Here is a 288,358-nt window from a genome sequence, read left to right on the forward strand (position 1 = left end):
ACACATGTGAAAGAGCTACCTTTCATAAACATGAACAATCAATGTATTGCTGAATACTGTGGTGGGAGGCAACACCAGGTCCTTTGACTGGAAGACCAAACAACAGATTCCTCAGATGATGAAGATTTCTGTGCAAGTCAGCCACAATCATGCGGATGGAGCGGTAGGCGGAAGCATGGTGGCGACTTTGACACTGACATTAGTGGTTGTGTGCATTACAAAGTGAATATTTTGTTTTTTTTCCTTCAGCCTCAATGTATTTGGCTCTACCAACCAGATGACACAATCTCTGAGTCCTAGTAATGTGCTCACAATCTGGCGGTTCTGCCTCAATGTATTTGGCTCTACCAACCAGAGGAGCAACATAACTACCGCTGCATGGTGTAGCACCAACATTGAAATCAGTAAAGGTTGTGCTTCTATATATTTTCCTATACCAACCATTGACACTGCTGTCCAAAAGGTAGTACTGCACTCACAAACTGGAGGCTCTGCATCATTTCATTTTGTTCTCTCAACCAGTCGACCCATTCTCCTAGTCCTAGTACCACACTCACAAACTGAAGGATTGTTCTCAATTTATTTCATATTTCACGTGGCCAATCTGTGGATCCGGAAAGGCCTTTTAGATACCCTCTCCCCATGTACCATGTCCCCCTTTTAATTGTAGAATGGGGAAGGAACACATGTTTCTCAATCACAATCACCACTACCTCACCCTACAGTTTACACCAATTTACAGAGATCAGGGATTGCACAGAGAATATGCCTGCGGTCCTCATCATCACTCTGTCTTTCCTGTTCTGCCCAAAAGATTATACACAGTGCCTTTTATCACCAATAATTCAGGCTGAACTGCTACTGGAGATAAAGGTGCCCTACCAGTCAATGGTCCGTCTGGGTCAGGCAGTGCTGGGCCAGACATGGAGCAGGGAGCAAGATAGTTGGATTGAAACAGATTGGGGTCTGTGGAGGTCACTTACTTGACAAGCTGATGAATCATCTCATATTCGATTGTGGCCACCGTCACTACTGCAGAAGGGTGCTGATCTATCTGCACCTGTGGCACGTTATGTGCTCTCAATGACCACATGATTGTGCCACAGCCTAAAGTGCTTGCAGATCGAGGAGGTGATCAGGTCACTTACTTAGAATAACTCAATTAACTGTTTTCTGGCAGAGGTTGCAAACTACACTGCTCGCCTCCCTCCAACACTAACACCCGCCGGCAATCAGAGTAATAGCTGGTGAAGTAAACAATGTGAAACACATATGTAATCAGGATCGACTAAGAATAATCCTCACTCTTTTGTTGACACTCCTCTAAAAAAAACTCTATGCATTCATCATGTGTGTGTGGCTAAGCGTGAAACTACTTGGTTAATAAAAAACACCAATCAAATATCAAACTTACATGGCCGCAACATGTCGAGTGGATACAATGTTTAACCATGTAAGAGTGAAAGATAATTGAAACACACAAAAGAGGTCAATTTGATACAGTTCTCCCATTACATGAACAAAACATACTTACATGAAGAAACAGCTACATTAGCGGTGCAGTAAAAAACAGCAGTAATCGAGGGCTTACTCTGATACCACCACATTGCCGCATTACTGCACCACCGTACTAAAGGTTAGGTTAGGAGGTGAAGTGGAGGATTCACCTCCATCAAAAAGCTGGAGGTAAATCCAACACTTTACTGCCGAAAATCAGCAAATTAGGCAAAATCACTGCCGGTGGAATTATCGCTGGTGGTAATTTTGCCAAAATCCCCCTGGAATCCTATGGAATCCCATTAATTGGGACTAGCACCACCTACTGTCACTTTTAATCCGGCGGTAAGTCCAAAAAGACCATGTGACAGTAATGGTAAAATCGTTTGGTGGTATTTCAGTGGATTTACCAACAAACAACAACCAAACTTGTAATAATGCCCATAGTGTGTTATGATCTTTTAAAACAGGTCCTTGGCACAAACAATAAAGAATCATCTATGTTTGGTGGGCAAAGTCGGCCCAATGGCATCAATCTCCATAAACGGTAGCTTGATGTGAAACAGTATCGTGTACAGTCAGGTGGAAGCCACCTAATTGGTAGTTGTTTTTTGGGGGGGTAAAAAGCTTCTCTACATCAGCATACACTAATAAGCCTGGCATGTTTCATTCCACTGTGGCACTGGCGGAATGTCATCAAGAGGAAGGCAGACCATGGAGCTAGAAATCACAAAGAGTGTATGGATCAATCAACTAATTGGTGTGGAGGGAGGTTCAAAATAAATGACCTTATTCACGAGGCTTTATATGGCAGAACTGTTTCATTATGGGCCCAAATGAGTTAGAAAGGAATGAATTCTAATCCTTTGTTTTAGGATATATTTCAATCGTTCCAGGAGTTGACTCAATGGATTAGTATCTGAGTATTTCTAATGTCAATGCAAATAAGTAAACAAGCAACACCCTGTTTTAATTTTGATTGTGCATTACTGCTTGTGAACAATCTAAACAGCTACATTGACTGAAACAAGGAAGGAAACTGACCTTCTTTTATCTTCCTGTGGCTTGTGAAATGAGTGTGTACATCTGGAGAAAGGCGTGTGTTACAGTGTGTTTCCAAGGAGAAAGAGTGTGTAGTTATATTGTGTATCTAAAACAATCTTTTCAGGTTTTAACAAATGTTGCTGTCCTTCAAAGATTCTAGTAACACTGTAAACAAAACTGTACAGTTAAAGTGAGCCTGTACTGGCATATCTTCTGTTTATGTAGCGGTCAGTGTAGCAGAGGCCGTACTTACTGCCACTTATAAATCCTTTTCAAAAGGACGATGGGTTTACAAAACATGTGACTTCAGAGCGTCTATTTGATCTCACAACATATCCATGATAATGTAAATATATTACCAAATTCAGCACTGAGTCCAAATGTAATCGGGCAGATCCCATATGCAACATATTTGTAAAGTGTTTTATCCTGATAAGTAATTATTTACTCATTTAATATTAGTTATGTTCCAGTTACAATCATTATTTATAGAGCTTTGGAAAATAAGCTTTGTGTTGGGGGCGGTTTCAGAGTAGCTGTGATGCGGCTTGACAGACTGAAGTTCGACCCTGTTAGGTACTTTCCTCTAGTCTTGTTCTGTCTTTCTCTGCTTGCGCAGAGTGGCGTTCAGAACTCTGAAGCTGGTAACCTTGGACAGCGGATTGATCTGTCTGTGCATTGCCGCAGATTCCCACAGAAGCCACAGAGCATGAGGTCTCAGGACTGAAGGTGCTTAGAGGAACTGAGGAGCTGAAGAGGTAACTCTTTGGCAATGGACGCTGTGCATCCCGAACTCCATACTCAGCTATGCTCCAAGACCTTTGCTCTGCCTGATTGGGCTCACTGTCCTGACCTGAGCTGCCCAGGACCAGCCGCGCCGGTAGCCCCAGCCATTTTCTCTAGCAGCAAGGGCATCATGCATCCTGTAGGAAGGAACAGACACGGTCAGTAGGTGCAAACTAAGGTGTAAACTAAGCTGAGGGGAGGCAGCCTGAGTTGCCTTTTGTGTGAGGTATTGAGCTTGCCCTGTGAGTGTGAGCTCGTGGGAGAATCACTGCTGCAAGGCTTTAAGGTGGAGAGGGGAACTGTCACTATATATATAGTGAGTTGCTTTTATCCCTCTCACTTTTTCAAACATAATGAAATTGGCTAAAACACGGGTGTACGGTCTAAGGAGTAACTCTACTCACCCAGGCAGACATTCACATAGCCTGATGGCTACCAGCCGACAGCAGATGTTCTAAGAAGGACAAATCCGACAACACCCCGGACAGCGAGTCCAAAATCACAGGGTACTTTGGCAATAAACATAAAGTACAAGCGCTAGAGGGTGACCCCATTCCTGTGTTCGCAACTTTAGCCCAGCAACATCATGCCGTGGCCTCCACCAATGCACCCAATTCTTCCATCTCAATTGATAACACGCACTCTTTGCTGAACATGTGCTTAGGCCTCCGAAGAGATTCGATGGGTAGGGTTGATGGGGCAAACAACAACATGGCCCATTTTGACAATATTTTGGGTGCAAATCTGTCAGCGACCTCTGACTTTGGCCTCTGACCTCTGAAACATTGGTTTCCCCCAGTTCCTCACTAGATAGCGACTGTGATCTCTCTACCGTCTCTTTTTCTGCATGGTCCACTCTCTACAATACTGCATTGCCTGCTCCATCCTTAAGTGCTATAACATCTACCACGGATGCTTTGTTTGCACTATTCTTTAAAATGGAAAAGGATCAAACAGATATTAGGAGAATATTGGCAATGGTTGATGATGTAACTGGGATTGAGACTATTCCACATTACCTTGACCTCCTTTGTTCACTGGCCCAGTCACGATCCCGGCAGCTGAGCCCAAACGACCACTCAGCTGGAGAAGGTGACATCGAAATCTGTGATGGCCTAGTCAGTGTACCTGACGAGTCCAGAATTGAGGCAACCTCAGCCTTGGAGGTAGGAGTGGAAGGTGCATCAGTTACTACCGCAGTATCACCAGTTTGGGCTGTGTATAGGAAGGTACGGCGGAGAAATAGTCAACCACTCCCACAAGTGCCCCTTCAGATACTACAAAAAGCCATGTCTTTTGCCAAATGAACAAAGAATAACAGAAAATGCCAATGTGTTATTGAAAGCAGACATGCAAAATCAGGATGCTCTGTTGTGCGGAGGACACACTTGGATGGTACCACAGGGCAGGTAAACCTGCAGGGCCCCATGGATAAATGGTTAGGGTACAGGAAGTTCAACCACCCACCTCACCAATGCTGGCCCCAACACCCAGCCCTTCTCTAGAAAACCACATACAACAGTGTCCGCTCAACGTGCCTGGGGTGAATGGTGGACCAACCATGGACTCGATGATCTATAATGTACCCACCAGAGCTTGGACATCAGAACTAAGACCTGTCACAGCACACATGGGCAACTCAGTGGCTCAGGGGCAGGCTCATTACCTTCCTGCTGCCAGGCCCAATGTCAACAATAAATCAGCATGTGCCAAACCTTTAGCTTCATTATGGCCTGATGATGGATTAATTGCTTCAAAAATCATGGTGTCACGGGGCTGACGGGAGCAATTCACAAATGCTATATACTGATCAACAGATTCCATCTTCAGCCACTCTGGTGGCACCTTATGCGGCTGAACAGAATGTACCCATCTCTGTGGTGGAAAAATGGGCAAAGATGGAAGAAATTTTCCCACTGGCACAGGGTCCCTTAATTGGGACTAACACCACCTAAATCGAAGATACCTTCTTGAACTTTTTCAGAAAATACCACAGCTGAGAACAATTGGCTCTGAAGATATCTTGCACATTGAGCTCTGTAGGGTATTTTGTGGAGATTTGGGGCCTGACGGTATTTTCTTACTGCCGAAAAATAACTTAGCAACAATCACTCCTTGTATTCAGATTGGGCCATGTACAACAATAATACAGTGGACATGCATTATTTCAGCACACAGACATGCGTATTTGGTATGCATGGTTGGTATGCGTGGTTGGTGGTATTTTGGTGAGCATAATTCCCTTGTTTTATTTGTGGCCCCAATATCCAGAACCCCTTATTTTTGTTTAGATTTTTCGTGTAATCACTAGAGAGACCTCAGACTTGCATTTCAGGAACACCACATTTTCATTTTTAGTGTGCCACCATGGGCAATTTCTCTCTGTCTTATCTACGGCAGCGAGCTATCATGTGGTATTTTCACTATCTTATATACGGTAGTGTCCCGGGCCTCCCTTTTTGCCGACTCATAGACCTCCGACAAACTACAATACAAACAGTTAGTTATAATTGCTCATACTGAATTACATTGTGCACACGGCTGCAGCCAAATTTGATGTTTAGCTACCTTGAAAATGACAATTGCACTGTCTAAACATCTCCCCACATCATCAGCACTGTATTGGTAAATATAAAACACACCACCCGTCTGCTTTCAAATATTTTTGTGTATTATAAAAGTTGCATTTAAACACGATCTCACTCTTTACAGAAATAAATAAAATAGCACAGTAACAGCATTATCTGTGATACACTGAAAAGAGAGTGGCGGAGACAAGAACTCAATTTGCAACATTAAACACGTGAGTAAAGCACAGGAATCTCCTTTCCTACACTGACTGAATATTCTCATACACACTCAGCCCCCACACTTCTGTAATTACCTTATCTGTTCAGCATGAGTTTTCTCCGGCTGTTCTCTTTCTGAATTTGGCTCCCTTGAAGATTAACCCCAGTGAAAACAAGAGTCTTTTGTTCTCAAACTGCGGTTATTGCCTGGAATTCTCAGCTTTTGCAGCAGGAAATCTTCAGCCAGGAAACAGGTCCTTCTCCCAGCTCTGCCAAATCTCGGTTGTTCTCCCCCTCTCCTCAAGCTCCCCCAGCAAAACTCTAATCACTGCCTCTAGCATGATACTTGTAACGCTCACCTGATTCTCGCAGAGGCGCCGGTCTTGACTGGGCGACTACCGTATCTTCAAAGGTGATGTGTAGCACCCGGTTGGCTCTTTGGGCTGGACCTCTGTGCACTGTATGCCTGACTTGTAGAGTAAGATGTCTGCAGATAGAAAATATGGGGTTAATGAACTGGGGTTATTGGGGTGTCCCTATCTCTTTCCTCTTCTCCACTCCTGTAGACCCCCAAAGGTTAACGCTCTCACCTTAGGTAAGTGAATGCCGAGCTCTCCATCTGCCTCGGGGCAGGGTGCTGTAACCAGTTTCTTCACTGGATAGGTAGCGCAGGCCTCTTGACTTCAGAGGACTGCTGTCCGTCGTTTACTGCACGAACGGTAAGTTTCGAGTCATTCAAATGTCTTTAAAGTCTTTAGTAATGATGTCTCTTGTTTTGCAGGGTTCCGGCGATGGCGGATGACGGGCTGAAGTGAGTTGAAGATGGAGCCTGTGTGATGAATAGAAGCGCCTGGAAGCACGTAAGTAAGCGCTTGTTGCCTGCTTCACTATGCGCTCCAACTGTCTTTTATTTTTGCAGGTACGAGTTCGGAGCGGCTGCAGGGTGCCGGAATACCCACTGGATTAGATGTGGAAAGGAGTAATGGCACGTGAGTATTAAAGTTCCCCAATGTCTTTAAACGCACCTTGTTTTGTCTTTCAGATGCGGGATGCAGCACCGAAGGCCTCCGGAGCGTGCGAAGAGTTGGTAAACTTTTGTCTTTCAGATGCCGGAATGCAGTGTGAAGACCTCCGGAGCGCACAAAGAGTAGGTAAGCCTTTGCCTTTCAGATGCCGGAATGCTAACCTGTTCTTTCTTGTCTTTATAGGTGTTGATGAAGACTGGATTCAGGATGGTAAGCCTTTGCCTTTCAGATGCCGGAATGCTAACCTGTTCTTTCTTGTCTTTATAGGTGTTGCTGAAGACTGGATTCAGGATGGTAAGCCTTTTTCCTTAGGCCCAGGACCGGATGCAGAAGACACGATGAGCGTTCTGCTGCAGAGGTTGCAGAATAACGCAAAGCAAGATTCATCCACCGGGTGTGGTTTAAATAGCCTCCTGTAGTGCTTTGGTGTCTCCTTCCACAGCCACGCCTAAGTAAGAAAAGAGTTCCTGGTAAGAAAAGAGTTCCTGCCTTCCAGAAGAGTTCCAGTGTTCTGAATCTAGGGAGTGGCTCCAGCCCCACCCAACAGGAAAAGTAGTTCCAAACAGAAGAGGATCAGAGGCTCAACTGGCAGGCAAGTAAGCAGCATGGTCTGCTGAAGGTAAGTCCACCCAAGCATTATGAGCCCGGCGCTTCCAGCGCTGGGACTGGGCATATTTATGAGCCTGGTGCCACTGGCGCCAGGACTGGGTCCAAAAGGTCCCAATTGGGACTGGTTGGCACTCGGGACCTGGGTTATGGATCTGCTTCCAAGGGAGTTGGGAAAACCCTGACCTTTGGTGGATAACCAGACTTGATCCCCTACTTGATAGTGAGGGGCTTCCTTCCGATGTTGATCTGCTCCTTTCTTGTATTGTTCTTTAGCCCTTTGAAGGTGAGAAACAGCTTCCTTAAAGGCTTGGGTGATTGTAGAATGCAGGTAGTCTACTGCTGGTGTTTCAAGATCTTGGAGGGGGATCCAACTCCGAGGTTCGAGGGTGACTGCCGTACAAAAGAAAAAACGGGGTTTTCCCAGTTCCCGAATGGACAGAGTTATTGTAGGCATACTCGGCTATCCAAAGGATATCTTTCCAAGTTTTTTCAGTTTGTTGCAGCATGCGGCGTAAATACTGTTCCAGAGTTTGATTGGTCCTCTCGGTTTGTCCGTCGGTCTGAGGGTGGTGACTGGTCGATAGTCTCACATCAATTTGAGCCGACCGACAGCAACTTCGCCAAAAATGAGAAATAAATTGACTACCTCGATCCGAAATTAGAACCGAAGGAAAACCGTGCAGTCGGACGATGTTTTCGAGAAATTCTCGGGCCAGAGTTGCTGCTGTTGGCAAGCCTTTGAGCGGAATGAAATGCGCCATCTTGGAGAATAAGTCCACGATTACTAGAATCGTATTGTATCCGGAGCATGGAGGTAGATCGGTGATGAAGTCCATAGAAAGCGTATGCCAAGGGCGAGGTGGGATGTCAATAGGGCGTAAGAGGCCTGCTGGTCTTTCCTTTTGACTCTTGTTTTGGGCGCATACTCCACAGGACATTATAAAGTCTCTGATATCTTTTTTCCAAGACGGCCACCAGAAGTAGCGCTTGATCTTTTCTGAGGTCTTGGCTATACCGGGATGACCTTCCATTAAAGAGTCGTGATAACAAGAGATTACTTTTTTCTGTAAATCTGTGCTGGGTAGGTATAATCGTTCTTGGAAATACAATAAGTTGTCCTTTACTGCAAAGTCCTTTCCCTGCAGATGCCAATTCTGTATGTCTGCTGGAGTTACAAGTTGCCTGGCTTTATCCTTAACTTCCTCTATGGATTCTGTGGCGATTACACCCAGAATTCTTTGTTCGGGAATGATTGGTACAGGTTTAGGGTTGACCAAGTGTTCTTCCACTCCCATCCGAGAAAGGGCATCGGCTTTACCGTTCTTTGTACCAGGTCGATAGGTAATTATGAAGTCAAACTCGGCAAAGAATAATTCCCAACGGAGTTGTCTAGAGGATTGGGCTTTTGCGGTCTTCAAATATTGCAGGTTTCGGTGATCCGTAATCACAGTAACAGTGTGTCGGGCCCCCAGCAGATAATGCCGCCAAGCCTTAAAGGCAGACTTGATAGCCAGAAGTTCCTTGTCAGTAATCGTGTAATTGATTTCAGGAGGCGAGAATTTGCGGGACCAAAATGCCACGGGATGCAACTGATTGGTTACCGGGTCCTTTTGTGATAGAACTGCCCCCATGGCAAGGCTTGAAGCATCAGTTTCCACAATGTAGGGGAGTTCGGGGCGAGGGTGTTTTAAGATTGGTGCAGAGATAAATTTAGTCTTCAAATCCTGGAAAGCTTGTTCCGCCTCGGTAGACCATTCAAAACGTTTGTTTTTCTTTAACAAGGCAGTGATGGGCTGGACTATTCGAGAGAATTCGGGGATAAACCTGCGGTAAAAGTTAGCGAAGCCTAACATGCTTTGCACACCTTTTACGGAGGATGGTGATGGCCATTTGAGAACTGCATCGACCTTCTTTGAATCCATACGCACTCCGCCAGGTGATAATATGAATCCCAAGAATTCAACTTCAGTCACGTTGAAAACACATTTTTCCAACTTAGCGAAAAGTTTGTGTTGACGCAATCTTTCGAGGACCATTTTCACGTGTTTCCGATGTTCAGATTCCGATGAAGAATAAACGAGGATGTCGTCAATGTAAACAACAACACATACATCTATGAGCTCTCTGAGGACATCGTTCATAAAATATTGAAAGGCGGCCGGGGCATTCCAAAGTCCGAAGGGCATGACCTGATATTCAAATAGCCCATACTTGGTGCGGAAGGCCGTCTTCCATTCATCGCCCTCTTTTACTCGTACCAAGTGGTAAGCTCCTCTAAGATCCAGCTTTGTATATATGCATGCTTTTCTGACTTGGTCCAGGAGTTCAGGGATCAAAGGTAACGGATATCTATTCTTAACGGTGATCTGGTTCAGGGAGCGATAATCGATACAAGTTCTAAGGTCTCCTTCCTTTTTTGGAACGAAGAACAAAGCTGAAGAAGCAGGGGACTTGGACGGACGAATAAACCCATTTGCCAGGTATTGATCCAGGTATTGTCGAAGGTGAAGGTTCTCAGGCTTGGTGAGGGCATAAATTCTACTACAAGGAGGAGTAGATCCAGGTATCAGGTCTATCTGGCAGTCATAAGACCTATGAGGAGGTAGAGAGTTAGCCTGATCCTTCCGGAAAACATCTTGGTATTCTAGGTATTCGGGAGGTAACTGGGGAGTCTCTGAAGAAATTGCGGCCAGTGCAACACCAGGTGGAGGGTGACAAGTAGAGACACATTCTGGAAACTGGACCGTTCTTGCTCGCCAATCGATCAGAGGATTGTGTTTCTCTAACCAAGGTATTCCTAGAATAATCTGAAACTGAGGGGCCTTGATCACATCGAACACGATCTTCTCATGGTGTCCATCTTGACTTACTAGCGTCACCTCTTGAGTGGTATGTGTTACTGGCCCGGAGGCTATCTCCGTACCATCCACCGTAGTAATGACGTCCTTTACAGCCTTGGGACAAAGAGTTAGATTCATCCTCAAAACCATTTCATGATCCACATAATTGCCGATGGCACCGCTGTCGACGTAAGCTTCAATTGCATGTAATCGATCCGGATTATCAGGGCTAATGAGGACCATAGGTATCACGAAATGCGAGGTCACGGAACTGGTTTTCACGCTCGGCAAGAGGACCTCTATTCTTGTCGGGCGAGGTCGTTTCCCTGCTCAGAGTTTGTAACTTTGGTAACTGCAGCTCCTACTGCCTTCTTGGCAGGTTTCACCGGACAGTCTCGAAGAAAGTGCCCTGAGTTTCCGCAATATAGGCATAATTGCAACTGTTTCCTCCTTTCCCGCTCCCTTTGTGTTAGAGGACCTTTCAGACCCCCTATTTGCATGGGTTCCCCGGAGTCTACTCCTTTGGAAGGAGTTGGCGGTTTGGAAAATACTCGAGCATCAAACTTGGAACGATCGGCCTTCCTGTTCTGCAGCCTGTGATCTATTTGAACGACCAAGTCTATATAATCCGAACAGTCTTGTGGGGGATTCACTACTTGGGCTAAAACGTCTTTGAGCTCTCCACGTAGACCTCTATAAAACAGCGTAATCCTTTTGTCCTCAGGCCATTGAGTTTCCACTATTAGTCTATTGAAAGATGCAATATAAGCCAAAAGGTCTTGATTACCCTGTCGCAACGAAAGAAGCTCATTGTCCAAGGCCTGCCCCTGTGAATGTCTTGCGAACAGTTTTTCCATACTAAGCTGAAAGGCTTGAAAATCATGGAGAACCGGATCATCTTGATTAACTAGAGGGATCGTCCAGTCTGCCGCATTGCCACTAAGGTACGAAAGTACAAAAGCTACTTTTGCTTGATCAGTTGGAAAGGCTGCTGGCCGGCATAAGAAGTGCAACCGGCACTGATTGATAAATACTGCAAACCTCTTTGGGTCACCAGAAAATCGTTCGGGCGGAGCCAGAGGTACATTCCCAGGTAGGTTGATCTGCACTGGATTCATAGAGGATGTTGAAGGAAGATTTGCCCCTGATGCGGGTAACGGGGTCTGTCCGGCTTGTGACTGTAGCACTTGTCTAGCAAGATTGTCTGTTCTCTCCTTGGAAATAATTAGTTCCCTTCTTAGAGCATTTGTTTCCTGACGAGCTGCATGCACTTCTGCCCTTAGTTCCCCAAGTAACCGGGCTAGGGGGTCAGTATCCGAGGTTTCCATAGCGCCTGGGCGAGAGTTTTGCGGTAGGCTTTGCGTTCTGTAACGCTCACCTGATTCTCGCAGAGGCGCCGGTCTTGACTGGGCGACTACCGTATCTTCAAAGGTGATGTGTAGCACCCGGTTGGCTCTTTGGGCTGGACCTCTGTGCACTGTATGCCTGACTTGTAGAGTAAGATGTCTGCAGATAGAAAATATGGGGTTAATGAACTGGGGTTATTGGGGTGTCCCTATCTCTTTCCTCTTCTCCTCTCCTGTAGACCCCCAAAGGTTAACGCTCTCACCTTAGGTAAGTGAATGCCGAGCTCTCCATCTGCCTCGGGGCAGGGTGCTGTAACCAGTTTCTTCACTGGATAGGTAGCGCAGGCCTCTTGACTTCAGAGGACTGCTGTCCGTCGTTTACTGCACGAACGGTAAGTTTCGAGTCATTCAAATGTTTTTAAAGTCTTTAGTAATGATGTCTCTTGTTTTGCAGGGTTCCGGCGATGGCGGATGACGGGCTGAAGTGAGTTGAAGATGGAGCCTGTGTGATGAATAGAAGCGCCTGGAAGCACGTAAGTAAGCGCTTGTTGCCTGCTTCACTATGCGCTCCAACTGTCTTTTATTTTTGCAGGTACGAGTTCGGAGCGGCTGCAGGGTGCCGGAATACCCACTGGATTAGATGTGGAAAGGAGTAATGGCACGTGAGTATTAAAGTTCCCCAATGTCTTTAAACGCACCTTGTTTTGTCTTTCAGATGCGGGATGCAGCACCGAAGGCCTCCGGAGCGTGCGAAGAGTTGGTAAACTTTTGTCTTTCAGATGCCGGAATGCAGTGTGAAGACCTCCGGAGCGCACGAAGAGTAGGTAAGCCTTTGCCTTTCAGATGCCGGAATGCTAACCTGTTCTTTCTTGTCTTTATAGGTGTTGCTGAAGACTGGATTCAGGATGGTAAGCCTTTGCCTTTCAGATGCCGGAATGCTAACCTGTTCTTTCTTGTCTTTATAGGTGTTGCTGAAGACTGGATTCAGGATGGTAAGCCTTTTTCCTTAGGCCCAGGACCGGATGCAGAAGACACGATGAGCGTTCTGCTGCAGAGGTTGCAGAATAACGCAAAGCAAGATTCATCCACCGGGTGTGGTTTAAATAGCCTCCTGTAGTGCTTTGGTGTCTCCTTCCACAGCCACGCCTAAGTAAGAAAAGAGTTCCTGGTAAGAAAAGAGTTCCTGCCTTCCAGAAGAGTTCCAGTGTTCTGAATCTAGGGAGTGGCTCCAGCCCCACCCAACAGGAAAAGTAGTTCCAAACAGAAGAGGATCAGAGGCTCAACTGGCAGGCAAGTAAGCAGCATGGTCTGCTGAAGGTAAGTCCACCCAAGCATTATGAGCCCGGTGCTTCCAGCGCTGGGACTGGGCATATTTATGAGCCTGGTGCCACTGGCGCCAGGACTGGGTCCAAAAGGTCCCAATTGGGACTGGTTGGCACTCGGGACCTGGGTTATGGATCTGCTTCCAAGGGAGTTGGGAAAACCCTGACCTTTTGGAAGCAGAGATCATGACAATACTTGCTATGACGCTGCTCCAATCAGAATCAATCATGCCATCTCCTCCCTCACTACACAATGGCTCATTTCTACAGTAACCATTTGTAACCAACTGATTTCCTGTTCCTTCGAGCCCTTTGCTTCCTGTAGTTATGTGGACAGAGCAGCAGAGAAAAAGAAAAAAAAATGAATGTGCGTTTAAAAGTTCACTTTCAGAGTAGGCCTAATTCTGCAGTGGAGACATATTTTTATTAGTGGGTTATGTTAAATGCAGTTTTATTAGTCAGGTTAGTTATTAATAAGGTTAGTTATTCATTTTCAAATGTGTCTCTTGCACCATAGGCATTTCAGGTGAAAAATAGTGTGCATTTTTGAATGTGCACGTGTGCTTTTAACTGTAAAAATAGATTTGCATCTTATATGTTAAAATCGTTTTTGACTGAATAGCCTGTCTTTACTTATATGTCCATGTTAATCTGGCTACACATATATCAATGCACCACACCCATGTGGTGGTGCTGCATCAAAAAAAAAATTGCTACCTGTGCAGTAGTGCTGTACTCTGTGCTGTAACATGCCAAATATCCTTACAGCTCCCAGAGTTGACAGTCAGTCAAATTGGGAGGTGATTAAATTTGTCTTTCTGATCATGGTCGACCTACTTAGATCCAGCTATACCGACCTGATGGTGCTGGCCTTTCAATTAACCACGTGCCGTAAGAAGACTCTTGAATGCCCCATGTCTGAAAACCACATGTCCCTTTCTGTGGATCTGGAGAGTCAGACACGGAAAGCTCACTGCAACGAAAGAGGGTTTGTTTTTTACACTTAATTGGAAAAATCCCAGGATTAAGCAAGGCACCATTGAACGTTGGATCCGGGATCACGTGGGGATTACTAACCACTGAAGTTCGAACTGTAGGGAGAAAATCCAGTGGCTATTGTGGAATGCCCGAGGTTATAGATCTTTTCTGTCCAATTCCTTGGGCCTCTGACACTTGATATCTAGTGATATTTTCTTATTACAGGAGACCTGGGTAACTGACATCTTCAAGATTGATGGCTTTACTGTGCTTTTTAAATGTGCAACTATCAAGGAGAAAGGCTGCCCGATGAGGGGGCTGGTCATTGGGGTTAAAACTAAATTTCATATTCAAGAAAACACAACTGGCCTTTCCTTGCCCCAGGTTGTGGCAGTGGTGCTTGATGATCCTTTTTTTTCCTGATAATAAATGCATGATTATCAATTTATATTACCCCTCAAGGAGGGACGATTAGCAGAAACATGCACTTGAAAAACCTTTAGATCAATGGTTACTTCAATAGCCTGGAAAAAAGGTGATAATCGCCAGCAATTTCTATGTGAACTGTTATCCCAATGCCAATGATACAGGCATAGATCAAGCACCCTCTTTTACCGGAGCTAGACATGAAAAAATGCATAGAAGGGGAGACAACAGGTGGTCTTCTTTACTCTAGTTATTTGACTTAAAATGCCTCCATCCTAAGGGGCAGGGTGAGTCTGATCCTCCTTTGACTTGGACAAATGGAAAGGTGGCTACCTGCACAGACTATATTTTTTTGGATCCCAAAGCACTGCTGGCTTCCCACCAGTGTGACATAGGCATAATTATGGAAGAGTTTGCTAGCAGGTATAGGGCCTCATCCCGAGTTGGGCGGTAACCCTTAAAATCGGCGGTAACGCTATCAGCGCCGATTTTAAGGGTCCGTCAGATCACAAGTCCAAATACCGCTGGCACCATTACAGCCAGCGCAAGTACAGCCAGCTGTACAAGCGTCGGCTGTAAAAGCGCGAGTAACCATTCGCGCTAAAACATTGCAATCACGAGTCCGGCGTAGGCGCAACTAGTGCCAGAAAAGCGGCAGACAATCCGCCGAAAATACCCTCAGCAAAATGCTGGAGGTAAAAGAACACAGGCCACAGCAATAAGGGCACAGGTGAAACCAATGCAAATCAGAGGCCTACAAAGGACCCACCCATGCACACCACACCCTCCCCAACACCATTCCACCAGCAGCAGCAGGGAGGAGACAGCAATAAGGGCCCAGGTGAAAGCAATGCAAATCAGGGTCCTACAAAGGACCCACCCATGCACAACACACACTTCCAAACACCATGCTGCCATTTGGAGCCGGGAGCCTTGATGTGGACTTCTACCTGCTGCGCCTGGAGCTACAGAGGCCAGCCAACCAGGCCAGGGCCCTGGGAGCGCAGGGGGTGGTGGGGATGAGAGAAGGAGGAGGAGAGCAGCACCAGCAACGTGGCCAGCCATCCCCACGGTCAGGCCAACACCCTGATGGCCAGTTGGTGACTGAATATTCGCTGGACAGGGCAACCATCACCCAGTTACTGGACGCAATCCAGGCTGACATCGGTAGCCATATATCCATCAGCACAGCAGTACCTCCGCTAGTGAAGCTTGTGTCTGTGCTACAATTCCTCGGGACTGGCAGCTACCAACACACCGTTGCCATGGATGGCCCAGTCCACATTCAGTGCCATGCTGGGACAGGTGCTGGATGCACCGTTGAATCATGTGAATGAGCACATCGCATTGCCAGCCACACAGGCACAGGTGAACCAGCTGAAGGGTCTATTCCATGCCATTGCCCAAGTCCCGAATGTAATAGCAGCCCTTGACTGCACACATGTAGCACTCTTACCACCCCAGGCACATGAGACAGCCTACAGAAACCGGACACATTACCATTCCCTGAATGTGCAGATGACATGTGGCACTGACCTCACCTTCAGCCACTGCTGTGCCCGCTACCCAGGATCCACCCACGACTCCATGGTCCTGCGCAACAGTACCCTGCCAGCGTACATGGAAAGGCACTGAGGGCAAAACACATGGCTGCTGGGTGAGTACAAATGTATACAGTAATGCATGTTAATCCACAACTGATGGGGCTGGTCACACACAATGAAATCCCTGAATGTCAATAGGCAGCACCATCAGTGCAGCATTTCCAATCAACCACCTTGCACGAGAAACCTTGGACCTGTCCAACAGAGCAGAAAACACCCATTCAGGATGTAAAAGACATGTGGCAGCACAGTGACATATGGAAGGCCTACCACCACAAAGCCTCCTGTGTGAGTAGCACTATGGCTTCCCACACTGACACAGTACAGACATCCCACCCTGCCCACCCGACAGTCAAACAAATGTAACACAAAAGTCGCCACATCCACAAATGCACCACACATATGTAGTCTCAGTAATGCCAATGTACATTCCACAAACACTGACCCCTGAATGGCCAATGAAATGCCTGGAGAACAGTACACAATAGTGATAACCAGCAATTGCAACAGCAGCCAAAGGGAATGGCAATGACACATGAGGTAGCCACTTCTTGCATGCACAAGCAGATGGAAGGGCCCCCTTCCCCAGTGACAAGTGAATGAGTACTGTTACATACTGAAACAGAGGCGTACCAAGTTGTGAGTACCTCATTGATTCAATGCTGCTCGTAGCACAGCACACTCCACAATGTTAGTGACCAAATGACAAGTATGGAAAAAGGACACTGATGACTGAGCCCTGTACACCCACTGATCTTACCTTGTCCCCAAACCTGCTTTCTCTCCCCTGCAGGTGATTCTGGATATCCCCAGTACACATGGCTCATGCCCCTGTGCGTCATCCACGCACTGCAGCAGAGTGGGCATACAACATTGCCCATACTTGTACACGGATCTGCGTGGAGAGGGCATTTGGACTGTTGAAGGCAGGCTTCAGGTGCCTAGACCGTACGGGAGGGGCATTGATGTATGCACCTGAAAAAGTTGGAAAAATTGTACTGACATGTGCCATGCTGCACGACATATGCTGTCGCAGGAATGTGCCACTGCCCCCTGAGGCTCATGTGCTGCCACCTGAGGATGTGAGTGAAGGTGATGACGTGCCTGAAGGTTTTGCATGTGCACAAAGGGTTGGGCTGAGGGAGGGGAGATCGTCCAGACAGGGCTTGATTGATGTATTTTTTTTAAACGGGTGGTTGCTACATTTTACACGTCACATCAACATTGAAGAGCACTTTATCACAATCACTACTGTCTATGCTTTGTGAATTTTGAAACGTGATTTATTCTCAGTATAACAATCCCCCCTCGCCCAGTGAACACCCAGCACACAATCCCGCCTCCCCCCAGTGAACACCCAGCACCAGCACACCATCCCCCCTCTCCCCAGTGAACACCCAGCACACAATCCCCCCTCCCTCCCAGTCAACACCCAGCGCACAATGCCCCCTCCCCCCAGTGAACTCCCCACAACAGTGCAGGTAGGTGCATGTTTGTTATCAGGGCACCCACAACGATGCCATGTCCAACTACAATGGTCATGGGCGCTTTCCATGTCCAGGCCCCTCTGGTGTGTGTGACCTCAGGTGGTGCATTGAACGGCACCTAGGAGACGGCTCAAGGGATCCCTCTGTGGGTGTAGTGGAGGTTGATGGGACTGACCCGGTTGCTTGCATGTGCTGACGGAGAAGGTTGTTCTCCTCCCTTGTCTGCTCTGCAAGTGCTGATACAGCCTCGCACAACTCCCTCACCCTTTGTCCAAACCCTGTCAGGGCTGCGGTGGATTGCTCCACCACTATGCATGTGCGCTCATTGTCTCGCGCAATGTACTTACATCCATGGCATATGGATGCACTGATGGCCTTGATGTGCTGGCTGTGCACCTTGGCAATGGATTCAACTTTGTCCTGTTTGGCCTTGATCACGTCCAGTCGTACCATCAATGCTGCCCCGTGATAAAGGGTAGCCCTGGTGTGGCAGGTACGGCCTGCCACTTGTGCGCTGTTGTGGGAGGGGCTGCATGGGGACATGTTGCTGGCTGGGATTGGGCTGTGGGCTCTGAGTGCCAGTCTTCAGGGCTGCCATATGATGCTGTGTCTTCGTCTGGCTGTGGTGTGTGGACACGACGCACATGCACAGGTGGGGTTTGTGCTAGCTGTGTTCCTGGCCCTGAGGTCCCCTGTGGTGTGCCCATCCCTTCACGTCACTGCTTCAGGGTGCATGCAGTTGTCCTGCCTGATACGCACGTGGAGGTGTCACTCGCATGTTCTGATACGCACGTGGAGGTGTCACTCCCATGTCGGGCTCCGATCCACAGGTGACTCCCTCTGCATCGGCTTGGGGGCGAGCTGGCCGTGGACTCCCTGTGGACATGTGGGTGCTGTAGTGGTCTGGTTGGGCTGCGTTGTGGTGATGTGGGCTGTGGCCTGCGTCGGCTCCCTTCCGTGCAGCCCCTTTGTGGGGTGGTGGTGCTTGTCGATGCACGCTGCCTCGGGCGCCGTGATGGTGTGGTCTCCTCCCCATCATCTTCATCCCGTGGGGTTTCTGTGTGCCTGTGGGGTACATAGAGTGTGGATTGAGTTCAAGGCAACCTACATAAGTATCAAGCAGTTCATGCCATCAAGTGGGATTGTAGACAGTATCAATTATGCATTCAACTTGCATTTTGTTCAGTCACCATGTGGTGATTGGTGTGGTGTGTGAGTGTGGAGGTACACTGCATGGGAATGTTTGTGTGACAAGATCACATGCGGGGTTGGGGTGCACAGTGCTCAGTGTCTTGGGGGTGTATTCTTGCACACTCACACTCTACGTAGCTGTCCCATTGCTATGGATGTCTGTCCCCTGCCCCTTCTATTGATGCACTGCACGTGAGGGTAGTCTAGGCAGCACTACGGTTCAATGGATCAAGGGGTCACTTGTGGGTGTCTGCAGTGTCTCACACACACATTTCTTCACATTCATTCACTCAGGGTCTGCATGTGTGGTACTTTCAGTGGCATGCATTTGGGGTGGGACTCACCTGCAGTCGGATCAATGCCAGTGCCTGCCTCCGCCCTCCGCTCCACCCATTCCCTCGATGGTGCCGATGTCAATCAGGGCAGTCATCTTCTCCTCCCAGGGTGTGAGTTCGGGTGGGGGTGGTGGTGGTCCTCCTCCAGTGCCCCTGCTTGCAGTCCTGTGTTGTGAGAGGATGCCGCCGACTCTCACATGCAGGTCGTTGAGGCGCTTTCGGCAATCCTCACCATCCCAGGGCACGCGCCCCACTGCAGTTACCCTTTGGCTGATGTTGCGCCAAATCTGTGCTCGGCGCTGGCCACTGGTTTTGCGCTGCTGCAGCTCTTCATGGTGGATCTCAGCCTCCTCCACCAGTACGGCCAGCTCCTGGTCGCTAAATATGGGCTTCCTCACCCTGTCCAGGGCAGACTTGCCCCTAGTGCGCTCCTGTGGCATGATTCAGTGTTCCCAGGGGTGGATGGCTTCCAGGGGCTGTGATGTCTGACGGATTGTGATTTCCAAGATGGCCGCCACTTTTTTTCCCGTTCTGGTGGTGATGCGTTTCCTGCGCGCTAATAGCGTGCGCTCATGGCGCGTGTTATTAGCGCAGTATGGCGGTAGCGCACGGTGCGCCGGATTTACGGGTTCTACCCGTCGAGCGCTATTTGCGCTACCGCCATGTCCCTGTGCATGTGTACGAAAACTCGTGATCTGGCGGACTATCCGCCGGGGGGCTTGGCGTTCGCGCTATTTACACTTGATGGGGAAACCGCCGCATTACCGCCGAACTCGTGATGAGGCCCTTTATCATACCTGTTAGCACTACTCAAAGTCTCATTTAGGAGTCTTCAATATGGCTGTTCACATCAGAAAGAAGGAATATTGTCAAGATGTAATTTGGGTAAAAAATCATTACCCCTTGACTAGTGAAGACAGGAAGGGCAAGCAGTCATTGCTCTCCACCTGATACAAAAAAATGTCTTTAACATCATAAGGGTTTGACAACTAATGTCAACTGGAAGCTCTTGTTCAGTCTATTACGTGGGAATGACAGCAAAAGATTTTGGTTTGGGTATCAGCGATATGTGGCGGGGGAAATGAACCTTTTCCACCCGCCTAGGTGCTTTAGAGTGAGGTGAATCCCATAGATACACTTGCAATGTACTATGGGGAGGAGGGTGCACTACGAATCCCTGCACAAATACAATATTGCATGAAATACAGATGTATAGACTTAGTGCGTGCATATAAGGAGGTGCCATTTTTGTAGTTATGGTAGATGCATTCAATCCTGCATGGCCTTGCGGTAAAAACAGTCCCGATGACGAAACCTGAACAGGCCCAGATGCCTATGGTAGAAGGACCCACGCTGCTAATTCCCAAAGATACTTCCCCTTGTTCCTTAACTGTTGCAATTATTTGTTATCCCGAAAAGGAAAAGGAATGCACACCGGCAAAGCCGCGATCAAGCACCAGGCTCCTCGTGGTGCACATTCATCACAGCCAGGTCCTCAGCAGACCTCCAACCCTCACCCATCTCACCAGGAGTTATGACACCCACCACTGACCTAGTCCAAGACCCATGAATTCTGTGATAGTAGGTGACCTCAGACCACCAACTATAAAACCAGTGGTCATAAAACATCTGAAGGAACATGGCCATTTTACCTTATTACATTATGACACACTTTGTAATACGAGGTACCGGGAGAAATATATTAGAGTCCTAAAGCGAAGGTGGAAGCCGTGGGTGCACAGAATGTGATATGAACTGAACGAAGAATGTGTGGGTCAGCATGATTTTGATCCTCCCCTTCTGCCTGTCCCTGAGTTTCCCAGGTGCATGGCATAATGATAGAGTAGCATTGTCTTGCAATAGTAACTTATGAGGAACTTAACCTTAATTCCCTGGAGAGATGAGCCCATCTGAATCCCACTCGATGGAAGACAGACGGATGGGGCTGGGCCGATTGCATCCTGGCATCCCCTATGGAGCAGGCCCATGTTTATGGTCTCACCAACCAGCCACGCAGTTTCTACTGTGTGTATGACGATGAGTGATGATGTGTTGCCTTCATACCTTCTGATTGTACCATTTTTCAGCAGAACGTTCTTGAGCAGCAGAGTTCTGTGCTGGCATACTTATTTTTGTGCTAGTAAAACTTGTGGGTTGTATTTTTTTCTGGCATGAATGTTCAAGGGCGTACCTTCATACTCCTCGATTAAATGTAATTCCATGCCCGAAAATGCCTGGTGTGATCATATATTGGAGTTATTTGTTGAACGAGACGTAACAAAAATCAGCAACACCAAACCTACATTTGCTGGTATAGAAATGGATGGCTTTGACTTAGAGGATATCTTGGAAGTCATTTCTAAGTTAAAAACCTCCTGCCCCCAGCCTGGACACAATCTCAAACGTTGTTATTAAGTCCAACCCACACTACTAGGCAGCCCTCCTGAAGTTTTTTATTTGACTGGAATTTTCTGCTTGGTACCCTCCCCAATAGTTTCAGGGAATCCATCCACGTCCTTGTTTTTAAAAAGGGGACAGGAACGACCCATCCAACTATCGCCTACTGGAAATGTTGGTCTGGAGTGCACAGATTTTCTCATCCCTCTTGCTAAAGAAATTGAAAGACTGGGTTGAGGAGAACATGCTCCTTAAAAAAATAACAGACAGGATTTGTGACTGGTCATAGTATGGCACACAACCTATGTGCCTTAAAGTGTGTGGCCGAGGAAATATATTGCAAGTCAGACTGTAAATTATACCTGTGCTTTATTGATTATTCTTAAGCTTTTGATTACGTTTCTAGAAAAATCTTGTGGTCGAAGCTGGAGGGGTGGGGCTTTGGTCATCGATTGCTCATCAGGTTTCTCCACTCCGAAACAACAGTCACTGGGCCTCATTACGAGGTCTTCGGTAACCTGCCGGTGCCACTGGCGGGTTGCAGCCAACCCCAAAACACTGAATTCACCATCTGACTTCCCGGTGCCACCGGGACATTACAAGTGCTGTTGGAGCGGAAAGTCGGGCAGCAGATTTGGTAACTCCCCATTCCTGTGGAGTCCCATGGGAGTGGGGAGACAGAAGCACCAGCACCAATTGGACATAGGCAGTATCCTTACCCCCTTTTACTTTGCCTCCCACTGTGCTTGACTGCTTAGTCCATCAGGGCTCTGCTCTCACCCCATTGCTTTTCAATTTGTATATGACCGTGGTGGCCAAACTCATTTCGTCTCTGGAGCATAGCTCAGCGGCAACATGCTCATCTTGAAAGCAAGACGACGCGTAGCAACACAGGTTCGATCCCCGGGTCCGCACTTAGAAACCTCTGGGTATTAAGCACGTTATAAATGACCTATCATATCATATAATTCCGAGCAATGGTGTGCACTTTTTTACTTATGCAGATGATACCCAGATTCTCTTTTGCCTAAATGTTCCCAAGGAAGAGCCTCCTCAAAAGCTGAAAGATTGCCTCTCAGCAGTGAGGATCTGGATGGCCAATAAATGGCTTAAGCTAATTTGAGAGATGACTGAAGTTCTGGTGGTTGGCCCTGACTCTGCTGGACTGAGCTGGACCTCTGAATATTGGCCGTCATCTCTGGGCCCCTGTCCTGAACCCTCTACATCAGTTAAGAGCCTCGGTATAAAAAATCATGGCCTCTGGCTCTAGAGAAGCCCACATTTCCTCAGTTTGTCAAACTTAAAGTTCTAAAAAAGGTCCTTCTCTTTCTTCTGAATGATTCCAGGTCAAAAATTGTGACTGCTTCTATCATGGAATCAATCGATTATTGCAATGGAATCTATCCTGGCCAACCTAAAGCTCTAATCCATCACCTTCAGACTCTACAAAATGCAGCCACCAGTCTGACCCTAAATGACCCTAGAATGGCACATTGATGATCTTCTTTGTCGCCTCCTCTGGCTCCCTGTCAGTAGCCGAGTGAATATTAAGATTCTATGAATCGAGCATCAAGCTATTCATCAGATTGGAGCTGAATTTCTTCAATCCAGTCACTCACTTTACCAACCGAAGAGAACTATTCGTTCAGCAAATCAGTCCCTGCTGGTCGTCCCCCACTACTGGCGAGTGCGAACGTTAGGCAGACCTTTTTCCGTACTTGCTCCATCACTCTGGAACGCTCCCCCACCAGATGCAAGGAATGCCTGTTTTTGCTTCCTTTTGAAAGCAACTTAGAACACTGCTATTCTAATGCCTGTTGTAACCTCATTCTCTCTGCTTTGTGCCTTGATGCTGCCAGGTCTTTGCTGCGCTTCATACATCTGTATACAATACAATACAATACAATACTGTTGCTAACGCTGTCGGTGCTTCCGTGATGACTCTGCCTAGCAGGGCTGATGCGCCCGTCAGGGTCAGACCTCCATACTCGTAATGAGGCCCACTGTCCGGATAAGCATAGCTGGTGACATCACTTGCCCCATTGCGACAAATCAGGATCTAAAACAGGGGTGTTTAGGCACCCCAGCTTTTTAACATCTATGTCTGTAACATCGGCGAGGCTCTTGACTGCTGATGGAATAATCCGGGAACCCTGCACTTGGCTTGCCTATGCTGAAGATCCAGTGCTGCTTGATCTCGCTCCCATTTGTCTTCAGTATTCAGTGAATGCCCTAAACGACTTTGTGACCGCTAATAACATGAAAATGAATGCGGCAAAGTCTAAGATTATGATATTGTGAACAAGGTCACAGCACAAACCTCCTGCCTTTTCTTGGAGGATGGCCGAAGTGACTTTAGGCATCGTAGATAGATACCTCTATTTGGGCTATCCTATAATATCTCGACCGGCCCGTCATTTCTATGGAGATCACATTATTCCATGTGTGATGTGGAAGTGGAATGTAATTAAGAAATGTAGTAAAGGTGGGTTCATTGTTGAAGGCCTTATTAAAATCTACTGTACAATTATAATTCCTGCTTTGTGGATCAGAGGCAATGTCAACAGTCCACTCAGCTTGGTTGGAACTTGTGGAGGTTAAAAGGCTCTGCTCCATACTTGGAGTTCCAAAGACTGTCCCTGTGACAGAAATGCGACTGGAGCTAAGTTTGCAATCACTTAAATCACTGTGGTTGCTTGGGCATATAAAATTATTCCTCAGACTCCTTCAGTCAGGCAGCACCAGTGATACCTTGCAGGGTTTGATGGTGTTTCCACCTGCAGTAGACACCAACAATCTGTTTATGCTGGACTTGCACAAGTTGGCATTTGTTCACCTACACAAGATTGGTTTAACCCTGGAGCATTCTCTCACTCTTCTCAATGTGCATTTGATTTTAAAAAACAAAACATGGACTGGAACTTTTGTGTAAGCCGGTAGGAAATGTACAACAATGTCGAACATGTAACTGTGACTAAGCAGTTGCAGCGACTTTGTTACGTTTCATTTTGCCAACTCCCATTACTGCGCCCAAACAGATCTGGGGAATCAGGGGGGTCCCCGGCTCTCCCTGGGTGCGGTAATGGGAGGCAGGGGTTGCAAGTGTGTCCCCCGCTTATCAGGACCCTGCAGCATCAGCTCTGACCCATGTAAGTGGGAGGAACTGATGCCGCAGGGATAGCAGGTAGTCTGTGGCATGCACAGAAGTGTGCCGCCATGAAGGTAAGTGGAGAGAGCGGGTGGGGGAATGCAGACAAAGTGATCTATCTGATCACTGTGCCGTGCCGTAATTGGAGCTGATATTTTCATTGGCGCAGTTACGTGCGGCACAGTGATAACGAAGAGTAAGCCTGGATAATGTTCAAGGCAAGAAGCGTAACATAGAATACTGCAGTCAGGGATTCATGGGACATACTCATTGTTCTTTTGTAACAAAATAGTGCCCTTTCAATCTATAGAGATTTATTTCATACCTCTGTTGTAATATCCTTCCAACTAATATATACCTTGGTGCTTGGAAGGACATTGCACCTGAGGAACGACTGTGCATATTATGTTACTCAGAAATAGAAACAAGTCTACATATACTGACATAGTGCCCAGTGTTGCAGAGTAAATATCAGAAGGGCTATCTGAAATTTGTAATTGGTGGGGATGGATTTGAGTCCCACCAATTTTGGAGCACTATGTTTGGAGCTCACCCACTGGTATTTGTGGGTGCAGCCTTTTGGAGAGAAGCTCTAGTTCTGTTGGAGCTCACAGCCTAAATCAAGCCGATTCTGTGTTTCCATTAATGGAATTCAAGCAAATTAATGTGGAATTTATGTTTGTATATAGAATGCTCATTGAATGTTTAAGGATTTATGTTTTTTTAGCCATTGTCTGGATTGTTTTAATCATGTGGATTTGTGTTATTCTTTTCTACATAATTTTATCATGAATTAGTGATGGTGCTATTTCGCAAAAGGTTTAGCTTGAACCAAATGTGCTTATAAAAAGGATATTTACAGCAAAATACATTGCAAACTGCATGTATTATAGCCAGACATGTATTGGCAAGAACACTTTGTGACAATTTAGTATCATATGAACTATGCGGATTGAAGTGATTTCCACTCAAGGCCATCATTAAGTCCATTTATACAACATTGTGTTAGAACAATACTTCTCAGTTCAAATTCAAGTAAGATTTGCTCAGCTGTTTCACTATCTCTGTGTATATCTTTCTTTATTACAGTCGATTTTATATAATTTTCTCAGAGCTTATTCTCCCTGGAAGTGTCACACTAGAGGGGCTGTCATGATTTGATTGCGTATGCAATGCCTTTGTTCACAAATGCAATGTTGGACCTTGCATATGGTCTTGCCAATATGCAAAAAATTACAGGGGAATAATATAGCATATACCACGATTGGTGCGTTACAATTAGGCAAACAGGATTGCTCCCATGGAAGTTCCAACCCAATGTCTACTTCCTTCATTCTTGATGTAAATTTAAAAACTGAGAAACCACCACATAGTGAGTGTCCAGTGAGGTAGGGAACATTGAACATCTCTGTCAGGTTATGTGAACCTGATGCTCACTCAATCATTTTGGTGATGTCACTTTTAACAAATCAATCCCTAATCGAGGAACTCCTTTTCAAAGCAAAAATCCAAATGTCCCCAAGGTGCATAATGTACCTCGGGTGTCAATGGGCAAAAGAGAAATAAGTCACAACGTCAAAAAAGAGATTATTTCAAGACTCACATGATGAGAAAGCACTCTGGAAACACACAAACAGTAGGAAAGGTGACCAAGCAAAGTAAAGAAGGACTTCTTGGGTTAACACAAAAAGGTTTCTGTAAAAACACAGGACAGTAATGGTTTTAGACATCTTGAAAAGTTAGTCTCCTTTCTTTTGCGCTTCTGAATTAATGATATCATTCAGTTTTAACATCTCAATTCAGAAAGGATGTTATTGTATGAATACATGTAGAAAACTCATAGCCAATCACACACAAAACAATGTCTTCTATAGATATGTTCAAGATGTATTTGTCTTGATGCATATAGCAACACTGCACCAAACCACATGTTTTGACCAGGCCTTCTTTATCAAGGCAAGTAGATTTAATTTAGAGTGATAATGTTTCAGTGAGAATTGTATGCAAATATTACATGACACTGGTTGCTCCAATACATTGTTCTGTATCCACATTTTAGTAGTAACCTCAAAAGCATGCCACCATGATAGTTACAATCTGTTCTGATCTTCCAATACAATACGCTCAAAATTGTTGATTTGTTCAAGATCCTTATATATATAATTAGAGTAGGGTTGTCATGGTCCTTTTCGTTGTTGGTTCTGTGATGTTCAGTTACTTCAATCAATATTCAGATGGATGATAGGCATCACTGCCATGTTCAGCCTTGTAATTGGCATTCTGGATGTTGTATTTGTTTTTTAAAGATTTGGATGACACACAAGGAAAAAGGGAAAGTAGAAGAGAAAGGGGTTATGGGCACAGAGTGGAGATTAAAGTCTATAAAACACACTTAGACAAACAGGGGATGCAAAACGGACCAATAACACCTAGAATACAGCTAAAAAAGACCCACACAATACTTCAAAGTCCTCCTAATTTTTCTTAAAACATAAAAAATCCCCACCTTTTGAGAATGTCCTGTCCATGCCTAGCTTGACAGCCACAGAAAACCCACAGAGGAAGCTGGAAGATGGATGGGCCTTTTCAATGCCCTAAAGTTTTTTTAGAATGACTCATGGCCCCTGATGTGATCATTGAACTGTACTCTGGAGAATGAGGCCCTCCAGTGAACCCTTGAGAAATCCCACAGAAATCCCACAGTCTGGGGTGAACCCAACCAGAGAAGCACAACCTTCCTGATTGGTAACTTTTGGGAAGTTCAAGCAACACTGTTCAATAATCATGAAAGGTGTGTATACAAATAAACATCAATAAGCAAAACTAATTAATTGGGTTTTCAGGCCTATGAGTCTAAGCCACTTGAAGTTTGGTTATGTTTTATATACTGTGGGGAGCAGCTGTGTTATGGAAACACTAGCAGACAACGCTACTGTATGTCGAGACAAAGAGTAATTGTGTGTTCCCAATACAAGATCTCTGAAACAAAGCTAAATAGGCTAAAATTGAAGAAACATGTCATTTTATGAGTGTGTCTTGTTGCATCACGAAATACATCTCATTACACATAGGTTTGGGATTCATTGTGACATCACAATATCCCTGTGAATGTTTTTTAATGGCATATTTGTGGTACATAAATATACAGATATTGTCGAGTCCTTATTACACAAATTGTGTAACAATGTAAGATATTGTTTCTTGAAAAACCCAGTTGTTTGAGTTAGAAAAAGGCCAAATGCATTGCCTTCAGTTTCGTCCCTTGGGCTTTGTCAAGACTCATTTCCTAACATTTTGTAGGGAAGCTGCTGGGTTCAACCAAAGCTAATAGCTAATTCAACAATACATATTTGACATTTAGCACATTCAAAGTAGTGGAACAAAGCAACTAGGAGGGAAAATAAAAAAAAGAAAATAAAGCAACCAATTGGCGTGTGAGCATTGTGGTTTTGTTCAATGGCTGTCCATTCCTATATGAAACAAAACATGGAATATTTTATGTGATTAAAATGAGAACTCCCCTTACCTGTCGAGGTGTTTTTAAATATATAGGGCCTCATCATGAGTTGGGCGGTATCCTGACTGGGATACCTCCCAACTGTATTTGCATTACTGCCCAACCCTTTGGCGATATTACAGCCGGATCACAGATTGGGCGGTAAGTGTAATTCCCCATTCCCCATTGGTTCAATTAGACGCAATGGGGAAGTTTTGGCACAATTAGCGCGTTCTAATAACGTTTGCTAATAGCGCCTGCTATTCTGCGCCAATTGGGCCAGAAAATGGGCATTAAGTCAGAGCATTTACCCCAAGCTTGGAGCTGGGGGGGTAAATGCTGCCAGACTCATGTCTTGGCGGACCGTTAAATGCAGCAGTAACAGCGTTACTGGCCTATTTATGGGGTATTGCCAAACTCGTGATGAGGCCCATATAGGCTTATTAGAAAGATTGCTAATAGTGGTTCACCTAGTAAATAGGTTGGGTACTGGTGCATCATGCTGTGTTACTTAACAAACAAATTATGAGATGCCAGTTTCAGAAGCAACAAAAGCTAAGAATGACACAACTTTAGATGAGATAATTAAAAAACATCAAGATGAGGTGAAGTTAGGAAAATGCAGAACGTTTTTATAGATGATGGAGGTTATAGGAATCATAGAGTATATATCTTTCAACCTAAGTATTACGACACAACAAACTTCTCATCGGCCAGCTCAGACACTGATAATGAAAGTGAAAGACAGACTATTACCATTAGAGAAGAACCAGCAACTAGCGGTGAGCATCCACAAACTATGAGAAAACAAACATATTTACACCAAATAAAACGGTTCAAGAGGAGCAACAGACAAGGACAGCAAAACATGTGAGATTCTCAGAGCCAATATTCAAATATACCTCAACGCTTAAATTAAATACAGAAGAAGTAGAGGAGGAGGTAATAGAGGAGGGATATAAAGTAGAGCATATAAGAAGAATAAGAACAAGAGAAGATCACAGGAATCAGCAGATGACACAACCAAAAAAGAATGCAAGAACTTAGTTGTAAACCTTTCGAAAAGACATCTTGCTTTCAAAAAGACATCTTGAAGAACCAGAGATTAAGGTCCTCAACAAAGGGCTCTACTTCGTGCCAACAAAACCACTTGATCACATAGAGGCACGGATTGACCACTTTACATTCGTGAGAACACTTCAACTTAAGAAGTGTTTTCACAGTAGACCCCTCAAGCCAAGTACTTCTAACACAATAGACAACTGCATAGACAACTGCACACAATATTTGTAAAGTGTTTTATCCTGATTTTATCCTGATAAGTAATTATTTACTCATTTAATATTAGTTATGTTCCAGTTACAATCATTATTTATAGAGCTTTGGAAAATAAGCTTTGTGTTGGGGGCGGTTTCAGAGTAGCTGTGATGTGGCTTGGCAGACTGAAGTTCGACCCTGTTAGGTACTTTCCTCTAGTCTTGTTCTGTCTTTCTCTGCTTGCGCAGAGTGGCGTTCAGAACTCTGAAGCTGGTAACCTTGGACAGCGGATTGAGCTGTCTGTGCATTGCCGCAGATTCCCACAGAAGCCACAGAGCGTGAGGTCTCAGGACTGAAGGTGCTTAGAGGAACTGAGGAGCTGAAGAGGTAACTCTTTGGCAATGGACGCTGTGCACCCCGAACTCCATACTCAGTTATGCTCCAAGACCTTTGCTCTGCCTGATTGGGCTCACTGTCCTGACCTGAGCTGCCCAGGACCAGCCGCGCCTGTAGCCCCAGCCATTTTCTCTAGCAGCAAGGGCATCATGCATCCTGTAGGAAGGAACAGAAACGGTCAGTAGGTACAAACTAAGGTGTAAACTAAGCTGAGGGGAGGCAGCCTGAGTTGCCTTTTGTGTGAGGTATTGAGCTTGCCCTGTGAGTGTGAGCTCGTGGGAGCTTCACTGCTGCAAGGCTTTAAGGCGGAGAGGGGAACTGTCACTATATATATAGTGAGTTGCTTTTATCCCTCTCACTTTTTCAAACATAATGAAATTGGCTAAAACACGGTTGTACAGTCTAAGGAGTAACTCTACTCACCCATGCAAACATTCACATAGCCTGATGGCTGCCAGCCGACAGCAGAAGGGTCCCCAGTGTTCTAAGAAGGACAAATCCGACAACACCCCGGACACCCAGTCCAAAATCACAGGGTACTTTGGCAATAAACATAAAGTACAAGCCCTAGAGGGTGACCCCATTCCTGTGTTCGCAACTTTAGCCCAGCAACATCATGCCGTGGCCTCCACCAATGCACCCAATTCTTCCATCTCAATTGATAACACGCACTCTTTGCTGAACATGTGCTTAGGCCTCCGAAGAGATTCAATGGGTAGGGTTGATGGGGCAAAAGACAACATGGCCCATTTTGACAATATTTTGGGTGCAAATCTGTCAGCGACCTCTGACTTTGGCCTCTGACCTCTAAAACATTGGTTTCCCCCAGTTCCTCACTAGATAGCGACTGTGATGTCTCTACTGTCTCTTTTTCTGCATGGTCCACTCTCTACAATACTGCATTGCCTGCTCCATCCTTAAGTGCTATAACATCTACCACGGATGCTTTGTTTGCACTATTCTTTAAAATGGAAAAGGATCAAACAGATATTAGGAGAATATTGGCAATGGTTGATGATGTAACTGGGATTGAGACTATTCCACATTACCTTGACCTCCTTTGTTCACTGGCCCAGTCACGATCCCGGCAGCTGAGCCCAAACGACCACTCAGCTGGAGAAGGTGACATCGAAATCTGTGATGACCTAGTCAGTGTACCTGACGAGTCCAGAATTGAGGCAACCTCAGCCTTGGAGGTAAGAGTGGAAGGTGCATCAGTTACTACCGCAGTATCACCAGTTTGGGCTGTGTATAGGAAGGTACGGCGGAGAAATAGACAACCACTCCCACAAGTGCCCCTCCAGATACTACAAAAAGCCATGTCTTTTGCCAAATTAACAAAGAATAACAGAAAATGCCAATGTGTTATTGAAAGCAGACATGCAAAATCAGGATGCTCTGTTGTGCGGAGGACACACTTGGATGGTACCACAGGGCAGGTAAACCTGCAGGGCCCCATGGATAAATGGTTAGGGTACAGGAAGTTCAACCACCCACCTCACCAATGCTGGCCCCAACACCCAGCCCTTCTCTAGAAAACCACATACAACAGTGTCCGCTCAACGTGCCTGGGGTGAATGGTGGACCAACCATGGGCTCGATGATCTATAATGTACCCACCAGAGCTTGGACATCAGAACTAAGACCTGTCACAGCACACATGGGCAGCTCAGTGGCTCAGGGGCAGGCTCATTACCTTCCTGCAGCCAGGCCCAATGTCAACAATAAATCAGCATGTGCCAAACCTTTAGCTTCATTATGGCCTGATGATGGATTAATTGCCAAAAATCATGGTGTCACGGGGCTGACGGGAGCAATTCACAAATGCTATATACTGATCAACAGATTCCATCTTCAGCCACTCTGGTGGCACCTTATGCGGCTGAACAGAATGTACCCATCTCTGTGGTGGAAAAATGGGCAAAGATGGAAGAAATTTTCCCACTGGCACAGGTTCCCTTAATTGGGACTAACACCACCTAAATCGAAGATACCTTCTTGAACTTTTTCAGAAAATACCACAGCTGAGAGCAATTGGCTCTGAAGATATCTTGCACATTGAGCTCCCAGAGCAGACAGTCAGTCAAATTGGGAGGTGATTAAATTTGTCTTTCTGATCATGGTCGACCTACTGAGATCCAGCTATACCGACCTGATGGTGCTGGCCTTTCAATTAACCACGTGCCGTAAGAAGACTCTTGAATGCCCCATGTCTGAAAACCACATGTCCCTTTCTGTGGATCTGGAGAGTCAGACACGGAAAGATCACTGCAACGAAAGAGAGTTTGTTTTTTACACTTAATTGGAAAAATCCCAGGATTAAGCAAGGCACCATTGAACGTTAGATCCAGGATCACGTGGGGATTACTAACCAGTGAAGTTCGAACTGGAGGGAGAAAATCCAGTGGCTATCGTGGAATGCCCGAGGTTATAGATCTTTTCTGTCCAATTCCTTGGGCCTCTGACACTTGATATCTAGTGATATTTTCTTATTACAGGAGACCTGGGTAACTGACATCTTCAAGATTGATGGCTTTACTGTGCTTTTTAAATGTGCAACTATCAAGGAGAAAGGCTGCCCGATGAGGGGGCTGGTCACTGGGGTTAAAACTAAATTTCATATTCAAGAAAACACAACTGGCCTTTCCTTGCCCCAGGTTGTGGCAGTGGTGCTTGATGATCCTTTTTTTTCCTGATAATAAATGCATGATTATCAATTTATATGACCCCTCCAGGAGGGACGATTAGCAGAAACATGCACTTGAAAAACCTTTAGATCAATGGTTACTTCAATGGCCTGGAAAAAAGGTGATAATCGCCAGCAATTTCTATGTGAACTGTTATCCCAATGCCAGTGATACAGGCATAGATCAAGCACCCTCTTCCACCGGAGCTAGACATGAAAAAATGCATAGAAGGGGAGACAACAGGTGGTCTTCTTTACTCTAGTTATTTGACTTAAGATGCCTCCATCCTAAGGGGCAGGGTGAGTCTGATCCTCCTTCGACTTGGACAAATGGAAAGGTGGCTACCTGCATAGACTATATCTTTTTGGATCCCAAAGCACTGCTGGCTTCCCACCAGTGTGACATAGGCATAATTATGGAAGAGTTTGCTAACAGGCATAGGGCCTCATCACGAGTTGGGCGGTAACCCTTAAAATCGGCGGTAACGCTATCAGCGCCGATTTTAAGGGTCCGTCAGATCACAAGTCCAAATACCGCTGGCACCATTACAGCCAGCGCAAGTACAGCCAGCTGTACAAGCGTCGGCTGTAAAAGCGCCAGTAACCATTCGTGCTAAAACATTGCAATCACGAGTCCGGCGTAGGCGCAACTAGTGCCAGAAAAGCGGCAGACAATCCGCCGAAAATACCCTCAGCAAAATGCTGGAGGTAAAAGAACACAGGCCACAGCAATAAGGGCCCAGGTGAAACCAATGCAAATCAGAGGCCTACAAAGGACCCACCCATGCACACCACACCCTCCCCAACACCATTCCACCAGCAGCAGCAGGGAGGAGACAGCAATAAGGGCCCAGGTGAAAGCAATGCAAATCAGGGTCCTACAAAGGACCCACCCATGCACAACACACACTTCCAAACACCATGCTGCATTTGGAGCCGGGAGCCTTGATGTGGACTTCTACCTGCTGCGCCTGGAGCTACAGAGGCCAGCCAACCAGGCCAGGGCCCTGGGAGCGCAGGGGGTGGTGGGGATGAGAGAAGGAGGAGGAGAGCAGCACCAGCAACATGGCCAGCCATCCCCACGGTCAGGCCAACACCCTAATGGCCAGTTGGTGACTGAATATTCTCTGGACAGGGCAACCATCACCCAGTTGCTGGACGCAATCCAGGCTGACATCGGTAGCCGTATATCCATCAGCACAGCAGTACCTCCGCTAGTGAAGCTCGTGTCTGTGCTACAATTCCTCGGGACTGGCAGCTACCAACACACCGTTGCCATGGATGGCCCAGTCCACATTCAGTGCCATGCTGGGACAGGTGCTGGATGCACCGTTGAATCATGTGAATGAGCACATCGCATTGCCAGCCACACAGGCACAGGTGAACCAGCTGAAGGGTCAATTCCATGCCATTGCCCAAGTCCCGAATGTAATAGCAGCCCTGGACTGCACACATGTAGCACTATTACCACCCCAGGCACATGAGACAGCCTACAGAAACTGGACACATTACCATTCCCTGAATGTGCAGATGACATGTGGCACTGACCTCACCTTCAGCCACTGCTGTGCCCGCTACCCAGGATCCACCCACGACTCCATGGTCCTGCGCAACAGTACCCTGCCAGCGTACATGGAAAGGCACCAAGGGCAAAACACCTGGCTGCTGGGTGAGTACAAATGTATACCGTAATGCATGTTAATCCACAACTGATGGGGCTGGTCACACACAATGAAATCCCTGAATGTCAATAGGCAGCACCATCAGTGCAGCATTTCCAATCAAGCACCTTGCACGAGAAACCTTGGACCTGTCCAACAGAGCAGAAAACACCCATTTAGGATGTAAAAGACATGTGGCAGCACAGTGACATATGAAGGCCTACCACCACAAAGCCTCCTGTGTGAGTAGCACTATGGCTTCCCACACTGACACAGTACAGACATCCCACCCTGCCCACCCGACAGTCATACAAATGTAACACAAAAGTCGCCACATCCACAAATGCACCACACATATGTAGTCTCAGTAATGCCAATGTACATTCCACAAACACTGACCCCTGAATGGCCAATGAAATGCCTGGAGAACAGTACACAATAGTGATAACCAGCAATTGCAACAGCAGCCAAAGGGAATGGCAATGACACATGAGGTAGCCACTTCTTGCATGCACAAGCAGATGGAAGGGCCCCCTTCCCCAGTGACAAGTGAATGAGTACTGTTACATACTGAAACAGAGGCGTACCAAGTTGTGAGTACCTCATTGATTCAATGCTGCTCGTAGCACAGCACACTCCACAATGTTAGTGACCAAATGACAAGTATGGAAAAATGACACTGATGACTGAGGCCTGTACGCCCACTGAACTTACCTTGTCCCCAAACCTGCTTTCTCTCCCCTGCAGGTGATTCTGGATATCCCCAGTACACATGGCTCATGCCCCTGTGCGTCATCCACGCACTGCAGCAGAGTGGGCATACAACATTGCCCATACTCGTACACGGATCTGCGTGGAGAGGGCATTTGGACTGTTGAAGGCAGGCTTCAGGTGCCTAGACCGTACGGGAGGGGCATTGATGTATGCACCTGAAAAAGTTGGAAAAATTGTACTGACATGTGCCATGCTGCACGACATATGCTGTCGCAGGAATGTGCCACTGCCCCCTGAGGCTCATGTGCTGCCACCTGAGGATGGGAGTGAAGGTGATGACGTGCCTGAAGGTTTTGCATGTGCACAAAGGGTTGGGCTGAGGGAGGGGAGATTGTCCAGACAGGGCTTGATTGATGTATTTTTTTTAAACGGGTGGTTGCTACATTTTACACGTCACTTCAACATTGAAGAGCACTTTATCACAATCACTACTGTCTATGCTTTGTGAATTTTGAAACGTGATTTATTCTCAGTATAACAATCCCCCCTCGCCCAGTGAACACCCAGCACACAATCCCGCCTCCCCCCAGTGAACACCCAGCACCAGCACACCATCCCCCCTCTCCCCAGTGAACACCCAGCACACAATCCCCCCTCCCTCCCAGTCAACACCCAGCGCACAATCCCCCCTCCCCCCAGTGAACTCCCCACAACAGTGCAGGTAGGTGCATGTTTGTTATCAGGGCACCCACAACGATGCCATGTCCAACTACAATGGTCATGGGCGCTTTCCATGTCCAGGCCCCTCTGGTGTGTGTGACCTCAGGTGGTGCATTGAACGGCACCTAGGAGACGGCTCAAGGGATCCCTCTGTGGGTGTAGTGGAGGTTGATGGGACTGACCCGGTTGCTTGCATGTGCTGACGGAGAAGGTTGTTCCCCTCCCTTGTCTGCTCAGCAAGTGCTGATACTGCCTCACACAACTCCCTCACCCTTTGTCCAAACCCTGTCAGGGCTGCGGTGGATTGCTCCACCACTCTGCATGTGCGCGCATTGTCTCGCGCAATGTACTTACATCCATGGTGTATGGATGCACTGATGGCCTTGATGTGCTGGCTGTGCACCTTGGCAATGGATTCAACTTTGTCCTGTTTGGCCTTGATCACGTCCAGTCGTCCCATCACTGCTGCCCCGTGATAAAGGGTACCCCTGGTGTGGCAGGTACGGCCTGCCACTTGTGCGCTGTTGTGGGAGGGGCTGCATGGGGACATGTTGCTGGCTGGGATTGGGCTGTGGGCTCTGAGTGCCAGTCTTTAGGGCTGCCATATGATGCCGTGTCTTCGTCTGGCTGTGGTGTGTGGACACGACGCACATGCACAGGTGGGGTTTGTGCTAGCTGTGTGCCTGGCCCTGAGGTCCCCTGTGGTGTGCCCATCCCTTCACGTCACTGCTTCAGGGTGCATGCAGTTGTCCTGCCTGATACGCACGTGGAGGTGTCACTCGCATGTCCTGATACGCACGTGGAGGTGTCACTCCCATGTCGGGCTCCGATCCACAGGTGACTCCCTCTGCATCGGGGCTATGCCTGGTGGCTTGGGGCGAGCTGGCCGTGGACTCCCTGTGGACATGTGGGTGCTGTAGTGGTCTGGTTGGGCTGCGTTGTGGTGATGTGGGATGTGGCCTGCGTCGGCTCCCTTCCGTGCAGCCCCTTTGTGGGGTGGTGGTGCTTGTCGAGGCACGCTGCCTCGGGCGCCGTGATGGTGTGGTCTCCTCCCCATCATCTTCATCCCGTGGGGTTTCCGTGTGCCTGTGGGGTACATAGAGTGTGGATTGAGTTCAAGGCAACCTACATAAGTATCAAGCAGTTCATGCCATCAAGTGGGATTGTAGACAGTATCAATTATGCATTCAACTTGCATTTTGTTCAGTCACCATGTGGTGATTGGTGTGGTGTGTGAGTGTGGAGGTACACTGCATGGGAATGTTTGTGTGACAAGATCACATGCGGGGTTGGGGTGCACAGTGCTCAGTGTCCTGGGGGTGTATTCTTGCACACTCACACTCTACGTAGCTGTCCCATTGCTATGGATGTCTGTCCCCTGCCCCTTCTATTGATGCACTGCACGTGAGGGTAGTCTAGGCAGCACTACGGTTCAATGGATCAAGGGGTCACTTGTGGGTGTCTGCAGTGTCTCACACACATTTCTTCACATTCATTCACTCAGGGTCTGCATGTGTGGTACTTTCAGTGGCATGCATTTGGGGTGGGACTCACCTGCAGTCGGATCAATGCCAGTGCCTGCCTCAGCCCTCCGCTCCACCCATTCCCTCGATGGTGCCGATGTCAATCAGGGCAGGCATCTTCTCCTCCCAGGGTGTGAGTTCGGGTGGGGGTGGTGGTGGTCCTCCTCCAGTGCCCCTGCTTGCAGTCCTGTGTTGTGAGAGGATGCCGCCGACTCTCACATGCAGGTCGTTGAGGCGCTTTCGGCAATCCTCACCATCCCAGGGCACGCGCCCCACTGCAGTTACCCTTTGGCTGATGTTGCGCCAAATCTGTGCTCGGCGCTGGCCACTGGTTTTGCGCTGCTGCAGCTCTTCATGGTGGATCTCAGCCTCCTCCACCAGTACGGCCAGCTCCTGGTCGCTAAATATGGGCTTCCTCACCCTGTCCAGGGCAGACTTGCCCCTAGTGCGCTCCTGTGGCATGATTCAGTGTTCCCAGGGGTGGATGGCTTCCAGGGGCTGTGATGTCCGACGGAATGTGATTTCCAAGATGGCCGCCACTTTTTTTCCCGTTCTGGTGGTGATGCGTTTCCTGCGCGCTAATAGCGTGCGCTCATGGCGCGTGTTATTAGCGCAGAATGGCGGTAGCGCACGGTGCGCCGGATTTACGGGTTCTACCCGTCGAGCGCTATTTGCGCTACCGCCATGTCCCTGTGCATGTGTACGAAAACTCGTGATCTGGCGGACTATCCGCCGGAGGGCTTGGCGTTCTCGCTATTTACACTTGATGGGAAAACCGCCGCATTACCGCCGAACTCGTGATGAGGCCCTTTACCATACCTGTTAGCACTACTCAAAGTCTCATTTAGGAGTCTTCAATATGGCTGTTCACATCAGAAAGAAGGAATATTGTCAAGATGTAATTTGGGTAAAAAATCATTACCCCTTGACTAGTGAGGACAGGAAGGGCAAGCAGTCTTTGCTCTCCACCTGATAAAAAAAAAATGTCTTTAACATCATAAGGGTTTGACAACTAATGCCAACTGGAAGCTCTTGTTCAGTCTATTACGTGGGAATGACAGCAAAAGATTTTGGTTTGGGTATCAGCGATATGTGGCGGGGGACTTGTTGGGAAGGAAATGAACCTTTTCCACCCCCTAGATGCTTTAGAGTGAGGTGAATCCCATAGATACACTTGCAATGTACTATGGGGAGGAGGGTGCACTACGAATCCCTGCACAAATACAATATTGCATGAAATACAGATGTATAGACTTAGTCCGTGCATATAAGGAGGTGCCATTTTTGTAGTTATGGTAGATGCATTCAATCCTGCATGGCCTTGCGGTAAAAACAGTCCCGATGAAGAAACCTGAACAGGCCCAGATGCCTATGGTAGAAGGACCCACGCTGCTAATTCCCAAAGATACTTCCCTTTGTTCCTTAACTGTTGCAATTATTTGTTATCCCGAAAAGGAAAAGGAATGCACACCGGCAAAGCCGCGATCAAGCACCAGGCTCCTCGTGGTGCACATTCATCACAGCCAGGTCCTCAGCAGACCTCCAACCCCCACCCATCTCACCAGGAGTTATGACACCCACCACTGACCTAGTCCAAGACCCCTGAATTCTGTGATAGTAGGTGACCTCAGACCACCAACTATAAAACCAGTGGTCATAAAAGATCTGAAGGAACATGGCCATTTTACCTTATTACATTATGACACACTTTGTAATACGAGGTACAGGGAGAAATATATTAGAGTCCTAAAGCGAAGGTGGAAGCCGTGGGTGCACAGAGTGTGATATGAACTGAACGAAGAATGTGTGGGTGAGCATGATTTTGATCCTCCCCTTGTGCCTGTCCCTGAGTTTCCCAGGTGCATGGCATAATGATAGAGTAGCATTGTCTTGCAATAGTAATTTATGAGGAACTTAACCTTAATTCCCTGGAGAGATGAGCCCATCTGAATCCCACTTGATGGAAGACAGACGGATGGGGCTGGGCCGATTGCATCCTGGCATCCCCTATGGAGCAGGCCCATGTTTAGGGTCTCACCAACCAGCCACGCAGTTTCTACTGTGTGTATGACGATGAGTGATGATGCGTTGCCTTCATACCTTCTGATTGTACCATTTTTCAGCAGAACGTTCTTGAGCAGCAGAGTTCTGTGCTGGCATACTTATTTTTGTGCTAGTAAAACTTGTGGGTTGTATTTTTTTCTGGCATGAATGTTCAAGGGCGTACCTTCATACTCCTCGATTAAATGTAATTCCATGCCCGCAAATGCCTGGTGTGATCATATATTGGAGTTATATGTTGAACGAGACATAACAGAAATCAGCAACACCAAACCTACATTTGCTGGTATAGAAATGGATGGCTTTGACTTAGAGGATATCTTGGAAGTCATTTCTAAGTTTAAAATCTCCTGTGCCCCCAGCCTGGACACAATCTCAAACGTTGTTATTAAGTCCAACCCACACTACTCGGCAGCCCTCCTGAAGTTTTTTTATTTGACTGGAATTTTCTGCTGGGTACCATCCCCAATAGTTTCAGGGAATCCATCCACGTCCTTGTTTTTAAAAAGGGGACAGGAACGACCCATCCAACTATCGCCTACTGGCAATGTTGGTCTGGAGTGCACAGATTTTCTCATCCCTCTTGCTAAAGAAATTGAAAGACTGGGTTGAGGAGAACATGCTCCTTAAAAAAATAACAGACAGGATTTGTGACTGGTCATAGTATGGCACACAACCTATGTGCCTTAAAGTGTGTGGCCGAGGAAATATATTGCAAGTCAGACTGTAAATTATACCTGTGCTTTATTGATTATTCTTAAGCTTTTGATTACGTTTCTAGAAAAATCTTGTGGTCGAAGCTGGAGGGTTGGGGCTTTGGTCATCGATTGCTCATCAGGTTTCTCCACTCCGAAACGACAGTCACTGGGCCTCATTACGAGGTCGTCGGTAACCTGCCGGTGCCACTGGCGGGTTGCAGCCAACCCCAAAACACTGAATTCACCATCTGACTTCCTGGTGCCACCGGGACATTACAAGTCCTGTTGGAGCGGAAAGTCGGGCAGCAGATTTGGTAACTCCCCATTCCTGTGGAGTCCCATGGGAGTGGGGAGACAGAAGCACCAGCACCAATTGGACATAGGCAGTATCCTTACCCCCTTTTACTTTGCCTCCCACTGTGCTTGACTGCTTAGTCCATCAGGGCTCTGCTCTCACCCCATTGCTTTTCAATTTGTATATGACCGTGGTGGCCAAACTCATTTCGTCTCTGGAGCATAGCTCAGCGGCAACATGCTCATCTTGAAAGCAAGACGACGCGTAGCAACACAGGTTCGATCCCCGGGTCCGCACTTAGAAACCTCTGGGTATTAAGCACGTTATAAATGACCTATCATATCATATAATTCCGAGCAATGGTGTGCACTTTTTTACTTATGCAGATGATACCCAGATTCTCTTTTGCCTAAATGTTCCCAAGGAAGAGCCTCCTCAAAAGCTGAAAGATTGCCTCTCAGCAGTGAGGATCTGGATGGCCAATAAATGGCTTAAGCTAATTTGAGAGATGACTGAAGTTCTGGTGGTTGGCCCTGTCTCTGCTGGACTGAGCTGGACCTCTGAATATTGGCCGTCATCTCTGGGCCCCTGTCCTGAACCCTCTACATCAGTTAAGAGCCTCGGTATAAAAAATCATGGCCTCTGGCTCTAGAGAAGCCCACATTTCCTCAGTTTGTCAAACAGGTTTTGTCAAACTTAAAGTTCTGAAAAAGGTCCTTCTCTTTCTTCTGAATGATTCCATGTCAAAAATTGTGACTGCTTCTATCATGGAATCAATCGATTATTGCAATGGAATCTATCCTGGCCAACCTAAAGCTCTAATCCATCACCTTCAGACTCTACAAAATGCAGCCACCAGTCTGACCCTAAATGACCCTAGAATGGCACATTGATGATCTTCTTTGTCGCCTCCTCTGGCTCCCTGTCAGTAGCCAAGTGAATATTAAGATTCTATGAATCGAGCATCAAGCTATTCATCAGATTGGAGCTGAATTTCTTCAATCCAGACTCTCACTTTACCAACCGAAGAGAACTCTTCGTTCAGCAAATCAGTCCCTGCTGGTTGTCCCCCACTACTGGCGAGTGCGAACGTTAGACAGACCTTTTTCCGTACTTGCTCCATCACTCTGGAACGCTCCACCACCAGATGCAAGGAATGCCTGTTTTTGCTTCCTTTTGAAAGCAGCTTAAAACACTGCTATTCTAATGCCTGTTGTAACCTCATTCTCTCTGCTTTGTGCCTTGATGCTGCCAGGTCTTTGCTGCGCTTCATACATCTGTATACAATACAATACAATACAATACTGTTGCTAACGGTGCCGGTGATTCCGTGATGACTCTGCCTAGCAGGGCTGATGCGCCCGTCAGGGTCAGACCTCCATACTCGTAATGAGGCCCACTGTCCGGATAAGCATAGCTGGTGACATCACTTGCCCCATTGCGACAAATCAGGATCTAAAACAGGGGTGTTTAGGCACCCCAGCTTTTTAACATCTATGTCTGTAACATCGGCGAGGCTCTTGACTGCTGATGGAATAATCAGGGAACCCTGCACTTGGCTTGCCTATGCTGAAGATACAGTGCTGCTTGATCTCGCTCCCATTTGTCTTCAGTATTCAGTGAATGCCCTAAACGACTTTGTGACCGCTAATAACATGAAAATGAATGCGGCAAAGTCTAAGATTATGATATTGTGAACAAGGTCACAGCACAAACCTCCTGCCTTTTCTTGGAGGATGGCCGAAGTGACTTTAGGCATCGTAGATAGATACATCTATTTGGGCTATCCTATAATATCTCGACCGGCCCGTCATTTCTATGGAGATCACATTATTCCATGTGTGATGTGGAAGTGGAATGTAATTAAGAAAAGTAGTAAAGGTGGGTTCATTGTTGAAGGCCTTATTAAAATCTACTGTACAATTATAATTCCTGCTTTGTGGATCAGAGGCAATGTCAACCGCCCACTCAGCTTGGTTGGAACTTGTGGAGGTTAAAAGGCTCTGCTCCATACTTGGAGTTCCAAAGACTGTCCCAGTGACAGAAATGCGACTGGAGCTAAGTTTGCAATCACTTAAATCACTATGGTTGCTTGGGCATATAAAATTATTCCTCAGACTCCTTCAGTCAGGCAGCACCAGTGATACCTTGCAGGGTTTGATGGTGTTTCCACCTGCAGTAGACACCAACAATCTGTTTATGCTGGACTTGCACAAGTTGGCATTTGTTCACCTACACAAGATTGGTTTAACCCTGGAGCATTCTCTCACTCTTCTCAATGTGCATTTGATTTTAAAAAACAAAACATGGACTGGAACTTTTGTGTAAGCCTGTAGGAAATGTACAACAATGTCGAACATGTAACTGTGACTAAGCAGTTGCAGCGACTTTGTTACATTTCATTTTGCCAACTCCCATTACTGCGCCCAAACAGATCTGGGGAATCAGGGGGGTCCCTGGCTCTCCATGGGTGCGGTAATGGGAGGCAGGGGTTGAAAGTGTGTCCCCCGCTTATCAGGACCCTGCAGCATCAGCTCTGACCCACGTAAGTGGGAGGAACTGATGCCGCAGGGATAGCAGGTAGTCTGTGGCATGCACAGAAGTGTGCCGCCATGAAGGTAAGTGGGGGGAGCGGGTGGGGGAATGCAGACAAAGTGATCTATCTGATCACTGTGCCGTGCCGTAATTGGAGCTGATATTTTCATCGGCGCAGTTACGTGCGGCACAGTGATAACGTAGATTAAGCCTGGATAATGTTCAAGGCAAGAAGCGGAACATAGAATACTGCAGTCAGGGATTCATGGGACATACTCATTGTTCTTTTGTAACAAAATAGTGCCCTTTCAATCTATAGAGATTTATTTCATACCTCTGTTGTAATATCCTTCCAACTAATATATACCTTGGTGCTTGGAAGGACATTGCACCTGAGGAACGACTGTGCAGATTATGTTACTCAGAAATAGAAACGAGTCGACATATACTGACATAGTGCCCAGTGTTGCAGAGTAAATATCAGAAGGGCTATCTGAAATTTGTAATTGGTGAGGATGGATTTGAGTCCCACCAATTTTGGAGCACTATGTTTGGAGCTCACCCACTGGTATTTGTGGGTGCAGCCTTTTGGAGAGAAGCTCTAGTTCTGTTGGAGCTCACAGCCTAAATCAAGCCGATTCTGTGTTTCCATTAATGAAATTCAAGCAAATTAATGTGGAATTTATGTTTGTATATAGAATGCTCATTGAATGTTTAAGGATTTATGTTTTTTTAGCCATTGTCTGGATTGTTTTAATCATGTGGATTTGTTTTATTCTTTTCTACATAATTTTATCATGAATTAGTGATGGTGCTATTTCGCAAAAGGTTTAGCTTGAACCAAATGTGCTTATAAAAAGGATATTTACAGCAAAATACATTGCAAACAGCATGTATTATAGCCAGACATGTATTGGCAAGAACACTTTGTGACAATTTAGTATCATATGAACTATGCGGATTGAAGTGATTTCCACTCAAGGCCTTCATTAAGTCCATTTATACAACATTGTGTTAGGACAATACTTCTCAGTTCAAATTCAAGTAAGATTTGCTCAGCTGTTTCACTATTTCTGTGTATATCTTTCTTTATTACAGTCGATTTTATATAATTTTCTCAGAGCTTATTCTCCCTGGAAGTGTCACACTAGAGGGGCTGTCATGATTTGATTGCGTATGCAATGCCTTTGTTCACAAATGCAATGTTGGACCTTGCATATGGTCTTGCCAATATGCAAAAAATTACAGGGGAATAATATAGCATATACCACGATTGGTGCGTTACAATTAGGCAAACAGGATTGCTCCCATGGAAGTTCCAACCCAATGTCTACTTCCTTCATTCTTGATGTAAATTTAAAAACTGAGAAACCACCACATAGTGAGTGTCCAGTGAGGTAGGGAACATTGAACATCTCTGTCAGGTTATGTGAACCTGATGCTCACTCAATCATTTTGGTGATGTCACTTTTAACAAATCAATCCCTAATCGAGGAACTCCTTTTCAAAGCAAAAATCCAAATGTCCCCAAGGTGCATAATGTACCTCGGGTGTCAATGGGCAAAAGAGAAATAAGTCACAACGTCAAAAAAGAGATTATTTCAAGACTCACATGATGAGAAAGCACTCTGGAAACACACAAACAGTAGGAAAGGTGACCAAGCAAAGTAAAGAAGGACTTCTTGGGTTAACACAAAAAGGTTTCTGTAAAAACACAGGACAGTAATGGTTTTAGACATCTTGAAAAGTTAGTCTCCTTTCTTTTGCGCTTCTGAATTAATGATATCATTCAGTTTTAACATCTCAATTCAGAAAGGATGTTATTGTATGAATACATGTAGAAAACTCATAGCCAATCACACACAAAACAATGTCTTCTATAGATATGTTCAAGATGTATTTGTCTTGATGCATATAGCAACACTGCACCAAACCACATGTTTTGACCAGGCCTTCTTTATCAAGGCAAGTAGATTTAATTTAGAGTGATAATGTTTCAGTGAGAATTGTATGCAAATATTACATGACACTGGTTGCTCCAATACATTGTTCTGTATCCACATTTTAGTAGTAACCTCAAAAGCATGCCACCATGATAGTTACAATCTGTTCTGATCTTCCAATACAATACGCTCAAAATTGTTGATTTGTTCAAGATCCTTATATATATAATTAGAGTAGGGTTGTCATGGTCCTTTTCGTTGTTGGTTCTGTGATGTTCAGTTACTTCAATCAATATTCAGATGGATGATAGGCATCACTGCCATGTTCAGCCTTGTAATTGGCATTCTGGATGTTGTATTTGTTTTTTAAAGATTTGGATGACACACAAGGAAAAAGGGAAAGTAGAAGAGAAAGGGGTTATGGGCACAGAGTGGAGATTAAAGTCTATAAAACACACTTAGACAAACAGGGGATGCAAAACGGACCAATAACACCTAGAATACAGCTAAAAAAGACCCACACAATACTTCAAAGTCCTCCTAATTTTTCTTAAAACATAAAAAATCCCCACCTTTTGAGAATGTCCTGTCCATGCCTAGCTTGACAGCCACAGAAAACCCACAGAGGAAGCTGGAAGATGGATGGGCCTTTTCAATGCCCTAAAGTTTTTTTAGAATGACTCATGGCCCCTGATGTGATCATTGAACTGTACTCTGGAGAATGAGGCCCTCCAGTGAACCCTTGAGAAATCCCACAGAAATCCCACAGTCTGGGGTGAACCCAACCAGAGAAGCACAACCTTCCTGATTGGTAACTTTTGGGAAGTTCAAGCAACACTGTTCAATAATCATGAAAGGTGTGTATACAAATAAACATCAATAAGCAAAACTAATTAATTGGGTTTTCAGGCCTATGAGTCTAAGCCACTTGAAGTTTGGTTATGTTTTATATACTGTGGGGAGCAGCTGTGTTATGGAAACACTAGCAGACAACGCTACTGTATGTCGAGACAAAGAGTAATTGTGTGTTCCCAATACAAGATCTCTGAAACAAAGCTAAATAGGCTAAAATTGAAGAAACATGTCATTTTATGAGTGTGTCTTGTTGCATCACGAAATACATCTCATTACACATAGGTTTGGGATTCATTGTGACATCACAATATCCCTGTGAATGTTTTTTAATGGCATATTTGTGGTACATAAATATACAGATATTGTCGAGTCCTTATTACACAAATTGTGTAACAATGTAAGATATTGTTTCTTGAAAAACCCAGTTGTTTGAGTTAGAAAAAGGCCAACTGCATTGCCTTCAGTTTCGTCCTCTGGGCTTTGTCAAGACTCATTTCCTAACATTTTGTAGGGAAGCCGCTGGGTTCAACCAAAGCTAATAGCTAATTCAACAATACATATTTGACATTTAGCACATTCAAAGTAGTGGAACAAAGCAACTAGGAGGGAAAATAAAAAAAAGAAAATAAAACAACCAATTAGCGTGTGAGCATTGTGGTTTTGTTCAATGGCTGTCCATTCCTATATGAAACAAAACATGGAATATTGTATGTGATTAAAATGAGAACTCCCCTTACCTGTCGAGGTGTTTTTAAATATATAGGGCCTCATCATGAGTTGGGCGGTATCCTGACTGGGATACCTCCCAACTGTATTTGCATTACTGCCCAACCCTTCGGCTATATTACAGCCGGATCACAGTTTGGGCAGTAAGTGTAATTCCCCATTCCCCATTGGGTCAATTAGATGCAATGGGGAAGTTTTGGCGCAATTAGCGCGTGCTAATAACGTTTGCTAATAGCGCCTGCTATTCTGCGCCAATTGGGCCAGAAAATGGCTTGGAGCTGGGGGGGTAAATGCTGCCAGACTCATGTCTTGGCGGACCCTTAAATGCAGCAGTAACAGCGTTACTGGCCTATTTATGGGGTATTGCCAAACTCGTGATGAGGCCCATATAGTCTTATTAGAAAGATTGCTAATAGTGGTTCACCTAGTAAATAGGTTGGGTACTGGTGCATCATGCTGTGTTACTTAACAAACAAATTATGAGATGCCAGTTTCAGAAGCAACAAAAGCTAAAAATGACACAACTTTAGATGAGATAATTAAAAAACATCAAGATGAGGTGAAGTTAGGAAAATGCAGAACATTTTTATAGATGATGGAGGTTATAGGAATCATAGAGTATATATCTTTCAACCTAGGTATTACGACACAACAAACTTCTCATCGGCCAGCTCAGACACTGATAATGAAAGTGAAAGAAAGACTATTACCATTAGAGAAGAAACAGCAACTAGCGGAGAGCATCCACAAACTATGAGAAAACAAACATATTTACACCAAATAAAACGGTTCAAGAGGAGCAACAGACAAGAGACAGCAAAACATGTGAGATTCTCAGAGCCAATATTCAAATATACCTCAACGCTTAAACTAAATACAGAAGAAGTAGAGGAGGAGGTAATAGAGGAGGGATATAAAGTAGAGCATATAAGAAGAATAAGAACAAGAGAAGATCACAGGAATCAGCAGATGACACAACCAAAAAAGAATGCAAGAACTTAGTTGTAAACCTTTCGAAAAGACATCTTGCTTTCAAAAAGACATCTTGAAGAACCAGAGATTAAGGTCCTCAACAAAGGGCTCTACTTCGTGCCAACAAAACCACTTGATCACATAGAGGCACAGATTGACCACTTTACATTCGTGAGAACACTTCAACTTAAGAAGTGTTTTCACAGTAGACCCCTCAAGCCAAGTACTTCTAACACAATAGACAACTGCACAATATCTGTATATTTATGTACCACAAACATGCTATTACTTAAATATTGACTGGGATATTCTGATGAAACAATGCTTCCCAAATCTATGAGTAATGAGAGGTATTTTGTGAGGTAACAAGATACACACATTAAATTACATATGTCTTCAATTTTGGGATTTAACTTTAATTTCGTATTTTGTATAACATGAGTTGAGCATGATTACATTCCACCCCTATACCTCCGGTGGCTTTGCAAACAATTTGATTAATGGATGCATGCATGATTATTCACACAATTGAGCAGTGCTTAATGCAATTACATGTGTGCATCCACTCTTGGAAATGTATCGTAGTGAATCAAGGCTTGCAACATGTATATTTTTTTATGAACAACACAAATGGCATAATGTCATTTAAGCTACATTCACGGGTTCCTGATGAGTATGACATTGTGTATATTGTTTACTTTAAGAAATGTCTGGTTTATGCTTGACAACATATGCTAGAAACTGACATTTCATTTATGCATCTCCTTCTTTCCTGAAAGGTTCCTTGCTGCAGATTCAAGCAAACAGGCAACACAACTCATGTAACCGAGTTTATTCTTTTGGGGCTTACAGACGACCCAATGTGGAAGGTTCCACTTTTCATTTTTTTCCTGCTGGTCTATATGACAACCCTTCTCTGCAATGTAGGGATAATGGCACTTATCAGACTAAACAGTCACCTTCACACCCCTATGTACACCCTGCTCTTTATTATGTCCATGGCAGACATTAGCTGTTCCTCCATCACTGTTCCCAACATGCTTGTAAGCTTCTTATCACAGATAAAGACAATTTCATTTGCCTGGTGTGTAACACAGTTGTTTTTAGCATTTGCTATTGGAAGTACAGAAGTGTTACTCCTTGCAGTGATGGCCTATGATCGCTACATAGCCATCTGTAATCCCCTGCTGTATTCAGTCATCATGAGCAACAGAGTCTGCAGTTATCTTATTGTTTTTATTCTGGCGATTGCCCTTCTCAATGCATTTATTCAAGCCATATTCACGTTTACATTGACCTTCTGCAAGTCAAATGTGATTACCCATTTCTTCTGTGATATCCCTGCAATCTTGAGAATTTCCTGCTCTGATACCAAAGTGAATAACATGGTACTTGTTTCTGTGGCTGGGGGTCTCATAGTATTATCACTTACCATCACACTTACTTCATATGCTCACATTGTGTCTGCAATTCTGAAGATACATTCTTCAGAAGGAAGACGGAAGACCTTTTCTACTTGTTCTGCCCATTTTATCTGTGTTTCTTTACTTTATGGCACGCTTATCTTCATGTACGCCAATCCCACTTCGAGTCAATCAATGGTTAAAGACAGCGCAGTATCTGTGCTCTATATGCTGATTATTCCCATGTTAAATCCAATGATTTACAGCCTGAGGAACCACGAAATTAAAACAGCACTACAAAAAGGCATAGCGAGAACCTGTGTTTCAAGACAAAAAGCATCATGAACAGTTTTCTTACTGTCAAATGAAGAGTCGCCATGTTGACTAATCCTTGAATGGTACAGTCTATCAATTGAGTTAATATATTGAAGATTGGCTCATGGGCCAGACACTAAATACACATTCAAAGGACTATATTGAATCAATTATTCATCTGTCCATTTATCCGTATGCCCCCTAAGGAGTGACCAATACATGTTCCATTCTTCTTTCCCGGCCCCTTGTATATTTCATGAACATTTTACATGTTCCACAATTGAACAAAGCCTGCAATGCAGCACACTTTCATTTCCGACGAATATTATGTGTGAAGAAACAGAACATCCTTAAACAAAATGTGTGTGTAAAAACTCCTTGTATTGACAATATGATGCCCTATCTTTTATCATTGAGTTAACATATCCTTTTTTTTATTTGTATATAGATGTGTTGAGCATTGTTGTTTTGTATGTGCTTAAATGATGCAAATAATCTTTTGCAATGTTAAGACAAAGTGTAAGAAACTACTTTTAACTTAATAAGCAGAAAACTGAAGTTGTAGGATCTTTTAAGATGCGTTAAAGTCCGGATGTTTCTAATTTACATTGCTAGATGTATTCATGTTTTTGTTTAATATATGGCTTGGCGCTTTATCAAGAATGGTTTCAGAAAAGGGTTGTTAGGTAAATATGTGACATAACCCAGTATTGTATGCAATTAGAAAGCTCCATGGGCAGAGAGAGAAGGCCTATCGCTGGACTCCTAGCCTTGAGTTTGCAGGTATAGCAGGCCACACCATCACACTTGGAGTGCCCCCTATCCATTATGTCATGTCTAACTACTTTTCTGTATAACTTTTAAAATTAATAATTTCAATAAACTCAATTTGTCCTTTCATATTTGCTTTGTTTTGTACGCATTAATGCCTCACACAAGAGATTGACTAGAGAATATGGCACTAGTAAATTTGCTGAAAATAAATTGTTCTTCATTTCAATGTAATATAGGTTAAAATGCTCTAACAAATCTAGGAACCAGCATAATATGATGCCAATCGTGATGGACTGTTTTGATCACCCTTGTGAGATGGTGAGTGAAATCGTTAAAGTGTATTGTGGTAAATCAGAATCAGGAGCTGGACAAGGATGCATGATTCACAGCAGTTTTATTCTCTCTTGAAAGAAAAAAAGACAGACTCGTTCCTTAACCCTGCGATCCTAAGCCACACTCTATACAAACAGAAGTTCAAAACGGTGTGCATCAGAGTGTGAAGAAAGCTAAACATAAATGAAGTCCTCCTTCAAGAATCCTATTGTAACCTAGTTTCTGTCCCTACTACTTAAATGAAAAACATTAAACAACCAAGAAATACTTTTGGGCATTGCACAATGAAATGGACAATTGGCAGTGTCTGGCTCCTGCCAATGTTCACAGTCCCAAGCACATCATTTATGTACTGCTGCATAGCCATCCTGGGGACAAGCCAGGACTCTGTCTTTCTCTTGTAAAATTAGAGTTTACACCAGTGGGAGGCTTTCCTCTGAATCACACCTCCCCCTATGGGGGTCCTTTCAGTCTTCTTGCCTCTACTCGGGGGCTCCTCTCCTTCTCACTCCCAACCCTGGGGTTTCTTGTTCTTTTCCTAGTACGGGACCGCTCTTTCTTTCTCGTCACTCTGGGGTTCTTGGTTCTCTCCCCCACACCGGGGTTTGTCTCATTCTCCCTCATCGGTTCCTTCCCCACACCAAGATTTGTATCTTTCACTCGCCCCACTCTGGGGTTTGGTTTCCTGGGACTTTCTCCAAACCAGGGCTTATTTCTTACTCACTGACAACCCTGCAGCTTCTTGGTTCTTTCGCCACGCAGCGGCTTGTCTCTGTCTTTCTTCCCATACCAGGGTTTCTAGGGTCGCTCTCCATTCTGAGACTTATTTCCTCGCTCTGGGGCTTGTGTCTCACTGTCTCACCATGCTGCCGGCCTCCTGTTCTGCTGGAGTCACTGTGTACCTGCTTGTAATAGGTAGTTGTACTTGGGAGGGATCTGCAGTCTGTCCAGCATTCCTCTCTTCACAGAGCCGCTAATTTGACTCATCAACTGGACTCCAGCTCGGTCAGCAGCTTCTCTTCTATCCAATTATTTGCAGAAAAGGATATGGTGGCTGTTTCTTCTCCAAGGTTGTCTGCTCTTGCTCGTGTTGCAGTGCTAGCCGCATCTGGTTACGGGGTCCTTGAGGCTTTGCTGCACTTGAAAAGTTCTCACCTTGGCACGGGACACCTTGTATGAAGTCCTCTCTCGCCTGCCGAACACATCTCCTGTGTTCGCCACAACATCTTTGGACTCTGCTGTCTACGCTGATACCTTCACTTGATTGTTTCCTCCACTGACGTACCATGAGGAGGCTGTTCTTTTTACCTTTCTGTTGTTTCCCTTAAGGAGTCAATGAAGTTTGGGTGAGAAGCACTGCAAGCCATTAAAAGAGTCATATGACTATCATACACTGTGGCTGCTATATACCCCATCAAGATGTTACTGTCTGGTGGGGGAGAGTGACTTAAGTCCCATTCTCCGGGTTTCTTGTCCTCTAAAAGTGAGTCATCTCCAGAGCAATCCTTTCCCCTATGGGTTGTGTGTTAAGCACAGCAGGCTCACCTCCATAGTCCCAAATGGGGTGACTCCCCATTGGGAAGAGGTGAAGACCTCCTTGAAGCGTGCAGGGGCCAGATATGTTGTTGTAGCACAGGTGTGATTTGTGATGCCCTACAAGGGCCTTCCTACTTCTGGAGAAAAGAATTACTGAGGTATCCCACTGGTGCCCCACTTTACTTTGTGCGACTTTGTTCAAGAAAACAGCCCCCTTCAGTGACCATTTAGAACCTACAAGCACAACAGGGTATATTGAGAGGTTCTCTGCCTCTGTCAATCATTGAGTTGATTGTAATGCTTTCACTGGGGTGGTGAAGCACCGTTAATTTTCCAATTCTATCAAGGTGTTATATTTTTATTCTTGGACAGAGGTGCCAGTGAACATTCACTTGGGCAGAGCACCAGGGAGAAAGATGGTTTCCGACTAGGAGTTGGGTTCAGGCAGTGTCTTTGTAGAAGTCCTGAGTAGAGTAGAGAATGATGTTAGCCTACCCTTAGAGCAGAACTGTTTGCAGAGAGAAAGTGCTTTGATTGATGATTCCTTAAATAATGTCCAAAGATGGTGGGTCCTAGTAACATTTTATATGCAAGGGGTTATCAGGCCCATTTAGGCAGAATATTATGGGGCTCATTCTGTGTGAAATGCACTCCCTGCAATCACATGGTTTCTGGGAGTCTGTCATACATCAGTGTCAGAAGCACACTATCGACAATAATGAGAGTAAGGTAAACTGCACATTTCTGATAGTAGTGCATGAGAAACAAGCACATTCCTTGCAATTCTTCCATTTGTACTACTCTATGAGGATCTCGCCCATGTATCTCAACTGCCTTTAAACTGACCTTGTAACTCACCAACAGCCTCTTTGAGTATCTCTTTAAATACCTAGGTCACAATTACCCAATTCCACTCATCATTAGTCTGGGACAAACCTCTCGAAAATGGCCTAACTGTAGAGGATGAATATTTTAGAGAAGATGTGCGTCCCATTGCCTGAATGGGATGGGTTTTTGATGCCGATAAATCTCCAACAAACTTGTGGTGGGTTTCAGGTCTCAAACAATGATTTATGGTCTATCTGGATCTCACGATGAACAACGGGTTTATTCGCCAGGTTTATTTAGTCAGTCAGGGTGTTATAAGGTGATTTTTAAAATGCATTTGAATTTGTGCAGCAAATCCGAGGACGGGAATCTCCTAAGGGATATTGTTTCCACTATAGAAGCTCCTTCTCACTTACATTTGCTTCGTTAGATTATGATTGAAGGCGTTGCTCAAGGCAGCCTCACACTGGAAGGTGCTTTATGTGAGTTCTGAGATGTATGTTGAGGAGCTTGAAGCAAGCAGTATGTTCTGTTTGTTGTTTGTCCGTTATGCAGTATCGTGCTGTTTATTGTATTTTGCAGGTCCTTCTCTAAACGTATCTTAAGTGTGCTTTAGTGGCTTGCATTAGTTTCCCATTATAAAAATGAAAAAAAGTATTTCTTTCTTTTACCTTCCCCATTGTGTGTCCCTTTTAAAAGTGAAAAAGCCCAAAGGAAAATTCAACATGTCTATTTCTTTCACACAAACAAATCTACTACACTTTCCCATATGTGTCTTTGTTGTGTACTTTTTTATTGTGTTGTTTTGTAGTCGTTTTAGAATAAAGGTGCATTTTATAGTTGCAGGCTCTAGAATGTTTATCCAATTGTTTTTCCTCTTGGGGTTGCGCTAGTTCACACACCTTTGAGCTCTCCGGTTCACATATATAAGGTTGGTGGCCTTTGTGTCACTTGGAATGGCAGGACAACTGCAATGTTTATGGGGAAGCCTAAGAAGTGTGTGGTAAGGATGTGGAAGACCCACATTCCTTGCACTGTTTGTAGGTGCCTATGTGTTGTCCCTGGCCACTGAGAACCACTGATCTGCTGAGCTGTTGGTATGGGGGAGGAATGGGGAGAGACCTCGGGAGTGGGAGAGGAGATACAGCATCCAAGTAGGGCCCAGAAGAGACAAGCGCATAAGCAGGCTAGGTGGGGCCTTTTGTGGATGCTCCCATTGAGAAATTGATGCAGCAGGCATGCATGTTTGTCATGTGGGAGAAGGGGGTGACTGCAGCACGCACATTGGAAGAGATGTTTAGTTTGGGTATTGACTGGGTGGCGGGAATAGAGGAGGACGTTGTCTCCCTATCTCGAAGGGCACATTCATGCTTTAGATGCAGCGGGACTGTCATAAAGGGAGTCAGGGAGAGGAACAGCATGCATCAGTGCCTCATTGTGCGGTAGAACTACCTATGGGGGTAAAGGTACAGGAAGGGTTGGCAATGACTATTCTTTCTTTGGGTGAGAAAAAAGCCAGGAAGAGCACCAGGTTGCAGTGAACTCAAATGTCCACACATGCATCAGTGTTCTTGGTGTGAGACTATTTTGTCCTGCCACTAAGAGAGAGCATCAGGGTAGAGGACCCTGAGGTCTTCTGCATGGTGAAGGGCTTTGGGAAGCAGGTCAAGCAGAGTCAGAAGGGACGGGGCAAGCAGGGAAGCTCCTTGGAGATCAGGGCCATGTGTAACCAATGTGCACTGGTGAATCAGGAGGGTGAACTAGATGTGCATGTCTTCAGAGGCTAGTTACAATGTACCCAATCTCCATCCAGCCCTCTAGCAGTGGGGAGGCGGAGGGTCCTATCATGTTCCAGGGCTAGGGTGCAGCACGACCATAACATTGAGCATGGCATGGCCAAACCTATGGACAGATCCAGCCTGCCCAATCGGCATCAGTGGAGCCAGAAAATGCAGACAGCGGCAGGTCACTCTTGATGGTGCTGCCCCCTCGAGCAGTTGGGGTCCTCCTCCACAAACAGCTTACATCTTTGTGCTGGATGCTGCGGATAAGATATGCATCATGGGGGGGGGGGCATACTGCATTTATTGCAGGGACACGGTTTAGGGTTGTGGTCCTGGACTGATTTGTAGTGGGAGGTACCCTGAGGGGAATATGGAGCTCCACAATCTTTCCCTTCTCTAAGGTGTTGTGCAGGGGGAAGGAATGTGGCAGTCATGGGGGTACAGGCCTCACAGCAGAACACACTGACCCATGAGAGTGGCAGTAGTCTGTGGAAGAGCTGGAGAATGTTATGAAGCACTCTGTGGAAGAGCTTGAGAAATCTAATGGGCACTGTGCCCTGTGATTGATGCAGACAATCTTATGAATTTCTGCACCCAATTAAAATACTAGATTATCTTAGTGGGTGGCTGGCCCTGCGAAAATAGCTGAGAATCTTAAGGGGTGGGAATCGTAAGGGGTGGGATCACCCTGGGAAAATACCTGAGAATCTTAGTGGGGGATTAAACACAGAGCTAAAACCCAAGAACCATAGGGGGTTGGCTGCACCCTGCATCAATACCTGAGAAACATAATGGATGACTGTGCCCTGTGAAAATAGCAGAGAACCTTAAAGGATGTTTGCAGCGTGTGAAAATAAACACAAGAACCTTAAAGGGTGGCTGTGCTCTGGAGAAAGAAAAAAAAAACTTAGTGGGTGGCTGCACTCTGTGAAAACATTAGTCTGTAGGTATGCCCTGTGAAAATACCTGAAAACCGTATGGGGTTGCTATGTGCTGAGAAAATAAATTATAATCTTTAGGGGTGGCTGTGCCCTGTGGATACAAATGAGAACCTCAGGGCATGGCTGTGCAATCTGAAAATACATGAGAACATTTGTGGGCGCTGAGCTCTGTGAAAATACCCCAAAAACATAAGGACTGGCTCCATCCTGTAGAACATAAAATGTTTGACATGCGTGTCATCATTCTTCAAAAACAGTAGTTGCAGTGTAGTCAATGCAATGGGATTTACAAGACAGACACTTTTCAGGGTTACTCAATCATAGTCAGTAGTACAAATATCTACACACCCCAAAAAAAACATGCTCCACTTTTCAGTGTCTGGTATGTAGTAAGTCGGTGTCTAAAAGACTTTCATGCCTCTAGGGTGTGCCAGCACCAGTGTCAAAACATCCAACTTTGTCAGTGTATTCAAGATACCTGCATCACTGAGGAGCGTGTCTAAAAGATGTTCATCCCTCTAGGCTGCACCTTCAGTGCTCTCAAAACAATCAACAGTGTCAGTGATGTGCATGCCATTGATGCTGCCGCCATTGACATGCCTGGTTCATTTGGCAACATTCGTGCTGGTTGGTGTCCAATCTACTGTCTGCATTCTTGTGCCCTTTTATCTTGCAAATGATATATCAAAGCATCCTTGTACATTTGCGCAGTGTCTCTCCCTTGAGCAGCTTGCTGTGAGACCTCCTCCCTGAGACAAGCAAATGAAAAGTGGCTCATTGTACTTTGATATGTGGGTCTACAAAGAAAGTCAGCAAGTGCTCAATATTACCTTAAGATCCAACTTCCCATGGCTCACGAAGCAAGGTTGAGCAGGTCCCTCACTTTTCATGCCACATCTGCATCAACTGACAAGGCATAGGCACAAGTGATTATGGTTAGATTGAGCTCAAGCAGGAAGGGCAGAGGGGTATTCTCACTCAGGGGTGCATTGTCAAGACAAACCTGCTTGGTGCCCTCACAGAAAGGTTGTGGACTGTAGACAGCAGCTGCCACTGACATGCTGTTACGAATTTCCCATCTTGAGCTCTGCTGTGAATGATGCAGTAATATGTGATGGAGTTGCACTGCTCAAATATGGGGTCCAGCATATGCCAATTAGTGTCCCAAATGTTGTGGAGTGGCAGTATTTGAAATTGGCCTAGATGTTATTAGGCACGCTAAGCACCGCTTCGATGGGAGCAGATCTTATGACCCACAGAGACAAATTATTTGACAGGCTCACGTTTGCTGACAAACATGTGACATGCACAAATCAGGGGCATGTATTGTCTTGCAAATTGTCCATGATCAAGTTACATTTTTACCACACAGATTGCTGTAGTACCCACCCTGCTATGTCCATAACATCACCGATTCCTGTTCTGCTCTGTGAGAGAAAAAATGCCACTGCAGAACTTCCCATAGATGATCTCCTTTTCTCATAATGTGATGTAATCTAACGTTTACCACATCTAAGTAGGATAAGAATCTGTTGCTAATTTTCGAACTAGGTTACCATCAAACAGGCACGGTCTAAAATGGGATTTGTAATATTTCTGGCCCTGCTCCAATGCTTCCGTAATTCTGCCTTGATGCAATAGAAGATCACTGATATGCAATGCTGGGATAACGTGGGTAGTGTTTAGTGTCATACTCCCAGTGCCAAGCACTAATACATTTGAATTATTTTCATGGGAAATAGCGTGGAATTGTGGAGGACGGCTGCTTGTCCGCTAGAACAGGCAAGTATGCGCCACTGACCTTTTGACTTCTTCTTATGTATAATTGGCACCATTGATGTGGTCTCCATTGTTTTCCATGCCTTCCCTCTTCATGCCATTTTCCTGCTGGCTATGCATGTGGTCAAATTGAGCTGCTGTTTATGCTCTGTTAATTACTGCAACAGTGTTGACTCGGTGCTGGAGGAGGTGGCGATGGTGGAGTTCTAGATGCCACATTATGATGTGATGCTCTTTCCGGTATGCAATTGGATATATGTTTCTCAAAGTGACTGTATACATGAGTTGGAACAAGCTTGTATTGTGGTGGTGTAATTTTCCTCCTCCGCCTAAGTGTGCAGTAATGCTTGTTCTTGTTAGGGCTCTGTTGGAGCATAATCTTTCTGTTGCTCATCAACCATCTCATCGCCATTACTGTCTGTCCCAGTGGATGGGGATGGCAGACACAGAAACATGGGATTTTCAGTCCCTCCCCTTTGTTTGAGTAAACCTTCTATAGTCTTCACAAGTAATCTTTAGATAGGATCTTCACACCTCCCTGTTCTGCCTTTGAGATGATGGGAGGAAAGGAAAGTTCTGCATTCCCTATTGGGTGCTAATTGTATTGGTCAAATACCAATCCTTTTTTTGTCCCGTCATGTGGATCTCGGAGTGACTTGTGAAAAGGGGATTTAAACATTAGTTGGAGTATACCTTCGATTGAGCATGAGCAATTACGGCCTCCCAGTGCACATAACAAATGCTGCTGCAGGGGTTAAAAACTATCCTCCACTGCCTCTTGCTTCTTTGGGTGATGACATTGTGTTCCATATGTGTCCAACTGTGTCATCTGCCCCCACCAAAAATATCTGCTACTCCCTCCAGGCAAAATAAAGTGAGTTTGACTTTCCTGTCAGCTGCTCTCAAAGATCCCCAGCACCTCACGTTCCTCCTCCCAAAGGTCACCTGATATCATATCCTGTACTCCTGCGTGAAGAGACGTACAGTGTTTGATTTGTCTCCCACCTCAGGTGTGCGTCACTCTCCCACTATCTCCCCTCAGAGATGTCTAGATCCTTTTGCTCCTCCTTCCAGATGTCAGCCAATGGAATGTGTCTCATCTCCATGATTTCAAGAGGTGGCTATTGACTGGTCTGTTTGTTGCCACCTCGCCAGATGTCTAATGCTCCCCATAACAAATGTAGGCAAGTGTACCTCTCCCACAATCCACCCTGAGGGATTCTGTACTCATCCATCCTGCTGTCACTCTATGACACATGTTTTATCCACTAGCGTCAAGAGACAGAGACACTGACTATTATGCCACCCACCACCACCCCAAACCACGGTGGCTCCGACCCAGCAAAGCCTTTAGAGTTTGTCTTACCCACACGCTGTGCTCATCATTTCCCAGTGCCTCACACTGTTCCTCTCACACATTTCACCTCAGTCTCCTTTCTTCCTTGTATCGGAACAGGTGTGGTGTACAAAACCAATACTGAAAGTAGTCTAATTATGTCAGACTGACTTAGTTTCAGAGAACAAATCAACAATGTGTAACAAAAGCCAATCATGAATTTTTAAATTTTAAAGCCCAACTGTCCACCCAACCCTCACCACCCTACTAACCCAGGTAGTGCCTGTAAACTACTGGGTTGTCACCCACTTCCCTGAATCTCAGCTACTCCCTCTCAGCAAAACCAGGTGATTGTAACACTCCTATAAGCCACTCTCATGGATTTGCAGCTTATCCAACTCCTCCTTCCAGCAGTCGCTGTTTGGCATGTGTGTTGTGCACTTGCTTGAAAAGACAGACACTGACTGATGGTTTACCTACTGCCTTCCTGAATCTCTGCTCCTCTCTCCCAAATAAAATCATGTGCACCTGACTCTCCCTCCAGCTGCCCTCATTGATTACATGCTTCAATTACTACTCCCCTCAGATGTCATCTGATGGCACCCGCCTCCTTTAATGTTTGGAGTGCCTTCCAGAATATTCAGGCAAGTGTGATTCTTCCACATGCCAGCCCAGTGATTACCAGCTCTACTCGCTCCTCCTCCCAAATGTCACCCAATGTCACGTGTCTCATCAACTCACTTCAAAAGACAGACATTGACTGCAATGTCACACACCTCCCTGATGCACTGTTCCTCTCTTCCAACAAAATAAAATGAGAGCGGCTCTCCCACAAGCTTCCCTTAGGGTTTTGCAGGTCCTCCTTCCAGACATCACCTGATAGCACCTGCCTCATCTACAAGCATCTAGAGATGGACCATGACTTATGTGTCGCCAACATTCTTGTCGCCGGAGTTGCATCCGGGTCCGGCACCCACGAATGGGCAATTACCGGGTCATGCCGAGTTAGGCAGACCTTATAATTGCCCTTTCGCGGGTGCCGGTACTGGTAGATCCCCATTCCCATTTGAGCCCCATAGGCCTGTGTATCTGACGAGCTGTGATCACAGGTGCCGCCTGCCTTCCAGGTCAGACCTGGCAGTCTGTCAGGCACCAGCGAGCATAACTTTTACTATGGCGGTACGGTAGCTACCGGCACCGTTGTAACCGGACCGCCATAGTTGTAATGAGGCCTGTGACTAAATGAATGAATATCCATTTACAACTGCGGGCCGCTTTTTCATTGTTGCCTGAGACAGTTTCATGCTTCAGCCCGACCAAGTGAGCCACTCTGCCCATTTCTTCCAATCTAAAAAAAAAAAAAGATTATTTTTTTTTTTTAGATTTCATGCTGCGCTCTCAGGGCCCCCCAGTGATGCACCCGCGGACCCTGTGGGGTTGCCCCCCACAATTTGAATACCGCTGCCTTTGGCCGATGCAGCAGCGGGTAAGATTAGCACAAGATGGCCATGCCCTGTTTCCAGATTTCGCATGTGTACAAAAGAGGAAAACTAAGGTAAGGGGCATTGGAAATGTTTGTACGATCGATCAACGTATGTATAAAAATACATGCCTGAACCCTCAGAATAATAATATTTTCTGAGCATTGATCCTGTCAAACTTATCAAATAATCTATAGGGAGGTGAGGGGTGATGAGGATGGGATGGTATATTTGTGACTTGATTGCGAATGAGTTTACAAAGTTTGGTGGAATTCTGTCATGAGGGGGGAAAATTAGAGGGAGGGTCCCAAAATAATGTAATGGCTTATAAATGAGGTGACATTTGATGAATCTAAAATTCTTTTGGAAAACTGATAATCAATCTAGATATAAATGTTTTTCCGAAGTTTGGTGGGATTTTGTCAAGAGGGGGCAAAATTAGAGGGGGGTGCCAAAATAATGTGAAGTATTATAAATGTGGTGCCATTTGACAAATCTACACAAAGGTTTGCAAAACGATTATAGATCTAGATATAAGTGTTTTTGTACAGTCTGAATGGATTTTGTCAAGTGGGGGCTAGGTTATATGACGATTGTGTATGCATTTATTTGACACTTTTGAAAAAATAAAACATGGGTGGATTTGCAGCAAACTTGCGTAAGGAGCATTGGTAAGGACCAACAAGCATGGTTTTGCCAATGTGCAAGTATTTTATTATTTGCCAAGTGTCATGTAGCTATAAAGAAATAGCGGTATACCTTTAGTGAATGAGGGGTAGCCTTTGGCAATGGGCAGTGGCCAGATTGTCTGGTTCATGGAGTAAGGTCATGATCCAGACAATCTGGCTACTGGCTATTGCCACAAGGGACAAAACATAGGATTAAAGTGGCCATGTCCACCTGGGACTGGCTTTGTGGTAAAGTTATTCAAAATTAGGATAGATCTGAAAGGGAAGAAACATGTGCTCTTGGTAATATGGTCATAGGGTTCTCTTTTTGTCTTTTTGCCTTCTGCAGGCTGCCATGGAAAGCGAAGAGGGCCCTTTATTGAACCCTCGCCTTCCTTTTCCATGGTGGCCATCATGTACGTAGTGCATTAAACAATGCATTAATCCAAATAGCATTGTATTATCAAGTTTTTTCCAATATATCAAGGTACACATATAGTAACATAGGCATAGTGTGCAGCAGACATGATGGAGATGCAATATTAATAATCTTGCCATGTTAAATACTAAAATTATAAATGCTTTCTTACTAGAGTTTTGAATACTGTAAAACATTTACGGGCCGATTCATGGAACAAATGTGCGCCGAAAATCTTGACACAAGCTGGTGCAAGCGTGAAAAAGCAAGCGTAAGCGCACACGTGCGATTCATGGAAGGGTCTGCGTGTGTTTACTCTGGGATGTGTGCCAAATCCGAGTGTGGCGCGCACGGGCGCACATGTCACAGCAACATCCCGAGCTCTGTGCATGACGCACACAGCGAAAGCACCCAATGTCGGCGCACACACCAAAAAGGGGGCGGAACACGGGGTGGAACACGCAGAATGGGGAACAATGCATGAAAAAGAAGGCGTAACTACGGAATAACTGCAGGGAAATACATGGAACGCCCACACGCACGCGAACAGCACGTATTCATAGAATCGAATATGGGAAATCCGCGCACATCAAAAGACGCGCACTGGCGTCATCACGTCCGCCACACGAAGGCAGGTGGAAGCGTCCTCGCGTGTAGTATAAAAGTGCATGAAAACAACAAACACGTATATACAGCTACGATGAAAGCCCCATTTGTCGCAGCACTGATCGTGGGACACCGTGCAGGTTCTATGCGATGCCAAGGGAATCATCACCTCTGTCTATGCAAACTACCCTGGGTCTACCAATGACAGTTTCATATACAGAATGTTCGCCCTGAGCCGGGCCCTGGAAGCTGGGAAGCATGGTGACACATTGCTCCTAGGTGAGTACAAATGCCTATGCACATGCATGCATGCCACACACAGACAAATACACAAATCCAACTAATCACAACCATTATCACCTCCTCAGGGGACAGGGCCTACCATCTGAGCAACCACATGATGACGCCAATCCTGAACTTCACCACATCACCCCAGGTAAGAAACAACGCAGCCCATATTGCAACCAGGGGCATAGTGGAGCGCACATTTGGAGTGCTCAAGTCACGCTTCCGCTCCCTTGACCGCTCTGGCGGCCAGCTACTATATGCACCCCCAGTGGTGTGCAGGATCATTGTGGCAGCATGTGTCCTGCACAATGTTGCAACACGGCGGGGAGTACCGGTGGACATGGTGGTGCCCCCACATCCCCAAACACAGGCACTGCCCATGGTAGGGGAAAGGGCACGTGGCGAGGCAGCCGGGACCCAGCTTGTGGCCATATTTTTCACCTAAACTCCCACCCCAGCGGAGTGCACACAGGCCTGGCACATACTAGGTGACAATCGATGATGACGAAGAGACAGTCAACTGTCACAACCTTACCACCCTGAGAATGTTGCCACGGAAGTACTACATTGTGTGCATCCCTAGCTACTTAAACATAACAAATCCTGTGTGACCAAAAGGAACACATGCAAGGTGTGTATCACACCACCCCTTGCAAAACAGCCCATGACTATCACTGCTATGTCACCCAAACCCTGCCAACCCCCATCACCCTTGTCTGCCACACCATGACATGGCATGCAACAGCAAAAGCCCAACACATGACCAATTACATACAAAGTGACATGTGATAAATGGAAAGAGGCCTGAGACAATCACGCCTGACATGGAATCAGATGAAATGACTGACCAACAACCTCCCACACATACAAAGTCATACACAAATGCTTGCCACCAGTGGTAGCATCAACAAAAGACCGAATGCCTGCTCTCATGCACATTGGCCAAGCCAAATCCGCTAATCCCTAACCCATGTGCTGTGTGTGTCTCCTGCAACACACTGCTCAACACACAGCACAGTGAGCAGCCATTGTGTTGGGGATACACCTTGAGCATCACATAAAAAGGACAAACAACAAAAATAACCTATTGACACATGTACACGATCCCAAAATGGTAATTGATCATGCGCTGCAGGGACACAGCGTGCCAGAGAAGGCCATCTGTGTGCACCTGTGGGCATGGAAGGGTGGTTGTACCTGTGGTGGAGCATTGTGTAAGTGTGTGTGTCAGTAGGGACATGCACTCAATATATGCATGTGAAATCAAGTGACCCTCAGTGTCCTGTACCCATCACGTGAACATTGCCCATGTGTACACCTCATCATGTCAAACCACAACAAACCCCTGACACCTGAAAACTAAACACAACACAGGAACAACCATTGACCAGCAGAACACATCATGTACATAGTACCGCACAATGACAATGTCAGAGAGTGCCACAACACTGTAGTTCAAGCTTACTGTCCAACAACAAAAGGCCCTTCCTCATTTACACACCATCATGACCTTCTGAACAACTGTGTCTGGGGTCTATAGCCTTCTTCCTTCTATTCTTCCTGGCTTCAGAATCCCCCTTCCCCATGGTCTCCATGTTCCATGTTGCATGTAAATAGGTTGCAGCCCCCTCAGAGGCCACCTTGACTGGTAAAAATACCAAATCACAGAGAACACCAAGGAGCCAAACCCCCAAACCAGGGAAAAAGCCTGTAGCCACCAAAAAACCCTGGAAGAGTCTCCAATAGACGACTTGAAGTCGCAGAAAATGTCCAAGCACATGTCCAAGCAGAATGATAGAACAACCAAGGTAGCACAGTTCAACAATTGTCCAACAGGATGGGCAGCATTTTCAGTACACAATATACAATGAGGATGCAACAACTGATGGGTAGTGTTACAGCTCCGCTCTCCAGGTGCAGGAGTGGCACGAACCAACCACCCCCTCCGTGGTCTGGGCGCCTGCAAGATAAAACTTACACAGGCCTCCGAGACCCCGACAGGGAAAGAGGGTCAGGGATCTGTTGTTTGGATAGGCATTGGTATTCTGGATAACCGGAAAGAGGGGCAGGAGAGGGGAGTTGGATGGGCAAAGGATAGTAGGTAAAATACAAAATACAACTATTGACAATAACACATACGCAATCAGAGAAACCATGTTCTTCATGCACATTGTACAGACTGGGTAAAATACAAGCCAAAGAGAGACCTCTCTCTGGGGTGAGTGCTGGCCTCCTGCCTGGGCACTCTCAGGTCTGGTACAGGAGCAGTTCAATGCTGCAAAGAGAGCGTGAGTTACTAATCTGTGTGTGTTCTCACCACACACACAACACCATTCATGCCTCAAACTAAGTGACTTCTCCACAAACACTCTTGTCTGTTGCTTTGTTTGTATACTTTAGCTTGCCCCCGTGATGGTACATACACTGTCAATGCAGTAAGGCTGGCGCATGTGGCCCCGCGGTAAATGGAAGACCAATGTGTTAAGAATCACACATGATAGAAAGGTCCTTGGGTGAGCTGCTAGACGTGTGTGGTGAGGTGCGACTTCAGTACAAGTCGTGTTCTGCCAGCCGTGGATTTCAATAGGCAGCGCACGTGTCAATTTGCGCATGCAAATGATATGCACTGCACTCGAGTCTGTGCGTCGCTGGGTGCCCCCCCGTGCACTGTATCAGTTACTGCCTATGAACTCTACTGCGCTAATAACTTAGCTTCTATGGAGCACGATGGACTCGAGGATATGGGTGACGCCCCCCGCGTGTGCCCCTGAAAACTTTGTAAGCTACTTGGCATTTTCTCATCAACGCGGTTTAGCTGTACTGTGCGTATCTTCCCCAATGCATGCCCAAGCTTCCCAGCACTGGCGCTCCTTAGCATGCATGTGCAAGGAGCCTGGAGGAAGGTCGGCTGGGGTGTGGCCCCTTGTGCTGCTCACCTTGCTTGGAGCTCCTGGAAACACGTCTGCTTCTGTCGGACGTCTGAGCACAAGCCCCGGCCTTAGGGTCTGCGCATGCATGCGCACGTGTGCACCACCCTACGTGGCCAGGTTTTTGTAGTTCTTGGCCACGTGTCTGCTGGGAAAGGTAGTCTGGAGGCTCTTTTTCCAGCAGAAAGGGCATACATTCTTTTAATAATGCTGGAAAGTTTCCTGTGTGTGTCTCTTCATGCTGGTTGTCACTGGGACATGTCTGAGACCTACATCCGACCTCCTCCCACCATCAGTGTGACTTTGACAGCCAAAGGGTACAGGCTACTGTCTACAGCATAAAGTGCATCAAGTACATGTATAGGCAAGAAAAGAACATACATCACAATCAACATCAATAAATGGACATTTCAATAATGTACTCACCAAAATTGATTGCAGACATGCCGTGGAGAAAAAAATAATAATCCCCACTAGTGGTGTTAACAAAAGTAGTACAGCAGCAGACAGGCCACAGATATGAAGAAAGTCCAATGCCCTTGTGTAAATGGTTGTAACACCGAACCATCCTTGCGAGCCCATGGATAGGGGAAGCAGGAGTGGCATATGTGAGTCAGGACCCCAAGCTGCAAACACATACACAAGACAAGCTTGAAGGGCCCAGCTGTAACAGACAGTGGATGCTTTCAAAAGCCACAAAGCACCACACCGCCACATGAATGCACAATAGACAAGCTATTTTAAACTACATTACCTAATTAAACTAACTATAACAATCAAAAATGGCCACATACGACCTGAGGGGGGCGCCCAGGAGGGGGTAGGTACAGGGTGCACCTCAACACCCACATGCGATGATGTTGAGGTAAAAAAAAATACCTCCATGGCCTCAACTCCTGCACAGCCCGACCTGTGTGGGAGATAAGTCGTCATCCTCATCACCCTCTGGCTCAAAAGGTTGACATGCCAAAGTACCCTGACCATGCCTATGCGGCGCTTGCCCCTCATCGGCAGCAAGTCTGTGGGACAGGTGAGCCTGGTTCTGTGCGGCAATGACACATAGGTCTGCATGCAGAACCTCACGTGATACACGTGCTTCCTCTTGCAAGGTAACACATGTAACACAGAGTTCTTCCTGCATGGCCTGGCTGGACATCTGGTACACCTCCCGGCAAGCACGTAGCTCAGTCGAGATGGTATTCTCCAGCTGCTCCAACCTCTCCTCTGTCTGCTTCCTCTCGGACATCAAAAGCACACCCAGAGTAGCTCTGAGGGAAGCATGGTCTTCCCTCAGGGCCTCACTGTGTGCCTCTGCGTGAGCAGCAATTGCTTGACACAGAGACACCATTTCAGCCCGGCATGCCCTGTCTGAGGCCGTCATGCCCAGCCTAAGTGAGTGGGCCATGGACTGTGCCGCCGCTGGTGGAGATCCACCTGCCTAGCAGGCGGGAGCACGGATTGGGCCACACGCTCCATGCTCTGAGCAATATTATCAATTGCTGACCCCTGTTATTCGGAATTGGCAACCATGATTTGCTCCCACTTAGTATACACTGGTGGCGCGCGGCAACCGCGTTGCTGGGCTTGACACCTGTGGGGCCCAAGGAGCCACCGTCCTTGTTGGGTTGGCACTGCCCGCGGCTGCAGGATTACATTCCTCCATTGACGTGATGCCCCAGGCACATCAGCAACTGGTGTGAAGTGTGACCCTGTGTCCCAATCCACCACAGGCGGAGGTCCCACGACCGTCTGGCCCCTCAGTGCAGGTGTCGCGGACAGAGCAGCGTCCACATCAGAATCACTCACCGTTGACGAATGGACCCGATGCACATCCAACTTGACATTGTTGTCAGAGTGATCATCCGGGCTAGACTCATTGCCAGTGTGATAAAGACCGGTGGGGGGTGTCTGTACTTCTGCTCTCTATATGGTAGAGGAGAGGCACAGAAGACCCCAGCCAAGATTCTCTATTACGGTAGCAATAATCGAGCAATCAAGGCCTAGCTTCTCGGAAGGTGATGCAGGCTGGTTCTTAAGTACAGTGCAGTCCCCAAGCCCCCACAAAGGAATGTCCACACACTGTATTGGTTAGAACACAGTCTTTATATAATCAATATTCCAGTTTATGTACACTTATCATAATAACTCACTTTGTACTCAGGAAAATCAACAATGGCAAATATATACAATTCTAAAGTGGTACCACCCTTTGTATTAGATCTCATTAAAGTGCATGAACAATACTGTAACAATGTCACACAGATCAATCGAGTGAAACCAGCAATAGAGAGAGGAGAGAGAATAAGATGGTTGAGCAATAGGCAGAATACTGCCCCCTACCACTAGACACAGTTCTGTGTGGAGATCCCCCCACCTGGGCAACCTGTAAAATAAAGATATAACACAATCCCAGTCCATATATTGTTCTGCAAGTCTTATTCCCTCCTATAATGTTTTTACCCCCCCAATGTACCTGGTGGAGTCGAGTTCTTCAAAGAGGCGTCGACAGATCCTTCTAGAGCGACCCCCTTTCAAGCGGGAGTCTCGGATCGTCGAGAAACGTCGAGAAACTCGGCGTTCGGCGACGGGGAATCAACGGCCCTTCTTGAATGCCTTCCCTTTCAAGCGGGAGGCACGGGGCGTCGAACGTCCGTCGACAAACAGAGTAGAACGGCGTCGATGAGGCAGCAGCTTCGTCCGAGCGGTGCTCGTCGGCGTCAGAGCGTCAGCGTCCTGCAAGGCAGAGACGTGGGGCACCTCGGTGACAATAGTTCTGGACCGCAAAGATTGTGGAGACGGAGGCCCAGCAAGGGCGTCGAGTCGTTTGAGTCTTTGTGATCTTCGGGTGGCGGGAAACCCACCGGCAGGTTTCTCCTCGGCGCGTTGGTCGTCCTCGACTTTCTCCAGCAGGATAAAGCGGTCGACGGTGCGGACGAGGGAGTCCTTCGATTCGAATGTTCTTAGGCAAAGGAGTGGACGGCTCCAGTCGTCGGCGGCACGGCGTCAAGTGGTTCCCACGGCTGGGCAACACAACTTCGACGGGCCTCCAGCGGTTACACAAACCTGCGAACCCTGGTCGACGGCAATGGACTTCGACGGCGGCGATGTCCGGGTGCTTCACTTCGATCTCCTCGGCGGTCCCGTCTCGGGTCGACAGCCTTTCGAGGGTCTGTCTTCCAGGGCGCTTCGGCGAAGATGGAGCGGTGCTCGATGGTCCCTCGGAGCACGGGAAGAGGGCACCTTACCAGGTCCTCTCTCGGGTCAGCCTTCGACGATTTCGGCAGCCTTCGGATCGGTCGAAGCAAATGCCACAGCAAGTCTTCTTCTTCCAGCTGGACGTCGAGGATCAGCAGTTCCAGTTACTCTTAGAGTGGAGACTCAGCTCCAGGATGCTTCTGAACGTTCCTGAACGTTCCTCAACTCTTACCAGTGGTGAGAGGTCGCCAGATATACTATTCTGCCTCCCATCCACACTGCTGGCACACACTCAGCAGCCAATCATACAGAAGGGCATTCATGCAGTCAGTCAGCCAATCAGGCACACAGTGCATTCAGGCCACACTCCTCCCTTTCAGACACTCACAACAAGGAATGTGGATTGGGACAAGTACCCAGCCATTCAACACTACACACTGCATTCAGGCCAGTTTCGGGCAGGGCTGTCTCAGTCTTTGTCTCTCATGCCAGAAACCAGACAACCACAACAAGGAGTGTATATTGGTCACACACTCCATTCACCCAGGTCCCACCCACAGGAGGTACCCACATCATACAGTCACTGGGAAGGCTCCAGTCAGTCTAGCTGGGCCTTCACAACAACACCATATATGGAACTTCCACCCAACAGCCAGTCAGGGGGGAAGGGACAGAGTCAGGGCTTCCCAGGACTTTGGGAAAACAAGATAACAGGCAATAGAAAGCAAGAGGCCACAGGGGCCATCTTGTTTTCTATCAGGAATCAACTGATCCCAATGGCAGGGCCTGGGTATCCCAAAATGGAGGACACCCAGAGCACCTGTCAAATTCAGCATAGAGCTGCCACCAGCCCATACCCTGCTCTGGGGCCACCCACAGGTGCCCAAAAACATACACTAGGGGCACAGGATTGTACCCCTACCCATGGGTGCCATAAGGGTATCCCATGGGTCTGTTCACCAAACCAAAAGAGAGAGCTGCACTGCCAGGAGTCCCACATGGACTCCTGGGCAGAAAACATGACAGAACACACGATAAAAAGCAGTAAAGGACAAGGATTCAGAGGCCCTGTCCCTCTGATGCATTTCCAGCATCACAGTCGCCCCCCCCAGACTGAGGTGGAGGGTGTCTAATCTCCCACGGGATAGACACCCTCATCCAGACGGTCAACATACCTTCTGGAAAGGCCATCTGCATTATCGTGACTCTTCCCTGGTCTGTGCTCTATGGTGAAGTCTAGCCCTTGCAGGCTAATGGACCACCTGAGCAATTTCGGATTCTCACCCTTCATCTGCATAAGCCACTTCAGGGGCTTATGGTCTGTTTGGACCTTGAAGGTAGACCCCGTAAGGTAGGGCCTAAAACGCCTAAGGCTCCAAACTATGCTAAAACACTCCTTTTCAACAGTAGCCCACCTAAGTTCTCTACCCTTGAGTTGTCTACTGATGAATATGATAGGATGTTCTCTCCCTTTGTCATCTAACTGGGACAAGACAGCTCCAATTCCGGTGTCGCAGGCATCCGTCTGGACGATAAAGGGTCGGCTGTAGTCAGGCGCACTCAACACAGGTGCCCTACACAGACTTTCTTTCAAGCCATCAAAGGCCCTCTGACAGTCTTCGGTCCAATTAACCTTCCTAGGCTGCTTGGGTGAGGGTAGAACTGTCAGGGGTGCAGCTATGGTCCCATAGTCTGCCATGAAATTGCGATAGTACCCAGTCAGGCCCAAAAAGGCCCTCACCTGGGTTTGAGTAGTGGGAGTCTCCAAGTTCTGTGCGTCCTGTACTTTACTGGAGAGAGGTTGGATTTGACCCCCTCCTACCTCATGACCAAGATAGGTAACTTTCCCATGAGCTATCTGGCACTTGGTGGCCTTGATAGTGAGGTTAGCCCTTTTCAAGGCCTGCAACACCTTATCCAGATGTGTCAAATGCTCTTCCCAGGTGGAACTGTAGACGGCAATGTCGTCTAAGTAAGACACACAAAAGGCTTCCAGCCCACTGAGCGCATGGTTGACCAATCTCTGGAAGGTGGCAGGGGCATTCTTCAACCCAAAAGGCATGACCCTAAACTGGTAGAGTCCCTCAGGTGTTGAGAAGGCCGTCTTTTCCTTGGCATGGTCCGTCAGAGCTATTTGCCAATAGCCTGAGGTAAGGTCAAAGGTGCTCACAAATTTGGCAGCACCTATGGTGTCCACGAGCTCATCAGCCTTGGGCAATGGGTGTGCGTCAGTTTTGGTGACGGCATTGACTCCTCGGTAGTCCACACAGAACCTCCAATCCTTGGCACCCGCCTGGGAACTTGCCTTGGGGACAAGGACCACTGGACTGGACCAGGGGCTGGTTGAGGGCTCAATAACACCCAGATCCAACATCTTGGTGACCTCAGCCTGGATGTGGTTCTTGACGGTATCTGACATACGGTAGCACTTGCTTTTGACAAGCTCACTGTCACCAGTGTCAATTTCATGCCTACACCACGGTGTAAGGCCTGGCGTCAGTGAAAACAGAGAGGCATACTGTTGGAGCAAAGCCCTGCAGGCCCTCTGTTGCTCTGTTGTCAAATCTGGAGAGAGATGTACTCCCTCCACTGAGCCATCCTGAGGGTTGCTATGCAGCAAATCAGGAAGGGGCTCACTCTCATCCTCTTCTTGCCCAGAAGCTAGCAAGAGACATGAGACTTCTGCTCGCCGGTGGAAAGGCTTGAGCCTGATGACATGGAATGTCTGAGGGGCTACCCCAGAGGCTCCCATGTCAACCAGATAATTGACTTCGCCCATCTTGGAGATGATCCTGAAGGGTCCAGTCCACTTGTCTGCCAAAGCTCTAGGCTTGGTAGGCTCCATCACAAGGATTTCCTGTCCCGGAGTCCAATCCACTTGCGAGGCTTTAAGGTCATGCCAGTACTTATTCAATTCCTGGCTGGCCTTGAGATTTGCCGTTGCCTGACCCATCATCTGTGTCATCCTCCGTCTGAGGCCTAACACATAGTCCCCCATTTGCTTGGCGGGACCTGGAGGGGTGGCTTCCAAGCCTTCTCTGCTCAAGGCGAGGGGCCCCCTCACGGGATGTCCAAAGAGTAACTCAAAGGGGCTGAAACCAACACCCTGTTGAGGTACCTCCCTGTAAGCAAACAGCAGGCATGGCAGGAGGAGATCCCATTTCCTCCTTAGGGGTTCTTCCAAAGCCCCTAGCATGCCCTTGAGAGTTTTATTAAATCTCTCAACCAGACCATTGGTCTGGGGTGGTAAGAGGTGGAGAACTTGTAGGTTACCCCGCACTCTTTCCACATGGTTTTCATGTAACTAGACATGAAGTTGGATCCTCTGTCAGAGACAACCTCCTTGGGGAATCCAACACGGGTGAAAATGCCCAGGAGAGCCCTGGCAACTACCTTGGCAATAACAGTCCGAAGGGGTATCGCCTCAGGGTACCTGGTGGCATGATCTACCAAGACCAGGATGAACCGATGTCCACCTGAAATGGGAGGGTCAAGGGGACCGACGATGTCGATGCCCACCCTCTCAAATGGTGTGCCAACCACTGGCAATGGCTGCAGTGGGGCAATGATACTGCCTCCAGTCTTGCCAGACAACTGACAAGTTGGGCAGGTCCTGCAATGGGACTCCACTTCTACTCCCATCCGTGGCCAGTAGAAATGGGCAGAGAGCCTCTGCTTAGTCTTCTTGGTCCCAAGATGACCAGCCAAGGGCACCTCATGCGCCAACTGCAGTAGGAAGGGCCTGTAAACCTGGGGTACCACCAACCTCTTGAGGGCACCAGGTTCAGGCTTAGTGGGCTCACTAACAAGGAGCTCACCCTCCCAATAAATCCGGAATGTCCTAGGCACTTCTCCTTGTGCCTGGGCCAGGGCCTGTTTCCTCAGTCCCTCGAGAGAGTGGCACTCTCTCTGTCCCTTACAGAAGTCTGCCCGGGAGGGTCCCCCTTCAGCTAACAAGCATTGAAAGTCAGGATGATCCTCCGGGTTGAGAACCTCTCCCACAGGAGAGTCTTCTGTCTCTTCTCCCACAGGAGTTGAGTTTGGGTTTTCCACTGGACCCAGCCCGTCCGGAGCATGGATGCCAATTGGTGCTGTCGGAACAGCAGGAAGAGAAGGTGTTCCCTCCACAGAGGTGGCCTTCTTGGTCTTCCTTCTTCTTGCCTTAGGCCTCGCCTTTGGCTCGGGTACCTGACCCACAGCCAGACCCGGTGTCACCTGTGACCTAGTGACTGCAGCAGCAGTCATGGGAAGACCATCCGAGATCAACCCCAACTCTACTAGATCATTTCCTAACAAAATGTTAGCAGGGACATTGTCCTGAACCAGGACAGGAAGCTTTGCTGTCTTGTCTCCAATCATGAGTGTGAGTAAGGCTACAGGTGATAATTTGGGAGGCCCACCAGCTAACCTGGTGGTTTGCAGAGGAGCACCTTCATAGTCCTCTGGCTTGAGCAGGGTCCTGTCCACCACTGTCATGCTTGCCCCAGTGTCTCTCAAACCAGTAGAAGGCTGGCCATTCAAGAGGACACTTCTCAAAAACCTACGGGTGTTCTGTGGGATAGTCGCCAGTACTTCTGCATACTGGTCCCAGGCCCCAAGGGACACCAAGGAAATCTCTACCGGAGCACCAAATGTGATCCCGGCAGAGGAGGGGAGGACAGTGGCCTCGACCTCAGACACGGGGTAAGGGTAAGTCAGGCTGACAGCCTGTACTCCAAGTGCCTTACCTTTACACTTGGGGTCACCCCTTTTGTGATCCAGAGCCCCACAGTCCCAACAAGCGCCAGGAGTGCGGGGTACGGTACTGGAACCACTGGGAGCCTGCTTTGCAGCAGGTGGACCACTACTCTTATTCCCACCCCCAGATGACTTATCCCCACTAGATTTTTGGGTCTTAGGAGAGGAAGGTTTTGGTTTACCCGACTGTGACTGCTTGGGGGACTCCTCAGCTTTCTGAGAGGCCCCCTTTTCTTTGTCCTTGTCCTTCCCACTGGAGTCCTTAGGGGACACCCGGTGAGAGACCCACTTGTCAGCCAACCTAGCCAGCTTAAAGGGGTCCAAAATGTTCTGGTCAGCCACATACTGACGCAGCTCTGGTGAACAGGCTTCAGAAAAATGCTCAAAAAACAAGAGGTCGGACAATTCAACAAAAATCTTAACCTTGTATCCATCGATCCACCCCATCATGTTCATGTGCGCAGCACTCACCCAGTCAACCCAAGACACATTCTCTCTTTTCTTAAAATCCCTGAACCTTCTGAGGTATTGGGTAGGTGTCTTGCCAAACTTGGCAATCAAAGCAGACTTCATACACTCATACTGACCCCTTTCTTCCACACTCAGCTTCAGAATACAGTCATATCCGATTTGAGGCACTCTGCTTAACAAACACTTAGCCCAATCTCTTTTATAAACATCATGAATCGCACAAGCCATTTCAAACGCTTCGATCCATTGGAGGATATCTGAACCCTCCACGAATACACCAACCAAATCTTTCATAAACTTGGTGGCTGGGGACCTGACACTCTCACTGGTTTTAGCTGAAGTCTCCACTCTAGCTTTCTCTAGCTGGATTCTCTGACATTCAGTGTCCTGGCTCTTGAGTTCAAGGTCCTTATTTCTGAGTTCAAGATCCCTATTCTTGAGCTCCACTTGTTGAGCCAACTCCTCTTTCTTAAGTTCAGCATCTATTTCCAACTTGCGGTATGGAAAGGCCAATTTCATCCTTAATAACTCAAGCTCCAAGGAATTGCTGGGGTTTGGAACAGAGGCAGCAGGAATGGCGGCATTCCCAGAAACAGATTCAGCAGAAACCCCAGGGGCAGAGTCCTCATTGGTTGCATTCCCCCCCTCATCAAGAGTTTCACTATCAGTCTGGTAGTCCACCAGGGCAGCTATCAGCTCAGCCCTAGACTTATCCACAAAGTCTAACTCCCTGGCTTCACAAGCACTCTGGAGAGCCTCCAAGCTCATCCGAGTCAATTTGCCATTTGCAATAGACTCCATTGTTTGTAATGCAGTCATCTTGTACACAACTAAACCTTAATTTAATAAAGGGCAGATATCCTTTGTAAGTGGCACGGTTATACACTGATTCTTAAAACCATAAGCATCCCACCGCTGCCACCAGTGTGATAAAGACCGGTGGGGGGTGTCTGTACTTCTGCTCTCTATATGGTAGAGGAGAGGCACAGAAGACCCCAGCCAAAATTCTCTATTACGGTAGCAATAGTCGAGCAATCAAGGCCTAGCTTCTCGGAAGGGGATGCAGGCTGGTTCTTAAGTACAGTGCAGTCCCCAAGCCCCCACAAAGGAATGTCCACACACTGTATTGGTTAGAACACAGTCTTTATATAATCAATATTCCAGGTTATGTACACTTATCATAATAACTCACTTTGTACTCAGGAAAATCAACAATGGCAAATATATACAATTCTAAAGTGGTACCACCCTTTGTATTAGATCTCATTAAAGTGCATGAACAATACTGTAACAATGTCACACAGATCAATAGAGTGAAACCAGCAATAGAGAGAGGAGAGAGAATAAGATGGTTGAGCAATAGGCAGAATACTGGCCCCTACCACTAGACACAGTTCTGTGTTGAGATCCCCCCACCTGGGCAACCTGTAAAATAAAGATATAACACAAGCCCAGTCCATATATTGTTCTGCAAGTCTTATTCCCTCCTATAATGTTTTTACCCCCCCCAATGTACCTGGTGGAGTCGAGTTCTTCGAAGAGGCGTCGACAGATCCTTCTAGAGCGACCCCCTTTCAACCGGGAGTCTCGGATCGTCGAGAAACGTCGAGAAACTCGGCGTTCGGCAACGGGGAATCGACGGCCCTTCTTGAATGCCTTCCCTTTCAAGCGGGAGGCACGGGGCGTCGAACGTCCGTCGACAAACAGAGTAGAACAGCGTCGATGAGGCGGCAGCTTCGTCCGAGCGGTGCTCGTCGGCGTCGGAGCATCGGCGTCCTGCAAGGCAGAGGCGTGCGGGGCACCTCGGTGACAATAGTTCTGGACCGCAAAGATTGTGGAGACGGAGGCCCAGCAAGGGCGTCGAGTCGTTTGAGTCTTTGTGATCTTCGGGTGGCGGGAAACCCACCGGCAGGTTTCTCCTCGGCGCGTTGGTCGTCCTCGACTTTCTCCAGCAGGATAAAGCGGTCGACGGTGCGGACGAGGGAGTCCTTCGATTCGAATGTTCTTAGGCAAAGGAGCGGACGGCTCCGGTCGTCGGCGGCACGGCATCAAGTGGTTCCCACGGCTGGGCAACACAACTTCGACGGGCCTCCAGCGGTTACACAAACCTGCGAACCCTGGTCGACGGCAATGGACTTCGACGGCGGCGATGTCCGGGTGCTTCACTTCGATCTCCTCGGCGGTCCCGTCTCGGGTCGACAGCCTTTCGAGGGTCTGTCTTCCAGGGCGCTTCGGCGAAGATGGAGCGGTGCTCGATGGTCCCTCGGAGCACGGGAAGAGGGCGCCTTACCAGGTCCTCTCTCGGGTCAGCCTTCGACGATTCCGGCAGCCTTCGGATCGGTCGAAGCAAATGCCACAGCAAGTCTTCTTCTTCCAGCTGGACGTCGAGGATCAGCAGTTCCAGTTACTCTTAGAGTGGAGACTCAGCTCCAGGATGCTTCTGAACGTTCCTGAACGTTCCTCAACTCTTACCAGTGGTGAGAGGTCGCCAGATATACTATTCTGCCTCCCATCCACACTGCTGGCACACACTCAGCAGCCAATCATACAGAAGGGCATTCATGCAGTCATTCAGCCAATCAGGCACACAGTGCATTCAGGCCACACTCCTCCCTTTCAGACACTCACAACAAGGAATGTGGATTGGGACAAGTACCCAGCCATTCAACACTACAAACTGCATTCAGGCCAGTTTCGGGCAGGGCTGTCTCAGTCTTTGTCTCTCATGCCAGAAACCAGACAACCACAACAAGGAGTGTATATTGGTCACACACTCCATTCACCCAGGTCCCACCCGCAGGAGGTACCCACATCATACAGTCACTGGGAAGGCTCCAGTCAGTCTAGCTGGGCCTTCACAACAACACCATATATGGAACTTCCACCCAACAGCCAGTCAGGGGGAAGGGACAGAGTCAGGGCTTCCCAGGACTTTGGGAAAACAAGATAACAGGGAATAGAAAGCAAGAGGCCACAGGGGCCATCTTGTTTTCTATCAGGAATCAACTGATCCCAATGGCAGGGCCTGGGTATCCCAAAATGGAGGACACCCAGAGCACCTGTCAAATTCAGCATGGAGCTGCCACCAGCCCATACCCTGCTCTGGGGCCACCCACAGGTGCCCAAAAACATACACTAGGGGCACAGGGTTGTACCCCTACCCATGGGTGCCATAAGGGTATCCCATGGGTCTGTTCACCAAACCAAAAGAGAGAGCTGCACTGCCAGGAGTCCCACATGGACTCCTGGGCAGAAAACATGACAGAACACATGATAAAAAGCAGTAAAGGACAAGGATTCAGAGGCCCTGTCCCTCTGATGCATTTCCAGCATCACAGCCAGCCCTAGACACAATGGTCTGGAACACAAGTGGGTTCTCGTGGTCTACTATCCCACGACCCCCACTTGTGCTGGGTTGCTGCTGTGAAAGCAACCCTGTGCATGGCATGACAACACCATTCTCTGGCTCCATTGCGTCATCATCTGAAAAGGGGAAAAAAAGAAACATGATTACACATGTCAGAAGCACATAACCCACACACACATAGAGAGCAAACACATGAAGCAGACATGTCACACACAAATGAGAACCTGGCATGCATCCAGTGGCCTTGATATGCAAATACATCCCAAAAGCAGAAATGGATGTGTATAAATAGCAAAGCCTACACAAGTACAAAAAGTAGCATATGAACTCCATCAGGCACCACCTCGGTCAGGCACATGTCACAGGCAGAAATGACAGATGGCAACAAAGAGATGGCACATACCATAAGCATGTCTGAACTGCAAATTGACCACTGCTGAAAGTGAATCCAAACACACAATGGCACACGTAATATGCATGTACACATGCATCACTAAACCATCATCACCTATATAGCTCCATCCATCTGCAGCTCGGCCTGTACCGGGTGGCATGGGCCATGTAAATATAATGAATCTCCCATGCAAAGCAAGGGCCTGCAACCAGGCTTGAGGGACCATAACGCCCAGTACTGTCCGAGCTGCAGGACATGAAGCCTCCACAACACCCCTCAGGGCCTGATTGAGCACATTGTGCTATGAATGTGCCCTATTCCATCATTCCTTGTGTACAATCTCCACAGCCAGGCCCCACCATATTAGCTAAGTGGGCTTGGGCGTACACATACAGCACAACAGTGCACCTTCAGGATTATGCCAGTTGAACATAACGTATGCATTGCAGAAATCTCACAAGCATGAATATCAATCAACTACATATTAGTCCGTCAACAAAAAAGCTGTGGAAGACACGTGTAAATGAACACTTTCACACACACATAAGTGAGTAGTTACAATGTTGCACTACACAACGTTGAAGCTGCTTGCATATGTACATGTGAAAGCGTTCAAAAATACCCTTTTCCCCATACACCTGTATTGTGAACATGAACAGCATCCAACACAGCAAAGCAAGCAGCTAGAACCCTGCTTGCTTTGACGTATGTGGAAGTGTACACATACATACGTGAAGGCAGCTCCACAGTCATTACAACCCGATTGGCAGGCTACATTCAATCTGCACCTATGTCAGTTGGTATAGGCCGATTGACCAATCAACTTTGCTAAACAACCACTAGGGAGTTCCATTACTGAGTACATGTATCACAGGATGCACCTGTGCCCATGGCATTCATGACAGTGAAGGGATGCAAATCTGACCACACATGCCTGGTTACTTTGAAATTGCATCAGTGAGTAGGCATGTAGAACGTTGTAACATGGCTCAGAAGTGGGTTGATGCAGTGCAGAACATGTGTACGTTAACCACTATCTACATGAACTAGTACATTGTCTTTCAACAAACGTGAAGGCAGTGTAAGGGCAAGTTCAGGCCTCACGTGCAATGTGCATGCAATTGGTTGAAAATGCAGGGGGGCATTGCATGGCATTGAAAGGGTGACCAGAGACCTGTGTATTGGCAGACAGTGTTGACTAGCGTCAATTGCATCATCTGAGTCAACTGACAACACGGCAGATGATAATGTGACAGTAAGCAGGACACATGATGAGCACTCAGTAGTACACCCATGTGTGCAGAAGCCACTACACCAGTTGAACAGAGTCAGGGGGCCAGAAACAGGGTGAGGACTGTGCCCCACACAGACTGTCACACCCTAAACATGTGTGTGATGCAGGACTAAGCCAGAGTGGGCATAGAATGGATGATGAAATGCCATGATATGTAGTTCATCCATGATGAAATGCCATGATATGTAGTTCATCCTGTACACGTACTACAATTATCATCTGGTCAAGGACACATAGGGGCATGCATTGAATGCACATGGAGCATGAATGGGCACTCATGTCCCTGTGGAGCATCTGCCATCTGCACAGTCCGAGTGAGACACCCTGGATCAAGGACAAAGGATGTACCCCACTGTGTGTGTCTGGCAGGTTGGCAGGGGAAGTCTGCATGTACACAAAAGCCTTGAACAGGCCATAGCAGTACTCCAACATGGTACCCACCAGTGCCATGGTGAAATTGGGGTGCAGGGTGGTGGAGGGGCAAGGGAGCATGCCTACGTGGAGTACCCACATGAAGGCAGAACACACATGCACGTCAGTCAAGTGATGACATAGTCCCCAGTGCTGAGAGGAAAGACACCCCAGGCTACATGCAGAAGGGCCAGTGAGCTGGAACATGGACCGGAGGGGCAGCCGGGTGACTAGCATGTGAGCAGGGTGCAGGTGTGGTGATGAGGACAGTCCCCGTCTGCTCTACATGTCCAGCATGCTGCACAGCAGGCACGCAACAGTGAAGCATTGCATCACTCGCACATGAGAACCATGTAGTGGCAGTCAAGCACAACACATCACACAAGCAATCCACACATGGTCTGGACAAACACGCAACAACACTCACTGGACGGGGCATCAAAGTCCAGCATCTCTCCCACTCCTTTGTACAATTCTGCCGGTATGAACTCCACAACAATCAACTCGTGCAGAGTGAGGTCTTCCTCCTGAGCTGGTGATCCACCGCCAGTCAACCCAGTCATGGCATAATTGGAGGCACGCTTCGCCTTAGCACAGCGTCAGAGGTCATGCCAACGCTTTTTGCACTCTTGAGCTGTGCGCACCTCATGTCCGAATGCACTCACACACGCAACTTGCTTCCAGTGGGACATATGATGGGCAGCCGTAGTGTGACAATTCGGCCCCACTAGCAAATCACAGTTGTAGTCCCGCACATACTCCACAAGGAAGTCCAGATCTTGCACGCAGAAAGGCTTCTTCCTCAATGTGCCAGAGGCCGGAGCTGTGTCTGGGGTCCCAGACTCTACTGCAGGTGCAACCTTCCTCCTCTTGTACAGTGGTCTGGACCCTGACTGGCAAATGCCACCCTGATCAGCATGGGCAGTGGCACTGGTGGATTGAACCAAGGGAGTGGCAGGTGGAACAAGGATGGAAGCCCTGATATGTATATCGGTTGATGCTGGGTGCCCCTGACTTGACCCTGCGCAGCAACATCTGCTGTGCTAAGGTCACTGACCGGTACTTTCCTGGATGGTAGACTCACAGCTGGGGTGTTGTCGGCTGCATCTGCCCATGCACTTGCCAACACCGCGCTGCTCGGGGCAGCAGATGACAATACTGCCCCAGGGACATGTGCCTCGGTCAGGGCAGCCGTGCGTGCACGTACACTGTGCCACTCCTGGAAATCATCCAGGGACTCTTCCGGTGCCAACGCAGCATGCGCTGGCCCACCCTGAGCCTGGGTGGTGGTGTCCACAGCTGCATCTGCAGCTACCACTACCCTTGGGCCTGTGGCAGTCGATGAAACTGACTGCCGGGTCACATGGCCGCCAGTGCCAGATGCCAGAGCTGCATCTCCCGTAACCACAGGGGGTGGTGGCATGACTGCACCAATATGTGGCACAACATCATGCCAAACTGGCGCACACCTGCCTCTTCCCCCTCTGCGGCCACCCTGGACACCCTGGAGTCCCCCTACTCCCTGGTCATCCTGGCCACATCCCTGACCACACCCGCCACGTGGAGTATGCCCAGCTGAGGCGCCCATTACCTTACGTGCCCTCCCAACCATGGCACAGATGGAGTAGTGCCGGCACAGATGGAGTTGTGCCAATGGGAGGTGTACACGACAATTGTCCTGGGCAATTGGGGCGAAGGCCGTGGGATACAAGATGTTAACACCACCACTGTGCACTTGCAAGGCTGTATGTGAACCCAGTGATAAAGTGACAGGTCACGCAATGCTCAGGCACCCCAAAACTGCAGTAAAACCGTGCACGCAACCCCCGGTAGCCTACGTGTGTGGAATTACCCTCCTGCAGTACGCAGTGGCACCCAGGGACACGGAAAACACGTACGCGTGGGACTCGCAGGCTACTATGACCTCGAAAATGGGTAAGCGATACACAGGGGCACCCACAGTGGGAAAAATAGCATGCACGACTCACCGTAAAACTAGCATGATAATGAAAAACACACATAGCCAATACCCCTGCCAAAAGAAGAGATACGTCCTTGATCCGCTGTGAAGTTGTGATGGCGCGCGAAACAATACGAAGTAGAAACACACACGTGGGCCTCCACGAAAGGCACATACTGCAAGCTGCTGGCCCCGCTCACCCTTAACCACTGCTGAGGGAAACGCCCACGCACGTCACTTCACTTATGCGCTTAGGCCCTTTCCTCGGATTACACGCATTAACACGTGGACATGCTGTTTTTTCACATGCTGAATCACTATGCATCCTTCACGAGGGAAGCTGTCATGGTGCATGCTCAAAAACCCCTGGAGCTGCTGGGCCCATCCCAGTCCCCGTCACCCAGAAGGACTTGTCAGGCCCCAAGGAAGTTCCCCAGAGTCTCATGGACTCAGTCCTGGCGCCATTGGCTCCAGGCTCATGAAATGGGCTGAACTCATAGAACAACTGGATCTGCCTAGTGAGGCTGGGCCTTCTGTATAATCCAGGGTGTGGCAGAGGGACTATTTTTTCCTGAGAGGCAGGGTGTGTTAAAGGCACTACTTTACCTGGAACTACTTACAAGGCTATATGAGCCACACCCTGCAAGTAGAACACGCTTTGCGTTATTCTGCACTCCAGCAGCGTAACGCTCTCCGTGTCTGCTCTGTCCTCGAGTTGCAACTGCCACACCCGTCAGTGCTTTCCATCCATCGGTGCCTTGAAGAAGAAAAGGAGAAGAACTGGTGTTACTACAGCCACAAAGGCCTTACCTGCAATTCCGTCCATCGGTCTCATCTCCAGCTGGTTTTCTGATCGCCGCCCGCTGTTGGAAAAGGACTTCCACGCAGGTTCCCGATACTCACCCGGGATTCCGCATCCTCCGGCTTTCTTCGGAGCGGCTCTTCTATTCTTCATCTGCCTGTAAAAGGGAACAGAAAACAGCAGGTTACCCACGCACTATACAAGCAAACATTTATTCAGTCATCCAGCACCACTCATTCGTGCCAATACTTACCTGGAGTCAACCAGTTCAGCATCCGAGGAGAGTCGAATCTTCTTCCGGATGTCCACACGGAACTGTGTCTGTAAGAAAGACAAACACGCTTAAAAACTTGGGGCAATAAGACTTTGAGCATCTATGCCAAGCTGTTATTGAGATAGAGACTCACCTGATTATCCAAGTATTTCGAAAAAGCAGCAACAGCACTCTGGAACAGTGAAGTAACTGCGCCCAGAGAAAGACCTACCCTACCGCACCCCTGCTGAAGGTCAAGCAGGACGGAGCACCAACTGCACCAAACTCATAGGCTAACGCCTCCTGGGGAGATAACAATGGAGAGGACACCGCTATACCATCAAAACTACGACAGTGCAGATCTCGGTCATACGACTACATGCTACTCCCCCGTGGAGACCAGGTGAGCGTGACAGAACGCAAAGCCTTCTACAATTCTCTACCTGGGCATCATGGAAACCTCAGAGACTGACCTATGGGCCCAGCTTTTGGGGGAACTCAGGGCTGAGGTACATTCGGCCTGGCAGGAGAACAATGATTTAAGGAGGGAATTGATCGTGGCTAAAGACCGTACCAATGACCTTGCTAAACAATCGATTCAATCCCAGGCGGGGCAAACACCGTTACCTGGATTGGGGTCAATGGTTCCGACTACACCCAGCAATCCAGTTCAAGTGGTCCTTCCAGGTGCCGTACCTTTGGCACCTCCAGAACGCTTTGCAGGAGACCCAAAAATGTATGCGGTTTTCATGAACCAGTGCCGACTTCATTTTTTATGTAGGCCAAGGGCCTTTCCAAACGGCCAATCAAGAGTAGCCTTTGTATTGTCTTACCTCAGTGGCAGTGCTGCAGACTGGTTGGTACCTCTAGTTAATCGGGACGATCCCATCTTGCGAGACTTCCAGCGGTTCCAAATGAACATGGAGAAGTTGTTTGCCCGCCGCTCTCAGGGTCAGGCATTTAATAATGAACTCTTGTCCCTGCGCCAAGGCAACCATGATCTGTTGAGATACATCGCAACCTTTAATAGACTGGTAGTAGAAACTGATTGGCCAGACGATAAGAGAACAACTCTGTTTTGCCGGGGCTTAAGAGGGGAGTTGAAGGACGTTTTAGCCCAAGTGGTCAACCATCCTAGTGATTGTGTGGAATACATAGATCTGGTGGTTCAGCTTGATCATAGACTACAGAACCGTAAAGCGGATCGAGCTAGGATGGACACTCGGGTGTTTGTAGGCCCAAAGGAGAATGCATCCAAGGCTGCTGACTTGGCCGAACCCATGCAAATTGTGGGACTGCGAGGGCCATTAACCAAGGCTGAAAGAGACAGAAGAAGACAACAACAGCTATGTTTGCATTGCGGCTCTGTCGGCCACTTTCTTCGAGACTGTCCTGTAAAGCCACCCAAGAAAGCAGTCGGAGTTGCCGGCAAAGTGGAAACGGAGCTGGAGTCGGAAAACTTCTTCGCCTGACAAGCATAGAGGTCCGCTTGTCAAGTGAAAAGAAGGACTCTCAGACCTCGCACCTCGTCTTGCCAATGATCCTCATAAATCACCAACAGCCTTCTCAAATGCATGCAGTCAGAGCATATATTGATAGCGGGCCATTGGAAATTATATGGATCACGATTTGGCTACAAGGATGAATCTTCCTCTGTGAAAAAAAGGCAACTACAGATTTAGTCACCACTGTTGATGGAACTGAGATCGCTTCGGGGCCAGTAACGCATTCGACAACAGAAATGACACTTTTATGCTAAGACGGACATTGGGAAGACATCGTGTTCAATCTGATCAAGGCTCCAAAATTTCAAATAATTCTGGGAATGTCATGGTTAGAATCACACAAACCTTGCATCGACTGGCGTGCTAAGAGGCTGACCTTCTCAGTCGAATGTGCTTGTACCTGTTACCAAACAAAAGGAACCTTTGGTTAAGGAAGTCGCAACTGTCATGAATCAGCCTAGTCCGCTACCTCGAGAATACCAAGAGTATCAGGACGTTTTCCAGAAGGATCAAGCGAATACCCTTCCTCCCCATAGATCGTATGGTTGTCAGATTGACCGTATACCTAGCGCTCTGATTCCATGTGGCCGAATCTATGTACTTACGGAGCCTGAAAATCTGCATTCAAAAACGTATTTGGACCAATACCTGGCTAACGGCTTTATCCGCCCATCCAAGTCCCCTGCAGCCTCGCCTTTGTTCTTCGTGCCTAAAAAGGAAGGAGACCTTAGGACTTGCATCGATTACCGCACATTAAACCAGTCACAGTTCCTGAACTTTTGGACCCAGTTAAAGATGCCCGAATCTACACCAAGCTAGATCTTAGAGGGGCATATCATCTGGTATGAATAAAAAAGGGGTATGAATGGAAGACCGCCTTCCGCACCAAATACGGATTATTCGAATAGCAAGTGATGCACTTTGGTCTTTGCAATGCCCCAGCGGCGTTCCAGTATTTCATGAATGACGTCCTGCGTGAATGGATTGATGTGTGTGTTGTAGTATACATAGGCGACATTCTGGTATATTCATCGCCTGAACTGGAACATGTGAAACACGTCCATGCAGTTTTGGAGAAACTTCGGCAACATAGATTGTTCGCAAAACTGGAAAAATGCTTCTTCCATGTTACGGAGGTCAAATTCCTTGGGTTTGTCCTAACCCCACAAGGTGTACGCGTGGATACATGGAAGGTTGACGCCATTCTCAACTGGCCTTCCCCAACCTCGATTAAAGGAGTTCAGAGTATGCTCGGATTTGCAAACTTCTATCACCGCTTCGTTCTGGGATTCTCGCAGCTAGTACATCCCATTACCTCTCTACTACGAAGGAACAAACGTTTTCAATGGTCGGAGGAAGCCGAGAAGGCCTTTCAGGACTTGAAGCAAAAATTCATCTCAGCCCGATCTTGAAACACCCACGTCCAGATCTACCGTACGTGGTTGAGACCGACGCTTCCAGTTCGGTAATGGGAGTGGTCCTCTCGCAAAAAGATCTTGAAACAGGTCAACTCCATCCGGTGGCCTTCTGGTCATGGAAATTCACGGCACCTGAACTGAATTATGCCATTACGGACAAGGAACTTCTGGCCATTAAGGCGGCCTTCAAAGCTTGGCGGCATTAACTTCTGGGGGCAAGACATACAATTACAGTAATCACTGACCACCGCAACCTACAGTATTTGAAAGTGGTAAAGGCCCAATCATCCTGCCAACTCCGATGGGCATTATTTTTTGCTGAATTTGACTTTGTGATTACTTACCGACCTGGTTGTCGAAATGGCAAGGCTGACGCCCTATCTCGCATTGGGGAGGAAGAGGAATCCACCAACCCAGACCCAGTGCCCATCATTCCCGGAGAAATTATATTAGGAGTGACAACGTCTCTAACCTTAGACAACATCCACCAAGAAATCACACATCTCATGAATACAGACACTCTGAGAGACTGGTCTACTAAAAGTGTTCATCATTCGGTCTCAAACCACTTACCATATTTCCAGGGACGTCTATACCTACCCAGTAAAGAACTTCAGGAGAGGGTCATCTCGACTTACCACGAATCACTGATGGAAGGCCATCCTGGGATAGCTAAGACCGAAGCCAAGATCAAGCGATACTATTGGTGGCCAACATGGCGTAGAGACATCAGGCAATTTGTATTATCCTGTGGAGTTTGCGCACAAAACAAGGCCTTGAAGAAAAGATCACCAGGTCAACTGCAACCACTGGATATTCCGCGTACCGCTTGGCATACGTTGTCTCTTGATTTTATAACTGACCTTCCTCCTTGTAACGGGTTCAACACAATTCTGGTGGTGGTGGACTTGTTTTCGAAAATGTCTCATTTCATTCCACTAAAAGGCCTACCCTCAGCCTCAACCTTGGCTAAGGAATTCTTAATGCAGATAGTTTGAATACATGGATTCCCTTCCATTCTAATTTTGGATTGTGGCAGCCAATTTATCTCGCGATTTTGGAAAAAGTGTTGCGAATTAGCACAAATCGATGTAAGACTCTCTACAAGCCACCATCCCCAGGCTGATGGTCAGACTGAGAGGACCAACCAGACTCTAGAACAATACCTCAGATGTATGTAACACTAATCTGAAAACAGTTGGAAAGACATTTTATGGATAACCGAGTATGCTTACAACAACTCCTTGCACTCCAGCACCGAACAGACCCCCTTCTACACCATTTTACGGACTGCATCCACAAACCTCCAATCTTGACTCACCTCAACCTTTGGGAATGCCAGCAGTGAAAAGCTTGCACTCTACCATTACTCAAGCTTTCAAACAAGCAACGGATCAGCTGAAACAAGCCAAGGAAAGATACAAGAAGTCATCAGACATCCATAGGAGTGAAGCTCCAAAGTATGAAGTTTGAGAGGAAGTCTGGCTGGCATCTAAGCACATACCCATGAAAGGAACCTGAACCTTCAACCCCAGATATATAGGTCCATACACCATTAAGGCTATCATCAATCCGGTAGCTCTGAAGTTGAATTTACCTTTGCATATGAAAATTCATCCCGTGTTTCATGTCTCACTTCTGAAACCAGTACAACCAGGAACCCGAGTACAGAAACCACCAAAACCAATTATGGTCAACGGAGAACCCGAATTTGAAGTCAAGGATATCCTGGACTCGAAAATCGTCAAATCAAGACTGTTTTATCTAATAGACTGGAAAGGATATGGACCACACGAAAGATCATGGAAACCTAGTGAACACATTCATGCACCACGATTGTTGAAAAGGTTTCATCATAGTCACCCGAACAAACCAGGACCAAGAGGAGACCCCGCCCTTAGGAGAGGATTGGGGGGGAGTGCTTTCATGGTGCGTGCTCAAAAACCCCTGGAGCTGCTGGGCCCATCCCAGTCCCCGTCACCCAGAAGGACTTGTCAGGTCCCAAGGAAGTTCCCCAGAGTCTCATGGACTCAGTCCTGGCGCCGTTGGTGCCAGGCTCATGAAATGGGCTGAACTCATAGAACAACTGGATCTGCCTAGTGAGGCTGGGCCTTCTGTATAATCCAGGGTGTGGCAGAGGGACTATTTTTTCCTGAGAGGCAGGGTGTGTTAAAGGGACTACTTTACCTGGAACTACTTACAGGGCTATATGAGCCACACCCTGCAAGCAGAACACGCTTTGCGTTATTCTGCACTCCTTCAGCGTAACGCTCTCCGTGTCTGCTCTGTCCTCGAGTTGCAACAGCCACGCCCGTCAGTGCTTTCCATCCATCGGTGCCTTGAAGAAGAAAAGGAGAAGAACAGGTGTTACTACAGCCACAAAGGCCACAAAGGCCTTACCTGCAATTCCGTCCATCGGTCTCATCTCCAGCTGGTTTTCTGATCGCCGCCCGCTGTTGTAAAGGACTTCCACACAGGTTCCCGATACTCACCCGGGATTCCGCATCCTCCGGCTTTCTTCGGAGCGGTTCTTCCATTCTTCATCTTGGGGCCGCACCATGCCTGCAAAAGGGAACAGAAAACAGCAGGTTAGCCACGCACTATACAAGCAAACATTTATTCAGTCATCCAGCGCCACTCATTCGCGCCAATACTTACCTGGAGTCAACCAGTTCAGCATCCGAGGATAGTCGAATCTTCTTCTGGACGTCCACACGGAACTGCGTCTGTAAGAAAGACAAACACGCTTAAAAACCTGGGGCAATAAGACTTTGAGCATCTATGCCAAGCTTTTATCGAGATAGAGACTCACCTGATTATCCAAGTATTTCGAAAAAGCAGCAACAGCACTCTGGAACAGTGAAGTAACTGCGCCCAGAGAAAGACTGAGCTTACTGCGCCCCTGCTGAAGGTCAAGCAGGAAGGAGCGCCAGCTGCACCAAACTAATAGGTTAACATCTCCTGGGGAGATAACAATGGAGAGGACACCGCTATACCATCAAAACTACGCCAGTGCAGATCTTGGTCATATGACTACGTGCTACGCCCCCGTGGAGACCAGATGAGAATGACAGTAACACCCGCGCGTGTTAAATCACAGAAGCGCTTACGCGCTAAGGGCCTTTCCTCAAATTACACGCTGACATCCTGTATTTTCACGTGCCAAATCACTCCGTATCAAGCTAGCCATGCGACAACACACGGAAGACCACGCTCCTGCCCAGAAGGCCGAATTACTGCCCCCCAGATCCCCAAGCCCGCTCCAACCTGCCATCTGCTGCTGCCTGCCTGCCTGCCTGCTGGCCACGTGCCCTGCTATTTGGTGCCTGCAAGTCAGCCATCTGCAGGGGTCCAGTTGCTGTGACCACCCCTGTTGGAACAGAAGTCTCCCGACTGAAGTTCCATCGCTCCACAGCCCAGCCCCAGGACCCAGTTTCCCACCCACACCTGCCTCGGGGTTTGCCATGTCGGGGGAAACACCATCAGAGACCACTGGCAACCCCCAGCCAGAGAGGCAGAGGGCTACCATCTTCAGTGCCGCAAGTTGGTATCCTGGTGGAGCAAGTCCTGGTGCATTATGAACCCTCTTCGGAAGACCATGCGTCGACAATGAAGGACGGAAGAGGATCTGGAAGGACATTGTGGCTGCCATCAACGTGGAGGGGTTGGCGCAGCCTGTGACATGGCACATGTCCAGAAGCGCTGGGAGGACTTCAGGTCCAGAACCCTCAGCAAAGGCATGGCACCTCTTGGATGTGTATGTACAGGGACATGAGCCTGCCGCATGTGAGTCCAGTCATGTCTGAGGCACATCAATGGTGTATGTGTTCAAATGCATGATGCCCAAATGCATGTGGGGATGCAAACATGTTTAGATTTCTTTGTATGTACTATGCCATGGTTGGGGTGTGACACATGGATGCTGGTTCCACCTTCATGTAGGTGCACAGTGTACATGTGCTTGTGTGTGTATTTGACATGTGTGCGACTGTGCTACTCCATGGATGCATGTGACAACGACAAATAGGAGGCTGATTGGCAGATGTGACATAGTTGCTGATGATTTCACTGTGACAGGTGGTGGAGATGTACAGATGCATGTATGTCTGGTGGCGTGTGTGCATGTGTTCGGCACTCACCGTGTTGCATGTGACGTCAGGCTAACCTTCGGATGGTCATGCTGTTGTATGTGTATGGATGGTACTGCCTGCTGCAAAATTCCTGTTGATTTGCGCATGTGTGTGGGTTTAAATGATATGTGTGTTGTGGAGTGTGAAGTTTGACACTGCCACTCATGTGCAACTGTCATGTGTGTATCAGACCATTGTACAGTGCCCTGATGCCTGTGTTCCGTCTCTCCCTGTCTGCAGCGTCAACTGATGAAGATGGCAGAGACGGTGCTGTGGAACAGAGCGGCAGGGATCCCACCGTCAGCCGGAGATGCAAGGCCCAGCTCCCCTCCCAGGTTGTCATCTCTTCGGGGAGTGAGGAGTCTGGTGCCACATCCGCTGCCACAGCTGCCGAGGGTAGGTCCAAGAGGCGGAGGTCAGAGCTGCACTCCTCCGCAGCAGAAGGGGCAGCTGAGACCCCACTGGGGCCCATGGAGGAAGATGGCATAGAGTCATCCAGGTTGGTGGGGGCTATGGTTGAGGAGGAGGCTGTGGAAGGCCCACACATAGGCCTGGAGGGGGGCATTCCACTGGTGCTAGTAGTGCAGTCCAGGGGCAGGGACAGGAGGCAGCACAGGCCGCCGCGGAGGTGATTGTGTGTAGTCCTGTCCCCGATCCTGTGACTGCATCATCCCGCACCAGCAGGGATGCCTTCTTCCAGACCCGTTTTCAGGGAGGGGATTCGCGAACAACGGGCCTTCCTCTCCCTGAAGCCGTGGCTATCCGGGACCGGGTTGAGCCTGTCCTGGCTGTGGTGGCATTGCGTCAACATGGCATTCAGGATGACGTGCAGGATTCTCGTGTGGACAATGCACATCATTTTGAATGCCTCATTGACCGTGTCGACCTACTAGTACGGCTCAGCAGTGCTGGGTTCCTCCGTGTGCTGGAACTTCTACTGACCCCCTCCTCAACTGAAGCCCCTATGCACCAGTCATCCTCTGTGCCATCTTCCTGCCCACGTATCCCCTGGGCACCCTGTGGAGTTGCCGTTGGCCTAGCGGCCAGGCTGGTGGAGGACACTGCCCTGCCACAGTCGGGGGTCGGAGGTCCAGCAGGGGTGGACACCCCAACAACTGGACACACATCAACAGGCAGGGCACATTCACGGCAGCAGCAGGCTCAAGGTGGGAGCGATGATGGCTCGGGGCCATCTACATCACAGGGGCAGGCATCGGCCAGAAGGCAGGAGGACCCTGGATTGGGAGTGTCTTCTTTGTGGCAGCGGTTGGGCCGGAAAATAGATGCGGCGCAGCGGCGGGCGGAAGAGGCAGAGCTCACTATGGTCAGGGTGGAGAACTCCATGCGCAGGGCGTTGAGGCGGGCTGAGTGTCTCGAGGAAACTCGCAGGGAGTTGGAGGAGGCCATGGCTGCATCCCTGCAAGACCTCGGGCCACGGAAGAGGCCCGCCTCCAGGACGTTGAAGAGGAGTTTGATGATGCCCTGGCCCAGGACATCAACAAGTGAGCCGTTGGACTTGCCCGCTGCCTTTGTACATAGTTCTTTAGGGTTAGGTTTCCTTTGTTTTGGAGTTCATGGACTTTGCTCCACTTTATGCTCTCATGGCATGGGTACTTTGGGAGTGGGTGTAGTTTATGGTTGCGTGCTTGTACTGGAGGGCAGGGGGATTTGTGTACACATTAGGCCCATGGGTCTCCTTTGTTAGAACATGGTGTTTGGTTGGCCACGTATCGGGGCCTGCTGGCAGGTGCCCGTCAATGGTGGGTGGGTGGATGGGGGACATGAGTTGGGACCTGCTGGCAGGTGCCCGCCAATGGTGGGGGGGAGTTTGTGGGTGGGGGACATGAGTCGGGGCCTGATGGCAGGTGCCCGTCTGACATGAGTCAGGGCCTGCTGGCAGGTGCCCGTCAATGGTGGGTGGGGGGGGACATGAGTTGGGGCCTGCTGGCAGGTGCCCGTCAATGTTGGATGGGTGTTTGGAGGACATGAATCGGGGCTCACAAGTGCGCTCACAAGTGCATGGTACCATGTGGGCTGCCTGCAGGGCATGGTCAGGGGTGTAGGGTAGTCCCCTGTGCTGTGGGCTGCCTGGAGGGCATGGTCAGGGGGGTAGGGTAGTTCCCTGTGGTGTGGGCTGCCTGCAGGGCATGGGGAGGGTGGAAAGGGCACACCCGGGAGGGCCCACAATGCCAAATTGCATGTAAAACTCCCTGCGCAACCCCGAAATACACGTACCCTGCTCGCACAAGGCCTATTGTGTGTGAAACTCCCGCACACCCCCGATATACAAGTACCCGGCTCGCGCCAGGCCTATCGTGTGTGAAACTCCCCACACACCCCCGAAATACACGTACCCTGCTCACGCCAGGCATATTGCATGTGAAACTCCCTGCGCACCCCTGAAATACACATACCCCACTCACGCCAGGCCTATCGCGTGTGAAACTCCCTGCGCACCCCCGAAATACACATACCCCGCATGTGCCAGGCCCATCGCGTGTGGTACTCTCTGCGCACCCCTGGAATACACGTACTCCGCTCGCGGCAGTCCTATCGCGTGTGAAACTCCCCGCGCACCCTCAAAATGCACATACCCCGCTCGCGCCATGCCTTTCGCATGTGAAACTCCCCGGGCACCCCCGATATACACGTACCCCGCTCGCGCCAGGCCTATCGTGTGTGAAACTCCCTGTGCACCCCCAAAATACTCGTACCCTGCTCGCACCAGGCCTATCGCGTGTGCAACTCCCCACGCACACCCGAAATTCACGTACCCCACTCGTGCCATGCCTATTTGGTGTGAAACTCCCAGCGCACCCTCAAAATACACGTACTGCGCTCGCGCCATGCCTATCGCATGTGAAACTCCCCGTGCACCCCCGATATACATGTACCCCACTCGCGCCAGGCCTATCGTGTGTGCAACTCCCCGCGCACCCCCGAAATACACTTACCCTGCTCACATCAGGCCTATCACATGTGTAAATCCCTGTGTACCCCCGGAATATGCACAGGCAGCCCATCCACCCTGGGCATACCCCACATGCAGCACACACCATAGGGGGGACATTTTCAATGCAATTTACCTGGCACGAGCAGGGTATGTGTATTCCGAGGGGTGCGCAGTGAGTTTTACACGCGATTTCACTAGCGCCAGCGGGGTAGCTGTATTCCGGGGGTGCGCAGGAGGTTTTCCATGCATTTTCTTCTTTTCTTTGTTCTGTATTCTGGTACACTGGCCTTTGCGCCATGTACTGGATTTGTGCGAGGGTTTTGGCGCACGGTGCGGGGCTAGGGGTGTAACTGGCACTGCTGCAGGGTCGCTGCGGCACTCTGCGCTACGGCTGGTTATGGATGTTAAAATCGATGAATACACTGTGCGCTAAAATGGGTTTGGGCGCACGCGGCTGGTGCAGACTGCCGCACGCGCACACTGTGCACCAGCCACGTGCGCCACTTGTGTGCCAAATTCTATGAATTACCCCCATAATAAGTACCTAATAAAACCCACTTACTACATTATTGCATTACTGCACACAAAACACAAACAGACAACAACACATACAAATATGAGCATATACAGGGAAAGTGAAGTAACCTAACGGATTATCTTCATGCACAGAAATGATTGCTGTGATTCAAAGCTACTACTTCCCTATGTATAACTATCACATATTGTGACTAGGCCCTAAGGAAAGTAGTGTAAATGCAATGTGAACAAATATGAGCATATCCAGGGAAAGTACAATAATAAAAAAACAACAGAACTATAAGACAGTGTTGATAACCTTACTAATCATCTTCATACATAGATAGCATTGCTGTCTTCCAAGTCTGCGTTTTCCCCTTTGTACATGTTTCATATGCTGTGAGTGGTCCCTAAGTGCATTACTGTAAGAACATATTTCAAGTATAAGTCTACAAATATAGTACTTTTTGAATTTTTAGTTCCTGGCTGTTACTGGCCTAGATATATCAGTAAAGGAAAAAAGAGTGAGCCAGGCATCTGATGTCATCAGTGATGTCCTCAATGACATTTGTGATGTCATCTTTGATGTCCTGGGTGTTAGTCTCAGCAATGCACAGTGATGGCGCGAGTTATGGTTGCTTAGCTTACCATAACTAGTGAATTTCAGGGATTTTCGGTTTTACTTTGAACCATAACGTCTCTTTAACAAAGTTTTTTTACTGAATTTCATAGGTTTTTAGTAGCGCAACTTAACCATAACGTCCCTTTAACAAAGTTTTTTTTACTGAATTTAATAGGTTTTTAGTAGCGCAACTTAACCATAACGTCCTTTTAGCAAAGTTTTTTCACTGAATTTCATAGGTTTTTAGTAGCACAACTTAACCATAATATCCCTGACTTCATATACATGTAACATAGAACATACTAACCCCCTCGTAGTGATTTTCATGTTCGCGGACTACCGCCATGTGCGCGAACACATCGAAAATCTGAGCGTGGTGAATGTAAATTTAAATATTGTGCCCCATTTGCCCTTTGAAGGTGGCTCTGAAAAGAGCCGTTGTTTTTTTTTTTACAGATGCTTGACAGACACCTGTTATTTTGTGTTTTTTTTCTTGTTTTTTTTCTTACTTTACTCCTAAAATCTTTACATAACCTTCTCCAAAGCAACCCTTACATTCCAAAAAAGAAAGGCATTTCCCATAAAAGATAAAGAAATGCCATCTTCTTTAAAAATAACAGCATTACTGGCATCAATATTCTCATTGTTACAGAAGAACATACCAGCTCTAAGCATGAAGGCACACATGCCTCGGTTGATGACACACCTACCAATGTTTTGCTGAGGACAAAAAACTGAACAATTGTCCCATATTGCCCTAGGTAGTAATCCAGAAAAAATTACTTTCGCATTTGGAAGGATCTTCATTACGGCTTGAACCAAGCGTTCCAAATCAGCCAACAAAGTAGGGGCACTGATGTTGCCCAAATGGAAAGCACCATGGTGCAAAACTACCACATGCGGACTGTTCATCGTGGCCATATCCTCACAAACTTGTACAATTCCCTGTACATTGCAATCAGGCACAGTGCTCCACACCACCTCCACTCCTTTCACATCAAAGTTATTTGCAACATGCCTGCATTCAGCGTACTGCTGTAAACCATGCACAAACATATCTCAGAGCATCAACACCCTGACTTTCTCCACTTCTGCCATCTTCACCACACACAGTCTCTTTCAACACAAATCCACAACCTCGACATCTGATTGGCTGATCCATACAGTCTTCTTTCCATGTTGGATTTCCTGGAAAAACCCGGATGTAGCACGCCCTGTCCATGAACAGCCATGGTGTCCGCGGACGGCGTCCACTTTTCTCTCTGTGCCATTCCCTCATTGCATACAGCTAAGCAATCACAAAATAAGATTAACATCCTCAGAACACCCCCATTTTGTGAATTTTCGAACATTTCAGGACAATTATCATTTCATTATTCAACATATTAACATTACAAATATTATACTTTCATCTTGTACTCTGCACACAACGGTATGTTTCTCCATTAGTAGCTCAGTATACTAGATAGAATCCCATAATACAATGCTATTTATATCAATTCATCATTCAAAGCACTAATAACGGTATGATATTTATTGCAATATACTTGACACTTTTTTCGCAAACATTATAATAAAAATCCCTAGTACACAAATTCCATGAAAAGTACATACACATGTGATGTCATTAGTGATTTCATCAATGACATTTGCGATGTCATCTTTGATGTCCTGGGTGTTAGTCTTAGCAGTGCACGGTGGTGGCGCGAGTTATTTTTCATAGCTTACCATAACTTGTGATTTTCAGGGGTCTTTCGGCTGTACTTAAAACCATAACGTCCTTTAAACAAACTTTTTTTAATATCACGCAAAAAATATACAAACATGGCGTGAAAAAACCAACTTCTCACAGATGGCTTTACACAGAATGTTGCAAAGTAAGAATTTATGCTCGTTCACAGTGAAGGTCAGCTGCTTCCATTTTTTTCTCGGGCCCCGGAGAGGCTCACAAAGCAGACTATAAGGTTGTATTGTGTTTTGACCTTGACAGACAGAGAATGTGATGAAAGACTTCTCTTGAAGGAGTGTTGCTAAAACGTAAGAGAAGATAAGGATGAAATTTATGAAACAAAACCACTTTTATATATTATTCACTATGCGAAAGATCGTTGGCACACACGGAGTCGTATTTTGGAACTGCACCACTTGTAGACAATGGAAATTACAATTGTACTGCAAGTAACCCTTTAGATTATTTTATACCAAATATAATTACAATAGCGTAGCATTAAAGACCACTCAAGTTGAATTTGTTCGTTGAAAGTGGCATAATGTTTTCTACCGTGCACTATCACCGCCAAATTGATCCCCTGTTGTTTAGAGGGCTCTGAAAAAGGCAGACGACACAGGGTGGGTTAATACAAATAATTAAACCGGTCTATAGGCGGTGAAGCGCTCTACTCGCTGTGCCACTTTACTGTAGCCTGTCAAATGGCACAGCGAGTACAACGCTCACTTTGACATCCGTGCACAGCTTGCTAATGCAAGTTCGAATCCCGGCAAGGCCAAACTCAGCCTTTCATCTTTCCGTGGTCGATAAATGAGCACCACACACCGTGGTTAATAATAAGCACCGCTTAGATACCTCATGGTTCTTAGCGTTATATGAATGGGAAAATATTATTATTTTATTGTAAACATACTCCGTTGCACTATCTTCGATAGCAAATAGTTTCACGCCCTAATAAATAAAATGATGATTTTTAATGAAGATCGGCTGGTGAGACTAATTTATGTTTTTTAAAACAGGTATGTGGCCCCATTTTGCCTATGTCACGATTTACAGACTCCAGCGGATGGGGTCTTCAACTGCCAGGTGCAGGTCCAAATATGCAACTTCATGACCCTGACCATTTTATGGGACAATCGCCAAGGACCAATATGCCCTTACGCAGTACTAGCGGCTACAAACAACATACCAACCAATAGGGTGGTCTAATGGCTAATTTTTGGAGTAACCTTCCGATTATCAGAGCGACCATTTACTGCTTTTATCATAAACCAACAGCCTATCTACCGCAAAGGAACAACGCGTGGCTCCAAATAAACTTTTGCTGATCGACAGCAGAGACAATAGCAAATCGCTGAATATTCACTAAACATTTCATGTGAAATAAATGTACTTTACCAAATGTACAATCCTGCTGTTTACTTTTAAACCACAGTTTCATATTCCGAATTGTGGCGCACTGAGTTGTAAGCTGATCTAACACCCTCTGTACCGCAAAGGAACATTGCGTGCCTCAACATGAACTTTTGCGGATCGACAACAAAGACAAATGCAAATTGCTGAATATTCTCTAAACATTTGATGTCAAATAAATGTACATTACAAAATCTTGCTGTTTGCTTTTAAATCACTGTTTCATATTCCGAATTGTGGCGCGCTGTGTTGTGACATAATATGTGTTGTCTTCCGGGTTCTGTGTAAAATCACTTAGGACTGGAGAGGAATGGGCGCATTTGATGACGCACCCTGTAACGTCACGGAGAGAGGCGGGAATATGAATGCTTTGATAATATCAGGCTTAGGGGCGGGAGATATGATTTAGTGTAACAAAAGCAAGTCAGCCAGGTCAATAGCGCCAGTCATAGGATTATCACATAATGTCGGCGCACACCAGCCGGATTTATCATTTCTTTAGTGGACAAAAAGTCGGTTGACGCCCATAGGAAATTGTACTATTAGCGGACAAAAGGAGTGGTCTTTAAACACTTTCACCCTGACAACGAACAATCAAACAACGTTCTCAGGACACCCCCATTTTGTTTAATTGCAACCATTTCGGGACACCGCGAGTGTTCTTAGAACACATTCAACTAGACAGATTACAATACGGACAGCGTCCTGAGGACACCCCCAGTTTGTGTATTTACGAACAATTAAGTACACCGCGAGTGTTCATAGCTCATTTTTACCTTCCTTGCGAACAAAAATGACACATACTCCGTCCTCTAAACACCCCACCATTTAGTTTATTTACAAAATGTAAGAACAGCCGTGTTCTCCGCGGACAAATCGAACACAACAAAAGCGTCTAGCACATAAATAAAATACAACTTTGATCTCATACTCCCCCATCCTCCCCAAAGACTTCTACACACTCTACTAAATACACATTTTGAACAAACTTTCACCACGCTGTCTGCGGACGTTCGCAAATGCAAGATGGCGGGCGTGACAGAAAATCTGACACGCATCACGCACCACGCCGCCCAATCAGCGAACACGTCGCATGTCCGCGGACATGACGCAAGCCGCTGGGCCAATCGGGGTGCTGTCCGCGGAGCGAACAGGGAAGTCCGTCCACGAAGCGAACACAGATATCACTAATTTATTTGCCTTACATTTTGGTAATTTTTTAAAAAACTACTGGACGGATTTACACCAAATTTGCAAAAGCACGCATTCGGGACCAGGCCACCGCTCCTGCCGCAAATTTGGTGTAAATCCATCCAGCGGTTCGGGCTGTAGCCATGCACAAAGTTTTTTCCCATTCAGTCTATGGGAAAAAAACAAGTGGGCCATATACTTTTTTTTCCAAAGTTTGGTGAGGATTCGTCCGGGGGGAGCGAAGTTATAAGCCGCCCAAAAAGTGCTCTTCCTATGGAAACACCAACTTAACCATAACTGTAGCGGCCATGTAATTTTTCAGTGAAACAACTTTAAGGGACGTTAAGGTGAAACAATCTGATGCAACGAAGCCCTTGACATTCAGCAGGTGCCGGAAGCTATGCCATCTTAACTATGATGCCCCCATTGCGCAACACCTAAGAACACTGATGACATCACAAATGGCATTGCTGATTATATCACTTTTGACATAACGTATGGCATTGTGAATGACATCACTGGTACAGCATATCATGTGTGCAAGAAAGAGAAATGCAACATTTCAAAAACATGTTTCTGCATACAAGGGTGGTTTGAGCTTGTTTGGAGTGTGTATTTAAAAATACTATTCCTTAGATATGGCAAAGTATCTGGGACGCTGCCTGCACATTTACATTTCACAGTATGTTGCACATATGCATTGACATGGCACTGTGTTTGTTGTAGTGGAGCTATGGTATCACAAGTATGACACTGACACAATGGATACACTTTGTAAAACCATTATTGAAAATGTTGGGGTTGGAGAAACTCCATTTGGCCCTGTAACTCAGACGGGAGTAGTCTTGACCATCAAATGATAAACAAAACAGTCCTAGTGGAGTCCATCAAATCAAAAATGGCCCATACTAACAAGAACCTAATGCCGGCCCTATCTCTTGTACAAAAAGTGTAGATGTTTTTAAAAGTAAGAAAATCAGTGTTCAAAAGAATAAAGGTAGTTGAACCAGCTCTTCTTTACACCTCACGGATTAAGGCTGTCCTTGTGGTCAGGATGACACACTCTGGCTCAGTTTCTAACACTCTAAGCAGTTCCAAACCATGGATTGAGGCCCGCCTGGCCTTCCATGTTAAAGTCTCTTTCTTGACTTTCAAAATGTATTCCAACATAATGTTCGCAAAGGTTCCCCTCTTGCAGGCTCAGACCTTACAGCTTTACATTCAAAACGTATTCCAATGTAATGTTTGTGATGCTGGAAATGCATCAGAGGGACAGGGCCTCTGTATCCTTGTCCTTTACTGCTTTTTATCATGTGTTCTGTCGTGTTTTCCATGCAGGAGTTCATGTGGGACTCCTGGCGGTGCAGCTCTCCCTTCTTTTGGTTTGGTGAACTGACCCGTGGGATACCCTTATGGCACTCATGGGTAGGGGTACAACCCTGTGCCCCTAGTGTATGTTTTTGGGCACCTGCGTGTGAACCACAGAGCAGGGTACGGGCTGGTGGCAGCTCCGTGCTGAAATGACTGTTGCCCTGAGCATCCTCCATTTTGCGATGCCCTGGCCCTGTCATGGGAATCGGTAGATTCCTGATGGAGACAAAATGGCCCCCATGGCCTCTTGCCTTCCATCACCTGTTACCCTGATCTTCCCGAAGTCCCGGGAAGCCCTGCCTCTGTCCCTTCCCCCTGACTGGCTGTTGGGTGGAAGTTCCGTATATGGTAGTATGGGGAAGTGCCGACCAGACTGGCTGGAGCCTTCTCAATGGCCGTATGTTGTGAGTACGCTTGTGGGTGGGACCTGGGTGAATGGAGTGTGTGACGAATATACATTCTATGTTGTGACTGTCTAGTATCTGGTGTTTGAAACAATGGTTGGGACAGCAGCCCTGTCCGAAACCGGTATGAATGCAGCTTGAAGTGTTGAATGGCTCGGTACTTGTCCCAATACACATAACTTGTTGTGAGTGTCTGTAGAGAAGTGAATGGCCTGAATACCTCATGTGCCTGATTGGCTGCCTGCCTGTATGAATGCCCGTAGTCGTGATTGGATGCTTGAGTGCGACCCAGCGGAATGTATGGGAGATCAACAGTATATCTGGGGACCTCTCACTGCTAGGAATCCTGTTCAGAAGCTGAAGTCCACTATGACGAGTAACTGGAGTGAAGCTTAACCTTTAGCCCTGCTGGATGAGAAGAATTGCTGTTGCTCTCCTTCGCAATCTGAAAGCTGCTGTGCTTCAAGAACTGACCCACAGAGGACCTGGTAAGGCGCCCTCTTCCCGAGCTACGAGGGACCATCGTGCACAGCTGATCTTTGCCTAAACTCCCTGGTAGACAGACCTTCGACAGGCTGCCGACCCAATACGGGGACTGCTGTGGAACTCCAAGGAGAAGCGCACGGACTGTTGTCCCCCACTGTCGCCGACCGCCGTCACCGACCGGAGCCGCCGTGCTCCCATTGCCTAAGAACTTAATCGTCTCTCGTCCGCATCGTTGCCGCTGTATCCTGCTGGAGAAGGCCTGACTGTCGACGCGCCGAGGAGCATCCACTGGTGGTTTTCCCGCCACCCAAAGACCACAGAGACGCTGATGACTCGACGCCCTTGCTGGGCCACAGTTCTTCAACTCTTTGCAGTCCAGAACTATCGACACCGAGGTGCCTGTCAAGGCGAAGTCCGTCCCAACACAGAAGTAGCAAGAACTCATACCTCCCCTTGACGGTCTTGGTGCCTGGATTAGATTAACTCAGGTCACCGCGACCCCCACAGGGAAAGTGGGTTAGGGTCCACGGGTTGGATGGGTTTCAGGGTGGTAGGGTGACCGGATTGAGGGTTAGGAAGAGGTTATGGATGGGATAAGAGGTGTTAGGGTTGAGATGCACCTTGACTCTGACCTTTGAGTCTGAGCCCTTTTTTTCCGTTTTGTAGTTGCACTTTTATGTTTAAGCATTCATTCATGCATTCATATCTCATGCATGCATTACCCTTAGACTGGAAACCAACACTCTGTTGGCTCCATTCACAAAGTTTTCTCCACCTTAGGGTTTCAATAGGCACAGTATTCTGGTTAGGCTTCAGCACTCAGTTTTAGTTTGACACTGAGTGTTTCCCCCTTATACACATTAGATTCACAACGAAATTACAACATGAATTTGAGCACTATACTTTTTATCACATTAATACACTTAGCTCTGGTTTTCCAATGCGCTTCTTAGCTCTGGTTTTCCAATGCGCTTCATTCCGCCCGCCGGCTCCGCAGACTGTGAGCTGAGGAATCTGTTCACTGAAGCTGACGGTAAACTCCTGACACACAAACGGAGATAATTAGCTCTACTCCCTCTGGCTTTTCACAAGTACCTGCAATGGCGAGTAACAGTTCTCTATGACCCGCAACAGGCGAGTACAATGTTACGTTTACACCCGCAACTGGCGAGTGCACATCACATGCAGTTTTAGTGTGTTATTAGTTAGTTCGCGCAACATTCGCGTATCCTCCCCGGAGTTAGACAGGCTTCCTGATTGTCACTGGCAACCGGAGCCTCATTGCAGCGTTAGTTCCCTCTGGCAAGGTTTAAATGGTGTACTTATCTTTTGCATCGCAGGGCCTGATGATGTATCCAGCAGCGAGGGCGGCCCCGCAAGTAGCTTTAGCTGGAGCTCTGTATGATGCGTCCTCTCGGCAGCAGCGCCGAGCACGGACAAACATTCCGGGTTTGCGCATGCGCAGTAGCCTCCTTGCGCATGCGCGTTGCGTTGGGCGTTGTCCTGGGCGTTTCCCTGGGCCGGCTGGGCTGTAGTCCTAGGCCCAGGGCTTCTGGGAAGTGTAGTCTTCCTTTGGTCTTGCCTCTCGAGCTCCTATTTCCCCCACACTATGTACATCTGCACAGGGGACAAAGGTGACACCGGCTTAGAGAGGTTCCCCCCACAAGCTCTGCAACCACCCTGCCCTTGTTTTGTCCTCGGGGGCATAGTTTTGGCCGTGGCTTTATGACAGTACATCCCCTCCCCGCAGAAGGGCCAGATTTTGTGGGATGATTGTGATGGAATAAGCGTAAGAGTCTAGGAGCATGCATATTGGTGGCGGGTTCCCATGACCTATCCTCAGGGCCGAACCCCACCCAATCAACTAGGTAATACAACTTACCCCACCTCACTCGTGAGTTTAGTATGGCCTTAACTTCATACTCTGGGTACCCTTCCGCGAAAACAGGTGGTGGTCTTTCCATGCGCATATGGGGGTTTGCTGGTTTTAGGAACGCCACGTGAAATACAGGATGAACCCTCATATGATCAGGAAGATGAAGCCGCATTGCCACTGGGTTAATTACCTGTGTGATGCGAAATGGGCCTAAGAAACAGGGTTTTAACTTTCGAGAACCAGGGAGGTGCAAATGTTGCGTTGAAAGACAGACCTTATCTCCCACTTGGTATTTTGGGTTAGCACGCCGCTTTTTGTCAGCGTACTTTTTTCTAGTGTCCTTGGCTGTGATTAGGTTCTGCCGGGCTTTTTTCCAAACTTGCGTTAAGCGAGCCACTTTAGTTTGTACTGATGGTAACGTATCCGGAGTACGTTTTCTACTTGGCTGTACGTATGGGTTGTACCCATAGGTTATAAAAAAGGGAGAGTATCCTGTGGAGGTATGCTGAGAGTTGTTATAGGCTAGTTCTGCTAACCACAAGAGTTGAACCCAACCCTCCTCAGCTCCACGCGTAAAACAGCGAAGGTACTGTTCTAGCATCTGATTCAGCCGCTCTGTCTGTCCATCGGTCTTGGGATGGTAACTACTGGACATCTGTAATTGTACTCCTATTTTCTCACAGAAGTGTCGCCAGAACCTAGACGTAAATTGCGATCATCGGTCCGAGACTATGTGTCTTGGCACTCCATGCAGGCGAACTACATGTTGCAGGAAGAGGTTTGCAAATTCTTCTGCCGTCGGCAGGCCGCAACTGGGTATGAAATGGGCAAGCTTGGTAAATGAGTCTATTACCACTAGTATTGTGGTATTACCTTGATCTGGGGGTAGTTCTACAATAAAGTCTAATGACACAGTATGCCATGGTTGCGAGGGAGTGGGCAATGGTTTTAGTAGTCCTGCTGGTTTCTTATGATCCGTTTTATTTTGAGCACATATTTCGCAATTTGCCACATATTCTCGCACATCTTTATGTAGATTGGGCCACCAGTAGTGCCGTTGAAGTAGTTCTTGTGTTTTGTTCATTCCTGGGTGACCCGCCAATGGGGAGTCATGGCACCATCTGAGGGCTTGCGTCTGTAAAGTTTTGTCAAGGCGAAGTCCGTCCCAACGCAGAAGTAGCAAGAACTCCTACCTCCCCTTGACGGTCTTAGCGCCTGGATTAGATTAAACTCAGGTCACCATGACCCCCACGGGGAAAGAGGGTTAGGGTCCACGGGTTGGATGGGTTTCGGGGTGGTAGGGTAACCGGATTGAGGGTTAGGAAGAGGTTATGAATGGGATATGGGGTGTTAGGGTTGAGATGCACCTTGACTCTGACCTTTGAGTTTGAGCCCTTTTTTTCCGTTTTGTAGTTGCACTTTTATGTTTAAGCATTCATTTATGCATTCATATCTCATGCATGCATTACCCTTAGACTGGAACCCAACACTCTGTTGGCTTCATTCACAAAGTTTGCTCCACCTTAGGGTTTCAATAGACACAGTATTCTGGTTAGGATTCAGCACTCAGTTTTAGCTTAACACTGAGTGTTTCCCCCCTATACACATTAGATTTACAACGAAATTATAACATGAATTCGAGCACTATACTTTTTATCACATTAATACACTTAGCTCTGGTTTTCCAATGCGCTTCTTAGCTCTGGTTTTCCAATGCGCTTCATTCCGCCCGCCGGCTCCGGAGACTGTGAGCTGAGGAATCTGTTCTCTGAAGGTGACGGTAAACTCCTGAAACACAAAAGGAGATAATTAGCTCTACTCCCTCACGCCTTCTGGCTTTTCACAAGTACCCACAATGGCGAGTAACAGTTCTCTATGACCCGCAACAGGAGAGTACAACGTTACGTTTACACCCACAACTGGCGAGTGCACATCACATGCAGTTTTAGTGTGTTGTTAGTTCGCACAACATTCGCGTATCCTCCCCGGAGTTAGACAGGCTTCCTGATTGTCACTGGCAACCGGAGCCTCATTGCAGCGTTAGTTCCCTCTGGCAAGGTTTAAATGGAAATCAGTGTACTTATCTTTTGCATCGCGGGGCCTGATGATGTATCCCGCAGCGAGGGCGGCCCCGCGAGTAGCTTTAGCTGGAGCTCTGTCCGATGCATCCTCTCGGCAGCAGCGACGAGCACGGACAAACATTGCGGGTTCGCGCATGCGCAGTAGCCTCCTTGCACATGCGCATTGCATTGGGCGTTTCCCTGGGCCGGCTGGGCTGTAGTCCTAGGCCCAGGGCTGCTGGGAAGTGTAGTCTTCCTTTGGTCTTGCCTCTCAAGCTCCTATTTCCCCCACACCATGTACATCTGCACAGGGGACAAAGGTGACACCGGCTTAGAGAGGTTCCCCCCACAACCCCTGCAACCACCCTGCCCTTGTTTTGTCCTCGGGGGCATAGTTTTGGCTGTGGCTTTATGGCAGTGCCCCACACACCTCTTCCTGGCAGGACGTTTACACTTCCCCATCAACGAGCACCGCTAGGAACAACGTGGCCACTTCACCGTCGTAGCTCGACCTGTTCTCCGTCAGATGTTTGACGACCCGTGACTCCTGCCTGAAAGGGAGGACACTCAAGAAGAGTTGTCAATTTCTCCGACGAGGAACGCTACAACACTAAGGTACTTTGGGGTTGCAGAACCATTGGAAAGTCTAAGGGTGAACAATATATGGACTGGGTTTGTATATTTCTTCTACAGGTTGCCCAGGTGGGGGGATCTCCAAACAGAACTGTGTTTAGGTAACAGGGCCAGTACTCTGCCTATTGTTCAACCATCTTGCTTTCCTTCCTCTCTCTACTGCTGGTTTCCTCTTTATTTTGATCTGTGTGTCATTCTGACCGTATGCACTTTAATAAGATCTAATAACGTTAGTGGTACGACTTTAGAATTGTACATATTTACCATTGTTGATTTTCGGAGTGCAAACTGAGTTATCGTGATCGTGTATATGACTTTGAATATTAATTATATAAAGACTGTGTTTTAACCGATACAGTGTGTGGACATTCCTTCATGGGTGCATGGGGACTACACTGTAATTAAGAATCAGCTTGCATCACCTCCCGAGAAGCTAGGCCTTGATTGCTTGTCCATTGCTATCGTAATACAGAATCTTGGCAGGGGTCTCTGTGCCTCCCCTCTACCATATAGAGAGCAGAAGTGCAGACCCCTCTCCGGTTTTTACAATGTTCACAATGGTTCCCCTCTGTCTGGCTCAGACCACTCATGTCACAGTTCAACTCAAACTTCCAAAGTGCTCCCTTCCCCAAGCTTATTGTACTTCGGTTTTCTATCAATGGGGCTCGGACCCCTTTCAGATGTTGAATACTTTTGAATGTGTGTGGTTCTTATGCCAGGACAACGCAGGACTACGTCGACCCAAAGTTCATGTTTACTTTCACTTAATTAGCTTTGCTGTCTGTTTGCTTTATAACTCAAACAATGTACCTTTCACAGAGACTTTCGAATGGGCTACTTCCTTTCGCAGGACCACTCTGTTATTTAGTATCGCTGATCTCACAGCTGCTTTTTACTTCAAAGTTCATTCACGGGTATGCCTTTCTTTGTGCCTCATCCACACGCGTGCAGCCGTCACTTGTAATATAATGTTGCTACTTCATCCACTTTAACACACACCGATCGCTCAGGTTGCTTGCCAACTCACAGGCTGTGTGTGCTTCTTTCTTGTTTTACTATTTTCAATTCATGAGTCAAGGTGTCATGTCCCGGCTCTGGAAAGTATGGCATCGATGGGCTTTTTCTCATCGTAAGGTGTTAGCTACTGCTAGAAGCGCGAGGCATGGCTAGTCTTCCCCCAAGATGGCCGCCTCCTTACAGCGTTTCTATAACAACGTATTGAAGCTTGTGCCCAGTGCGTTGTATCGCTCCTGGTTCCAGCTGGCGTTTTGTGTTTCTCTGTTCGCCGCACTTCCACGAGCGAGTTTTTCATCTTCCCTCCTCGTGGCTACCTTTGTCCACCACTTCTCCTCTCTCCTGCTCTCCGACCTTTTACCTCTGTCCTCCTACGCTTCTTCTAGTCTCTCTCTCTCTCTCTCTCTCTCTCCGGTTCTCCGGAGTGCTTTTGTTTGCTTCAGACTGTTCGCTACCCTCCTCACAGCACTCCTCCGGGAGTGCCGTGGACTTCCTTCTATACTGTGCTCCTGCACGCTCTAAAGCCATTCTGGCCAGACATTCCAATTTTCATTCCTTACTCATCCACTCTCTCCTCATCCTCCTTGTACTTACCGTGCTTATACTCATGGCTGAGCCCCACTGGAATTATCATGCTTCTGAGGTAGCTGTGACAACACCTTCACCCGCCTCCAAGAGACCTACCTGATCCAAGGCGGAGTTTCCCTCCTGCTCAGGCTGTGCCACCCAGGGTTTTTTGGAGCCGAAGAAGCTTTTTCCCTGAGTCTGAGGCGGGCTTCCTGGGGGTCCCTCGTGGTTAGGAAATTCCCCTTCTGCCAAGGTGGCCTCCAGCTGAGCCCGTCCCTACCTACACGACAAGAGGGTAAAGACAAAGAAGAAGAAGACTCAGAAGGTATCATCCCGAAGAAGAGAGACCTCACTGACACAGAGCACTTCTTCTGAAACTTCAGGTGAGGAGGGGTCACGGGAGAGTTCCATAGTCCTCTACAGCCACGACACAAGGTTAGTACCACAGGCTTTGCCTCACCTCTCCAACTCTGACATTCACCCAGGAGGGTCACTGGCGTCCTTGGAACACAACAACGCAATCTTCACTTCCTGGATCTGGCCTTCTCCATGTGTCTTTCACATTCTGTCGGAGGCAACAACCTCCACTAGGGAACTGTTGGGGTTTTTGGCCTGCTTCTCTCATCCCTTGGTCCATTGTTCTGCCCCAATAGGTGTGCCTTAATCCCAGAAGTTCTTCTCATACTCATGTTCTCCCTTGCTCAGAGTGTGCCTTTAGGGGTTGCCTTTTATTCGTGTGAGGAGAGCTAACTGGTATCAGTTGTATGCACTTAGTATAAAGTGCCTGACTTTGCCTGACCCAATTAACGGGTCATGTCCAGTAGGATGTAAGAGAGTTAGTCTGGTTGTTCTGAGTCACCCTCTTCCTCAGCCCAGTGTTTGTGTAAAAAGGAGGGGAGTTAGGACTTTGGAAAACCCTATACAATAGGATGGGGTAGATGAACAAAAACAGGAGAATACTGCATCTCACCATCAGTTGCCTCACCCGCACTCCCAGAAGACCCCTCACCCAGGTGATCCTCCCGCACTGGTCCACCCTCAGGGTCTGGATCCAAAGGTGATGGCTGTGCCCTGACCACCTGACAGAGAGATCCCCAGTGAATAGCGGGTGAGACACCCTCTGGTTTCTCACACTATCATCATGTGACTCTCACTGATTAACCGTTAATGCACACTCACCCTCTACATGTACGTCGATGTCAACCAAGACTGAATGTAGGCCAAGGTGTGTCCACAATCGACAATACTTGCAGCATTTACATCCCTTCCACTTAACAGTACTCCCCACCCGCTTAGGACATGTCAGATGCCATTGGTGTTCATAAGTAATCAGTCAGGATATCACCTGTGACCTCCACAATGACCTTACTGGTAAATACCAGCAATGGGGGACATATTATTTGACTGTATTTGAATATAGCACAGATGCAATTTACTCTGCCTGAAAACATTTATTGAGCATTGTAAACAATATTTGTGGAACTACAGTTGCTCTTGGGCATATCACTTGACAGTTTAAATGCACTATAGAAGTAGTCTGCAAGCTATGGATCTCCAGGAGTTTTACATTACAACTTCCTCTAGCTGAACCCAGCATAGGCAATGGTGAGGATAAATGAGAGTCATAGTCCAAAATGTGTAGTGGAATGCCAGCTTCAAACCCCAACACTAAAACAATTACAACTTGTGTACATCCAGTATATTAGCCACTCTAGTACAGATTACTATGTCCTCACAACATGAAAGTGTTTTTAACAAGGATGACCCTAGCCTTTACTGTTTTACATGGTCATGGCCTACCATTTGATTTGTTATAATGATAATAAGTTGTCTGCCTGATGTTGTTGGTACGTTCACTTCAGAAACTGACACTCTTTCCGTATGTTGTATTCTTCGGAGGACAGACGTAAAGTCGCAATTAGAGTACTCAGATGTCTTTTTGCATAGTTGACTGCTATTAGAAAAGATTGATAAAGGTACTAGAGTATCTTGTTGTGGCAATACAGAGTAACTCTGATGTGAATACCATGGTTGCAAATGGACAGTATTTTTAAATGCAACACCAACCAATCTGAATTCATCCATATTTGCAAAAACACGATTTTTAAATGTTGCATCTCTCATACTTGTACACTTGATCTGCTGTACCAGCGGTGTCATGATGCCATAAGTGACGTCATATGTCATATCCTTTGTGATGTCATCCATGTGCTTAAGGGTCACACAATGGGGTTATCATAGTTAAGGTGGCTGTATGGTCCTAGCTGCTTCCATCTCACAGCAGCGTGGACCCTGCAGACCATCCCAAGGTTCCGGTACTCAACTGTCTTAATTGCTCAGTTTCCCTCCAGGTCCCTGAAAGGAAAAGGGGAGGTGGATACAAACATAAAAGACAGATTGTGCTTGTAATTCTTTGTCTTTCCTACAGCTCATTCCTGTTTCTGTTTTGTCTGCAACACACTACATACAATTAATTTCCTCTTAAATGATTTCTCATGTCTCTCTGATAGATTACTTCCACCAAACACCCTACAAGCTGTAACACCTGTCCAGCCTCTGCTCATAGCCTACGGACTTGGAAAACGTCTTTATAGTACCCACATTTAGAACTCTTACAATATATCCCTTCACATACATGTTCTTTGTTTTATAACACGTCTCATCTCATTTAAAAAACAATACGAGTGCAGACTACTCTTATAATAAGCACAACTGAACATTTACATGCATACATTTAAGATGTACCAAACAATCCAGTTTCAACTTCTATCAGGCAGAATCTATGCAATGTACAATTTGAATTGATTGCTGTGCAATGCAAGTAAAGACATTTATAAAAATATTGCATATTCATATTTTAAATTTCATCTTTTACCAAATATTACAGAAGTTTCACAAGTACTGATATCATACTTGTGTAACCGTTTAATGTTTTAAACAATGTTCTCATTGTTATTAAGTATACAGAACTCACATATGAACAAAGGTAGGGGCCCTATAAATATTTTAACATACCTACTGAGTGATCTTATGTATGATGCCATCAGTGATGTAATCAGTGATGTCATACACAATATAATTACTGAAATCATCAGTGATGTCATCAGTGATGTACTCTGTGATGCCATTATTGGGGTCATACGCTGCGCAACAGTGGGCATGAAGTTTGGGTGGCTTTGCCTGAATTATCTGCTGAACTTCAGGGGTTTTGTTGCATTACATTTTCACCTCAACACCTCTGCAACAAATGAAATGTTCCCTGAATTGCTAAGGTTTTGCTACAATGTATTACTCACCTTAACATCCCTGCAACATTCGTTTTCAATGAATTTAGGCCATAGTATTTTCAGTCGTGCCCACTGTATTTTTAAAACAGAACCAGGCCAGTGGATTTGGCCAGTGGCTATGGCCGAACATGTTCCCCCAATATGTTTCTTTTGGACCCACTTGGTGGCCATGGCCTTCTGCCATGACCACTATGCATGTCTTTCAGGCCCACTAGTCAGTGCCTTTGGAGCTGGCCAGTGAGTGGCCAAGGACAGTGCACACTGTATATTTTAAAATACTACCAGGCCCCTTGCCAAGACCTTTGGCCGGGTAGACTGTCCATGTTCCCCCAATATGTTTCTTTTGTACACACTGGGTTGCTGGCCTTAGGCCTTAACCACTATAGATGTATTTTGAGCCCACTAGCCATGGACTTTGGCCCTGGCTATTTAGCAAGGCCATCAGACATGACCACCGTCCACTTGCCATGCCCTTCACCCATGGTCCAGAAGACAAGGCCTTTGGCCGTTTCCACTGTACATGTTCCTCTGATATGTTTCTTTTGGACCCACTAGGTGGCCAAGGCCTTTCGCCATGTCCATAGTACATATTCCTCCAATATGTTTCTTTTGGACTCACCAGGTGACCATAGCCTCAAGCCTTGACCACTAAACATGTCTTTCAGGCCCGCTGGCAAGGGCCTTTGGCCCTGGCCATTGACCATGGCTGAAGGCCGTGCCGATTGTATATTTGAAAACATGACCAAGCCACTGGCGTTCGGCCGCATCCACTATATGTGTATGCCCAGTATGTTTCTTTCTGACCCAGCCAGTGGCCACAGCCTTTGTCTTTTGGGCCCATTAGCAAGGTCCTTTGGCACTGGCCAGTGAGCATGGCTGAAAGCCGTACCCACTGTATATTTTAAAACACCAGCAGGCTTTGGCACTGTCTACTGTACATGTTCCCTGATATGTTTCTTTTGGACCAACAAGGTGATACGGCTGCTGGCCGTGACCACTATACATGTTTTTCAGATCCACTAGTCAGCGCATTTGGCCCTTGTCAGTGAAAAAGGCCTTTGGCCTTGCCCACTGTTTATTTTAAAACTCTACTGGGACAGTAGCCATGACATTTGACCATGGCCAATGGCCACATCCTTCGCCCATGTTCACTATGCATGTCCCCTTATATGGTTCCTTTGTCTGTGACTTCTATGCATTTCTTGCGAACCCACTAGCCAGGGCCTTCGGCTCTGGTCAATGAGCATAGCCATCGGCCATGCCCACAGTATATTTTAAAACACTACCAGGTTTTGGCCATGGCCAGTTACCATGGTCTTTGGTTGTGTTCGCTGTACATTTTGCCCTGATATGTTTCTTTTGGACCCCCTAGGTGGCACAGCCTAAGGCCATGACGACTATACATGTCTTTTGGGCCCACTAGTGAGGGCCTTCGACTCTAGTCAGTGAGCACAGCCTTCGCCCATGCCCACTATATAGTTTAAAACACTACCAGGCTTTGGCAATGGCAAGTCACCACTGCCTTCGGCGGTGTTTACTGTACATGTTGCCCTGCTGTGTTTCTTTTGGACCCAGTAGGTGGCACGGCCTTAAGCCACGACTCCTATACATTTTTTCCCGTTCCACTAGCCAGGGTCATTGGCCCTTGCCAGTGAGAACGGCCTTCAGCCATGCCCACTATATATGTTGAAACACTACCAGGCCAATAGCCATGGCATAATTTGGCTGTGTCCACTGTACATGTTCCCCCGATATCTTTCTTTTGCGCCTTGAAACACTTGTGTATAGGCGCGTTACAAATGCCATATCATATCATGTCATACCCACTATACATGTCTTTCAGGCCCACTCTTTTTTTTGTATTTGTTTATTATTTATATAGTGCAATGAGCCGTCAGGCATCTAGGCGCTTGCAAATGTTTGGGTTACAGGTACATATTTATCCAGGGCCTTTGGCCATGGCCAGTGAGCACAGCCTTTGGCCATCCAAAATCAGCAATACTGAGATCCTTCGCATTGGGATCGCTGCTCCCGCTTTCCCTCTTTTACTCTGGCAACCCTTCTTGGGCCCTCTCCCTGGGACTTCCTGTGAGGCAAAAACCTTGGGGTCATCTTCAAATCCACTCTCTCCTTCTCTCCGCATTTCACTGACCTCTCTAAGAAGTCCCACTTCCAGCTGCACCACCTCAGAGGTATTCTACCTTTTCTCATTTTCCCCCAGAAGCTCAAAGTCTCCAGAGCACTGGTTCTCTCTAGGCTGGACTACTGCAACAGCCTCTTTCTCAACCCGCCTTCCTTTTCTCTACGCCCTCTTTAACTAATCCAGAACAGGACTGCAAGACTTTTTCTTAAGCCCAGGGATCATATCTCTAGAGCCCTGAAATATCTTCACTGGCTCACTGGGCTGCAAGGATCAAGTCAAGACCCTCTGCATTGTCCACAAAGCTTTCTGGAGCCAGGGGCCACACTACATCCAGCTCTCTCTTCCTGAACATCTACCTTCTCAAGCCCTTCGCTCAGCTGCCTCCAACTCTCTGGGGGTTAGATGCTTCTCCAGGCAGAGAGTGGGAGGTAGATATCTCTCCTCTGAAGAGCCTCCGGAATAGCCTCCCTGCCGGTGTAAAACTCGAACAGGACCACCTCAGGTTCCAGAAGCATCTCAAGACCTTCCTTTTTGCTTCTGCTTTCTCTCTTTCACTCCCTTGCTGACCCCCCCTGTCTGCCACTGGTTGCCTAACTGCCCTCAGGAATCAATGGGCACCAGGCTTCTCTATGACCTGCAAGCACCTGCACTGCCTCAGGGCCTCTGCGCACTTAGGAGCTGTACCTATAACCCTACAGTCCCCTGCCTCATTGCACTTCCTTGACCCAGATCCCCTGACTGCACTTCCCCTTTCCCTCCCCTTGCACTTTTCTCCATCTCCCTGTGCACTTGCACGAACTGAATGACACAAGGCCTAGTGAGATTGTTTGTTTCACCCCCCTATGTCTCCCTACTGTGTATCGTCGAGCCTAGAAACACTTGAGTACGGGAGCATTATAAATGACTCATCATATCAAATAATATACCTACTGTATATTTGAATACACCTCCGGGCCAGTACCCATGGCCTCTGGCCATGGCGACTGGCTATAGTCTTTGGCCGTTTCCTCTTTACATGTTCCCCTGATATGTTTCTTTTGGCCCCACTAGGTGACCACGAAATACACATACATTGGCAGTGAACGACCCATGCCTGTGAGATTTCCCCGGTATTCCCTGATAATGCTTGAAAATCCCAAACTCTTCCCTCTCCTCACAGGCAGTCACCAAGTGCCCCCTCCTCTTTCCATGGCCCCCGCTCTCCTCAATCGTTTATTTCCTCCCTGGCCTGCTCCTCGCTATTACTGAGTCACTGATTGGTTAGTGTGACGCATTCTTGTTCTCCGAGGTGGAAGGCTGATATATACATACAAAGGTTTTAAGGAACAGGGGGGCATCCCCATGTCTCTGTCGAATATTTAAAAAACTACTGGATGGCATTCCCCCAAACCAGTCGAAGAAATTGAGTCAATGCTTTATCCGAAATTGTTTCATATTTGGTCAAAATCTGTCAAGGGGTTTTCGCGCTACAGCTGTTAAAAATCTCTACTTTTTCTACTGGGAAACATTGTTTTTATGTTTTCTTAATAACGTTTTTAATTTTTTAACAGTGTGTTCCCAAAATTTCCAGTTTGTAACCCAAATCCATCCAGAAAGTCAAAAGTTATTAGCCTCTCTCAACCTCTCTGCTGCAAAGCACCAAGACTGATTTAAAGGTATGAAGGCGCAGGGGGGACCCTGTTCTCTGTCAAATATTTTGAAAACTACCAGGTGGATTTACCCCAAACCAGTCATGGAAATTAAGTCAACGCATTGTGCCCAAATTGTTTCTTATTTGGTCCATATCTGCCAAGTGGTTTTCAAGCTATGGCTGTTCATTAATGTTTCTCAAACACTGTTTTCTTTATGGGAAAATAAATGTGAGTAGGCTCAAAACCACATTTTTATGTTTTCTTGAGAACTAATTGTTCCCAAAATGTTCAGTTTAGTGGGGCTCCTGACAACTTTTCTGTTTGGAATATTTCATCCAAATCCATCCAGCAAGTCAATAGTTATTCGCACTGCTTAATCTCACGAATGTAAACAAAAAAAAAACACCCAGTTTGATTTGAAGGTTTTAAGGAACAGGGGGCACCCCTTCACTGTCGAATATATTTAAAAATGCTGGACGGATTTAACCCAAACCAGTTAAGAGATTTAAGTCTACGCATTGTGACCAAGTTGTTTCTTATTTGGTCCAAATCTGCCCAGTGGCTTTCACGCTATGGCTGTTCAAAAACAGCACTTTTTCTCTAGGGAAACATGAATGGGCTGAAAACTGTTTTCCTAATAACGTTTTCATGTTATAATGGTTCTTTACCAAAATGTGCAGTTTGGGGGTGGGGGTGCTTGACAAACATTTGGTTTTGGAAATCTCATCCAAATCCATGCAGCAAGTCAACAGTTATTCAATAGAATTCTGGGAGAAAATTGATGCGATTTCTTTTCTGAAATGCCTCTCAGCCTTTCTGCTGCAAAGCACCATTCGAGATACAGTTATTTTTTGGGGAGAAGTGGACACCCCTTCACTATCAAATATTTAAAAAAGTACTGGATGGAATAACACCAAACCAGAAAAGGATCACTAGTTAACACTTTGTGCCCACATTGTTTCAAAGTTGGTCCAAATCTGTCCAGCAGTTTTGGCTGTGCAGTTGAGCAAAAATTGACCTTTTTTATCTGTGAGAAAATGAATAGGAAGTAGGCTGAATGTGTTCCTTTGTTTTATCAATACCTTTACTATTTGTTAACAGACCTTTACAAACTTTATAATCGGGGGCGGGGGAGAGCTCATAGAAAATTGGCTGCACATTTTCTGCCAAATCCATTACAAGAGTCAAAAGTTACAAAGTTATTACCAATTCATTTTTGGGATTTCCTATGGAACTCCGACTCACCTCAGCTATAAGGCAGCAACCACCACCGTCTAATAAAGCTCCAGGATCAGATGTGGTGATGATCCCAGAATAGGACTAAAAGTGATACGACAGACCAATGTAGTCAAAGAATGTCTCAAGAATTTCTCCAGCAATCAGGTTTTAGTAAAGGGCAATTACCAAGGTTAAAGACTGTACAAGCACATTTTAAAAGAGAACGAAAGACTACTGCAGACGTTATAGCCCTCCCTGCATATTTCAAGAAGTAGTAAGAGAATAATTATTGTAGGTTCAGTTTTAATTAAGGCACATTGTCAAATCCCCCTAAACAGTTTCCAGAAGGGGACGCTAGGTAGTTTTGTTTGGGGAGACAATCATGAGGGTTTTACAGAATAGAGTAATTTCTAAATCCTTTCTCCTTGTTGCCCCTTTCTGAGGGAATGAGCCATTCGAAAGGATCTGTTCTAAAAGTTATTCAATACATGGAAGTAGAGAACAGGAATATACTGGTTTCTGCTCTGTATCGTCAGTGGTTCCTGGCAGAGCTTCCTTCCAATATGTCAAAAAGCTTCCTTCCAATATGTCAATTAACTTGTGAGCCACTGACAATTCATAGATCTTGTGTATATATATTTTCGCACACACTTTTAATTAATGCTAGAGTCTAAGGTGCAAGTGCATTAAACAATTATGAATGACATAGTGTAACTTAAAGCTGAGTTTGGACTACAGTGGAGATACTTTAGTGGCAAAATAACTGGAACATTTGTCCCGTGGGATGGCCACTGCATCTGATGAAAAAGAAGCAAATGTGCAAATTATGCTGTCAGTGAAGTAACATTATGAAGCTGTTGTTATGATTAAATTGCTGTTGTAAAGAACAATGACATATCAGTGAAAACATGTTGTTAAAAGGATGTTATGGTTAATAGGTCCTATGAAAATCTATGAAATATTAATTAAAACAATGTTAAATGCTTGTTATGGTTGCATCAAAATATATGGCAGTTTTGAATGAATTGTTTAAGTGTTCAGACGTAAAACTGCCTAACAACAACAAAACATGAATATAATGTAGAAAGACTTTAATAAATGAATGCTATATATAAACAAGCAGACACACACACACAAATACATAAACTCTGACATTTCTATTTTCATACATTTCGACATTTTTTTCTTACTTACAGAAGCACATTAAGTATGTTAACACTTTATAAATCCTTAACGGATCCTTCGTTTTTTAAAGTGTGTGCCTTTGAATATAACATTTTGTAATGGCGTTGGTGTTTTTTCACACTGGGTCCCACTTATTATCGTTGTGCTTTGGTGTTTGGACACATTATTACATATTACAAGCAAGAAATAGTTGACTAACTGACTGCTTGTAATGTCATTTCTGAGAGATGATAACTGGTACTCAGTGTTTAAGTATGTGACCCTTTAGATAAAGGGGCCATGCAGGACTGAATTCCTTGCATACTTCTTCCTTCAGCCAACGGAGTTTAAAGTTGGAGAATCCCATGTCTTTTCAATTTCTTTCTATGGAAAGGGATGTCCAGCTCAGTGTGTGATTTTCTTTGTTGGTGTTTTATCGGTTTACCACAATCTGACAAAGTAGTCTCTGGGAATTGAACGCTAATAAAAGTACCATCTCAGCAAAATATTTACAAAGAGTCACATAAAAGGAATCAAAAATTGTATTTGGTTTGAAATCTTTATATATAATATTCCAGTTCTCCCTTTAAGGTTTTGTTAATTCTTGGACAAGCGATATATTATCAATATTCACCAGACCATGGTGGCACCCCTCCACACTTCTGATACAATATTTTTCAAGACCAATGATATCACTCATGTGCCATAACTGGTCCGAAAATTGATGCCTTTATCTGCAGGCCTGTGATGCCTTTTAATGTGTCCATGGCTACCATAATGTCCTGTGAACAGTGCATGGCCATGCTGTAGACCCGAGGCTGGCACTGAAGCCATGGTGTACATTTTGTAGTACATCATTCTGTGTACGGACATTCATCCTGCATGACTTTGAATGTAAGCTGATAGTCATACACTTCCTTCCGTTGAACTATTTCATTTGTTACATCATACCTCCTTCATGTGTAACCGAGAGCAACATCTTTCCTCTTGTGCTGTCTTATTGTGGCTCTGCATGCCCGCTGTGAGTTGTGATATAAAGACAAGAATCATTCTGTTGTTGCATCGCATTATTTTGTTAATTGCTTCTTTACCTGTGCTTTAAATAACAGAAAAAAGTTGTTTAAACTAGGAGCAGCCAAGAAGATACTGCTGATGGAGCCGGACAGCACCAGGAAGAGGAATGACACGAGATGCAAGAAGCAGATAAGGAGGAACTCTCGGTAACTGCTTCAACATCTTCAAAAGCCTGAAAGGGTGTGAAGATTTTGGTATTGTGTGGTGGGAGGTTGGGGGCTGGTCCCAAAAGTAAAGGCTTCCTGGGTGCAGTGCAAGGAATGTAGTCCCATGTTCAGCTGGGACACCTCCAGATAATAATCATTTGGGTCGACCAGTAGGAAGAGACACATTCGTATGCATCATCAATCATCACTCCATGAAGCTAACATCTGGTGTAGAGACTGCCAGCAAATCCCAACACCACCCCCTCTGCAAAGGCCAGCAAAATCAGAATTGGCCAGAGACCACTGGAAGCAACCATGGCTTTCAGTCAAGATGCTGCTGGCCCACTCCTTGGAGCTCCTACGGACCTCTGCATCCATTGCAATGAAATTATCTGCAAAGATGAACAGTTTCAATTCACATTTAATGTGACCATTCCAGTCTATCTTTCAAAATGGCTTCGCCCATATTTTCTTTTTGATTGTGTACAACTTCTTTAGACTTCTCCTCTCCTTTCAAGATGTGCATTCACTCCTATTTTCTCCTCTCCTCAGTTCTTCCCGACTCTGTTGCTTTAAAAAAATATTAAACGTTCATTAATGAAGAAAAAGGTAATTTTCCGAGCCACGTTTACTGAACACAGATAGAATATTCTACACACTCTACGCACACATATATACATTTATGCTATCATTCGTGCCCTTTGCTTGGGTTGTAAAATACAAACAAGTGAGTCTTAAACCATTAACCCCGGCCGATATACGAAATTGTTTTTTGCCAGTAGCATTATTTTTACCGAGATAAACATAAGCATGCAGTTACAATCCATGTGTCTAACCACTCTTTTTCTAAGGAGTAACATTTTAAATGGTTACTATTCCTCTAGCAGAGTGCTTTCGTTGTGCCAAAGTAACATTTCGTCATAGATATTATACACATGCAGTTAGTAGTAACACTGCCGTGATAATTGGCAGAACGGGAAGCACACATGACTGGTAATAACTTACTAGCATGTGATGTAAGCCTGACCTAATGAGGGTCTTCATAAAGGCATATGGCTGTTATCACCTGTAGCCATGCCCCTCCCTCGCTCCCTCCCAACACACACAGCCCCCCCCCCACATACACACATTCAGTTACACTACTGGCATCTAGACAACTGAGGAGCCAATGTTTGGATTGGGGGAAGTACAACAAAAAAAAAACATAAAAAAATGATTACTATACTTAAACATATAAAAAGAGCAGTATGAAAAAAATACACAAAACAAAGTGTGAGCATTTAAACAACATACCCAAAGCAACTTCCTTATTAAAAATTAAAACGAACGAGGATAATCACTAAACTCTGAAGCAGGAATAGATTGTGAGGAGTATATATTTATCTATATATATATATATATATATATATATATATATATATTCTCCTGATGATGGATACGATGGAACACACACTTCATAGCGGTGCACATCAAAGTTTTCATGATTAACTGATATGTGGACGTCATTAAATAATTCACCCATGGGACAATCAATATTTAGCATTAGTGTGTAATTACCATTTTGTTGCTCGTTTCATTTACTTATATTCCAGTTGATATGGCTAGAGGTCCATATTAAAATGTTTAATTCCATTGTATAACTTTTTTAAGCATTTCAAGCTTCACACAGTACAGACATACATTTATATAACAGTGACACTCAGCAGAGACAATATTTTAAAGTGAGCACATGTACAACATTATGTGGCAACGAAAATCACAAACCGGTAATATTTGACACTTCACATAAAAGTACAGTTCAAAGGAGGATTTACTTAAAAGTGGAGTGTATAAGTGCTAACATATTACACAATGAAGTATTGGAAAAGGATATTTCCACTTGGATTTACCTATCTGAACCCTGCGTACACGAATGCTCCAAAATTCACTTCAAAAACCATATTTACAGTGTAGATAAAGCCAAAAAAAATAAAATATATTAGGCCTCATTACGATTTTGGCGGTAGTCATGCCGCTATTGGTGGCAGGGCTTCCGCCAAAATCGGGTCCGGGTTCCCAGAATGGGGAATTACCGGGCCATTCCGAGTTCGGAGGGCCCGGTAATTCCTCCCGTCAGGAACCTGGCCCGGAACCTTCCCCATTCCCATTTCAGCCCCCATAGGGCTGAATGGGAATGGGGGAGGGAGCAAACAACGGGCCGATTACGAGCGGCCCGTTGTTTGCTCCCTCTTCCCCTCGTAGGACCCGGTAAGCACGCCTGGTTTGAACAGGCGTTACTTTCTGGGTCACGCAAGGGGAGCTTGTAATGAGGCAGAACAGGTTTAACGGGTCCGCCTCCTTTAGCGGGTCCCGTTAACCTATTCCGCCTCACTTGTAATGAGGCCCATTGAATGGAGGGGAGCGGGCGAGGGTTTCATTGCAGGTGGACCACTTGATCATGGATATGTTGACATTGTCCCCCTGCCCCTAAGATGCCATTTTCCCATCCACCTTTCCTTAGTTACCTGACTACTTTGCCTGCCACCCCGTTTTGACTTTGTATCCATTTGCAGAAGCTATAGATTAATTCACGCCTTAACAGGGGATGTGTACTAAAGGTTGACGACAGGCAGGGGTTGCTGTGCCAAGGACAGTGGCCCCACATACAGCGTTGCAAAATGGCATCAACTAGAAAGGACAATAAGATGCTTATAGGAGCCGGAAAGACATAATTCTGGTCGAGACCTCACGCCCCTCTGCTTGGATCGGCAGACCGGACGCCAGCGGTGGGTTTTGGAAGTAGGAATATCTGCGAATAAATGAATTCATTGATTTGGCAAGAAGCAGGATAAATGTGCCAGAAGTCCTAGCAGTAGGTTTCTTAATATTTCTCAGGTCAGGTGACTGGTGGTTTGTAAAGGTTAGGTGTCTGGAGTGCAGGTCAGGTCAGTAAGGTGGGGACACAATAGGTTGTGTATGCTGTTTTCCTTGACTTGCAAGCGAAGGAATGAACAATGCCGAAATTGATGTGTGATCCTGGTTTCTCTGAAAATGCTAGTGCTGTGACTCAGACATGTGGCTCAAAGCTGGTGCACCACCAAGCTTGTGAGTGGCTACCTCTTGAATGCCCCAACACACAACCCAAAATAAGGGGTAAGGCATTTTAGGAGTAGGTTCATAGTATAAGTTGTACAGAGGCAAATTAAATTGTTTGAGTGGTACTAAAATTAGGTATAGACATGGTCAACCAAAGGCACTACTAGAAGGTAAACCATAGTACTAGATATGAATTTCTTGATGTCTGACAGTCGCAGAAGGGAAAGGTGAATCCGGGCAATCAGTTGTATGCTAAATGGATAGAGGAAGTACCAATTAGACAGTATGCATTGAAGACTAGGGTACAAATGGAATCCAATAAAAAGGGCACATTACATTGTTAATGAACAAGGGGGCAAAGTCATATAATTCAGTCATTCACCCTGGTATGGCCCCAAATAGTAAATGAGAAACAGGATGATAGAAAAGATGTTGACAATGTAATATTTGCTTCTCCATCATATGACACATGTGTGTTCGAAACATATGTTCTGCTGACTGCATTAGCCAATAAAGGACACAAAGCATCCAAACAAAAACTTCAGTTATGTGGTGAAAGAGTGCATTACCTAGGGCACCGTTTCCTAATGGGGCCAAGACCTATTGCCCTCTCTAGGAAAAGAACTGTATACGTGTGATGAATTGCCATCTTGTAAGGGTGTGAAAGTCCTGGCTTTTTGTACTTTTATCAAACTATAAAACGATGCAGGTAATTCCATCTCTGAAAGGGTAATCTGCTGAACAGATTCACCTTTCAAATGCTGCATGCCAGAAGCATACAGTGTATCTGTGTCCTGGTGCATCACTATCCTCATTTGCAGCGTCTGCTCCACCAGTTGTACAGAGCAGGTCCAGCAGTCACAGCTGCTCATTTAACCACTGCAGTGACAGCCAATGATCTGCAGTGAAGGGGCTGCATTTAAGATATGAACCACTGTCCCAAAACTAGTATGATCATACGTAGCCCAAGCTGCTGACAGGGTAAACTCTGAAGATAAGCTATGCCTCAGTTAAGGCATGGTGCATGGCACTACTTATAATCATTGCAGCCACATCCAATTTGATATCACCCATGTGTCACCCCCTGTGATCCAAGCTCAGATGTGGAATTTGTTGTGTATTTTGGCCAGACAGACTGAGCCTTCCAAATGACAGGAGGGGAACCTGAATGGCGATGATTCTTCATTTACCTCTTTGTGAGGGTTGGTAAAACCCTTCACCAGAGACATCCACACAAACAGCAGCTTACCCTGGGCCCTGACTTCAAAGGAGCACACCCATTCAAAGGGAGTAACCTCACACCAGTTTACTGCATTTCTAAAGGCATTTGTACCCAGTCAAAAGGGAATTGTGTGGGGTTAAAGTAGACAGGATGGCACTTTACAGTGCAAATCATCCTGGAATCATCTTTTGAACTCCAACCTGTGAAGAAGATTTCATTCGCACCATGCTGGGAGAGCAGTACTTTCCAGAGTACTCCAGTTGTGAGGTGAACGCAGGTGCTCTAAGGTAGAGGCAGGCTCTGTCCCTTAACCATCCCCAGGGACCATTGAGGTGTGAATCTGCTGCTGGAACTAGACGTGTCTCTCTGCCAGCCACAATGGTACCCAGTACCTCACATTGTTGAAGGGCCTTTGCTTTTATTTTTCAGCCTGCCTCATGTTTGGGAGCCCGAGCACACAAACCCATCTTGTCTCTGAGTCCCTGGAGTGTGACTCACAGCAACCTGAGAAGTGACCTGTTGCTGGAGCAAGGCCTGCCTTTCTGCCAACCAGAGTGGTATCCTGGACCTCAGCATGTTGAAAGACCTCTTCAGTTGTGTGCCAGCCGCCCCATGTTTGGGAGCACAAGAAAAAGAGTCATCTTGTACTTAAGCCCATGGATTGGAACAGGAGCCTACTGTTTTTGCCATTGAACTACTTGGAGCCATTTGCCTAGAACCATGTGACACGTTTGAACCACCAGGACATTCTGTTGCTGCCATTTGCACTCTTCCGATCTTCGTACAAGCGCCAAGAAGTCTTGATTGGCACTGCTGGACCACCAAGAACCATATAAAAGGTGTTATTAACTGGCCCCTTGGTCCATTTTTGTTTCATAGAGGCTGCCTAAGTCATTTGATTCGTTTTTGCAACCTCAAGAAACTTCCTTTTTGAACATGTTGGTCTTTTAATTGCCTTTCCTCCCCCTGTCTCATTACCCAGAGTGCTGCATCTATTGTGTTTTTGCATACTCTGTGTTCCTTCCTCAGTTGTGCAGTTTTACAGTGTTTTCGAGTTAGTTATTATTTTGCATGGTGCGTTTAATTAAAATATATATTTTAAAAGAACCTTCATTGGACATTCCTTTATTTTGGACTGTTATGCGTTGCTGATTGTGTTGCTACTGAACCACATTCACAACCCTCTTGAGAGTACATCCTTTCCACTGCCCACATTTCCACAACAGGGGAAGGAGGTATAACTGTGCCTGTTTAACCTATACGTTTGTGTTGGCTCTTAGTTGGTAGAAGTGTGGGCACTTTAGCCTTTACTCCTGCAGGGCAGAGGTCAAGTTGTCACAATAAAAAAAATCTGAAACACCAGACTGCTACACCAAGGGTATGTAGAGATTGTGCAAGTGTTGCAACACAATACAAAGGCCAACACTGTATAAGGTCTCCAAGGAAGAAAAACATAGGTTGGACCAGTGGATAGGGAGTGACACAGCTCACTATCTAAATTAATACATTATACAAATGTTATTAAATGAATCCAATACACCAATAACCCTACATCTGTATGTTATACTAAAAAACATTATCACTATCGCCTACTGTATGACTATAAACCTCCTGCCTTTCTGCACTCTTATTTACTTTATTTATTTACTTCCAATTGTACTATTGTATGACTGTAAATGTAACCTTTAACATATATGTACCTGTTCATTCTAAGATATGCACCCGGTTGCCTTCGGGTCTGGAGCGCTATACAAATAAATAAAATACAAATACAAATACTTCTCATGCTCACAATTCTTCACAACTCATATCCAAATTCTCTCCCTGCTTCTCGTCCATGCCATTTCACTGGCAGACCTCTCAAATCAAGCTTCATTTGATAATATTTGAAGAATCCCGTTACACACGGCCTTCTTATTCCTATTCTGTCTTACTACCAAACTCACATGTCATGCTTCAGGCCATCATGAGTACATCATGTAAATTACCAGCATTGGGCTCATTATGTCAGATAAATGCATTTTTTCTTTCCTTTCCCATGGTATTTGTTATCACTTTTTCAACTTCATTAAGTGGTCCAATTGATTCAATCCAACGTTTTTGTAAAGGTAGCTTAATCTATGACTGCCTCTGCTCTCTAGTATTGCTCACTATGTTTGAAATATCACCTTGTTCTTAAATTAATAGAAATAAAAATTAAAGTCCTACTGCCTTCCAGGACTTATTAGACAACTAGCATTTAGTGTGGCAACGAAAACATAGTGCAGTAACTTACATCTACTGCTTAGAATCTCTTCTTGCCTACCAAGAATTAAAGTTCATTCATTCGCCCCCTGCACTTCCCCCTCGATCCCTTTGGGCCCTGAGCAAAGAGGAGTACTTATCTCGTGTGGGCGAGGGGCCGGGCTGCTGCTCGGGTGGGGCTGGGCCCCTCGCGTGTAGTTTTTCTGGAGCTCCGGTCCACACGTCTTGTCGGCATGGAGTCTCAAGCGCAAGCCCCGTGCTCGGGGCTCTGCGCATGCGCGATGGGGCGGCCGCGCCCTTCCTGGTTCCTGATTGGCCCAAAACGTCCCTGGGCATGCTGGGGATTGTAGTCCTTTGGCGCCGGCTGCTGGGAAACGCAGTCTTTAGTCCCTTTCTCCTGCACATGGGGCAAAGCAGCCTTTTGTATGGTTGCATCTTTGTTTGTCTCTCCCCTCCAGTGCCCAAAACAGTACCCACAACACCCCTACGCCTAGCCTGTCCTTGTCTCTGCCTACCTGAGTCCCTGACAGTACTCCCCCTCCCACAGAAGGCAGTTGTTCCGGGTTTACTAGGATAATTCCTGTGAAAAGCACGCAGCAACCTGGGGGCATGTACATGCTGGGAGGGTTCCCAAGTGCGTTCCTCAGGGCCATACCCCACCCAGTCAATGAGGTAAAACACCTGGCCCTTTTTATCTTGTTTAGAGTTCAATATTGCTCGAACCTCGTACTCAGGTTCCCCTTGCACCATAACGGGAGGTGGTTTTCTAGCAATTGTCCCATGTGGAGCGGGTTTCAGGAGGGAAGTGTGGAAAGTGGGATGTACCTTCATTTGGGGAGGTAAGGTCAATTTAGCTGCAACAGGGTTCACAATTTTAACTATTGGGAATGGACCCAAATATCGGGGTTGTAATTTCCTGGGTCCTTCCATGCGAAGGTTGCGAGTGGATAACCACACTCTATCTCCTACACAGTAAAGTGGGCTGGGTCGACGACGCTTATCTGCATAGCGCTTATATGCGTCCTTGGCCTTTGTGAGATTCTCCTGCACCTCCTTCCAAACCTGCTCTATGCCCAACCGTTGTCCAGCCAACGTAGGCAATTCAAATCCTGAAACTGGAATGGCCACTGGGAGGATCCGTGGATGTCGCCCATAAAGGCAGTAGAACGGAGTCTTTTTGGTGGATGCATGTGTGGCGTTATTATATGCCAATTCTGCCAACCAAGTATGCTGGACCCAGGTTGTCTCCCTACTTGTGGCAAAACACCGTAAATACTGCTCTAGGCATTGATTCACGCGTTCTGTCTGGCCATCTGTCTCGGGATGGTATCCGGACGACAAGCGGACTTCCATTCCCAGAATCTTGCAAAACTCACGCCAGAAGCGAGAGGTGAACTGTGGACCCCTATCTGTGACCACACAATAGGGAAGGCCATGAAGGCGGACTATGTTTTGCAGAACTAATTCGGCAATTGCACCAGCAGTCGGGACTCCCTTACATGGGATGAAGTGAGCCATTTTCGAAAAGGTATCCACAATTACCAATACAGAAGTGAATTCCTGAACCTCGGGAAGATCCACAATAAGGTCCATGGTGATCGTATGCCATGGCACCGAAGGGGTCGGTAGAGGATGAAGGAGCCCAGCAGGTTTTTGGTGACTAGCTTTATTTCGAGCACACACCTCGCATTGAGACACATACTGCAGAACATCGTGCCGCCACTTGGGCCACCAGAAATGTCTAGCCACCAACTCCTGAGTTTTTGACTTTCCCGGGTGTCCTGCCAATGACGAATCGTGGCACCAAGATAAGGCCTTTTCCCGTAGTTGCTTAGTGGGCAAGTACAAGGCTGACCCATGGTAGGGGAGTCCCTCAACGAAAGTATTCTGAGGATCTTGTTTGCACCACTGATGAACGTCCTGCATAGTGAGGTCTTTTAATACGGCCTCAAAGAAATCAGAAGTAGCTCCAACGATACGTGTTGGGGGAATAATAGGTTGTGGTGTAATGCCTGCCTCTCGCTCTGCTGACTCGGGATATCGTGACAATATGTCTGCCTTTCGATTGTTGGCTCCGGGTCTATACGTTATGATGAAATCAAACTCGGCAAAGTATTGAGCCCATCGCAATTGGCGCGGGCTCAACGTCTTGGCGGTTCTTATAAACTGGAGGTTACGATGGTCCGTTATGATCGTGGTGGTATGACGTGCCCCCATCAGGTAGTGTCGCCACTCACCAAGAGCTGCCTTAATTGCCAACAATTCCCGATCGGCAATGATATAGTTCTGTTCAGCTGGGAGTAGTTTCCTTGAGAAGTAGGCCACGGGATGTAGCAGGCCTGTCTGAGGATCCCGCTGGGACAGGATAGCACCTAGAGCGTAGCTAGAGGCGTCCGTTTCCACTACAAAAGGTCTAGACAAATCCGGGTGTTTCAGTACCGGGGCGTCGGTGAAGGCCTTTTTGAGCTGTCGAAACCCCTGGTCGGCCGATGTGTCCCACTCAAAAGGGCAGCCTTTACGGAGAAGCTTCGTGATTGGAGTGACCAATGCAGAAAAGTTCTTTACGAAGCGTCTGTAGAAGTTCGCAAACCCCAGGAATGACTGAATCTCTTTCACACTGGTAGGGGGAGCCCAATCCAAGATTGCCTGCACCTTTTTCTTGTCCATTTGTACGCCGGTTGGGGTCAGGAAGTAGCCTAGAAATTCCACGGTGGTACAATGGAACTCGCACTTCTCCAGTTTTGCATAAAGGTGGTATTCTCGCAGCTTTTGCAAAACTGCGCGTACATGTTGGACATGTTCCTGGAGATTTTGAGAATATATTAGGATGTCATCTATGTACACTACCGCACATACGTCTAAATATTCTCTAAGGACCTCATCCAGGAAGTGTTGGAAGGCAGCGGGGGCGTTACAGAGACCGAATGGCATAACCTGATATTCGTACAATCCGAACTTGGTCCGGAAGGCGGTTTTCCATTCGTCTCCCTCACGCACCCGCACAAGATGGTAAGCGCCTCGAAGGTCCAACTTGGTGTAGATTGTCGCGTCCCTAACTTGATCCAAAAGAACCGGGATGAGAGGAAGCGGATAACGGTTCTTAATGGTTATCTGGTTCACTCTGCGGTAATCTATGCAAGTCCGGAGTTCTCCAGACTTCTTCGGTACGAAGAACAAAGGGGAGGACACTGGCGAATTAGAGTGGCGAATAAATCCATTCTTTAAATTCATAGCTACGTACTCTTGGAGGTGATTGTTTTCTGCCTCCGTTAGGGCATATATACGACTACACGGTAGAGTAGCCCCAGGCTCCAGATCAATTCTGCAGTCAAAGGGCCGATGTGGGGGTAATGATTCTGCAGCTTGTTTGTTAAACACGTCCATGAAATCTGCGTATTCTTGGGGTATACTTTCGAGACGCATTTCCTGCTTAACCGAGACGTTGAGAGCACACACTGAAGGTGTACTTTCTTGCCGGCAATGTTCAAGACAATGCGGTGAGTCCAGACTGATTGACCCTGTGGTCCAATGAATTTGGGGGTTATGCTTTTTTAGCCACGGTAATCCCAAAATCAGCCCAAATTGCGGGGCGGCAATGATATCAAAGGCAATGTTTTCCCTATGCCAAGCTCCGCATTGTAACGTCACCAAACAAGTGTTATGTGTTATGGGCCCTGAGCTGAGAGGAGTGCCGTCTACAGCACGTACAGGTTCCGGGTCTGCCTTTTGCTGTACTGGGATACCTAAGGTAACCACGTACTGGACATCAATAAAATTACCTGTCGCTCCCGAGTCCACAAACATAGTGACCTGTTTCTTTTGTGTTTGGAACTCCAAACAACCCGTCAAGGTGACATGCGTAGCATAGTTCGAAATGCCTGCCATTGGGGCCCTACTACTCAACAGGCTCGATCGGGTGACCCCCACTACCGACGAGCCGAAGCGTTTCCCTGGGTCTTGGGCTTGCTTGGGCATTCACGAACAAAGTGCCCAGCCTTGCCACAGTACATACAGAGACCGTCCTTCCTCCTTTGTTCCTTCTCCTCTTTAGTGAGGGGACCTCGAACTGAACCTATCTGCATCGGTTCTTCCCCCTCAGATCTGGCCGCCACCCCCCGGGATCCCCTATACAGATCCAACCGAGGCACGGGTCGTGAATCTCCCTTTCGTTTATCGCCCCGCCTTTCTGCCATTCGATGGTCAAGCCGTAAGGCCAGATCAATCATCTCTGAACATCCCCTTGGCTGTGGATCTACCTGGGCAATAAGGTCTTTGATGTCATCCCTCAAACCTTGATAAAAGAGGGACATCCGCTTATCACGGGGCCAGTCGGCTTCCGCTACCAGCCGATTGAAATGAGTGACGTATGTCACTAATTCCTTAGACCCCTGTTTGAGGCTTAACAGTTCCCGATCCTTGCAAAGGGTGGCGGCTCGCCGGTTAAATATTTTCTCGAATTCCGCCAGGAATTCATCCCAGTCATAAAGAATGGCATGGTCTTTTTGGACTAATGGGTTTGCCCATGCCGCAGCGTCCCCTGTGAGGTACGAAATTACAAACGCCGTTCGGGACTGAACAGACCGAAAGGCTGCAGTCTTGGTCAGAAAATGGAGACGACACTGAGTAATAAAAGTGGTAAACTTTTGTGGGTCTCCAGCGTAGCGCTCAGGAGGTGCCAACGGAACTATTGCCTCCGGACTTACGTGTACCTGCACCGGAGTGGGTGGTTGGGTAGGTAAGGGCGCTGTCTGAGCCGCTAAACTGCGCACCTGTGCGGACAGGGTGGCGTAGTCCTGTCTAGACGCTGCCAGTTCACCTTGTAAGTCCTGCAGGGCTTTGGCTATTTCTTCCATGGTTTCAATGGGGGCTGGCCACGTAGCTCGGGCACCTGAATATTACGTGGGCTTGCGCTTCTGTCACGAAGTCCAGAATCCAAGGCGCAGGAGCGACGCAGTACCAACCACCCCCACTTTGGTCGTGGAGCCCGCAAGTCAGAGCTTACACGGGTTTCCTGGACCAGAGCAGGGAAGGAGGGTTAGGGTCTCGATGATTGGATAGGTAGGGGGAATTAGGTAAACCGGATTGAGGGTGAGGTAGAGGTTATGGGTGGGAATGGGGAGTTCTACAGGGAAAGTTTGGTTGCTGCTCACTTTTATTCTGGTGTTCTCAGCCCTTACTAACTACTTGTACATAAGCACCAATTTGCACATAAGAACAGTTTAACTCTGCCTAACCCTAAGTCATCGGAACAGTACAGGAGTTAGCATGCAACTTAGCTCTGGTCTTCTGTGTCCTGTCCATGAAGAGCAGTCACGTCCTTGGCACGTCTGAAGGGTTGTTTTCAAAAGGTCCAAGCTAAAAGAAATTAACAAGCATTAGAACATGCCCTCTGTTATTGTCTGCATTCACCTCATGCAGACTCACTCACACAGACACACTCTCTAATGCCCCCCTCAAGACCTGTATAGTGCTATTGCACTATGCTACGCAAGCGATCTCCTTGCAGATCCCTGCAAACATGTTCAAATGCACAAGCAATCTTCCTGCAGACCCTCGTGATCGATTTGTGCCCCTAAACTGTGGTAGGTGTCTCCGGTGCTGTGTTTTCGCCTCACGGATATGCTATGGTCTCCAAGAGGCGGAAACACCCCAAATGGCCAAACGCCCGTGCACAGGTCAATGTATCCCAAAAGAATGCCGCCGGCACATTGAGCGCCGAAGTTCTAAAAACTTAGCTTTTCGTAGCTGTGCAGGGGCTCTGGGGTGGCAAGCATTCGCCCCCTGCACTTCCCCCTCGATCCCTTTGGGCCCTGAGCAAAGAGGAGTACTTATCTCGTGTGGGCGAGGGGCCGGGCTGCTGCTCGGGTGGGGCTGGGCCCCTCGCGTGTAGTTTTGCTGGAGCTCCGGTCCACACGTCTTGTCGGCATGGAGTCTCAAGCGCAAGCCCCGTGCTCGGGGCTCTGCGCATGCGCGATGGGGCGGCCGCGCCCTTCCTGGTTCCTGATTGGCCCAAAACGTCCCTGGGCATGCTGGGGATTGTAGTCCTTTGGCGCCGGCTGCTGGGAAACGCAGTCTTTAGTCCCTTTCTCCTGCACATGGGGCAAAGCAGCCTTTTGTATGGTTGCATCTTTGTTTGTCTCTCCCCTCCAGTGCCCAAAACAGTACCCACAACACCCCTACGCCTAGCCTGTCCTTGTCTCTGCCTACCTGAGTCCCTGACACTGTTAGCCAATCAGGAAGCACAGAAAACAGGCTGGATTTATTGTTAGAAGCACGCAAATCGGAATTCCCAAGTGTTATGTGGCCTTAGTTCTGTGCCTTACTTGCATCCAACTCTCTCACATGCTGCTTTTATCACCTACAAAAAAAATCACACATGGGCGCTGAAGGCTAGGCAAAGTTTTAACAATTAGAAAAACTCACTTACCTCCATTCCTGTATAAGCTGCTACAATGACAGGAAGACCACCTTTGTGATTAAAATTGAAACTATTTGCAATGGTATTGCAATAGCAGTCAGCCAAGTTTCCCGTATGCAGGCCTCTCCCCCACCGCCACTGCCTAGGTCCATCTGGTCCTCCTTCCCTGTGTTCTGCGAATGTGACATTTCCGAGGCCATCCAGCGCCTCAAATCCGCCTCTCCTGCTGACCCTATACTGCCTACGTTGCTTAAAGACATCTCGGACGAGGTTATTTCCCATATCACAGCGGCAGTTAACATGTCATTCTCTGAGGGCTTTATTCCCAGCCCTTTGAAACATGCACTGGTCATATCTCTGCTGAAAAAGCCCACTCTTGATCCTGGGCTGCTTGAAAATTTTGTCCCATCTCACTTCTCCCTGTATTGATGAAGGTCATGGAGGCCCTGGTTTCTCCTCTTTTGTCCTCCTTCCTGGAATCCTCAGGTTGTTTTGACATCTTTCAATCAGGTTTTCGCCCTGATAGGGGTACTGAATCGGTACTCAAATCCGTACTTGACGATCTCGCCCGCCTAGTTGACCAGGGTGGAGTGGGAGCAGTACTGCTGCTGGATTTATCCACGGCTTTCGACAGTTGATCATACCATACTTATGTCCAGTTATCGGAAGTCAGGAAATCCAACAATGTTTTAAATTGGTTTTCAGCCTTTCGTTCTCAGTCCGTTTCCCTCCCCCCTTTCTGCTCTAAACCGAAGGGCTTAATTGTGGGGTTTCGCAAGGCTCTGCTTTCTCCCCTATACTTTTAACATATATATCAGATGCCTCCTCCTTCTCATCCGATTCCACGGATTTAGATTCTACTCCTATACCGATGAAACCCAGCTGCTAGTTCGTCTTGATCTCACCCGTCCTGACACTGATGCCCGGCTTAGGAGTTGTATGGAGGACCTGGGAGCATGGATGGCCTTAAATTCACTGAAGCTTAACGGGAACAAGATAGAGGTCTTGGTTGTGGGCACTACCAGTCCTCTTTCCTACTGGACCCCTGACTTCTGGCCCTCCTCTCTTGGGCCGTTTCCACTTCCATCCACCTTTGTAAAAAATCTTGGGGTTAAGCTTGCCTCTTCTTTATCTATGGCTGATCAGGTTGCTGCTGTAAGTAAAACTGGTCATTTTAAATTCTGTGTATTGAGGAAGGTCCTTCCCTTCATTCCTGCCCAATTCCACGCTCCTGTGGTTGCGGCTCTAGTTTTGAGTACAGTTGACTACTGCAATTCACTGTATCTGAGCCAACCTGCCTTTATTATTAATCGACTTCAGCTGCTAGAGTAGTCTCCTGCCCCCCCCCCCTCGAACTCACATGTCACCTGTACTCAGAGAACTTCACTGGCTTCCTGTGGAGAAGCGCATTTTGCTTAAATCACTGTGCATTTTTCACCGCGCCTTTTATAAACAAGGCACTGAGTACCTCCAGGAAAAGTTCTCCCATTACGCACCTTCACGTGCCCTCTGATCTGAGTCGGCTCTTCTGCTATCGGTCCCCCGTATCAGGCTGGCTAGGATGGGGGGACGTGCGTTCTCTGTGGTGGCCGCTAGTTCCTGTGTACAGACTCCTGTTTATGCTACGTGCCACTACTGACCATCTTTCTTTTCGTCGATCTCTCAAAACCCTGCTCTTCTAGTCCCATGTTATCTCCCGCCTCTCTCAGCGCCATGGTGCCCTTGGGTGTACGTGCGCTTTAAAAATGTGCCTAACATAACATAACCATTTTCAGTGCTGGTTATGATGATGTAATCAACACTTTAAACAGACTCCCTCCCATGGAAGTGGGGTCACAGAAAATAAGTTAAGTGAGTTTTTAAAAATATATTTTGTCTATTCTTTAGCACCCATGTTTGCTTATTCAGATCCTAAACTTGGCTCTGACCCTTAATTTGGTTGGCAGGCCATAACTGGCTGGTTGTATGTATTTTGGCGGCTGTAGACTAAAAGTTAACTTTGCAGATCCTAGTATTTATAACTTGATGTGGGCTAAACAAGAGGATTTATCAGAATTAGGAATTCAAATCTATATTGACAGTGGAGGTAAACATTGCCATATACATGACCAATGGTAACTACCTAAAACAGCTCATTGCTCCAGGCAGGTAATCTGAGAAGTTCCTTTGAGGAACTCAACTCCTACATCAGTGGATACAATTACAAACCTGAACCATGGGGCACCAGAGAAAGCAATAACTTGCCCTCGTCAGATTGAGCTATCTGCTCAAACCAGAAATCCAGTTTATAATAATCCTAGACACCATATTTGATTGCTGACCCAAATACCCACAAAATCTTATGAAAATCATTTCACAGTTTTCTCCTGGAACATTGTTGGCCTAAACGGATATCTGGGCGACCCTGTATTTGTATCAAATATATCAGAGTTTGAGATTATTCTGTTCCAGGAGACCTGCTTGATTTCCTCCCCAACACAAAGTAATTTTTGATGGTTTTATCCCACAGCAAAAAAATCCAGGGTGGAAGGAATAACGGGGGACTGTTGTGGCTAACTAGTTGTACTCAGACTGTACACTCATATACTCATCAGATACACGTTTGATTAATCACATTATGGTACTGGAAGGAGTAAACTTGAATAACTTTTAAAATGCATACCAGGAATATGGCGTGGGTCAAGAGAACACAAATCTTTTACAAGCGGTGCATGACCAACTGAATCAGTGGAAAACCACAGATATTAATCACATTCTGGTTCTAACTGGGCAGACTTTAATCTGAGGCTGAGTGACTACTCAGGCCCTGAATCTCTAATAGATGAGGAAGCCAGTGTCTAAAACTACTGCAAATAGTATTAATGAAACCGGTACCTCGTAGGGGTGGTCAACTGCTACTACTGTATTTGACTGAAATCGGTCTGTGCTTGGTGAATCTAGAGTGTGTGACTGGGGCTATCTGCTATCTGCTTCACTTCACTATAATGAATCGCCCTGAGAGTAAACCGATTCCTCTCATCCCAACTCTTAAAGATGTAAAGAGACCAGGTGCAAGAACCCCCTCCCTTCCAAATCATTTACACAGGTGCAAACATTGGAAACTATAGAGAAAGAGAGCATTTCCTGACTTTTTATTCATGATTCCTGAAATTGAAGAATGTTCGCCTAATCATATACAAAGTTGTAGAACTGTTGTGATTTATGATAGCCTAATGTAGTTATCCATTCATTTTATCGGAAACAAAACAAAGGATGGTTTATGGGGGGGCACCCCAAATTTAAAAAAAAAAAAACAAATCAGTGTTTTCTGTGATTTGTCCACTATGAGATTTATCACCCTGTAATTGTGGTCAGTAAGATCACATATAACCCCTAATGTTCACTGCCAGAAATGTATTGAGCACCAGGTGTCGACCATTGACTGCTTTAAATAATCATACTGCTTCAAACAATTATTGATGCTGGTAGACCAAAAACTGTACATATGTACAGAATAGCCTTTTGAAAAAATGTAAATATCAACATAGAGATATGCTAACTATTACTTAAGCCAGAGCATATTATAAACAACAACAAAAAAAAACAATACACAAAGCCAAAATAGCTTGGCACTGCTCTTCATGGCTAGAGTTGGAATCAGCAGCACGTAGAAGGAATATAAGATGTTGCTGGAAGTTACTCATGCCCTATGGGGAAACATAGACAACAGGACAACTCTGCCTATGTGTCTGATACAAAATGGATTTAACATTTTGACTCACTGTATAATTCTAGTAATTCTAAGCTTCTAGTGATTTGTCTTAATGACCTATAGAATAACAATACCAAAGAAACTGTCAAATGTACTTGTGGAGACGTTATCCTGGCCTTGTTGAGGCCAATAAGGTGCAAAGCACCCGGTGCTGATTTGATTCCCACAGAGTATAACTTAGCAATGTGTGCTCCTGTCTTTATTATAATTTTTAACTCAATCTCCAATGACCATATATTTCCAGCCAGAAGGGGTCAAACTATTATTGAACCCTTCATCAAAATGCTAAATAGTTTGGGTGGATGATCGGCAATAGATTACTTGCTTGGGCCAGTTTAAATAAGATTCTTGCTGCTGAACAATATGGTACTTAACCTTAGATGATTGCTTGACAAATACTGTTTGCAACTAACAACGGGGGTCCTGGGAGAATCTCTGCCAGACATGAGTCCTGGTTACAAGAGCCTTACCCAGAGTCTTTAGCTCACTATCTTTTACAGAGAAGAAATATCTCAAACAAATACTGTTTGGCTTAAATCCCCATTACATTTCAGATGTATGTTTTTTTTTAAGTTCAGCATTTGTCATGTCAACCATTCAAAGTTATGGGAATTGCTTTCAGCTCTAGGCCTGCCAAAACCACTACTGATACTCCTAATGTCTTTTCATGAGAATTTGACGGTCAGGGTACTGTGAGTGGTCAGAAATGTGAGGAAGACAACTTTGTAAAGGTTTTTCATAAGATGCCATTTATTAACTTAAAAGGGTTTGACACACACCTCACTATCCATACCCTGATGAGGATTCCCCCGCCCATCAAAATAAACAAATGGGAATACTTTAACAAAAGGGATCTGTCCCTCACACTTATACATGCAACAAACATATAACAGGAATATTGGCAATTCAAATTTATAACAAAAATAACAGTTGTGTCCAACATAAACCTAATAACTGTTTCTCCTAGTAACCTTGGTAGTGTCCCTTCCCCTGATTCAAAGCAGGAGTTTCTATTAACAGTTCAAAATTTGTAAAGTTCAATTTTAAAACAAAGTTCTGCTGAAAAGGTTCTCCTTGCTCCAAAGGTCTCGCACTTGGACTTACCAACAGTTCAAAAGAAATTACAAATCTTTGTCTATCCACCTGTAGCAAAGAGTTCAACACAACTTATTCTTAGGAAAATAAAATCACATCATCATCTAAGGCAACAGCAATGTTTTGTCAGGATGATTCCACAATAGTCCAAAAGATACTGCAGTGGCCTTGCCACTTCTTCTTCTTCACAGGCTTTAACCACAACATAGTACTTCAATAAATTCTTCCTGGTCCACTAACCTGCCAGGACTACCACTACAAAGTCCCTGCACTGATATACTCTCCTGCCAGTCTAACATTTCCCAACACTACTACAAGTACCTATGTGGTAAAGTTCACTTCAAACAACTTAGTAAAGTCTTTTGACTTCCAACAAAATCAGTATCAGCTACTTCTTCTGGGAAAACACGAAACACATCAGTACCATTTTTTCAACCCTTGCGATTGCTACATGCATTGCAGTTATGCTCCTCCTGAATGCTTTCTATCAGGAGGGAAGCGCTCCTGCCACTCTTGTTTTCCCACTCTTAAATCAACCAATTGTGTATAAAGGCTTTCCATCACACGTATTCTTCTCTGGCTTAGACAAGGCTTGTGTGGGTCTTTTCCAACTATTGTCGAATCCTCTCTTTGGCAGTAGGTGTTACAATTGGCTTGCTTTGAATTTCCCTTTCTTGGCCTTGGCAATATTGGTTCTTATTAAATTGCTTTATAGTTGCCCTCTTTTCGTTTTGAAGCCATCCATCGGGAGATAAGAGATGCAGCTCCACATACCACCTGGATATAAGGTAAGCCTCCAGGGCTTACACTGATGCAATTTCGCATGTGAGCGTGAACATTCTGAAAGTTACTGAAAATTGCGCACTTTATTATGCTGGAGCAGCAGTCTTTTAATGGCCATTTGAATGAAAGCCTTATCCTGGCAAAGGTCTGCCTTCTTCAAACTACACCTATGCCTATTGGTGCTACATGGCTATTCCAAGATGGCTCCCCTGTATGCCCTGGAGTGCTGGTGCCTGTGTCTCTTGCTGTGATTCCTGATTGGTAGGGGCCAGGTTCTTACTGGCCTATGGGAGAGCCGGCCTGCCCTCCAAGGCCCACTCCTGGCCCCGGTCAGCTACCTGTCTGCTACAGGTATGCCTTGGCTGCGCCTGTGTTGCTGTGTGTGCCCCCCAGCCACCTAGGGTCGACTGTGTTGCTGTGAGTGCCCCCCACCACCCATATGGTCGCCTGTGTTGCTGTGAGTCCCCCTCCCCCTATGGTCACCTGTGTTGCTGTGAGCGCCCCCACCCCTCCTATGGTCACCTGTGCTGGTGTGAGTCCCCGCCACCCCCCCTATGGTCACCTGTTTTGCTGTGAGTGTCCCCCACCCCCTCTATGGTCGCCTGTGTTGCTGGAGTATCCCCTGCCTCCCTATAGTTGCCTGTATTGCTGTGAGGGCCCCCACCCCCTATGGATGCCTGTGTTGCTGTGAGTGCCCCCCAATACCCTATGGTTACCTGTGTTGTGTGAGTACCCCCCCACACTCACTCTTGTTGTGCTCACCCTCCCTTTCCCCTCTCCTCCAAGCCACACCCACCTAATCTGACTTTCTGCATTTGTATGCTGCTGCCACCCTGCAAAATGGGGCTAGGCAACATGTTTGTGCTACCTAAACTGACTCTGCATTTGTATGCTGCTGCCACCCTGCTACATGGGGTTGGGCAACATGTTTGTGCCACCTAAACTGTCTCTCTGCATTTGTATGCTGCTGCCGCCCTGCAACATGTTTGTGCCACCTAAACTGACTCTGCATGTTTATGCTGCTGCTGCCCTGCAACATGGGGTTAGGCAGCTCGTTTGTGCCACCCAAAATGACTTTCTGCATTTGTATGCTGCTGCTGCCCTGCAGCATGGGGTTAGGCAACCTGTATGTTTCTGCAAGCACTTATGTAACTAAGAATGCCACCCTGCAACATGGGTATGTTTTTGTACATTTTTTAAAGCATTTATATAACTAAGTAAGCCTTCTGTAACAGCACCGTGATGCCTTAGGGTTATTGTGCGCTTTATAAATTCAAATACATAAAAATAAAATGGTGGTTATTGTAGCCTTCTTTCAATATTGCCTTCTTTTGGCTTTGGCAAATACTTCATCCTTTGTGCCATTTTGGGATCCTTAGGAATTGGCGTCGCCAGGACAGTGGAGATCGTATTGATACAGTTCCCCCAGAAGAATTGTAACACCTGACAGTCCCAGATCATATGGTAGAAGGTGGCCGGCTCAGTTTTGCATCTAATGCATGTGCCATCCTCAGATCCCCCCCGCCCCCCCATCTGGCCATCGCGAATAATAAGAGCGATGAAGGATTCTCAGTTGTATTAGTCTGAGCTTGGTTTCTATCCTTATTTCCCTAGGGGACATTCATGCATCTATCCAGTCTTCAGGTGCCAGTTCACCTAGGTCCCTTTCTCACCTTTCTTTGAGCCCATCGGGAGGACATTGGTCTCAATGGGAGAGCGGGGGGTATACTTGTTGTGTCAGGGAACTGGGTGCGGATGGCATGAGCCAGCTGCGCATGCCGAAACTGGTCCATAGGTGCCAAGTCGAATTGCTCTTGCATGATCTCAAAGTCTAGTAGGTGACCCCCCTGGATCACATGTGATAGTGTATGTATCCCTTTTGCTCGCCAGTGTTCAAAAGAGCCAATTTGAACTATTTTCGGGAGGTGCGCGTTCTGCCATATGGGTTGGGATAGTGTTGGTTTCCCTTTCCAGCCGACCAGTTTGTGTGCATCCTGCCAAGCACGGCAGATATGGTGCATCATTTTTGGTAACGTCGGGAGTTGGTTGTTGGTGGCATACATGATCCACAGCGGGGTTGTTGGGGACATGGTCTCTATTTCAATACGGATAAGTGGTAGTGTGAGGTCTGCGTGTATCCAATTGTTTACCAGCCCGATCTGTGTTGCAAGGTAATACGTACGTATGCAGGGTAGACCGATGCCTCCCTCCCATACCGATCTCTGGAGCATGTTAAGGGCAATTCCGGGTTGTTTGCAACCCCCTAGCAGTTCGCGAAGGTTTTTGTCAATAAGTGTGAAATTTTCCCGGGAATGGTGAGTGGGGCGTTTTGGAGACCATACAGGAGCCTGGGGAGGGTCATCATCTTGAATAGTGTGGCTCTACCCATTAGCGATAGGGGGAGTGATTGCCAGTGGGAGGCATCCCTATTAAACCGCTCTATTACTGGCTGAAGGTTGAGTTGGAGGAACCCTTCTAGTGTCGGGTCGAGCCGTATGCCCAGATATTTAAATTCCCTGATACAGACATGGTATGGGCAGGTCTCAGGGATCGCAGACTCGCCGCCTTGGATCGGGAAGTAAATGGTTTTGGCCTCATTCACCCTTAGTCCCGCAAAGTTTTGATACTCCCTAAGGATAAGGGAGTCAGTCAGGCATGAGGTACTCGGGTTGCTAAAGTATATGAGGAGGTCATCCGCGTAGAACGAGAGTCGATCCTCCCCTCCCCCCGGCCAGGCGAATCTGAACCAATTATTGTTAGCTCTGAGCTCTATTGCGATTGGTTCGATGGCCCGGAGGAAGAGGAGTGAAGACAGTGTGCACCCCTGCCTAGCACCTCGGCCCAGAGGGAATGGTTTGGAGGACCTGCCGTTCACCCTCCCCGTGGCCTCTGGGGATGCATAGAGGAGTTTGACCCAGGATATGAATGTTTGCCCGAGGTTCATTCGAGCCATGATTGCCCATAAAGCTTCCCACCCCACAGAGTCAAATGCCTTCTCAAAGTCCACTGCCAGGAAGGCCAGTGGGGCCGGTATTTCTTTGGCTCTACTCAGCGCAAATTGGATTCTGCGTAAGTTCATGCGGGTGGATTTATTGGTCATGAATCCACATTGATCTGGGTGGACGAGAGTCTCAATTACCTGCAATAGTCTGTTAGCGAGTGTTATAGGCGAGGACCTTGGCTTCTCCGTTGATCAGTGAGATGGGACGGTAGGAGGCACATTCCTCCGGGGGTTTTCTGGGTTTATGTATGACAACTATGCACACTTTCCTGAGGTCCGGGGGGAGTGCCCCTTGTACTTTACTACGTAGGAACATACGGTGCATATGAGTCGATAGTGTTCCACCGAGGCATTTCCAGGTCTCTGTGGGGAAACCGTTGGGGCCCAGAGTTTTCCCGGGTTGGAGCTCTGTGAGTGCCTCCTGTATTTCAATCTCCGTGATTTCAGCATTCAGGAGGTCTGATTGGTGTTGTGAGAGTTTCGGGATCTCAATCCGGTCGAGGTAGCAAGAGGGCTCGAGTGCAGGGCTTCCGGTGGATGGAGTATAGAGTTTCTTGTAGTAAGTAGCGAATGCTTCCACAATGTCAGAGTCATCCGTCAGCAATGTTCCCTCCGGAGATCTGATAGCACGTATGTGTCCTCTGCTTTGCTCACGTTTCTCCAACCAGGCCAGGGTTTTATTTGCTTTGTCACCTCGTTCATAGATTTGGCTCTGGACAAGCTTATGGGCTGTTCATGCGTTGTCCAGAGCTAAGGTGCTGAGGGCATCTTGTGCCGTGATCAGGGCCTCCTTTGCTTCTTGAGTGTTGTGTGCTAGGATTTGCCATTCGCATTCCAGTACTTGTGCTTCTGCTTCCCTGATCTTTTGGATGTGTCATTTCCGGTGGGCGGAAACCACTGAGATGGCTTCTCCTCAGTGGACTGTCTTGTATGCCTCCCAGATCGAGATCGGGAAATCCACTGAGCCTTCGTTTATTTTGAAGTATTCTGCAGTCTTTTTTTCAAGTTCTTCTGCGATTTCAGGGAGCCGCAAGTGGTATGTGTTCAAGCGCCAGTTGCGATCCATACATCGGCAGGTATTCTTCATGGTTAGAAGGAGCGGAGAGTGGTCCGAAATTCCCCTTGTGATAAATTCAGCAGATAGAAGTCTGTGGTTTGTGCTCCGGGGGATGAAGGCATAATCAATCCTTGAGAGTGATTTATGCACGCCGGAAAAAAAGGAGAAGCCAGCCTCGTTGCTATGGAGTGAGCGCCATGTGTCTGTTAGCCCCTGTGCTTTGGCGAACATGGCGAGCGATGTCGGGGCAGGGCGGCTTCCAGGTCTCCTGTAAGATCTATCGACTGTGACGTCCATCACTTCATTGAAATCCCCTCCTATCACCCATAGATCGGCCTCCTCTTCCAGGAGCAAGTTCCGTTGTTCAGACAGCAGTTCTTTCGTGAGCATGGGGGGAGGCATATATTGTGGCAAGTCCCCATTTCTCACCCCAGAAGTTTAGCAAGCAGCATCACATAGCGGCCCCGATGATCGGTTCTGACTTTCCTGACCTGTACGGGGACTCGTTTATGGACGAGTATCATCGTACCCCTGGCGCCTTATGTGAATCCGGCATGGTAGGTATGCAGGTAATTGGATCTTTTGAAAAAGTTGGTGTTTGTGCCAATCAAATGTGTTTCATTTAGGAGAGCTATGTTGGGTGAGTACGGTTGAGATAATGGAGCACCAATCTTCGCTTTACGCTGGAGCCAAGGCTGTTAACATTCCAGGACAGTAAGGATAGCGTGTTGGTGTTCACTTTATCTGCGTGGGTCTCTTATCAGGGCATCTGAAAGGATTAATGGCGGTCTCGTATGTTTCCAAGGTGTGCAGAGGTATTCACCAGAGGGAGACATCCGGGGGTTGCCCCGTGGCGGTGTGGCTGATGACTGGGTAGTTCGGGTGTCATTGGCCTCGCCCGTAGACAATGCTTGATTCTCTTGCCAGCATATGTCGGTGTCATGCCTTCTCGTGCTGTGATTCTGATTACTTACATCCTTAAAACTCCCCCCACCCTGTACTTCCCCCCCAACTGGGAGCACATGTCACCCAAACATTAAACTTATAACTTAGTAAGCTTCCTCGGGATGATGCGGACTGGGGTAGCGCCCGCGCCACATGAGGAGCGGCAGCCACTAAATGGACGTTCCCGTGTTACTGTACTGAAGATTAACCCCCATATTGCAGAGGTTTTATCCCTTTTCCGTGGGGCTCATGGCAGGTGCTGCGTATTGTCAGCATCCACATTGGTTGGAGATCGAGGGTGCGAGGGCTGCCCAGACCAGGGCTTCTGTGTAGGCGGGTCAGGTGGTGCACGCCGTGCTCTGGAGTCTTTGAGGACTTGTGTTTCGAGCCAGTCCCATGTATCTTTGGGGTTGTAGAATAGATGAGTGGTGCCCTCGTAGTGGACTTTAAGCAGTGCCGGGAAGAACAGGGCATATTTGACAGATAGCGGCTGGAGTTTCTTCTTGACTGAGTCAAACGACTGGCGGGCCTTTTGTACTTCCTTGGTGTAATCAGGGTAGAATCCGACCCTGTAGCCGTTGTATGTGATCGGGCCGGAGGCCCTTTCCGTTTGTAGGATCTCATCGCGTTCGCGATAATTCAGTAGACGTGCAATTATTGTTCTAGCCGGGGCTCCCGGGGTAGGGTGACTGGACTGGTTGTATCCATTCAGTAAGGTAGCTAGGGGCAGATTTGCATATGCATCTGTGGGTAATAGGGAGAGTCTTGAACAGAATGCGCTCTTTGACTGGGAGCCAGTGGGCATTTTGTCTTGCTAGGGAGATATGTTCCCTCCTTGGAATATTGAGGGCTGCTCTCAAAGCGTTGTTCTGTGCGATTTGAAGTCTGTTAATGTTTTTGGCAGAGGTGCATAGTAGGAGGATGGCAATGTTGAGGCGGTTTGTAGTGGACAAGTAAGGCTTTACTGCATTGATTATTTTGGTTGTTAGGGATGCTGAGGAGGAGATGTAACTGACATGTCTGTCCATGGACAGGGTATAATCTAGGTATACTCCCAGAGTTTTTACAGCAGAAGGGCCAGAGATTACCAAATTCTCAATTAAAAAGGTGCTGTATTTGCTGTCTAGTTTGCTGAGGGTTTCTTTAGGGCCCACCAGTAAGATCTCTGTCTTGTCTCCATTGAGACAGAGGCCATTGGCTGCCATCCATGCCTGATGGTTGGCATAAGTGTTTTGAAGGGTTTTTAGGTCTTGCTCGTAGTCACCGGTTAGTGGGAGAAGGATTTGAGTATCGTTGGCATAATTGGTGAATGTTGTGCCAAATTCTTCTAGGTCATTGAATAGCGGGAGTGTGAATAGGTTGTATAGTGTGGGGGAGGAGCAGGACCCTTGTGGTACCCCACAATTGATGGGCGAGGGAGTGGCTGACGCTTGGTCTGAGTAGACCCTCATAGCTCTGCCCTCCAAGAAGGATGAGATCCATGTTGTGGCTTCATCCGAGAAGTGAGCTGTATTGGTGAGATGAGTCCTTAAGGCTTTATGGTCGACTAGGTTGAACGCAGCAGACAGGTTGAGGAGTAGCAGGTGACACATTTGCCTTGATCCATATTTTTTAGGAGTGGGTTCTTTAGGACGAGTAGTGCTGACTCTGTGCCATGGCGTGGGCGAAAACCGGACTGTGTCTTGCCTAGGATGTTGTGAGATTCAAGGTAGGCTTGTATCTGTAGATAAGCAGCCTTATCCAGGATTTTCAGCAAGAATGGCACTGTTGTAATGGGTCTGTAGTTGTTGGGTGAGTCTGGGTCTAGAGTGGGCTTTTTTAGCAGTGGGCGAACCCAAGCTTCCTTGAGGGAGGAGGGTACTGAACCAGTGGCAAATGAGGCATTGATAAAGGTTGCAATGGACTGTGCTAAGGGCTCAGCCCAGTCTTTCAATATGTTTGCTGGACAGCTGTCCCCCTTGCAAAGTGAGGGTTTTATTTGTTTCATAATGCGTAGGACCCCAGGAGCGGTTACCTTTCTAAAGGTAAATGGCGGTGGAGGGTTGCTGTTATGTTGGGTAGGATGCTTAGGGTTGGGGGCAATCCGTGTTTTGAGAGGAGACTTGGGTAGACTGTCAAGGTTGGCTTTGATTTTCTTTTGGAGTAGGTCTATTTTGTCAAGCATGGCCTTCTGGATGTCATTGCACTATTTCTCGTCTTTGACTGTTTGATGTTTGGAAGTGGGGGGTATGACTAGTTCATTAAAGATGGCGAATAGTTCTTTTGAGTGTGACTGGGCATTGTCGATTCTAGTGTTGTATGTGTCAGCTTTAGATTTGGCTATGGTGTTTTTGTATTGTTTAACAATAGTTAAGTATGAGTCGCGTAGTGGGGCGGAAGGGCAGGATTGCCATTTTTTGAGTGCTTGCCTTTTGAGTGTTTTTAGGTCATGTAGGTCTTGGTTGAACCATGAGTTGGCGTGGAAGAGTTTTTTCTTTTTTTTTGTTTCTAATGGGGCAATTGTGTCGATGGTTTCTTTAATGGTGGAGTAGTAGAGTTCAACTAGTTCTTCGGGGTTATTAGAGGTGGGTGATGCTAATGCTGAGACTTCTAGGAGTGGACACATTCTCTATTTAGTGAGTAGTTTTTTTGATCTGGCTAGGGAAGCTGACATGGGAATGTTTTGAGTAATGGCTGCTTTAGTTGGGATGTAGAAGTGGATGAGGTGGTGGTCGGCCCATGGTTGTGGCGTGTTTGAGCTGATGTCTACCCTGCAGTTGTGGTCGACTAGCCAGTCTAGTATGCGCCCTTTCTTGTGAGTGGCAGAGTCAATTCTCTGAATGAATTGTAGGTCTAGAAGGGCTTTAGCAAAGGTTTTACTGTGTTTGTCTTTTGCGTCATTGAATCTGAGGTTCAGGTCTCCTAGGAGTATGGCTTTAGTATTTGGTTTGGGATTGTTACCTAGGAGGTGTAGGATGGCAGCCTGGAAGTTCAGGAGTGGGCCTGGCGGCCGGTAGATGAGGTGCATTGTCATTGTGTCATTGGGGGAGAAGGAGATTTTTACTAATAGGGCATCGAAGTTCTCGGCTGTGATGGGTTTAATTTGTCTAGCCTTCAGTGTTTCTTTGCCTATTAAGGCCACACCTCTGCCATTGTGTGTTGGTCTATCTTGATGGAGGATGATGTACACAGGGGGGAGGGACTGGCATGTGGCTGGTCCAAAAGCTTCATGCAGTCAAGTTTCTGTAATTGCTAGGGCGTCTAGCTCGAGGTCAGAGATTAGGTCGTGTATTTCTGTGGCGTGTGCTTGAAGAGATCTAGCATTAATGAACAAGTTGGATTTGGGAGGGTTCATTTGTGCTAGGTTTGGCGGAGTTGGTGTGGTGTTTGGTCGTGTTGGTATGGATTTTGGTGGAGGGGTGTTGGGGTATGGGAGTGGGAGTGATTGTAGGGGGTGTGGGGAGTGACTGCAGTGTGAGTTTGTGAGTATTGATGTGAGCTGTGGAGGTGTGGGCTCCTAGTCTAGTGTTTCTATGTGCACTGGTAGCATGTGGGATGTGGTTCTGGCAGTGGATTTGAGGTTGGGGACAGTGTAAGTGGGTGGGGATTGGTGGCTGTGGAGCTTGTGTGGGAGTAAGGCTGGTAGGAACGGAGTAGGGGGAATGGAGTCAGAACATTGAGGCCTGATGGAGTGGAGGGAGGCCATGTTAACTATGGTGGGTGTTGCCTGGGGTATGGGTGAGCCGACAGGTTGCGTGGATCCTGGCGTATGAGGGACACCTCGGTGGATTAGCCTCCTATTTTGAGTTCCAATGATGTCCTCGAGTCCCCAATCGCTTTCATGAGGTCTGTCAAAGAGATCGGGGGGTCGTGGGGCTCTTCACTGGCCCCTTCATCTTCTGGAGACTAAGTCCCACGGTGGGGAGGAGCCCCCAATGTGTAGAGGTCCATCTTACTTTGTAGAGTTTGCCTTTTGGACTTTTCTTTTCCCATGCCGTGGTTGAACCACCAGCTGTGGCGGGAGGTCCGGGTACTTCACGTTGTCACCCCAGGAGGGTGAGTGTGGAATTGGGAGAGATCTTGTGTAGGTCAGATGGCTGTGTAGAAGCAGCACAAGGTGCCTGCCGTGTGTCCGTGCGAGGGCTGCACCAAAGACAGAGGAGCGTAGTCTCCATGGGTATGGGCCTCTCCTCCAGGGCAGCCGGACGTGTGGGGAAGGTGCAGCGTGAGCGGGGGAGAACAGCTGCATGTCCCCCCGAGTTGTGGTCGCTGCGCAGCGGTGGGAGAAAGTCTGGCGGTCCACCGTGGACAGGGGGTGGCTCAGTTGGTTGTGAGGAGAGGTGCCTCCCGCCACCGCACTTCCAGCTCAAATCTACTGCGCGTAAGCCTCGTGGGGAGGACCGTGTCACTATTCCGTGCACTGGTGCAATGCTGACCAGTGCCTATCCCCAGTGCATGCATTGGCATTTGTGTGCTCTGTGGGCTTTGCTGCTGCTGGCTTAGTTGAATAAGGGGCCATGGAGGGGAGATAGGGTGAATCCCCCACCCCACCCACACACGTACCTTGTTGTTGGGTCCGTTTGCAGCGTATCATCCACCAGCAGGGGAGCGCAGCACACGGCTCTCCTTGTTGTGCTGCAGCTCGACCCCGGGCGTTGCAGTCTTGCTGATGGGGGGAGGAGATTTCCAGGGGGAAGGCATACAACCTGGGCCCAGGCCGCAGGCAAATATGCAGGTTGGCATCCGAATTTGTGCAGGGGGTATGGTGTAGTGTTTCACCTGCTGCCTTCCATTGTTTCAGGGCTCTGTTTGCTGCGCTGTTGGGACAAGAGGGGTGCCGTTATGAATGGCAGCATTTGCGGCTGCTTCAAGTCTCTCCCTCTGCAGATTCCCCAGGGTCAGGCAGGTGAAGGGGACAGCAGTTGGTTTTCCGGCGGTGTCGGTTGGGGCGCCGCCGGGTCTTGCAGTCAGCCCGGCAGTGTGTTTCCAGCGAGTCTCCTCTCACAAGATCCCCCGCGTTCGCCGTGCCGCGCAGGGGTAGGGGTGGGCAGTCGTTACGCCCGCACCACAATGGCCGTGGATCGCCCGCCTGCAGGTTTCAGGCTGATTCTCGTGTCCCCCCGATCTGATTCTTCTCTGGGATGCGGTGACTGCTTCCCTGATATATCCGCATCCACTCGTGTGCCGCTGGGGTGATATTATTTAGCGAAAGGGGAATATATTTCAGGATAAGTGTAGCGGCCGCCGGGAGCCGATATGATTAGCTATGCATGCGTCGCACGCGCATGCGCAGTCCGTCTTCTTCTTTCTTAACATTGTTTTTAGATGTACTTACTTCACTTCCATTATTAATTACGTTTTCAAGAGTAATTTTAAAAGGAGTCAATGGTTGGTTTGAAATCCATGGAGAGTTAGCTTTATCACAACTTAAGATGGTAATGTTCTGATGTCTACATTTAACGTTCTCTTGTTAACTACAATAGTTCTTACCACTGTAGATGTGGGCAACTTTATGATGGTGAGCCTTATGCTTGATAAATAATTGATTAGGGCAGTTTTTGCACCCCCCAGAATGAATAGCTTTGGAATAGAAAACCACACTCTGACAACAAGCCATTACATATTCCGGCATCACTGAAATCACTTCCTCTGACGAAGACAAATAATGCATCTCGCACAACAGCGTCCTCCTATTCCCGTGTGGCACTTCTCCTCCCAGGTGATCCTCCCGGCTAATATCCCCCCCAGAGTTAGGATCACGTAGTGGCTGCCTTCCCCTGGCCACTTACGAGGAGACCTTTTCAGGACTGCACAGGATTCATCACAGTATGCATAGATAACCAAGCAATGTATCTAATTTGGGATGAGTAGTTAGGGAGGGTTGCATCCTACCCCCCTTGTTTATTAATGTATACATCAACTCATTGTTCATTGAGGTAAGAGAGCTAACTGCAGACATATCGAAAATAGCTGGAAGAAAAATATGTGTTCTCACATGTCAACAACATTAAATGCCCGCATCCCTAGAGCCCTGCAGCAGTTAGTAAATGGGGTTGTTGAGTATTGATTGACCAAAAGGCAAGCTATCTGCAGTAGTAGCTGGGGGCACAATGGTGGTCTGGGTTGATACATTTTGGACTGAGGTAATCAGCTTTCTAATTGAGCTGGACAAATGGGCCAGACAAATTAAGCAATCCAGAGACTTAATAAGGTCTTGGGAGGCAGTACTATGGGACTCATTATGAGTTTGGAGGCAGCCATGGCCTTAATAAGGGCATGGCTGCCTCCAAACTCGGGTCCAGGTTCCCTGAAGGGGGAAATACCGGGCCATTCCGACCTTGGAGGGCCCAGTATTTCCCCATTCCGGGAACCCATACCTGGACCATCACTATTCCCATTTGAGCCCCCATAGGGCTCAATGGGAATGGGAGCAAGCTAACAACGGGCACGTTAATGACGGGCCTGTTGTTAGCATGCTGGGCAGCTTGTGGGACCCGCTAAGGATACCTGGTAAAACCAGGCATCCTTAGTGGGTCCCGCGAGCAGACCTCGTAATAGGGCGGTACGGGGTTAACGTCTCTGGCGCCTTTACTGTCGCCATTAACCCTTTACCACTCACCTCGTAATGAGGCCTTATGTATTCATTCCTCCTGATTTATCAAGCAGAATATGTGTCCGTTGGTAGTCACAGTGATTAATTGTGGGGCTATAGTCCAGTGGCAGCTATTCAAAGCAGAGAAAATTATTATTTACATGTATATCTGGGTATAGTTGCAGTATCAAATGGTGTATTGGGGTAGTGAATGGTGCTTCCACATTTCTACTGCATTTGAGATCATTGAAGAGTTGTGGTGAGCAACCAGGGATGTCATTTAGGGGTTGCAAGGTCTCGCAACTGCGACCTCTGAGGCCTCCCTTGCTACCCCTGTGGTCTCCCTTGCTACCGCTACAAAAACGTTTTTTTTAAAAAAAAAAAAATAATTATGGAAACTCCTGGGCTGGGGCCAGCACCAGGTGGACCTTTGTTTCTGGAGTGGCTGGGTTTCTTGTTCAGGCCTGTTAAAAAAACAGGGGGTTCCACGAGTTTACCATTTTGAGCCGTGACCCTAAATAAGAAAGAATAGGAATAACAAATAATTTGTCTTTATGGACTTCTATACAATAATTGCTAGCCTCATCAAAGGTTTATTTCAGGCACACTTCAGGGGTGAGTCACTGATTTAGTCTGTTATTAAAGACCTCAAATTCACAACGCAGACAAAAATGTCCAAAACGCATTTAGCATAGAATAAGCATACATTTTGGACTATGTATTTTGCTTTTTGCACGTTGCACGTTGCAGATATACATGTACATGTTTTTTTTTTCTTTTTTCTGCTGTTATCTCTGTTATGATCATCACAAAACATTCCATCTCGGTGTCCTCAGTCACTTGACAAAATCCTTATGCCTAAAAGTGCCTAAAAGCTTGTGTACAGTGTAGAAATGTTTGACCATAGCACATAAAGTGGCCCTTAGTTTTGATTGTACAACAATGAATGCCTTGTTGTGTTGTGTCTTTCTTTCATATTTCCATGGCATGCTGTTCAGGATTCTTGTTTGCATGTATGAGGTAACGAGTGCCCAGAGTATGGGATGCCATGTGAGGCCAACTTCTGAAGCCTGAAAAGTAGATCCATGCAGGCTTGACATGTGGCCAACTTTGCACCAGACCTGCAGATTAACTGGCCTGCTGTTAAATCTGTTACCAGTTTAATGGTATCCACTACAGAGTGTAATCCGCGTTCTGACTTTGAGAATCTTCAGACATGTAATTGTTAATTTTACTATAGCTGGTAAGATAGCTATAGCCGCTAAGATAGCTCAGCGGGTTGATCGCTTGCTGCAGCAATGTGTGTGTGATCAGCAGGTTCAAATCCTGACAAGGCCAACTCAGCAATTCATCCTTCTGAGGTTGATAAATGAGTACCAACACAGGTTGGGTGATAATATATGTATATTTGTTCTACATAAAGTGAGTACAAGTAAGTGCTACATAATAACACATCATTATCATTTGGCCTTAGACGTCTGCTTGCATTCACAGTAATTTGGTATAATGTGGGCCTATACACACTGATATTAAAGATACATATGGTGATCCATTCTTGTATGACATGTATATCCCATTACAGTGATATTGTAACCATATTTTTCGTAGTGTACAATGCTATGTGATGCCACTTCCTGTTTTGTCAAGGGGTGAAAGATTGTGTTCCATCGCTTCCTGTGATGTCACTTTGCGGTGGGATCAAATGACATCACTTCCTAGGATGTCACCAGAGGTCAAGAGACATGTGACGTCACTTCCGCTACCCCTGGCATTGTGGTGAAATGACATCCCTCTGAGCAACATCTGACCCATAGGATTTTATACGACCACCTTTCCACTGAAATGATTTTATTTATTGGTCACTTGTTAGGCATTTATAAAATTAGCAAAACTGTTTCAAAGTGCCCACAGGGGAACAGGGTGGGGACAGGGGAGAAAGACAATACATTACAACAAGGATACATAATTGAATTAACAATCAGATGAATAATAGGGAGAGGAGACAAAACTACTATGTCTTGCGAGTGCTCCGAAGTGCTCAGGGTGAAGTGCTAAGAAGAGAAAAACGGAGTGCAACCTCCAGTGAGGAGGGTGAGCCCACGCAAGTGCAGTAAATCCACAGTGGCTGGGATGAGAGATGTGGGGGGTCAGGGTCCCAAGGATACATAAGAGCCCTGCACATCAGTCATGCTACTGTATGATTAGCAGGGGAGAGAGGAGGAGAAAGAAGAAGCAAAGAGAAAGGTCTTGAGGCTTTTTCGAAACTAAAGGAGGTCCTGCTCAAGACACAGAGGGAGAGGGAGGCTATTCCACAGAAGTGAGACAGCCGCGGAAAGCGATCGCCCACCAGCTCTCTGTTTAGCAAACCACTTCACATGCAAGGAGTTGGTGCCAGAGGAGTGCAGGTGTCTAGAAGGGGAGTATTTGATCAGGAAGAGTTGAAGATAGAGTGGTCCCTAGTCCCAGATAGCCTTGTGGATGAAACAGAGGGATTTGCATTGTATCCATAATACTGGGAGCCAGTGAAGGCTTTGTAAGGCAGGCAAGATGTGGTCCCTCGGATGAGGCCAAAGATAAGTCTTGCTGCCCTAGTGTGAGTTAGCTGGAGGGGTCGCTGAGTGGACGAAGGAAGATTAAGGAAGAGGTTGTTGCAGTAGACTAGCCTGTAGAGAACCAGAGCACGGGTAATATTGAGTCTCTGAGGGAAGGTGAGGAAGGGTAGAGTTCCTTTGAGCAGGAAGAGCTGAAAGTGGGACTTCTTGGCAATGTCCTCAATATGAGGAATAATGGAGAGGGAGGAGTTGGAGATAACTCAGAGATTCTTGGCTTCAGATGAGTTGCCAGGGGTAGAGCCCACAAAGGAAGGCCAGATTGCAGGGAAGAAGTAGGGTGCAGGAGACCCAATAGGGAGAATCTCTGTTTTGCTGGCATTGAGGCAGAGGTCATTAGCAATGCACCAGGCCTGGATGGCAGAGAGGCAGTCAGGGATGAAGGAGGGTGCAAGGGCATCAGTATGATGTTTAAGAACTGTTGTATGTCATCAGCGTAGCACTGGAGGTTGGGGGAGAAGGAGGAAATGAGGTGTGCTAGCAGAGAAAGGTATATGGTAAAGAGCCAGGGAAAAAGAATGGAGCCCTGGGGGATGCCACAGGTGGAGGAGGATCGAGGGGAGGAGAAAGGGCCTACTATGATTTTAGAGGAATGAGGTAATCCGGTGCAGTGCCTGCTCAGAGTTACCAAGGGTATGATGGAGCCTTTTTATGAGGATAGAATGGCTCACTGTGGCAAATTCAGAAGAGAGATCAAGGAGGATGACGACAGCAGTGGAGTTGGAGTCAAGGGATGCAAGCAGTTCTTCATGGGTGTTCAGAGAGCAGTTTTCGTGCCTCTGGATGCTCGGAATATAGACTGGTGGTCATGGTGACCGCCAACAAGTTTGGTATGAGAGTTGAGTTGGGGGAGGGCCAGCTTCTCAAGCAGTTTCCCCCGAAAAGGGGTGATGAAAATGGGACAGTGATTGGCTAGGCAGGAAGGGTCTGCAGTGGGTTTTTTAAGGAGGGGCACACAAAGGAGTCCTTGAGGGAGGATGGAAAAGAACCATTAGAAAAGGAGTATTTGCAGAGCTCAGCAAGAGCAGGGGCATGAGAGGAGATGTTGTCCTTGAAGGTTCTGGTTGAGCAAGGGGCAACCTGTTTGGAAGAGACCTTCATGGAGATGACAGTTCTGGTGACTTCTAATGGAGAGACAGGAGTGAAGGAGGAGAAGGAGGACGGAGGAGGGTGAATGGTTATGGAATCCAGAGGGGAGAGGGATGGGCTAAAGGAGTGTGTGACAAGGCTGCTCAGTATATCCTGGGTTTTGGAAGTGAAGTGAGAGGTGAGTGCATTGCAAAGGGCCTGGGAAGGAGTAGGTGCATACGATACTGTGGATGGGTTGGCAAGTTCCCTGCAGATTTTGAAGAGTTCAGCCCTGTTGTTGGATGCACTGGACATTCGTGCCTGAATGTGTGCTTTTGGTGCCTGAATGTGTGCTTTTGTTTTGGCATGGATGGAGAGTCTGTAGTGTCTCTGGATCAGACAGTGGGCCGGTTTGCCATAGGGTGAGCCTGGAGCATGCCACATTCTGCAGCCCTGCACTTACGCTTTCTTAGGCAGAATCATATGCAGTATCCTTTGGGAACACCACATACAATTAAGACTACAAGTGTAAGTACACATTCACATTTGACACAAGTCTGAACTACACAGTAAAGTGGTAGCGATGGCTGACCAGCCAGACTTATCTCAAGAGTAAAGTGAGCCAAAAGGACAGCAGTTGCTATGGTTCAAACAAACACTGGCTCAAGGTTTCTGAGTAAAAGAATATACATTTATTTACACCATCAGTTGTAAAACAGTCACTAATATAAAACAGCAGAAAATCACAATCTTAATACACTACACACAAACCAATGAATTCTGGACAAGTTAACCTATAAATGAAGTGTGAGCAAAATGTCACTCCAGCAATTTAAAAAGGGAGGAAAAGACAAGGTTATTCAAAATCAAGCAGCACCAACAAGTAAGTAGGCAGGGCAATCTAGAAAAGGCTTACTAAAACTAGGATTCAAATCAATAGGCCTGGGCCAATGTTAATGGTTCAGAGTCTTTGCAGAGGATCACACAGTTCAGAGTAGTTCGTGGTTAAATCTTTGCCAAGAGTTTGAAAATGAAGTTGGTCGGAAGAAAAGTTATTTAAAAGAGTAGAGAAGGACAAGCCCTCAGATTGGCGAAAGATTTCAAACTCTTTCACCGGGGTCAGATGGAACGAACAACGGGGTTTGCACAATACCTTAGCAGAAGAATAATTTTGTAGCTGAGGCAGAAGTTCCTGGCAGGTCCTGCATGCTCACGGTTCCTGAAGCGATTGTCGGACTGACAAGAAGGAGGAAGACTGGAGGGTCCTGCACTGCCCAGGGAAGTAACCAGCAGAAGACCAACACAACAAATGAAAGGTGTTCTACTTAAAGCCCAAACAGGGTCCGGTCCTCCTGGCTATCCGGTTCACTGCAGTGGTGCACAGCACGTTGCAGTAGTCCTCTTCCTTCAGCTTCAGGACTGAGTGTAGGACCTGGTGGGGTCCCAGTGGACAAAGGTTGAGGTTGTTGAGCAAGCAGAGGAGCAATTGGGCCTACATTGTGAGACACATCTGCCTTATCAATAATATCTAACACATTATCATCCTCATTATTTTCCACATTTGCTGGATGAATAGGTATTTCAGATCCATTCTCTAGACTTTGTTTTTCTAACAACCTTTCAATTAATTCTGATTTTTTGCCTTTAACAGAGAGATTCCTTTCTCTACACAGCGTTTTCAAATGATCAACAGTGTAACTAAAGAGGGTCTCCTGACTGTAGCTTTCCATATCAGACATGTTTAAAATTGCTTTTATTGGTGTTTAGCCTTGTGGTTAGTTGAGCCAAGGTAATAGCAGCACTCTAAGTGTAATCACTATACGTTATCCTCACCACTGTACACCAGTGTTAGGCAGAACAATATGCAGTACCCTTTGGGAACACCACACACAATTAAGACTACAAATGCAAGTTCAAATTCACCTTTGGTACAAGCCTGTACTACACAGTAAAGTGGTAGTGATGGCTGACCAGCCAACTTATCTCAAGAGTAAAGTGAGCAGTATCAGAAGTTACACAAAGGACAGCTGTTGCTATATAATTCAAACAAACACTGACTCAAGGTTTCTGAGTAAAGAAATATACATTTATGTACACCATCAGTTGTAAAACAGTTCACTGATATAAAACAGCAGAAAATTACAATCTTAATACATTACACACCACCCAATGAATTCTGAACAAGTTAAGCTCAAAATGAAGTGTGAGTAAAATGGCACTCCAGCAATTTAAAAAGGGAGGGAAAGACAAAGTTATTCAAAATCAAGCAGTACCAACAAGTAAGTAGGCAGAGAAATCTAGAAAAGGCTTACTACAACTAGGATTAAATCAATAGTCCTGGCCAATGTTAATGGTGCAGAGTATTTGCAGAGGATCACACAGTTTAGAGTAGTTCACGGTTAAGTCTTTGCCAAGAGTTCGAAAACGAAGTTGGTCGGAAGAAAAGTTATTTAGAAGAGTAGAGAAGGAAAAGCCCTCGGATTGGTGAAATATTTCAAACTCTTTCACTGAACAACCGGGTTTGCACTGTACCTTAGTAGAAGAATAATGCTGTAGCTTTGGAATCCGTTCCTGGCAGGTCCTGCAGGCTCACAGTTCCTGAAGCGACTGTTGGACTGACAAGAAGGAGGAATAATGGGGGGTCCTGCACTGCCCAGGGAAAAAACCAGCAGCAGAGCAAAGCAACGAATAAAAGATGCACTCCTTAAAACCCAAACAGGGTCCGGTCCTCCTGGATATTCAGTTCACTGCAGTGGTGCACAGCAAATTCAACCAGGGGAGGGAGGCCTTGCTTGGTGTTGGGCAAACTGGTTGGTCCCATCAGTTCAAGGGAAGAAGATTCCTTACAGATCTTCTCTGTCGTTGAAGTGTAGGAGATTCGGCCCGCAGCAGTGCTTCACTGGGAGGTTCAGTAGTTGCATTAGTCCTCTTCCTTCAGCTTCTCTTCTGTTCTCTCAATCCAGTGGCGCTCTGCCTTCCAAGACCCAGAGACCTTATTTTTATGCAGTTTTCCCCCATTCACACAACCTGGCTGTCAATCACACAGCAGGGTGGCTGTCCTGGCAAGACAGCCACCTAGCCAATCAAACTAGAGTGCGTCTTGGGTCTCCAAGGAGACCCTGTGCAGGGGGCCTAAAACCTCTACCTCACATCCTGTCCACCCAGACACTCAGGTGCCTAAGGAGGGATTCTGTGCAGAAGCCCACTAAAGGACGGCGAACAAAGGAACCAAACCTGGTTTGGCGTGCAGAGTGAAACACAAGAAAGACCTTTACAAAAAAAAATGGCGAATAAACCCGACCAGAACCCAATTCAATTAAAAGGGGTCCAGTGGATTAAAGATCAATGCTACCAACATAGCCTCTAACAGTTCGAAGGCTATTTTCGTAGTCTGCGAGAAAGGGGAACGAAATAATGTTCCATGAGAAACAGACAAAAAGGGATAACTATTCACCCTTTTCCAGTACTCTATGGAAGATAGTTTGTACTGGGCCTGTAAATTTAAAAAGACTAGTAAAGTCAATGGCAACTTTACATATTTTGGGAGACAGTAGTCAGTCCCAGAAAATGTAGTCTAAAAAGACAACCCTGTGTCACTGCACTAATGGTGCTGTGTGACACGCAGTAAAAAGATGATGCCTATGGAGTAGGTGAGACTCCACAGTCTATGAACACAAAAATGTAAAACACAGCAAAACACATGTCAGAGTGGGAAAAAAGGCTGGGTTACAGAAAATAGATTACATATGCTTAGTAGCCATAATAATCTTTACAGTATTCAAGGGCACACTCATTTTTTATATTTTTTTTTGCTATCACTACATATTTGCCATTTGAGGCACAGTGAGCTAATGGGAGCTTTAAAGTATTGATCACATATCATTACAGCACTGCAACCAGAATTGGATCCATAAGTATAGGTCGTTTGGTCAATAACTCAGGAAAAACCCAACATCCGTTGCTTGCTGCTAACACATGATATATGTGAACTTGTCTCAGAGAAGCTGAGAGAAAAGTACGGTTTATGTATTGTGTTTGATAGTTATTTCAATGGAACTTTTCATTTTCAGGTCAATAAAATGGAATAATGCAAACAAATCGACCTTGATTCAGTTTGCAGTGAAACCGGCCTTGCAGTTACATCATTATGATGGGTGTTTATCCCCATCTGTTGATATTTTGATTACTATCTTAATGAGCGTACATTCTTCTGGGAAATAATCCCAAGGGTGTTTTAGATAGTATAAAGAATTCCGCCCAACCGCGCATTCTCTCCAGAGGAAGAGAAGAAGAACAGTTAAATGTTTCCATTCATCTTTTTGTATGTATTGGCGCCTTAGGTTCAGCAACCTCCAATAGGTAGGTTTGGAATATCTACAGCAGATGAAAGAAGAACATTGCTTGACTATAGTGCTTGGGGATATTTTGCTTCCAGGAACACATTGAAGTGACAGCACAGTTCAGCAAAGAATTGTTTTTCGAATAAAGCGGTGCACATTATATAAACATGAGCTCCTACTATTATCTATCAATGAAATGATTATTTCAAAGATAAAACTTCTAGGAAACACATACAAACGGTTAAAAGTCCAGCAGACACTGAAACCAGTGATTAGCACTAGGTACAAATACAATGCGGGCAGCGATTGTTTATTTATTTATTGGTAATTTGTTTTGCGCCAACTGGAAACAATGTTATTTTTATCTGCTCCCCAAATCAAAAGGCAAAGGGTAAAGGACAATTTATGTTTCAGAAGCTTTGGAAGATATTCATATCTGTCAAGTTCAGTGAATAGGGCAAAAGATACAGAGCAAATGCAGAACAAAGCGAAAAAACAGAACAACAATAAGTGTTGAGCAATGTAAACAAAACAAAAAAGCAACAAGTGCAGTCAAGAAGGGGGAGGGAGGATGATAAGTGTAGGATTAACAGAAGAAGTACAGTATAGCCCAGGGAAACCATTAACAGAAAGGCACATGGCCAGATTAATTTGACAAGCAGACTTTGTGAGGCAAATGCATTGTAGTTTTTCTTCTTTTTTTTTTTTAATAGAGTAGTCTTAAGTCATTTCTGCAATCAGGAATGGTTCTCTTCGAAACTCATAGCCTATGGCCATTGGAAGTTCATTCCAATTAGCTGCCCAGGCAGTGGTTAGTGCGTTCCTCCCCGGTAGGATCTTTACTGATTAATATAAAAACATGCATCCTGTCTACCTCATATTTCAGGTTGCATTGTGTTGAGTCGAAACACGTTATAATTATATGTTTTTCCAAACACTAGCTAACAGTACAGGTTTGTGACAGAATGAAATGCAGTGCTTGGACATTTCACAAGACGGACACATCTATTCACAAACAGATTCCTATTCCCACGTCCATACTTGGTTATTAAAAGAAATTAGTTACTTCTTAGGCGAGTAATCAGGCCCCTCTCACTACATTTTCTCAGCCAACCTAGGAGCCCTGTGATTCTCCACTTGTTCTTAATGAGAGAATACCCCTGAATGGACAACTTTATAAACTCATGAGGATTTATGTGATTGCAAGTTGCTTTTTGGTGTACTTATGTGCACTTTATTGGCTGGATCACTGGCAATAATATCTTAGTAATTGGTGGTTGACGTTATAGTACATCAAATGGAGAACCATGGGTAACAGCTTTGGCTGTAATGATATCTGAAATGGAGATTATCGCTTTCTCGGAATGAACAACAAAAACAGGTGAATTGTGTGGTAAATCAAAAGGAGGACACAAAACACATTCTCAAATTTTAGTATTGGCTCTTCACACCTTAACACCTGAGTCATAGATTACAATAGTGACCGATTTTGCTTGGTTGACCTTCAACATGGCATCACCTCAAACAGTGCCTTGCAAATCTAAATCCTGCTCCATTAACTTATTGCTTTGGAGATCTCTTTTTGGAGAGCAGAGCTTTCATTTTAGATGACCTGCAAAATATATCTCCAGAATAGCTAAGCTCAAGCACAGTGATACATCTGTAGGGATCAGTGGTAAAAGTATAGTCAGTTAATGCTTTGGCACCGCAACACATCACATGGTACTTACTGCAGTTGCTAAAACAAAAGTGCATTCTGATAAACAGAATATCTGCCAAGCAATTACTGCAGGGTAAGAGAAATAGCATTAAAAACAATGTCATTTGCATATAGAAAGATGGAGACCTTACCAGACTCAATTGTTGATGTATCACAGTAGGTCTTGAACAATATAAGAGGAGAGTTAGTAAATTAATTAACCGGGAGATAGAACACATCTATGTCTCATCCCCCTTGAATTTAAAAACTGTTTGGTTCACTCCACAATCATACACAGCGATTAATTTAGATAAACTTGTGATTTGCATGGCTTCTAGCATAGAGAAGTCGAAGGGGGACGTGTACGTATTAAAGTACAGATCATAATATATGTCTCTCCACAATACCAAAGGTCACTAAATGTGAGGTAAAAGGGGATTTATTAGCCCTGATCTATTTTCTGTGTTTATTGTTGTTAGGGAGAATTCTCCAGAATGGCTAATTTCCCTTACCTACTGAGTCCCTCAGCAGCTTTGCTGGATTTCTAGGATTTTTTTGTTTTCACCTTGTAAGAGTGTGAGCCTTTATTCCCACTCTTACAGGTGTTTTTGCTGTGTGCTGTACATTTTGTGCTCATGGACTATGGAGTCTGACCTACTCCATAGGCATCATCTTTTTACTGTGTGTCACACAGCACCTTTAGTGCAGTGACACAGGGTTGTCTTTTTGGACTTCCCACTATTAAACTCAATTTTCTGGGACTGACTACTGTCTGCCAGAACATGTAAAGGTGCCATTGACTTTACTAGTCTTTTTAAATTTGCAGACACAGTCCAAACTATTTTCCATAGAGTACTGGAAGGGTGAATAGTTATCCCTTCTTGTCTGTTTCTCATGGAACATTATTTCTTTCCCCTTTCTCTAAGATTTGGCTGGAAGCAGTGGTATCTCCCATTTTTATTTTACTGCGAGCTATGAAAATAGCCTCGGTACTGTTAGAGGCTATGGTGGTAGCCTTGAATTGTAATCCGCTACACCCCTTTTAATTTTATTTGGTTCCGGTTGGGTTTATTTGCCATTTCTTTTTGTAAAGGTCTTTCTCGTGTTTTACTCTGCGCGCCAAACAAGGTTTGGTTCCTTTGTTGGCCGTCCTTTGGCGGGCTTCTGCACAGAAGCCCTCCTTAGGCACCTGAGTGTCTAGGTGGACAGGATGTGAGGGAGGTGTTTGAGGCCCCATGCACAGGGTCTCTTTGGAGACCCAAGTCGCACTCTAGATTGATTGGCTAGGTGGCTGTCCTGTCAGGACAGCCACCCTGCTGTGTGATTGACAGCCAGGCTATGTGAATGGGGGAAAACTGCTTAAAAGCATGTCTCTGGGACTTGGAAGGCAGAGTCTCCAGTGGAACGAGAGAACCAATGAGGAGCTGAAGGAAGACGAATGCTGCTACTACTGGACATCCCGGTCAAGCCCTGCTGCAGGTTCAAATCGCCTGAAACTTCGACGACAGAGGAGATCCGCAGGAATCTTCTGCCCTTGAGCCTGGTGGGAGCAACCAGATCACAAAGCCCCTGGACCTCCTCTTCAGCCTGGTCGAATTTGCTGTGCTACAGGAAACCGGATAGCCAGTAAGGGAGAGTCCATTTGTGCTTTTAAGGAGCGCATCTTTTATTAAACGCTTTGCTCTGCTGCTGGCTTCTTTCGTGGGCAGCACAGGACCCTTCAGTCTTCCTCCTTCTTGTAAGTTCAACAGTCTCTTCAGGAACCGTGAGCCTGCAGGAACTGCCAGGAACTACCGCCTCAGTTACAGCGTTCTTCTTCATCTAAGGTACTGTTCAAATCCAGTAGTTTGTTCCGTCCGACCTCTGTGAAGTGTTTTAAATCTTTCGCCTCTCCGAAGGCTTGCCCTTCTCTTCTCTTTTCAATAACTTTTCCTCCGACCAACTTCATTTTCAACTCTTGGCAAAGACTTAACCGCAAACTACTCTGAACTGTGTGATCCTCTGCAAAGACTCTAAACCATTAAAATTGGCCCAGGCCTATTGATTTGAATCCTAGTTGTAGTAGCCTTTTCTAGATTTCCCTGCCTATAACTTGTTGGTTTTGTTGATTTTTGATAACCTTGTTCTTTCCCTCCCTTTTTAAATTGCTGGAGTGTCATTTTGCTCACACTTCATTTTGAGTTTAACTTGTCCAGAATTGATTGGGTGTGGTGTAGTGTATTAAGATTGTGATTTTCTGCTGCTTTATATTAGTGAAATTATTTATAACTGATGGTGTAAATAAATGTATATTCTTTTACTCAGAAACCTTGAATCTGTGTTTATCTGAACCATAGTAATTGCTGTCCTTGTGTAATTTCTGATACTGCTCACTTTACTCTTGAGATAAGTCTGGCTGCTCAGACATCACTACCACTTTACTGTGTAGTACAGGCTTGTACCAAAGGTGAATTTGAACTTGCATTTGTAGTCTTAATTGTGTGTGGTGTTCCCAAAGGGTACTGCATATAATTCTGCCTTACGTTTGTGTGCATGTTTCACCATTTCTAAGCATAACAGTCCTTTGGCAACATTCCCTATTTAGTTTGGTCTGCTTTATCTAGAACAGGGCTTGCCCCAGAGTGCTAGATACAAAAAGGAGTTCGTTTCATGTAAAAAAAATCCAGGAAGCAATGACCCAATTGAACACCTTTGGATATTCTCCAAACAGAGCTAGATATTTAAAATCCAATATTAATGAACCTGAGTAGAGAGCTTGTGATGCAGGGAATTACCCAGGGATCTGTAGAACCATTTGAATAGTTCTTAGTATTAAGAGGGCGGTAGCATGTCATCATCCAACTGTTGTATACCTAATGTAATGGTCGATAGAAACACAAAAGCTAATTCCAATAATATGCGTACAGATATCCTACAGGGGTCTGCCTTTCATACATATGTGCCATTCAGACATGAATGCACCATCTCAATCGCTATATGTTATTGGGGTTAACCTTTAAACAAGATTAAGGTCTGAGGTCTGAGAATATTTGTTCCATCAATAGAGTTGATGCACGCTTGTACCCTTGATGCACCATCAGGGAACATTCTCATAAAAAGTATAGGTAACTGCTGACTCCACCTAGAGTAGATCACTCCCATGTCAATGTATTTACTCTGGTGTCCCCCATTATATTGAAAACATTGATCAAGAACTAAATCTGTTATTATTAAAAATAAAACAGTCGATGTTTACTCATTTTTGCATTTAAAAATAATTGCACAGAACCCATATGAACTGCTACTGCATACACATCTTAGCCATACTCATAATAATAATAATGGTAGAAACTTTGAAAAGTATGAACAAATAATGCATGCCGATTTCCAGAACTGTTGCTTGCATTTCTTCTTCAAACCTACATCCTTTAATGTTAACCTAGCAGATTTGTCATAGTTGGATGATTTGAAGACCTCTTCATTTGGTAATTCAGCATGCAGTGATTCTTTAAAATAAAATCAAGCCTAACTCATAATAAAGGTCTTCGGTCTGAAAAAATGATCAAATCTCCAATTTGCAAGGCACATAATTGTAAAGATTGATTGGAACCTCATTGCTCGCTTCCCTTCAATGTAGGTGCCACTTCAAAAATTCTCTGTGTTAGGCACACAGGTAGCAAGAGAGAGACTCTAGTTTAACTCTTTGGCAAACAGGCCTCTTTTAGTATATTTATTGAACGCATTATTATAAGAAACTGCACACTATATGTAATGAAATGGGACAGTAAACTGCTACCTAAAATTGTGAGGGTAGGTTTGATTGCAAATGAGGTTAAAATTATATGCAGTCAAATTTGGCAACATATATTTTCTTATGATTATCATGCAAACTTATAGTGTTTGGGGATTATGCATGACTCCAATTTCAGAGTTGTTTAAACCCTGCATAAACCCTGCATACCATTTGTAGATCCTATTAAGAATATGCTTTGGGAGGCAGTCTAAGCAGCTGTACATAATTTGTCTGAATCAAATGGCTGTTGTGAGTCTTTTGCTGAGCCAAGAAAAATACCTTCTCAAAGTTATCTACCAACATTGCTGCTGAAAATTAGGAACTCACATCTCATTCCCAAAAAAATCACAGTTATGCTGCGTACATCCAATGGAAATCTACAAGCAAGCTGACCAGGTTTAAGACGTGGTAAAGCTTGCATACTGTATGTATACTCTATTAAGTATTTGCTTTGGAAAGCAGTTGAAGCATTGCCATGTGGCAAGGGTGTAGGAGCACTCATTTCCTTTTATGTTTATTAATTAATAAAACAATGTGTACATCTCATAAAGGGTGATCTGCTATCCAAATCGCCCTCTCCTAAGCTCCATGCCAAAAGCATAGTGTACAACTGTGCTCTGCTGGATCAGTGCCCTGATCTTCATTGCCTGCTCTCCAGTGGCACAACGCCGTTTCAGAGAGCAAAGGTGCCCATTTGACAGGTGCTGTAACAGGCAGGATTGTTAGGACAAATGCTCTATTTATGGTCCGCACCACTGTTTTCAAAACCCCATAATATATCTATATATATTCAACACTTAGGTATTTTCTGTACTCAGCTGAATGTTAGCTTGCACTCTCCGGTCCAAATGTCAAAGTGCACCCACTTCAACAACAGTTATCATTTCAACAAGCAGAATGTGCATGGATGTATGCGGTCACTTTCACCTTGCACTATCGCAAACATTCGGAAGTTACTTATTTCCATTCTCACTTCTCTTCACACAGGGCACAGCAGTTCCAGGGTTATGAACAGTTAATCACCAGCTCAATGTTTCAGTCTCTAAAGAGCGAAACACTATGCAATGAATGCTTCCCCATGAGCTAAAACTAAAAGTAGCTGCTGTAATTATGATACTACACATCTTATGCCATCACAGGGACTCTGCAATGTAACAAGGTTGACAAGTATGCATCTACAGAGGCACAAAAACTTAGATACTGTTCGTATGCCACTTATACCATTCATACCTCTCATTCCAACTGATATGTTTTCCCATTTCAATGACCATTAATAAGTCACATGGACCCACGCCCCCTTCCTGGGAGTGATCAGTGGTAATTTGGATATTTAGGAAGGGGGACAAAAGTGACCTTATGAATTACTGACCGATATTGACCATTAAGATATGGTAGAATGGAGTATATGTTATGCCAAGAATAGCTAGTTATAAGTATTATGTATTAAAAGCCGGTAAGATAGTTCAGCAGGTTGAACTCTCACTGCTGCGATCTGAGTGTGATCTCCAGGTCGCAGGTTTGATTCCCGGCAAGGCTAACTCAGCCTTTCATCCTTCCGAGGTCGATAAATGAGTACCAATTTCGGTTGGGTGATATTGTATGTAAATATTTGCTCTGTAAAGCGCTTTGGTTAAAGGCGCTATATAAATATTACATCATTATCATTATTACACTTCTGGTAGCAGTTGCACACTTTTCCTATTAGTAATACCTGAATGGTGGATGCTAATTTTAATAATTATTGCATGTATCAGATAAGGGTACTGTGAGACAGGCATGGACTTAAAAATGATTGTCTAAACCTTTATTTACTAAGGTTCCTAGGTTGGTGTAATGCCTAACTGGCCCTAACTCTAAAAGGATAGTTCCCTTAACTGATGTTTCTGCAAGACTCCTCGAGTAAATCGGCCCGCCTCTCTGCCTGACACAGGGTATTCTCCACCCTGGCCATGGCGAGTCGTGCCCCCTATGCCACTGCTGCTCTGCTCTGATCTGCTGGCCAAATCGCTCCAACACGGACAACATCCTTGTTGAAAAGGTCTATGTGTGCCTCCCGCCCGTTGGCAGATACCTGCCTGCCCTCCATTGGAAGCCCCGAGTCCTGGCACCTCACACGCTGAGCCTGTTGCCACCAAATAGCTCGGTGCATGCGCCTCTGGGACAGCCTCCGGGATGATGACAACCCAGGGGCTGTCGTGCATGTGGCCTGCTGCTTGGTGCCTGCTCTTCCACCATTGCCACATGTCCAGTCGGAGGATGGTTCTCCATGGTGACCACATCTGCTGATCCTCCTTCGACTCACGATCCTGGCCAATGCTGTAGGGCATCCCAAAGCGAGTTAGGGTAACTGCCGGTACCAACCAGCAGGCCCAAGAGAGGGCCAGCTCCCCCATCCAGAACTGGCCCCTCTCCACCATTTAGACAGGATACAGCAGTCTCCCCATCACAAAGCAAAGGAAGGGTGAGGTGAGAAAATCACCTCACCATTCCACAAAACAGCAGGGTGCTAAGTGCCCAAAGGAAACTAACAGGCAGGCAGGGAGAGCAATAACACCCACCTTCCTGGGGGGCCAGACAGTCGGCTCTGCCGGCCTAGGGGCTGGGTCACAGCCCCCAACAGACACACTTCAAAGACCCAGGGCTTTTATAAAAAGAGCTACCAGCTCCACAGAAAACACAATCTGCTTGTAACCCTGAACGGGGACTCAAACAGGCAGGAGGTTCACTGTTAACGCAGTGTCCTTCACTTTTTTCCTTTTGGAAGTTTGCTTTTAACTGGGCATCTTTCCGTGGCTTTACTCTCTTTCGATACAAAGTTCACCGCACTCACTGTGTCTTTTTCCTTCCATTTCTTTGAACATTGCACTGTTCAAATCAACATCTAGCAGAGCGAGTTGCAGAAGCCTTGGAGCCTCCAGCAGTGTCCCGCGGCTTGAACCAAACAGGAGAAAACAACAGAGCAGCCCGGCTCAGGCGGCGTTTCCTCCCAACTTACCAAGTAAGTGAGCCCCAGCCTCGGGTTGCGCAGCAACAGGCTACAAGTCGATCGCTGCACGATTTAAACAAACAATGCCGAACACGGAGCAGCATGCCCGAGTAGCGCGCGCATATGTTTAAACCTCCCCCAACCTAGATGTTTTTTTTTCTTCTTTTTTTTTTAATAAGACAAAGATAGAGCACGTACTTGAACAAAAGGCATCAAGTGGATCCCTTGCGGAATAGACACCACCATTTGGAAGCCAGCCGACACGGAGCAGCCTGACAGACAGTGCCCGCACAAGTAAAAGATACATTGTTTAAAAGAAATGACTTTGTAAATCCTCTTTAACGAATGATACTAACGCGGGGGAAACATTTACAAGCCACAGTTTTCCAAGCTGCACAAAGCACAGACCACACTTTTTTAAATCGAGTATGGTGCCATGCGTCTCTGCTCAACAGGGGATAAAAACAACAGTTGTTTTCTCTTACCATAAATCAACAGCAACATGTTCGCCTTGGAAGCAAGTCGACATGAAGCAACACAATTTGCATCCCGAGAGCCGCGTTAGCTGAACCTGGGTTTTTTAAAAGTACAATACGAAACTAATTTCTCCAGCAAAGAGGGGTGGCCAGGCCGGTTAACAAAACATAAATCCTCTCTGAAATATTTTTAGCAACACGCTGTTTGCAACTAAAAATTGGGCACAATTACATAGAAAGAAGCCACCAGTTTTGTAAGTTTTTTACCCAAAATAAAACGTTGTTTCTTCCACAAATAGGCAGATGGCTCCCAAACGAAAAGCACAGGGAACCACAACCTCACCACCAAAAGCCAAATCACCCCACCTGCTCGCAGCAATCGAGGCAGCAGAACACTATAGTTGGGGCTGGGTCAGGGAAAACCTATCTGGCCTACCAGAAGAAGGGATAGCCATGCCACCTGGGTTGGAAGACACCCCACCACCCTCAAAGAAGAAGAAGTCAAGTGAAGGATCAGGCAAAGGTAAAAAAAGTAATATTTTGTCAAAATTGTGTAAGAACATGAGGGACATTCAGCAAGTGATGCTAGCATTTAGAAACAAGCAACAACTCCCCACAAGCACAAATGACACAAGTAATGATAGCCCCCCTCAGGAACTCTCAATTATCATAATTCCTCCCCCCACCCCCTGCCCTGCCCACACCAACACCAACAATGGTGGACCAGGCAGCAACAACAACTACTCTGCCACCCGCCAAAACAGCTGATTTGGCAGTAGCAGCCTCAAGCCCAAGTAGGCATACAACAACAGCAACGACACCTAATCAAGATGGTGCATTAAAGGCATGGGCAACCCCCAACGACAGCACAATGGGTCAAACAGATACAAGCAAAAGCAGCAGAGCTGAGATGATAATGATTAGCAGTGCTCAACTAGACCAAAAGTTCAAATCATTTCAAACAGAAATTCTGAATAGATCCAAAAGATGTTTAGCATGGAACATAGACACCACAATTAAAGAAGCCATATGGGCCAGGGAATTTATTGAAATCTTTTCACTGATAGAAGCCCAAAGAAAGGGGAGAGGCACTTTTAGTAATCCCATGAAAATAGAAGAGAAGGTGATAGCTAGGAATGCCCAGGTAGAACAGAACTGGGACAACTTTTTAAAATCCTTTGCCATTTTAGCAACCATATATTTGGAAAAAGTCCCCGGCGATGGGGCCAAACTATGGACGTACATGGATAAAGTCAGAGAGGTAAAAATCACCCAAAAAGGCAGAATCTGGTTGGCCTACGACATTGGATTTAGACGGAGTATGTCAGAGTGGCCAGCCATAGAATGGGATGAGGTGCAAAATGACTTATACATATTAAACACCGAGCTTCCATCTGAGGAAGAAGTCACACAACCAGCAACCAAAGCCAGCAAAAATTCTCAGGGCACCAGAGGCAGTGACAACGAGAAAAACAAGAAAGGGGAGCAGCCCTTTTGGAAAAACCAGCCGTGGGAGGCTAAGTCTAATGCCCAGGGACAAAACAAAAACCACCACGGTCGCAAAGCCAATATTCCATGCAGGAATTTTGCAAAGAACATATGCACATGGGGCAAAGAGTGTTAGTACAAGCACAGCTATACAAACTGCAGTGGTGAGCACCGGGTCAGCATTTGCACCAGACTCCCGGCAAAAAATACAAAAGATTAACAACCAATCAGGCCAACCAAAAGAACGAACAGTTTTAGAACCAGACAGAACACACATCAACCCCAGCAATTTCAGTAAAGCACTACGGGACTAACCAGACAACGAAACCAGCACGGCAATCCTACAAGGTTTCAAAGCAGGTTTTATCATATCATTTAAGGGACCGGGGTCCCCCAACATCCCAAGGAATTTAAAATCTGCCAGGGACAACCCAGACATGGTGAAATGCAAATTGGAGAAAGATCTAAGCCTGGGCAAGATAGCAGGCCCCTGGGACACCATGCCTTTCTCTGACTACCTACTATTACTGCTAGGCCCGGTTCCCAAAAAGGAACCTGGAAAAATGAGGCTAATTCACCACCTCTCCTACCCAAAAGGCCTATCACTGAATGACGGCATTCCACACAATAAATCAGCAGTTTCATATACTCTATTCCAAGAAGCAGTAAGACTTATACAAGAATGCGGCAAGAACTCACTAATGGCCAAAGGAGACATTGAATCCGCTTCCAGACTCCTGCCGGTACATCCCGAATCACAACAATGGTTAGGATGTATCTTTGAAAACAAATTTTACGTTGATAGATGCCTCCCCATGGGATGCACAGTCTCCTGTGCCCTTTTTGATCAATTCAGCCCTTTTTTCCAGTGGGCCTTCCAGAAGCAACTCCCAGGGGTAAAAGTAGTACACTACTTAGACAATTTCATGTTCATGGGGCCCTCAGAGGCAGGAGAATGCGGAAGGGCGCTAGCAGAGCTAGAACAGATGGCTACATTATGGGGCATCCCCTTGCCACAGAGAAGACAACCAAACCATCCACTAACATAATCTTCCTGGGTATTGAGATAGACTCGGCAAAGGGCATTTCAGAATCCTCAGCACAAAGATAGCGGAACTACTAGAAAAAATACAAACGTTAAGTATAAAAAACAAGGGTACGGTAAAAGAGCTGCAATCACTGGCGGGCAGCCTGAATTTCGCAGCCCGGATCATCCCAAAAGGGAAGGTTTTTTCTAGGAGTCTAGTTCAAAACCAAATCCTGCACCAAACCCCATCTACACAAAGGCAAAGAAGTGAAAGAGTCTGGAGACCTTCTCAAACATTTTAACAGGATCATCCTATGGCACACGACAATGATTACATGCGCCAAAAGGGTCCTTTTCACAGATGCAGCCGGGAGCAAGGGTTTCGGAGCCATCCTAGGCACATAATGGGTGGCCGGGCTCTGGCCAAAAACGTGGCAAAAAGCAGGATGGACAAAACACATCACACTTTTAGAAATATTTCCCATCTGGCTAACAATATGCATCTGGGGCAGGCAGCTAGCTAACATGAAACTCTTGATTTGGTGTGACAACATGGCAGTGGTAGGCATCATAAACAGAAGAACCCCCAAATGCCATCTAGTGCTAAAATCCTAAGAGCCCTTACCATGGTCACGCTACAAGAGAACATTGTGGTGAAAGCCAAGCACATCACTACAACAGATAATAACATTGCAGATGCTTTATCTCGCTTTCAGTGGAAAAGATTCCGGGAGCTAGCACCACACGCCCAAGAAACAATGACGTTAATACCAGCGGACTGCTGGGAAATAATGGGAAATTAAATGAAATTACATCAGCGCCGCTGCCAGAGTGGCAAGGCCAGGATGTACAACGAAAAATAGGCACCTCAAATACGGGTGCCAACAACACTCTGCCCATAAGGATCAGGAACCCTGGCACGGGGTTCCTCACAGAGATGGCAGAGAAAGCACTGGCAAACACTATCACGGCACAGTGCAGTAAGTGCTCACAAAATGTCTTTAAAACAAAATGTTTTTGAATGGGCACATGTTCAAGGTTACAAGAGGGATTGGGCGAAAAGAACCCTGGTGGCAATATCCTACTACTCCAAACTCCGGGGGGACACAGACACCACCCAAAGTACACTTATCACTTATACCATGAATGGTTGGGGCAAAATAGAGGGACCTCAGGTAGACACCACCGCCCGCTTGATTTTGACAAATTAATAATAATTACAAGCCAGCTCGAAAGCATATGCTACCATCCATACAAGGGCCTTTTATTCAAAACAGCATTTTTCTTGGCATAATTTGGGGCTTTCCGTATTAGAGAGCTCACCGCCTCCGCCACCAAAGCCAACAATGGTTTAGGCATCATGGAAACCAGGGTTAGACAGGACAGTGTCAAAATAGACATGCAACATTCCAAAACGAGGGCCGAAAGAACCATAAGCATTTGCTGCAGCAATGATGCAACAAACTGCCCAGTATGCATCACCAACCTATATTATGCACATAGGCCCAATGTAGGGGGGAGATTCCTAATTCACAGAAATGCCTCGGCACTAAGCCGCTATCAATTCAAAGGGGTGCTGTACAAAGCCATCAGCAAAGCAGGTTGGGACCCCAAAGAATTTGGCACCCACTCCTTCAGAATCGGGGCCGCAACATCAGGATGACAAGGGGGATTAAGCCCTCAACAAGTAAAACATACAGGGGGATGGCGGTCAGACTGTTACAAAAGATACATCAGACCAGAACTAATATAGTTCCGACCCCCCTACCCCCCTTTTTTCTCCCACCAGAACCTCCAGCCGGGGGGACCACCCCCCTCCGATCAGCATGGATAGTCGGCCACTCGTTCATTTTCAGGACAGGGCGCTGGACAGAAGAAACCAAGGAGGGCCCGCCTTTTAAGAATACCATTGCATCCTGGTGGGGTTACAGAGGCCTCCTCTGGGCAGACATACACAACAAGCTAGCTGACCTGGTTGCATACAAGGACCCACCAGAATTCTTGATAATACACCTAGGTGGCATTGACCTGGTGTCCACAGGAAGACAAAGCTTACTCGAAGAAATGTGCACCTCATTAGCAGGCATCTCCCACAATTGGAGAGATACTGAAATCTATTTTTCAGCCATCCTGCCTAGAAGAAAATGGCAGGGGGCCATCTGCTACAAATCTGTAGACATTTCCAGAAGACAACTCAACAGAGGGATAGAAAAGTTCTGCACAGCCAGGGGCATAGGGTTGATAAAACACCCGACCATTACATAAGGAGATCCCGATCTGTTTCTCAAAGATGGCACACACCTATCAGGACCAGGCATTGAACATTTCTTTCGAGAAATCTCCTCCACCTTAGCGACCAAAGGCTGCAGATAATCACTTTTGGGGGAACACGGACAGCTGATAACCTGCCCGTGTGTGGTGGCACGGGCCAGAGGGGGCTACCTCTGGACTCGGTGCCGAAAAGTATGATATCATATGGATATGTGATTATTGCTATTGTTTCCATAACCATATCTGTAACAATAAAATCCTGCGGCCTTTTATTGCCAACACTTGCAAACTGTGTGGTCCAACTCACTTATTGCAGGGTGGGTGGGTTGGATATGGAAGTTGCATGCATATGGGTCCAGCAGTTATGGGCAATGCTGTAGGTCCTCCCAAAGCGAGGCAAGGTAACTGCTGGTACATCCAGCAGGCCCAAGAGAGGGCCAGCTCTCCCCATCCAGAACTGGCCCCTCTCCACCATTTAGACAGGAGACAGCAGTCTCCACCATCACAAAGCAAAGGAAGGATGAGGTGAGAAAATCACCTCACCCTTCCACAAAACAGCAGGGTGCTAAGCGCCCAAAGGAAACTAACAGGCAGGCAGGGAGAGCAATAACACAAACCTTTTCCTGGGGGGCCAGACAGTCGGCTCTGCCGGCCTAGGGGCTGGGTCACAGCCCCCAACAGACACACTTCAAAGACCCAGGGCTTGCCCAGCTCCACAGAAAACACAATCTGTTTGTAGACCCTGAAAGGGGACTCAAACAGGCAGGCGGTTCACTGTTAGCTCAGTGTCCTCCACTTTTCCTCCTTTTCCGCAAAACCCTCCCACCCCAGAAAAGAAGGGAGAAGAACAAAGGAAGAGAGGATCAGGGCACTGTACAGTGACCACAACAAGTTATGGGACAAGGAAAGCGGGCCGGGCCAGAGGGGGCTAACTCTGGACCCGGTGCCCAAAAGTATGCTATCATATGGATATGTGATTATTGTTATTGTTTCCATAACCATATCTTAACAATAAAACCCTATGGCCTTTTATTGCCAACACTTGTAAACTGTGTGGTTCAACTCACTTATTGCAGGGTGGGTGGGTTGGATATGGATCTTGCATGCATATGGGTCCAGCAATTATGGCAAGGATGTGGTCTCCACCAGACTGGCCAACAGGGTTGGGACAGGTAAACAAGGGGCTCTGGTGGTATGTGGACCGGAAGACGGCAGGGAGGATGACTGGTGCACAGAGGAGGCAGACGAGGAGGGGGTCACATAAGTTGCCAGCCCATGCACCCATTGCGATACCAGGAAATGTGCTAGCCAGTTTGCGAGATGGCAGATCTCCTCGTGATGACGTGCAAGCCCCCTTTTGGAAGCCTGCACATCATCACAGATGGAATCTGCCTGCCATGTGATACCAGCTAGCACAAGTCCCAACCTGTACCGAATGGCGATATCTGCAGGCATTGGTGTTTCCGTCTGGGTGGAAATATCCGCCACCTTTGGATGGGTTCAGCCTGGGGCATGCCCGCAGGTGCATACTGGTGCAGTCGCAGTACCAAGGACAGGATTAGGCACAGGCCCCTCCACAGTGACCTGCTCTGCCTCTGGCCCCTGACCCTGGTCTACACCAGTCACACCTACATCATCACCCCCGCCGAGATGCATGGGCTGGGCTGATGTGGACTCCTCCTCCTCTCCCTCCCCCACTAACCTGGATGCCTCCCCAAATTCTTCCACAATGTCTTGACCTGTGCATGCTCACCTGTCCCTCACACTGTGCAGGAGTCCTCTGCCACCTTCACCCTCTTGGACATACCCTCAGCAGCTGTGGCCGTTGACTTGGATGCGGCACATCTCCACGCTCCCGGAAGATGACAGTACCTGGGAGGCAGACTGGGCCTTGCGTCTATGCCTGGTGGAGGCATCCCTGCTGCCGTGCTCCACAGCGCCTTCTCCACCTCTCCTCCCATTGTCGCTGTGGATAGGGAAACATAGAACACATACATCAAGGTACTAAACATATGTGTGTTTCTCACAATGCAAATGTACATCAGTGGCACTGTCAAAGGTCACACCCATCATCACCGTCCATTACACACAGGGAAGGGCCATTCACACACATGCACAATTAAGTCTGTCATTCACAACCGATGTTCACATCCTTGGGCAAGGCACTGCCAGCTAATCATAATTGTGCATTCAGCTCACACGCATCATGGGAAATACACATCTCATTCACACACATCACCTGACAGTCATGAGGCAGCCCCTGGAGCTATCACGCCAGAGTGCATTCGCGGTAAAATTGGCAGTGTGAGGCAATAACACAATCAAAAGCTCAAGTAAAATACATCACAGAGTGTTTTCCTGTCACACACTCAGTACTCAGACACATGCACATGTACACCAAGCATGTCCATGATGTTGGCCAAAGCACCCATTGTCACCCTCTGGCATGCCATAGTCCAGACTCAGGGATGCAAACATGTGCACGTCGTTACATACTGGCGCGCATCACGCATTTCAACACAGACACCATTGATGTCGCACACACTTGAATGGACTCACATGCAGCAGTATCTGGGACATGCACACAGACATCTGTACAGGAGGCATGCCAGAAATAAGGCCAAGATCCACACTGCAGCCACACATCAACCTGCACATGCACTATAGTGGACAAGAACACATGAACACTTACCAGTCGACTCCAGAAGTAGCACCAACTCCACGCGTAGAGCGCTGGGTAGAAGTGCTCCAGGAACCGCATCTTATCAGTGGTCGACCAGCCCCAGTGCCTCTTTCGGTCATCACCAGCTCTGTGGAGGTGCCGGGCCTTGTTGTGGGTCCTGGAATTTAAGTCCTCCCAGTGCTTGTGGACATGTGTTTAGTTGAGGGGTGCCACCCCCTCCATGTTTATGGCACCCTCAATGTCTGCCCAGATCTTCTTCCATCCTTCATTGTCGACTTGCGATGGTCCGGAGAAGAGGTCATCATAATGTCCCTGGACTTGCTCCACCAGGATGCCAACTTCCCTGAGAGAGAAGCTGACAGCCCTCTGCCTCTCTGCTGGGGGGGTTGCCACTTGCCTTAGATGGTGCTGTGTCAGACATGGAAACCCCCGAGGCAGGTATGGGTGGGCAAGGTGGTCCTGGGGCTGGGCTGTGGAGTGATGCTTTGGCACGTTAGGAGCCTCCTAGATCAGCAAAGGTGGTCATGACGACAGGATCACAGGCAATGGCTGTAGAGCAGGCACCGAAATGCAGGGCACATGGGCAGCAGGCACACAGAGTTGACTGGCAGCAGCAGATGGCTCGTAGGAGGAAGCTTGGGACACTCAGAGGCAGTTAAATTAACTGGTGGGCAGGAGCATGGGTCTCACGTGTTACTCGCGTGGCCAGTCCGAAACAGAGTGACTCCGCACATGCGGAAACAGCACGTTAGCGTGGAATCATAGGAAAGGCCCTAAGCACATAAGTTACATGACACGCACTGTATTTTGGGCATTGCCATTCAGTATCGGGATAAAGGTGAGCATAGGACAACAGTGCAATGTATGTGCATTTTGTGGGGACGGACGTGTGGACTTCAGAGTTTTTTGGGGTCACACGCGATCTTTTCACTACTGTGACAGTGTGTACTTCTTGTTTTGGCAGATAGTGAGGCACGCACTCATTTCTCATACTGTGTTTGCCCATGTGTCGCATAGCACATTTTCGGGGTTATAGTACCCTATGTGTTCGTCGCATACATATTTTTGTGTTGCTGGGTGCCAGAGCATACTGCGTGAAAATTTTACTTCACAAGTGGGCTACCGAGGGGTCACGTAGACGTTAATTTTAGTTTTTGGGGTCGCTGTGCGTTACACGACCCATTATTCTTCTCACCAGTGGTTACATAGAGTCTTGCTGGAGCACAGTGGTACGTATTACATCACGTACCAGGCCCCCTCACTCCAATTGCCGAGGACAATGGATAGCTGCACCTCCCATTGCGCTAATCCATCAGTGCCATGACTGGGAGGGCAACAAGAGGGAATGGAGGCAAAGGTGGGTGAGGTGGCCACGGTGAGTGAGGTTGGCGAGGTGTCCAAAGTGTCTGAGGTGTTCAGGCCCATGCAGGGAGACCTATGCCCCCCACCCAACAGGGTCAGGGAGATGCAGCTGATGCTGACGTCACCAGCACCCAGGCTGCCAGACCAGCAGTGTCATCTGCTGTCCGGAGCAGCTGGGTGTGGAAGCTGCAGGGACAGCTGTGGCTACCAACCACAGGCTCAGGGTCACCCAGCCAGGACTGTAGTGGTCCCGGCCCTGGCACAGAGTGACTCTGTGGCTAATTTCCATCTCCTTAAGGCCAAGGGACGTGCAGTGCAGACTACTGGCACCAGCACCCAGGGTCACAGACCAGCTGTGTCATCTGCTGTCCGGAGCAGCCAAGGTGTGGAAGCTGCAGGCGCAGCTGTGGCAACCAACCCCCAGGCCCAGAGTGACTCTGGGGCAAATGTCCTTGTCCGTAAGGGCAAGAGATGTGTTGTGCAACGTACTGGCACCAGCACCCTGGTACGGATACCTGCAAGCCAGCCTACTATCGTCCCATCAGTGGCTGATGCCATGGCCCACTCCACCAGTTCTCCAGCCCCTACTGACCCAAGTGGTCACAGCCACTCCGGGTCTGCACAACCTTGTGTATTGCTCGCCAAGAGTGCACGGACAGTTATTTATCACCAGTACATTTACAGAGCAGAGCAAATACTTTGAACGCAGGTAGACGGAACAATAACTCACACCCACACACGCAGTTATAAAATAATGAGCACTTATACAGCTATTTTTTCATAGTTAGACATACATAAAGCAATAAATGATAACACAGAAATAAATTACAGAAATGATAGTAAAGTTAGCAAGAATTCATCACCTTGGGCGTAACTGAATCCCTCATCTCGCCAGAAGCGGCCTGAAGACCCCGGTAACAGCCAGGCCGAGAGCACAACAGCCCACAGGTATGTCTGAGTTCTTTGTGCTTTTTTCCCCCAACTTTCCAGAGCTCCGCATATAGGCCCCCTTCAAAAGGGGTGGCAATTTCTCAAACCTTCTGGCATTAGCGCTTGCGCATTGATGAGTGACAGTTGGCTGCCAGCCGTCAGCAACCCCAAGGAGCAAAGCGCTTCTCTCTCCTAAAGCACCACAGAAAACAATTCCATAACTCATCCTGAGACCTTGGCGCAAGCATAGCAAGACATAACAAACCTTTTTTTATCTGGTACCAGCCGGCACCTGTGGATCCCAGTGTCCTTGGCTGAGGCCTGCATACCAGGCTCAGCAACGAATAACGTTGAAAATGTGTTTTTTCAGCAAGGCAAGTGCAGCCCCCAGAATACACTGCACACCAGCGCCATGTTTGAGCATCACAATCCATCCTTGGATATTTACCTTCCATAGCCCAGTGGTGGAGGAGCCGGTCTTTGAAACTGACAAAACATCAGAACTAAGTTGGGAATACATTGAATACAACAACAACCAGCTATTATGATAGCTAATATAATACAAATGCAAGCAAAGGCGTAACACAGTTTACCCCCAATATCAGGAATCCATGAAAATAACCAATCACACCAATTCCCAGTATGATCTTGAGACACTTGGGAAATTAAGTCCCTCAAACCTCGGATATGACTTTCAATGGATCGTGAATGGTCACTTAGGTTGAAACAACACATACCTTCAACTGCGTTACAGCCCAAATTATGTTTCATCAAGAGATAATCAACGGCAGCCCTGTTTTGCAAAGTTGCTTTCCTAATAACTTTGCTATCAAGGAGCAACTCTTCTAATGCTTGAGAAGTATGATTAAGTCCTTTTACCAATAAACAAGATAGTTTAATTAAAGATTTGTAACCCCCAGCAGCTAAACCCTATACTCCCACTAATGAAAGGGCTAAAGCTAGAACATCAGCCTCTGATAACAAATGCACATGTGAATCACAATCTGGGGATAGACCCGCAGATTCAAAAGTCGACCTTTTGCTTTGAGACATTATTGGGTGTATAGGGAACATCATTAGTTCTAATCGTGTTAAGGCACATGGACCTCTGGAAAGCTGGAATGTAAGTGTGTGTGATGTTGCCACATGACAAGAGCCATCCTGTCGGAAATTTCACATGATTTAGATGACTGTCAGATATCGCTGTATGATTGCAGGACATACTATTATTCATACTGGTACATGTGCTTGGAACTCGTGAACACAACCTTTTCTCAAACGCAGTTTGATTTTTCTGTTTGGTTAAATTCAGCTATTCGCATTTGCCAATTTCCATTACATTGCAGGTCATAAAGTAACACACATCGCCTTGAGTTATATTGTATGTTATAATACGTGTCAAGTTTCTCCACTTGCGATCTGTTTCCTGGTAAAACCTGCAGTACTCATAGACTGAAAAGAATTGTCTGATATCGGAATCTTGAACTGCAGAATCATTGTGCATAACGCCGAAAATATGCCTCTAGATTGGAGCCGGCGTCAGCACCGCTATTAAACAGGTAGTCAGCAAAGCTTCCGCATGATGCACGTAAGTAAGGCAAAAGTGCGTAATGTTGAGGACTTGCAGTGTCAAATATGTCCACATATTCTCTGTTTGGGCAATCATTGGGGAATATCTTCGCCGTCCGAAAGATATCTCCTGCATGGCAAGCATCAATGTTGGTTGCGCTTGCACCTGACGTGTTTTCCGCATTCCACAAATCAATTTCTTCCGTCCGGCTGGCTCTTCAGAATCGGCATAGGGCTGCTTTCGGACATCATTGCTCATCATCATCGGTTTCCCACGGATCGCTGGCACAGATGTGACATTTCTCAATGGGAGCAGCCGCCGTTTGACTCTCCCAAACGGGGTCCATTTAGTCCCACAGCTACACCAGCCAGACACAGGATCTACAAGGCAAACCCAGAAAAGAGATATCAGTGTTGAAAATCACTCTCTTAAGTAACATTTGTCTGCGGGCACATACTGCCATTTTTCTTTACCGGTTCAATTACTAAGACTACCTGGTCTTTGCCAACCCACACCTTTGCACCCAATACCCTACTGTCTGAAGAGCCAAAAGCATGATCCCCACGGGTAGTTAACACTGTGGGAGGCTCCCCCTTTTTAATCATGGACAACTTAACAAGAACAATAATTAACAGGGCCACCCGATCACCTTTCGGAATCGGGAACACTTGGTCCCCACTATTCATTAAGATAACTTTGATCTCACCTTGCTAATCGGCGTCAATGACAACTCCCAGTACTTGAACTCCCTTCAATGCTAATCCAGATCTAGGGGCAATCCATCCCATATGCTCTGGAGGAATGTATACCCCAATCCCTGTTTCAATCACAACAATCCCTCTCGGGTCTAATCTGATTTCTTCATGAGAATGCAAGTCTACCCCTGCTGACTCTGGAGTTGCCCGATAGGGAGCTAAAGAACCTGAGGTAATTTCCCAGTACAATAGGGTCTCTCTAACGGAATTGGGTTGAATCTGTAAAGCAGGAGTCATTAGTCACAACAATGGAGTTTCATGATTATTTCCAGGCCTATTGTTTAGCACTTGCACCACATCAAACACACGATCACGCCAGCCTGCTAAACTGCCATCTCCAGATGTGTGCATCTGTTATTCAACAAACCATTGATCCTTTCAATTAATCATGACGCTTCGGGGTGATAGGGGATGTGGTTGAGCCACTCAATACTCTTTTCCTGACAATATTCCTGAATTAATTTGCCTTTCAAGTGTGACCCATTGTCACTTTGAATTTGCAAAGGTACTCCGTAATGCAACGTGATCTGATCCAACAACTTAATGGTGTTCAGTTGTGTGGCACGTTTGCATGGCAAAACCATCATATATCCAGAGTATCTATCCACAATCGTAATGGCACGGACTCAATTTCTGAATGTGACATCAGCGTGATACTTACAACGTCCTGTTCTTTGTGCCTTGAAAACGACCTGCATGTCGAAACACGTGTCGGCTGTTCCTGCTACAATTAAAGCATCAACTGTACCATTAGTGTCCCTTATTTACATAGGCCCTCATTACGACCCTGGCGGAGTGGGTTTACGCCAGCGGTATTCGCGGCAGACCCGTCCCCCCTACTACGAGATCCCGTAGCGCCATGGTGAGTTTTCCGCCCGGTTTTTCCGGGCGGAAAAATCCATGGCGCTACGGGACCTCGTCGTTAATTACGCCACCGTAATTTACGGTGGCGTAATTAACTCCTTCCCCACTCCCATTATACCCTATGGGGCAAAAATGGGAATGGGGAAGGGTAAAATGGGGATTGGGGATTTACCGCCCCGCCAAGGTCGGAATGGGGCGGTAAATCCGCCAACCCCCATGGCGGTATCGGCAGCTTTCCGCCGTGCTCCATGGTGCATATTGCACCACGATCTCTGCCAGGGTCGTAATGAGGGCCATAGTGTTTAGCGCATCTCCACCTCAACTCCTTTTTTTGTATACGATTTTCAGTACCAGCCAGGGTGGACTGGTTGTCGCAGGTGGTAATGCAGCTTACACTTCCAATTCCTTAAGGTTAACTGAACTATTAACATAATCAGTGAACACCAGCGCACAGACCTCTACGCGTTAATCCACATTTTCTGTTTTATATCTATCCACAATGGTGCATGCATGCTGACAGCCTTTGCTGATTGGCAGAGGTCCGATATAATCAATCTGCCAAATTTGACCTGGTAACTTTCCTCTCCACAACATGCCCTGGACAATCTGAGGGATAGGCCTATGCTGTTGGTGTTGGCACACCAGACATTGCAAAATGACTGTGTTCACTACCTCTAAAGGAATACTGATTCCTCGAGCTTGTGCCCACCTGATAGTAGCCTTCTCTCCAAGGCGCCCACATTTCTGGTGAGCCCACTTGGCCAAACCCTCCAAATCGTCTTCCTGAGCCTCCGTATCCACAGATGAAATCTTGGTGTGTTCATCTGCAACAGAATTAAACCAACATTCTAATGAATCTGTAGCACAATGCGCATCCACATGATACACAGTGGCTTCACTTTGTGATAACATTTCCGCAATATCTTGCAACAGTTCTTTTACCCACAACTCTTTTGAATGAATCTTCCACCCATTCTTTTGCCAGATTAGCAGCCACACTGCCAACCCATTTGCCGCTGACCATGAATCTGTATACAAATGAAATTGACCAGGGGTCTCTTATTTCAATGCTTGGTAAACTGCGTAACGTTCTGCAAACTGACTGCTCTTCCCTTTCCCTGACGTTGTCAAAATCTTCTTAGTTTTAGGATTGTATGACACCGCTTTCCAGTATCGCTCAGTTCCCACATAACGGGCCGAGCCATCTGTAAACCAGGCATGCTCTGTGTGCTCTACAGTCAGATCGCCATAAGGTACTCCCCATTTCACGGAAGACTCGCGTTTCTCAGACACTTCCGGTGGTATGTAATCTGAGGGTGGTATATTGGCTACTTGCTCATGTAATTTTGCAACCCCACCCTTTCCTGATTTAGCTCTATCTTGAATGAACCATTTCCATTTAATTATACTGGCTTCTTGAGCATGTCCTATTCTGTGTGTTTTAGGAGAGCTCAGCACCCATTGCATAATCAGGATTTCAGGCCTCATCAACACATCATGCCCCACTGTCATTTGCTCAGTATCGACCAGGTCCCAATAACATGCCAGCAACTGCTTCTCAAACGGAGTGTATGTGTTACCAGCATCGGGCAACTTACAGCTCCAGAACCCCAATGGCACACGTTTCCTGTCCTGTTTCTGGCACACACTCCAGTTAGCGTAATTGTCTTGCACAGACACATTCAACTCCACTTCGCCTTCCTTCAATGGCCATAAATCAAGCACCTGCTGCACGGTGTCTTTCGCAAAATCAAATGCTTTTTGCTGCTCTTCCCACCACTGAAACTCATATTTCTTTCGGGTCACTTTGTAGAGGGGAGCCAGTATGTGCCCTAAATGGGGAATGTGCTGTCTCCAAAACCCAAACAGCCCTATGAACTGCAGAGCTTGCTTTTTGTTCATTTGGAGTGGTAAACTCAAGTATTTTCTGTCGGGCCTTCGGCACCATCTCTAGATGCCCATTATGCCACTGAATCCCTAGGAATATCACTGTCTCAGCTGGGCCTTGAATTTTGTTCGGTTAATCTCCCACCTTTCATTCTTCAATCCTTCCATAAAGACTTCTTTTTTTTTTTAAACTTTTATTTTTGTTGGCAGAGGTTCACAGGGTACAAACGACAGGACAACAAGCATATGAATCGAGTGGCTCGCAGAGCTGTCAACGGGCCACAATAGCATCTTTACAATAATGACTGCAATATTTTACAAACAACAGAGGAGGCTGAGTAACATCACAATGCATGGGTGGGTGCCGGGGAAGGGGAAGACTCCGAAGTGGCATCAGACAGGTCATTGAGATATGAGGTGAATTCACTCCAAATGTTCTTAGGACGAGAACGAGCAGGCAGTGTAGCCAGATAGTCTTCCTCGCAGTTCCGTGACCATGTGAGCATGCCCAACCATCTCTGAGGGGTCGGGGGAGAGGAACACCGCCAGGCCTGAAGTATACATTTCTTGGCAACCATGCAACTTATGTCTAGAAACTTTTTTTGGCGTTTAGTTTCCTCGGTGCCCCAAACCCCAAATAGGACTGCTAGAGGGTCGGGATCGACAGTGGTTCCAGTTACAGCACTAAGTGTGTTCATGACCCCACTCCAAAAATCGGACAGCTTGTGGCAGGACCAGAACATATGGAGGTGATCAGCCTCTGTGGCCCTGCAGCGCGGGCAGAGGCGCACCTCGGAGCGAGCAAACCCAGAAGTCCTGTGAGGTGTGTAGTATAGCCTGTTGAGGAGTTTATACTGCATGGCCCGGAAGCGAAAGTTGAAGGAAACTCTTTTGGTGTGTAGGCACATGCCTTCCCATAACCCATCCGGTATCTCTAGACCCAACTCACCAGCCCATTTGTTGCGCGCCCCAAGGATCGGGGCAGGGGAGGCATCCTGCAGGATGTGATAAAGTGATGAGACAACCCCCCGTGCCCCGCCCGAATTGGCAATGTACGCTAAAGCAGGATCGTCTGGGGGTTCGTTCGGGAAGGAGGGCCACATAGTACGGAACGAAGCGCGGAGCCTGAAGTATTGAAGGGTCTCTAAGGGAGATCTGGTGTGGCCCGGCCTCCACGTCTGGGGATCTATAAATTTGCCCTCTGGGTAGAAGTCAGACAGTGCCCTATATCCCAACGCCTCCCAGTGGCGGGTCAAGGCCGCATCGTGCGTGGGTTCCAGGCCCGGGAAGGCCCAGACAGGCAGCCACTTGTAATACGGAGAAGTCCCAGGCGATGGGTTTAGTATGTGTGACCAGGCGAATAATGTCGCGGCTAAGGGGTCAATGGGGGAGTCCGGTGCGTAATGTCGGTGCAGAACTAAGGTCATCAGATTAATACCCGAGGATGCCAGCCGTTCCAGCTTGACGTGAGGGCGACCCGGGGCGCCAGGGTACCAGTGGGTGGCATACTGGGCTTGGGCCGCGAACCAGTATGTAGCCAGGTCAGGGGCAGCCATACCCCCCCGTCTGTACGAGAGTGCCATGTCAGTCCACTTTTTGCGCACCGCACCAGAATGCCAGAGGAACTGTGCGCAGAGCGTGTGAAGATTAGTGAAGTATGCCTTCCCAGGCCACAGGGGCACATTGCTAAAGGTGTACAGGAGCTTGGGGAGGAGGATCATTTTGATCAAGGACAGTCGACCCGCAAAGGACAACGGGAGAGTGCGCCAGCGTGAAATTTTTGTCTCAACAGTTCGCGCCACAGCGGAGTAATTATCGGTAAGTAGGGTGGGTTTAGTGAGGGATACATGTACTCCCAGGTATTTAATACCGTTAGGGGCCCAGCGCAGAGGATATTCAGAAGCGGGGTGTGTGGTAATTTTCGTAAGCGGGAAGATCTCCGACTTGGAGTAATTAATCGTGAAGCCAGAATGTGTACCAATGCGAGTGATGTCTCTCAGTATGGGGTTGAGGTGGGTAGCGGGATCCCTGATGTAAAGTAGGACATCATCTGCATATAGAGATATGATTTCAGGCTCCTCTATTAATCTTATACCCTTGCGGGAGTGTCTCGAACGCACATAGTCCGCCATCGGTTCAATCGCTAGTGCGAAGAGAATCGGAGAGAAGGGGCAGCCCTGCCGGGTGCCTCTGAAAAGCGTGAAGCTCTCAGATGTAAGAGAGTTAACGCGAACCCGCGCCACGGGGGATGTGTACAAAAGTCTGATGAATCCTATCATGTTGGGGCCAACACCCATTGTCTCGAGGACCAGCCACATATATTTCCAAGAGACCATGTCAAAGGCCTTCTGGGCGTCTAGCGTAACCGCTACAGCATGGGCGTCCTGGTCTATGCGGGACATGACATTAAACAGTCTCCTGATATTGTGGGAGGTGGACCTGCCCGGAACGAAGCCCGCCTGGTCCTCATGAACGAGGTGCGTCATTATTGGCAAGAAACGGTTGGCAATAATTTTAGCGAAGATCTTTGTGTCCAGGTTCATGAGGGAGAGGGGTCTGTATGACCCACATTCGTCTTCCGGCTTACCCGGTTTGAGCAACACCGTGATTACCGCTTCCCGCATGGAGGGGGGAAGGATGGAGGTTTGTAGCGCCTCGTTCCATACCTCGAACAGACGAGGGGCCAGGACAGCAATGTGTTCCTGATAAAAGTCGGCGGTGAGGCCGTCAGGGCCAGGCGCCTTGCCTTTGGGCAAGTTGGAGATGGACGACACTATCTCGTCTAATGTAATCGGGGAGTCTAACTGGTCCCTAGTCAGTTGGGAAATCTCCGTAGTGGGGATTTGCCCGAGGAGTTCACGCATATGCTGCTCGGTGTGTTCTGCGGGCTGGGAATAGAGGGAGCTATAAAACTCAGTGAATGTCTCCAGTATTTTCGAGTCCGCCCATTGTGCGTCCCCATTACGATCTTTGATGGAGGAGATCTGTGTACGGCCCAATTCCCCTCTAACCAGGGTTGCAAGCGTTTTCCCAGGTCTATCGCCCTCCCCATATCTCCTGGCGGCCTGTGGGCGACTGAAATAACGGACTTCGGAGGTGGCCAGTGTATTATATACTTGAAGTTCGTCAGATATCTGGGCAAGAATGGAGGGGTCAGAGCCGGTAGTGGCGCGTTGCTCAAGTTGTTTCAATTTGGCCTCAGATTGCCCCAGGGCAGTTCTAATGGCCTTCAGCACCCCGGCCTCCCGGGAAATGGACATGCCCCTTATATATACCTTGAAGGCCTCCCACCTAACCGCTGCGGTCGTGTCCTGGAGAGAGTTAAGTTCAAAGAATGACTCGATATCCGCTAGTATTTCGGCCTTAAACACGATGTCCTTTAGGGCCTCAGACTTAAAACGCCAAGTGCTGACCGTAGGAGCAGGAGTGCCCAATTTCAGGGACAGTGTAATAGGGGCGTGGTCCGAGATCGTACGGGCAAGGATGCCCGCGCCCTCCACCCCGCCCATTACCCCACCGGAAACAAGAAACAGATCTATCCTGGACGAGCTGTCGTGCACAGACGAGTAATAGGTGTATTCCCGTTTCTGCGGGTGGAGAGTCCTCCAGGCATCGCAAATGTTGAGGGATGTCATGTGGCCCCGTAGCCTGCGCGCAGCGCGAGAGACTGCCCTAGGAGTCGTGGATGTTCTGTCCAGGACAGTGTCCAATATAAGGTTTAGGTCTCCTCCCCATATAATGTGCACTCCCACATAACCTAGAAGTATGGTGGCTATTGCGTCAAAGAATTCCGGTGAGTCAACATTGGGGCAGTAGGTGTTGATAAGCAGGTATTCCCTATTGACCAACGTGCAGTGTAGTATAACGTAGCGACCCTCGGGGTCGATGTAACTTTTATGTAGTCCAAACTTAATTGATTTATGGATAAGCGTGAGGACCCCCCTGGACTGCGTGGAGTAGGAAGTGAAAAATCTGGCGGGACCCCAGGATGGGGCGAGTGCCCTTGGTATCAGACCATTGGAGTGTGTCTCCTGAAGTAGCAGGATCCTAGAGTTATGCCTGTTGGCATACGCCATGATCTTGCGCGCTTTAGTATGGTTGCTCAATCCTCTAACATTCCAGGACATTATGACAGTAGACATTTCAATTGTAGCCATATTCAACCGCAATATTCATCCTCAGTGAACATCCCAACCCAAGTGGCAGTGTGGGCCCCCGTAGTCAAAACAGCATGCGCGCTTGTGCCCCTTCAGCCTGCGCCCAGTGGAACCTCGTGTGCCTTTTGAAAAAACAACCCCCTTCCCACCCCCCACCCGCACCGCTAACCGTGAATCAGCAGTGTACCCATCACCCACCCTAAGCCGCCCAAAAATAGGCCAACCCCAACCTGGCCTAAACCACCCAAGGGCCCAACAGGGGCCAATCCATACCAACAGAACAGAGAAAAACAGTGCAATCGCAGTGGGGTGCGCCGTTGCCACGCACTAGCACGCCTAGAGCCAGCGGCTCTGTTACCAAACAAACAATATCAGCAGGCTCCCAACGCAAGTCCCCGCCCGCAAGCGGAAATGCGGGGACCGCGCGCAAGCCCCTGCGGCTCCGCAGCCCTCAGACCAGTGTCAACAAACGAATAGCATCTACCCCATGTGTCCAATGAGTGGGAAACTGGAGCGGTCTTAATGAAGTGGGGGTCTCGCAATGGTGCCGTTTAGGGAGGAACACATGACAGTTGGGCAGCAAAACATTGCAATGTTGGCCTTATGCAAAGTGGCAACCCAGACCCGAGGAGGAGCAGGGCTCGGGCATCACAACCCGGGCAATAACGGAAGCATGGACCATCACAATGAGGTATCGTAATTACAAAGACAGCAAATGTAGCGAATAAACCCTCTCCCCAACATTCCTTCAATTCTCATCAGCAAGGTCCTGGAGCGGTATCTCCATTTCAATAAACTTCGCCGCCTCTTCAGGGATGGTAAAGAAAAAAAGTTTGCCCCTGTGGGTGATTTTGAGTCTGGCAGGAAATAAAATGGCATATGGGACTTTGCGCTCCCGGAGCATCTTCTTGACGCCAAGGAACTGTCGCCTTTCGTGCTGCACCGCAACTGAGAAGTCTGGGAAAATTCGAATAGTGTTAGACTCCAAGCGCAGCTCACCCTTCTCGCGCGCCAGGCGGAGAATGTGGTCTCTGTCCCGGTAATTGAGGATCCTGGCTATAATGGGCCTGGGGATATCACCAGGCTTGGGTCGCGGGGACAAGGCCCGGTGAGCTCGCTCAACAGTGAAATAAGGGGAGAGGTCCGGGTCGCCAAGCAAGTCCTTAAGCAGGCGCTCGACTGCCTCCTCCATTCGACCCTTCAGGGCGGCCTCAGGGACCCCAATGATGCGTAGGTTGTTCCTACGGGAGCGGGATTCCAAGTCATCACATTTGGCCCTTACATTCTTCATGTCGCGCGACAAGGCAGCCACTGTGTCCTGTAGCGTGTGTATAACGTCCTCGTTGGTCGAAATCCGATTCTCGGCCTCTGTAATTCTGGAGCCAGCCTGATCGACACGTGTTTTGAGCGAAGCCACATTAGCATTGATGTCGTCAAGCTTCTCATGAAAGGAGGCGAAGTTTTTTGCCATCGATTCCATCATGGCCGTAAGATCAGGGGATGGAGCCGCGGGGGTCTGCTCGGCATCAGGTTCCTCCGGCGTAGTCGATGTGTGGCCCCCCTCGGATCGAGGGACCGCCTTAGTAAATTTGTCCATGGCACCCCCTCTAGCGCCGCTCTTGGAGCGATTCGACATGGTCGATGGTAGAGAATGAGAGAGAGATGCCGAGCGAAGGGTAGCCAAATCCAGTGGCACGTGCTGCTACGGGCACGCAGGAAGCGGCCTAGTAGGCCTAGGTCGGTGAAGTCCCCGAGCCGAGAGGGAAGAATACCATATGCGTGGGAGTTGAAAATATTAAGCCAATGCAGGGCTCAGCAGAGGGACCGGCTGCCCCCCCAGCACAGACCCAGCGGCGGACCCCACCATGGCGGGCCGCGCGCAGTCCACAAGAAGTTGGAGCGCTGAGGAGGCGAGGTGCGCAGAGGAGATGCCCCAGAGCCAGAGGGAACGGTGCGGGGAGGTTCGCTGCCAGTGGCGGGCCCGGTTAATGTGGCGAGGATCAAGCCGGACCAGAGAGGTGGGAGTCCATTAGGTGTGGAGCAGGTCACCCGCCCCGGAGGAGGTAAGGTGTAGCGTAGACTCAGGAGCGGGGAGAGGCCCCCATGCAGACCCAACAGGAAGGGCCGCGATCCATACGTCCAGGTCACAGCAGGTCGGGACGACGCAAATCACAGCCACCCCCGGCTCTCACCTCGTAGTATGCCGATCAGGTCCAGGCGGGGCCGCTGCAGCGCGTCGGATCTCCAGCAACCCCCCGGGGCGGAGGGGGAGGTCCGCAGCCGGGCGGGCGGCGATCACCGGCAGGCCCGCACAGCCCACACACACAGCCGCGGCAATGTTCCTCCTCCTGGAGGGGCGGGCAGGCGGAGATGGCTGGAACCACGGCCCAGCGGCGTGGAGGAGTCGTGGAGGAGTCGCGCCCAATCCGCAGGACGGGAGGCGTACGATGGGACAGGGCCGCTGTGGGCACCCTGAGTCCGCCGCCGGGCGGGCAATGGTCACCCGCGGGCCCGCTCAGCCCACGCCCTCAGCCACGGCCCGGCGGCCGGCGCAGTAATGTTCCTCCTCCCGGAGGGGCGGGCAAGCGGGGACAGCCGGAGCCCCGGCGCAGCGGCGTGGAGGAGCCGCGCCAGAGATGCAGGCACGATCCGGCTGCAATGGGGGCGGCGGCAAGCGCCAACTCGGGCCGTACGCGGGCGGATTACGGGCACCCGTAGACCGATTTCCTTCAGGAGTTGGTGTGGGAAGAGCCCCCACCAGCAGCCGTCGTTTGTGCGAGGCGGGGTACCAGGATCAGGCAGGGAACCGCAGATGTAGCCGGATAGAAGGCGGCTAGGCGTGGAGCTCGAGCATCAAGCGGCCATCTTGCAGGCTGCTCAACAGCGCCCCCCCTTCCATAAAGACTTCTAACTGGTTTTGCACACTTTGGTCATTCTTGTCCTGAATCAACATATCATCAATGTAGTGAGAGATTTGTATGTCAGGTTTACACAGTATCTTGTCTAACTGCTCTGGAACCAGCCAGTGACAGATAGTTGGGCTATGTATGTACCCCATAGGTAACCTTGTAAAGGTGTACTGCTCCAAGAAAATGCGAACTGCTCTTGGCACTCTTCAGCAATTGGCACAGAGAAAAATGCATTGGCTAAATCTACCACTGAATACCAGGTCCCGTCAAACTTTTGGACATTCTCAATCAAGGTAATGGCATCTGGGACTGCAGGCACCAAGGGAGGAGTGTGTTTATTTAACTCGCGGTAATCCACTGTCATCATCCAAGACCCGTCCCCTTTTTTGGCAGGCCAGAGCGGGTTGTTCCACGTGGTAGTAATAGGGCATAACACACCCACCTCTACATACTCTTTGATGTTGTCTGAAATGTCCTTGTGCACCCCCGGAATGCGGTATTGCTTCATCGCTACCCGCTTGGTTGCCACAGGCACCTGCACTGGGGGCATCTTCAATATACTTATGGTAATGGGTGTGCAGGTCAATGCACTTACCCCAAACTGATACTTTTTACCACCAAGTCCCAAAGTCAATCCTTCTAGAATGTCAAAGACAATTATGTACTCAGGTATTGGAACAATCAACACTTGGGGCCTCATTACGACCCAGGCGGTAACTTACCGCCTGGGTCGTACCTTTACCACCATGGCGTAAACTACGTTTACGCCATGGTGGTTGGCGGACTTACCGCCCCATTCCGAGGTTGGCGGGGCGGTAAGTCCCCAATCCCTTTTTACCCTTCCCCATTCCCATTTTTGCCCCATAGGGCATAATGGGAGTGGGGAAGGCGTTAATTACGCCACCGTAAATTACGGTGGCGTAATTAACATCAAGGTCCCTTAGCGCCATGGATTTTAACACCTGCTAAAAGCAGGTGTTAAAACCTCCATGGCGCTAAGGGACCTCGGAATCAGGCGGTAAGGGTCGGCGCTGTTTACGCCGGCGTAAACCCCTTACCGCCTGAGTCGTAATGAGGCCCTTGGTATTTCTGCCTAGTCAAATTGCCTATTTTCATATCCACTTATGTTTGTACTACGGGAGTCTCCTTCCCCCCTAGCCCGATAATGGTAAAGTGTCTGCCTTTGAATCGTGTTGGATTTCCATGAATCGGAGAGGCCTCCGCCCCGGTGTCTATCAATGCTCGCACACCTTGCGTATTTCCTGGCCCCCAAAAAATCTTAACATTACCATGGGGTCGCCTATCAACTTTTATGCGAGCGGATGCTGCCAGAGCTTGGCCGTAACCCTAGTCAAATTTTGAATGAGGGCAACCTGACTCTGCCGCTAACATTGCACTCACCACCTTCCTTAAATCAACATATGTTGGCTGGTATGGGGAAGGAATCCCCATAGACCCTTCTTCCTGTTCTTCCTCAGGAGGGGCGGAAGGTGAGGTGTCCCCCTTTGGCTTAGTCACCACCTGTTTCTTGACCTGTTTATAGCGCTCTTTGGCTGCAAGCCCTCTCTTTTTTTTATAGTTCATACATTACCCTGGTTTCAATGCCATCAATTTCTTCTTGTGGCACACCATCTTTTAGCAAGGCCAAAAACATGTCTTTCCAGGACATTCGGGAGTCTCTACTATCTTGCCTCCTGCCTTCAGTTCTTCTCTCACTACACCCCTTTCTCTCCCGTGGCTTGTCATCACTCTTGCCCCACTCCCCTAAGTCTGCCGATTGCCAGATGGCATCCACTACTTTATCAGTGGGTTTGCCCGTCATACCTATGAGCAAAGTCCTAGTGACACTTTTGTATGCAGGCGGTGCAGTTCTGATCACCATATTCCTGGTTGAAACTGGGAGCGGCTTGGCCCCCATGTGTCCCGGTGCATCTACATTAATTGCCTCCTTCATAGCAGGCTCTCTAACCTTTTGAATCGCTTCTTTCAAAGTGTACCACTTCTTTTCCTCACTGGGCCAGTCTGTGGTAATAGGATACTTGCAGTTACATGCCTGGGCTTCTAGGTGCAACAAAGACACCTGTGAAGCTTGTCCATCCTCGTCAGGGGGCGGCCCTACCCTTAAGACCTCCTGTGCATTGGTGTCAGTTGACAAAGGCAAAAAGCGCTGTGAGTCTGTGGAATCTACCAACAACCTTGCAGCGCCCCCATCTAACAATCTCACCATCCATGTCAGTAAAGGTTAACCTGAATTTTGCCTCAAACGAGTAATGATTTCCGCAACCTTCTGCTGTGTGTAATCTTCCAGCGTGGTTAAATCCACAACCCCACATGCAGGATTCTGCGGGTGGGGTCCGGCACGCCGTCTTCTAACCGGCTTCATAGCCCCTGTCTTTTGATTAAGTTCTGCTTTGAAATCTGACTCATTTGCCGAGCTATTCTCTGGGGTTGTTGAGTCAAAAATGTCTCAATCCCACTTATCAGGGTCCCAATCCACACCTGTGGTAGCGATTACAGATGCCACTTTCCTTTGGTTGACCCCCCCTTGTCTTTTTCTACACTTGTACCGGGCTACTCTGACTCCTGCTCTCTCTACCACAGCCTGATATTTATCAGCTTTGTCTTTAAAAAGTTTCATCATCTGAATTTCTTGCATTAATGCTATTTGCTGCTTGGCAGCCAACTCTTTTTCTAATTGCAAAATATGCTCTTTCATTTCTACATTTTTTTGATGTATTTCCCTCTAGGCATGCAAGAGGACCCACCCCTGCCTGCCTAACGCGGCGCATTCCTTTCCTCTCTCTACTGAAATCTGTTGTAAACAAAATATTACTTCTGACAGAGCAGCTTCTCCCAAACCATTCTCCCATGTTTCACTCAGCCCACCTCCACACGCCCACATCTTGGCCAGCCTATCATATGGGCCTTTAGCCCACCCTGGGATCATCACATCGGGACATTCACGCCAGCGGGAACAAACTTTTCCCTAAACTATTCATCATTACAGTATTTTGCAAAACCTCATTTTTTTTCTTCTTTCCACTCTGCAGTCACTCGCGCAAGCACGCACACACAAAAAAAAAACAGATTAATACAGTCTGACACTCACTGCCAAATGAAAACAAACTTTTGCTTGCAATGTAAGCAAAGCCTATCTGCGTTCAAACAGATTCTTTAATATTTGGAGCAATTCATCACAAATATCACATACTCATCGTCAAAAATGTATTGCTCACCAAGAGTGCACAGACAGTTATTTATCACCAGTACATTTACAGAGCAGAGCAAATACTTTGAACGCAGGTAGATGGAACAATAACTCACACCCACACACGCAGTTATAAAATAATGAGCACTTACACAGCTATTTATTCATAGTTAAACTCAAATCACAGAAAAGATAGTAAAGTTAGCAAGAATACATCACCATGATATGATATGATATGATATGATATGATATGGCATTTATAACGCGCCTATACACAAGTGTTTCAAGGCGCGACGAGGCAGGGGGGGGACAAAGGGAGACAGACAACGATCCCACTAGGCCAGGTGTCATTCAGATTGCGCAAGTGCAAGGGAAAAAGGGAGGGGAAAGTGCAAGGGGGATAGGGAGAGGGGAAGTGCAGTACAGGGTTAGTAGTATAACAAACTAAATAATAAATAAGGGCCAGCTGGTGGCAAGTGCAAGGTAAGTGCATATGAGTGCTGGGAAGGGGGGCTGTAGGGATACAGAGATAGTCCCGCAGTGCAGGGGTTGCCAGGGAGGCAGTGCAGGGGAGAGTGACTGGGCCAAGGACCGAATTTCAGTGAGTAGCCCACTTGCATATTCAGTGCAGTTTCAGTAATTTTAGCAGCGGAGAGGGGAGAGAAAGCGGAGGCAAAGAGGAAGGTTTTGAGGTGCTTCCGGAGCCGGAGGTGGTTCTCCTCAAGTTTCAGGGAGGCAGGGAGGCTGTTCCAGAGGGATGCCCCTGCTGCGGAGAGAGATCTACCCCCAACTCGTTGCTTAGAGAAGCGGCTGACCCTGAGGGAGTTGGAGGCGGATGAGCGAAGGGCTCAAGAAGGAAGATATTTAGGAAGAGGGAGCTGAAGGTATTTTGGCCCAAGCCCCCAGAAGGCCTTGTGGACAATGCAGAGGGTTTTGAACTTAATCCTCGAGACCACTGGGAGCCAGTGTAGCGATTTCAGTCCTGGAGAGATACGGTCCCTGGGCTTGAGGCCAAGGACAAGTCTCGCAGTCCTGTTCTGGATGAGTTGCAAAGGGCGGAGAGTAGAAGCAGGCAGATTTAGATAGAGGCTGTTACAGTAGTCCAGCTTCGAGAGAACCAGGGCTCTAGTGACAGCGAGCTTGTGGGGAAGGAGAGGAAAGGAAGGATACCTCGGAGGAGGTGTAGCTGGTAGTGTGAATTCTTAGAGATGTCAGATATGTGAGGAGAGAAGGAGAGTGTGGAGTCGAAGACGACCCCGAGGTTTTTTGCCTTGCGGGTAGGAGCAGGAAGAGGGACAAGAGAGGCCGGCCAGAGAGATGCAGGGAAGGAGGGAGCGGGTGTGCCGAAGAGTAAGATTTCAGTCTTACTGGCATCAAGGCAGAGGTCATTGGCAGCACACCATTCCTGGATAGCAGAAAGACAGTCAGAGATGAGGGAAGGAGAAGAGGAGGCCGAGGGTAGTCTGAAAATGAGCTGAGTATCATCCGCATAGCACTGGAAGTAGGGGTAGAGATCGACGATGCGGTGGGCAAGAAGTGCCAGGTACTGGTTGAACAGCCAGGGAGAGAGGTTAGATCCCTGGGGGACACCACAGGTAGAGAAAAAGATGTCAGAGAGGAAGGAACCCAGTTGGACCTAGGAGGATCGATTGGAAAGGAAAGAGGTCAGCCATGCCAGAGCCTGACCAGTGATCCCCAGGTTATCACAGAGACGGTTGAGCAGGATGGTATGATTGACAGTATCAAAGGCAGAAGAGAGATCAAGCAAAATGAGAACACATGGAGTGTTAGAGTCAAGGTTCGAGAGCAGGTCCTCACGGATGTTCAGGAGAGCAGTTACCGTGCTTCTGGCAGCTCTGAAACAAGACTTATGGTCGTGAAGACTACCAACAGATTCAGCATGGAGATTAAGCTGGGAGATGGCCAGCTTCTCCAGGAGCTTGCCCAGGAAGGGAGTGATAGAGATTGGGCGATAGTTAGCCGGGCAGGAGGGGTCAGAAGAAGGTTTCTTCAGAAGGGGGTGCACAAGGGAGTGATTGAGGGGGGATGGGAAGACTCCAGAGGCGAAGGAGTGGTTGCAGAAGTCAGCCAGGACAGGAGCCAGGGAGCCGATGTGGTCCTTGATAGTTTTGGAGGAGCATGGGTGGACCTGTTTTGACGAGACTTTCATTGGTCGGACTTGTCTCGAAACCTCTTCAGCAGAAAAGGGGGGGAAAGGCAGAGAAGGGGGGAGGTGGGGTGGCTGTAGAAGGGCCAGAGGAAGAGCAGGGAATAGAGGGGGGGAGGTGATAAGAGGAGAGTGAGGACAGGATGTCCTGAGTTTTAGAAATGAAGTGAGTGGCCAGTGCCGTGCAGAGGGCCTGGGAGGGGACAGGAGCGGTAGAGACTGCAGCAGGGTTGGCCAACTCCTTGCAGATTTTAAAGAGTATGGCCGAATTGTTAGATGCCGCAGAGTTGCGAGCTTGGATAAGGGCTCTCTTCTTGGTGAGAACGGAGAGCCGATATTGCCTTTGGAGTAGGCGGCAGGCCAGTTTGTCAGAAGATGCACATGAAGCACGCCATTTCCTCTCTGCCACCCTGCACTTGCGTTTAAGGGTGACGAGATCCGAGTCATACCAGGAGTTACATTTGGCTTTGGGCTTCAGGCGGATTCTCATGACAGGGGCAAGGATGTCAAGAGTATCAGATATAGCAGAGTGAAGTGTGGAGAGGGCTGTGTCAGGGTGGGAGTCAGCCGAAGGGGGAGGGGGGCGAGTAGGTTGCAGCGAAAGCCTCAACTGACACGCACTTCATGGGTCGGATGACCGCGAAGGAGGGTGGCAGTGATGAGGGTGGCTTTGCCTGTGGGGTAGGGAAGGTGATGTGGGAGGATAGTAGAAAGTGATCACTCCAGGACAGAGGAGTGGAGAGAGGGACAGAGAGGAGAAGGTCAGAAGAGATCAGAGCATCAAGAGTGTGCCCTGCAGAATGAGTCAGCCCAGAAGGGAGAATAGAGAGTGAGAGAGAGTTGCAGAGGTCGCGAAAGAGTCCAGAGGGGGGAGAGGAGGCATCCAGGTGGATCTTGAAATCTCCAAGAAAGAGGAGTTGAGTGGTTGAGGACAGGAGTGAGGAGGATAGGTCCGCCCACTCGGAGAGGAAGGAGGAAATTTGGCCAGGTGGCCGATAGATAGTAGCCACGGTAAGGGAATGGCTAGGAGAGAGAGATCCGGCAGGCAAGGCATTCAAAAGAGGAGTAAGTCTGCATAGGAGTGACAGTGGCAGGAACCCACTCAGGGAAGATAAGGGCCACACCCCCCCAGCACGGTTGGGCCTCGGAATGGAGAGGATCTTGTAGCCGTCAGGTAGGAGTGTGTCAAAGCTGGTGACAGAGCTGTCCGTGAACCATGTCTCAGTGAGACCGAGGACGTCAAGGTCCAGCTTTTCAAGAAGGTGACAGATGTCAGAGGAATGTTTGACAGCGGAGCGAGAGTTTAGAGTGGCAATGTGGAGAAGGTTGCCAGCCTTGAAGGCCTTCCGGGGAGGGGTACAGATCAGAGGTACGCCCAGCGGAGGTGAAGGAGCACAAGAGGGGGTAGGGAGGGAGGGTGGAGGCAAGGTAGCCGAGGACAGAGGAGGGGGAACAGCAGGAGAGGACAGGAAGTTGATGAGGCTCGGGAAGCGTCTATCAAAGAGGTGAAGGTTGGCCTGAGGGCCTTGGACCAAGACGGTCCCATTAGTGTAGACATTAATAATGGCCTTAGAGGAGTGGAAGGAGGCCAAGAGGACATCCCAGCGGGTGCCACCATTAATGGGAGAAGAGGAGAAAGGAGTGAGCACAGAGACCATATGAAGGGTCCATAGGTCAGGGGAAGGCACAAAAAAGAGGATGTCAGTGAGAGTTTCCTTGGAAGAGGCACTGGTGTAGGTGTCAGCGATAGGGAGGCCTGGGTTGGAGACCAGGATGTCCTTTTTAAATGTTTTCCTACCAGATTTAGTGAGGAGAGCAGGATAGTCAATGGAGAAGCAGTTAGAGAAGGTAGGTGAGATAGAGAGCACCATGGAATAGGAGAGAGGGGGGAGGAAACAGACAAGAGCAAGCAGACAGGGAGTGAGCGGCAAGCCCAATTTTTAGCACATTTCAGAGCAACAGTACACACAGAAATGAGTATTAGGTAACCAGTGGAGAGGCCACCTAAGATTGAGAATCCTGCGAGGGGAGAAAAAGCCCTAGTTTACCACAATTTAGAGCAAAAATGCATACAGTAATGCGTGTTAGGTAACCAATGAACAGGCCACCTAAGATTGAGAATCCTGCGAGGGGAGAAAAAGCCCTAGTTTACCACAATTTAGAGCAACAGTGCATACAGTAATGCATGTTAGGTAACCAATGGAGAGGCCACCTAGGATTGAGAATCCTGCGAGGGGAGAAAAAGCCCTAGTTTACCACAATTTAGAGCAACAGTGCATACAGTAATGCGTGTTAGGTAACCAATGGAGTGGCCACCTAAGTTTGAGAATCCTGCGAGGGGAGAAAAAGCCCTAGTTTACCACAATTTAGAGCAACAGTGCATAGAGTAATGCATGTTAGGTAACCAATGGAGAGGCCACCTAAGATTGAGAATCCTGCGAGGGGAGAAAAAGCTCTAGTTTACCACAAGTTGCAGAACACAATATGAAATTATGTAGGTGGTACCGTAATTATCAATTTAGCGCTGCCCAAAAAACAAAATGAGAATCCTAGAGAGGGAGAAAAAAGGCTAGATTTCACAGTGCGGTAATAAGGCAGGCGGAATTTGCAAGTGGAACAGCAGAGGATTACAGCTCGTAAGCGGAGGCAAGGGTGAGCAAGGGGGTCGAAGGGAGGGGGCAGGTGCCTGGTGACACCTGCAGACACCGAAGGAGCCGCCCTTTGCCTGAGGGGCCCTTAGCCGTGGGGGCTGCTGGGCAGGGGGCTGCCCTGGAAGGTCCGTTAAAAGAGAGAGATGTGCAAACACAGGGGTTGGGGGGGGTGGTGGGCAGGCAGGGAGGCGGTAGGGAGGAGTGGACCAGGAAGTGGCTGCAGGGGTGGGGGGAAGCCAACGTGCAGTCAGAGCGCAGAAGCAAACACAATTATTGCAAAAACAAAGAAATTAGGAAATAAAAACCTCACAGGACCCCCGGGCGTCGGATGGGGCCTGATTCTGATGCCTGGACTGCCGGCTAGCTGCTCTCTCAACGCTGTGCTCACGGGCGTAACTGAATCCCTCATCTTGCCAGAAGCGGCTGGAAGACCCCGATAACAGCCAGGCCAAGAGCACAACAGCCCACAGGTATGTCAGAACAAGGAGTCCCCCCTCCGACTGAGGTCTTTGTGCTTTTTTCTCCCTGGCCTTTCCAGAGCTCCTCATATATGCCCTCCTCAAAAGGGGTGGCAATTTCTCGAACCTTCTGGCATTAGCGCTTGCGCATTTATGAGTGACCGTTGGCTGCAGGCCGGGCCAGCCGACAGTAACCCCAAGGAGCAAAGCGCTTCCCTCTCCTAAAGCACCACAGAAAACAATTCAATAACTCATCCTGAGACCTTGGAGCAAGCATAGCAAGACATAACAAACCTTTTTTATCTGGTACCAGCCGGTACCTGTGGATCCCAGTGTCCTTGGCTGAGGCCTGCATACCAGGCTCAGCAACAAATAACGTTGAAAACATGTTTTTTCAGCAAGGCAAGTGCAGCTTTCACTGAGGCATGGAATAAATATCCTTTATGGCTCTGAGTGCCCCCAGAATACACAGCACACCAACGCCATGTTTTAGCTCAAGCATCACACCTTGCAAGAAGCAAAAGCGTGCAGTAGCGGGACAGGCTCCAACCCCAGGCACGGAAAGGAGCCTCACACGCCGAGGAAGAAGAGCTTCTGTAATGAGGAACTCAACATCCTCGTGGACTACGTGTTGGAGCACGAATGTGACATGCTTGTGCGGGCAGGGAGCACACATATGCATGCTCAGCATATGGGCCACTGGCAGTACGTCACAGATCGTATCAATGCCATACCCCATGAGAGGCGCACAGCTCGGGAGGTAATCAAGTGTTAGAATGACCTCTGACGCAGAGCCCAGGATAAGCTGGATGCCGTCTATGCCTTCACTCTGGTGACTGGAGGTGGGACACAGCCAGAGAACAAGGAACTCACTCCACATGAGGAGATTGTCAGTGATCTCATTGATGTAGAGCAGATCCAAGGCACGAGAGACCTTACTGTTCATGGCCTGTAAGAATGTCATTGTATTTTCCCTTGTCCCTCCCTTGCCTTGAAGCGCTTTGAAACACATTGGGCCTCATTAGAACTCCGGCGCTAAACCATGGTGCTATTAGCACCATGGTCCATGCCAGAGTCCGCCATGGCGGAATGGGGAATTACCACCCCATTCCGAGGTTGGTGGGGCGGTAATTCCCCATGCCGCCATGGCCCTTCCCCATTCCCATTTTGCCCCATAGGGCTCAATGGGAATGGGGAAGGCGCTAATTACGGTACCGCAAATTGCGGCAAATTTGTCCCTACTTTAACAGCTGGTAAAACCAGCCATTAAGGTCAGGTCTCGCAAAGGGACCTCGTATTTAGGTGCTAGGTGTTTAACGGCGCCGCAGCCTTTTACGGCGCCGTTAAACACTTAGTGCCTGGGTCATAATGAGGCCCATTGTGTATAGGCGCTATATAAATAAACTATCATATCATATCATGATGATATGTCTGGTGAATGGTGATGCGTGTTTGTTGGGGACATGTGTATGATGCTTGGATGAAGTGTCATGATTGTTTTGCAGTTATGCCTACATTTACCTGACCGCCCTGGGTTGACCATGTAATGGTGGACTGGCATGTACTTGTTGTCATGCAGACTGCATACGGACAATGTGCTGCACACTGAGCCAAACCTCATCACCACTCCTGCACACTCATTCCATGTCACTCTCTGTCCAGCCCATCCTGGCCCTCTTCCAGCTACAACCTGTTATGCTGTATTGCCTGTGATGATCTTCCTATGCACACTTGCATTCTCTCATCACATCTCTTGACGTCTCTGACAGGTCACCCTGCCAGATGTACCTCCTCAGAGGTATTCTCCCTTTCAGCTCCTTACCCCAGCAGCACACTGTATCCAGGGGACTGGTCATTCCTCTGCTGGCCTACAGCGATAGACTATACAGAATTGTCTGTGCTTCTACTCTCTTCCCTCTGCAACTCGTCCAGGACTGGACTGTGTGACTGGTCCTTTTGTTTTGGGGCGAGGTATCTCCCTAGGACTGAGATGATGGCACTGGCTCCCAGGCACCACCCGCACTTGGGGGGTATTTACTATATCCCTCCAACCCACTGACAACACTTTACACCTGATTCATGCACTTGCCCTTACACTGCTGTCAGCCAGCAACTTTGCATTTCTGGGTTATGTAGTTCTATTATACTTTGAGCACTTTCCCATGTACTGCAATGCACCCTCCCACTTCCAAACACAGGTGTCCAGTTCTACATGGATATTCACTTGCGTTATGTCAATAGGACCTGGACTCATGGAATCGGTGTGCCTGCCTTCACTCTGTTCCACCACCCTAGCATTGTAGCACCGTGTGACACTTGTTTTTTTGGAAATTGTTATTTCCATATCATGTCATGTCACAAGCTTTGTACATGGATCAGGGGCAGTAGGCATCAACTTACATCTCATGCTGTTTGACAGTTCAGGCATGGACATGCAACTGGCATCTGTGTATTTGCATCAGTGATGCTGGTAATTCAACAATGTCTGCCTGGTGCTTGTGTGTGAAGCAGGTGCTATGCACCATGCACTACATGTGGCGTGGTGCCCTTTGACACACATCCATGTCTGCTTTCATGTTATCCTTGACTTCCATTCACAATGTGTACATGGCAGAGTTTGTGACCTCACTGACATGGCAGGTTGATGTGTTGCATGACTACATTGTGATACCTATGTGTGTGTGCTATGCTTCTTACAAGTGTCTTCATGTATTTTCTGTCCAGTTGCAGGTGATGAGGCACTGGATGCAGAGGACAATATGGAGGAGGTGCAGGAGAGTGGGCCGCAACCAGGCACTTGTGGAGGACTTGGTGTGGTAGCCCACAAAGATCTACTGGTGCTACAGTCCATCCTGGCCATGACTCACTCTGACTCCACCTCTGAGGAAGCCTATGGCCCTGGTGGTGAATCAGACATGGATTTCTTGGAACTGTTGCAGGTGAGTGATTCAATTGTGGGTGCTGGCTTATCCCAAACATCTGTAGTGGGGAAGACCCCTCACAGGGCCAGTCACTGTTGGAACATTGGTCTGTGTTGGTTACGGGTGCAAGGCCACGCTCCACAGTGTTGGCTCCTGTTCCTGGAACAGCTGTTCAAGGGAGGAATGAGGTCCTGCAGCCACAGACTGCGCCAGCACATCAAGGGTCAGGTTTCCTTGGGCCCAGAAGTTGTGGGGTCCGCCAACGCGGTGACCGTGTGCCAACAGGCGATAATGTATGGGAGCAATCCATGTATTCATTTGCACAGCAACAGGGGCTTCATATGAAATGTTGGCTTGGGGCATGGATAGAGTGGCCAATTCCATTCTCCCCCAGAAAGACAGATTGGGATCCAGCAGCAGGCAGTGCGGTCCACATGCCGCTCATACATGTTTCAGATGCAGGCCAGCAACAGGTGCCGACAGGCAGAACTGTAGTCTCTGCGCAAAGCCATGGCTGCAGAGGGTCGGGCCCACAGGGCTGCCCTGATGGAAGAGGTTAGGTCACTGCGACTACACTGACTGCACTCAAGGCAGCACGCAGTAGACACTCAGAAGAGCAGATACGACAGTTGACACACACCATATCTGTGGAACAGCGAGCCAACCTTCAGGTGTTGTAAGCAGAACTGCGTGCATCCTGTGACGTGGTGCAAGCGTAACTGTGTGCATCCCGTGAGGTGTTGCATGCAGACATCCGTGCCATCATGTTGAAAATGCGAACATCTAAGTCCCTCATGGCCGCTGCCATGTACCACCAGACCAGAGCTATACATGGTCTACCTCCATTACCACTTACACCTTCTATTGCTACACCGGAGGGGGCAACAGCAGCGACAGCAGCGACAGCAGCGACAGCTCTCCCGATACCTGATAGCCGTGCGGAGCACAAACCCATGGAGGTGTTTTTTTTTTCTTTTTTTTCTCGACATCAACACTTGTGGGTGTTGAGATGCACCTTGTCCCTCCACCCTCCTGGGTGTTCATGATTGTTTGTCCAGTGCATGGTTCTCATCCCTTTTTTGTTTTGACATTGGGATCCATCATGTTTTCATGTCATATTACATATTGATGCTTTAGCATGCCAGTCTCCATTGTTGTAGGCATTACTGCTGTATGCACTTCCCTGCCCCATTTAGTTGGAAGGGACACACTATCAATAGAAGGGTGCAATGGGGTTTTTAGGGCACATTGAGGCACTTCTGGTGCTCTGATTGGTGACTATTGCACACATTCACTGTTGGGTCTGGTGTTTCTGTTATGTTATAATGGCCAATTCATGTTCCTGTGTTCATGATTGTTTTGATGTGTGAGAGGGGGTTATTTCAGTACTGGTTCCGTTTTTTGTTGGACGCTTTCTAACAGTACTGTTGTGTGTTGGCCATTAATGTGTCACTTTGAGGTTGCTTAGCATGGCATGTTGTGGCAACCGGGTGACATGGATTCTGGGAGGGTTTAGTTGACATACCGGCATTTGGATGCGTATTTTTTCATGGGGTTGGTGGCATACTGCACCTTCCATCTGTGCCTTTTGTGCACACCCGATTGAGTTAGTTAAGTTCTAAGGTATGCACACAATGTAGCATTTCCAAGGTCAGATTCTCAGGGTGGTAAGGTTGGGACAGATGATTGTCACTTTGTCATCATCGATTGTCACCTGTAATGTGTCAGGGCTGTGTGCAGTCCGCAGGTGTTGGAATTTAGGTATGGGCAACCTTGCCAAGTGCCCTTTCTCTCCCATGCGCAGTGGCTGTGCATGTGGTTGGGGATGTAGGGGCACCACCATGTCCAATGGTATGCCCCGCCATGTTGCAACGTTGTCAGGACACATGCTGCCACAATGATACTGCACACTACTGCACATAGGAGCACTCCAACAGAGTGGTCAAGGGAGCGGAAGCGTGACTTTAGCACTCCGAATGTATGCTCCTCTCTGCCATTAGTTGCAATATGTGCTGCATTGTATCTTACCTGGGGTGGTGTGGTGGGGTTCCATATTGGCTTCATCATGTAGGTGCTCAGTGGGTAGGCACTGTCCCCTGTGGAGGTGAGATGGTTTGTCAGTGGTGTGCTTTAGTCTGTGTGAGGCATGCATGCTTTTTCAGGGCCATTTGTACTCACCAATGAGCCATGTGTTGCCATGCCTCCCAGCTTCCAGGGCCCGGTGTAGGGTTGACATTCTGTATACGAAACTATTATGGATGGACCCTGGATAGTTAGCATATACAGAGGTAAAGATTCCCTTGTCATCACATACAACTTGCACGTTGATGGAAGGCCAGTGCTTGCGATTACGATAGACGTGCTCAGTGGCCCTTGGTGGACGTAGGGCCACATGTGTGCAATCAATGGCACCAAGCGCTTTAGGGAAGTGTGCCGCCCCGTAAAAAAAGTACTGGACCACGGCCTGTCTTTCTGCAGGTGTTCTGGGCATGTATATGTGCCTGTGGACTGAGGGGTGTGCAGTCATGATTGCCAAAACCTGGTGTAGGCAGTATGACTGCGTGGCCTGTGAAACGCCCCTGACTATGGCAGTTGTCTGCTGAAATGACCCAGTGGCCGGAAAATGCAGTACATTGAGCACCTTTTCCAAGGGGCTCAGTGCTTGGGAGAACAGGGTGGGTGATGTGAGGTAATCTTCCCACTCCCTGACCAGGTCTAGGATGATATGAGGTGGGAACCTATACCTGCCATAGACCTGGTCATCAGGCATCCCAAAAAGACTGGTCCTGGGTAAATAAATGTGTGCCCTGGCTATCCTCCTCCTCCTGCAGTGTCCCACGATCAGTGCTGTGATAAATGGCACATTCATCGTAGCTGTAGATGCGCGTTTGTGTTTTACGTGTCTATTTATGCATTGTACTTGTGCGCGGTGATGCTTACGCCAGCTTTCGCTTGGCCGAAGTGTTTCCGGATTAGTGTGCCTTTTCCCGCGTGCCGGTGGGCCCTGTTTGATTCCTTGAATATGCTTTGTTAGTGTGCATATGGGCTTTGCGAGTATTTTACTCTGGCACTTCCCACGTAACGCCCACATTTACGCTTTTTGTTCCCCATTCGACGTGTTCCGCCCCCTTTTTAGGTGACTGCGCAAGACGGTACACCCCTTCGCTGGGAGTATCGCGCAAGGCGTTCATCGTGTTGCAGTGACGTGTTGGACCCACGCAGATTCCTCGCAAGTGTCCGGTAAGCACTGCGCATTGTGTTCCATGAATCAACAAATGGGCGCTTAAACGCATTTTTGGGTTCAAGTCCCCCTTTTTACTCAAAATGTATTCCATGAACCGGGCAGTAAGTCGGGAAGACAGTGAGTTTTAGTAGCATAAGGGATATTGGTTACATTAGCCAGAGTTCCGCAGTTTTGAACTAGACCTTGTTAGAGATTGGAGCCTTTTTGCCATTTAGAGTATTAGGCTGCATTGTTGAGCTTCTGTTTTATTCTGTAAATTAGATTGTATTCCTGCTTCCCCACAGTGGGTAGCTAAACTGCCAATGCCTTGGAGAAAGGGTGAAACACTGCACAGAGATGGGTTATTGTTGCAAGCCAGGTGTTCCAGGCTGGAGATAAGTAAACACCATGTTCCCGACTTTGGATAAATATAATGGTAGTGAAGGACACTCTCTGATGTGAACAAAGGTCTGGAGGCAGGGTCTGGCCGAAGTATTGAACTAGGTTGTGGTTATAACTACTTCCTCGACACAAGGGAAGACTATAGGAATTACAACTGACAGGCTAAATAGAGCAAATAAATCTGATAAATTAGGCCTCAAGAGCAGCCTCTCGCCTGTGTTTTTAATAAAGTCACCCGGTATCCAAGATAGATAGGGAAGGATATGGGCTAGGAAAGCAACATGTTTCAAGAAGGGATACGCCAGAGATGATGCCAAATCGTATAGCTGCAAGGTTAAAGAAGCCATTTGAATGTGCCATATTTGTCCGGTCTGGTGAAAAAGTAGTATTGTGTTCATCTTTGTTGCCACAGGGTGTTGTTTTTGCTGTTCACAACTCACTCATGACAGGGTCCTTTCAGGGGGCATGCACATCACAAATTATCTAAGGTGGTTTTGACCAATGCGAAAAGTTTATTGTTGGAACAAGTTACCTGAATGTAATAGGCCAATCAGTACAAGACAACTGATTTTTTTGTTCTCACTGCACAAGTAGGTCAATTGCAGGGGGCTGGACCTGAGGAGGTGCACACACATTTCACTGATCAATAAGGTGATACAATATAGGGGGATTAAGATCTCTGAATAGGGTATAGCCAATAGGAAATGTGGAATTCATCTGTATTTGATACATGTTGCAAAGTGACATGGGTGGGTCAAGAGCTTCCAGTGTTCAGTTCTACAGAACTGACTGACCCTCCCAGACAGACCCTCAGCAGAAAGATGTCCTGGGTACAGGAATAAAAAGGCACACCCTTCCCAAAAGGAGTAGTCTCACATCACAGTGTTGTATACCAAGCACCCGAAATCTTATTTTTCAACTTCTTTGGGTAGCATTTCATACTAAAACGGAAGCACCTTGAAGTGATTCTTTAAGCAGGCATGTGCATTTTAAGTATTTCATTCATTGATTAACTGAGTTTTCTTTCCAATGAATTGTGTTGGTAATCTGATCGAGCCTAACTATAACTACAACCATCAGTTGCACTTTAAAAAATCGAAGGGGAATCATTTATGACAAAGGTCAATTTTCATTGAAAAGTTGACTGCGCATTTTTAGTGTTGGTCTAGACACCCTATCTACTGCAGCTAAAATCACGTTATTGTAAAGCAGTTTGTCTTTTCAATCAGCACCACTCCTCAGTATGCAAAACATATTTTTATATTTTGTCTTTGCTTAGAGCCTACTTTTTGCCAGAGCTTTTATAAGTAATTGTTGAACAAGCACCTAGTTCAACCGGGAGCCTGGCCTGCCAAGTATAATAACAGGAACAAGAGATATATAAAGAAAGCAAGTGTCTATGAAAAGTCAAATACATTACCATTAAACATTGTACTCAGCAAAGTTGGATCTTGCACATAGGTCAAAACAGTTTTCTAATGTGATCAAATATTGTAACCCTCATTTTTCTAGATCAAAATTAGAACATTGGCACATTTCTCTGATATATGAAACATTCTGGAAATGAGGTACACAATATAATATTTCCTTCACTCTTGAATTCGTGAACAGCAGCTTGACTGCTCCACTGTTTTCTATATTTTCTGCCTTTATATATGTGTAGGTTTGTTTAACCCTGAGCCTAGCTATCATACTATATAATAAAAGGGCAGATGTATGTTTGTCCAAAGCCATCTTGCCTGCTTCACCTGTTATCACTGCTAGAGGGAGCTGCTGAGTTACGCATACAACAAAAAGACTTACAGGGTAATTCATAGAATTTCGCAGAAAAGTGTCGCAAGCGGCTGGCGCAGAATGTCCGCGTGCGATTGTCTGCGCCAGCCGCGTGCGCTAAAATCGATTTCCGCGCACAGCGCATTCATGGATTTTCGCATCCAAAACCAGCCGTGGCGCAGCGTGGCGCAGCGACCCTGCAGCAGCGCCAGTTATGCCCCCAAGAACGCCCTCGCGCAAGGAAAAGCCTTCAAAATCCCCAAATAATCGCAAAGGGCTGCGCTAACCCTGGACCAGTTCACCGGGCTGGCAAACAGCAAACGCCAAGCGGGGAACGTGTATTTCAGGGGTTCGCGGGAAGTTCCACACGCGATTGTCCTGTGTACGTGTGCATCAGGGGTGCGCGGGAAGTTCCACACCAAAATCAGCAGGGTACGTGTATTACAGGGGTGCGCGGGAAGTCCCACATGCGATTACAGCAGGGTACGTGTATTTCAGGAGTGCGCGGGAAGTTCCAAACGCGATTGGCCCCGTGTGAGCAGGGTACGTGTATTCCAGGGGTGCGCGGGAAGTTCCACACGCGATTTCAGCAGGGTACGTGTATTTCAGGGGTGCGCGGGAAGTTCCACACGCGATTGGCCCAGTGCGAGCAGGGTACGTGTATTCCATGGGTGCGCGGGAAGTTCCACACGCGATTTCAGCAGGGTATGTGTATTTCAGGGGTGCGGTGAAGTTCCACACGCGATTCCATCAGGGTACGTGTATTTCAGGGGTGCGCGGGAAGTTCCACACGCGATTGGCCCAGTGCGAGCAGGGTACGTGTATTTCAGGGGTGCGCGGAAAGTTCCACACGCGATTGGCCCCGTGCAAGCAGGGTACGTGTATTTCAGGGGTGCGCGGGAAGTCCCACACGCGATTTCAACAGGGTACGTGTATTTCATGGGTGCGCGGGAAGTCCCACACGCGATTGGCCCAGTGCGAGCAGGGTACGTGTATTCCATGGGTGCGCGGGAAGTTCCACACACGATTTCAACAGGGTACGTGTATTTCAGGGGTGCGCGGGAAGTTCCACACGCGATTTCAGCAGGGTATGTGAATTTCAGGGGTTCTGGGGAGTACTACACGTGAATTGGCTGTGTGGGTCCTCCCAGGTGTACACTTGACAACCTCCACGGCCCCTGCAGGCAGCCCACACCACGGGGGACTACCCTGCACCCCTGCTCATGTCCCGCAGGCGGCCCATCCACCATGGGCATGCCCCCCAGCCAACCCACATGTCACCTTGCACTACTGATCAACAATGCATGTCTCCCACCACCCCCCAGCAGTGCAGGGGCAGCCTCCAGCAGGCCCCCACTCATGTCTCCTAGCACCCCCAGCCACCATGGGCATCCCCCACCAGGCCCCCACTCATGTCTCCCACCACCCCCACCCCCAGCCACCATGGACATCCCCCACCAGGCCCCCACTCATGTCTCCCACCACCCCCATCCCCCCAGCAGTGTGGGGCACCCTCCACCAGGCCCCCACTCATGTCTCCCACCACCCCCACCCCCCAGCAGTGTGGGGCACCCTCCACCAGGCCCCCACTCATGTCTCCCACCACCCCCATCCCCCAGCCACCATGGGCACCCTCCACCAGGCCCCCACTCATGTCTCCCACCACCCCAGCTCCCAGCAGTGCAGGGGCAGCCTCCACCAGGCCCCCACCCATGTCTCCCAGCACCCCCACCCCCAGCAGTGCAGGGGCACCCTCCACCAGGCCCCCACCCATGTCTTCCACCACCCCCACCCCCCAGCAGTGCAGGGGCAGCCTCCACCAGGCCCCCACTCATGTCTCCCACCACCCCCACCCCCCAGCAGTGTGGGGCACCCTCCACCAGGCCCCCACCCATGTCTCCCACCACCCCCACCCTCCAGCCACCATGGGCAGCCCCCACCAGGCCCCCACTCATGTCTCCCACCACCCCCACCCCCTAGCAGTGTGGAGCACCCTCCACCAGGCCCCCACTCATGGGCCCTATCACCCCTAACCCCCAGCATCCAGGGACACCCTCCACCAGGCCCCCACTCATGTCTCACACCACCCCCACCCCCCAGCAGTGTGGGGCACCCTCCACCAGGCCCCCACCCATGTCTCCCACCACCCCCACCCCCCAGCAGTGCAGGGGCAGCCTCCACCAGGCCCCCACTCATGTCTCCCACCACCCCCATCCCCCAGCAGTGCAGGGTCAGCACCACCAGACCCCACTCATGTCTCCCACCACCCCCATCCCCCAGCCACCATGGGCACCCTCCACCAGGCCTCCACTCATGTCTCCCACCCCCCCTCCCCCCAGCCACCATGGCCATCACCCACCAGGCCCCCACTCATGTCTCCCACCTCCCCCACCCCCCCAGCAGTGTGGGGCACCCTACACCAGGCCCCCACTCATGGCCCCTATCACCCCCACCCCCCAGCATCCAGGGGCACCCTCCACCAGGCCCCCACTCATGTCCCCCTGCACCCCCACACCCCAGCATCCAGGGGCACCCTCCACCAGGCCCCCACTCATGTCTCCCACCACCCCCACCCCCCAGCCACCAAGGGCATCCCCCACCAGGCCCCCACTCATGTCTCCCACCACCCCCACCCCCCAGCCACCATGGCCATCCCCCACCAGGCCCCCCCTCATGTCTCCCACCACCCCCATCCACCAGCCACCATGGGCACCCTCCACCAGGCCTCCACTCATGTCTCCCACCCACCCCCACCCCCCAGCCACCATGGCCATCCCCCACCAGGCCCCCACTCATGTCTCCCACCACCCCCACCCCCCAGCAGTGTGGGGCACCCTCCACCAGGCCCCCACTCATGGCCCTTATCACCCCCACCCCCCAGCATCCAGGGGCACCCTCCACCAGGCCCCCACTCATGTCCCCCTGCACCCCCACCCCCCAGCATCCAGGGGCACCCTCCACCAGGCCCCCACTCATGTCTCCCACCACCCCCCAGCCACCATGGCCAGCCCCCACCAGGCCCCCACTCATGTCTCCCACCACCCCCACCCCCCAGCAGTGCAGGGGCAGCCTCCACCAGGCCCCCACCCATGTCTCCCAGCACCCCCACCCCCCAGCAGTGCAGGGGCACCCTCCACCAGGCCCCCACTCATGTCTCCCACCACCCCCACCCCCCAGCAGTGCAGGGGCAGCCTCGACCAGGCCCCCACCCATGTCTCCCACCACCCCCACCCCCCAGCAGTGCAGGGGCACCCTCCACCAGGGCCCCACTCATGTCTCCCACCACCCCCATCCCCCAGCCACCATGGGCACCCTCCACCAGGCCTCCACTCATGTCTCCCACCCACCCCCACCCCCCAGCCACCATGGCCATACCCCACCAGGCCCCCACTCATGTCTCCCACCACCCCCACCCCCAGCAGTGCAGGGGCAGCCTCCACCAGGCCCCCACTCATGTCTCCCACCACCCCCACCCCCCAGCAGTGTGGGGCACCCTCCACCAGGCCCCCACCCATGTCTCCCACCACCCCCACCCCCCAGCAGTGTGGAGCACCCTCCACCAGGCCCCCACTCATGGGCCCTATCCCCCCACCCCCCAGCATCCAGGGGCACCCTCCACCAGGCCCCCACTCATGTCTCCCACCACCCCCACCCCCCAGCAGTGCAGGGGCAGCCTCCACCAGGCCCCCACCCATGTCTCCCACCACCTCCACCCCCCAGCAGTGCAGGGGCACCCTCCACCAGGGCCCCACTCATGTCTCCCAGCACCCCCACCACCCAGCCACCATGGGCAGCCCCCACCAGGCCCCCACTCATGTCTCCCACCACCCCCACCCCCCAGCAGTGTGGAGCACCCTCCACCAGGCCCCCACTCATGGGCCCTATCACCCCCATCCCCCAGCAGTGCAGGGTCAGCACCACCAGGCCCCCACTCATGTCTCCCACCACCGCCATCCCCCAGCCACCATGGGCAGCCCCCACCAGGCCCCCACTCATGTCTCCCACCACCCCCACCCCCCAGCAGAGTGGAGCACCCTCCACCAGGCCCCCACTCATGGGCCCTATCACCCCCACCCCCGGCATCCAGGGGCACCCTCCACCAGGCCCCCACTCATGTCCCCCTGCACCCCACCCCCCAGCATCCAGGGGCACCCTCCGCCAGGCCCCCACTCATGTCTCTCACCACCCCCACCCCCCAGCCACCATGGCCAGCCCCCACCAGGCCCCCACTCATGTCCCCTATCACCCCCACCCCCAGCATCCAGGGGCACCCTCCACCAGGCCCCAACTCATGTCCCCCTGCACCCCCACCCCCCAGCATCCAGGGGCACCCTCCACCAGGCCCCCACTCATGTCTCCCACCACCCCCACCCCCCAGCCACCATGGCCAGCCCCCACCAGGCCCCCACTCATGTCCCCTATCACCCCCACCCCCCAGCAGTGCAGGGGCAGCCTCCACCAGGCCCCCACTGATGTCTACCACCACCCCCATCCCCCAGCCACCATGGGCACCCTCCACCAGGCCCCCACTGATGTCTCCCACCACCCCCACCCCCCAGCCACCATGGCCAGCCCCCACCAGGCCCCCACTCATGTCCCCTATCACCCCCACCCCCCAGCAGTGCAGGGGCAGCCTCCACCAGTCCCCCACTCATGTCTCCCACCACCCCCACCCCCCAGCCACAATGGCCAGCCCCCACCAGGCCCCCACTCATGACCCCTATCACCCCCACCCCCAGCAGTGCAGGGGCAGCCTCCACCAGGCCCCCACTCATGTCTCCCACCACCCCCACCCCCCAGCAGTGCAGGGGCAGCCTTCACCAGGCCCCCACCCATGTCTCCCAGCACCCCCACCCCCCAGCAGTGCAGGGGCACCCTCCACCAGGCCCCCACTCATGTCTCCCACCACCCCCACCCCCCAGCCACCATGGGCCCCCTCCACCAGGCCCCCACTCATGTCTCCCACCACCCCCACCCCCCAGCCACCATGGGCAGCCTCCACCAGGTCCTCACAATCCCCAATCATGTGCGTTATGGTCAGCCTCCACAGCCAAAAAGCCCTACCAAGTAACCCATTCACCCACATGGAAATGGAAATTACATGTTACAACCCCAATGTTCATAAAGCTAATGAACCCATGTCCGTCACACACAATGGTTGCAATTGAATGGGAAAACACCCAACATGACATGCATGAAACCAATGAGATGATACCACACAGTGAAGTATGAAAACAAAATTGTATTAAAAATAAGAAAGAATGCAAAAGAAATGAAACAAACTACAATGGGAATGAAAAAAAGATAAGCTGCATGTCCGTTAAAAAAAATAAAAACACCAAATCCAAATCCAAAAAAATGTCGTCCAAAGTCAATTGAAAAATAAAATCAATCCAATGAAGAACTATGTACAAAACATCCAAGGGTCCATGAGCCCAACTGAACAAAGGAAACCTACAAAAAACCCTAACTAAAATGCAACTATATACAAAAAGTGGAGCAGTGTCCGTCGACTCCAAATCATAAGAACAAACAAAGGAAACCTAAAACTAAAGAACTATATAGAAAGGCGGCGGGCAAGTCCAGCGGCTCACTCCGTGGTGTTCTGGGCCAGGGCATCATCGAACTCCTGTTCGATGTCCCGGAGGCGGTCCTGTTCCATGGCCCCGAGGGTCCGCAGGGACGACGGCGTGTCCTCCTCCAACCCCCTGCGGATTGCCTCGAGGCACTCGGCCTGCCTCAGGGCTCTCCGCATGGAGTTCTCCGCCCTGGCCATTGTGAGCCGCGCCTCTTCCGCCCGCCGCCGCTCCGCACCTATGGCGTGGCCCAACCGCTGCCACACGGAAGACACTCTCTGTCCTGGGTCCTCCTGCCCTCCGGCCGATGCCTGCCCCTCCGATGTGGAAGGCCCCGAGCCTTCATGTCTCCCACCATGTTGCTGCTGCTGCTCTACCTCTGCCCGTGCACTGCCTCCTGCTGCCTGCACATCCTCCGCCGGCTGGGGTGCAGTTGTTGATGTGGCCACCCCTGCTAGACGTCCGACTCCCGACTGTGGCAGGGATGCCTCCTCCACCAGCCTGGCCGCACCGTCAGAGGCAGCTCCACAGGGCACCCAGGTGACTGATGGGTGGGAAGATGGCACAGAGGACGACTGGCGCGTAGGGGGTCCAGTTGAGGAGGGGGTCGGAGCAAGCCCCATCAGACGGAGGAATCCGGCCTGGGTGACCTGTCCCAGCAGGCTGACGTGGTCAACGAGCCATTCGAGATGACGTGCAGTCTCTCCATGAAAAGACTGCAGGTCACCACGCATGGCCCGTTGACGCAACGCCACACCAGCCAGGACAGGCTCAACCCGGACCTGGATAGCCACGTCCGCAGGCAGAGGAAGGCCAGTTGACGTCAGCTCATCCCCTGCCTGAAAACGGGTCTGGACATAGGCATCCCTGCTGGTGCAAGATGATGCAGGCACAGGATCGGGGACAGGATTGCACACAGGCACCTCCGCGGTGGCCTGTGCTGCCTCCTGTCCCTGGTCCTGCACTGCACCACTAGCACCAGTGGGATCCCCACCTCCAGACCCCGTCTCTGGTGCTTGCACGGCCTCCTCCTCCACCAAACCCCCCACCAACCTGGATGACTCCGTGCCATCTTCCCCTATTGGGCCCTGTGGGGTCCCAGCTGCCCCTTCTGCTGCCGAGGAGTCCAACCTCCGCCTCTTGGACCTCCCCCCGGCAGCTGCGGCCTGGGACGCGGCACCGGACTCCTCACTCCCCGATGAGATGACAACACAGGAGGGGAGCCGGGCCTTGCGTCTCCGGCTGGCGGTGGGATCCCCGCCGCTGTGCTCCACAGCACCTTCTCCGCCCTCTTCATCAGTTGACGCTGCAGACAGGGAGAAACAAAACACAGGCATCAGGGCACTGTACAATGGACACATACACACACGACAGTTGCACATGAGTGGCATTGGCAAACCTCAGACATGTCATCACAATCCCCAACACACATGTCATTACAACTCGCACACATGAGCCATACCAAAGCCATATCGCAACTGCCACCACCATCCCTACACATACAACAGCATGAGCAGCCAAAGGTGAGCCAGACATCACATGCAACACAGGAAGTGCACCACACATGTACACACACCACCACACTTGCATGCATGTGTACACCTCTGCCAAGTGTCGCACTGTTCAGACGGGCATCCATGTCACATCTGCCAATCAGGCTTCCACATACCACTGTCACATGCATCCTTGTTGCATCACTGTTGCACCCTTGTCAAATACACACACATGCACATGTACACAGTGCTCATACATGCAGCCGAAAACAACATACATGCGTGACATCACGGACATGTCTACTTACATACACATTCATCCAAACATGTGTGCCCACACAACTGCATTTGGCATGCATGCCTACACACACAAGCACCATCCATGTCTCACACATTACAGCCCTCGCATGTGTCAGCCCCACGGCCCTGTACACCCCCACCCATACTCGACACCATACAAACAGATGTGCAACCTGCACACTACCGAATAATCACCACACGCACTGCTCACAATCAGGATGCATGTACACTCACCGCTCGACTCCAGACGGGGCTGCTTCTCTAGGACCTGGACGTGGAGCGCTGGGGATATGCGTTCCAGGACCCTCATCTGTTCTTCCGACAAGTGGCCCCGGCGCCCCTTGGCATCCGCTGCCTTCAAGAGGCGCCGGGCCTTGTTCAGGGTCCTGGACCTGAAGTCCTCCCAGCGCTTCCTGACATGTTGTAAGTCGCCGACTGCCACCCCCTCCGCGTTGATGGCAGTCACGATGTCAGTCCAGATCCGAGTCCGTCCTTCCTTGTCAGCGCGGGAACTTCCGAAGAGGGCATCATACTGCCCCAGGACTTGCTCCACCAGGACACCAACTTCGGGGGCACTGAAGCTGGTGCCCCTCTGCCTCTCTGGCCGGGGGTTGTCAGTGGTCCCAGATGGTGTTTGCCCCGACATGACAACCCCAGAGGCAGGAGTGGGTGGGCAACTGGGTCCTGGGGCTGGGCTGTGGAGCGATGGAATCCCAGTCGGGAGTCTTCGGTTCCAGCAGGGGTGGTCACAGCAACAGCACCCCTGGCTGATGTGCAGGCAGCAAATGGCAGTGCACGTGGGCAGCAGGCAGTCAGGCAGCAGCAGATGGCAGGTGGAAGCGTGCTCGGGGCTCTGGGGGGCAGTAGTTCGGCCTTCTGGGCAGGAGCGTGGTCTTCCGTGTGCTTATGCGTGGCCAGCTTGATACGGAGTGATTTGGCACGTGAAAAATCCAACACGTCTGCGTGTAATTCGAGGAAAGGCCCTTAGCGCGTAAACGCGTCGCCAGCGTATGCGCGTCTATGAAGTCACGTGCACGTTGAATTGGGCACACGTTTGAAAATGTTGCGTGTGAAAAAAATGAAAGACACGTCCGAGTGTCAAAGCATGTAATTGGTGGGAATGGGCCTAGCGCGTACACACGGCAGTGACAAAGCGTGTAATTGGTGGAAATGGCCCTACACGCAGAGGTGACAAAGCGTGTAATTGGTGGAAATGGCCCTACACGCAGAGGTGACAAAGCGTGTAATTGGTGGAAATGGCCCTAGCGCGTACACACCGCGTAAGTGACGCTGGACGTGTGGGCCTGTATAAAAGGTATGTGTAGAACACCATTTCCTTGTACGTGCTTTTCGTGGAGAGCGAGTGGGTGAATTCTGTACTTCTTGTCGTTTCACACGCGATTTACTTCACGGCGTTTCAAGTTCGTATTCCCTGTTACCTCTGACAGCTTTTTCACTTTTTTCTCTTTTACTGGTTTACCTGGGCCTGTTTCCTCAAACAGTGTTCCCTTCTACTGTTGTCCTGTCTCCTCAGACAGCGTACAAATCTTGTTTTGGCGGGGGTGTTGCCAACCAAACGCGCTCCTTTTTCACGCTCTTTTACCTGGCAGACGGTGAGTCACGCACGTATCTAACATCTGTGCTTGCCCCGTGTGTAGCCTACCCCTTCAGAGGTCATTCTAGGCTGCGTGTGACACGCATACGTTCATTCTTGTGTTACTGGGTGCCACAGCGTAGTGCAGGTTTTTCTTTCTGCACACGTAGTCTAGGAGGGGTTGCGTGCACGTCATCTCCCTTTTTTGGGGCTCCTGTGCGTAGCGTGACCCGTCATCTTTCCCCAGAGGTTACATTCAGCCTTGCAAGAGCACTAGGGTACAATTACCATCTGGTACCCAACCCCTTTGACCCCCAATTGCCCAGGACAATAGTTTACAGCCACTCCCATACGCACATTAACATCAGTGCCATGGCTGGGAGGCGAGGATTCCGTAAGGGTGGCAAAGGTGGAAGAGCCACAAGTGGTGGCCGTGGTGGATCCGGTAGGGGACGTGGTCGTTACTTGCAGGGTGACTGTGATGCTGGAAATGCATCTGAGGGACAGGGCCTCTGAATCCTTGTCCTATTACTGTTTTTATCGTGTGTTCTGTTATGTTTTCTGCCCAGGAGTCCATTTGGGACTCCTGGCAGTGCAGCTCTCTTTTGGTTTGGTGAACAGACCCATGGGATACCCTTATGGCACCCATGGGTAGGGGGTACAACCCTGTGCCCCTAGTGTATGTTTTTGGGCACCTGTGGGTGGCCCACAGAGCAGGGTATGGGCTGGTGGCAGCTCCATGCTGAACTTGACAGGTGCTCTGGGTGTCCTCCATTTTGGGATACCCAGACCCTGCCATTGGGATCAGTTGATTCCTGGTAGAGACAAGATGGCCCCTGTGGCCTCTTGCTTTCTATTGCCTGTTGTCTTGTTTTTTCCCAAAGTCCTGGGAAGCCCTGACTCTGTCCCTTCCCCCTGACTGGCTGTTGGGTGGAAGTTCCATATATGGTGTTGTTGTGAAGGCCCAGCTAGACTGACTGGAGCCTTCCCAGTGACTGTATGTTGTGGGTACCTCCTGTGGGTGGGACCTGGGTGAATGGAGTGTGTGACCAATATACACTCCTTGTTGTGGTTGTCTGGTTTCTGGCATGTGAGACAAAGACTGAGACAGCCCTGCCCGAAACTGGCCTGAATGCAGTGTGTAGTGTTGAATGGCTGGGTACTTGTCCCAATCCACATTCCTTGTTGTGAGTGTCTGAAAGGGAGGAGTGTGGCCTGAATGCACTGTGTGCCTGATTGGCTGAATGACTGCATGAATGCCCTTCTGTGTGATTGGCTGCTGTGTGTGTGCCAGCAGTGTGGATGAGAGACAGAATAGTATATCTGGGGACCTCTCACCACTGGAAATTGTTCAGAAGCGTTCAGAAGCTGAGTCTCCACTCAAGAGTAACTGGAACTGCTGATCCTCGACCTCCAGCTGGAAGAAGAAGACTTGCTGCTGCATTTGCTTCGACAGATCTGAAGGTTGCCGAATTCGTCGAGGACTGATCCGAGAGAGGACCTGGTAAGGCGCCCTCTTCCCGTGCTCCGAGGGATCATCGAGCACCGCTGCATCTTCGCCGAAGCGCCCTGGAAGTCAGACCCTCGAAAGGCTGCCGACCCGAGACGGGACCGCCGAGGAGATCGAAGTGAAGCACCCGGACATCGACGCCGTCGAAGTCCATTGCCGTCGACCAGGGTTCGCAGGTTTGTGTAACCGCTGGAGGCCCGTCGAAGTTGTGTTGCCCAGCCGTGGGAACCACTTGACGCCGTGCCGCCGACGACTGGAGCCGTCCGCTCCTTTGCCTAAGAACATTCAATCGAAGGACTCTCTCGAGAAACCTGCCGGTGGGTTTCCCGCCACCCGACGACCTCAAAGACTCGGACGACTCGACGCCCTTGCTGGGCTCCCGTCTCTACAATCTTTGCGGTCCAGAACTATTGTCACCGAGGTGCCCCGCACACCTCCGCCTTGCAGGACACCGACGCCCCGACGCCGACGAGCACCGCTCGGACGAAGCTGCCGCCTCTTCGACATCGTTCTACCTCGTTTGTCGACGGACGTTCGCCGCCCCGTGCCTCCCGCTTGAAAGGGAAGGCATTCAAGAAGGGCCGTTGATTCCCCGTCGCCGAACAGCGAGTCCCTCGACGTTTGTCGACGCCTTTTCGAGGAACTCGACTCCACCAGGTACATTGGGGGGGTACAAACATTATAGGAGAGAATAAGACTTGCAGAGCAATATATGGACTGGGCTTGTGTTATATCTTTCTTTACAGGTTGCCCAGGTGGGGGGATCTCCACACAGAACTGTGCCTAGTGGTAGGGGTCAGTATTCTGCCTATTGCTCAACCATCTTATTTTCTCTCCTCTCTCTATTGCTGGTTTCCCTCTATTGGTCTGTGTGACATTGTACAGTATTGTTCATGCACTTCAATGAGATCTAGGGTGGTACCACTTTAGGGTTGTAAATATTTGCCATTGTAGATTTTGCCAGAGTACAAAGTGAGTTACTATGATAAATGTACATAACCTTAACTATTGATTATATAAAGACTGTGTTCTAACCAATACAGAGTGTGGATATTCCTTTGTGGGGGCTTGGGGATACACTGTACTTAAGAACCAGCATGCATCACCTCCTGAGAAGCTAGGCCTTGATTGCTCGACCATTGCTACCGAATAGAGAATCTTGGCTGGGGTCTCCTGTGCCTCTCCTCCACCATATAGGGAGCGGAAGTACAGACCCCCCCACCGGTCGTTGAGGCCCGTCTCTCACAGTGAGCCTGTCCCCCCATGTGTGGAGGACCAGTCAAGGGCCCCCATAATCCCCCCCCTCCTGTTGAGGCTGATGTGGCTGACACCATCCATGCTCAGCCCTTGTTGGACCAGCCCATTGTGGCACCAGACCTGGCTGACTCCATGGCTGACTTCCAGGTCAGCAGGCCTATGACACGTGCACTGGTGCACGTTGATGTCATCATGCCACGTGCATCTGGGGGAGCAAGGTCATCTGCTGCCCCAAGTAGGCAGGGCGGAGAGGCTGCAGGGGCAGCTGCGGCTCCATCCACCCCAGCTCTCACACACCCAGCCAGGACAGTGTCGGTCCTAGTCCATCCTGCTGACATTCCCCCTGACACCATTACACTTGAGCCAATGCCTGCACCAACTCCCATGCTGAGTGTGCAATCCCACACTCCTGATACAGAGTCCACCAGGGCTCCTGCCCCTAGTGTCCAGAGCGGCGCAGGACACTCAGGATCACCACCACCTTCCAAGCGGAAGAGGAAGAGTGCTCGTCCGGCACAGGCTGATGCCCCAGACACGGCTACACAGTCTGGCCCGTCGAGGAAGCCCAGCTTCACGGATGACGAACTGAATGCACTTGTCGAGTATGTGTCCGCACATGATAACGAGATGGTCATTGTTGCAGGATCCAAGACCACACCTGCACAACGCCAGGCACACTGGCAGACCGTTGCGGACATCGTAAGTGCCCTTGGAATCGTGAGGCGCACAGCCAATGATTGCTATAAGCACTGGAATGACCTAAAGCGCAGGGCAAAGAGTAAGCTGGCCTCAAGTCATGCCGCAACTCTAGTGACTGGAGGTGGGTCTCCAGTAGTAGACATGGAACTCACTCCACATGAGTCAGTCGCTGGGACCTACGTCACAGAGGAACAGATCCAAGGCGTGGGAGATCTGCCTGATTACGAGGCATTGTCCGGTGATTGCACATGCATGTGTGTGTCATCCATGTGCATGGTGTGTGTGAGGGCTTCTGTTTGTGTGCCAGGTGAGAGTGTGTGCGCCTGAGTCGTATGGGTCAGCCATGTGCTTCATGCAATACATCCTGCGCAGCTGCATTTGGCCATAGCAGTATCCCTTCTGCCAACAGTAGACATCTAGCCCAACTGCACGCCAGTTGCCCTTGAAGTGTCACCTTGCCACAACATTGTTGCTTATTTTTCACTGTTCATTCAGTCAGATTGTTTGCATTCCACAACTTTTACTAGGCATTTCGCAGTCCTCTAGTCACATGTCTGACATGGCTATAGTAAAGTGGAGTGACTTTGTTACCTGGATATCATTTGTTCACACATGTCCCTGTGCAATTGGACCATTTTGGACTGGCAGCTCCAGGTGAAAAATCTGACCTGTTTGAATTAGAAAAGCTATTACATGCGGGAACTGGACTGAATGAATAGGTGCTGCCCTCCTCTCCATCTTCACTCAACAGCAATGGTACATGCCATCTGTGTGATGGCATGTGTGTTTCACCTGGGAGACATCTTGGTGTCATCAGTGTGTGCCATTTGCCTGCCCTTCATATGCAGTGAGGGTGCATGCATGGGAGGGTTTTAGTCATGTGTGACATGTGTCAATCAAGTACTGGTTCTCTTGCTTCTCAGCCCTCATTGTGTGCCATGGTGCTAATGCCTGTTTCCATTTCTTTGTTTTTATGTCTTTGCAGGGGAAGACGCACCTGATACTGCTGGGGTTGTGGAGATGGTGCAGACCCAGGAGGGGTCCGAGGGCCGACCAACCACCAGTGAGGGACGTGGTGTGGTGGTGGGTGAGAACCCACAAGTGCTGCAGGTCGTGCTCTCAAGGGGTGTCTCTGGCTGCACCTCCCCCGAGCTGTACTCAGGTGTTGATTCGGATGATGAGACCTATGTGCCGTCGCAGGTGAGTGTTCCAGGGAGGGATTCTGTTCTGTCCCACCCACCTGCACCAGGGTCAGAACCCCCAAATGGGATGTCAGTGTTGGCAGCTACGCCTTTGGTGGTTACGGATGCAGGGTCACACTCCGCGACATCTGATCCTGTTCCTGGGCCAGCAGATCAGAGGGGGAATGCAGTCCTGCAGCCTCAGGCAGTGCCGGCACAGCAAGGCACAGTTCGCCTTGCCCCAGACAGGTGTGGTGCCCGCCGACGTGGTGGCCGTACGCCACCTGGCAATACCGCATGGGAGCAATCCATTTACGGTATGGCAACCCAACAGGCAGCATCATCCGAGATGATGGCTCAGGCCATGGATAGGGTGGCCACTTCCATTGTCCCCCCTGAAAGGCTGATGGAGCGACTACAGCAGGCAACCGACTCCATCTGCCAGTCACACAGGGAGGACATGTTGGCGTCCAAAAGGGACAGGCGGGCGGCACTGGCGACTCTGCAGGAGGCCATCTCCATAGAGTCCCAGGGCCACAGGGAAGCCCTGAGGCAGGAGCTCCTTCACCTCAGGACGACTCTTGTTGAGCTTGAGGCTTCAACACACCAAAGGACAGAACAGCAGCTGGAGCGTCTCACCCCTACGCTCTCAGCTGAGATGCAGGCAACGAGGGCGGAGGTCCGGGCATCCCGTGAGTTGTTGCATGGGGACCTCTGCACACTCATCCTCCCAGAATGAGACCTACCACACCCGCATGCTTGCAGCCATGGAGGAGCAGACTAGGGCCTTGCATGGGCTGCCTCCCATAGTTCAACCACCTCCGGATGCAGCTGCACAGGGTGATAATAGCGACAGCAGTGATACTCCCACAATAGGGTAGCCGTGTGGGCCATGAGCCCATGGAGGTGTTTTTTTTTTCCAGGATCCACACAGGTGGGTTTTGGTGTGCACCCTGTCCTCTGACCTCCTGGGTGGCCTCCCCAACCCCCCCGGGACCATCAATGGCCATTTTTTATTTTTTTTTATTTTTATATTTATTTTTATTTTTATTTTTATTTTTAATTATTTTTTTCCCAATTTTTTTGTGACAATTTGTTGCCTTCCGTGGTTCCTGTGGGCATACGCTGCATTGTGGCTGGGCACATGCAGGCTTGCCATGTATTTGGTTCAGATGCTTGGGTTTGAGTCACACACACCCCTCCTGCTTCCCGTTTCCATGGGCTTGCAAAGGGTGTGCCCAAGTGACATTGACGTACATGGTGACATTGGACTCCCACTACATGTGTGGGTAGTCTAGTCAATACTGTGTATACATTCCTAGTGCATATTGCTGTTGTGTTGTACACTGCATGTTGCATTGATGTGTAACTCATCATCTGTGTCTACCTCCCAATTTGCAGGTCCCTTCCTCATGTCTACACAAGGCCCTCTAGTTTGGAGATGGGGTCCATGTTGGCAGCAGTGCACCTACAACTCTACATGGCGCCAACACTGCACAGTTGGTAGTGGTGGGAGTGCAGGCATTTCCAGGTGGTGAGACTACTAATTTATAACATTTGTGATGTCATGTTAATGGTAGTACCTGCTCAAGTTTGTTGTTGGTCCTGCATTACTGTGAGCATTTCAGGTGTTGTAAGTTTCAATTAGGGACACTGTACATTGTGACACTAGTGTCATGTTGTGGGGATTACTTTGTTTACCTGCAAATAGCATGACATGGCACGGTGTGTCGTGTGGCGGTGCTGGGGATGGGTTGGCTGACATGGCACTGTCCTCTTGTTGCATTTTGCAAGTGGGTATTCATTTTAGCTGCTTGAATGTGTTTCTTCACAAAACTGCATTGGTGGTGTCTGTGTGGGTAGGGATGCACACATTGTAACACTTCCAGGTGAACAATCTCAGGCTGATATGGTTTTCATGGTTGATTCTCCAGACATTCAGGATCAGTGTCAGGTTGAGTCATCATTGATTGTCAGATGGAATGTGCCAGGGCAGTGTGCACTCCACAGGGGTGTGATTTCTATGTGAAGTAATTAGCCACTAGCTGTGTACGGGCTGCCTTCCCCGTGCCCTTTCCCCTCCCATGCGCAGCGGCTGTGCATGTGGTTGGGGATGTGGGGCCACCACCATGTCCACGGCCAGGCACCGGCGTGTTGCAACGTTGCGCAGGACACATGCTGCCACTATGATCCTGCACACTACTGGGGGAGCGTACAACAGCTGCCCGCCAGAACGGTCAAGGGAGCGAAAGCGTGACTTTAGCACTGTGAATGTGCGCTCCACTATGCCCCGGGTTGTAATGTGGGCTGTGTTATATCTTACCTGGGGTGGCGTGGTGGGGTTCCGAATTGGCGTCATCATGTGGGGGCTGAGAGGGTAGGCACTGTCCCCTGTGGAGGTGGTGATTGGTATCATTGGTGGGGTTGTGACCTTGCTCAGTATCTGACATGCATGCATGTGCAGTGGCATTCATACTCACCAAGCAGCCATGTATCGCCATGCCGCCCAGCTTCTAGGTCCCGGCTTAGGGTGGACATTCGGTAAATGAAGCTGTCGTGGGTGGACCCGGGATAGTTGGCATATACTGAGGTGATGATTCCCTTGGCATTACATACTACCTGCACGTTGATGGAATGCCAGTGCTTGCGGTTCCTATAGATGTGCTCTGATGCCCTGGGGGGGACGTAGAGCCACATGGGTGCAGTCGATGGCACCTAGCACTTTGGGGAATCGTGCCACACCGTAAAAATCCAGGGCGGCAGCATGCCTTTCTGCAGGTGTTCTGGGCAGGTATATGTGCCTGCGGACTGATGGCCGTGCAGTGATGATGTTCAAGACCTGGTGTAGGCAGCGTGACTGGGTGGCCTGTGATACCCCACCCACTATGGCACTTGTCCGCTGAAATGATCCAGTGGCTAAGAAGTGCAGTACATTGAGGACCTTCTCCAGGGGGCTGAGTGCTTGGGAGCACAGGGTGGGTGATGTGAGGTCATCCTCCCACTCACTCACCAGGTCCAGTATTATGTGTGGTGGAAACCTGTACCTCCCATACACCTGGTCATCAGGCATCCCGAAAAGGCTGGTTCTGGGTGTGAATATTCTGGCCCTGAGTATCCTCCTCCTCCTCCTTTGGTAGCCCACGCCCACTGCTGCTAGGAACGGTATGTTCATCCTGGGTCTGAGCTTGTTATTTTGTTAGCGCGCAAATTTATGCGTTGCGCATGTTGTAGGCGAGCGTGTGACCCGCGCACCCCTGAAATCCAGTACCCAGTCCAATATCGTGTGGAAATTCCCGCGCACCCCGGGATACAGGTGCGCTGACGTACTTGCGTGTGTAAGTGCCCGCGCACCCCTGATATACACGTACATAGGCCAATCGCGTGTACGCGCACTTTTGTCCAATTACACGCGATGACACTCTGACGTGCTGTCCAATTACACGCGATGACACTCTGACGTGCAGTCTTTCCACGTGTGCTCTGTCATCACGTGCTGTGTGGGAAACACCCGTGCGGGTCACGTCACAGACGCGCTTACGCGCTGAGGGCCTTTGGTCCAATAGAATCGCGTATGCGTGCTGACGTGCTTACGCGCTAAGGGCCTTTCCTCGAATTTCACGTTGACGTGCAGGATTTTCACGTGCCAAATCACTCCGTATCAAGCTGGCCACGCGAAAACACACGGAAGACCACGCTCCTGCCCAGAAGGCCGAATTACTGCCCCCCAGTGCCCCGAGCAGCCTCCCACGTGCCATCTGCTGCTGCCTGCCTGCCTGCCTGCCTGCTGCCACCATGCCCTGCCATTTGGTGCCTGCACATCAGCCATCTGCAGGGGTCCAGTTGCTGTGTCCACCCCTGCTGGAACTGAAGACTCCCGACTGGGATTACATCGCTCCACAGCCCAGCCCCAGGACCCAGTTGCCCACCCACACCTGCCTCTGGGGTTGCCATGTCGGGCACTTCCACATCTGGCACCAGTGGCAACCCCAGGCCAGAGGGGCAGAGGGGCACCAGCTTCACTGCCACCGAAGTTGGTGTCCTGGTGGAGCATGTCCTGGGGCAGTATGATGCCCTCTTTGGATCGTCCCACGCCAGCAAGGAAGGACGGGAGAGGATCTGGGCCGACTGTGTGGTTGCCATCAACGCAGAGGGGGTGGCAACCCACGACGTCCAGCAGATCAAGAAGCGCTGGGAGGACTTGAGTTCCAGGACCCTCGTGAAGGCCCGGCACCTCGTGGAGGGGGGCCGGGGCCGCATGAGTTCCATCCAGATGAGGGTCCTGGAACGCGTACGCCCAGCGCTCCACGCCCAGATCCTTGAGAGGGAGACCCGTCTGGAGTTGAACGGTAAGTGTCCAAGCATTGCTGTGTGAGACAGGGCATGTTGTGGTGTGCTGGTTCTCTGATACTTGCCTGTATGTGTGACATAGGCCATGTATGCATGTATGTGTGCAGGGACATCATGGTAATGCATGTGTGACCAGTGATGTGTGAACCACATGGTTGATGCATGTGTTTAAATGCCACATGCGGAGCCCTATGCAGATTTTAGACATGAGAGCATGTCAGTCTCTGTTCCTGGACATGGGTGGGGGTGAGGGATGGGTGCTGATGGCAGGTACATATATGGTAACCATGTCTGTGTGCCTTACCTGCGTGTCTGTGACTTGTGCATGCCATGGATGCATGACACATGTGTGTGACAATGCACAGATTCACTGATGCAGCCTAGTTACCCTTGTATCCGCTGTGTTTGGGGTGTATGGGGCCAGATGGATGTGACTGAGGTGAAGTATGTGCATGTGATAGGCATGACCCATGATGCATGTGAGTTCCATATCATTGTATGTTTCAAGAGTCCATTGGACATGTATGGAAATGTCCATGGCATGCACCATGCCTGTTACTGTGTGTGTTTTGCCTGGACCGACCCATGTGTTGTGGAGGGACATGATGGAAGTTTACTTTGACAGTGGTACTCATCTGCTATTGCTTCCTGTCTAGGGGACCATTGTACAGTACCCTGATGCTTGTGTTCTTTGTCTCCCTCTACGTAGCGGCTAGTGAAGAAGAGGGCGGAGACGGCGCTGTGGAGCAAGGCAGCGGGGATGCCCCCACGGCTGCAGCGGAAGGGGTGGGTGAGCCCCCACAGGGGCCTGCTACGGTGGAAGACGGTGAGGAGCCATCCAGGTTGGTGGTTTCCACAGAGGAGGAGGAGGCCGCCACAGGGGCACACATGGGGCCTGGTGGGGGCATCCCTGCTGGTGCAAGTGGTGCAGTCCAGGGCCAGGGGCAGGAGCAGCACAGGTCACCGTGGAGGGGCCTGTGCATGTCGCTGTCCCTGACCCTGTGACTGCACCACCATGCACCAGCAGGGTTGCCCCATCCCAGGCCCGTCCGCTGGTAGAGGGGATGTCCATGTCACCTGACTCCCCTCCACCTGCGGACGAGGGGACCCGTGTCCGTATGGAGAAGGTCCTGATTGGGGTTGCGATGCGCGCGGGTGCAATTCGTGATGACGTGCGTGCTTCCCGGGAGGAGCACGCACATCATCACGAAGAGCACCGTGCCGACGTGGCCCAATTGGGATCTTCCATGTTCGGGGGTTTCCTGCATGTGTCGGCCAATCTGGCGGCCCTCTCCTCCTCTGTGGAGGCTATACGCCAGTCGTTCTCCTTGCCGTCTTCCGGACCAGATGCCACCAGGGCCCCCTGTGGAGCTGCCCTGACCTATGCAGCCAGCTCGGTGGGGATCCCATCCCTGCCACAGTCGGGAGTCGGAGGTCAAGCAGGGGTGGACACCACAGCAACTATACCCCAGCAGATGGAGGATGTGCCGGCATCATCAGGCAGGGCACGTGCACAACGGCGTCGGTGGATTCCATCAGCCTGGATGCCGTCGTGCTGGCAGAGGCAGTTGCGTCGGAGGCAGCAGCAGAGTCAACGTGGGAGGCATCATGGCTCGGGGCCATCAACATCGGAGGGGCAGGCATCGGCCGGAGGGCAGGAGGACCCAGGACAGGTAGTGTCTTCCGTGTGGCTGCGGTTGGGCCAGCAGATAGGTGCGGAGCGGCGGCGGGCGGAAGAGGAGCGGCTCACGATGGTCAGGTCGGGGAACTCCATGCGGAGGGCCCTGAGGCGGGCCGAGTGCCTCGAGGCAATCCGCAGGGGGTTGGAGGAGCAGATGGCATCGTCCCTGCGGACCCTCGGGGCCATGGAACAGGACCGCCTCCGGGACATAGACGAGGAGTTTGATGATGCCCTGGCCCGGAACACTACGGAGTGAGCCGCTGGACTTGCCCGCCGCCTTTGTATATAGTTCTTTAGTTTTAGGTTTCATTTGTTTATTCTTATGATTTGGAGTCAACGGACACAGCTCCACTTTTTGTATATAGTTGCATTTTTGTTAGGGTTCTTTGTAGGTTTCCTTTGTTCAGTTGGGCTCATGGACCCTTGGATATTTTGTACATAGTTCTTCATTGGATTGTTTTATTTTTTAATTTTATTTTTTCTTCTCCATGGAGCAATGGTGTTTGGATTTTTGTTTTTTTCTGTCGGATTGATTTCATTTTTAATGTGACTTTGAAGTACATTTTTTTTGGATTTGGTGTTTTTAATTTTTTGGGACGGACATGCACCTTTTCTTTTTTCCATTGGCATTGTACTTTGTTTCATTTCCTTTGCATTCATATTTATTTAATACATTTTTGTTGTTCATACTTCACTGTGTGGTATCATCTCATTGGTTTCATGCATGTCATGTTGGGTGTTTTCAAAATCATTTGCAACCATTGTGTGTGACAGACATGGGTTCATTTGCTTTATGTACGTTGGGGGTGTAACATGTAATTTTCTTTTCCATGTGGGTGAATGGGTTACTTGGAAGGGCCTTTTGGCTGTGGAGGCTGACCATTACGCACATGGTTGGTGATTGTGAGGACCTGGGTGCAGGGAGACATGGGTGGGGGCCTGGTGGAGGGTGCCCCTGGATGCTGGGGGGTGGGGGAGCAGGGGGACATGAGTGGGGGCCTGGTGGGGGCTGCCCATGGTGGCTGGGGGGTGGGGGTGGGTGGGAGACATGAGTGGGGGCCTGGTGGAGGCTGCCCCTGGTGGCGGGGGGGGGGTGGGGGTGATAGGGGCCATGAGTGGGGGCCTGGTGGAGGATGCCCCTGGATGCTGGGGGGTGGGGGTGCAGGGGGACATGAGTGGGGGCCTGGTGGAGGGTGCCCCTGCACTGCTGGGGGGTGGGGGTGATAGGGGACATGAGTGGGGGCCTGGTGGGGGCTGTCCATGGTGGCTGGGGGGTGAGGGTGATAGGGGCCATGAGTGGGGGCCTGGTGGAGGGTGCCCCACACTGCTGGGGGGTGGGGGTGGTGGGAGACATGGGTGGGGGCCTGGTGGAGGCTGCCCCTGGTGGCGGGGGTGTGGGGGTGATAGGGGCCATGAGTGGGGGCCTGGTGGAGGGTGCCCCACACTGCTGGGGGGTGGGGGTGGTGGGAGACATGAGTGGGGGCCTGGTGGAGGGTGCCCCTAGTGACTGGGGGGTGGGGGTGCAGGGGGACATGAGTGGAGGCCTGGTGGAGGGTGCCCATGGTGGCTGGGGATGGGGGTGGTGGGAGACATGAGTGGGGGCCTGGTGGGGGATGGCCATGGTGGCTGGGGGGTGGGGGTGGTGGGAGACATGAGTGGGGGCCTGGTGGGGGATGCCAATGGTGGCTGGGGGTTGGGGGTGGTGGGAGACATGAGTGGGGGCCTGGTGGAGGGTGCCCCTGGATGCTGGGGGGTGGGGGTGCAGGGGGACATGAGTGGGGGCCTGGTGGAGGGTGCCCCTGGATGCTGGGGGTGATAGGGCCCATGAGTGGGGGCCTGGTGGAGGGTGCCCCACACTGCTGGGGGGTGGGGGTGGTGGGAGACATGAGTGGGGGCCTGGTGGGGGATGGCCATGGTGGCTGGGGGGTGGGGGTGGGTGGGAGACATGAGTGGAGGCCTGGTGGAGGGTGCCCATGGTGGCTGGGGGATGGGGGTGGTGGGAGACATGAGTGGGGGCTTGGTGGTGCTGACCCTGCACTGCTGGGGGATGGGGGTGGTGGGAGACATGAGTGGGGGCCTGGTGGAGGGTGCCCCTGGATGCTGGGGGGTGGGGGTGCAGGGGGACATGAGTGGGGGCCTGGTGGAGGGTGCCCCTGCACTGCTGGGGGGTGGGGGTGATAGGGGACATGAGTAAGGGCCTGGTGGGGGCTGCCCATGGTGGCTGGGGTGTGGGGGTGCTGGGAGACATGAGTGGGGGCCTGGTGGAGGGTGCCCCTGCACTGCTGGGGGGTGGGGGTGCTGGGAGACATGGGTGAGGGCCTGGTGGAGGGTGCCCCTGGATGCTGGGGGGTGGGGGTGCAGGGGGACATGAGTGGGGGCCTGGTGGGGGCTGCCCATGGTGGCTGTGGGGTGGGGGTGGGTGGGAGACATGAGTGGGGGCCTGGTGGAGGCTGCCCCTGGCGGCGGGGGGGTGGGGGTGATAGGGGCCATGAGTGGGGGCCTGGTGGAGGGTGCCCCTGGATGCTGGGGGGTGGGGGTGCAGGGGGACATGAGTGGGGGCCTGGTGGGGGCTGCCCATGGTGGCTGGGGGGTGGGGGTGATAGGGGCCATGAGTGGGGGCCTGGTGGAGGGTGTCCCACACTGCTGGGGGGTGGGGGTGGTGGGAGACATGGGTGGGGGCCTGGTGGAGGCTGCCCCTGGTGGCGGAGGGGTGGGGGTGATAGGGGCCATGAGTGGGGGCCTGGTGGAGGGTGCCCCACACTGCTGGGGGGTGGGGGTGGTGGGAGACATGAATGGGGGCCTGGTGGAGGGTGCCCCTGGTGGCTGGGGGGTGGGGGTGCAGGGGGACATGAGTGGGGGCCTGGTGGGGGCTGCCCATGGTGGCTGGGGGGTGGGGGTGTGTGGGAGACATGAGTGGGGGCCTGGTGGAGGGTGCCCCTGCACTGCTGGGGGGTGGGGGTGATAGGGGACATGAGTGGGGGCCTGGTGGGGGCTGCCCATGGTGGCTGGGGGGTGGGGGTGCTGAGAGACATGAGTGGGGGCATGGTGGAGGGTGCCCCTGGATGCTGGGGGGTGGGGGTGATAGGGGCCATGAGTGGGGGCCTGGTGGAGGGTGCCCCACACTGCTGGGGGGGTGGGGGTGGTGGGAGACATGAGTGGGGGCCTGGTGGGGGATGGCCATGGTGGCTGGGGGGTTTGGGTGGGTGGGAGACATGAGTGGAGGCCTGGTGGAGGGTGCCCATGGTGGCTGGGGGATGGGGGTGGTGGGAGACATGGTTGGGGGCATGGTGGGGGATGGCCATGGTGACTGGGGGGTGGGGGTGGTGGGAGACATGAGTGGGGGCCTGGTGGGGGATGCCCATGGTTGCTGGGGGGTGGGGGTGGTGGGAGACATGAGTGGGGGCCTGGTGGAGGGTGCCCCTGGATGCTGGGGGGTGGGGGTGCAGGGGGACATGAGTGGGGGCCTGGTGGAGGGTGCCCCTGGATGCTGGGGGGTGGGGGTGATAGGGGCCATGAGTTGGGGCCTGGTGGAGGGTGCCCCACACTGCTGGGGGGTGGGGGTGGTGGGAGACATGAGTGGGGACCTGGTGGGGGATGCCCATGGTGGCTGGGGGGTGGGGGTGGTGGGAGACATGAGTGGGGGCCTGGTGGAGGGTGCCCCTGCACTGCTGGGGGGTGGGGGTGGTGGGAGACATGAGTGGGGACCTGGTGGAGGGTGCCCCTTGATGCTGGGGGGTGGGGGTGCTGGGTGACATGAGCAGGTGTGCAGGGTAGTCCCCTGTGGTGTGTGCTGCCTGCAGGGGCCGTGGAGGGTGTACACGGAATACCTGGGAGCACACAGCCAAATCACGTGTAGAATTTCCCGCGTACCCCTGTCATACACGTGCCCAGCCAAATCGCGTGTGGAACTTCCCGTGCACCCCTGTAATCCACATACCCTGACAAATTGCTTGTGGAACTTCCCGCGCACCCCTGAAATCCACGTACCCGGCCAAATCGCGTGTGGTACTTCCCGCGCACCCCTGAAATCCAAGTACACGGCCAAATTGCGTGTGGAACTTCCCGCGCACCCCTGAAATCCACGTACCCTGACAAATCGCGTGTGGAACTTCCCGCGCACCACTGAAATCCACGTACCCTGACAAATCGCGTGTGGAACTTCCCGTGCACCCCTGAAATCCACGTACACAGCCAAATCGCGTGTGGAACTTCCCGCGCACCCCTGAAATCCACGTACACGGTCAAATCGCGTGTGGTACTTCCCGCGCACCCCTGAAATCCACATACACAGCCAAATCGCGTGTGGAACTTCCCGCGCACCACTGAAATCCACGTACCCTGACAAATCGCTTGTGGAACTTCCCGCGCACCCCTGAAATCCACGTACACGGCGAAATCGCGTGTGGAACTTCCCGCGCACCCCTGAAATCCACGTACACGGCCAAATCGCGTGTGGAACTTCCCGTGCACCCCTGTAATCCACGTACCCTGACAAATCGCGTGTGGAACTTCCCGCAAACCCCTGGAATTCACATGCCCTGCCAATTCGCGTGTGAGACTTCCCGCGCACCCCGGTATACACGCACACATATTTTTTTTCTGCGGGTGTCCGTGTTTGTGGGTACCCCTTTGCACGTCATTTGTCCTGGAGGGCCACAGTATGGGACATTCATCATGGCAGTATATAGGTGCTATTTTTTGGCGCACCTTTTGGCGCACATTTCTTACAGGCGTAGAGACGCTACCGCCTGCTTTCTTGTGGCGGTCGTGTTTGTGCCTGTGCGCTGGTTTGAGCGTGCGCTTTTTTGCCCTATTCTATTCCATGAATATGTGTTGTAGGCGAGCGTGTGGGCGTTCCGCGCACTTGTACCCTGTACTTCCCCCGTGACGCCCACATTTTGGCAAGTTGTTCCCCATTCCGAGTGTTACGCCCCGTGTTCTGCCTACTCTTGTTGCGTGCGCCGCGCTATGTGCGATTTTCGCTGTGGCCTGTGTGATTTTCGCTGTGACCTGGCGCACGCAGTTAGATGGCCTGTGCGCCAACCTGTGCCACGCACTTTTTTATCGCACATCCGATGGTTTTCTCGCGCACGGCCTTCCATGAATCGATGTGCGCTGCTTTTCGTGCGATTTTCGCACTTGCACTGCGATTTTCGCTATTCCACTGCGATTCGCACGTTTTCGGCCACTTGCGCCGCGCTAATTATTCCATGAATCGGCTTGTTAATGTTCATCTTCCAGGCAAACAACATGTGTATTTCATGCTATCACCATTAGAGGGAGCTGTTGCCTTAAGCATACAACAATAAGACTTCAAGTTCATCTTCCAGGTGAACAAAATGTATATTTCAACAATGATAACATGCAATTAAATGCAGAAAAGGCCAAAAACAGGTCGCATGCACAAATAAAAGATATAAAAAATGTATAAACAGAAATTCATTTTATTAAGCACTATTCCCCTAACAAAATACATTACTTCTTTTTTAATTTACATATGTATTATATCATTATTCATTGTAATATTTCTTGGAATGTGTTATTAGATCAATGATATTCTTCATGCACATTTTACCATTTGACTTCAAATTACTTTATTTTATGATCTCATGTCTACTTCAAATCATGCTGCAGGTGAATGGTATTACTGTGACATTTTTCAACATTATATATTTGAGTCCAAACCCTGTAAGTAGAATCCAAGTCAATGAGGAGCAGATACAACCATCGGCTGTATGTTTTATGTTGAACTTTCAAAAGAATCTGTGAGATTTTGTTTGAGGTTACTACTGCTCCGCGTATAAGAAGCAAGATCCTTTACACATTTTCTTTTCTATTAACATAAATTATGTTAAAAGTCACAACATAATTTATTTACACTCTGAACATGTCTATCTTTACGCACATTAGCCTGTGTACACAGGCAGTTCCACTAGTATAACCATGTTTTGCCTTAGTAGATACAATAGAGGGGAAAGAGGGGTGGGATAAGGAATGTGTCACTGCTTGAAAAGATTCTCAAAGGGACTTTTAAGATGTGAAATGATGGGCCATGTCAGGAGATGTATCTTTTTGTTTTTCTTCTGACTCACAGTAGAGAGAATACTATACTGATTCTGAGCGGGATTTATTTTGCAGAATGTTGATGCACAGCTACTGAATTCCTGTTTCCAGGTAGTTTACTGTTTGTATCTTTTGCTTTCCTTTCTGCCAACGTTGAGGGATCTTGTTTTGATTTTGCATCTAGAGATGGGAACTGTGTTGGCACTGTGTGTGGGAGTGCTGGTAGGCATTGATTTGTTAGTTGTGCATGTAGTCTTAAATATAATATGGGCCTACGTTTCACTGGACCTATATTTCATTGAAACGTATAGCACCTTGTTATAGACTTCTCTATGGTGGAGTCAATGAGGGATCCATGATACCTGCAGGGAGGGCATTGTCCGCAGTCTGGAGGGAGAGGACACACACATTGATCATGATGTTGATATCTTCTGGGGCACCTTCTAAGGGTAATATGTCCCATTATGCTTCAGGAGAGATGTACAAGTTTGTGTGGTGGCTAAATATTTTCGAAACTTTGGCTGCATGACCGTCATAGGGCCCAGAGTGCACAGTTTTCAGTTTTCCAAAGGAAATTAAGGTTAATTGTTCAATTTGAAAGCAAAATGTGACACTTGTTTTCATATTTCATTCATCTGTAGAGTATCGATGAGAATACTGTTGTGTAAAGTTAATGTATGTTAATTTGAAAATTGTATTGAATTTCCAATAATAATTACATTGAAACAAGAGAAACCGGTGACATTGCAATGACAATTAAAAATGCTAATACAATACTCAAATTACAAACCCACCCTACACCCTCCAAATATTCCAACCACTGTTTGGCAGAATCACCTGCAGCACCCTTTGGGAACACTACAGGTAATTAGGGCTACACGTGTAAGCACAATTTCACCTTTGGTACAAGCCCGTACTACACAGTAAAGTGGTAGCGATGGCTGAGCAGTCAGACATATCTCAAGAGTTTGTGTGAGCAGTAGAACAAGTTACACAAAGGACCAGCCAATACAGTGATTCAAGTAAACACGTACTCAAGGTTTCTCAGTAAAAGAATATACATTTATTTACTCAATCATTTATAAAACATTACACTAGCACAAGCAGCCAAGCAGCTTAATATCACACACTAATAAACCACCAAAATCCAACCAGTAAGTAACTAAACAAGTTTAGCTCAAAAATGAAGTGTGTGCAAAATGGCACTTTAGATACTTAGAAAAGGAAGGAAAAGTCAAGGTTATAAGAATAGACAGCCCAATTACAATCATAGGCAGGGCAAAGGGTGCAAGTTAAATACAACCAGCATTTTTTTCAATAGGCCTGGGCCAAAGTCAATGGATCAGAGTCTTTTGTATAGGATAGCTCAGTTCTGGTATGTAACGGTTAAGTCTTTGCCACAGATTTTTAAAGGATTTGGCTAGGCGAAATGTTTGACGAATGTTTAGGGAAGGACAAGCCTATGTAGTTGAGGAAAGTTTTGCACACTTTCTCGATGGCCGAAAAGATTTCCGGACCGCGTTTGCACAGTACCTTTTTGTAGCTGAGGCAGTTGTTCCTGGCAGTTGAAAGGAAGCGCCCCCAATTCAGCACGATCCTCCCCGCAATGAGAGACAATAAGGGACTCTCCCGTAGTGGGAATAAGACCAAGACAGAGTGCGGGTGAGCGTAAGTGGGAGTTTATCCAAGGATAAGGCATGCAAAGAACTCTGCAACCTACGAGAGCGCTCTGTCTGACAATAGCAAAGACAGGCGTATTTCTAATACAGAAAACGTCATCAACACCTAAACACTATAGGGGGCACAAGTTAATTGGGATTGGGTATCGTCGACTAACTATAGGTGTTGCTGCAGCATGGTTGGTCTTGGCAAGACGACGTCACTGGTCAGCCTCGTGGGTTGGGTTGGGCCTGGCAGGCCGGCTTGAGGTCATCCGTGCGGTGTTGGTGCGCTGGGGCAGCCTGTGACAATGATGAATACCTTTCCTGTCTTAGTTGCCCTAGGCCATGCACACTGCAGTTATTCAGAAAATGACATTTACGTTCACTAATAAATTGTTCCGTAGCTTATCTTATAAAATAAACGCAACACATGAGGAATGCACCTCGTGAGAGGTCTGGTGGTTGTTGGTTGGGGTGAGATTTACCTGAGTCTTATTGACCGGTATTTTAGGTCGCGGGACGGGGCTCTGGGACCTGGGCCGAGTGATACATGTCTGTCTGCTGCGTTAGAAGTTATTATATAGATGGGTCTCTGTGTCTTGTCCCAATGATGGGGGTCGTCCTTACACGGGGTCAGGATTCTTGGGGGGGTTCGTGGGGATTTATGAGAGGGTGCTGGTAGATCAGTGGGTTCATCCGTGGGTTTATTACCGTGCTGTAAATAACACAGGTGGCGGGCTGTGGCCTTGGTTGCGGCGCCGGGGCCTCTGACTCTCTGAAGTAACGCCAGCTTGGTTGGGGGAGGTGAGGGAGCGCAGCACAAGTCTTAGCTTTTTTATCTGGCAGGCTTGGTGGGGTGGGAGAGGGAATGACCTTGCATATACTCACAAAGGTATTTTCCTCGTGCGTTGCTGATCAGTGAATGCAGAAGTTTTTATACTGTTCTGCCTCATTTTAACGTTATTCAGACACACATATACATATATATATATTTCATTTTCGTTACATTGTGTGCGTATTGTATGTACATTAGACGTTATACGAGGGATATCTAGGTTATGGCCTACAGAGATTGATGCTCGCCGCTTTGGGTGATTCAGAAAACATATATGAGTTCAAGTTTCTACATACTATTGAAAAACACTTTTACAGATAGAGGTTACACGTTTGGTCAACATCTTTCTCCGTGGTTATAGCAGCATTAGTCCAGACCTGGAGGGATATCATATAACGTTACATTTTTATGGTTCGTTCACATTTTAAACAGAGGTAGTTCATTAACACCAATACTTGAACTATTTTCTACCTTCTTCAGATAGTGATGCTTCAGCTTTTTTCCCCGTTGCCCCGGCCTTGCGGTCTGGGTCATACGGGGTGCAATATCACATTGTTACTAATATAATGTTGCCGTGTTGGCATCTCGGGTTTAGCTCATCTCCGACTTTCTCATGGGAACGCGCTCGCAGCGGATCTGCCAGGGCTGCTGAGGCGGCAGAGATGCATGAAAGGCCCTCCAAAGGTGGGGGCCTCGTTACAGTGTGCTGAACTCACACCATGTTTGCTGTGCACGATGGCGTCTAGGCCTAACTTAAGTTTCGGTAAATGCAAAGACAGGGTGCGTGTGGGCAATGTCGTCGGCGGGTGAACCCCCCTCCACCTGGGCCCGGGTGGCATGAGGGTGCTCCCACCGAGCCATGGTCCTCACCTGGGGAGGGAGCTGTAGGTGAGGAGGGCCTCGTGGCCATTCCTCCCCTACATTTCCCCCCTTTCGTTACTTAAAGTAACGAATTTCTTTAGCTCTTCTAATCTTCTACATTCTTGTTCTTCTAACACTGCACCATCCCATGCAGGGGTTCCTTTTATAGGCATCCATGCTCTGCACACCCCCCTTAAGCTCTCACCTCTCCTAGCATACTCGTCTGGTGTACATGTCAAATATATACAGTCGCCGGTCTCTTCCAGATCTACCCAGACCTCCTCATACCATTCCAGTTCTACGTCTCGTGGTTCTTTAATCGTGGTGTGCCATAGCTTATCTACTATGTACTTGTCACGGCACATAGGCACTAACTGGTACCTAGGGGTGTTGTCTGTTCCTGTCTGCACGTGTACTTCTTGTGTTGCTTTAATTGTACCACCGGAGTTGCCCATTGTAACCATCATCATTGCACCGTTAGGGACTGCATTAGCACAACATCGGAGGCCCACCTGGCACAGGCAGAACATCACAAGGATGATCACCACTATTGGTATCAGGAACTTCATTGTCACTCCAAGCCATGAGGGAACCCAGGAGAAGATATTGTCGAACCACGAGCTATCCTCAGCTCCACCTTCCATTTTCATCTTCTCGCCCAGGTTATGTACTGCTTCAATAACGTGGGACAGGGACCCATTTTCTGCGTCTTCAGAAGGTACGAACGTGCAGCACGCACTTCCTATTTTTCGGCAAACACCTCCATCGATAGCTGTCAACAGGTCTAGAACATACCTGTTCTGCATGGTCATTAGTCGCAGAGCTCGTAGTTCCACCTTTATTATGTTGAACCCTTCTTCAGTGTCATTGGCCAACTGGATCAGTTCCCACCGTGTGATCTGGAGCCATTTTGCATTTGCTCTTGCTTGGACACTGGACACTAGTGAAGCAAAGAATGTTTCCACGGAGCTGAACAGGCGATACTTGTCTGGGATCTGTGCCAATAAATCAGATGATGCTTGTGATATGTAGTTCGAGGCTCGCTTGTTTCTTGAGAGCTTTTCTTCCTTCCCCCCGGAGGACAGGACATAAAGGTGCGCTTGTGTAGTTGGAGAAGCTGCATTCTGGTTCAAGCCTCCTTTCATCATGTTACTTCTGTCAATATGGCTTTCTGGAATCACCATTAGTGTCGAGTGCAAGGTGGCCATTGAGCAGCTACCACTCCATGATTGGGGAAGGTGCAGGTACGCCTGGTTTCCGCATACCCAGTAGGTGTCCATTAATGCTGCTGTCCCTTTTTTCATATCCGGGATGGTGAGAGTTTTGTTACAGTTCGTGTTCGTTCCCATTGCCATTTTTCCTTCTCCCTTGAAACATAGTTCGTTTTGTATTTCACTTTGTAGCTTGAAGGGTTTCTCCATCGCTGTTACCCATGTTAGTTTAGGGATGTGTTCTTTCCATATTGGCAAGCACGTTCTTTCCATCCACCGCAACTTGTCCGGTTGGACACCTTTCAGCGCTTCTGCCTTGCACAGCACTTCTTCGTCTTTCCATTTGTTTTCGGAAAACAGTGTCCCTTGTATTGCAAAGAAAGGTTCTTTAAGGCAGATCACTCCAGACGCTTGCGAATAGCACGTTTTGTTGTTCTGTACCATTCTGAAAGAGACATCGTGTGCTTGGAAAGTGTTCTTTATTCTACACAGCGTGAGATGAAGGAGACATTGGGCATCCACAATGGGCAATTCTCGTGGCAACAATACTTTAGGTGTGCCTGATGCATGGGGGATAAGTGAGCAGACATAACAGCTCTCATTGGTTGTTTGTTTAGCTGTTGTGCTCATATCTGCATACCATTTATTTGCTTGGTGAGGGTGTCGTGGGTCTTCCATTTTGTCTAACCCTAGCCCATAATACTCATCATACCCTTTTCCACCAGTCTCTCTTCTCCGCCTACTTTTCTCCCTTCTTCTGTACCTTCTCGTTATAGGAGGTGAAGAACCAGGCCCCCCTTCCTCCCTCCCACCCCCCTTTTCTAATTCTTCATATAGGGGCGTGTGTTCTGCCATCATAATCACTTTTCCATCCTCATTAATAAACAAGAGATCGTTGTTTGAAATTGGGGCGGGAGGGATCGTGTGGTTGTTGTATGTTCCAGGTTGGGACATTGTGTCATTATCTACATTTTTGGTTCTCCATTGTGAGAGGACAGCAGTGGGTGGTGTAGTATAGTATCCCCACACAAAGTGTGCTCCATCCCAGATCAAGAAATCACCTTCTTTGATACCTACAGTCGGAATTGTTTTCGTTCCAGGAGCAAGGGTGGTGTTGTTCCCCCCTCCCCCCTCGTTCATCTCGGTAGAGATGAACGCTATAATCCAGTGTAACACCAGACAAAACATTGAGATGAAGAACACGATAGCACACATTGATAAACCACATTCAAATGAATATGTTAATCTAGCCACTAACATTTCTCTAAATCTAACATATCTATTAGTTGCAGGCTGCCCATTCGATGCCATGATAAATCCTGTTTGAGACACAAAAGTTCATTAAATACAAACATGTAAGCATTTCCACATTGTAACGTTTCGGTGATAAAATATAGGGTTGGGTGAGGAAGGGGGTTTGTTGACAGACAAGGTAGCTTTCAGTCAATATTATTTGTAACTTACTATATATATATATAAATAATAAAAAAAACATGACATTTCTAAAAACAACAATAATAAAAAACATCTTAAATAGTACAGGAAGGGGAAAAAAAAAAAGAACCCCACGCAAAACTTTCAAAAATTGTAAAAAGAAAATTTACATATACATGTGTACATGTTTTAGTCCAGGACATTTGTTGCGCGCTAATTGTGTTCACTGTTCATCTCATGAAGCACACGAAATTCAAATCATTCATTCCGCACAACTTCATCGTCCGCTGTTGCCTGTGCCTCATCCTGCACCTCACTCTCCGCAGCGCTGTAAGCTTTACGTACATCTGTCAAATGCACCCAATATCGCAGGCCCTTAACCTTTACTGCTGTAGGCGTGCAAAACACTACCTCATAGGGGCCATGGAAGCGTGGTGCGTTCCACCTCCGCACAAAACTTCTAACATATATAAGGTCCCCAGGCATTAGCTGTAGTGGTTTTTCAGGCAAACCGTTTGGTTCAGTCGCGTTCCCCTCCTCTCTTGTCGAGGGGGGGGCTAGTTGCTTTGAAATTACGCGCGCTGCCCTTGTCAATTTTCGCAGGTATTCTGTGAACTCCTCCCCCAATATGGCTGCGCTTCTGTGTGCATCAGAACGCTCACGGAGAGGCGAATGCGCTGTGTGCATTCTTCTTCCCGTGACGATCTCGTGCGGGGACAAATGGTGATCCTTACTTGGCTGGTTTCGTAGCTCAAACAAGGCCAAAGGCAGGCAGTACATCCAAGTCTTTTTAAGGGAAAAACAAAGTTTTGATAATCTGCTTTTTAACAGGCCGTTTATCTTTTCTACGACGCCATTACTTTGAGGATGATAAATCGAACATAATTTGTGCTTTATTCCCAATAATGTAGTCACTTCTTTAAAGAGTTCATTAACAAAATGCGTCCCGTTATCTGAGCGAATAACGTCGCAAATTCCCCAGCGCGGAAACACTTCCCGCACTAGGAACTTCGCGGCGCCCTTCGCGTCAGGGCGGGCACAAGGGCCTGCCTCCACCCACCTCGAAAATGGACATACAACCACAATCATGTATCGAGCCCCGTTACACCTTTCTCCCATGTCTACATAATCAATGTGGAGCTCTCTGAATGGGCCACTTGGTTTTGGTATCGTACCCCTTAGTGTACGCAATGTCATACCTGAGTTGTAAATTTGACATGTCGTGCATTCTAGAGCTAACCTTGTGACATGTTCCTGGAGGCAAGGTGTAAACCAATCTTCTTGTATCTCTGCCATTATGTGTTTCTTTGTGTTGTGTGCAGGAAAGTGTAGTTGTTGAAATGCTATTTCTAACAGCGTGATTGGCATTACCACTTTTCCTGAACTCTCTTGTCGCCACAATAAATCAGTCGGTGATTTGCTGCATCCTCTCTTAGTCCACAGCAATTTTTCCTCTGCACTAGCTCCCTCTTGCAGCTCTATTATCTCCTGTGTGGACATCATGTTGTATCCTGTGGGGACTTCTTGGCTTGCTGTGTGGTGCAACATGTACTCTCCTATTTCACCTTTTTGTAGATATGAAGCTGCTTTGGCAGCGGCGTCTGCTGCCGCGTTCCCCAAAGATACAAAATCTGTATTGGTGGTATGAGCTTGACATTTTACGATGGCCACTGCCGTGGGGTCTTGCAGGGCCTCAATCAGCTCTTTCAATAATTCTGCATGCTGGACTGGCGTTCCGTCTGCTCGTCGGAACCCTCTCCGCCCCCACCGGGCCAACCCACCGTGAACTGTTGTTGTCATGTATGCTGAGTCTGTATATATGGTCACTGCGCACCCCTTGGCGGCATGCAATGCTTCTATTAGCGCTATTAGTTCTGCTGCTTGCGCTGAATAGTGTGATGGGAGGCGGTGTTGTACTAGTATCTCATATTCATCTTCCTCTAATCGTACCACTGCCATACCCACATGCTTTTCTCCTGTCTCCATGTCTATTGATGCTGACCCGTCCACAAAATACACCTCACCCTCGGTCAGGGCATTTTCAAAAATCACTTGATCCTTACTTTCGTCACCTATGTACGTGGCGCAGTTGTGGTTGTGCATGTCCTCTATGGTGCATGCCTCTGTGATGAATGTGGCTGGGTTCACTGTTTTACATCTTACTATATGGATGTTAGCGCTGGACAGTATTATCTCATATGCTGTGGCGCGTTGTGTTGTCAATGTGCTCTTTGTTCGCTCTAATATTGCAAAAAGTGAGTGTTCCACGAACAGTGTCACCGGGCAGCCCATTACTATCGTGGCACTTTTTTCAATTGCGAACGCGGCTGCAGCTAGGGATTGCTCGCACGCGAAATGACCTTGCATTACTGCGTCTAGGGTGCCGCTATAGTAAGCGAGTGGTTTGTGCCCTAAAGATGTTTTCTGTGTCAGTACTGCTGTCATCAATGTTCCTTTGCAGTGTGAAAATAAGAAGAATTCGCGCCCATAATCTGGGTTTGCTAGTACTGGAGCGCTTGATATCAGCTCTTTTAGTGAGTTAAATGCTGTGTTCATCACCTCTGTCCATTCTATGTGTTTGTGTTCCTGTTGTGCTTCTTTCAGTGCCTGTAGCAAGGGCCTTGTGTACGCTGCATAGTCCAATATCCATGCTCGGCAATAGTTACACATACCCAGAAATTTCTGCATCTCTTTTACTGTTTTGGGCTCCCCAATTGTTCTAATCGCCTGTGCCCTGTCTGGTATAATTCGCTTGCCATCCTTTGATATCAACTGACCCAAGTATAGGACCTCCGTCAGACAGTATTGTAACTTCCCCTTGTCCACCTTGTACCCCTTATTTGCCAATAATGTCAATAGTATTATCGAGTCCTGTCTGCATTCTTCCTCAGCCTGTGCACAAACCAATAAATCATCAACGTACTGAATCACTGTGCTTTCTACAGACAAATTCCCCAGATCTTCATGTAGTACCCTGTTAAATATGCTTGGGCTTTCGCAATATCCTTGTGGTAGTCTGCAGTGTTCGAACCTCCTTCCTCCCAATGTAAATGCTGTCAAGTACCTGCTCTCTTCTGCCAAGGGAATCGAAAAGAATGCATTTTTTAAGTCAATTACTGTGAAGTGTGATGCTATTTTTGGAATGTTGCACAGTATTGTCGCCGGGTTCGGGACTAAAGGGAACTCCTTCATTACCACATCGTTCAATGGGCGTAAATCTTGTATCATCCTCCATGAACCCCCCTTCGCTTTTTTGATTGGGTAAATGCATGTGTTGCATGGGGAGTTTGAGGGCACTATTATACCCTGTGCTAGCAGTGCTTCTATTGTCTCTCTGATCCCTTCTTCTGCTTCTCGCGACAGTGGATATTGTTTCACCCGGGGCAGTATTGCTCCTTGTTTTACTTTTATCACCACAGGCTGAACTTCATGTAGCAACCCTACATCGTGGGGGCCATTAGTCCATAAGTTAGCGGGTACTGAACTCATGTCTTCATCAAAAAATGTATGCGGTGCTCCTACTACCGCCATTAGTTCAACTTTAGTTTGTCTGGCTGTAACTACGATGTCGCAGGGCATTGCCAGTTCCATCACTACTTCACCATCTCCCTCAGTGTCAGAAAATAGCTCCTCGTCCGAGAGCTCCCTCAGGGGGATATTTGCATTTGTACACAATACTGTCCGCCACTCACACCCTTCCATGTCAATACCAATCACGCATATTCTGTTTGCTGATACATGTATTTCATGCAAATCCAATGATAGTACTTCCCCAAGAGCAGTGTCAGGGCTTGCTATGGGACGAAAAAGGAATTCTGCTGGTATTCTCCACTCCACCCTTTTTAGTTCTGGTACTATGAGAGCCAATGTTCTCATGCCTTCAACAAACATCTCCTCATTTCTTGGTACCCCTCTGATCTCTTTTATTGTTGTGTGGCCGTGTATTACTGCTAATATACGGAGGGGGCATATGCCTGGCGTTGAACATACGATGCCGCTCCCTGTGAATGATATGGTCATGTTTAGTTTGCTCAAGAGATCTCTCCCCAGTAAGTTGATGGGAGAGTTTTCATAGTACAGTAAGGGTGCTTTCACTGTTTTACCCCCCACTGTCACATCCAATACCTCTGTGTAAGGAACTTCAATTACAGCCCCAGAGAACCCCTGCGTCTCTAACGTTCTATTAGATAACGGGAACCGGCCCTCTCTAATGCATGATTTCTCCGCTCCCGAATCCACCATGAATATGAATTGCTTGTCTCCTATCTGCGCTCCTATCAATGGTTCCTCTGATGCATTGTGGGTCGTAGACAGTACTGGACACGCAAGTGCTCTCTGTGGGCTGTCCTATGCGGGGTGTCTCATTGCCCCCCCTTGATCGAAAATATTCCCCGAAACTACTGACACTCCACTGTAAGGTGCGGGGGCTGGTGCCCCATTAGCTCCTGTGGCGAAAGTATTACCAGGCGTGTAGTGCACATTGTCATTATTCTGTGGGCTGGTTTGTGTTCGGTATTGATGTCCGTGTAGTTGTGCGTTACTCCTTTGTACTACATTGTCTGGTTGCTGGTATTGTCCCATGGGGAGGCCGTAGGGGCTTCCTGGATGGGGGTGTCCGTACTGTTCTATCTCTTGGAAACCGTTGTTTTGTCTGCTCCTACATTCCCTTGAGTAATGCCCCCATCTCCCACAATTCCAACAGCTCCCCTGTGGACCTCTGGGACCCTGCCACCCATTTCCTCCCATTCCTCCATACCCTTGTCCTCCTCTTCGCCCCCTGTACCCACCTCTTCCTCCTCTTGGGGCCCACTCTTGCCACGTTGGACCTCCGTTCTGCTCCTGCTCTGTCCACTGTCGTTGCCCTTGTCCTGCCCAATTCGCTGCTATTCTTCCTTGTATTGCTATTTGCCCCTCCTCTCCTTCCTCTCCCTCCCGTATGAGTGGGAGTCCCGCTACCGCTGCTGCGACCTTCACCAATTTTGATTGCACCAACTTCGCCTCGTCCGCCAACCTTTTCTGTGCTATTTCCCTCTCTCTTTCTTTGATCCTTTTACAATGGTGTACTATTATGCTTTGGATCTCCGGCCAGCCTTTTGCCTCAACACCTGCTATTTTATCTAGTGCCTTTTGCACTTCCTTTGGGAGCCCTCTTTTAATGATGAAGTAAAATAGAGACGTGGATTGGTGCCAGGGCGTACCCGTTTCCGCTCTCCACATCTCCTGCACCCGGAGAATGTAATCCATAGCGTCCTCCCCATCATTCATGGTACATTGCATTACTGACTGCAGATCAGGGGTATCTGGGAAAGCTTCCCGCAGTGCGTCCCACACCCTTGCTCGCACGGTGTTAAAAGAAGCCCCATCATGGCGATCACACTCCAAAGTTACAGCTGGAAAACCCGCTTTAGCCCACACTCTGTCTGCCTGATCCCCTACTGAGGACACTAGTAGGCTTTTCACATCGCCTACTGCCAGCGGTATACCCGCGGTATGTTTTTCAAATGCATATATCCACTTGCTTGCCCCTCCTGACAGCTGTGGTAGTAATTTCATTAAGTTAGCCTTGTCCATCTGAGCCCACGGTATATAGTTCGGCCTCCCACCTCCCCTGTGGAGTAATGGTAGTTGTAATTTCCCTTTTGCCGTTGCAGCTTCCTTTTCCTTGGTCACTGCTGACTCTAATGACGCCATCTTCCCCACCCTATTTCTTAGTCGTCCTATCCATTCATCCTCTATAGTCCCCAGTGAACATGCCCCATCTAGCTCCTCGCCTTCTCCGCCTACTGCCATGCTCAATCTATCACTCTCATCCCCCCCTCCTCTGACATCACATAACAAATCCTCTCTGATCCCTCTCTCTCTCGAGACATCACCAATGCTTCCTTCTGCTGTCCCTACTTCTATTATCCTGGTCGGTTCTTCCTCAATTCTGAACAGTATTTCCCCCTTTTTCCATCCTTCCTCAATTTGTCTACTTTCGCTCGACGCTCTAGACGTGCGTCCAGATTGTGTGGGGGCGCACGCTGTGCGTTCACATATGTCTTTTATTCTTGAGAGCTCATCTCGTGCCACTGTAAGCCTCGACTCTAAGTCACTCGTTAACTTCTCTATGTCCACTCTCTGTGTGCCTCCCTGGGTGTGCTCTCTAGTGTTTTCGTATGGTGGGGGTGCAGTTGGTCTTTGTGGCGTGCTGGTTGAAGGGGGAGGCACATAAATCGGGTCGCTATATCCTGTTGCAGGGGCTGGTTTAGGTAATATTGGGTACAACATAACCACTTCCGCAGGCTGTTCTGTACTTAACTGTTCCTTTTCCTCTCGCGGGATCATTAGTGGATTGTCTGTGGTGGAGGGTAAATCAATATTTGGTGCTGGGGCTTTGGGTGGGGGTACTTCCTCAAACAATCTCCAGAGATCTAATATCTCCTTCCTAGTCTGCCATTTTTTCCCCTTATACTTGAGGCGAATACAGGTACATACCATATCGAGAACGCTTTTGTCAAAAGACCCTCCTTCTGGCCAAATCTGGGGCAACCCCTCCCCTTTCAATTCTGTTAACCATTGATCATGATATTTATTTATGCGTTCAGCATATCCCGGCAAGCTCTTACAAATGTGTGACAAGGGAGTTTCAGCCCCCATCCTCTAAATCGTCAGCGCTACCGCGTTCGCCTTCGTAACTTTTAAATAGGTGTAAATATGCGTACGTATACCTTTATGGCACAGACAAGAGCGGACCTCTCAAAATCGTCACCCACTGTAATTCAGTGCACAAATCTCTTCTCACTCACCATATCTCATCTCTTTCTCATTCTCAGGCACACTTATGTGATTTCACTAGCAATCGATCTAGTACTGGTTATGTCCACACTCTTTGGCACCACCTCACGGCCACCTGTTCGTCTCTAACACTCGTACGGTGCGCGCACCCTTCACAATGCTTTCCACTCACACTCTTTGTCTTTCTCCTCCCTTTCCTCCCTAGCCAGCTGTCCCTGTTTCCCTACTAAGGTTACTGTGTTCACGTCTGTACGTGCCACTACTGAGTCCCCACTTTTTAAGATGTTCTAACTACTTCATACCCTTCTCATTTTCACCCCCTACCCCGTGGAAATGGAAAAAAAAAGAAATAGAGAGAGAGAGAGCACAATCACTAAAAAATATTCCCGGTGTCTCCTTTTGCTAGACACCAATAACTTATTTCTCACTTCTTCATATATTCCCAGTACTAATTTAGATAGTACTATGCGGCGCCGCCTTCCACCCCCTCTCGGAGCTAGGTTTCCGTCACTTCTACCACGTCACTTATTTCTTACTCCTAATGGCCATATGCAAAAGAAAGAATAAAGAAAATTTCAAGACCCGTCTGTAGTAGACCCCCGATATTCTTCTCCTCTACCTGTCCCCGTTCTGTTATTCCCAATTCCCTTTCTTTTCCCCTTGACGATCACTCGCACTCGGTACTCACGTGCCCGTCTTGAACCGATACTCTCCGAAACTGGGTCCGTCCAGGCGGCGTCACCGGTAACTCAACGGTCAGCCCCTGGCTCCGGCGAGCGGCACTCAAAGGGGATTTTTTTCCAATCGGGATCCCGTACCCTTTCTCATTGAGTGCGCACTTCTTATTGTGCCGGTCGCCGTTGGCGGGCGGCCTCCCGGAGACGGCTCACCGTGCGTATCCCTTCTCGACCGGAGATTCTCGTGCCACAAGGGGGTCGTTTAAGAAGGAGTTAGGAAAAATAGTTTGGAGATATCACGCTATCGGGGTCACCACTGAAAGGAAGCGCCCCCAATTCAGCACGATCCTCCCCGCAATGAGAGACAATAAGGGACTCTCCCGTAGTGGGAATAAGACCAAGACAGAGTGCGGGTGAGCGTAAGTGGGAGTTTATCCAAGGATAAGGCATGCAAAGAACTCTGCAACCTACGAGAGCGCTCTGTCTGACAATAGCAAAGACAGGCGTATTTCTAATACAGAAAACGTCATCAACACCTAAACACTATAGGGGGCACAAGTTAATTGGGATTGGGTATCGTCGACTAACTATAGGTGTTGCTGCAGCATGGTTGGTCTTGGCAAGACGACGTCACTGGTCAGCCTCGTGGGTTGGGTTGGGCCTGGCAGGCCGGCTTGAGGTCATCCGTGCGGTGTTGGTGCGCTGGGGCAGCCTGTGACAATGATGAATACCTTTCCTGTCTTAGTTGCCCTAGGCCATGCACACTGCAGTTATTCAGAAAATGACATTTACGTTCACTAATAAATTGTTCCGTAGCTTATCTTATAAAATAAACGCAACACATGAGGAATGCACCTCGTGAGAGGTCTGGTGGTTGTTGGTTGGGGTGAGATTTACCTGAGTCTTATTGACCGGTATTTTAGGTCGCGGGACGGGGCTCTGGGACCTGGGCCGAGTGATACATGTCTGTCTGCTGCGTTAGAAGTTATTATATAGATGGGTCTCTGTGTCTTGTCCCAATGATGGGGGTCGTCCTTACACGGGGTCAGGATTCTTGGGGGGGTTCGTGGGGATTTATGAGAGGGTGCTGGTAGATCAGTGGGTTCATCCGTGGGTTTATTACCGTGCTGTAAATAACACAGGTGGCGGGCTGTGGCCTTGGTTGCGGCGCCGGGGCCTCTGACTCTCTGAAGTAACGCCAGCTTGGTTGGGGGAGGTGAGGGAGCGCAGCACAAGTCTTAGCTTTTTTATCTGGCAGGCTTGGTGGGGTGGGAGAGGGAATGACCTTGCATATACTCACAAAGGTATTTTCCTCGTGCGTTGCTGATCAGTGAATGCAGAAGTTTTTATACTGTTCTGCCTCATTTTAACGTTATTCAGACACACATATACATATATATATATTTCATTTTCGTTACATTGTGTGCGTATTGTATGTACATTAGACGTTATACGAGGGATATCTAGGTTATGGCCTACAGAGATTGATGCTCGCCGCTTTGGGTGATTCAGAAAACATATATGAGTTCAAGTTTCTACATACTATTGAAAAACACTTTTACAGATAGAGGTTACACGTTTGGTCAACATCTTTCTCCGTGGTTATAGCAGCATTAGTCCAGACCTGGAGGGATATCATATAACGTTACATTTTTATGGTTCGTTCACATTTTAAACAGAGGTAGTTCATTAACACCAATACTTGAACTATTTTCTACCTTCTTCAGATAGTGATGCTTCAGCTTTTTTCCCCGTTGCCCCGGCCTTGCGGTCTGGGTCATACGGGGTGCAATATCACATTGTTACTAATATAATGTTGCCGTGTTGGCATCTCGGGTTTAGCTCATCTCCGACTTTCTCATGGGAACGCGCTCGCAGCGGATCTGCCAGGGCTGCTGAGGCGGCAGAGATGCATGAAAGGCCCTCCAAAGGTGGGGGCCTCGTTACAGTGTGCTGAACTCACACCATGTTTGCTGTGCACGATGGCGTCTAGGCCTAACTTAAGTTTCGGTAAATGCAAAGACAGGGTGCGTGTGGGCAATGTCGTCGGCGGGTGAACCCCCCTCCACCTGGGCCCGGGTGGCATGAGGGTGCTCCCACCGAGCCATGGTCCTCACCTGGGGAGGGAGCTGTAGGTGAGGAGGGCCTCGTGGCCATTCCTCCCCTACACAGTTCAAGCAGATCTCGCTGTACCTGTGCTTCAGTAATGGGGACAAGAAGGAGGGCGTCGGGAGCTTCCTGCACTGCCCAGGGAAGAGGCCAAAAGCTGTAGCAAGACATCTGTTTAAGGTGTGAGTGCTTTAAAGTCCCCCTGGTTTCCTTCCCTCTGGCTATTTGCTTTTCAATAGCACTCTGCTGAAAATTCTCTGTCGTCGGAGTTTCAGGCAATTCGGACCTGCAGCAGGGCTTCACCAGTCGTCCAGGAGTGACAGCAGTCCTCTTCCTTCCTCTCCTTTTGAGTTCTTTCGTTCTATCAGCACACAGTTGGTGAGCTGCACAGGCTCTCACAACCCTGTGTTTTGAAAATATTGGGACAGGTAAAGGACGCTCTGCTGCACCATGTGTCGAAACCCATCGCCCTACCCCGTACACTTGCAGAGTTCATTGCAACCAAGTTGGCCTTCCATGCCACTGAAGCCATGCCAAATTCCATAGGTGCATTAGACTGCACCCACATAGAGCTGACAGTACCACGTGCAATAGAGATGGTGTACTGCAATAGGAAACAGTACCACTCACAGAATGTACTGATGGTATGTGATGCCGCACTGGTGATTACACATTGCTGAGCACGTTTTCTAGGGTCAACACATGACTCAATGGTCCTGCGGAATTCCACATTGCCACGCTACATGGAACGCTACGCTGGACAAAGCACATGGCTAATGGGTGAGTACACCTGCCAATGCATAGGCCCTGTGGAAGTGTGTTGAATGCCCAGGCCAATGACCTGTGTAAGTGGGCTGCTACAACTGCACATGCATCACCCCCTTGCCCATGTAATGGATGGTCAGCATAACCCACACATCACATATCTACACATGACAGGTTGCCACAGTACACACCCTGCCTAAGGAGACATACTACCAATGCTATCAACAGGCCATACAAGTTGATCCACTCAATCCAGCCACCACACTTAGGACCACTTCCCCCCCAATGCACATGACGGTTGCACATGAGACATCCTGCAACAGCCAAATCATCACAGGCCATGGATTGACTCCCCCATGTGTGCTCGTCATTGCACAGTGCCATACTTACCAACCACTATCGTGTATAAGGTCCACTTCATATGCACAGCAAGTAATAGTGCAATGTCAAAATGCTACAACAATTACGCATGGATGGCAATCACCTGCCCTTCCGACCACCGCTAGGCCCATATGGATGAATGTATGATGACACCATGTTGCACTGTATCAGATCAAGAGATGAACCACAAACACTGACATGTCCCATACATTTACATCCCATGTAGGTGATGCTGTATATACACTCACGCCATGGCTGATGACACCTGTATGGAGGCCAAGGAACAGGCATGAGAAGGCGTACAACAGGGCACACGTCCGCACACATGGCAGATTGAGAGGACATTTGGCCTACTGAAGGCCAGGTTCCGCTGCTTAAGCAGATCTGGAGGATCACTGCTCTACAACCCAGTGAAGACGGGTACAATTGTGCTTGTGTGTGCCATGCTGCACAATATGTACTTGCGCAGGACCATTCCGCTGCCCCCAGACGCAGAAGATGAAGATGGGGATGGGGTTGGAGATGGGGATGGGGATGGGGTGGCTCCACAACCTCCCAGGGGTGCGCAAGATGGCCAACAAGCACGGGATACACTCATTTGCATCTACTTTGAGAGACTGCACATTGACAGCAAAGCATGGATATGACGTTGCCGGTGAATACATGATTTTTGTCTGCTAATGAAATGACAGATGTCCACTCATTATGGTAGTTTTCAAAGGTGTTGTATTATCAATTAACCAGGGAAGAAAGTGCATTGGGTAGGGAAGCTGTACACCCGTGCCCACCCACCACCCAAACCACCCAAACGTTCCCACCCCCAACCAGGACCCTAACAACTAATCCCCTAATGGGCAACCCCCACCACCCCCACCACCCAAACGTTCCCACCACCGCCAGCACCCAAACATTCCCACCCCCCTAGACCCATGGTGTCCCAAAATGTCATGTTGACTGGCATCCCCACATGCCATTATTTGCGGGGGCGCTTATGCGCAGGCGTGTCCTTGCTGGCGGGTCCAGTCAACCGACTTGAATGCCTCTGCGGGCAGCCAGTGGCAGAGCTGGATGGGGTGGTGCTGGCTGAGGTGACTGTCGGTGTAACTATGGGCAAGCATCCTTGAAACACCTGCTGGGCTACCAACATTGACTCGGCAATGCTGGATTGCACACTTTTCCCTTCCCTGACTTGGCGTGCCAGGGTGAGAATTGTGGCCGCAAATTGTCCAATCGACCTGGTGAGCCGACGCACTGATGTACCATTGCTCTCCCGCTGCAGCCTGGCCTCCTCCGCTGATGCATGGCCTCCTCACGCTGCCTCCTATCCTCCTCCAGCTGTCATTCCACCAGCTGCATCAGGGTGGCCTGTTGTTGCTCGATGTGCTGCAATCGTGTACAGAGCTCGGCCATGGATGGAGTTGGGGAGCGCACGGTACTGTGCAGTTCTTGGGGGCTGAACTGTAGGCCATGGATGGGTGACAGCCCATCCATGTTGTCCCCCTCACCCTGTTTTACTGCTTCGGCCTGCATGGCCGGGGCACTCCCATCACTTGATGCAGCCTCCTCAGCTGTGCATATGGGCTGCAAATCATCATCCGGGGCCAGGGTGGGTGCCTGCATGGGGATGGTGGCATCTGCTGGTGTGCCTGCTGCAGCCGGTGTGCCTGATGTTGCCGGTGTGCCTGCTGCAGCCGGTGTGCCTGATGTTGCCGGTGTGCCTGATGCTGCTGGTGCCTGTGTGCCAGAGCAGCTTGCATCATCCTCCTGGACAGGGCTGCTGCGTTGTGCACCTGCAGGTGGCCGCTGTGTTGCCTCTTGTGCATCGTTGCTGTCACTTGTCATGACTGTGGGGATACAGAGGGCATGCGGTTAGTTGTGTGATGTTAAGAAATGTGTCCATCACATGCATCAAACATCACAATCCATGTCCACTTGCAATTACACACTTTTTTACTTTTGATGCACACAGGTGTGTGTCTCTGCTTCCAGTCAGGCACGAACTGTGAGAATTTCAAGGGATCATGCTTTGGGGATGTGGTACTCGTCGTCTGGCCAGTCAGTGGGTCCATTGGGTCACTCCTGACCTGTTTGGGGGGAAGGGGCATTGGGAGTGGGTCCATTGGGTCACTCCTGCCCTGTTTGAGGGGGGGGGGGCGCATTGGGAGTGGGTCTATTGGGTCACTCCCATTCACACTTATGGCTTTGTACTCTGTGTACTTACCAGCATCTGCAGGTGGGCTCACTCCTGCCTCTGCCTCTCCTATGCCGTAGATGCCTTCGAGGTGCATGACACTGCTGCAGCGCTCCTCCCACGATTGCAACTTGAGAGGGATGCAGGGCCTCCACCAGTGCCAGTGCTGTGTTGGCAGTGTGCTGTGATGAGGTTGCGCACCTGGAGCCTGAGGTCAACCCACCTCTTGTGGCACTCCTTCATAGAGTGTGTGTTCACACCAACCGCTGTGCACTTGCGTGCTGCCTCCGCCCACACATCCTTGCGGCGTTGCTGAGTAGAGCGCCGCTGATCTGCGCTAAAGAGCATTTCAGCATGCTCAACAATGTGCTCCACCAGTACTGTGAGCTCAGCCTCACCGAAGCGCTGCTTTTTCTGTCTGCGTGCTGGTATTCTGGATGTCATGATGCTGTTAGATGAGTTGTCAGTCTCAGGGAGGTGATATGACCTGTGGTGTCTGAGGATGGCAGTGGATTGGATTGTGCTTTATATAATGGCCGCCTCTCTATTTCCGTTTTTTTTAACATGGCCATGGCATTTCCGCTTCCGGTGTTTCCGTGTTGGCGGGGGCAGACACGGGTCTAGTGCCATTTTCTGTGGCGCTAAATCCGTGCGCGTGTTTACGTGATGGCAGTGACTTCATTTCCGCCTTGGTGTGTTGCGCGCGACCCACGTGCCGTAATCGGCCCTTCTTTCGGCAACCTTGCATTCTAGCACGGCGGACTCGTAATGAGGCCCATGTCTAGATCTCGAATGGAACAATTGGGTTAGGCAAAGTTCACCTTAGTGGGCCTCATCACGACTTTGGTGGTAACCCTTAAATCTGGCGGTAGCTCTATTACCGCCGGATTTAAGGGTCCGCCAAATCAGGACTTGGGCGGATTTCGCCCCAGCTCTGAGCTGGGAGGAAATCCGCTGAAAATTCACGCTATTACCGCCGGCGGGAAATCCGCCGGCGGTAAGAGCGCGAATTTTCCCCATTGAGCCCAATGGAGAATGGGGCATTCCCGAATGGGCTCAATGTGGAATGGGGATTTACTTTACCGCCGAACTTGTGATCCGGTGCTATTAGCACCAGGGAGTTCGGCGGTAGGGCTAATACCGCCGGCGGTAATACCGCCGGCGTTACCGCCCAAGTCGTGATGAGGCCCAGTGTTTTAATGTCTGCCCAGTACTGTATGTCTGGAAAACCACACAATTGGACATAAACATAGACAACAATTCCTGAATATTGGGCACATACCAATCTTCTTCAATATCAGCAGCAATATGCTGTTTGGACAAGTGGGTGGGTTAGTTGAGCTGAACAATTGCCACTAAAGCCAAATCCTGGGGCATCACCACCTCTCATGTACTACTTTGTCTCCAGACCAAATAATAATAATAATAATAATAATAATAATAAGAATAATAATTATTATAATTATTATTATTATTATTATTATAATTTGGCATTTTTATAGCGCTATGAACCCTCGGGCATCTGAGTGCTGCTTATTATTACCCACGATGTGTGGTGCTCATTTATCGACCTCGGAAGGATGAAAGGCTGAGATTGGCACTGCCGGGATTCAAACCTGCATCAGCAGGTGTCATGATGCCTACCCCCGGGGAACCAGACCAGGTCCAGAAACCCCGGAAGCAGGCATCAAGTTGTTTTGAGCAAGCCCAAAAGCCCCTGCTAGGGGCTGTTTGGGTGCAGTCCTGGCGCCTATGGCACAAGGCTCATATGGCGAGTCAGTCCTGGCGCCATAGGCTCCAGGCTCATAGAGTAGAATTTACCTAATGCAGACCATGCTGCAAGCTTACCTGGTGCAGACCATGCTGCAGAGCTCCAAGCCAAATGAGGCTTGGAAGGGACTATTTTACCTAGGGACCATTTTTTTACTCGGGTGGGCCTAGGGAAGAACACTTACCTGGGACTACTTTGGAGGCTATTTAAACCACACCCAAAGAGCAGCACACGCTTCGCGTTATTCTGCATCCAGCAGCGTAACGCTCACTGTGTCTGCAAGCCTGCATCCAGTCTTCTGTCACGCCCGCCTCGAGTCTGCAGCTCCTAGAAAAAGGGAGAAACAGAAGGAGAAAAGGTTAGAATAGGAGCAAACCTTCGATCCTTACCTGAATTCCGGATCCACCGCACCTTCGAGCTGGAAGAAAGAAGCATTTACGCGCGCCGCCTCGCCTGCTGCAGCGCCGCGCTGAACTCACCGACCTTCGCAGCATCCTCACGATCCACCGCATCCTTCTGCACGTTTCCCGCTGCATTCTGGAACCTAAGGGGAACACAAGAACAGCAAACGTGAGCCAAGGAAATAAACAGAGGCAATAGTAACTATCCCCATAGACTTACCTGATTACCGCCGAGAGTACTATTCCTCTTCACGGGTCGGCGCAGTCTCCATTGCATCCTCGCCACACCCCGGCCCCTAAGGGGAACAAAAGCACGACAAGGTGAGACAACAGGACAAATAAGGGGAACTCTTCTCACCGCAATAGACTTACCTAATTTTACTACCGGAGGCATAATTCCCCGAACTTCATATTTTCTCGCCACACCTGAATAAGGGAACAAGCAGCTTACATTCTGGCCTTATTTTCTTGAACTGTGTAGGATAAGCCAAATCCTTACCTGAACTTCGTCAGCTACCACGAGGAACTCTTTGCTGGGGTCAAGCTGCGAACTGCAAGGAATCGGACAAGAGTGAAAGTCAGACATGTGAACTCTTACGAACTACATATTTTTCGGAGTCAGTATTGTTCTGGAACTCACCAATTCATTCGAGCCAGTGAAGCAACTGGTTATCAACGCGCCCCTGTGCTCAATGCAGGATGGAGAGCTCATCTTTTCAAACCATCAGTTGGGACTAAGAGGGGACATCAAAGGTGATCTGTGGGGAGAACAGCAGGGGTGGGGGGAATTTACGCTCAACTCCACGGGTGGTTAATTCCCTTTCTCCATTTGCAGAAGATTAATCCTACGCGTCAAGCAAACGAAGCTAGGTGGGCCAGTTCAGTCCGTCATCTCGGCCCTACGCGTCACATTGGTGGAGACCGCAGCTGTCCAGTTCAGATCGACGCCTCTGTGGGAGCCAGGTGAGCGTAACAGAATGCAAAGCCTACCCACAAATTCCCACCCGGGCGTTATGGATACCTCAGAGACTGACCAGTTGGCCCAATTACTAGGGGAACTGAGGGCTGAAGTGCATTCAGCCCGTCAAGAAACTAATGCTCTTAGGAGAGAATTGATTTTGTCAAAGGAGCGAACTGATGACCTTGCTAGGCAACTATTGCAAAGCCAGGCTGGACAAGCACCCGTACCTGGTTCCGGGGGTAATCCAGCTCCTGTGTTATCAAGTAACCCTGTGCAAATAAACCTACCAGGTAATATTCCATTAGCTCCACCCGAACGCTTTGCTGGAGATCCCAAAAGATTTGCTGTGTTTATGAACCAATGCCGCTTGCACTTTTTAAGCAGTCCTGGAGCCTTCCCAAACGACCAAGCCAAGGTAGCCTTTGTATTGTCATATCTCAGCAGCAGTGCAGCTGATTGGTCAATTCCACTAGTCACTCAGGATGACCCAATTCTTCAGGATTTTCAGGGCTTTCAAACTAGCATGGAAAGACTATTTGCCCAGCACTCCCAAGGACAGGCCCTGGATAACAAACTTTTGTCCCTACGACAGGGTAACTAGGTCCTTCTATCCTACATCGCAACCTTTAATAGGTTGATAGTGGAAACTGGATGGCCTGAGGTAAAACGAATCACGTTATTTCATCGAGGGCTTCGAGGAGAACTCAAGGATGTCTTGGCTCAAGTCGTGAACCCACCTCAAGACTGCGCTGAATATATAGACTTAGTGGTCCAGTTAGATCACAGACTTCAGAACAGAAAGGCTAATCTAGCCAAGTTTGTGAATCGGGTGTTGGTCAAAACCCATGCTAACCCCAAAGGAGCAGATGCTTCAGAACCCATGCAAATCGGAGGGGTTAAAGGACCCTTAACCCAGAAGGAAAGAGTAAGGAGACGACAAATGCAATTGTGTCATTATTGTGGAACTTCTGGGCATTTTCTACAGGATTTCCCTGTAAAACCACCCAAGAAGGTTGTAGGAGCTGCTGATAAAAGCCATATGGAGTCAGACTCGGGAAACGACCACGCCCGTCAAGCGTAGAGGTCCGCTTGCCGAGCTTGAAGAAGGATACTCAGACCTCGCATTTCATCATATCAATGGTCCTCGTAGATCCAGGGTAGCCATTGCGTATGCATGCAGTAAGGGCGTTCATTGATAGCGGAGCCATAGGAAACTATGTGGACTATGAATTGGCTTCCAGGATGAATCTACCTCTCTGCCGAAAAACCACCTCAGATGTCATCACCATAGTCGATGGAACTGAAATTGCCTCTGGGCCTGTAACTCATTCCAACGCAGAGATGACACTATTGGGTCAGGATGGGCATCGAGAGACTATTGTGTTTGATCTGATCAAAGCCCCCAGTTCCAAATAATACTGGGGATACCGTGGTTGGAAACACAGAATCCTTGTATTGATTGGCGAGAGAAGAGAATAACCTTCCCTGATTTTGCACAAACCTGTTACCCACAGAAAAATCTGAACGTAGGCCTGTCCACAGTAATCACAGCAGTCATGCAACTACCTCCAGAATACCAAGAATTCCAGGATGTCTTCCAAAAGGAACAGGCAAACACCTTACCTCCTCACAGATCGTACGATTGTCAAATCGATCTCATACCCGGTGCACAACCCCCTTGTAGCAGGATCTATGCCCTTACGGAACCTGAGAACCTTCACCTACGACAATATTTAGACCAGTACCTTGCCAATGGCTTTATTCACCCATCCAAGTCCCCTGCATCTTCAGCTTTGTTCTTCGTGCCCAAAAAGGAAGGTGACCTCAGAACGTGCATAGACTACCGCGCATTGAACCAGATAACTGTTAAGAACCGATACCCATTGCCTCTGAACCCTGAACTATTAGACCAAGTGAAGGACACTTGTATATACACTAAATTAGATCTCCAGGGGGCATATCATCTGGTATGTGTAAAAGAGGGCGACGAATGGAAGACTGCTTTCAGCACTAAGTATGGGTTATTCGAGTACCAGGTGATGCCTTTCGGGTTTTGCAATGCACCAGCAGCCTTCCAATACTTCATGAACGATGTCCTTCGTGAACTCATTGATGTTTGTGTTGTCGTGTATATCGATGATATTCTAGTATACTCCTCTTCAGAATCTGACCATGTGAAGCACGTCCGAGCAGTCCTTGAGAAATTGCGCCAGCACAAACTATATGCAAAACTAGAAAAATGTGTTTTTCATGCCACAGAAGTTGAATTCCTTGGGTTAATCCTGACCCCAAAGGGAGTCCGAATGGACTCACGAAAGGTGGACACAATCCTTAAGTGGCCATCACCAAGTTCAGTTAAAGGAGTACAAAGCATGCTCGGCTTTGCCAATTTCTACCGCAGATTCATCCCAGATTTTTCACATGTCGTACATCCCATCAAAGCACTCTTGCGAAAAAATAAACGCTTTATATGGACTGAAGAAGCTGAAAAAGCCTTCCAAGAGCTGAAAGCGAAATTCACGTCTGCACCTGTATTAAAGCACCCGCGCCCTGAACTTCCATACATAGTGGAAACTGATGCATCCAGTCTAGCCATGGGAGCTGTCCTGTCTCAAAAGGACCCTGAAACTGGCCAGCTTCACCCAGTAGCATTTTGGTCCAGAAAGTTCTCGGCACCCGAGTTAAACTATGCGGTTACCGACAAGGAGTTATTAGCCATTAAATCTGCCTTCAAGGCTTGGCGGCACTATCTTCTCGGTGCCAGGCATACCATTACTGTGATCACCGGAATTTACAGTATTTAAAAACAGCCAAGGCCCAATCATCACGTCAACTCCGATGGGCATTGTTCTTTGCCAAGTTTGATTTCGTGATAACCTATCGACCAGGTTGTAAGCATGGTAAAGCAGACGCCTTATCCCGAATAGGGATGGGAGAGGCAGAAGTGAACCCAGAACCAGTACCTATAATTTCCGAACAAAGAATTCTTGGCATGACTACTCTACAGACACTAGAGGACATTCAGGTAAAGATCCAGCAACTCTTTGATCCTACAGCCCTGCAGGACTGGGTAAAGAAAGGCCCGGACTACTCTGTCACCAATGATCTGCCTTATTACCAAGGGCGACTGTTTCTGCCACACAAGGAACTACCAGAGCAAGTCATTTCCTGTTATCATGATACCCTAATGGAGGGGCACCCAGGTATTGCAAAAACTGAAGCTAAGATTAAAAGACAATTCTGGTGGCCCACCTGGCGAAAGGATATTAAATCATGTGTGATGTCTTGTGGCATTTGCGCCCCAAACCAAAAGTCAAAAGAAAAAACCAGCTGGACTCTTACAACCTTTAGACATTCCACCTACACCATGGCACACCTTATCGTTAGACTTTATTACTGATCTACCTCCTTATATTGGGTTTAACACCATTCTAGTTATTGTGGATCTTTTTTCCAAGATGGCCCACTTTATTTCTTTAAAAGGACTACCTTCAGCCTTTATCCTGGCCAAAGAATTCCTCGAAAACATTGTTTGCTTACATGGATTTCCGTCCGTGTTTGTCTCTGACCGGGGCAGTCAATTCATTTCAAATTTTTGGAAGAAATGTTGTCAATTGGCGCAAATCGACGTGAGATTATTTACTAGTCACCACCGCCAGACCGATGGTCAAACGGAGAGGACCAACCAGACTCTTGAACAATACCTGCGTTGTATGTTACATCAAACTGAGAGTAATTGGAAGGACATCCTTTGGATCGCCGAATATGCATGCAATAATTCAGTACATTCTGGAACTGGACAAAGTCCCTTTTATACTTATATGGGCACCACCCTCGAACCTCAGACCTTGACTCACCCCAACACTTAGAAATGCCCGCAGTGGACCATCTACACGCTACGATTACACAAGCCTTTAAGGAGGCAACTGCACATTTGAAACAGGCGAAGGAGAAATATAAGAAAGACGCTGATCGGCATAGAAGTGATACTCCACAGTACCAGATAGGGGACCAAGTATGGTTGGCCACAAAACACATACCTCTCAAGGGAACACAGACCTTTAACCCTAGATATTTGGGACCTTACTCTATTAAGGCCATTATCAACCCGGTGGCCGTCAAGTTGGATTTACCTGCTAATATGCGAATTCATCCCGTCTTTCATGTGTCACTTTTGAAGCCAGTGCAACCAGGGACAAGACTAACCAAGCCACCAGACCCCATCCTTATAGACAGGGAACCCAAATTTGAAGTTAAGAACATCCTGGACTCCAAGATGGTGAAGACAAAACTTTTTTATTTAATCGACTGGAAAGGGTACGGACCACAGGAAAGGTCTTGGGAACCTAGTGACCACATGCATGCACCTCGATTGGTGAAAAGATTCCACCGAAATTTCCCAGACAAACCAAAACCACTGGGAAGAACGACTTTAGGAGGGGCCTTGGGGGGGAGTGCTGTCATGATGCCTACCCCGGAGAACCAGACCAGGTCCAGCAACCCCGGAAGCAGGCATCAAGTTGTTTTGAGCAAGCCCAAAGCCCCTGCTAGGGGCTGTTTGGGTGCGGTCCTGGTGCCTATGGCGCCAGGCTCATATGGAGAGTCAGTCCTGGTGCCATAGGCGCCAGGCTCATAGAGTAGAACTTACCTGATGCAGACCATGCTGCAAGCTTACCTGGTGCAGACCATGCTGCAGAGCTCCAAGCCAAATGAGGCTTGGAAGGGACTATTTTACCTAGGGACTATTTTTTACACGGGTGGGGCTGGGGAAGAATACTTACCTGGGACTACTTTGGAGGCTATTTAAACCACACCCGAAGAGCAGCACACGCTTTGCGTTATTCTGCATCCAGCAGCGTAACGCTCACCGTGTCTGCAAGCCTGCATCCAGTCTTCTGCCACGCCCACCTCGAGTCTGCAGCTCCTAGAAAAAGGGAGGAACAGAAGGAGAAAAGGTTACAATAGGAGCAAACCTTCGATCCTTACCTGAATTCCCGATCCACCGCACCTTAGAGCAGGAAGAAAGAAGCATTTACGCGTGCTGCCTCGCCTGCTGCAGCGTCGCGCTGAACTCACTGGCCTTTGCAGCATCCTCACGATCCACCGCATCCTTCTGCACATTCCCGCCGCATTCTGGCACCTAATGGGAACACAAGAACAGCAAAGGTGAGCCAAGGAAATAAACAGAGGCAATAGTAACTACCCCCATAGACTTACCTGATTACCGCCGGGGGTACTATTCCTCTTCACGGGTTGGCGCAGTCTCAATTGTATCCTCGCCGCACCCTGGCCCCTAAGGGGAACAAAAGGACGACAAGGTGAGAAAACGGGACAAATAAGGGGAACTATTCTCACCGCAATAGACTTATCTAATTTTATCACCGGAGGCATAATTCCCTGAACTTCATATTTTCTTGCCACACCTGAATAAGGGAACAAGCAGCTTACATTCTGGCCTTATTTTCTTGAACTGTGTAGGATAAGCCCAATCCTTACCTGAACTTCGTCAGCTACCACGAGGAACTCTTCGCTGGGGTCAAGCTGCGAACTGCAAGGAATCGGACAAGAGTGAAAGTCAGACATGTGAACTCTTATGAACTACATATTTTTCAGAGTCAATATTGTTCTGGAACTCACCAATTCCTTCGAGCCAGTGAAGCAACTGGTTATCAATGCAGGATGGAGAGCTCATCTTTTCAAACCATCACGTGAGACTATAAGAGGGGACATCAAAGGTGATCTGTGGGGAGAACAGCGGGGGTGGGGGGGAATTTACGCTCAACTCCACGGGTGGGTAATTCCCTTTCTCCATTTGCAGAAGAATATTCCTACGGGCCAAGCAAATGAAGCTAGGTGGGCCAGTCCAGTCCGTCATCTTGGCCCTACGCGTCACATTGGTGGAGACAGCAGCTGTCCATTTCAGATCGACGCCTCTGTGGGAGTCAGGTGAGCGTAACAGCAGGCTCTGCACAGATGTCAAAGCTAGCACTCTAGTTGCTGTGCTATTGGACCGGCATAGTTGCGGACTCTCGCACACCCCGTTTTAGCCACACCAACTTCTCACTTTGTGGTGCCTGACCTTGTATCTCAATTATTTTGGTGACTGGAAGTGCAGGAAGTGCAATTTTTGGACCCCACAATTCTAACTGAACTTTGGCAAATGCCAAATTCTCAGGAATTTCTGGTACCAGCAAGAATGCAGCCAATTTTGCTGCCGTGTCTGCTGCTTCACTCCTGAGGGAAACAAAGTTTGCACCACTTGTGTGGATGGTACATTTAATGATGACAGTGACTGTGGGTTGTGACAAAGCATTGATCAGTTGATCTAGCAAAGCTGCTTGCTGAACTGGGAACCCGCCTGCTCCATGAAATCCCCTTCCCATACACATCGACCGAACTGTGTAGGTGATAAATGCTGAATGAGAATAGATTGTGACCCGACATCCTTGTGCGAATAGATTGTGACCCGACATCCTTGTGCTGACTCAGGTGCTTCAATGGGAGCAATTAATTCTGCAACATGTGCCAAATAATGACCCAGCAACATATGCTGTACAAGAACCTCATACACCCTGTCCGCTAATCGCACCAATGCTGTCCCAGTACATCTCTGGCCCATCTCTTGCTCTACAATGGAAGACCCGTCAATGAAGAACACCTCCCCATCATCCAAAGCATAGTCACATGCTTTAGGAATATCATCCTCAGGACCCTTGTACATAACACAGTCTTGCACTTCATGATCACTTCAGATTCACAGTTTTACAATGAACAATGTGAATCGATGGGCTTGAGAGAATCACTGCATAAATGGAATCTCTCTGAATAGTTAATGTGGATTTAGAGCATTCTAGTATTGCAAAGACTGCATGTTCGACATACGTCAATAAACAACCCATGACAATAGTCGCAGACCTTTCAATTGCAAAAGCAGCAGCAGATGACACCTTTTCACACTGGAACTGTCCCTGCATAACGGAATCCAGCATGCCACTGTAATAGGCAAGGGGCTTGAGACCCATGGTGCTGTGTTGTGTTAATACTGCAGTCATGATCTGATCATCAGAATTGGAAAAAAGATAAAACTCTTTGGTAAAGTTAGGAGTTGCCAAAAAAGGAGCCATGGAGATAATGTTTTTTAACTCCTGACAACTGTTAACAATCTCATCAGTCCAAACAATAGTATTTTTATTCCCTGTTCTTAGGGGGCCTGAAGTAAGGCTTGAGCGTATGACATGTAGTCAAAGATCCATGCTCTAAAGAAGTTACATAACCCAATAAATGTTTGTATGTACTTAACTGTCACTGGCTGGGGTGTAGGCTAGATCCTTTTCTTTCCAATGACAGTATTCCCAGCAGCCAAAAATGCAATGCACAGGATAAAAGATACATTAAATAATGATTTATTACAAAATATGTTTAAGAAGTGAATTATCCATGGACATTCAAATTATAATGGTCTGAGTGCAGGATTATAATACTTTTTAACAGGTGGTACAACATCATATTTACATGTTAGCTCATCTCTAATAAGATCATTTTAGTTCATACAAATTGGGATAGGACAAGAAACGTTAGACATATGTAACTAATGGGATTTCAAGTGGCATTGGTTGTCTCAGTATGCGTGCACGTGATGTGGTGTGAATAGATTTATTAGACTCAACTAGCTCCATTTGAGGTAATTCATATGATGTATAAAACATAACTTCCTAGCTGTGTCCGGATCTCAATTCAGGCTGGCACTAAAGATTATTCCTGACAAAATCTATGTTTCATTTTGAAACTCAGCCTCGTGGGAACTTTGTTTGCATGCCTGTCCATGAATCATCTTTGTCCTTTCCCGGACTTCCATGCAGGGTTTAGCTACCAGGGAATGTGACTCATTTGTACAACTGGTGCCAGTGCATTCAGATAGAGCATTGTAATTGTGAATTACTGCATCATCTTATGTTCCTGATTAATGTTATTTTAAAGAAGAAAAATATTAATGTTCATTTGTATGTGGTGAGATCACAGGTTATCTTAACCAATACGACATTCATATAGAAGCTTCTGTGTTTCCCTCTACTCCCTAAAAAACGTGTGCCATATGATTGTTTGCATAGCACTTTATAAGAAAGAAAAGCCCTTGCACTTTCTCATTGTAATCCATACATGAGAGTGTGGGGCTGCTTCTCAGCATGAGAATACATTTCATGATTGATGCTTTAAGACGTGGCTGTGCCTGTGTGTGTGTCTTTGTTAAATTTGCATCATCTCAGCTGCTCAGAGCAGCCTGTTCTTGTCTTTTCTTGGGATTACTTATCGTTCTAATGTTGCATTTTATCGCTCACTGCTGGAAGCTTAACTCCTGTTAGAAAAGACCTGTATTAACTCATCCTTGTTGATCTGCCATGTTACTATAATGCTGCAATTTGGGAGTGAATTTGTCTGATATCATGCTCTGGCAAAGAAAATGTGTGTTTTAAGTAAGCTTGATGCTGACCTGTTTGTGTGTACATTTAGCCAATGTGAAATTAGGCCTATAAACCTCTCTAACTTAAAATGGTATGATCCAACGGAGCTAAAGAACACATGTTTTTTTCTATATGCAATATATAATGTACATATTGTGTGTATGTGTGTTTTCATAAAAGTCTGCCTGCTGATTCATGTTCAGGAGTGGGGTCAGACCCATATTTACAGGATTATCCTCACATCCCACGGCGAGGATAGGGAAATGGTTGCTACACCTGCAACAGTACGAATTTGAACTGACATACCAACCTGGCACCAGCAACCATGCAGACTTCCTATCCAGAGACCCAAGAGCGGCCACGCCAAGGGAAGTGAACGTGGCAGAAGAAACCGAGGAACACATCTGCAAGGTCGTCCACTTGATTAAACCCAGAGCGATCAGCATCGAGGACATCATACAAGCCACCCAAGCTGATCCCTGCTGAGACCTCTTCAAAGATTCCATCATCTCCGGCGAATGGAAATCATTTCTGCGGAATGTACACAATCGCACGCCCGAAGCAAGGGACTTCCTCACGTGCATATTCCCAGTACAAGACCTGTCCGTCACCAAGGAAAGACTCATACTGAGAGGCGCTCGAATCGTCATACCCACAGGGCTCCAAGACAGAGTCATTGCTCTGGCTCACAAAGGTCACCAAGGCATGGTCAGGACCAAAGACAGGATCAAACATCGAGTATGGTTCCGGCACATCGACACCAAGGTGGAACAGCTCATAACAACATGCCTACCGTGTCAGATCAAAAGCGCAACAACGAATCCTGAACCCATACAAGCAGCAGAACGGGGGTCATCAATATGGGACGCGATCAGCATTGACTTTTGCACAGTCGAGGAAGGCACGTACCTGTTGGTAGCAATCAACGACCACTCAAGATATCCCGAGGTGGAAATCGTGTCATCCACCTCTGCAGACATGGTGATGACGGCTCTGGAGAAGATTTTCGCCACCCATGGCTTACCTCGCCGCATCCGGAGCAACAACGGGCCGCCCTTCCAAGGGGCAGAAATCAAGAAATACCTGGATGATCTGAACATTCAATTTCACCACATCACGCCGAGATGGCCTCAAGCCAATGGAGACGTGAGAGGTTCATGCGTACCCTCAACAAGGTGCTACGCCTATCCCGGGTGCACGCTAGCCCCTGGAGGGTGGACCTGTATTGATTCCTTATGAACTACAGAGTGACACCCCGCAGCAACACAGGGTTACCACCGGCAGATGTCATGTATGGGACAGTGATAAATTCATCCATTCCACACCACCCAAGCCGGGGCACAGATGCATATGATAGTGAGCGCACTCACCAAAGAAGGATCACAGCGCATGAGCGCATGAGCACCAAGAGACATGCAAAGGAATCCAGACACCAAGTCGGTGATCAAGTGTTAGTGAAGAGGAACCCCTCGAAAACGAAACTGGACACCCAATATGACGTGGCCCCCTGGACCATAACACAATGGTGAGGAACCATGATAATGGCCACACGAGGGCAACGGCAGATCACCAGGAACGCATCATGGTTCAAGGGAGTGCCATGACAGATGGGACTGATGGGGACCAGCAGCCCTCAGAGGAAGCAGGGTCACCACCGGAAGATGAGTATCAACAACTTGAGGAGGAGTTGACCATGGAGCACGAGACAGACGGACCACTAGAGGAACCGAGGGAGGTGTCTCCAAGTAAGGCAGGTGAGCCGCAACTAAGCATGATCGGGGGGCAGCCCCTAGATGTGGGTGTAATACCCTAAGAACTGAACCGAGAGCCCCAGTAAAGTTAAGAGACTATGGGCCTCATTACAACCTGCCAGTCCGGGACCGTGCAAAATCTGCGACGGCGGTAAAAACGTTTCCTTGTCCGCAAGGTTGCGGAAAAACCGTCCGATTACACACTGTCGGTCGCGCGCACCACACGGACTCGGAAACGTTGTTACCACCGTCACGGAAAACCCCACGGAAATGGAAATAACGCAGCCACAAGTGGCGCAAAACCCGTTTCCGCCTCCGCCGCCACGGACAAGGAGCCGGAAATACCATGATCGCCAAAACAGGAAACAGAGAGGCGGCCATCATATAAAAGCACAATCCATTGCCATCCAGAGCCAGCACAATCCTAACTCTGAGAAGCCAAAAGGGACCACTAGCATGTCTGCCAGGATTCCTGCTCAGAGGCAGCGCAAACAGCGCTTCAGCGAGGCGGAGCTAACCGTCTTGCTGGAGCACATTGTGGACAATGCGGAGATGCTGTTCAGCGCCGACCAACGGCGTGCCACACAGCAGCGGAGGAAGGAGGTGTGGGCCGAAGCTGCACGCAAGTGCACCGCTGTGGGCGTGGCAGTGAGGAGCGTGAAGGACTGCCACAAGCAGTCGGACGACCTGAGACTGAGGGTACGCAACCTCATTTCCACGCACCGGCAATGCAGCAGTGGGACAGGCGGAGGACCCCCTTCCCCACTGAGGCTGCAAGCATGGGAGGAGCGTTGCAGCAGCGTCCTCCACCTAGAGGGGATCCATGGGATCAGGGAGGCTGAGGCAGGAGTGAGCCCACCTGCAAATGCCGGTAAGTGCCCAAACATGAATGCCACATGTAAATATGCAGTTGTGAGTACTGGGCCAAAGGACCCATTAACAACCCCCCCCCCCAGGCAGTGCATGTGTGGGCCAAAGGACCCATTGACAACCCCCCCCCCCGGCAGTGCATATGTGGGCCAAAGGACCCATTAACAACCCCCCCCAGGCAGTGCATGTGTGGGCCAAAGGACCCATCATGATCCGCATGGCAACCAATATCACAGAATGCATACACCAGCAATCAGATGCATGTGACTAACACTATTCAATGTACAATCTTAATGACGCATGTGATGCACCCATCTGCCACCACAACAACACTAATTGCATGCCCTTTGTGTCCCCACAGCCGTTTCAAGTGACAGTGATACTGCACAAGAGGCCAGCCAATCTGCACCGGCAAGTACAAAAGCCACCGCCACCACACAGGAGGATGCTGCCGGCAGTTCTGCACCTCTGGCCACATTACCAGCCACTACAGATGTGCCGCCCACCACCACCACCGACGTCCCCACCGTCTCCACACTGCCTGAGTCTAGACAGGTGCCACGGGGACCTATCATGGCCACCCAACACAACACTGAAGGCAGCAGCACTGCAGAGGGGGCGGCCTGCAGTGATAACAGTGCCCCGCAAGAGCACTCGGAAACGGAGCCACAGGGGGAGATGCCCACATTTGAAGACCTGGGCTCCTTCCATGAGCTGGGGTTCAGCCACACATCACTGGGGAGTCCCATGAGGTCGCCCACCCCATCCATGGCCGAACTGAATGCCTGCATGCAGCGGATGGAGGACCAGCAGGCTACCCTCACCCAGCTGGTGGAGAGGCAGCTAGAGGAATCCAGGCTCAGTGCGTCGCCTGTCGAGGTCCATCGGACGCTTTGCGAGCACTATAGTAACCCTTGCATGCCATGTGCTGGAGGGCAACGACCACACCTCCAGGCTTGTAGAGGCAATGTTGGTTGGCCAACAGGCAAATCTGGCACGGATGCCCTCAATCCCGGATTCTGCGCAATCAAACACAACCACCCCATCCAGCTCCACTACTGCCAGTCCAAGGAGGCGCTCGAGTAGGCTAACGTGTCCCTCGGGCAAGGTGGCACAGGCACAGAAGCACACACTGAAGTGATGGCATGTGTGTGGGGCAGTGCAGGACACATGTGGACTACAAGGGTGTGAGAGGGGTGGGCACGTTTGGGTGGTGGGGTAGGTAGTTTTGGAGGTTTGAACAATGGGTTCTGGGTGGGGGTGGCCCCGGGTGTACAGCTTCCCTAACCAATGCACCTCCTTCCCTGTTGTTATTACATCAATACATCACCATTTCCAATCAAGACATACATGTGTGTACATTGATCATTTATTTTGCAGTGCAACTATTAATTCATTGTCGTCACCATGTTCGTGCATTTCTGTGAATGTGCTGTGACTCAAAAGTAAATGCGAATCAGGGCATCCCGTGCTCTCTGCCCATCATGTGGACCCCCAGGGGGAGGCGGTGCCATCCCATCCCCATCTCCATCCCCATCTCCATCCCCATCTCCATCCCCATCCCCATCCCCATCCCCATCTTCCTCATCTGCGTCTGGTGGCATTGGGATGTTCCTGCGCAGGCATATATTGTGCAGCATGGCACATAAGAGCGTGATTTTACCCGTCTTCACTGGGCTGTACAGCAGTGATCCGCCAGATCTGCTCAGACAGCGGAAATGGGCCTTCAGCAGTCCAAATGTCCTCTCAATCATTCCACGTGTGTGGATCTGTCCTGGGGTGAGGTTCCAGGGTGAGGCCCTCGTGCGTGGTATTGGTGGCTGGCGGCGGGGTCGGAATGGCTGGGCAATGGGGTTTGCCATAGCTGCAGGGTTGGCTGGTTGCCGCCTGCGCCTCCTCCGCCTACGCCTCCTCCTCTGCGCCATTACTGCCACCATGTGCAGTGCTGCCTGTTGGTTGAGTAGGCCCAGTCCCAGTGCTACTAGACCTGCTGCCTGCATGGTTATATGTTGTGTTGGGCTGGGTGTGACCCTTTTGTGGGCTCCCAGTGGCCTGCTAGGTCCAGCTGGGTTGATTTGGTGCACCTATGCCCTGATTCAGTTCAGCAGGAAGTGTATAACGCCATGTTCGCGGGGGCGGCGGTTCCGCCACCGTGATCACGGTATTTACGCCATTTTTTCCCGGTATTTCCGCATCCGCGCTAGTTGTGATGCTCACGGTGTTTCGTGTTGACGGTAACGGAGGTGTTTCCGTGCAGACGGACTTAACGGGACCCCTATTTCTTTGGTGGCGGTTGAGGGTGGTGCTATTACCGGGGCCGCGGGTCATGATTGGGCGGACATGGAAACAGTGCCGGTATGGTTTTACCGGCAGTGTTAATTCCGGACCAGAGTACTTGTAATGAGGCCCTATGAGTGGTAGGACAATAACAGGTGCTGGACTAGAATGCACAGTAGAGTTAAGTTGAATCAGTTGGACAAGACTGTATTTAGTGTGTTGTGTTTCAAGTTGTTGGAAAAAAGGAGGAATGTTGTGTACGCCTCACGTCACTGCATTGCGGGACGTTTGATGTGCTAAATAAAAGCCCCACCTCTGCAGCAGGAGGGGCAGTTCAGGGTAAAACACGAGCAGAGTGTGTGTCTTTTCTTCATACGTTCCGCAGCCAGGCCTCGGCCCGCGGAGCCCCACGTGCATTCTCCCTCGCCGGCGCACCAGCGGGAGAAGACCCAACACTGTGCTTTTTCTGCTCCTTTTCTTTAAATTAAAAGAGGAAGACACACTATCTTCTATCTATCTTTGTAGGGTAACAGAAGAAGAAAGGATATGAATAATACAAATTAGGAAATCTCTATTTTACACAAATTGTCATCTTCCAGGGACTAGTGCAGGCTACAGTTAAAATGGGGTATCAGGTCAAAACAAGATGAGTAGGCAGTGACAATAGGGGAGTAAATGAAGATTGGAACTGCAACAAAGGGGATGGGGGTGAAGCAAATGGAGAAATAATAGGAAATCCGGGGTTAAGAGATGTGAAAATCATCCTGTTTTGAAAGTGGTAGCATTCAGAAGCCAGAAACAAAAGTTCACTTGCAAAGGGAGGGTAGAAAACAAGTCCATAATAAGCAGTGCAAGCAATGTCAGGATACCATCAAGGCAATGGAGATACACAGAAACTCCTTAAAAGTTCTGACTCACCCAGGTGATATATCAGAAGCAGGATGATTCTAGTTGGTTCCTTGACCAAAGGACAGGCAGACGTTCATTCTGTGGAAGTCCTTCAGAGAGATGTTCAGTCTAGAGGAAGTCCTTCAAAGGACAGAGGATTCCTGGTTGTCCAGTGTCAATATGTTAATGATGAGGGGTGGTGTCCAGCCAATGGAAGACCATTGCAAGATGTCTAATTTTTTCAGATGGGAAGGATGCCCACCGTTGATATACAAAAATATGTGATTCCATGTTCTGTTTCTTCTAGGTGCTCATTGAGGAGTTGGTGGAAAGTGAGTATCAATGCATTCAAGGTAATGGCACAAATCACCAAAATCAACAAAACACTTCTGGATGGCATCTCCAGAGGTGCCTGTGGATTCTCATCCACCATGCAGCAAAGTACATACAGACTTTCCCAGAGGCTATCTTAGACTTCACAGGAGGTGGCAGATGATCAAAGGGTGGTGGAGATATTCCTCTGAGGATGGGAGATGAGAAGAAGTGAAGCTTACTCATCTGAGTCATCCGATGGAGAAATTCTGGGGTATCGACAATACGCTCCCCACAATGGGCAGCAGAGGCAGAAGGGAGAACATTGCTGCAGGGAGAGGTCAGGGACTACATTTCACCAAAATGCCAGGGGTAGCGGAAGTGACATCACATGAGCCCGTCACCGAGTGATAACACAGGAAGTAATGTTGTTTGACCCCTCCCCGAGTGACATAACATTTGACCCAGCCCCAAGTGATATCACAGTAAGTAAGGTTGTTTGACCCTGCCCCGTGACATCACAGGAAGTGGCATTATAAAGCATATCCCTCCGTACACTAAGAAAAATATGGTTACGAAATCAGGTTCTAAGTTAATTTTTTGAAGGCCACACATAAAAAAGATATTTCGGTCTATTTTATGCAACCCTCAAAAAGCCCAAAAAGCACATGGCTGAGTTTTTTTTTTTTTTTAATAAGGGGGTTTCACCCCCAAACCCTACATTCCTCTTTGCTCCACTGCTCGCCACCACATAGACACACAAATACAACCAGTTTTATTTCCCCCTGCCCCTCATCCATCTTAAACATTTCTTTTCACACAACCACCCTCCCACACATGCACGCACACACACACACACACAGACAATCTCTCACCTTATAATCTCCCAAACAATTCAGGGTCTCACCTTGCCTGTTAGCCCCTACGCGCACTCGTGTGCGTCGCAGGGGCTGACAGTTTGATTTAGAAAGACCGCTCTGTGCAGTCACAGAGCAGTCTTTCTAAATCAATGTATTTCTTCCGCAAAATTAAAAATATTAATTCACATAATAACCGATGTAACTGTAATGTGACATACATTTCATACACAAATGGATCATCATATGTAGCAGTGTGTCAATGCCCTGGTCACCCGGAAAGTGTATGAACCCAAATATCCTCTTTATGTGGATCCGCCCTATGATTTCGCCATGACTACAGAGAAAAATCTCATTCTTGGGGGCAGGGGTGGATAGGCAGGTTTAGGGATAGGTGAAAGCCAGGATAGAAGGGGAGAGAGAGATTAATTCACCAGAACACATGTGTTCTTATGGTCAATGGCATCCACAGTCTTCAATGATTTTGGCACTTACCCCACTTTCTTCTGATTCAAGTTTCCTTTGGTGTTACCACTCAGTAGGATGAGTTTTACTGTTTGCAGTTGTTTGATGGACATTATTCCTGAACAAAACGGCCAGACTTCTCTGATATCCATCTCCTTCAGAACCTACAGGTTAGTTTAAAATGGGTCCATTAGTGCATTGGCAAATACTGGTAACCGATCAACTTCTTGTATCTCTTTAAAGTGCTTGCATAACTGAAGAGGAATGAACCATTTCAAGTTATTTCTATACATTACTAGCATTTGGCTCTCACACTTTCAAGCAAGTATAATTGTTTGGTTTCATGTACACCTCCTACCATACAAGGTCTGCAGAAGTTTAGTGTGTTACAAAACCTGATTACCAGCATTGAAAACCTGTTATTCCATATATGGAGGTCTTCCGCATTGCCTTTCTAGTGCTGCATCCTTACCCAAAATCTGAAAAAGGAGAGTACTTGCAGTACTTTGCAGTAAGCTGCTTGCATACCTGCTGTGCCCAGCACACATTTGAAGGATGGGTAGTTATTATACTCACATCCATAAAAACAGAGATCAATGCTCCATCTTCTTCCTAGTACTCTCGTGATGCCTATGGTGTAACACTTGTTTTTGTGTGATTGTGGTTGTAAACAGAATAGTTCAAGTGTTCAAGATGTACCATCAGTGAGTGATGCCAACTTCCGTACTGAAAGCCTCAGGACTCATGTTCCCATAGTTTACAAAATAAATATCCTGGCTGCATTTTGCATGACTCCTATATTCACTGTCATCCTTTATATGCCTAGGTTTCTGTTCCTACATGTTCATTATCCTCTACACCACGTACCTCTCCATAGAGGTATACATTGTAACAATCAGCACTATTGTATAGATTTTTGGATAATGCCCAACAGTTGCTTTTCCTTCACTGTTCTGATCATGAGACTTAAACTTTAGTTTCTTACCAGATTGAGCAGAACAATGGCTTGACATACTTGTCTGGTACTGCAGTTTCAATGGCAAAAGAGTTGGGATGTGAAACAAATGGTGCATGCCTGTCTTCATATAAGGCAACGATTCTGACTGGAAGGCAGGTTGCTGCTTTTGTGACCAGAAACCATGGAGGAGGGCTGTGAGTGTTGAATGGCAACAGATCATGACACAGAACTCTGGTAGGGGAGCTGCAGGTGTTTAGCAAAGAATAGACTGCCAGTATGCCAGGTGCTGTTTTGATGTCATAGACCAAAGGCTGCGATGTGGATGGTGCATGGCTGGTTTTAATTGAAGACACTGACTGGATGTGTCTCATCGTTGCTTGGTTGACTACAAATCAAGATGGTGCTTACAGCGTGGAAGATGCTATTTTGATGACATAACTAGCTGTGGGGCAGCTGGTGACTGGCTTAAAAGGGAGATGCTTCTTGGGTGATCCATCATTGCTTTATTGACTGGCAATCAAGAAGGGGCAGGCAGGATAGAAAATGTGTTCATGACACAAAACTCTGGCTGTGGTGCAACTTGTGGCTGACTTGGCAAGAATATGCTGATGGAGTCTGGTATCTGGAAATTAAGAGACTGGCAGTTTGGCAGAGGCTTTTAGCTGTGCTGCTAGTAGTGCCTGTCTGCCATCACAGGAAAACATTGATTGGATGTCTCCCTGTTGCTTGGACGGAAAATCAGTCAGAGGCTGGCAGTGTGGCAAATGCTGCCATTTTGAGGGCACACATGGCTGGCTCTAAGTCTATATGGTGCCTTTCTTACTTGCGATTCTTTTGATTTAATGGTTCATTGTTGCTTAGCTGAATGGTAAACAAAGGGATGCTGAGAAAACTCAACAGCATATCAGACAGTGTTTTGAAGGTAGACACGAACATTGGTTGTAGTGCATCAGCGATGTAGCATCGTTGACTTCATGATCAGAATAGGATGATAGTCGAGGATGGTGGCAGACTGTATCTGGTGCTGATTAGGTTTGTGTGACTTGAAAAGAAAGGCGTAACTGGAAAGTGAGCTATAACCTAGCACAGTCAGTGTCAAAGAAGGTAATGGTTCATCTTTACAAAGGATACCTCCAGTGCCACATGTCAGCAAATCTGTCAATGTCATCACTCAAATTGTTCTAGTCAACCTCCATAGGTTCACATGCCATTACCAACAAATCACTAAATCTCTTCTCTCCATATCGATTTTGCAAATAGTTTTTAACTCTTTTCAAACAGGGGAAGAACCTCTCATTTGTTGCAGTTGTAAAAGCAATGGAAGGACCAGTTTCAACAGGTTTAGGACCTCAGAAAACCCTTCTGATGATGTACGGACATAGTAGTTGACAGATTGAATATCTGCTATAGTCTTTTCCAATAAAAAGCTCCTAGGAGTGGCAAGGCCTGAATGCAAGCTAGCATCATTTACATGGGCTCCTAGGTAGTGCTCAGCAAGGACATCTGCATATGAGGAGTCCAAGAAATGTGTAGCCCTTGCATTGAACATGCCAGCAGCCTTGCTAAGCCCCATCTCATCTGTACAATGAGCATCCAACTCACAAACCTATCTAATGTGAAGACATCCACCTCTTCCTTTAACTGTTCAATCAGTGACATTCTATCCTCTGATTGCTCATAATGGGCAGGCCTCTTCCCTACATTACTGACAACAAAGTATTCTGTTCGTTTGCTGCTCAGTTTGTGCAGCCTTAATGGTAAAGTTCTTCGGTTGTGGACTTCAATTGTTTCAATAGCACATTTGTCTGCCAATCCTGTTGCATCACTGATGATTTGCATCCAATCGCATTCTTGTCAAAGGTCGACGAGGTCAGTTCTCGTCGCTTGAATTAGTTCACTCGCCTTTGGCAAATCAAGATCCTTTCTCTGAAGTTCTTCAGATAACACATTAAAATTTTGCAGAATTGCTTCCATACTTAGCAAAGTTAGAAAATAATTAACGCTCTGAATATTTCAAAGAAGTCCTCTGGCTTCTGAACTAGACTGCTTGTCACTTTGTTGTGGTTCTATTGCATTGAGAAAAACAATGGTCTCAAAGTGAATCTGTATTTATCTAATGCTAGCATGCCAATAAAACCATCTAGTGCCAGCAAGTCTTTCTAATTCGTATACTACCAGTCCATTTTCTTTTTATATTTTTTATTTAAGTTTTATTGATTTTCAAACCTAAGGATTGAACATACAAGGGGATGCGTGTTTTGCTCGCAGGGTTACATCAAAATATAATATTGTTCCACATGAATAACATTTTGATAACAAATAAATGTCCCGTTCTAATGGAGGGTTGTTTTAAACCCTCATTCTCCCCACTCCCAGCCCATAACAATGTTCCTAGTTCTTCCAGTTCGTTGGCGTGTATTCTGCTAACTTGTAACGGGTGACGTGAAGTTTATCACTGAAATTCTTTTTGGGTTTAGAGTTGATGACTGAGTTTGTGACAGGTTTAGTAAGCTGGTAACGTGTCATGTGATGATCACTTTGTGCTAGTATGGGGTGTTTTCTAAAGTCCTTGCTGCGTTGGGTCGTCCCAGCTGAGCCTGCGATGTAATGGTTGGCAAAGTCGCACCAGGTTTCCTCGTGTCGTGCAGCCTTGCCGTGGAGGGCTGCCGTAATTTTTTCCATTGTGTAGGTGTTTGTTTTGATCTTTAGCCAATCCTTTTTAACTGGAAGGTGTGGGGATTTCCATTTGATGACCAGGCCCACTCTCGCGGCCAATAGCAGAGGGGATACCAGTCCTTTTATCCTGACCAATTCATCATCCTCTTCTTCAAGACCAAAAAGAATCAGGAGGAGGGATGGCTCCCTTTCAATGCTGTCTAACTGTTTGAATCATGCTAGGACTTCCTGCCAATAAATACGAACTTCGGGGCAGTCCCACCACATGTGCCAGTAATTGGCTTCCATGCCACATTGTCGCCAGCATCTTGGGCTGGAGGTCTGGAACATTTTGGAAAGCCTGAATGGTCGTATTGCCATCTGTGGAGTAGCTTTATTGCGTGTAGCTTACACTGAGCTGCGATTGATATTCGGGATGGCATTTCGCAAATTCTGTCCCATGCCTGCTGATCGAATTCTCTGCCGAAATCTTATTTCCATCTCTCTTTGAGGCGGAGACTCAGAGTTCGTTCCTTGCAGATCAATGCGCTGTACATGCGTGCTATTAAGCCTTTGTTTGTGTTGGTCGTGTCCAGAATTGTCTCGAAGGGCGTGAGCTCTCTTCGTGTTTTGGCCTTCGTTTATCACTGAAAGTCTTTTTGGGTTTAGAGTTGATGACTGAGTTTCTGACAGGTTTGGTTAGCTGGTAACGTGTCATGTGATGATCAATTTGTGCTAGTATGGGGTGTTTTCTAAAGTCCTTGCTGCGTTGGGTCGTCCCAGGTGAGCCTGCGATGTAATGGTTGGCAAAGTCGCACCAGGTTTCCTTGTGTCATGCAGCCTTGCCGTGGAGGGCTGCCGTGATTTTTTCCATTGTGTAGATGTTTGTTGCGATCTTTAGCCAATCCTTTTTAACTGGAAGGTGTGGGGATTTCCATTTGATGACCAGGCCCACTCTCGCGGCCAATAGCAGAGGGGATACCAGTCCTTTTATCCTGACCAATTCATCATCCTCTTCTTCAAGACCAAAAAGAATCAGGAGGGGGGGATGGTTCCCTTTCAATGCTGTCTAACTGTTTGAATCATGCTAGGACTTCCTGCCAATAAATACGAACTTCGGGGCAGTCCCACCACATGTGCCAGTAATTGGCTTCCATGCTACATTGTCGCCAGCATCTTGGGCTGGAGGTCTGGAACATTTTGGAAAGCCTGAATGGTCGTATTGCCATCTGTGGAGTAGCTTTATTGCGTGTAGCTTACACTGAGCTGCGATTGATATTCGGGATGGCATTTCGCAAATTCTGTCCCATGCCTGCTGATCGAATTCTCTGCCGAAATCTTATTTCCATCTCTCTTTGAGGCGGAGACTCAGAGTTCGTTCCTTGCAGATCAATGCGCTGTACATGCGTGCTATTAAGCCTTTGTTTGTGTTGGTCGTGTCCAGAATTGTCTCGAAGGGCGTGAGCTCTCTTCGTGTTTTGGCCTTCGTTTATCACTGAAAGTCTTTTTGGGTTTAGAGTTGATGACTGAGTTTCTGACAGGTTTGGTTAGCTGGTAACGTGTCATGTGATGATCAATTTGTGCTAGTATGGGGTGTTTTCTAAAGTCCTTGCTGCGTTGGGTCGTCCCAGCTGAGCCTGCGATGTAATGGTTGGCAAAGTCGCACCAGGTTTCCTTGTGTCATGCAGCCTTGCCGTGGAGGGCTGCCGTGATTTTTTCCATTGTGTAGATGTTTGTTGCGATCTTTAGCCAATCCTTTTTAACTGGAAGGTGTGGGGATTTCCATTTGATGACCAGGCCCACTCTCGCGGCCAATAGCAGACGGGATACCAGTCCTTTTATCCTGACCAATTCATCATCCTCTTCTTCAAGACCAAAAAGAATCAGGAGGGGGGGATGGTTCCCTTTCAATGCTGTCTAACTGTTTGATTCATCCTAGGACTTCCTGCCAATAAATACGAACTTCGGGGCAGTCCCACCACATGTGCCAGTAATTGGCTTCCATGCCACATTGTCGCCAGCATCTTGGGCTGGAGGTCTGGAACATTTTGGAAAGCCTGTATGGGTCGTATTGCCATCTGTGAAGTCGCTTTATTGCGTGTAGCTTATACTGAGCTGCGATTGATATTCGGGATGGCGATTCACAAATTCTGTCCCATGCCTACTGATCGAATTCTCTGCCGAAATCTTATTTCGATCTCTCTTTGAGGCGGAGACTCAGAGTTCGTTCCTTGCAGATCAATGCGCTGTACATGCATGCTATTAAGCCTTTGTTTGTGTTGGTCGTGTCCAGAATTGTCTCGAAGGGCGTGAGCTCTCTTCGTGTTTTGGCCTTCCACTCCCTTTTGGATAAAACGCCTTTCAATCGAAGGTACAGGAAGATCGGGATCGGATGCAGATGACGGCTTCTTCTAGATCTGTAATTGTTATGAATTTTCCATCTCTCCACAGCTGGCCCACCCTCTCAAGTCCGGCATCGAACCAAGCTTCATATCTGGCATGTTCAGGGATTTCCTCTCTGATGCCGGCGGACCAGAGATGGCTCAGAGGGGAAGGGCACGTGGTGACTCCGGACATTCCTTTCCCTTCCTTCCATATGTTCCATATTGTCCACAGTATTGGGTGGTTGCATAATCTTCTTGTAAATTTTGGTCTGGGGACCCATAACCATTCTGCGAGAGTTGTGGAGGTTACATTGTCATTGTCCAACTGAACCCATTGCAGGTCCCTTCTATCATGCAGGTGTGGGATCAGAATTCTGAGTTGCACCGCCTGATAGTAACGCTCAATATCCGGAAAGCCCACTCTTCCTTTCTCCTTTGGAGGTATCAGGGTTTCATAAGGTACCCTTGGTTTCGTTCCCTCCCATAAGAATTCAGATATTACCTTCTTTACTTGTTTGAAAAATTGATCCGGGACTGTGATAGGCAGGACCTGAAAGGGGTATAGAAAGTGTGGGAGGCTCACCATCTTAATAGCGTTTAGACGTCCCATCCAGGAGACGGTGAGTGGTTTCCATTTTGTTAGGTACACTTTAAGGGTGTCGGGGAGTTGGGGAAAGTTTGTTCATATAGGTGTTCGATATCTGTCATTAGATTGACCCTCAAGTATCTTAATGTTGGGCCTCCAATGATTAGTCCTAGGCGCTCAAGGTCTAATTGTTGGTCCGGGGTGGGTTCGTGAGCGGGAAAAGGATAGATTTGGTTTTGTTCATTTTGAAGCCTGACAGTGCGCCATATTTTTCTATAAGGCGGATCGCTTGGGGGATCGATGACATTGGATTCTGCACATGGAGCAGGATGTCATCTGCATACAAAACCAGCTTATACTCTCTCCCATTTACTCGCACCCCCTCCACACTGGCGTTTGTTTGAAGCATTTGCGCAAGCAGTTCCTGCGATATTGCGAAAAGTATTGCAGAGAGGGGACAACCTTGTCTTGTTCCTTTACTGAGGGGGACCCAGCGGGAGTACTGCTGGGAGTTCTCTACAACGGATGCTCGTGGTGCCGTGTAGACAGCCTTAATCCCTCATCGGAGAGTGGGGCCCAGGCCTATTTTCTTTGGTGTGGCTTCCAGGAAGTGCCACTCAACTCTGTCGAACGCCTTCTCGGCATCAATTGAAAATAATGCGGGCGTGTTTGGCATTTTCTTGGCCTGTGTATGAGGTGAAGGTCTTCCGGGTAGAGTCCGCTCCCTGTCTGCCGAGGATGAAGACCGCTTGGTCATTATGGATTATAGCAGGCATGTGTGACTCGAGCCGCACAGTGAGGACTCTTGTATACATTTTGGCGTCAGTGTTTAGGAGTTAAATTGGGCAGTAGGATGCACACTGTTTGGTATCCTTGCCTTCCTTGGGTATGACCGCTATAAGTGCTTTGAAAAAGATTCAGGTGAAACGCCGGATTGGAGGATGTTATTGAAGAGCTCGACCATGAATGGGATGAGGACGTCCTTAAAGGTCTTATAGAACCTGGCTGTGTAGCCATTGTTTCTGGGGGCTTTCCCTGCAGGGAACCTTTTAATCGGCTCTTCAATTTCCTCTCCTATGATGGGGGCGTTGATGGCTTGTGCTATGTCCAAGTGAAAGCTTTGTAGGGATACTTTGTTCATGTATACTGTGATCACCTCTGGGTGTGGGGCGGCTACTTTCTTTTTGAGCTTTTACAAAGAGTTTGTGTCGAGGAGAACTTTGCGAAAGGAACACATAAACAGCCTGCAAAGTTGAGAAAACATCTTTTACTTTTTGTATGTTAGTGATAGTTTGCACTAAAGCAAGGTTTATACAATGTGCATGGCAGTGAAAATAAAAAGCCTGTGGAGCAATTTGTTTGATTTTGGCTTGCATACAAAATCGTCAATGGATGCAGCTAAACTGAGGGCATCCAACTTCTCTACGTGGTAAAATCCCATCGTTTTTTTCCTGAATGTTCCCATCTTTATCTATAAACCGGATCACAAAGCTCAGCTGTTCTTTACGTGAAATGCCTTTGGTTTTACCAACCAACACTGCAGAGTGCTTTGTCACTTTCCTAATGATATTCTGAAGTTCAAGATTTGCCACAACTGAAATCATGTAATTTTGATACTCAGAAGATGAGTAGTGCCCATATCTTCTAGCCATTTTGAATTTAAGAAGTTCATTATTATCAGACAGCAAACACAATATTTCTGAAGTTTCTCTTATTGTGGGAATGTTGCAATTCATCTGCAGCTCGTAAGCAAGCCCCTGATGACCCAGGAGACATACATCCTTTTGTAACTGCAGCATATGTTGATGATTGTCTTCAATCTCTTAGACCCAACCTTTTCTAGCATGGACAGAATGGACCGTCAAGGGTCTCTAGCATGTTGTACACACTTAAAGTGTGTCCAAGCTACAACTGAAGATGTATGCTTCTCGAAATCTGAGCGTTTCTTTAAATCATAACCTATCTTTTCCCATTTACTGAAACCAATGTCAACAAATGGAACATTGCCATGCACCACCCACCCCCTCTGGAAGTAGAACCCAAATGTCTGCATGCAAAGCAGTATACTTTATCTTTCAGAACTGAGTACTCCAGCCAAGGATATATTTTGTAGTCCTGATTAAACTTACGGGAAGCAGTTACAGGGTATCTAAGATGTGTTGGCTGTATAGGGTCACTGTATTGATTTGGTAACAGATCAGTCACAACACTGTCATCTAAACTGAGAGCTGGAAATCTTCTCTGAATGCCCTGTTCAGCTGGCACATCTGCATACTCTCATCACTCTGCAACCAATAGCTGCTTGTGCTCTCCCTGAGGAATGACATGTTAGGAAAACAAGCAACAGAGGGGGATCCTCAACAATGCCAACACGGGAACAACAATCCTCAATATCAGGATTGAAAAAACATTCAGCATTATCAAGGAAAGATTAAGTATTGCTTAGGTCAGAATCATACGAAAACATCACGCCAATGTCTGCACGTGAACAAGAGACTTCAGTGTCTACTACAAATGAAGGAGAAGCTATGTAAGCCAAGGAAGGAGGGTCTTCAGGCAAAGTGTCAGCATGCGAAGATGTCAGCACATGTAGATGTTAATGCAATGTCTGCAACTGAAGAAGCAGTACTGCTGCCTGCAAGAGTTAATGTTCTGGCTGATGGTTGGACAACATGTACAGCTGTTCTTGAACTTCCACTCAAGGTATCATCAGAAGACAACCTCTTTCGCATGCTTGAATCAGAGCCTGTCCTAGTGTCAGCTGCCCTTGGTTTTTGAGGAAATAGATCAAGTATTGACCTATGTTTTGGATCCTTGGGTTTTCCGGTAGGTGTAGACAGGGTCTTACTATTAGTACTGCTAAATAAAAAGCTTTTATTCAAGCAAATGATGGATTCCTGGTTGTCCGCCTCACTTGTTTTGTTCTTTGCTCTTCTTTGGAAGACCACTTCTGCTGCATATCAAATAAGAGGAGAGAAAGCGGAAGTGTATTGATTTGGCTTAGAACCAATATTTATGTATGATGACGTGTTTGCAAACGTGTCTGCACTTCACAAACAGGTCTGTGCTTCGTAAACAGTTTAAATCTGCATTTGCATCTTATCTAGGAAGTTTTAAACTTAAATGGACCCTTGCACACCTCCTACACCTATTTTTACTGATTATCCATTTGTAATCTAGGACACAGCACATGCTTGCAAGAATATTAGCATAACTGCTATTTATTTTCAAAAATGGCATCAGCTATTGCCATCCCTGATCCCCAGGATCCAACAGACCCACTACCACCACTACCACCCGCTGGAGGGCCTAGACAATGGAAAAAGTGCAATAATTCGAAAAACAATCAACAGGACCAGAAAGATGAGGTAGAGGAAATGCCTACCTATAGCACCAAGAGAGAATCATGGTTGTGGCAGTTACCACAATTGGGGTGTACCAAAGGCTAAAACTACCAAGGTAAAATACACTGAGTGCAATCTTGTACTCAGTCGCGGACTACCTGGACAGTACTCCTACGGGATCACCTCCATGTGCCGCCACACCAAATCCAGCCACTGCAAAGCTTTCAGAAAGGTTGTACCTTTCTTAGCAAGTAGTAGGCTGTCTTCCTCTACCTCATCTTCCTCAAACAATATTGTAACCACACAGCCGACTTCTGTAGGACACAAAATCACACCAGCTACCTTAAAGGCAATGAAATAGGCTGTTAATCCATATCTTTCGAAGAAAACAGTACTCTGTATATATTGCACACACCACTTGAAGGGGGAGCCATTTCAAAGTGCTTTTGAAGCTGTAATCAATTAACATGAGAAACACAGCCCCTACCTTAGATGTAACACACTCGCAACATCTTCCCCTGTCCACCTTCCCCTCAATATTTGTGGTTGGTGTCTCTTCCCTCATTTCCCTTCCCACCTTAATTTCTGACCTCTCCTTCAAAAAAAAAAATATCAGAAAACACCAAAAAAAGGTTCCTATAGGAACCACCTTTCACAGTTAAAAAATAGAACTAAAAAAACAATCTTATTGATTTTACATTTCTCAGTAATGTAGTTTGGCTCAATAAGATTCTTCAACATTTCCATTAGTATGTTGTGTTATGCTAATGGGGAAAATTGACAATTGTATACTAGAGACAGATATAAAAGGACAAAATCAATTTTCTGTCCCAAATACTTTTCTCTAGCATACAGTAAGTTCCATCATCGATGAACCTTTACAACTATCTGCGGGTCTCTACAGTCCCCGTTCCAGGCCATGGATCATTAAAAGGCCTGCATGGCACGTGCACACCATCGCACAGGGAAGCCCTTCTACCCTTTGTAATTTTATATTTGTAACACTCCCTCAATGTGTGCTTTTAAACAGTTACACATCCATCCACCAATCACTTCCAAAAACTGTACATTTAACCCTATGGCCATATGAAGTTCCACACACCAACTGGCATTTAACAATCTTCTACAAATCTGTTGCATCTGCATTTCCCTTAATTATACAAAAACATTGCACACAGTGCTCCTATAAGTGCACATATGCATTGTGCAGTGAGGGAAGTGTATAAATAGAAAGGGCACTACAGATGGGCAAGTGCTCATGAGAACCCAGGAGGGAAATGCCAAGGGGTGCCAAGGTGGGTAACCACTGTTAACTACTGAAGAAGGGGCGTCCCAAGGGTGAGATGCATCTTAACCGTAACATCCCTTTAACCATGTTTTTTTCTGTCAATTTAATAGGTTTTTATAACTGAAAATGTTTTGTGGTGTTACATTACTGTATATAAGTTATTAATAATTCCTCTTTTCATATATATATGAAAGAACTATAAAACTCCTTTAAGAAACATTTTTTGCAACATATACTTATGTCTGTCGTTATCAGCAGTGCATGCTGGGGATGCACATCTTTGTTAAATTGCCTACAGCATAAGACTCAACCATGACCCAGCACCAACCAAACCACCCTACTATTCACTGCACCTACCCTGTATCCTAGCTCAGTGTCCACTGTACCCTAACAATGTAACCAATGGCCACTGCTCATGGCTTGCAGCCATGGGCAGTCTCAAAATCCATGGGGCATGGGCTTCGGCCATGCCACATTCCCCAATAAGCAAATCAGAGAACACATTTGTGTTTGCCCGGGCTGTGCCCACTACCCAGGCACCAAATGCATATCACTAGTTTTTCTACTTACATTCTTACACTTTGGAAAAATGAAACACAAGACATATTTCCAAAAACATGTTTTCAGGTTCTTGCTAATGCTTGTTGTGCAACTTTGTTGTAATCTAGTCCACCCCTTCAGGCTGAAACCGCAAGCAGAATATGTTTTCACATTCAAACCTACTGCTTTGGCCATGCCACATGTCCCAATAAGCACATTACAGTGCACATTTCTCCTTGCTGATGGTCAGGCCCATTGCACAGACACCAATATTATATCACTGTGTTGTGTACTTACATTTTCACTCTTTCAAAAAATAAAACACAGGACATATTTGCAAAACCATGCTTAGTTCTTGCTGACCCTCCTTGTGCATATTTGCTGCAATCACATCTAGCACTTCAAACTGAACCAACAAGCAGAATTTTTTTCCCATTCAAACCTATCCTTATTTCGAAAAATCTTACCACATAGCCACTCCCTGGTGGCCATGCCCAGTTTAACCCCATTGCTGGTTCCTCGTGGTCATGGCCAGTAGCCAGATAGTTTGGGTCATGGCCTTTGGCCATGACCCGGACAATCTGGCCACTGCTCACGGCCACAGGCTATAACTCAGTCACCAAAGGTATATCACCATTTTTTGTACCTACATTACGACACTTTTCAAAAAATAATACACAGACACATTTGCAAAACCATGCTTTTAGGTCCTTACCATTGCTCCGTGCATGAGTTTGCTGCAAATGCGTCAATATTTTATTTTTTTAAAAGTGTCAAAATGTACGTACATAAGATAGTCCTATAATTTAGCCACCAATTGACAAAACCCATTCAGACTTTGCACAGACATTTAAGGTTGGGTCTATAACTTTCTGAAAACTATCTAAAAATGTTGAGACCCCCCTCTAATTTTGCCCCCTCTTTATAAAATCCCACCAAACTTTGCACAAACATTCAAATCTAGGTCTCAAATCTTTTTGCAAACGTGTGTGCAGATTTGTCAAATGGCACCACATTTATAAGCCTTTAAAATATTTTGGGACCTCTCCTCTAATTTTGTCAGGTCTAGAATGGAATTACATAATTTCATGCAGTTTCATTGAATGGTTGCCAAAGTTATAAGCCATCCAAAAACTGCTTTTCACCAACCCTGTAATGGGGAAATAGGCATGGATGTCCTGCAACAACTGAGATGTTTGTGAACATCACAGCACTGCACCGGACAGCCAGACTGTTCGTGGACAACCGAGTTGAAAGAGCATCCATTTTTTGAGCTTTTTAAGACCATGGGCCTCATTAGGACCCTGGCGGTAAGGGGTCTACGCTAGCGTTAGCTGCGCCGACCCCTTACCGCCAATTCCGAGTTCCCAGAGCGCCATGGTCATTTTTCCGCCCGCTTTTTGCGGGCGTAAAAATCCATGGCGCTATGGGACCTTGGTGTTAATTACGCCACCGTAATTTACGGTGGCGTAATTAACTCCTTCCCCACTCCCATTATACCCTATGGGGCCGAAATGGGAATGGGGAAGGGTAAATGGGTCAATGGGGACTTACCGCCCCGCCGACCTCGGAATGGGGCGGTAAGTCCACCATCCGCTATGGCGTAAACGGACTTTACGCCATGGCCGTAAAGTCCGTCGATGGCGGAAAAAATCCGCCAGGGTCCTAATGAGGGCCCATATCTTATTCCCATCCTCATCACCCCTCACCTCCTCAGAGATTTTTTCATTAGTTTGACAAGTGCAATGTGTTTTCACTGCAGTGTTTGCGGACAAGAGCGGCTCTCCGTGATCGAACATGGCGGGCATTTCCAAAAAACAGACGCACCACATACTTTTCAACATCCAATCAGCAGGCGCGTCCAATGTCCGTGGACATCACGCTGCCCTCTCGGCCAATCGGAGGTCCGTCCACGGACCGAACAGAGAAGTGAGTCCACGGACTGAACCCAGATATCACAAATTATTTTTTACCTACTTTTTTACAGTTTAAAAAAATAACTACTGGATGGATTTACACCAAAGTTTAAAAAGCACACTTTTCAGGACCAAGCCGATGCTTCTGCTGCAAATTTGGTTATAATGCGAAGATTATAAGAACCACCATCTCACCAGCTTATTTCGTTGGCACAGGCTGGGCTTCAAAGCTCTGCTGCTCCACCTCAACGACGCCACAAGAGACGGAGACAGAGACTTCACTCTGTACACTACTGCGAGCGGGCCAAGACAAAATGGAGGAGCCCACGCTCCCTGGCCTGCATGCGCCTCACTTAGCCACGCCCGCAGCATCCTCTGATTGGAGAATGCTGGGGTCGCAAAAGATTATTAGGGGTTTCCAAAAAATTAACAGGGGTCACAATTGCGACCTCTGGCGACCCCAGAATAATGTCCCTGGGAGAGGCGTCCAAAGATTGCAGATTATAGGGGCAGAAGAGGGCCAAGTAACAAACAAGGTTTAGGGATGGCCAAGAAAAGAACATCACAGAATTTCAGTAGAGGACTGCTGATAACGTAATTGTGGCTTCTTTAAATATATGAATGAATCTGAATGCAAGACTAATTGATTGAGTGTATGTGTCATTAATTAATATATGCAAAACAAAGGGGGTCTGTGAATCTCTCTACCAGCACGAACATAGCCTAACACATGTATGGGGTTGCTGGTGGTTCTCTTGTTCAGAGGAGAATTGCCTAGCATTTCGGTGCTGGACGGCCCCATGGCAGGACAAAGACTGATATGCAGGGACATTTCTTCTCTGTGAAAGGGACAATGAGCTAAAGACTTGGTAGAGTCTCTCCCATGGGTTATTCACCCAAGAACAGGTCATTGTGCTGTGTTCGTGCTTGTAGAGAGATTCTCAGACCCTCATTTTTGCATTAATTAATGTATGCCACAATTATATATTGAGTGTATAATCTGAGTACTAATGAGGTACAAAAAAGGCAATGGTGCTGAACCACCAAAGATTCAATTAACTTAAGTCAATTATTGAATTGATGAAATGGTGCTCTTACCAGGATTTCTGACAATGTCTTTGTCGTGAATGACTCTTAAGTTCTTTCAACAAGGTATTCAATGGCATATGAGTAGTTATCAATAACAGAGATTTCTTCACAGCGAATTGCATGTGATACCACGATGTCATACAACATCTTGAAGCTCAAGGTTTCCATAATGCCACACTGATTCCTGAGATGAGTAATAGTCCATTGTTGATGCTGATTCAGCTACCATTGAATGTTATGTATTTCCAAACATTTCTGCCTGCAATCTGAGCTAGGTAATTCATAAGTAGACTATATGCACTGACGCTTTTGTCAACACGATGATAGCCCTTCAAATAAACGAGATATACGTATTTTCTCATGCCATCCATCCACAGTTCCCGCCTTATTCTTCCATCCTCCTGCCTCTATCCCACACCACCAGTATTGGCTTCCCACTTCCTTCCCAAACAAACACAAATAAATGTACACCTTCCACTCTTCCCACCTCCCCTAGTTCAACCTTCACCACTGTTAATGGTGTGCACTCCTCTCCCTAAGAGAAAAGGAGCAGCACTGCTCTTCTCAGGTAATCTGAAACAGAGCCCGAGCCTAAGTCAATTGATCTGTCGACAGTAAAAGTGCCATGCTGCCACAGTGACAAAGCGTCTGGAGAGAGAGAGGGGGGCATCCCTTGCTTGTGAGCAGGAAAAACACTGTACTAACTCAATGTTTGTCACTCGAAAGGGTCTTTGCCAACATCTGTTGTGATGCCAACAGGACATCGAGTTCAGGAGTAGATAAAGGGCACCTGGACTGCCTCCATTTCCAGCACATCTGAAAAGATCTATGTGAGGTAAGGGATGGTATTTCTGACGCAGAATACTGGTTTGGGGACTTGGCAGCTTCCTATATTGTTGTTGTGAGACACGGGTGAAAGGGCTGTATCCTATTATAAAAGCACTACATTGAACAGCCATAAATAAAAGTTATAATTCTAATTCCAAATTGCACTTTTTCAGTAACTCTGCATTGTAACTTTTTATGTTGTTCTCTGCTTCACAAAGTAGCTAGAATCTCACCTAATTTTTCTTCCAATACTTCCTGTTAGATGTCTTTGTCTGGATCTATACAAACAAGCAACTGGACCCAACTGACAGAGTTCATTCTCTTGGGACTCACAGACGAGCCAGCATTGCAGGTCCCACTCTTCATATTTTTCCTCTTAATCTACATTGGCACCCTGCTTTTCAATATTGGAATCATGATATTGGTCTGGAAAAACCTTCACCTTCACACCCCAATGTACTTCCTACTCTGTTGTTTGTCCTTTGTAGACCTGTGTTTGTCATCCATCACTGTACCCAATATGCTGGTCAACTTCTTTTCATCCAGGAAGGTAATTTCTTTTCCAGGCTGTGTGACACAGACTTTTGTTTTATTTGCCATTGGAAGTACAGAAGTGTTCTTGCTGGCAGTGATGGCATATGATCGATACACAGCTATCTGTAACCCTCTGTTATATATGGTCATCATGAGTAAAAGAGCCTTTATCTACCTCCTTGTTTCTACATCTATAATTGCCCTCATCAATGCGTTGATACAAGCCACATTAACTTTCACTCTGCACTTCTGCAAGTCTAATAGGATCGCTCATTTCTGCTGTGATATACCTCCAATCTTGAAGCTCTCCTGCTCTGATACCACCTTAAATGAAGTGATGCTGATGGCGGTGGCTGGTGGCCTCATTGTGGTATCCCTTATCACCATCCTTATCTCTTATATGAACATTGTGGCCGCCATTTTAAAGATAAGCTCCTCAGAAGGAAGACAGAAGACGTTGTCTACTTGCTCTGCCCATTTCGTCTGTGTCATGATGTTTTTTGGGACACTTGTCTTTATGTATGCAAAACCCACCTCCGGCCACACAATGGCCAAGGACAGAGTGGTGTCTGTCTTCTATATGGTGATCATTCCCATGCTGAACCCAATGATTTACAGCCTGAGGAACCAGGAGATGAAACGAGCCCTGCGAAAAGGCATTCAGAGAACCTGTGGCAACCGGTGACAACCTACACAGTGCTCTTCATTGCTACTGGACAAAGACTGATGCTTAGGTAGGATATTTACTAGCTTTTTTATGCCAGTACATTTTTGAGTACTTTGTTTGCCGGGCCACATTGAGACTTTCAATGGGGATTGGTTTTTGACGTGAATTGCACATAGGGGACCGCACATGTGTGAACCTTTGTGCACTACAGTCCCCACCATGCAATTATGATTCTTTGCACTACAGTGCTCAATAATCCGAAGGGACATGGCGTGGGATCCCATGCATTCTTTTCACTTCATACTCCAAACTATTTTTAAAAATGTTATTATTTGTGTTCATATGGTTACATAAACCTTTTAACACAATAATACATAACAATATGAATAAAAAAAACACATCTACAAACAATTGTAAATGCTTCCTACCAATTATGTTCACGGTGAACAGTATTTGCATGGATTTCTTAGGAATCCATTGCATTTCCACCAGCATCAAAATCAGATGCCGGCGAAAATGCATTTCTATTTCACAGTCGGAGTGGAAGGGGGTGGTGAGAATGTGCATTGTGTTCCATGTTCCTGCTTCTGCTCAAGTACTTCCCACATGAGGTGGAACAAAACATTGGGATACCTTCCAAGCTAGGTTGTAATACCTCATTTAAGACTCCAGGGGACTGGAACATAGCTTGCATGTAATGAGAGGGTGGTTACCAGGCTAAAGGCATGATGAGATCCTCACGCATAACAAAGCAAAGCAAAGCCAACATTGACGGCACAGAGATGGAGATTCTATTTTTTAACCTGCTAATGGCCTATTTTTGTCAATAGAGTCTGAACTCAAACAATGTTCGTGTCCTTCAAGCACAACTAAGCAATGGATTGCAGTGGGAATTTGTGTGGACAAAATTATGTCGCCTCTTAACAACGTACAACGTGTCTTTTTCCCTCCATCTCTGTTTATATGGCGTATTATCGAATGCTCTTGCAATGGCGTATTCTTCTGCCTCCTACATACTAAACAAGAAACAAATAACACTTCTTCCGACCCTTGCATTTCATACATTAGAATTTACTGAACACTAGCTGTTATATTTAAGTGTTGGAAATAATTTAACCTAACTGGGATTGTTCTTAGGTTAGATATGGAGAATGCTTTGATAAGTATATTTTGATTTGCGAGATAATAATTTCAAGAGATGCCATGAACTGTAATTTGATGTATTTAATTGCATTTTCATATAGAGATATTGAATGATGCAATGTCCAGTGCGCTAAACTCATGCGTTAATAGTGTTTGGGTCCTGTAACATGTCTCGAGTGGAACGGAAATGCAGATTATGTACACAAACTCTAGAGACTATCGGACATTTGATGGCACAATGTACACTTTTACAATCTTTATATTTAAAAAAAATAATCAGAATGATATTTAATTTTTTGATTCGGATGGGCATTGGCCTTATATTGTTTGGGAAGAAATATGTCTTCATCCAATGTTGTTTTCAAACTGTTGAAGCACATTGTTGCAATTATTATTAATCTAAAAGTTATTAGTAGTTACAATAACTTAAATGGGGTTTGTTATGTGCTGTGTTATTTTCATTTTGATGTTGTATTTAGCATGGAAGGTTTGTTGTTTAACCGAATCACACTTCTAAATAAAAGATTTTTTAAAAAAATGTATGTATAGTTTAAGGATTTGTTTTAAAAATAAGAGTGACTTTTTACCTGAATTGTTGTACTGATTTGGGGCAGGCGAGCCAAAGAAGACATATTGTTATCCTTACCTCTTACGCAGGGTAGGAGTTTGGAAGTTATTGTGGGTTTAAAAAGGTTAAAAAAGTAGGAAAGTCCATTTGAGCCAAGTCACACATTCCACAACGCCACCTAGTAGCCATCGCTGGAAGTTCACCTCCAATTCTGAGCCACGACAGCAAGTCATTGTGGGTATGCAAATTAGCCCAAATGCAAACCTTTTTCTCCAGGAAATTGTCTTTGTCTAAGAGGGCAGTGCTACTTTATACATAGCTTGATCAACCCAAGACAGACATTTGCAAGGCTGCCAGGATAACTACTTACCTGGTTTCACCCTTATTAGGGTTCATCTGTGCAGTATAGCCCTGACAGCCTTATGGTTGGAGCATTTGGCCATGTTTTCACAACAGCAAGAACGTTAAGGTGGGTTTGAAAAGGTTTGGAAAAAACCCTTTCATCTCAAATGTGAAAGTAGGAAATTGGTGGAGAAAAAGGTTTGTATTTGGGATAATTTACATACCCACACATCCTTGCTGTTCTGGTTCAGAACTGGAGGTGAAATTCCAGCGCTGGCTACTAGGTGGCATTGTGGAATGTCATTTTTAGTGGCTGTGAATTGGTTGCTAGTCTGTGTAGATTTAAAAGAAATGGCATTTTATTATTCCACAAAGAGATATTCTCCAATTTAACTCCCACTGGAATAGAAGACCACCCCTCAATTCTGGGACTAGAAACAGGCTGCATTTGGAGTTGAAACTCTGATTTATTTAAATCAGTGTTAGGCAGAATCCAGTGCAGTTCCCTTAGAGAGCACTACACCAGATTAGGACTACAGTTGAGAGCAATAAATCCCCTTTGGTATCAGTATGTACCACAAAGATTTAGTTGGTAGCTGTGGCTGAGCAGTCAGACTTATCCCAAGAGGGAGATGAGTAGTATTCAGGGTTTACACAATAGGTATGACAGTACTATGGAACAAGGAAACACTGACCAAAGAGTTGTATCAAAAAGAGAATATATTTATTTTATACACGTCTAGTTCAACACATAAATCACAGTTGATAAAGTAAGTTAAGTTCAGTCAAGGAAAAGGATATACAACTCCCTATTCAATTGTAGACAAGTTTGCGGTAGAGTGAAAACTGAGCAAAACGGCACAGTGAAAACCAACTACGAATGGCACTCTATCAATTTAACGAAAGGGAGGGAAAGCACAAGTTAAACCGAAATGTCTTCAGACTCCTCCTGGCAACACTTCCTTGAAGTTTTGTGAACAAGTAATGCACAGTGACACTTTAGCAGAAAGATAAGTGAATGAAAACTGAGCAAAATGGCACTCCACAAGTTAAAACAGTAGGAAGGAAGAGGGGTTTAGAAGATTCAGGTGCACCAACACATTTCTTGTTGAAAATCAATCTATTGAGAGCAGATCTAAAAAATCAGCCAGGGTCAATGGGCCTGAGCCAGAGTCAGTGGTACAGGACCAAGAGCTTAGGAGCAAAAATGTTCTTGTAGCTTGTGGGATGTTTTTACCCATGCATCCGAGCCCTACCAAAAAAACTGTGCATTACTGGCATTAAAAACATCATGATGGCCAGAGCTTCCCAGAAAATGCACACGGAAATGCATGAAGAATAGGCTGCCACCCATTTTTGCCGATGTTATGGGCACAGAAGGGCACTGCCTAAAACCACCATGGGCTACCCACACAGTAGCCTGAAACCATAGGGAATGGCAATGCTGATTGCCAAAAGCACCCTAGAATTGTGGGGAATTCATTTTCTTAAATCCCAAAAATGGTTGCATTACCAGTACTCACCACTATCAGAAAGCCAGCGTTTTAAAACAACACCAGACATTTGTGTAAAACTGAATAAATGAACCCAAAGCAGGCCAAAGAAAGACTTACTAAGAGGTGGATACAATGTAAAGTTATATTCTGAAGTGACTTGAAGGTTTATAACAAGACTGGCTGAGCTCTGCAGGTCTGCAGCGGCATAAACTGAAACTGGATTTAAAATTACCAAAAATCGAAATGTGTAAATAAACTGAGGGACAGACTTGTGACTGCCACATAGTTTGTCACTGTTAAAATGTCATAGTTTTGAACTTAGAATCAGCATTCCAGCTGCATGTGTAAAAATTGTTAGTTTTATTTGAATGCAGAAAACTGGGTAACTAAAAGTGACAGTAGCTGGGGCCTGGTTTAAGGAACTGGATTCTGCCCGACAACTTCCCCCCAATTGGAGTGAAACTGGGTCCACAGCAGTTATCAGGCCTGGCTGCATTCTGAGGGGAGGTTACCCCTCTCTGATTGAATTACCAAGGGACTGCTAGAGACTAAACAAAGGACCCAGGCAGAGGGTTTATTGGGGGGAGGCCATAAATGGCTTCCTCTTGAACAATGGGCCTTCCAGGGCCCAGGCAGATGGTTTATTAGGGGGACCATAAAATAGCTTCCTCTTGGCAGAAGCTGGGAGGGGCAGGGTCTCTGAGCTTGGCAGAAACTGGATAAACTGGTTTCTACACCATGTGACCTGAAAAGACACACCCTTGTTGGCCAGAATATGATTCTAAGACAGATGTATAACTCACAGTGCGGACTTGTCAAAATTATTTAAATGATACCATAATTCTTGTGAATTTTCTGTGCACGTTTTAAGACACGTTGGGAATTTGTGTGATGTTCTGGGGCAAAGCCTCGCTATTTATGGATACTACAAACTCTGTATTTAACTAGAGACATGGGAATTTACTGGAGTATGTAAGGACAGGCCGTGTATATGTGTATAATTTTTAATGAAGAACCAAGGTTGCATAACCCACTAAAATCGAAAATAAGTTGCCATTTTTGAATGCAAGCCCTCAGGAAGAGCAGAGTTTTAACAGAGTATACCTCATGTGATAGGTAATATGTACATGCAATGACAAACCACTATGTATTTGAGAAATGCGTATTTTGATCAAATATAGATTTGTGTGCAATTTGACAGGGGAGTGTCCTTTCTGCAAGCCATTAAATGACATCATTCTGACACACAATCCTGCTCTCCAGTGAGAACGCAAAGAATTCTCCAACCTATCAGAACTCTGAAGGGGTTGGGCCTAGAAAGCTAGCCTCTCCACCCACTTTCAAAACACATAAAAAGAGACTGCTGGGACAGGCAGGGACATTCAATTCCATTTGCTGCGGAGCATGCTGACCGACGACTTCACATCCAGAGATCCTACACTTAGACTTCCAAGCTAAACAGAGACTACAGAACTTTGAACCAAGAAGGCCCACTGCAAGCAAAAGTATTTGTCAGCAGGCCCAAAAATCATTTGCAGACTATTCACAGCCGGACCCAGGTGTTGATTCTGGCCTGAAACCCTGTGCCAGAAAGATCCAGAAGCAGTGCTGTACCCAGAGAAAGCAGAGCAGTATCCAGAACCAGAGGCCAGAGATACAGAGTGACCCAGACCGCTGTTAGCAGAACCAGAGAGCTGACCCAGATCACTGTGAAGTGCCGAGACCAGAACCGGAGTCCAGTCCAAAACCTGACCAGATCCGTGGGGAGGCCTATTTCAAAATATATTGTGAGTACCTAGCAGAACTGTGCAGAACCAATCTCTTAGTTAAAAATAATATAATTCAATCTATTTTAATCTAACCAGAACTGCCTCCTAACTGTCACCTGTCATTTGCAAAGCTGGCACCTGTCATTTTCTAGCTGCAAGCTGTAACCTGTCTCTTTGAACGTTTAAAATTTCAAATCCGAAAAACGACCTTTATTTAATCATCCGTATCTCTGAAACCGTTTGGGCTAGGAACTTGGTTTAACTTTCCTCTGAACGCTTAGAATCTCAGCTTTTCATCAAGCTTAGAACCAAATTTTTGCCACGATTCGCGATTTGGTTAAAAATCCAGCCACGTGTGAAAACAGCAGCTTCCTTGCTTTCCTTTGCCAAAAATTCGTTTAACCTGCTAGTTACTCCTAGATCCTTGCTAAAGTGAGCCTGAACTCATCCCAAGTATATTTCACTCACCATGAACCTCCTGAAGGGAATTAAAACCATTTTCAGCATATTTCTCACTTCATTGCCAGCACATATAAAAGCATTTTGGGCCTGTGTTTCAAACTTCTGTAGTCTAAGCTTGCTGGGGTGAACTGAATTACATTTG

The sequence above is a fragment of the Ambystoma mexicanum genome, chromosome 12 (assembly GCF_040938575.1).
Source record: "Ambystoma mexicanum isolate Mex_15411 chromosome 12, UKY_AmexF1_1, whole genome shotgun sequence".
Lineage (NCBI taxonomy): Eukaryota > Metazoa > Chordata > Amphibia > Caudata > Ambystomatidae > Ambystoma > Ambystoma mexicanum.